Source organism: Pagrus major, chromosome 17 (genome assembly GCF_040436345.1).
Source record: "Pagrus major chromosome 17, Pma_NU_1.0".
Taxonomy (NCBI): Eukaryota; Metazoa; Chordata; class Actinopteri; order Spariformes; family Sparidae; genus Pagrus; species Pagrus major.
The window spans coordinates 26,179,880-26,433,826 of record NC_133231.1 but is presented as its reverse complement, the minus strand read 5'-3'; the positions used below and the strand labels follow the sequence as shown (position 1 = coordinate 26,433,826).

The 253,947-nt window shown below is 40.8% G+C and overlaps 7 protein-coding genes across 13 annotated transcripts; 5 read left to right on the top strand and 2 right to left on the bottom strand.

Moving 5' to 3' along the window:
- Positions 1-8,296: 8,296 nt before the first annotated feature.
- smg5 (SMG5 nonsense mediated mRNA decay factor) lies at positions 8,297-26,543 on the top strand. The gene is made up of 22 exons (XM_073484998.1): positions 8,297-8,737; positions 9,137-9,235; positions 10,823-10,946; positions 11,861-12,017; positions 13,157-13,246; positions 13,593-13,682; positions 14,711-14,789; positions 14,883-15,008; positions 15,724-15,792; positions 16,848-17,074; positions 18,129-18,266; positions 18,626-19,537; positions 19,686-19,855; positions 19,940-20,015; positions 20,532-20,707; positions 22,102-22,260; positions 22,488-22,547; positions 22,780-22,939; positions 23,200-23,290; positions 23,394-23,468; positions 23,573-23,711; positions 25,137-26,543. Exons 1-22 carry the CDS (start codon positions 8,673-8,675, stop codon positions 25,218-25,220), a joined length of 3,366 nt encoding a protein of 1,121 aa, XP_073341099.1. The 5' UTR covers positions 8,297-8,672; the 3' UTR covers positions 25,221-26,543.
- A 6,759-nt stretch (positions 26,544-33,302) lies between these two features.
- On the top strand, positions 33,303-56,374 carry paqr6 (progestin and adipoQ receptor family member VI). Its single transcript, XM_073485850.1, has 8 exons — positions 33,303-33,404; positions 41,995-42,266; positions 44,497-44,624; positions 45,673-45,878; positions 48,156-48,282; positions 50,380-50,476; positions 50,984-51,128; positions 52,884-56,374. The coding sequence occupies exons 1-8, from the start codon at positions 33,389-33,391 to the stop codon at positions 53,135-53,137; spliced, it is 1,245 nt and encodes a 414-aa protein (XP_073341951.1). The 5' UTR covers positions 33,303-33,388; the 3' UTR covers positions 53,138-56,374.
- Positions 56,375-58,739: 2,365 nt separating this feature from the next.
- Positions 58,740-122,304, bottom strand: ntrk1 (neurotrophic tyrosine kinase, receptor, type 1). 5 transcript variants are annotated; one of them, XM_073485845.1, is made up of 17 exons: positions 122,221-122,304; positions 117,734-117,855; positions 86,482-86,556; positions 85,738-85,809; positions 82,739-82,807; positions 80,959-81,110; positions 80,505-80,647; positions 78,993-79,131; positions 76,098-76,430; positions 74,916-74,974; positions 74,716-74,818; positions 73,182-73,337; positions 72,784-72,914; positions 71,450-71,622; positions 67,070-67,310; positions 66,446-66,604; positions 58,740-62,295 (listed from the first exon to the last, which is right to left on the bottom strand). In XM_073485845.1, the coding sequence occupies exons 2-17, from the start codon at positions 117,823-117,825 to the stop codon at positions 62,110-62,112; spliced, it is 2,283 nt and encodes a 760-aa protein (XP_073341946.1). In that variant the 5' UTR covers positions 117,826-117,855; positions 122,221-122,304; the 3' UTR covers positions 58,740-62,109. The 5 variants fall into 5 exon arrangements, with proteins under 5 accessions (XP_073341946.1, XP_073341948.1, XP_073341947.1 ...); XM_073485847.1 differs by lacking the exon at positions 122,221-122,304 and adding an exon at positions 121,812-121,836; XM_073485846.1 differs by lacking the exon at positions 122,221-122,304 and adding an exon at positions 121,102-121,172.
- A 7,998-nt stretch (positions 122,305-130,302) lies between these two features.
- afp4 (antifreeze protein type IV) lies at positions 130,303-131,656 on the bottom strand. The gene is made up of 3 exons (XM_073486186.1): positions 131,598-131,656; positions 131,237-131,387; positions 130,303-130,564 (listed from the first exon to the last, which is right to left on the bottom strand). The coding sequence occupies exons 1-3, from the start codon at positions 131,647-131,649 to the stop codon at positions 130,303-130,305; spliced, it is 465 nt and encodes a 154-aa protein (XP_073342287.1). The 5' UTR covers positions 131,650-131,656.
- Positions 131,657-137,227: 5,571 nt separating this feature from the next.
- Positions 137,228-141,412, top strand: rbm8a (RNA binding motif protein 8A). Of its 2 annotated transcripts, none has more exons than XM_073486176.1 (6): positions 137,228-137,333; positions 137,974-138,033; positions 138,143-138,220; positions 138,947-139,083; positions 140,502-140,638; positions 140,958-141,412. In XM_073486176.1, exons 1-6 carry the CDS (start codon positions 137,273-137,275, stop codon positions 141,004-141,006), a joined length of 522 nt encoding a protein of 173 aa, XP_073342277.1. In that variant the 5' UTR covers positions 137,228-137,272; the 3' UTR covers positions 141,007-141,412. The 2 variants fall into 2 exon arrangements, with proteins under 2 accessions (XP_073342277.1, XP_073342276.1); XM_073486175.1 differs by having other exon boundaries at positions 137,229-137,339.
- Positions 141,413-141,873: 461 nt separating this feature from the next.
- On the top strand, positions 141,874-182,704 carry otud7b (OTU deubiquitinase 7B). Of its 2 annotated transcripts, none has more exons than XM_073485247.1 (12): positions 141,874-142,023; positions 166,487-166,729; positions 167,330-167,500; positions 167,626-167,853; positions 169,229-169,330; positions 169,769-169,896; positions 171,483-171,589; positions 172,498-172,625; positions 173,253-173,402; positions 174,979-175,096; positions 176,288-176,366; positions 177,374-182,704. In XM_073485247.1, exons 2-12 carry the CDS (start codon positions 166,645-166,647, stop codon positions 178,862-178,864), a joined length of 2,787 nt encoding a protein of 928 aa, XP_073341348.1. In that variant the 5' UTR covers positions 141,874-142,023; positions 166,487-166,644; the 3' UTR covers positions 178,865-182,704. The 2 variants fall into 2 exon arrangements, with proteins under 2 accessions (XP_073341348.1, XP_073341346.1); XM_073485245.1 differs by having other exon boundaries at positions 167,623-167,853.
- Positions 182,705-185,571: 2,867 nt separating this feature from the next.
- On the top strand, positions 185,572-221,606 carry mtmr11 (myotubularin related protein 11). Its single transcript, XM_073484719.1, has 17 exons — positions 185,572-186,024; positions 196,146-196,215; positions 202,717-202,853; positions 202,970-203,039; positions 204,522-204,661; positions 205,222-205,306; positions 207,782-207,929; positions 208,284-208,371; positions 209,023-209,111; positions 210,429-210,556; positions 211,891-211,969; positions 212,158-212,228; positions 214,546-214,718; positions 214,822-214,992; positions 215,233-215,451; positions 216,446-216,766; positions 219,351-221,606. The coding sequence occupies exons 1-17, from the start codon at positions 185,968-185,970 to the stop codon at positions 219,801-219,803; spliced, it is 2,499 nt and encodes an 832-aa protein (XP_073340820.1). The 5' UTR covers positions 185,572-185,967; the 3' UTR covers positions 219,804-221,606.
- The last annotated feature ends 32,341 nt before the right edge of the window (positions 221,607-253,947 follow it).

The following is a 253,947-nucleotide window of genomic DNA, read 5'->3' as shown; positions in this document are numbered from 1 at the left end:
CTCGTGCAATTTTTCTCTTCTCAATCTCAGAACCGATATGTGATAAACTGGTGCTAAACAGAAACAAAATGGTGCCATTTTCCAAGTCAAATGTCTGTGTCCTGCCATAGCACTGCCTCTTTCATTGATTCATTCACTGTCTCTTCTCTCTCTCTCTCCTGTGATTTGTCTTTGACAGGACTTTTTTCCTCCCCCCACCCCCCCGATATGTTTTGTACATGTCTTTGTCTTTGTTCTTTGTGCATCCTGTTGTTGTTCCTATGTCTGACGGGGTTTTGTTGGGGTTTCCATATCTGTGTTTTTTAGAAGCACCCTCCTCCAATCTCTGGTTTTATTGACAGTAAATAAAAAAACGGCTCCCCGGCTCAAAAAATTGATGGATCATCTTTTGAACGGGTTATTGCAAATTTGTGGGGACCGAGCCCCAGAGTGCTATTTTCAGTTTACACGGAGCACTAAAAATTTTTTTAAAGATTGAATGAAGCTACTTTGAATGAAATGAATGAATGGAGTTTATTCCCAGTTTTAAGGTTTGTTTCTTTCAGTTAAAAAGTGTTGGTCCATTGTGTTCATGTACGGAAGATAAATGGTGCCAATATCGGTACTTTTTAATTAAAAAAAATCAGTTTTCTCTTACAATTTTTGGAGTGCTTACAAACACAGATTAGTAATAGTCCCCTTATGTTTTTGATTTGATGCACTTGAACCACACATTATTAAAGTAAACATCGCCAGCATGACAAGATAACAAGGATCATCTTCCCAAATATGTGTGAAAAAAAACATTTTAACCATTTAGGGTTGCCATTAAGTGCCTGGGATAAATATACTGAGCATCCTTTGGCCAGTAGACTAGCTAGTCATCGACCAGATGCACATTTTAAAGCCTTGCTTACGACACTAAGAATATATTACACCCCTGATGCTTTAAACAATTCAGTGAGAACATGCTTTTCGTGTTGTTTCCATACTTTCAGGTTTCATTTCAAAATGAAAAGAGTGGCATCTATCTCTAATTATAATCAAATGACTTTTTTTTAGAGCAAACTGTTTTAATTTACGGTCAATTTTAGAAATATTGTATGATGTATTTTTGAAATGAACTCTTCCGTTTGTCATGTGTCAAATGCTGAAAACACGAGTCTTTGAAATGTTTGTAACGTGTATCCATTTTCCTTCATTTTGTGTATGAACTGTCTGTTGTACGGTTCGTCTGGATGTGAATATGTTTCTTGTCTCTGTAGCCTCACACACACACGCTGGTGTCGCTCTGCAACAACTCAGCTTGTTTAAACGTGCAGGTTGAACCAAGACGAGTTGAAGAGCTCCACCTCAGCTTTGTGTCGGCCATTTTTTCTCTTCAGAGAGAACCAACCACTTACTTTACAGTGTCAGAGGTCGACATTGGCCAATGCTAGTACTCTCCAGAACAGTGCTAGCGGATTAGCTCACACTTCCAGTGAATGTTTTAACTTGTTGAACCACCAAATGTTAATAATGCTAGCAGACTTACGCAGGGAAAGATTGTCTTCTATTTAGACAGCTTGTAGGGCTACCTTTTCTTCTTGTGAAATTACTTGTGTATGAAGAATGTTGGATTTAAAGCGGTCTAGGTGTGAACATCAGTGTCTACTCAGAGATGATCCGTGATTGAGAAATTAACATTGCTGTGAAAATACCTCAGTGACTCAGGTAAACAAGCAGTTGCCTCAGAGCTGAACATATAAAGAAAAAAAAAAAAAAAAAACTATAGACAAGAGATGAGTCCAGCTTTGGAAAGACTGCCACCATGCAGCAGATACTCGGTCTCTAGCTATGCTTCAATAGCACCTGATCAAGCACCCTCCCTCGTTTCTTCTCTCTCTCTGTCTCCCTTTTTTCTCCCCCTAGCCACTCTCAAAGCTTCATCGAGGACAATGTGGAACCTAATTGGCTGATGCACCATCGGCAGTCCGCAGGGTGGCATAGCCAAATGTCCAGAGCCCTCTCTCGTGACGCGATTGGCTGACAAAGGGAGAACTTGGGGCATTGGTCCCATTCTCTTTGCTCAAAGGATGGTGCAGAGCCCCAGCGGACCATGTAAGGAAATGCTGGGATTTTTTTTTTTTTTTTTTTTTTAAACTTAACTTGGGCCCTCTCTCTCTCTGATTTGATGACAGGATAATTTTTTTTTTTTTTAAATGTGTTTGACGCCTCTTGCTTGGATCTACATTTTACTTTTTAAAAAGGTAGGCTGGACACGTATTGGGGCGTTTGTTAGCCTGCCGAGCATGCAAAGAACAGCTATGCAGTCTGATCAATCAGCAGAATGGAGGAACACAAAAGGCCAAGGAAGGCACGATGCTCAAAAAATGAGAGAGAGGGGAGGTGTATTGTGGGTAAGATGTATTTCAACGGTGCTTGACTTCTCTTGAAATTTCAGTCAAAGCTGATTTACTTTTCAAAGCATTTATTTCTCTCTCTCTCTCTCTTATAGTCTTTTCAAATTACCCTTTGATTCATCTACTCACTCTTTATCTATCTAGGAAAGCATTATTTAACCGCTTCATTTTTACTCCAGTTTAGACACACTTGATCTCTTTCTCATAGTTTTAGCTCTTCCGTTCCAGTCTACTTTACAGACTTTGATTTTAAAGGAAACTAAATATGCACAGCCTAATACAACAAGTGAAACTGCTTTCAGAACCACAACTCTTGCTTCAGTGAAGAACTTTGAAAAAACCGGACAGAATGTTATTATTTATATTTCTATGATACTTGCTTATTCTTACAATAGTATACGACAGAAAAAGAAAAAAAAAACTCTTCATCAGAAATCTTCCGGAGCAGATATTTATTTCTTGATATAGATAGATGCCTCTATCTAATGGAAGTTCATAAATAATCCATTTTATATGAACCAAGTTTTCTTACTGAGACAATCTTGTGAAGAGAATCATTGCCCTGAAGGACGTTGACGAAAGGGACAAAACTTGTGTTTTACCTACTCCCCTTACAGCAGTTTGCACGTTGCTGTGACCTGTGCCCTCCCTCCTCTTAGTTACACTCATTCGAAATCAAATTACAGAAAAAATAAAGTGGACGGATGTTTTCTTGCCCAACGATCGCCATGGAGCTCTCCATTTACGGACGATGTGAAAGTGTTTTCGGATGAGGACGTCCTTGCGGCTATTGTTTTGTACTCCACTTTCGACTATCTTGTCTGTAGAGTTTTAACCGAGCAGAGGATGAACTCTTGGTTTCAGTGTGGGCCACATTTCCTGCAGTCCAATTGCGGTAAAAAAAAAAAAACTCCCCATTTATTTCTACGGATGGACTCCGCTGACACCAGGCCGAGTTGAAATCCCTGCCAATTTCCACTTCTGACTGAAAAACAGAGAGAGATATGTTAGAGGTTCCTGCTAAAAACGAGTGAATGTGTTTGTATATAAGTGTGTGTACTGGCTAAATCTTTGTGTATATACTGGATAAATGTGTATATATGGTATGTCTATGTGTATATACAGTTTGTTTGTATATGCAGAGTGTACAGTTATTTTTTCCTCTAATGTTTCTCTCTCTTTCTATGAATAGGTCTTCTCAAGTTACCAATACTGAGGCATGGAAAGGTTTTTAAATGTACTGAGCTATCGGAGGCACTTTGTGCGCAGACTTAGAAGTATCAGCAAGGTCTGTCACTTATAGCTGCATTCTTGAAGCTCTCATACAAGAAGTAAACTCACATAATCTTAAGCTTGCACTCATTTTCTGACCAACTAAAAAGCTTTTCTAAGTAGATTTGGGTGACCAAGCAATGTTTGTACATATATAGACTAAGACAATTTTTTTTTTTTTTTCCAGAAACCTCCATCTGCATTTCTTTGAAAAATTCTCGACCTGTTTTTGAGTTCTTGCGTATCTGACTTTCACTTTAGGTTCCTATGGTATATGTTTGCAACGGTTGTCATTCAGAGTTATATATTTATTCCGACAACCCTTATATATTTCTTGAAATTTTGTTCCCCAAATTCTGCCTCTCATGGAGCCGTCTGACCTTTTGTTAAGATTCGGTTGGACTGGCAAATCCTTCCATGAAAGTATACTGTCATTACTGGACATTGCTTGTTTTTGTATAGGTCCTTACTAAATAAGTGTGCCTCCCCCCCCCTTATACTCTTACTAACCTTAGATCCATTAACTCCGCTGGTCACTCATCTTCATACCCCTTGACAAGCCATAGCCCCCTCCTCCTCCTCCTCCTCCCCAAAACTCCTCTATTGTTGTTTTGACAGGACAGACATTTGGGGATTTTGTGTATATTAATGGAAGAGTGGTGTTGAAGAGTGTATTGCAGTTGTATATGGATTTGTTATGAATGTGGATATTCTGATCATTGAATTATTATTGTAATAATGATAATAATTATTGCCACTTTTGTTGATTAATTCCTTTGATGCGGTTGATGAAGATGCCATTGTTCCTTTTTTTTTTTCTTTTGGAATACACCGGAATTTATATTTTTCGGGTGGGTGAATCTGGAGATAGAAATACGTAAATAAATTAATAAATAAACAAATAATTAAATTCTTAAAAAGGTGTGGAAACGTGTGTTTCTGTTTCTCGATGCGCCAGCTTGGAATTGAAATATCCATCCACGTCAAGAATAAAGGGTAAGTATCCTTTATGATCCACTGAAGCTGCTCCACTCACCACGGCGGCTACGTGCACCATCACTTTTTTTTTTGTGTGGCTGGTCTATTTTATTTCTCCAACAGGTAAGAACTACATAGAACGATTTAAAAAATGTATACAATCATTTTTCAAAAGATTAAAGTAAAAACCTGATTGTAAAAGAGGCAATGTGACGCAGCAGAGCAACCTTGTGTGTGTTTTTACATAACACCTTAAAGGATACATACTATGCTCATTTTCAGGTTCATCATTTTATTTTGCATTACTGCTAGAATATGTTTACGTGCTTTAATGCTCAAAAAACACATCAGTTTTCTCATACTGTCCAGCGCTGCAGCTCTCTATTCCCCCTCTGTCTAAGCTCCTGTCTCTTTAATGTTTATCAATGTGCAGCCCATACTTGAAATTACATAGTTAATTAATTCAGTACCAGTTAATATAACAACCCTGCATAACCAACTGCATAATTAATTGGCAAAACTCAACATGCACATGTTGAAGCCAAACACTACACAAAGAAAAACCCTGTTCTGCCTGACAATACCAGCTGAAATGCATGGGGCATGCATTTCAGCTGGTATTGTCAACAGATTTCAAGACTTCTGTTGCTTTCCAAAAACTATTAAACACATCACTGATGCTTACTCTCGCAGTGGGTGATATGTTCCTTTATTACCATGAACACTCCTCAATTCACCTCAGCACTCAGCCATAAGAAATATTTTACATTTTACAACTCATCCAACCTGGATAAGTCAGAAACTGACTGACAGACATGAAGATTAACTATAATAATGATGATGAAATGGCCAATCATTTTGCTGATGGTCTTGTTTGCTGATGTTGGTCATATTGAGGCATCAATGTCAAGTTCAAATCTCCTTGTAGTATGCATAAATCGCAGGTTTTAACTGATTAGTAGTCTCAAACCCCCAAAATATTTAATTTATAATAATATAAAACAGAGACAGCGAGAAAATCCTTACATTTCAGAAGCTGGTACCAGCAAATATGTGGTATTTTTGCTTGATAAATGACTAAAATGACCAGTCGATTAAAAAATAATGTTCCCAATTAACCTTCAATAATCAACAAAGCGAGTAACTATAAATTTATAGGCTGTTGACAAAGTTATGAATTTTAAAGAAACATCCTGTGTCAAGCCAAGGTTAAGTTATTGATGTGCTTTGACGGCTGTGCCTTTCTTCAAATGTTTGTAAAATAAAGATTAATTTGTAGATTTAGATTATTCTCTCTTGTTGCACGGGTATAGTCTTGATAAAAGAATATAAAACACAAGTCTCCTTCAAAAACCATTATTTCGTGTCTGGATCTGTGGTTAGATCACAGGTAAGTTTTTGCATCACGGTGTTTGCTCAACTGGGTCATGTACGTTTTTTTCCCCTTCTTCTCTTGGTGAGCAGAGCAGATCATTTTCTTTACGCTCTCCACCAGCTGAGCTGCTGAGAGTGTGGATGGCGGGCAGGATCTGGGAAACCGGGGACTCGCCTGAATAAAGCAAGCTTGTAATTATTCTCATCCTCCTACACTTAATCGCCTGCAGTTCCTCAGTGGGTTGGCAACTTCTGAGTTTGGACAGAGCATTGTGCAAAAAATTTGCACAATGGAGGAGCCATAGACGGTTCACGCTGTGTAAACAGAACAAAGAGAGCTGAGAGATCCGCCTGAACCTGCTGCAGACCCAAGAATCAAATACATTCATATCATTATTCTGCCAGGTTACACTCAGAAAAATATTCATACGACAATAAAATGAACAATTCTCATTTTCCATTTTTCCATTTTATATCAAATTGCATTATTCTTAAAATGTACTTACTTAACTTAAAATAAACCCAATTACATAGGTTACTGGATAAAACTACCCTTTTCTCCCTGACTGATACCCCATTGGCTTAAATCTTGTCATCCTGTTTCCACATTTCAGGAAATACATAAAAAGACATTAAATTTAGGAAGCAAGCATCTTTCAAAATGCCATTTCTCTGCGACTTCTACATTACATTTAGAGGGACACAGAATAATCTGTGATCTTTATGGACCTCTGTTGGCAACCAGGAGGAATTACAACAACAGAGTTAAAAGTAGCTATGGTCACTGTAGAAAAGGCCTATAACCATACATTATTTATTATTTGCTTATATTTCAGAACCACTTCAAACTTCATATTCAACTTGTCATGCATCCTGTATCTCTATAAACCTTCCTGGCATGTACAGTCAGACACCTCTGGTTAAGTTCCTACCAGACACCCAACAGCGGCCCAGTTCCCAGTAAACAAGTTCTTAGTAGTTTTTTCAGTCAAGGAATAAATATTCTTAAAAGTAAACATAATTCTGCCATTTAGCAACAGTTTTGTCATCAACCTGATGTGTTTTGTGAGGAAAAAAGACACGGAAAGCATGCAAAATGTGGCTTACTGTGGTGGGATGAGGTCACCAACATATCCTAATAAGTATGATAAAAGGTGGACGTAGTCCAGTCGTATAGCATTTAGGTCGATAACAAAACTCTGCAGGAGGGTGAGGGAAATATCTGATAAGAGATCTAATGAGACAAAATAAGTTTAAACACCTGAGTGGGTTGATTTTTAAAGTCATAATGCGATCCGAACGTTTGCCTGATTAGTTTATTTCCAGGTTGGTTACTGAGAGGGAATCTAAACAACATGTTGCAGATGCAGAGTGAGTGGTGGGAGATTATAATAATGAGGGGGGACATAATAAACATAGCATACTTTAAGTACATCATAGAGATGATTTCTCCCTCTAACAAACAGTATTCACCAGTTTTACCACCTGTCTGTTGTAAAAAAGTACCCAAGTCATACTTGAGTAAAAGTAAAGATATCATGTAAAATATTACTTTGGTAAAAATCTAAGTCACTCATACAAATAATGTTGATAATATAAGTCTTGAAATATCTGATATTAGATGTACCTAAGTATCAAAAGTAATTTTCTTGCAATAAATGTACAATAAGTACAAAAAGTGCAACTAAAAATAAATGTTACATATATTAACGTGTGCATACTGTGTTTCGACTGATTATCCGTTCCGATATTCAGCAATTTTCTAATTATTGTGATCAGTGTTTATTTATTTATTTCAACCTGATTGCCTATAAATTAGATTAAATTGAATTAAATTACATCAGACTAAAATGGCTGCGGTGGCTCAGCATGCAATCTGCAAGTAAGCAACTAATTATTAAAATTATAAAATAAATGTAGTGGAGTAAAGAGTACAATACCTGCCTCCAAAATGTAGTGGAGTGAAAGTATAATGTAGCAGAAAAAGGAAATACTCGAGTAAAGTACCTCAAAATTGAAAAGTACCGCAGGTCTGCTGGAGTAAATGTACTTAGTTACATTCCATTACTTCCTGTCTCACAAACAAAATGATTGAAAACAATAAGGTACCATTATTATTATTATCCAGTGTGTTTTATTTGTCTAAAAAGTCTATTTTCTTTGAATTTCTTCATCTGCAGGTCCAGGAATACTGAATGTGTTCATAAAGATGTTCGCAGATGAGGGATCTGTACGCGACCTGGCAACCCCTGGTTCCGTCTGTGGGCACTGTCCGTAGTCTCGCGATATCCAGGCGGTCACTGCCTGATAGGAATAATGGCCGCCTTCGTAGCAATGGCTGGAACGGGGAACAACACAAGAAGCATATCGGAGCGTTTTAGCTGACCAGGAAGAGCATAAATTACAGGGCGCCCCCTCCTACCCGGTTTTCAGAACGGATGGGTAGAGGGGGTCTTGCCAAAGGACACGAGAAACGAAAGAGACTCGGAGGGAAAGGGAGGAAAGCTAACACTATCTTGATAGCTAAGCGCTAGCTGGCTATCAACACGGTTGTCACTGCCGGGGAACAAACCCGAGTAGCCCTGACAACTGGTGTGTCGTGGAGGGAGGAAGGAAGCGGCGACTAAACGCTGGAGCGTGTGAACAAACGACTGGCCTCTCGCTAACATGAGTGGACCGGGCCAGGACAGCGAGCCAGAGGCGAAAGTCCTTCTCATCAAGCGGCTTTACAGGTAACTTGGCGAGGCCGTTTTTTTTTGCGTAGCTAACCGAGGTGCTAATTGGACGTTGTTTCTGTCGGCTAACGTAGCGCTAGCTAATCAATGTTTGCTAACACGAGAAAAGGGTCCATCTATTCTTCCACTCAGCAACCTGTCACGACACCAAGAAGCCCGACCTCGCTGCGTACTTGTCAGTGTAACATCAGCTACATCTCGGCTTTCAGTCAGTGTAGCTCGTGTTAGCGTGTGAAGTCATGATTTAGCAGCGTTTGTCATTAGCGCCCTTGTTACAGAGAAATGCAACAGGAAGGATTTTGGTCGCTAGCGCATCATTTGTTCCTGACAGCCCCCCCCCTCAATCATCAAGACCAGTCATCGTGCTAATGCTTTGTGTTATCCAACGCTTCGCAGGGCTGTGGTGGAGTCTGTGCACAAGCTGGATGTCATCATCGGCAGCAAAGCGTCCTACAGGGAGGTCTTCAAGCCGGAGAACATCAGCCTTCGCAACAAGTATGTCCAGCTGTCTCAGTAGTGTGTGTGAGTGGAGGCAGGCGTGTAATTCAAACCTCATAGGCTACATGTAACCTGAGTATTATCTGACCAGCTGTTCTGAACACAATATGAATCCTCCTGTGCATGAATTTTAATCAGTCATCTCCAGTTCATTCAGCTGACTATCTCTATTATCCTACATGTGTTCATCCCATAGCATCTCTGTGAGCTTATAGACTATATCTCTGACCTGACCTGTGTCCAAATTCTGTCCAAATCAAGTTCAACACATAGCATTTAAAACACCTCTAATGTATCTAAGCTGACCATTTACATACATTTCAATAAAGTCACTCGATTATGTCTCTGAGAAACTGTGCAGTCTGTGTGAACAGGACTGAAGCTGTTACGGTCGTACTGGTTACAGATTAACCAAAAGCACAAAAGAGAAAGAGGAAGTTTGAGGTTAATGTTAGAAAGAGACTAGACCTTGTGTCTGAACAGACACAGCACTAGAGACAGTGGAGATATCTCATCCAGCTCAGAGACTGCCATTGGAGCTCTGTCAACCAACATCCATTTTAAATGATTAGCTAATTAATTGATAAATACTTATGATAATTGTTTATATGTGTCAGTCATTGTTCAATTAAAGATGAGCTTCAAGCTGTAAATATTTCCTGCGTTCCCGTGTGACATACGATAGGACGCCGATTATCTCTGAGTTTTGGACTGTTGGTCTGACAAACATTGACATTTACAAACATCACCTTTGACGTTTCGAGGAAATTTAAATGGGGATTTTTTTTGGTGTGTTTTTCTGACATTTTGTTGACTGAATCTGTTAATCAAGACAGTAATTGTCAGATTAATCAATAATGAGAACGATCTTTTGTGCAGTACAAGGGCATATGCATCCCTGACCCCTCTGGAAGTGGCAAAGTCATTATATTCCATTGTCGACATTATAGGACGACTTTACACCTGCGTTTAGAGGTATCCACTCGTGTAAGAGCTGTAGTTGTATATTGTACTCATCTTGCAAAAGGGATAATTTTGCACCTCAGTGCAAGGTGAGGCTGATGTTATTGTTGAGTGTGATATTATCCTCTTTGGCATTGAAAAATAGATGAACCAAGCAGAGAAGCCGCTCTTCAAAGAAGAGATAATGAGAAGTACTGCATGTACTTGCATAACTGCATTAACATAATCTTGTCATTGGCCGCGCACAAAGTGTGGACTGAGACTTCACAATATTCTGATGAACAACTCTTGACTCTGAGTCATTTTACACAGGCAATGTGAGTCACAGAAGAGAAAGGCACGCTTATTAGTGATGCCACAATATTTCTTTTTGTCGGATTGTACCAGAATCATCAGTTGCCAACAAATTGTTATTTTCACTTTGATTAATCTGCTGATTATTTGCTCAATCGTGAAAAAATGCCCACTGTTTGTATCCTGGTATGTGTTTCTGTTCTGCGTAGCCAAACTTGTTCACGTGAAACTAGGTTGAGTCATTAGTCCACTTGTCAAACCGGTGACCCAACTACCTCCTTAACTTCTGCGTGTGTGTATCTGTTCTTCTTTATGTGTGTTTTTTAGGCTGAGGGAGCTCTGTGTGAAGCTGATGTTTCTCCACCCTGTCGACTATGGCCGCAAGGCTGAGGAGCTGCTCTGGAGGAAGGTTTACTACGAGGTCATCCAGGTTATCAAGACCAACAAGAAGGTAACTCACCCTGCAGCTGTGGAAAGAAATCCTCTGTGCATGTGTCAGCCAAACAGTTTTGCTCTTCTTAGCTGACTTGACATCCTGGCTGCCACTTAAAGGTCAACTCTATTGTGACATCTGCTCTTTTGTGGTCACTGGCACATAACGTATCTCATAGAGTACCAAGAGTGTGTCCATGTCATGCATGGATAGTCCCAGTGGACGAGTGGACTAAAAAAACAAATACATTTTGGCACTTTACTCTTGTATTGGACTAACAACCTCATTGTCCATTTTGATTGTAGCCGGATCTTTTCTGAGCTGATTTCTTTTAGAAAAATGTTTACAGTTTGAGCCAGACTCATACAATAATACAGTACAAGTATGAACATCACTTGAGTTTTAGTCATTAGTTGCATATTTGTTTGTTTAAAACTTCCCTTCCCTTCTTAATTTTGTACATCAAACTCTGTTACCAGGTCTTGGTGATGACTACTATATGTGAAAAACTATACAAAGAGAGAGCCGCATGAAATCTCATGTCAGTATTGGTTTACTCTGAAAACTGCAAGTTTGAAAATGAGTTCACCAGAGCTGTGTAGCTCACTCCTTATCTCTGCTTGAATCTTTAAATAAACAGTAATCACTTCTGGGTAATGTAGGCGTCATGTTTCAACAAGGAAAAAGAATGCAAGGTATATAAAAAATACGATACTTCTGCTTCTAAGCTTACATTTTTACTAGTGTTTTTTTTCCTTAACCTCTTTCTCATTCACTAAATATCTCGCCATTGCTTGTCATTTGTATACATGTATATTTTAGTGTTTCAGTCCAAATGTGAACTGCAGTTTGTATCCTACATAGACTCTGTATATTGTTGTTGTTCTGGTCATATCTCTAATGTCCTGGCTCCTCTTTCTCTTCCACTGCAGCACATCCACAGTCGCAGCGCTCTCGAGTGTGCCTACCGCACACACCTGATCGCCGGCGTGGGTTTCTACCAGCACCTGCTGCTCTACATCCAGTCACATTACCAGCTGGAGCTGCAGGACTGCATCGACTGGACTCACGTCACAGACCCACTAATCGGTAAGAGCTGCAAATTCATACACAGATGGAGAACATTCATACATACAAGCAGCATCTAATGTCTGACTGAATGTTTGTCAGAAGGGTGTGTAACAGTCAGGCTTATAAAACAGGCTGTTTGCTTGTCCCTACTTTAAACAAGTCATTCATTACACTTTAAAATCTTGGTCACTTGGAGACCTTTTTATTTAAATGTTTTGATATGTCACACTGGAAAAAGCACAGGTTTGAATGATGAAATTAATGATGGTGTCTGCCAGCGTCAGGATTCTTGTGTTGTGCTTGATGTTCGCTTTACACTTAAATAGCTTTTTCTGTCCTCTTCTTACTATAACAACTAGAAAATGTTTGCTTTGATAAAGGCCTTTAACACAGTTTGTTTATATTTTTCTTTCTTTCTTTTCTTTTACCATCTTTGCACGATTCAGATTTGCTTTTCTTACGAAATGGCGGTAAATCCCATTCACAGTGGTATTACCAGTGGTTTGAAACCAGTGGATTTAATATTTAAACAGCTCAAACTCTCTGAAAGCGTCCACTGAAAAGTTCGACCTCATTTACAGTTGAAATATAAATTAAAATGTACGTTCACTCTCCAGATAATGAACAGTGTGATCACAACGCTACCTTCACACCAGGTGTTTGTGTCCATTGTCTGAGTTTAGTCTGTATCAGATGTTACTTTGAACTATGCAAAGCAGACAAATAGGTGGAAAAGTGCCAAGATATTCTATTATGAGCACAGAGAAACAGGCAGGTGCAGGGTCGCCCAAGGTTGTGGTATTGTGCTGCGTGCCGTCATACTCTCTGTGGTGTGATACATGCACCTTTTTGCAAATGCATAGCGCAGATTTCATGCACATAGATATGGGGATCCTTATCTTATCATGAGATCTAATCAATACATAGTGTCTACTTGGCCAACAAAAACAAAAACTACACATTAACACCTTAGGAACGGAGAAACAGTGCTGCGAGTAATATCTGGGTGCTGTCTCTAACATTTATTGCTTTCCTGGAATTCAAGCTTGTTCATTTGTTACATAACTCCAAGTCATTTTGCTAAGTGCATCAGCTAAATGCTTGAAATGAAAAGGAGAAGAAGGAGAAAAAAAGCATTGTGTAATTCTTCCCCGCAGGCCGAAAGAAACCAGTGTCAGCCACCCCCAAGGAGATGGAGTGGGCACAGATGGCCTGCCATCGCTGTCTGGTCTACCTTGGAGATCTAGGTAATAACATGATAATAGAACATTTAGAGAACACAATTACTTCATCTCTCTACCCAGCTTGTAGAGGTGTGAGACAGCATGTGTGTGTCATTCAGCGTGGGAAATTTTGGCAAAGCTATAGACTATAACTGGCAGGAGGCCGTTTGGTTGAGTCTTATGTGATACTGAGATGTTAGTATATTGATTGATCCTTGACTATTAACTGAATATTACACCAGCAAATGAAATTCTGTTTTTTCAGCCTAAGTTAATGACTTTTGTTGAAGTACTTGTGCTCCAAAATATGTGGTTATATTTATTTGATAAGCTTGTTATTAGCATTAATTATTACTTTGTTCCTCTGCAGCCCGTTATCAGAATGAGCTTGCTGGAGTGGAGGCTGAGCAGCTGGCAGAAAGGTTTTACCATCAGGCCTTGTCTGTCATGCCACACGTGGGTAAGTGACAGTAACTTTTTTTTAACACAGTGCTTTGCTGTTCCCACAGTCAGTGAGAACCTGGTAAAGTTTGTGTTTACTAGGCTGGAAGAGTCGCAGGAATACTCTGTTCCTTAAAAGTGCAGAGATGTTATTGTCGTAAGTGATGCACTTAGCCACAACACAAACAAATATATGAAATGCCATTATTCAATAGATAGAGAAAGCAACTGAAGAAGGGCGCTGACAAGTGTAAACTCTGTTTGTTACCGTGGGAGAAAGTGATGTTTAGATCGCAAATACAAACACTATTTGGGGAAATGGTTCAACATTTTAGGACACACACTTATTGGCTGTTGCGCTGAGAGTTGGATCAATACCACTCACATCTGTATGGTGATTTATATAGGTAGAGCCAGCCACTGGTTAGCTTAGCATAAAGACTGAAGAAAAAATGGTTCACATCTGTTCACAGATTACAAATCCACCTACCAGCACATGTGACGCTCACTAAATAACATCCAACTTCTTATTTGTTTATTCTGTTAAAAAAAAACTAGTTAAAAAACAACAACTTTTTATAGGAGAGCTAGTTATTTATATAATATTACTGTTTTTATTGTTTTTCCTCAAGTTTTGTAAATATTAAACAAACAAGATATTATACGTTTTATACATTTTAAAGGTGCTGAGAAGTTTGTACAGTGATCAGAACTTTACTTGCGTGTTTACTGATTTATTTATTAGTTTTTCTTTAAATATTTTTCACTCCTTGTTACTGTTATCCTCACAGGACTTCATCAAAATATCAGATATCGTTTCAGGTTTTTCGCATGTGAAGTTATTAAATGTTAGAATTATATTTTGTTTAAAAGATGAAGGAGCATCACCGCCGTTCTGCTGAAATAATTTTGTTTCAAGCATTGCAACGATTTGGAATACACCATCTTTATTTTTTCAGATTGATCAGTGAACATTCGGTAATGATTCTCAACATCAGGCAATTGGAAAATGAATGTAAACTAAGTACTTGTCTGTCCTGTTCACAGGAATGCCTTTTAACCAACTGGGCACACTGGCAGGGAGCAAGTTCTACAATGTTGAAGCAACCTACTACTACCTACGCTGGTGAGGAGTCTTTATGTACAGTAATGTATAATATAACTATTGACCCACAACCCAGTAAGTTGAGAGTATTAACAAATATCTCACCTGTGCTAGCATCCAATCAGACGCCCCCTTTGAGGGCGCCTATGGCAACCTGAAGCGCCTGTTTGACAAAGCTGCCAAGATGTACCACCAGGTGAAGAAGCAGGAGATGAAGAAGCTGTCTCCGTCTCGACAAAGGTGAGGAGGATTCACAGGCTTTGAGAGAGAGAGAAAACGTTGCACACATGAAAGTAAATGACTTCCACAGTGGAAAAATCTAAAGAAATCGTCCGAGAAGTAAAATGAGGAAGCATTTCTGGTAGTTTTGCACAGTTTATTTATCATTAGGATTATTCAGATTAGTATTGTGCATTAAGCAAATAAGATTAACAGATTATTTTGCCACTTGCCCGGAGAACAATGCAGCTTTGTTTCATTTACATAATAACACATAACTCAGCTGTGGTGTGTTCAGTGTGAAAACTTTTTGCAGCAGTTTGCATTGCATTATCATACATTTATAAATCTGTTGTCCACATTTTGGGAAATATGCTTTTTGGTTTATCTGCCAAGAGTTAAGTAAGATTGATACCACGCATGTTAATTCAAGAAGTGCTGGTATGCTGACTTGTTTTATTAATTGCCTCCTGCTTTCGGTGTTTATGTGAAGCCAACCAGCTGCTGGACAAAAGTTGATGTTTAGCGTACAGACGTCAGAGTGGTTTCAGTCTCTTTTAAATATAAATGAAATTACTCTGGAATGAAAATGGCAGAGCAATAGTGAAAGCATTCACTACACCACTGTGTCTCTAAAATGAAGATATTACATTGAATTCTCTTCTGTGGTCAAGAAAATTTGATTGACAAAATCTTAATAAAAATGATATAATTTGCTATGACTTTTTTTCTGCAGATCAAAAGACATTAAGCGCCTCCTCGTGAGTTTCATGTACCTTCAGAGCCTGCTGCAGCCCAAGAACAGGTGAGTGCTTCTGCTGCCCTGCTTTTTTCCCATTGTTTTTAGCCCTATTTGCAGGGTACTAGTATTACCAGGGGATCTCATGTGATTTAGAAAAAAACACCATCATTTGTGTTTCTTGTGGCGCATTTGCTTGTGATAAGCAAATTCTGTATTTTACTCTCATTTACCTACATTATCTCCTGAATGTGATGTCAAGGTTTGTGTAACATCTCTGCACCCACAATATTAATATAGTTGAGAGTTGATAAGCCTACTTTCTGCATGTTTTACGAGCATAAATACACATTTGCAGCTCATTTAGATCAAGTTTAAGATGCTTTGTGGCTGAATATGACACCTTCTGTTACTCCTAACCTTCTCTGTTATCACTTTCCAACTTCAATAGAGCCTATCTCACTGCACAGCTGTCGACTCTTGCTCAGTATTTATGACACGCAACCAAATTTCTTACTTGTTCAGTTAAAATCAAGAAGTACAACCCCAAAAATCACAGACATGCTGATCTGCACGGACAAATATTCTCTCATGACCTCTGTGTTTGGCAAAATATGATATTTAAAATGCGGTGAAATTCTTACTTTACTACTTACTAACATGACCGATTCGAACAGGATTAAGATCACAGACGTCCTCTGCAATATTACAAATTACTAGAGTCCCCCAGGAACTAGTTCAATGAGAATAGGGTTTTACAACAACAGCAATAAACCTCTGACTTCACTGTATTTTTAAAACATCACCATTTTTATGTTGAGACTAGATGAAAACGGTCTGTGTGTCTGAGTGTCAAATTTATCTATAGTATGTGACCTCTTACCTGCACCAGTGATATCAAAGTCAAACATTGTCTGAACAGATGTTAACATTTCACCAGGCAGAGCCTTCGTGCCTGTAAAAATGTTCAAACAAACTGATTTAACTACCAATAAAATGTACTTTGTTCACCTGAACCCCTAACAACAGTGTTGTTCTTGAAGAATTGATTATTTCACCTTGTATTTTTATTGTGTCCTTCATTTTTATAATCTTGCCTTCCCTCCTCTGTCTGCCTGCAGTCTGATGGAGACAGAGCTGACTTCACTCTGCCAGTCGGTGCTGGAGGATTTCAACCTGGTGCTGTTTTACCTGCCACCGCCGACACATGGCGGCGCTCACCACTCCCCCAGCGAGGAAGAGGAGGAGCAGCAGCACGCAGATAGCTCCTGCCCTGTGCTGCCTGACACGCTCGTCTTCAAGATGGTTGTCACTTGTCTGATGGTGGTGCACAGCCTGAAGAGGGGAGGTGAGTGAACCAACAATAACTTTTTTTTTTTTATCCTTCTTAAAAACTGTAATGAGGCCCATACTCAGAGGGCCTGATCAAATGAGGATTAGAATAATTAGGAGAAGAGGAAGGAGATACCAGCCAGACTTGATTTTATTTTTGTGGCGCTGAGCAGTTAACTAGCCAAACGGCCGCACAACTCTCTCCAAAACACCCACTAACGTTGTTCATGTTTGTTGCCATCACAAGAGGATCTGTGATGGATCGACTCCCAAACAGAAATTTGGACACAAACTTGAAATTTAAAAATATAAATCTGAAGAAATACATCTTTAGGTTTTTGATGATTTACAGAAATGTGTCATTTTTATTACAGCCCCACTGATACAGGATTTCTGAGGCCAATATTAATATTTATATTTAAGAACTTAAAACATCTGCTAATGACATATTGGTAGATATTTTCACACAACCAATAACAAACACTTAAATGTATTATTTTTAACAACTTAATTAAATGAAATGTTGTTCGCCAGACATTTAAAAATTGAAGAAATACACTTATCACTACTCTCTGGTGAACAAACTATAGAATAGTGACCCTGTTTCAAAACATATTTCTCTTCATTTATCAACAATTTTACAATACATGTCAGCATATTAATGAACAATACTATAAATATGCCAGAAATAGCCAAGAGGCCAACTTTCGTCTGTAGTTTCTAGCCAGGTTCAAAGTTGGCAACCTAAAATCATAAACAAAGGCATATTGATTACAGTAAAAGACATGGGCAGCAATAAAAGCAGATCAAATTACAGAGCAACGAAGTGAAGACAAACAATGCAACAACAAGCACACACAAGCAAGTACAGACATGACGCGTAAGTTTCATAACAGCTTTGCAAAAACAAACACAAGCAGAGACTGATTTAAGAAACCTGTACATTTATTGATATGTACTGAAAATGCTGTCTTGTGGCAATGATTATTGCCAGGATATTTGTGGGTATAAGTACACATTTCGATGTAAATAATTATTTTGGACTAACAAATGTTGTTTTGTGTCTTCAGGATCAAAGCAGTACAGTGCATCCATAGCTTTTACTCTGGCGCTGTTCTCCCATCTGGTGAACCACGTCAACATCCGGCTGCAGGCTGAACTGGAGGAAGCGGAGAGCCAGGTGCCTCCACTTCACACTGACGCCACAGGTGAGAGAGGAAACCTGTCTCCGTATAAGGAGAGGGGAAAAAAATCCTCACAAGTCAGTGCAGTTTGGGAGGTTTTCCAGCCAGTATCAGGCACATAGATCAGTTCTATCCCAGCGTATCCTATCAGCAATATCCTAGAGGATTAAAGTTCAGGATGCTTTTTGTGGTTCAAAATGTTTTCTGAACTACAGAAGTATTTGAAGGTTTTACAAGTCAAGAGTAATTTAAAGTTAAACACATTTATTCACTCTTTTCGATCTGCTCATTTTCGAATATCCCAGTGGAGAACTTTTGTTTTGTAAAGTAAAATCTAATCTATCTAAGACAAAAAAGCAGTGAGTGTTTCTTCTCTTATCTAGATGACCTGGAGACGAGGGATTTGTCAGCTCCACCGACAGATCGCTCTGATGAGAAGCCTCTACAGAATGGCTCCCTAGAGCAAGAAGACGAGGAGGAGAAAGATGAAGATGGCTGTGAGAGGGTTGGCACCAAAAAGCAAAGCGTGGAAGAACAGCGCAAAATGGAGGAAGAGAAACAGAGACAGAAGAAGAAGTACACCCGCTTGTCTAGACTCCGCCGACGCCGCTGTGCCCGCAAGGACGCTCGAGGTGAGGATGAGAGCGACCTGAGCGAAGGCTTCGAGAGCGAAGAGGATGAAGATGACGATGACGAGAGGAGGGGGCACACTGATTCAACAGGTGGCACCACAACAGGAACCCCGCCCAATCCTCCACCTATCAGGAAGGAGACCAAGAGAGACCACCTGGGCGAGGAGGGCAGCTGGGGGAGTGGCTCAGAGGAAGAGGAGGAGGAAGGAGGAACGGCATTCGATGTGGAGACAGACTCGGACATGAACAGCCAGGAGTCTCGCTCAGACCTGGAAGACATCGAGGACACGGAAAACTCAGACAACTTGGAGGGTCAGGCGCGGGAGCACCAGGACGAAGAGGAAGATGAAGACCAACCGAAGGAAGAAGGAGGCGACAGGGATGGTGACACGCCTCCGACCACTAACGGGCCTCTCCTGCCTGGCGACTCCAGCATCAGCAGTAACCTCCAGGCCATGTCCTCGCAACTGTTCCAGGCAAAACGCTGCTTCCGCCTGGCGCCAACCTTCAGCAACATGTTGTTGAGGCCTCAAGCCTCATCTTCTTCGGGCATTCCCACCCCAACTGACGCCTCTGCTCCCCCCTCCCAAGAGACGCCGCCACCTCCTGGGGATTCACCCTCCGATATGAACCCTGGTACTGCCAACGGAACCAATGAAAATGGTAATGTGCTTTGAGCATCAATGTCATGAATAATAATGTAAAGTCTTTTTTGTGTCATCTATTTAATTTTTAATGGATTCGCAAAGAACTCCTAATGTTACATAGTTGAAATTAAACTTGTCCTCTTGCTTTGTGTCACCTCTTTTAGATTTGGACTCTGATTCGGAGGGCAGCCAACACAGTTCTCAATCCGTACACAGTGAGAAAACCCTCCTAGAGAAGCTGGAGATCCTGACCAATCAGGGGTTGATCCAGGTTGTGAAGGTGTTTATTGATTGGCTAAGGACAAACACCGACATTATCCTCATGTGTGCTCAGGTGAGTGGGGAGGTTGTCCTGCATTTTCTGTGAAACATTGACATTTTAGGACTATATGTAAGAAAACCGGCTATCTCTCTGCAGAGTTCGCAAAGCCTGTGGAACCGACTGTCTGTGCTGCTCAACCTGCTACCAGATGGCAGCAAGATGCTCGAGGCTGGTGAGTTAGTGATAGGCTGCACCGCATAGATATTTATACTCCTGTGTAGCTCAGGAGGCACAGGATGGCAGTGTCTTGGTTTTTGTTCCCACTGGGAATACTAAAATGTCCTTTGACACACTTGATTAGATTTCTCTCATCTGACTCTCTGCTAGAAATCTTTTTCTCCTTTCAATGAGTGGTCAAAGAACGGTCCCATTCCCCTTATTAGAGTAATTGTATTTTTATCATTATCAATATTATTATTTGGTCTAATATGCATTATTTTCCGTCCATACTGTTTAATGTTATAATGTGAATTTATATGGATATTTTTTTATCGATAAAGTTAATTTAATTTGGTCCATACGTCCAAGCTCTGATCTCATCTCTGTACTGTGTGCACACACTTAACGAACAGTGCTAACACTCAGCTCTCACACTGAATATTTCTCTCCCCCTGTGACTTTTAGTCACTAATGACTGTGCTCTGAGTCTACTGCTCGCTTATTTATTTATCCATGTGTGTTACTGCAGAGCTCGGTCTGAACGCAGAGGTGACAGAACTGTTAAATGAGTGCGAGCAGCCCGGGTTGGTCCAGAGTCTGCTGCTGCCTGAGGATTTGGCTCTGCGGCACCTGCCTGCTCTCAGCGTAGCACACCGCCGCCTTGATTTCACTCGCCGCAACCCCTCCCTCAGCTCCCTACAGGAGGTACACACACACACACACACACACACACACACACACACACACACACACACACACACACACACACACACACACACAGGATTCAGCTTTTACACATTCAATATTGGTTAAACACTAGAAACACCAAAGCCATCAGCTCCACCGTGTGAAGCCTATTATTGTAGAATCATGACACAGGATTTTGCAAGTTGTGTTGCCTCTTTTTTTGCCAGTAAGTCTGCCAATATCAACACAATATGATCATTGTCAGCAAAACTATTTTCAGTGTACAATGTCTTTGTAATTACTGAAATTTCAGTAAAACTTGTACAAACAATCCAAAACTATTTTACTTTTAAAGTATTTTAGTTTTTGGACTTCACAAGCAATTATATGCATAAAATGTAGTAAGCTCATATGAAAAGATGGCCTCACACATGATGGGGGCGCTCATTTATCCTGTGATGTTCTCCCCCTGCCACATATCGTTGGTATTGTAAGTGTTGATGTCCATCACTCCTGGGTTTGATAAACTGTGCTGGCTCTCTCTCCATTAATGAAGAAAACAACCTGCAGTTAACTGACAATGAAAATAATCCTTCCAGGATTTTAGATCCAATTTAACCATCATTATACAACCAGAATTGTACAACAAAATCATAGTTGTAATACCTTAATGCCTCTCACTGAAGACAAAATAGTATAAATGGATAAATAAATAATGAAAAGAAACTATATAAGGTACACTGTGGAAAAGGAATTAACAACTTCATTGATAAATTAAAAACAATCTGCAGATAAACTGATAATGAAAATGTAGAAATGTAGAAGCCCAAAATCAAATCAAGTCTTTGTTGCCAAGAAAAAATATCTGTTTATGCCTTTGCTGACAAATCATAGCGTGCTTCACCATCTGCAGTGTTAAAATGTGTACCGATCGGCATGTCACTATGTCTGAGTGCATGGAGAAGGGAAGGGTTACATTTTTTGGCATCTTGGGGAACAGCACAACCTTCAAACACCACATTGACATATTATCATTTTACAAAGTTAGTGTGATCAACCGTTGCTTATTTACATCACATTTACATCACATTTATTTATTTAGAGTCACCTTCACAAAAATGTGTTCTCCACCAACTCCTGAGGGAAATATCTGCCTCTGTAGCAGCTAAATGCTCCTCTCCACAGGCCTGTTTGTCTGCCTGCTGTTTGGTGGTGGGCAGATAGTAAAGTGCTAGTGCACTGATGAGAGCTGTGGGACTGAACCAAAACTGCTGCGAAATGTAAAACCAAAACGAGCAGTTGAAAGATGGTAAAAGCTTTTGTAGGGCTGAGCGAGGAGGGCGTAACTTTATAATCAAACATGCATAATATAAAAACTTTAAAAACTTTCCATCCTTTTCTCTTTCTCGTAGTGTGTGGTGCGAGTGTGTTGCATTCGCAGTTTTGGCCACTTCCTAACAAAACTCCAGGGCAACGTGCTGCACTTCAACCCAGAGGCGGGCATCTTCACCAGCATCAGCCAGACCGAAGAGGACAATCTGGTGCAGCAGGCCAAGGCCCAGTTCCGAATGGTGAGTGACATGTGAACAGTGACCAGAAGAACCACTGGGTGCCGCCATTCAGTCAAATCTCATTGTTCTGTGCTTTGTTTACACAGTGAAACTGGTTTAGTTTCATAACTGTTGACCTGAATAAATGGGAAGAATATTTAATTAATTAATGAATCAAAATGGTGTTTACTTGTGAGCAAAGCAGCTGTCCCTTTTGATGTCGACTCTCTCGTTATCTTTATTTCCAGGCTGAAGAGGAGGCTCGTCGAAATCGCTTAATGAGGGATATGGCCCAGCTTCGACTTCAGGTTTTTAATATTGCTCTGTCCACTGACTGTTTACCCTGTCTGTTTACCTGATGTGATACAGTATAAACACAGTTGATGCAGTTGGCGTTAACAAGAACACTCACTGAACTCATCTGACGGACTCAGGAACCTGAAGCTAGTCATAGTTCTTTAATCATATAATGCACATACCCATCGTACATTAATTGCTCGTCATCAGTTGTTGGGTCTCACCGTCTGTCTTTCCTTGCAGTTGGAGGTGTCGCAGCTAGAGGGCAGCCTTCAACAGCCCAAGGCCCAGTCGTCCATGTCTCCCTACCTGGTGCCAGACACAGCTGCTCTCTGCCAGCATCTGAACCTCATCCGGCAGCTGGCCGGCAGCGGCTGCTTCATCATCATCATCCCACGGACAGGTCAGTGCATTGCGTCATCCTCTGACTGATTCACAAAATGTATCAAGCTGCTGACTAGGGCAGTGAAACTGAACAGCAGCACAGAGAAAGTAAGTCATATGACGATAAATCTACCAAGCGTTAACATAAAATCATGATATTTAAACCAGAAAAGTTAAACTTGAATTTCTGTCTTTTCACTAAGTCGGTGTCTGAGTGAGTCTTTTTGATTAAGGGACTGTTTGCTCAGGTACTTAACTTGTACTCCTTCTGTGTTTTAGTGATTGATGGACTTGACAGGTTGAAGAAGGAAATTGCTGGTGCGAGGGACAGCATCCGCTTCCTGGAGTCTGAATTTCGCAAAGGCAACAGGTGGGTGTAATACATATATGATGACTTCCCTCTGCACTTCTTTCCAAGAATATGTTGAACACAAACCTTTTACTTAAATATTCTGTATCTTATCCTTCTGTAGGTACATACGCTGCCAGAAGGAGTCGGGTCGAAGTTTTGAAAGAGATAAACTCAAACGTCAGGACATCGAAGCCTGGTAAACCTGGCTCACTTTCTACAGTTACCTCTATTTGGGTTCTAGCATACTCATTGGATGAGCCTGACTTCTATTTTGATTGTTCCTCTTTTTTTTATGTCTAGGCATTTATACAAGATGGTGGACAGCTGTCGTCAGCTAACAGTCTCCCAGAGCAACGGAGATGAAGACACAGCCGGGATGGTGACCATACTTACCGGCCATCAAGTGGAAGATCTGTGCACTCAGTCAGCAGCAATGAAGGTCGGTCACTCGCTGTATTTTGTTACATTATAAATACTCAGGAATTTTACATTTTCTACCAAGACTAGTAAAGGTTAATGGATTTCAGTTTTTGCTCTATTGTTGAACCAGTGCAGTCTTCACTGGACTGTGTCTATCACTGCTCTGTCCTTGAGATAATGCACATTTTCTCAAGGTTATAGCATTATAACATATCTTTGTTTTTTTTCCTTCGTGCCAACGATAGCTGTCTGTTCGTGTTGTCACTTGTCACTTGCTTGTGGGGCTTACAGTAATCGTATGTCAAAATATTTACACCAAAAAGAACTAGACCACATGCCAGCGTTGCTCATGTGACGTTCGCAAATCTCTCATGCTTCAGGTCACTGCATGATCTGACCGCTCTCTATGGCATTAAATATGACACAAAATATATATACAGACTTTGATTGTGACAAGTGAGGTGCTGGATCCAATCAAATAGGTAGCATTCCCAATCTAGGAGGTCCCGGATTCTTTGCTGACAGGATCCAGCAAAACTTGAGCCCCGCTGTCATAACAGAGAGGGTGAGAAGTGCTTAATCTTTTAAAAAGGGATAACAGCGCAAACCTTCAGAGAAACTCTCCTCGATGGCAGTCATATTGTTTGACACAGTTGTACACACAAAAAGTGATGGAAGTGAGATGTTCAGTTTCAGAAAGTGTCAGAATTTGTCAGATGCATCCTCCCCAGGTCTGATGTCTGAACGTTGCGAGGGAAGGGTTTTAAAGTTCTCAGGAAATGGCTAGCAGAGTACTAACCACAGTTATAAGCAGTTAATGGTTACTTGTGACTGTCCATCAGGAAACTCTATAAATCACAGAGAGTTCAGGCAGAGACGTGGAAGGACATCAGAGGGAAAAACTGAAAATATTTCTCCCAAAAATATGATCCAGTTTCACTAGACTGAGGTCCGTTACCAAAAAAAGCTACACACCAATGACATCATGAGAATTCGAAAAAGTGTTTCATTGGACAGCATCTATTCTGAGTGCTGGATGAGTCATCCTCATTTTAAAAGTGTTTTCCAGGAAACGACAAACCCCAAATTACTTTTTAAGAGTAGTTACATAACAGCTTTTTTGTCATTGTTGGGCCTGCCAGTTGTGTAGAGGTGATGGTTTGATCAAAGAAAAACTTCTATTTTGATTTCACGGGGACATAAGATGCTAACAACAAGCACTCCAGTTAAGCACACAGACACATTTATGGTCTGTAGATTTTAGGCATGAGATTTTACAGACATTTTGAATTGTCTTTCTTATCAGTAGACGTGCGTTAGATAAAGATTTGCATTGGCTGTGATGACTAAAACACAATTGTAAAAGCACTGTGTGTGTGACAGGTTTCATATCTGATATGTTTTGTATTTATTTGCATATCTGTGTCTGTTTCTCCTCTGCCAGGCGGCGATCCAGGCGGCGGGCTCGGCGGGCATGGAGCTGAAGAACATCGTGGAGTTCTACCGGCAGTGGAAGGAGATTGGCTGAGAGGTCAAACGGGGGCAGCTGTCGGCGCTGCGAACAGCTGATCGATCACAACACTCGCTCCCTCTCTCTCTCTCCCACTCTTTTGCTCTGTGTGTATCTGCGTCTCCAAAGGCAAAAAACAACTCAAAAGAAAGCTAAAGTGTAGGAAGGAGTTAAAGCTCAGAGGGGTGGAAAAGTTAAAACAGTGGAGTAAAAAAATAAAAAGAGAAATGCGAGCGAAACGGCGCTCTAAGAAACAGCAGATATCCCACCTCCCACTCCCATTCCTTAAACATAAAGAGTGACCCCTAGTGGTCGGGGTGCGGAGACGGTGGGGGAACGCTACACAACATTTAAGTGCCCCTGGTTCACACCCTAACCAGGAATACACTGTATATGTTAGCAAACGAGTACATACGTGTCGAGAGAGAAACCGCGCACACACACACACATAAACACACTCATGCTCAGATGAATCCATATAGATATTTAGAGCAGTGGTTTGGATTTTCTGTTCCCTCCTCCCCTTTCCCTTCAGTCTGTATTCGAGAAACAGGGTTAAGAATGTGCGAGTCTGGTAGGCCGTTTTGGAAAGTCGAGGGTGTATGACGACAACTTTAAGATGGAGAAAACTCCGTCCACCTGACACCCGAGGCTCAAAACAAACCAGGCGTCTCATAGCTCATAGGCCTCTAGGAAAGGTTGAGGAAGACAAATGTACACATCTCCAGAATCGGTTTCTTTCCTCTGTGGCTTTTTTAAAATTTTTATTTGGTTTTGTTTTTTCTTTATTTGCAGTGTACTTTTGTGACCAGTGACTTATGTATTGTGCTATCTCTGTATGAGAAAAGAAGAGGAAAAAAAAACACGACAGGTGTTGCCCTGTTTGAAAGTTTTAATTTGGATTTTATTTTTGTACCCAAATGATGTTTATTTTGCTTTTTTGTAAGCTAAATCTGAATGATATGCAAGAATGTTAAGGGAAAGGGAAGGGGTTGTTGTCGTGTGTTGATCCACTGAACAAGTCCTGCAGTTCTGAATATTAAAAAAAAAACGTATAATCCAGAATTTATTTAACAAGGTGTCGTGTCAGAGAGAGGATGGAGGTAGAAGCTGACGAGCCTCGTGTTGTAGCTCGTCACAGAGGAGGCTCAGAAGAGAGGGGGGCCAGCTGACTTTCCCAGGGGAATGTGGGTTGTGTTTGGACCCCTGTAAACTCCTACAATATGTCCCGTCTACATCACCATTACCATAGTGACTGTCCCATCATGCACAGTGCAAAAGAAAACAAGTATATGTGTGTGGCCATGCATTGAACAATAAAAAGAAACTCGTATGACATGATGACTTCTGTCTTCTTGCTGTCTCTCCAGTGCAGGGCTCCCACGGTCCTTGAAAGCCTTTCAAAGTTGTGAATTGAAAGTGCTTGAATGTATATGTTTTCTGCAAGTTATCTTATATTTTTTTATTTAAGGCTACTACAAGGAATTTTCAAGCCACGACTCCTTAATTTATCTTCTAAATGATTGTCGTTTTCTTATGTAGGTCATAAAGAGGCGGTAGCATCAAAATGAGACTGTTTCATAACCAGTTTAACTTTAATAGGCTACATTCTGCTGTCTGCACGTGTCCATCGCTGCAACTCTTTTCAGTCTTAAAAAATAACTGTGATGATGTCACCTGGAGACTAAATGTTTTCGTCAGAAAGTCTGTTTTACCAAGAGGAGGCGTGGAGTTTGAACGATACACATGGGCATTTACTAGCCATGTAGCGTCTGACGAAAGATGCCATTGCATTATAGGAAATGTAGGATCAACCGTTTTGGGGGATTGATTCACGAAAGGTACAAAAAGTCAGAGCATATTTTCCACTACTCTAATGTTTACATGTGCTGCCTTTCTGTATTTGCTTTGATTTCCAGTTGAATATCTTTGTGTTTGGGACTGTTGGTTTGGAGATGTCGGCTTGAGCTCAGAGGGCACGTTTCACTATTTTCTGACAGACAAAACGACGAACTATAAAAAGAATTGATTAATCACTCGTGCAATTAGCAGCGACCTCTTTTATACTTAGCCTTATCCTTAAAACTTTATAGTAAACCTAAGTGGCCTGAACCCTCTCAACTCCTCCTGTGAAGTCTCTGCAGAGACCCAGCCTCTGCCTCCTCTTTCAAACTAGGTCTCCCTGTGCCATTCTTTCTGTTTTTTCTTCTCTTCCACCCCTTGTGTTCCCCTCTCTGTCCCGGGCCCCGTGCCCACCACTGACCGAGCACACAGAATAACCAATCCCCTGGCAGCGGGGCCAGTGCCACCCCAACAGGAGACGACTGGCACTGGTGCTGCTGGCCCATTTTTTTTGCTGGGTAAGGGGGTTGGGGGAAACCTCACTGACCCAAGGCAATCCTCTTTGTGTGAGCCCATGAAGCTGTGGGGCTGCAGGGACTTCAGTGTGGACGGACTGGGCTGCTGGGACAGGATGAGAAGTTTAAACATACAAAAAACCCATTAGGCAGATTTATAACTTTGTGAGAGGCGCCTGTGATCTGTCTGAGAAATGTCCATGCAGGGGTCAGTGCTGGCTGTGGGGAAATGCCTCGCCTGCCTGGAGTTCATGCGTAAGTAACAGTATTTGTCTTTTGGGCATGTTTGGACTTCACATGTGCATCTTATTAATCTTTTTGTTGCGTGAAAAAAACTCTTAGAAATGCCTCATGCATTTGGTTCAGAATGAATGGCATCCATGTTTGCTGTTATGTAAATGATGCTGGAGCTCTTGTCCTCTCCTGATCTTGAAAAACGAGGCTTTTTTCTTCACCACATCCAATGGAAAAAAGTGTCTGCCCTGAGGGTGGGATTTCATTAGTGGATCCAGTCGTGTTTTTACTGCGCGGATGGGGAGACGGAGACTGTTTGGTGCAGCAGGAATGGACCCGACTGGGGAATAATTATGGATTTATAAGTTTTCTATCCCAGGAAAATTCCGCTTTCACTTGCTTTTTCCCTCCCCGGAGCCCCATCTTCACCCGAGCCCACAATGATCCCATCGGACAGATCAGGCTGAAAGGTCAGGTGAGGTTTCTGTGTGTCCTGGTTTTTTGGCAGCAGTTTGCCATCATCACTGCGCAGTTACAGCGCCCGTGACTGAGCGTTTCTGTCTGTGAAAAACTGTCCAGTGTTTCAGGAAACTCACTCCCCTTCTTCTCGGGAAGAGACCCTGGAGGTCTTTACGCGTAAGTCACTCCCATTCACAGGAACTGAACGTCTCCTTGCCAAACAGTACTTCCGAAACACTGGGGGGGGATATGATGTTTTCTTACTTCAAAACAATAAACACGCATCACGGGGTAGTGGACCTTTAATGTGCGATGGCGCAGTTTCCCGGATGCTTTGTTTACGCGTATCCAATCCTGCGTGCGTAATGATAATGATACTTTATTCTTATTCCCGTTTCATTTGTCATGCTATTTTCCCTGGTATGTTGTCTTTACATCTTTTTTTTGTAATATTCCTCTCACTTCACGTTTTTGGATTGCCAGTCATGCAAAGTAACAGATTACATAATTGTTCACTGTTTCAGCGCACTTCATTCCTTCTGCTCCACCACAGTTCACAGAGAACTGACACTTTTTTTAACAAGAGTATCTGAAGTATCTGATTACTTTATGATTTTTGTTGAGTGATTTCTAATTATTAACATAATTATTAGCTTTTTTTATGGTTTAATATACATACATGGAAGCGTTACAGTATGTTTTAGTGTTAGTTTTTGTTGACTTTTTAACTATTTATTTTTTAAAGGTGCATTATGTAGTTTTGTGAAAGAAATTGTAATCAGAAGAGAAAGATCTTCATGGACTGATTTATTTTAAACATTTTAAAACATTATGAGGTTGTCCTTTAAGGTCAGTTTACTCAGTCATGAACACAAAGAGAGTTTGTTATTATTGCTGTAAAATAATCATGACATGAAGCGAAACCTGTTGAATTCAGTTGATTTCTTTCACTGCAGCTTATAAAGAATTACTGAGTTTTATGCCTAAACAACAACTATCTTCTTTTTTATGACTGAACAAACTTAATAAACAAACTGACCTTAAAGGGCAACACAATTTCATACTGTTTTACTTTGTTTATATGTGGCGGACCCTGCCACTTTTCTAGCTTCAAACAGTGTTCTGGGGACCTTATTTTCCTCTGAGAACAGCTTGTTGATTCAATTATGGAAAAAATAAATATCCCTGTTTCTATTACCTCATTAATATTGTTAATATTACAATTCTGAGTTTGAATTGCTTTATCCAAAACTACATAGTGCCTCTTTAAGTTCTCGATTTTCCTGTATTTATTTCTTTCCTTGTGCTGTAACACCCAGATTCCCCTCCCCAGCGAGAAGACAATCATGTGCAATACACAGAAAACTTAAAGCTAAAGGCTCCTTCTGTGTACTGAAACATGGACTCTAAACAAGGTTATAGCTTTTTTGCTGATGACACACAAAAGGAGGCGGCACCAGTCGTGAACTTTTCCCACTGGGACAATAAAGGTTGTTTTTATTGGATGCAGCTTTCTATTTTAAGAATTCAGAGGAATATGTGATGCACATGGATATGATCTGGAAGTCATCAGGGTGTGTCATTTTTTGGACACGCAGCATTTACAGAATGAGAAACAGGCTTTTCATTTGCTTTTCCTGCCAAACTCAGTCCAGTTTTGAACCTGCGAAGTAAAATTTAGAGCTAATGACGATCAAGCAAGCAATTTTAGTGATATGTGAGGAAGCGGGAGGAGGGTGGGGGAATCTGAACAAGCAAATAGTTCGAATACTTTGGTGAAGTGGTGCTGCTGTCAGGGCTTATTAACTTCATGTACCTTACGTGTTTTGCGTCACACTGCTCTGGGCTCGGATGAACTCGAAGAACTTTTCAGAAATATGACTGGATAGAAAGTTGTGTTGACACAAACTGGATGTTCGCCCTGTGCAGAATGAAACAGGATGTCCTCCCTGGTCAGAGTTTGGACAAAGGAGTATCCCCACAGGTTCACATGAGGGCTGTCATCCATCAAACTCACATGACGTAGTAGAAGTAAGTCAAAAGGCAACTGGAGTTCCCGTAACCTAGAGGACATTTAGTCAACCGAAAGGGTTTGGTCAGATTTGCTGAGTGATGTTGAGTAGCTTCCTGTATTCAACCATCACGAGTGACTGACATCACCGGCTGGCTCACTTGAAGTCATCGCTATTTTGAGTTATGTCGGTATGTTTTTAGCAATGTTTGGGCGTGAGTGATATCGATGTTGGTCTGTTGCTCATAAAACATTTCATCACAGATTCATGTCCCTGTCTGGCTAAATTTGAATAATGTTGGTAGACACTATGTAGTTTTGGAGAAGAAACTCAACCTCAAAATTTTAATGTTTACAATATAAATGAGGTAATAATACAAACTTCAAAATATTTATTTTTTCCATAACCGAATAAACAAGCTGTTCTCAGTTGAAAATAAGGTCCCTAGAATGCTGTTTGAAGCTATAGAAAGGTGGCAGGGTCCGCCACATATAAACAAAGTAAAACAGTATGAGGTTGTCCTTTAAGGTCAGTTTGTTTATTCAGTCATGAAAACAAAGATAATAATCGCTCACAAAATAATATCAGTTACTGCAAATTGATGAAGCTGGACTCAAATTCCGACAGAAGAAGAAGATAAGTAACAAATATGGCCAATTTTGACTGAAATGTATTAAAGTTATTTCTTTGCTAAAAAGACTAAAAAACTTACTGACAAACACTTTATAATAACCATCATTAATACAATGGTGAATTGATAGTTTATGAGATTTAGTTGAGTAATTTCACTGTTAAGAGGTGGTAATGAAATGGTTCATAAATCAATTGAAAAGGTTAAAAACATCAGTTGCACCTCTCTAAAGGTCCTTTAAATAATGTTTATAAATGAACTACACAGCATTTATTAACCATCAATTACAACGTTCCAATAAAAAAATGCTAATAGTTTATAGAGCTTTTTATTGCTCATTAACAGTGTAATAACTACTAAATAAAGTTTACTACACTACTACAGAGCATTTATTAACTATCAATTGCAACGTTCCAATAAAAAACACTAATAGTTTATAAAGCATTTCATTGCTTGTTAACAGTGTAATAACTACTAAATAAAGTTTACTACACTACTACACAGCATTTATTAACTATCAATTGCAACGTTCCAATAAAAAATGCTAATAAATAGTTTATAAAGCATTTTATTGCTCGTTAACAGTGTAATAACTACTAAATAAAGTTTACTACACTACTACACAGCATTTATTAACTATCAATTGCAACGTTCCAATAAAAAAACACTAATAAATAGTTTATAAAGCATTTCATTGCTCGTTAACAGTGTAATAACTACTAAATAAAGTTTACTACACTACTACACAGCATTTATTAACTATCAATTGCAACGTTCCAATAAAAAAACACTAATAAATAGTTTATAAAGCATTTTATTGCTCGTTAACAGTGTAATAACTACTAAATAAAGTTTACTACACTACTACACAGCATTTATTAACTATCAATTGCAACGTTCCAATAAAAAACACTAATAAATAGTTTATAAAGCATTTTATTGCTCGTTAACAGTGTAATAACTACTAAATAAAGTTTACTACACTACTACACAGCATTTATTAACTATCAATTGCAACGTTCCAATAAAAAACAAATAGTTTATAAAGCATTTCATTGCTCGTTAACAGTGTAATAACTATTAAATAAAGTTTACTACACTACTACACAGCATTTATTAACCATCAATTACAACGTTCCAATAAAAAATGCTAATAAATAGTTTATAAAGCATTTTATTGCTCGTTAACAGTGTAATAACTACTAAATAAAGTTTACTACACTACTACACAGCATTTATTAACCATCAATTACAACGTTCCAATAAAAACACTAATAAATAGTTTATAAAGCATTTTATTGCTCGTTAACATTGTAATAACTACTAAATAAAGTTTACTACACTACTACACAGCATTTATTAGCTATCAATTGCAACGTTCCAATAAAAAAACACTAATAAATAGTTTATAAAGCATTTCATTGCTCGTTAACAGTGTAATAACTATTAAATAAAGTTTACTACACTACTACACAGCATTTATTAACCATCAATTACAACGTTCCAATAAAAAATGCTAATAAATAGTTTATAAAGCATTTTATTGCTCGTTAACAGTGTAATAACTACTAAATAAAGTTTACTACACTACTACACAGCATTTATTAACCATCAATTACACCGTTCCAATAAAAAATGCTAATAGTTTATAAAGCATTTCATTGCTCGTTAACAGTGTAATAACTACTAAATAAAGTTTACTACACTACTACACAGCATTAACTATCAATTACACCGTTCCAATAAAAAATGCTAACAAATAGTTTATAAAGCATTTCATTGCTCGTTAACAGTGTAATAACTATTAAATAAAGTTTACTACACAGCATTTATTAACTATCAATTGCAACGTTCCAATAAAAATGCTAATAAATAGTTTATAAAGCATTTTATCGCTCGTTAACAGTGTAATAACTACTAAATAAAGTTTACTACACTATACATTTGCCATTTTTTATGACATATAATTATTAATCCTAACGATTTGACAGATATTGTAAAGTCTTACCGAGTATACGTAGAAAGATATCAAAAACATCCTTAGCTTTATCACCTCATGCTCGGTCACTATAGTAACAATAATGTACAAAATGGCGGTGTTTAACGGCTGCGTTCTCCTCGGTTCCGTGGTTTCACCGCGCGCCTCTTCTTCTTCTTCACTCCACGTTCCATACCATCCCCGTCATGTCACCAGTGGCGCGCGCACGCACGCACGCACGGCGGTTGTACACACACATGGCTCGTGTTGTTGTTGCTCCAGTGATCCACGTGAGCACCGAGCGGCGCTTCCTACTGGCTCGCGCGGGACACGAGAAGAAGAAGAAGAAGAAGAGGAGGCTGAAGACTCCCTCGACACGATCACTTCGCCGAGAGAGACGAGGGAGAGAGGAGGGAAAGAAAAAGAAAAGGCTCCCGGCCCGAGCTGTCACACGATAACACGCCCGTTAGCGTGTTTTTAACGGAGGAAGACGAGGAGGACACTTTCACCTCCGCATGCCGGAGGGTCGCGGTAAGTTTTCTGCGTGACAAAAACGCAAAAGATGTTGTTTTTGTTTTTTTTTTCCTCGCTGTACATCGCCCCATTGTTGAGGCGAAGTTTTGACTCCTCGCTGTAAGATGTTGTTGTAGTTGTGTGTGTTTTTTTTTTAAGCTAGCTGTGAAGGAATGCCTGGGAAGTCGTGTGTAATGAGGAGGAAACAGGGATGAAATATGAAACACACATGAAGTTTGAGGCAGTACGTGTCGTCCTGACAGTTAACTGGCTTCATGTGACTGGCGTGTTTTCCTAAATGGTTCCTCTGGAGATGTCCAGGGTTGAACTTAGCTGCTTTTTCCAGTCCTGAAGATGTTCTGGGTTTTTTTCTTCTTCTTCCATATTGTAAGCAAGTTGCCACATGGACTTCAGATCTGTCTTCCCAGCAGACATCTCATGTAGTGCAGGGATCAGGAATGTGTTTTTATTTCACCTTGTTGTTGTTTACCACCAAGGGCTTTTTAGAAAAATATATACATTTAAAAAAAACAAAAAAACATCAGGAAACGATTTTAATTAGGGTGACAACTAACGATTATTTCCATATCGATTAATCCGACGATTATTTTCACGATTTATCGTTAATCAGATAAGGGGTCGACCGATATGGCTGTTTTAGGGCGGATGCCGATTATTAGAAATCAAGGAGACTGAAAACCGATATTTGGACCAATATTCGTTTGCAGTAAAAATGCAAATATTTGTGTTAATGCACAATTTATTTAAGTACTGCTCTAAAGTAAAATGTTTTGGGTACTTTACTTGAGTGTTTTCATTTTCTGCTACTTCATACTTCCTCTCCACTACATCCATTTTTATAAATGTAGTTACTTTGCAGATTCTGATAAATCAGTGTTTACAGACTATTAATTATTACCAATCAGATATCGATGTGGGCGGGACATTGTGTGGGAGGATGCTGCATCAGATCCCACGTAATACATTTTTAAATTAGTTGATTTTAATCGTCAATCTGACTGTAAAGTCAGCGTTAGGATAATTTGAAAAATGCTGAATATTGTCCAGAGCTAATAATCCGTCTACCCCTACTGCACAATATATATCAGACAGATAAATGAACGTCCCGGAAATGGAAAATTTACATGATCAGTTAATGGCAGATAATTAATTTATATCCAATAAATAGAGCCATAATTATATACCCAAATTCCTTTTGTTGACTTAACAAGTGGAGCATCTACACATAGTAATTGGTGCTATGTACCTTTTTAAAGTAGTTTTATGAGCTGCCAGTAATCGAGAGAAGACCAATAAACAAGCTGTTGTCACGCTCATAACGTGGAACTGCTGCACCTGTGTAGAGCCACGCAATGTAGACAAGATCCACACATGTAACCACTGGTGTGAACTAAAAACTCTTCATTTACCATCTTAGATGTCAAAGAAAAGCTGCAAATTCATACATTCAATAAGCTAGAACCAGCAAATGTTTGACATTTTTGCGAGAAAAAACAACATAAATGAATGAAAAATTGACTATGTTTTGTTTTCAATTGACAAATGATGCAGCTCTGATTTAATAATGAATTAATTGTGAATATAAATGTGTCAGTCGGACAAAACAAGACATTTGAAGACGTCATCTTGGACCTGAAACTAGGATAGACATATTTCTGACATCCTTTAATTGATAATTATTGTAAAATAATCATTACGTTTGAATCAAACGCTGTTGAATTTCGCTGTCTTCTCTCACTGCAGCTTATGAGGAAGTATTGAGTGTACTGTGGAAGAGGGAAAACAGGAAATTGTCTGAACGTGGATAAACTGTTTTGACAGTTAGGTGTAGGTTCTGTAGTCGAGGAATGAGGGGGAGGGTTTTCCGTGAACATGCCTCCACAACACAACACAACACACCCAGTCAGTTGAGGTTTTTACTGCATGCTTAGATTTATCACCACATGCTTGATTAGTAATGAGTTGAGGCTAGTTTCTATTTGACATTGCGTTCCCTTTATTTGTCAAACAGTAGTCACATGCTGACTGTTTGCCAGCACTGAGAAGCAGGTTTTGTTTTAGATGCAGCACTTGATTGAATAGTACAATAAAATATTAAAGTACTTTCATAGAAATGGACCGTTTTGGTGTGGCAGAGGAAGTGTTACCTCTTTGTTCCTGCAAATATCCATTGTGATGTGTAAGAACACATGGGAGCAGTGTTACATAACCTTGAGTAGCCCTTTTTAATGTGAAATGTAGACACTTACCAGGAAGGGGGGTGACTAAAGGAGGAACACCTCTTGAACAACATTCCAGCATGACTTCAGACTTAAAACAAGAAGAGGGAAGTTATAAAACGTGTCTCATGACAAGGGTTAGGGTGTGAAGGGTTACCCCACAACGTGTCGAATACTAAAGTAACCACAAACTCTTGGTCAGAGGGAAGTAGTTCATTTGTGCTGTAGGAAGAGATAATGCAAGGAATATCTCTTTTATGAGGGGTTAATCATTTAGTCTATAAAATGCTCAAGATGACCTCTTTTAATTAGCTTTTTGTTTTTTCCAAAACCTAAAGATTTTAAATTTTCAGTCAAGCAACAGAGGATTTATTTGTCGATTAACAAAAAAGTAAATTGCAACAATTTTAATGATCTATTAATTGATAATAACTTAACTGGTTTCAGCAACTCAAATAAGAATATTTAAAAAAAAATTTTTACAACCCTGGTTCTTCTCAGTTTGTGTTTTGCAGGCAAGAAATTCATGAACATATATTTACAATAAATAACACATTAATACCAAGTTTTTAGAATCTGGGTTGTAAGAGTCCGGTAGATTCCCCTACATTTTTCACACTGCACCTTTAAACAATGAATGGACTATCAGAGTTGTTGGCGATTAACGTTATGTTGATTGACTAAGCTTTGATGCAGTTAAAGGCAAAATCCAACCTAAACATTTGTGCTCTGTTAAAAATTGAGGTTTCCATTTGTGGTCTTTTCAGTTGTTGTTACGTGTTGTTAGACTTTGTTTGTTGTGTAATGTCACACTGAGATATTTAAATAAACTGGCAGCAGACGTCAAGGACATCAGATGTCTCACTCGACCATACTGCAGTACAGCCAGTGACGTCAAAGGCACTATGTGATACTTCCCTTACTTGAAAAACTGGCTCCCCTGATTGCATATCTCAATGTGGAACACAAACAGGTGGATGTTGCAAGTTTGTGCATGGTTTCTGGATGCTTGCTGAAAGGGATTCTGGGAAATGGAAATCGGTATATGATGAACCTTAATCAAAACATGCCACACAGTTACTCTTCAATTCACAAAAATGTATTTAAAAGGAGAAATTAAAAGATTTGTCCTTTTTAAGAAATGGTGCATCAACCGTCAGTGAATCCACAGGTCAGTTACTTGTCTGTGTGAGTGTTTTTGTGGGCTGGATTGAACGTGTTCCTGCAGGACAGAGGAATGTTATTAGCATGAGCTGAAGAATGAGCAGAGGCTGTCGTACACGCTGTACGAGGAACATGTGCCCGTCTGTGTGGGCATCATACTCTCTGCATAGTCTTCTTATTGTCAGCCTCTGGCCAATAAAGAAGTCCATTGAGAAAGGTCATGTGACGACATTACGCGCATGTGGGAAAGAATTTCAGATGTCAAGAGAAGAACAAAAAAAAAGGAAGGAAGTGTTGTTTTGGTCAGTTTAGAATTGCCTCAGGACTTAAAGGTAACAACGACCGTCTGGAGGTGAAGAGCTGGTACCCACGTTTTCATGGTCATCCAGTGAGCAGTCAGAGAAATGATCTTGCATGTCAGCAGACTGCCGTGTTTGCTGAGTAAACACCCTTTGTCAGATCAACACCACTCTGCACACAGAAAACAAAATAGGTCGCTTGTTACTAAATGTCAGAAAGTGTTACAGGACTTCAGAGGGAGCTGTAAATTGACTTGGATGATGCTGAAGACCAGAAGGCAAAAAGCAAGTAACGAGCGCAAAAATGAAGATTGCCACAGCACAGTTTGTAAAGAGTCACCAAGGACAGAACCTTAAGTAAGTGTTTCTAATAAGGTGTTTGCCCACCACAAGCTTCCTAGAAAGCTATATTTAAGTCCCTTAACTATACTGGAGGGATGAACACCATTCTTTCGAAAGATATTTCCCACAGTATCATAGGATCCACATCAAATATACTCATCAAACTATTCAGTGACCCCACCTGCCTGTATGGAGGTATTTACATTTAATAAATAAATGTTTCTCATTTATTCAGGCCTTTCTCTAGATTTGTCAGCCATTTCTAGAATCAAGCACATCAGACAGACATTGACTACAAAAGACTTAAAAAGGATTCATGCCAACTTGCCTAAAATTAATCTGTCTTCTAAAACTGTGACTCCAAAACCTGTTCCTACCCAAACATTTAAACACCCTGTAATTAAAGCTTAGTGTGAGCACCCACAGCTTGTAGTCACTGTTTGCTCTTAAATCCAATAAATTGAAAACAAAACTAAAAACGTGTCACTGTTTGAGCACTTTCTGACTGCGCCATGTTCACTTTCACAGCGACAAAATTAAGTTACCGTGTGATAAAGTAAGTGTGAAGGAGATGGGCACTTTCACTGTCGATTTCTTTGTCTCTCTTTGAAGCTGTTTGGTTAAGCCACGGATCATATAAAGGTTAGCACAATTTCAAGGGTAAACAATGTCTGTCTGGTGACAAAACAGGGCTTGAATTATGTTTAATGCCAACACACTGTGGTCAGACTTTGTTTTTAAAAGGAGCGCTTTGCGAAGGGAGCCCTGAGCTCAACGTCTAGGGAGAACAGTTGTTTAATCATCTCCACAAACAATACTACCTCAAACAAGGCACTGCCTGTTTCACGACTGTCTCACAAGTGCAAGACAGGAGGAGCCAAATATTTTTTTCCTAAACTCCAGGAAACCACAGTCAACCTTCAATACTGGATGTTATCATTTGAGGGAGGATGTATGTGAGATTTAATAAACCACCTACACAAAAAAGCCTTTGTCCAAGCCAAGTTTTGGAGAGGCTCTACAGAGGAAGAACAGAATTTCAACAGTAGGTTTTATAGATCTGTATCAGGCAGCATAAATGTGTGTCAATACCATGTGAATATGAGCGGGGGGCTTGCTGGCTGACTCAGTTATTTTAACAAGCATGCAGGATGGACTGCTGAACCTCAGGAGAGCCACACAGCAAAGATGAGAAAGTCAAACATGTCGTCACCGGTGTGGACGGTTTTAATAGTTCCAGAAGAGGACGACAATTTGCAAAACATGTTCTGCAAGGGTTCAGAGAGGAGGGGAAAAAAAATCTGAGTTAGAAATCAAGCTATGGAATATTAAACCATACATCTTTGTTCACTAAATATGAGTCTTTTTTGCTCTTAGGTGTATATAAACAACACATTATGAACACTATCTTAAAATACAAAAATATTGTGTATCCCTAAATATTGTGTTTTTTTTCTCTCATTTTGCTTTGGTTAAAAAAAACAGTTCTCAATTATCAATCAAAGAATCAACATGTTCTGCGGTTCCGGTCGTGAGCTTGAAAAAAATGTATTGAATGCTGTTTCTGTCTTGTATCATGTGCCTGAATTTGAGTGCTATACATACACTTCTGTACAAGTATGTCTGTGCATGTATTTGAAGGGGGGTTGAGGTTGTGTTCAGATGTAGAGCATGTACAATTTTGTCACATGGATTTTGCTGTTGTTGTTGGACAACATGGTCAGGACAGGTCACACTGACATACTTTCTGGGTCATCAAGCACTGATGAGATACCGTGCACAAGAAGTGTCTCCTGATCTCACTGCAGCGGAGAGTCCATGTCCTCAAGAGTTGTTTTCTGGTTCATGTCTATGAAAGTTGAGTCAACTGTGTACCGTTTACTGTAACACATACATTCTTGAGTTGTTCAGCTCCTTAAAAGCTGCATTCAGCTTTGAAAAGTTCCCCTCTTTCATCTCTTATAGCTACAGAAGCCAAGAACATCTGTGCATGCAATTTTCAAAGTTGTTATCTGGATATAAGTTAATTTTGTTATCTTGAGAAAACACCACTTGTCTTGTGAAGCAGTTGTTTGCGTCCATACATAGCCAGTTTTAATCTAATCTATGTAGATTTTGTATGCACATACGGTACCATTCAAATCAGCCACACAGCCTGCATAAAAACACATCCCAAACTTAAATTAGCTATTCAAATCATTGGCGCCACATGATGCTAATGATCTGAATTTAAATGAGCTTTTTTTTTTTTTTCACACTGCAGTGAACCCAGTGGCTTTTCGTAGCTATTGTCATCGACACAAGCTGTGGTTTTGTGTGTGTATTGTTGTTTGTGTGCTCTGATGTGTTCCAGCTGTGATGAATGCAGGGTTTGTACCAGTGTGCACGCATGTTGGCGCTCAGAGTATTTGTGCATGTTCTCCATCGCAGAAAACTGTGTGTGCTTATGTGTGAGAAGCCTCATTTCCATCCAGTGCAGCGTGTAACAGTCATCCTTTGGCCCCTGTACTCTCAAGGCTTTAGCCTCCACAAAGCTCACTTTGTCACAGTTAACAGGCCGGGGCCTGCAGCTGGGCTGCAGTGAGCGCCGGTCCCCTCTTGTTGCTTCCACACTGCTAGAGAGGAGCCTCTAGAGGTGTGAGCTGTGACAGAGATGCCAAGAAATGTTTATCCTGCCAGGTCCAGAGAAAAATGTGTACCAAACTCTGATGAGACTCTTTAGGTTGTTAACATCGCAGGGGATCTAGTCTGATTACAGCTCTGCCTTTCAGTTAGAAAAATTTCATAGTTGATTTTATGAAGGTGAAAGTGACCTTAAAAATAATGTCTTCTCCAGTATGGGTTCTTACTTAATTAGTTACTGTTTTGGAATACATCTTTAAAGTAACTGTCCCAACCCTGCCTGCAGTACAGTATGCATTAGTGCCTGACCTTAAAAGATATTTTCATACAGAAACACACATGGGTTTGATGTCTATGAAATAGGGCTGCACGATATTGGAAACAACTGAAATTACGATATTTTTCTTTTCAATATAGATATTTAAGAGTAAAACCATTTGAAAACAATATATTGGTTAATATTGTAATAACGTGATATAAAAAGATCCAACTTTACAAATAAAACTACATCAGGTTCTTGGTAAATGTCAGCCAAACTGCATGCTGATACTGAAATCTGTGATTTGAGTTAAAATCAGACGACAATATGAACCCTCCTCTGCATGAGCTCAGTCTCAGTGAAATTTTAGTTTAGAAGTGAAATTGCAACAAAAAAAAAAATTGTTTTACTTAAATTTTTAGTTTATCAGAAAATGTAGTAAAAGTATTTTTTCCGGACAGATATTGTGTAGGTGCAAGCCGTAAACATGTTGTGGCGTAAGAAACGGTAAACTGATGAGGTAACCCATCTGTGAGAGGCAATGTTACACAGACAGGACATTCCCTCTCTGTCAACAGACATGTTTTTAGTAAATGCATACTTTCAGTCACAGGCCACTGCAATGTGACAATGCCAGGCATTCTTCAAACTGACGTCTGGGTACGTCTCAAGAGCAGCACAATAAGAGATTGTTCTTTGTGTCGACTGCAGTCGACAAAGGCATCGCACTTGATGACTCTGACATATAAACTTTAATGCTCATATTAACATTTGCCCTGTGAACATCATTTCAGAGATTAACCTAAAACACAATATTAAAAAAATCCAATATGTTACAACACAGTCTGTGTCAGTGTAGATGTATGTAGCAGTATTTTGCTCTATACATCTATACATGTATATACGTTTAAAGGATTTTGTAGGATTTTGAATGCGGGACTTTTACTTGTAATGATAAATATTTTTACATTGTGGAAACTACTTTTACTTTAAGGCAGAATTAATACAATTTGTCATTTGAGTGACATGTTGTAAACACAGATTCAAAGTTGGCCCCCCTGCTCACCTGCTTCTCCATTTTACATAGCTTACTCCTGGATACGTGCTGATGATCTGGCACCTGTCCCGCCATGACAACCTGCGTGCTGTCATTGGCTTAAGGGTCTACACACCTACCGCCCCAAGGTTGACACACGCAAAAATAAATAGGATAATTATGAAAACACAGGCAGAAGGTAGGGTCTCTGCAGATACAGACACAGCCTCAAACTTCTAGTGAGTAAGTGATGATTGAGAGGGATTATTTTTGTATTAGTCAATTCATTTTTTAAGAAAATCTATATCATTCTGCCTTTTTAGTAAAGGACAAAACTTTTACACCACTGACACAGTCCCAAAGAAAGAAGGTTGCAAATTTTAAGAGCCTAACCCCTTTAAAGCACAGTCCCCTCCTTTTAGTTTGAAGCGTGGAGCAGAAAACAACCAGCACACTTTGATCAAAAGTCCTTAGAGACCAGCTGGTGGCATAGGGCTGCTGTAGATCTCTACTGTGGGCAGGTGCCTGATCATTCAAAGCTCAAAAAGTGTTAACAAGAATCCTGAATTCAATTGGAGTGTGGAAGTAAACAAGATTTTGCTGCTGCTGGCATCTCATTGTGTGTGTTTGTTGTGTGTCCCTGCAGTGTTTCCAGTGTGGCGGGGGATCAGGGCCAGTAGTGGCGTCGGAGGCGGGTGGAGCCAGGGCTGGGCACGCTGCTTGCGATGGGAGCCAGACAGTCCAGGACAAAGGCCCCGGATCCCGGTGTTTGACTACCCGGTCTGGTTAGTCCTCTGTCGTGGGGGACGAGCCAGGCTCATTGAGGTTTGTCAGAGAGGGAGGGGGGCCATCAGACTGCCCGCAGACATGCTCAGCATCAAGCTTCCCGAGCTCTTTGACATCCACCAGGTCCCCAAGGTAAGGAAGGAGGCAAACCTCCTTTATAAGGTACTTGGTAGATCTGTCTTGCTGTTTGTTTTATCTAAATAAAAGATGTCCTGTGAGGATTCTAGGTTTAGGATGTGACCTGCCTGTCATGAATAAGGTCATCTATAAACTTGCACAGCCAGTCCTATTTCCACAGCTCTGGAAACGCCTGGCTGCACAAATTATCCTTCTGGTAAAGGGGAAAATAGTTTTAGCTTGTTTGTATTCCTTTAAACTAATTACAATCGTCTTGGGCAGCGCTAAACCCAAGATGCAGTGACAGTGCCCCTGCAAAATAGTGTTGAAAGGGAACCTTTTTTGCACGTAGGGAGGTGAGCCCTTGCAATAAAATGGCTAAATCTAATAAGATTGCGGGATCTAATAGGGTAAAATAATGAAGTCATTATATTTGATATCCAAAAGGCCAGAGGTTAAATGTACTGTGACATCATAATATTCTGCAAATATTGTTCTGGCCATTATTCAATGTCACAGCTCAGGAACAGCAACTTAACTGGTGCATGGAGGCATACAACCGCGATGCAATAATTCAAATTATGTGTGTACAAAAGACGACCAGATTTGTATTAGAGCGGAGATAGTGAACACAAGGAGGGAGCAAAACCAACACAATCAACTGAAAGATGCTAAGACGCTCAGACAAAGTGAAGTAAGGAGAGTCTGCGGCTACACTGAATGAGTGTAGGCAGTTTGTGCAATGCGGTACAAAACCAGTAACTCTCAGGTATTTTATTTATTTCCTGTCATCATTTATGTAATGCAAAATACCCAATTTTTGAATTCCTTGCAGGACCCTCTTATGCAACAACAGGAATATGGAATCATACAATAACAATACAACTGTGAGTTGTACACAAACACTAGTTCTTTTCAGTGATTTTCAGACTGCTGTCTTTAACTTTTTACAACCAACCTGCTTTAGTTTATGATGTTTTCAATGCTGCAATAGTTGTAGAATGAATGGCTCGTCTCCACTACGTTAAGGAAGACAAGTATCTAAAATCTTTCCTGTGTTCTTAGTTCTACCTCTGCATCTTAATCACACCTTCCTAAAATTTAACATTTATGCCTCAGTAAGAAACCTGTGTGGTATCTTTTTGGGAAAGAGAGACTGTCCTTCAACGAGAGGCAGAGCCCTGCAGTTCAAGCATCTGTGTTGGCAGGCGTCCACCCCGCTGTAACAGCTTATCTTGTGTGATAAGCAGTCATTGTTGTATTAGCTAAACATCACAATCTCCAGTCAGCACTTTCAGAGTCAAATACTAAAATATGTGACCTTGGATCTGAGTTGGTAGAGTTTAAATATTAGAGTTTCTATAGATAAATTAGTCTTTGTCTCCTCGATCCTGTCTGTAATCTAGGTATTTGTCTGTTTATTCCAAACCAACTGTTCCCTGCTCGCATGTGCTAAAGGCATTTTTCCCTAAAGAGACAGCCGCACCATCAGGCAACACCAACAGCAAGGTGTTAAAGCTTTTCTAACATCAGTTTAGGTTGAATGACATGTTTGATGTATCAAACAGTGATAAAGGAGGAACGTAGAGATTCATTTTAAAAAGATACTTAAATGGACATTCCTGTTGAAATGTGACTTATCCCTATTTTTAACATATGGTCTATGCTGAAGTAGATCTCATCTTAATTCACTTCTACATTCATGTTTATAACAATAAAGTTAATAAAACTTTTAGTAGATTTAGAAGTTGCAAGGCAAAGCTGAAGCTACTACAGCCTCTTTGGATTGGCAAATCTCCTGCTTGGGAAAATATTTACATTTTTGTCGTCTGTGTTTATCTCTGCCTGAGATGTTTTCACTGTTTCCTTAAAAATACATGTCAGTGTTTGACTGAAAACCACCAAAAGGAGTTGATCATAATCTAGGGGTTGAGATCAGGTTAAGATATTATTGATAGGACAAGACTTTCTTTAAACTTTCATTTTATTTTCTTGTGAACATTTGATGCTTTTTGATTTCTGCCCCCTTTCACTTATTCAAACAGAACAATAAAAAGCTGAATTTTTTAAATGTTAAAGGTTCACAAGCGAAAAGGACTCAATAGACAATAGGAACAATCTCTGTTAAAAAAAGTCATAAATTCCAAAAGTATGGTTATAGCACACTCCAGCGATGCTGCCCTCTGACCTATTTTTAGTTTAGTTTAGTCTAATTACTCACCTCGTGTGTCTGGTTGGTCCTCAGGTATTCAGGGAGGACAGCATCATCTCTGGATACCGTCACCCGCGGAGCTCAGCACTGGACTGCGTCCTGAGCAGCTTCCAGATGAACAACGAGACGATCAACATCTGGACACACTTCTTGCCAACATGGTGTGTGCAACAACATGGACATTTTTCATTTTATGTGTTTTATTATGTTTGGTGCAATGTTTGTTTTTTGCAATGTGTTACTATTACATTGTTGCATCAAAACGCTAATATGAGACAAAGACCAGATGATCAACACTCACTGCTGATGCAAGTCAGTTCCAAATTATTAGTTTTATTTGAAGTAGCATTTATTTTTTTTAAATCTACAATTATATACAAACTTAACACATTCACATACAATTTCCAAAACAAAAGACGTGGAAGGAGTTTTTTTCATCAAAGACAAGGTTGTGACTGAGACCAGAGTAGAGTTGCAACAATTAATCGATTAGTTGTCAAATACTAAATTATTTGACAACAATTTTGGTGATTGAATAATCTGTTTGTTAAAATGATCTGGTTCCAGCATCTTAAATGTGAATATTTTCTGGTTTCTTTCATCCTCTTTGACAGTAAACTGAATATCTTTGGGTTGTGGACAAAACAAGACATTTGAGGACGTCATCTTGGGCTTTGGGAAACACAGATCAACAACCATTTTCTGACATTTTATAGACCAAACAACTAATCGATCAATCAAGAAAATAATCAGGAGATTAATTGACGCTGTAAATAATAACTGTTAGTTACAGCTCTAGTCCAGAACAAATCTACTTGAAGTCAAGACTGAGACAAAAACTTAAAGTCAGGAAAGTGAAGACACTTTAACTTTCCAGCTGTAAAAACATGTCAGAGTTTATGAGGATCAGTAGAAGAATGAGGATCTTTGTAGTATTTGAAATGTAATCCCTTAAATTCTTAGTAGTGCTGCAGAAAAAATAAACAGATGGCTTTAAACGTACAACAAAGATTTTTAGATAGGTGGGAGAAAGCTGCTGCAAAAAATTCGGAAAGCCTGAATGAAAATAAACACAAGACTGAAACAGGACGTCGGTAAGATCCAAGGACAACAATCTTGAAAAATGTGGGAAAGTAGAAGTGAGAAACAGTTCTGAGCTGGGTTGATTATAATGAATATGCTGGATTAAAACAAAATGTCGGTTTGCAGGTACTTCCTGTGGCGTTTCTGCGTGCTCTGCTCCACGCTAAACTTCCTGACCGACAGCTATACCTGGCCCTTGCTGGTGTACATGCTGCTCATCTGCATTTACCCCTTCACCTCCAGCTGCGCGCACACCTTCAGCACCATGTCCCCGGAGTCTCGACACATCTGCTACTTCTTCGACTACGGAGCACTCAGCCTCTACAGTCTTGGTAAGACTTCAGACACGCTGGTGGAATCCTGAAAACTCAAGGTTGGGTGCAGATGTTTTGGTTTTCTGCAGAGCTTCTTGAGCTCTCTTGACAGCTGTTGTTTAGTTGCACTTGAGCAAGGTATTTAGTACAACAAGTGCTTCATGCTACTTGGTGCATATATGAAGTTATTTAGTATTAAGAGCCCAACCGATGTGCAATTTCTGGGGCTGATTAATATTAGGGAATAAAAAATATTTCGATATCAATATATTGGCTGATGGAGGCAGGATAGTTAACAGTTCAACAATATACTTTATCGTCTAAAACAACATCAGTCAACTGAAACAGTAGACTATAAATCACCCCAAGCATCATTTTCTTTACTGTGTTCTTTAAAAACAAAACTTTTTCATATCAACTGATTTAAACAACTAATACGTTGATACAGAGATATCTGTGATAGGCTGATATTGGCAGATAATGTTGGCCAACTGATATATCGGTCAGGCTGCATCAGTATTTATTTAGAATATTACAGGAAAAAAATGTATTAAAATAAGTTAATGGTGCAAACACTCTGAAGTTCAATCTGTTCTTTAACTTATTTGAAAGTAGTTTGATGCATAATAAGAAGCAAATCTGCAGTTTCACCCCATTATCCTCTTTGCTTCCCTTTACTTGCTAACCCGACATGCCCCATTGGTTTGAAAAGGGCAGGAACTTAAAAACCAGGAACCCTAAACCAATGCTCGTAGCTGCCAGTAGTTCCTCAAAGGACGCCGTTTGGCTCAGAATGTTCGGCCACCAGTGCATAAGTTGAAGCCCGGCAAGATCACATGATCTGAAGTGATCTCGTGAATCCAGCTGGCTCACACACTGACATTAATTACCTAATTTTTCTATCATAATATGTTGTTTTCCTGACAAGTGACACAGCAGAACAGTACAAGCATTTTTGCATTTGCCTTTTATGTGTTTAGGCCGTGTCTGATTTTCATACTGTATCAAACCAGAAGTAATTTGTTTCATGGCTTATCTGCGTCTCAGACCGGCTGTGTTTAACCTCATGAACATTTCTTCTATGAATAATGTTTCCCTGTCACTGTGTATCAGCATTTACAGAGGAGATTCACCAAAGAGTGAACAAATAACACATTTATCTTATAAGAGTACAGAGCTTGTTGCACAAGTTGTTATTTTAATATGTTCAACTGCAGCATCTGGTGTCACTTTCTGTACATACATACATATATACACAGCTGTAATTTAAGGTGAGCCCACTGTATGTGTATATGTTGTGTGCATTTTAGCTTTAGCTTTTAGCATAATTTCCCACCTGCAGACCAGCAGTCAAACATTTACAAGCATTAACCGAGGGCCTCTTTAGTTCTCTTCACTAGTGGAGTGGTCCTGGCAGGCTGATCCTTAATCTACCACAAAGCTTCTTAATGCCAAGATTTGCCCAGTTTAAAAGTCTGTCTCAGGGATAAGTGCTGCAGGAGGGTTTTTCCTCACTGCAGGACCAAAAATGATAGGACAAACTCAACAGTTAGAGGTTGAGCTTTGATGAGGAGGGGGGTTCTGTTGTAACACACAGAAGATAATGTCTGCATTGTTCTTCTTTCGATTTCAGATTGTTCCAGTACACTGAAAAGCTAGATCTGTGCTTTGAATGAAAAACAAGTATATTTGTCATGTAAGAAAAGGAAAATCCACAATGTATAGAATTTGAAATGTTCCTCTATGGTGACCCCCGGTGGATGTAACAGACAGGACACTGTAACAGACAGGCTCCACCATTTGTATGTGAATTGTGAACCAATGAAAATGTACATTAAGGTGTGTTTTTCCCCATAATCCCCCCATATAAAAGCTTTAATTTAAATATGGTACAATGCTTTTTCCCCTCCCCTCCTCACTCTTCTTTCATCATTGTATGTTTGTTTTGTGTTGGTTTGTGAGACACAATTTTGCTGCTGTTCTTGGAAGAACTCCTGAAAACAGATTTAGATATTTATTGTCAATAATAATTATCATCAACTTTATTTATATAGAACCTTTTAAAAACACATTTATAAATTGCTTTACAGAACAGAATAAAACACAGATGGAATTTAAAAAAAAGCTAAAAGCAGTAAAAACTAAACAGAAAACACAAGCAGAATGTCATAAAGCAAATAAAACCACAAAAAAAAAATCAATAGTAAAAAGTTGGATTTCAAAAGTCATCTAGGCCTAGTTCACATGTACTGTATACAGCGACTAACATGATTTCACTGTCCTCTTTGTGTTCAGGTTGTGCCATAAGTTATGGATACTATGTCATACCAGACAGCTGGGTGAACAGCTGGCTCCATCAACATTTTGTCCCCATTGCCATTGGAAACACACTGCTCTGCACCAGTCTGTCCTGCTACTCCAGGTAAGAGGCTTCTGTGCACATTCCCCCCTGCTTCTTATTTGTTTTGTTTTTAAATCTTTCTCTCAGGAGTTTAGATCAAATGAAGCTCATGTCCTGAAAGAGATTAATCATTAGGCCTACAGGATCAAAGGATTCAAAACAGATGTCAGGACATTTATTTTGTCTTGAATGCAGTTAAGTTCTCTGCATCAGCATTTGATTTGTATTATTGTGACGTCTTGATGCCTGAAAATACAACGTTTTAATGCTTCCCTCAGACTTGTGTTCTTGCCAGGATGGAAACGCCGCTGAATAAGTATTTGCACCGTCATGTGACCTTTAAACTCTCTGCTGAAACCCAGAAAAATAAAATTGTTTTAGGCTCAGCAGCTCCTAAAGATATTGTGAACCGCTGCGACTATTCCTTGAGTGTGTTACTGACTATAAATGAAGACATTATTGACTGATCTGCAGCAAACTGATGCATCAGTCTATCCTCAGTCGGTAACACCTTTTATAGTAAACTTATCTGTGAAAAAAGTTCCTTGAATCAATATTTACTTCAAAGTAGAAACACTTAAGTATAAAACAAATGTGAAATCGATTAATGCTGTCGTCTACAGCAGCTTGAACTGAGACAGGAAAACTTACTTGCGTGGTGTAAGAAGTCTAGTCCAGCTGATAGAGAACTTTTGAGGCAATGTAAATACTTTTTTTAAGGTGAAAAATGAACTTGTCTCGCTGGTGTTACTCATAGGCCGACATTTACACCTTTACAGATATATCTCCAACAAGCTAATATTATTCATGAGCTAGTTGAAGCTCTTGTAAGAGGAAAATGTGTAGTGATAACTAATGAAGGCTTTATTCTGGAAGCCTCCAGTCAATTACTGAAACCCACTGGACATCTATTAACACCTTTCTTATTTTATTCCTTTATTAACTTGGATCTATCGGTTGCAAGTTGCCAAGGCTAAGCCAACCCAATCGCCAGAATAAATGTCAGCTAAGTACATATCTGCTAAACTGCTCGAATTTTCTATCCCTCTCTTGTCACAACTCTGTGAGAGGTGGGAAATGGCACACCGGTGGCTCTCACCTTCATACTGAATCTGCCCCTGACCCAGTCTGAATCGCTCCCTGACTTACCGAGAACCTCATTTCCCCCTTAGATTGTCAGCCAGACACTCTGGTCTATTTAGGCCCCATTTTGTTTTCTTGGCTTCCCACATCTTTCTTGAGGGAACTTTGTTTATTTGGGGAAACCCCTTAAAACCCCTTTACACCTTCAGTTAACCATTGTATTTCCCTGGGGCTTGTAGGAGCACATTTATTTATTATAGCGGGAAGAGGCATTTGTTCATTATATCCAAAAGAGGCATTTGTTTATTGTTTATTGTCCAAGTAGCGGACATTTGGCATTCCCCTAGTTTTGCATGTTTTTTGTTTATATTTTTATGTAGGTTGGGCTGGCCTGTAAGGAATTTACAGCCAGTGCCGCACAGATTGTGAAATTGTGAAATTCTAGCCCCATACCGATGTTTAATGTAACAATTTGGCCATTGCTGATTCCGATGTTTTTGTGTTTGTTTTTTTGTTGTTATTTTTCCTCCGCTTTATGTGCCAGGGAAACAAAGAAATCTTGATTATAGAAAAAAAAATTAACGCACAAATTTAAGAGTCAAACCATTAATATAACCTTCTCTCACAATACTTTTTTTTTTTTTTTTTAAGTAGCTCTTCAACTACCTACTAATTTTTTTCTGTACTTGCATAACCTTACAAACTGATGGCAGGGATGTCACGAGCCACTACCTCATGAATGTGCCAACACAAAATTAATGCGACACTATGGGTAAACATCAGCCACTGCTATCGTTGAATTTCATCCTTTTTGCTTTGTCATTGTTATTATGCTTCACTGAGCTTCTAATATTATATTAATGGTGTTTTATAGCTGTGGTTTTGGTCTGTAAATGGGTTGTGGGAGGGTCACCATGGGGTAATTATTTGTTTTGTATGTTTTTCTTTCTGTTTCTGTTGTGTGCTGCGTATGTTTTCCTTTTTGCTGTGTAACTGAAGTTGTTGGTGATTACCCTCCTCTGTTTGTCCTCACAGGTTCCTGGAGCTGCAGTTCCCACAAAGGAGTAAAGTTCTGAGGACAGGAGCGTTCGTCCTTCCATTTATATTCGACACTGTTCCTCTGTTTTACAGGGTGAGTGTCAGTATTCAGCATTTCCGATTGTGCTCCTGCTTGTGTTTACATGTTAAAACAGTGTTCTGAAGCCTCAACCTCCACTGTTAACTGCTGTAATTTGCCAAAGCCACAGAATGTGTGTTTTAGGGTGTTTGTGTCTATTATGTAAGTGCTCAGAGCTGATTAGTGCCAGGCTTTAATACTCTGAGCAGGACTTTGGCTCACTAACCCAGAGACTGATTTCCTTGCTTAATCTTAATCTAATACAAATGATTGCTGCCATCAATTAATTCCCCTAATCACTGTGATGATTATGTAAGTAATTAGTTGGAGGGGTTTTTTTTTTTTGTCCCTAACTAGGTAAAAAATGTTGCAACTTCATCTGGTTGTGTGTATGTGTGTGTGTGTGTGTGTGTGTGTGTGGACATCTCTGAAGGACTGAAGGTCTCTGAGATATATCTGTTGGTTTCTAGTGTTTTCTGTATACATTTGATTTAAAAGTCTGTCTGTTATTTCTGTGTGTAGATCCTTCTCTGCTGCGGGGGAAGCTGCAGCTCGAGCGACGGTTTGTCCAGTCACTGTTACCACCTCCTCTTCGCCTTCCTCACCTGTTTCCTGTTTACCGCCCACCTCCCGGAGAGGCTGGCCCCAGGGCGCTTCGACTACTTTGGTACGTTCTTCTCGTTTGTTATATGATACAGGTTGTAACATTCTTTTGGAAGCATTCACTGATTAGTACTTCAAATCCTGGTGACATGAAGGAACGTAAAGGCAAACTGTCACACTTTCCTCTGACTGAAGAAACAAATTAATATATGTAAGAATGATATATGTAAGAAGATGCTCCAGTGTAGTTAGAGGTGGAGTTTGGGCAGCTCCCAGGTGTGATTGAGTGTAACTTTATGTATAACAGGTTGACATGCAAAGGAAAATGCTAGCAGTGTCCGCTTTATGCACTGAACACCACGTACTATTGAGAATTTGCCTTCGGCAGTGAAGCAGGACTGTAGCTTTTATATTTATTGTCTTTTTTTCTTGGCCTGTTCTTCAGTGTTTCCCCTGCTGACTTCTAGACAATTGACACCAAACAATAGCTCTGTATCAAACAGATTTTTAATATGATACTGTGTGAATTTATCTGGCTGTTTCTTTGCTCAATGGACGGTTGTTTACCCTGGTAAGGTTTCAAACAGGTTGTGTTTTGGGAAACGGGACACACTGTGCAAAGGAAGAGCTGCTGTGTTCGTTACTGATCATGCAAAAGATGAGAAAGAGAAACAGAAGCCCTGAGGGGCAAGTGAGGAAACCTTTTTTTTCCTGGTGATCCATTTTCTAAGTCTGATCTAAATTGTTTTCTCTCCTGTGATTATGACTTGAGGACTGCAGGGGAAATAAAGATTTGCTAGGATAATCTTTCAGAGTCCCTAAAAAATGCTTTTCCATCTTTGAAAAAAAATGTAGGAAAAAAATTTTTTTCAGGAGATAAAAATATTTTTCATGAGTGATTTTTTTTTTTTTTCTTTCAGGAGAATGTGTTTGTTTTTGTAATACTCCTTTTGACCACAAGAGGCTGATATTATAACACATTCCTCACCAAAAGAAAGACATGACAGTAATGTTACATATCCTGCTAACACACAATAGATGTATCTTGTGTTTAGGGTGCACAGAGAAATTACAACTTCCTTGGAAGAAAACATGAATGATTTTTGTCCATGTGGCAGTGGTGCACTTCAGCCTCTTGTGGTCAAAACCAGCCTTCCAAAAAAAAAAAAGTTTTTTTTTTTTCTGCTATAACTTTTTTCCACTTGGTTTCACACATGAAAAAAAATCAATTTTTCACAGATGGAAAGAAACTTAAGATTATCTTGGCTTCACTCTGTCTTTGGAAGCCCTGAGGGGCAAGTGAGGAATTTTATCTGTCTGATCTAAATTGTGGTGGTGGGAAGAAAAAAAAAAGTTTTTCCTAATTTTTTTTCCATCTGTGAAAACATTTTAAAAAAGAAATATTCTAGAGAATTTTTTTTCCATATTTGAAACTGAGTGCAATCTTTTTTTCTTTTTTCTCTAGGTGAAAAAATAATTTGCTCGGTTTCACACATGAAAAATGAACTCCAGATTTCTTGCGTTTTAGCATTTAAACTAGGGCTGCAACTAATTCGTATTTTCATGATTAATCATTGAGTCTAAAGTGTAAAAATATTTGAAAAATGCTCATCACAATTTCTGAGCCTTTTGTCCAACCAGCAGCTCAAAACCTAATGACTCTTCATTTAATATCTAAAATGACAAGGAAAAGCAGCAAATATTTGACATTTTTACTTAAAAAAATGATTCCAATCGTTGCAGCTGCAGTTTGAACATCAGCCATGTACAGTTTCCAAGTATTTAAACGTTGTTTCACACTCTGAATCTTGTCACTCAGGCCACAGCCACCAGCTCTTCCACGTCAGCGCCGTGGTTGGGACCCACTTCCAGATGGAGGGCGTGATAGCTGACATGATGGCACGGCGGGCGTTGCTCCAGAACCACATAGCGCTGCCCTCCTTCCTGGGGACCATCGGGGTGCTGGTCGTCAGTCTCATCCTCAACCTGGGCGTCATCGGCATTTTCAGCGCGCCGCTGCTGTGGAAACCCTGCCGCAGCTCCAACCAGGCGAGCGAGCGCAAGGAGCAGTGAGGGCGTCTTCTCCACCACCAGCCACAAAATGGCTGATTCACTTTCCAAAGGAAAGGTTTGGGCTGTTTGTCTTTTGACTATTAACAGCTCACAGTAGTGCTTGTTTAACACCGATAGTTTTTATCATTCAGAGATAAAGATTCTGATACATCATTTTTTTTAACAACCTGACGTATTTGTTCACGTGTTCGCACAGAAGCTGAGGACCCAGTCGCATTTGTTGAAGCCTTTTTCAGTCTGTTTAATTTATTTTGAAGTTTCCTCAATGCGCATGTAAAAAAGGCTCTGGGTTGAAGGAAGCATGCTGATGTAACACGACACATTTAAGTGCCTTAATGTAGACCTACACTTCATTTACCATGTTTACAGTAGATCACTATAAGGACAGGTTTAAATCTCAAACTGGAAACTTTTATTGGTGCAGTTTGCAGGGATTATATTTTGGATTAATGATGCTTCTTTTTTGCATGTGCTCGGCCAGAATCTCCTTTACTTTCTAAAGGAGTTATTGAAAATATTCTCTGTAACTGGACTTCTTGGATACTGTGGATGTTGGATGTAAAAGTCAGCCTTTAGTGGACAACCCGCCATCAGCTCTACATAATATAATGCAGATGGCGTTGCCGGCTCTTATATATCCACCTATTGATTCCACTCTGCACAGACTGGAATTGATTTGCAGGCCAGTGTGGTTCTTTTTCTGATTGCCTCCCTCATTATGAACCCCACAATCTGCCCTCAATAGGAGAAAAGGAAAAAAAAAATGTTACAGCACAGCGGTGGTGATTAAAAGACAGGTACCATTTTTATAACAGTAAGTTTCCATGGCAACACTATAGTGGCCTCATGCCCCCTGAAGGTCTTCAACAATTTTTGTGTTCTGAGCAAATGGCACCATTTTTCCTCTTGTTCTTCCGTCACGATAGTAAGATCTTTTTTGAACGTTTCTCATGTACAATAGAAGAAAAAAAACTTTTTAAATATTTGCATATTTCCAGTTCAGTCAAATTTCAAACAAGGAACTAAGAGAGAAGGAGAGAAAAAAGTATATTTAGGGATAGTTTGGGCTCATATTACCATTGGGACTGTATAAACCAGTAACACTCCTTTTATATAATGTCGTTATCTCGTGTCCCATGAGACTGTCGTAACCATTTGTTTACCACTTAAATAATAAGTATATATATTTAAAGAATTTTATTATATTTGTTGCTTGTCTGGTGCTTAAACAAGAACGAAAATGCGTGTTTTTCTTCTTTGTGGGGGATCTAGACGTCCTATAGATGAGGTAATTAGAGTGCTTAATAAATTAACAATTAAAATGAACCCTCATATCCAGTAATTTGTGACTGCTGTTGAGGTTTGTTTTCTTTAAACAAGTGAAAAAAAAATAGAATGAGATCGTTAAAAGTTTCAAAACCAGTCGGTAGTTGTTTGAATTTTCATTAAATCTGAGCAGAATTGATTAATTTGATAATCAGTTAGTCGATTGATGGAACAATTGGTAACACTTTAATAGCCATCATAAATAAACAGTACATTTATAGTTAATTAAACGTGTTAATAATTAGTTCACTGTTTGAAATTGAAAGCTTTTTTTTTTTTTTATAGACAAAACAATTGATTCATTGAGGAAAAAATGGCAGATAAATATCCCAGATTCCCGAAAACAGTTTAACATTATCTCTGTTTTTCTTTCTTTATCTATTTTTTCACTTGTTTTAAGAAAACAAAGTTGTTTTTTTTACTATCAGGACTTAATATATCAGGACTTGTTAACAAATTATATAGTTCATTAATAATCATGTCAAAGCAGCCATAGCAGTTCTGTAATAATGCATTTATCTCTGTATGTACAGCCTGTTGTTCAGAGACTGGCAAAGAAGTATTGATTATTACTTAACATCTCTGTCGTCAGCACTAACATACTGTAGGTACAGATCTCTAAAACGCTCATTTTACTTGACAAACACGTGGAAGGCTCGTCTGTATAAAACACGTTTGTGGCACAAATGTACACTTAATCACACCGGTAACACCAGAACTTCGTAAACACAACCCACGGGAAACACGCGGCTAACAAACGCACTCACACACGCTCACAAACGTCTTTTTAGCTGTGCTGGTAGGGAGTTTAATAAGAGGGGAAATGTATGTGATACTATGGGAACGAGGTGTGTTACAGGTCCGTGTCGGATGCTGAAGTAGGAATATTGGAAGCAGAGTGAATGTGTAGAACCACAAAGAGCACACACACGCGCGCGCGCACACACACACACACACACACACACTTTTGTATTGGAGTAGAGGAGTTGTTTAAGGCGTTTTCAAGGTCGCTGTGCAGAGTATAGAAGTCACATCAGCCTCGCAGACAAAACAGAGCAGTATTTTCCCTCATTGTTGTTTCCACCGACTCTGTTTCTGTTTTATCTCCACCCCTGCCGAGCATCGATCGATTATTTTATTTTCTCTACAGTCTTCATCTTACAGCGATCCTCGCTTTGACCCCGCTGATTCTTGGAATTGCATCATTACAGGGTTCTGATGTGGTTCTTTCACTATCGACCCAAACTAGTTTGGAACTCATTTATTTCTGAGCTGCTGCTGTTGTTGTTTTTTTGTTTTTTTGTCATCTCACTCGCTCTCAGCCTGTCGGTGCCTGGACTGTTTTTCAGCAGTTTCACAGTTCAGAGATGCGGATGGATCGATACTGATATCGCCTTTCTGAATTGCATTTTTTGTTTTTTTTTCTACATTTATTTTGACCAATTTGTAAATTCCAAGTCCAGAAATTCTCCAGACCAGATCACTGTTACCTTTGAAAGCTTGTTGGTTTACTCCTCAGTGGACAAGCTGATGCAGGTTGTAATTATCAGGAAAACAGGGCACTTTTCTTGTTTCTTTTTCTTTTTTTCTTTTCTAAATACAGTGTATTGAAGGATGTTTCAGTAACGTGAGAGAGAGCGAGCAAAGACGAGTGTGGGATAAACCGTTTTGATAAAACAAGGTTTTTTCTGTGTCAAAAAAAAAAGAAGAGAGAAAAAGAGTTACTGGTGCCTTTTTTTTTAAAAAGAAAAATCTTTTATATAACTTTTCTTTTGATATAATTCATTTGTTCCAACAACAAGCTACTCTTACAATGTATAAATACTTATTTGTTCTTTGCTGTGTATAATTTGTAATTTGCTACTTTGTTCTACTAGACTTGTGTAATAAATTAAGCCTTTTATAAATGGAGTCATTGTCACTGGAATTATTTCAGGTGCCTTAAAACAGACTTTAAAACTGATTATTTTCATTGTTGGACGTCCTCAAATGTCTCGTTTTGTCCACAACCCAAAGATGTTCAGTTTACTGTCATAGAGGAGTAAGGGAAGCAGAAAATATCCACATCCAAGAAACTGGAATCAGAGAATTTTTACTTTTGTGAAAAAATTACTTGCAGCTTCACCTAATTTTATCTCTTACATACAGTCTGAATCATTTGGTATATTAAAAGTATGAACAGTGTGCACATATATTGTACTGTTACATTACCGTTGCAGCTAATTATTAATTTCATTGTTGATGATTAATCTGTCAATTATTTTCTCGATTACTTGATTTGTTGTTTGGTCTATAAAATGGTGAAAAATGTCTATCTGTGTTTCCCAAATCCCACGATGACGTCCTCAAATGTCTTGTTCAGTCCACAAGCCAAAGATGATAAGATATTTTTACTGTTAAAGAGGAGTAAAGAAACCAGAAAATATTCACATTTAAGAAGCCGAAAACAGAGAATTTGTGCTTAATTTGTTAAAAAATGTACTCAAACCGATTAATCCATTATCAAAATAGTTGCAGATTAATTTAACGGTTGACAACTAATCAATTCATTGTTGCAGCTCTATTCTTAGGATTGTGGTCGGCCTAATTTTATCTGATATGTACTGTAATGTCTGGATCATTGGTATTTTAAGAGTGTGAACAGTGTAATGTATCTGAGATTTAGAAGAATTATTTTATTATCAAATAATTGATTTTTCTCTATAAAAAGCCAGAAAAGGTGAGAAATTTCCATTTCATTTCCCACAGCCACAGGTGATGTCTTCACATGTCTCGTTTCCTCAATTTATTATCGTTTATAACAAAGGGATCCTGACTAAAACAGTTATTCTTATAATTATTTGACATTATTATCAAAATAGTTGGACACATTTTGTTGATCATACGTGCATATAACTGTACGATATGCAGCTTATCACGTCTATAGTCACAACCACATGCAAAAATAAAAAATCTTTTTTTCACTACACCATTGTGGCCAAGCAAATTCACGAAAACGATATTCTCGTGATATCGATGGAAATCTGAAAAAAAAATAAAATAAAATGTTTTACTTTGTTTACAGTGTTTTGTTTTTTTACTACAGTGTTTTGTCTCTTTTTTGGCAAATAAATTACCCTCATAATACGAGTGTAGGCAGGACGAGAGAGAGAGAGAGGGTCTGTAACCATAACTGTAAAAACAAGAGTATAGAAAGAACAATTACTATTTAATCATCAATTACTGGTGAAGAGGCAACCAGATTAATTTATGATAAAAGATGCACAAGACTGAACATCTTTGCTGAAGTGTTATTAAGAAAATATTAATATTTAAATATTTATTTTTTAATATCACAGTTATTGTGAACATCACAATATCGGGATGACCCTACTTTGAATAATGACATTTTAAATTTGCCCAAAACATACATTATTTTTCAGATCCTTTATTTTAACGCCAGTCTGAGTGTTAGCAGTGTGTGTCAGTGACCAGCAGAGGGCGGGACAGCACAACAAGAGTGTGTCCCGGTGGAGCAGCTTGTCACTCACGTCTCCTGATCAGGTTTCATTTTCTAAAAAACCAGGCTGCAGTGTTGTAACAGCGTGTGAATCCCTAAAGATTTATCTGTCACAAACCCAAGGTGACATCAGGTGACACATCACACTGCAAAAAAAGTGTTTTTAACAGTAATTTCGTCTGATATCCAGTTTTCAAACCTGATTTTTCTTTTATTGACAACCACCAGTGTGAGATTCTTCGACGTAGAGGCTCAATATCCTGAGTTAAAACATTAAATAAAAGGCATATCACTGCAGAAACACTTTAATTTAATTACTGATCTCATTTTTGAAGCCTTTTAAACACTTTCAGCAGGAGATTAAAGATGGAAAAACAGCCTGTATGTGTTTTATTAATTTGCAATTTCTTAGATAAACTAAACATTCGTCAAAATGAGCTGTTGCTGATCATCTCTTACTCCTCACTTAGAATTTTAGGATACAAGAAGCTCTTGTAGATTAAATAACTTTTAAAAAAGTATTTGCATTTTTCCCATGCAGTTCATCAGAATGAGCTTTGTGATGAGTGAATTATTACAGAAATTTAGATTTAAAAAGCTCCAGGCTGCGCACACAGAAATACTTAACTAGTGCACAGAGTTCAGATTCAATAACAGTGACCTCCAAATTAAGTCTTTTTCATTTTCTGCCCTCTTTTCTCTACCAAGTTGTAAAAAATGTGGTTTGACTCAGTTTCAACATTTTGTGTTCTCTTGCATTTAAAGCCTTACAGGATGGAGAGTGAAGCACACAGAGTGGTTTTATTATTAGCAGCGGACACAGACCAAAATGAATCGCCACTTCCATTAACACAGAAGAAATAATTACCATAAGAAATCAATATCCCGCACACACATGCATTATACGATGAGGTGGAAGATTAAAAAGGGGGAAAGTTCCCCCGCTGCAGACCTCCTAATAGGACTTCCATTTTAAAAATGGCCTCATTTCCAGCTCCTATTATAGTCAAATTCCATATCTAACCAGGCTGGAGACTCGAGTGCTTATTAAAAAGGTTCATTCTGAAAAACCACAAATGGAGCCCTTCAGGATAGCAGGGACAAACACTACAGCCTGCACTAATCCTATCTGGGCCAGAATCTGCTTGTAGACACTAGAAGAAACAATAAGCCAGACACGAGTCCTCCAAGTGTTTTCATCTCCCCTCGGTACACCAGAGGAGGTAGAGAGAGAGAAAGAGAGACAGAGAAAGGGATGATAGCATTACTCACAATCCATTACCACTCCCTGGAGACGCTCTGCATACAGAGTGATGGAGGAAGGGTGGAGGTGGAGGTGGTGGCGGTGGCCAAGAAGAAGAAGAAGAAGAAGAGGGAGGGTGGGTAGTGAGAGAGGGGCTTGGTTTTGGAGGGGTGTTTGTTTGCTGGAGGGCCGGCGGTAAGGCAATATGAAACTTGATTATTCCTTTTCAATAACCGTCTCCTGAGCATCCCGTGGAGACGTCGCAGGTTGCTGATTAGTTCGTCAAAATAATAGAAGGCTCTTGAATAGCCTTGTTAAGATGTCTAACTTTAAGTACAGACGGCAGCCCAAATCATTGTTCGCTCTGAAGCATACGATAATGACGGATTGACTGATGCAGAGGGATGTTCCCGCTCAGGCTGCTGCACATTTTTTTTTTTTTAAATCAAGTTTGTTTATTTTTAAGGGCAGACAATATACAAAGTGCTGGAGTAACAATACATGAAGATATACATATATATATATATATTTTGGACATTAATGTACATTTAATATTTACACTTACAGGCATCACACTGGTTTGTCTTTCACCCACTAAATGTCCCATTTGGTTGAATTTAAAGTGAAAGTTCACCCCGAAAAATCCAAAATACTTATTTTTTCAGTGCTTTATTTGGAGGCTAACCCGGACGTTAGCATCGCCCTGGCTCCCTCAACAAAAAGCCTACGTGATCTTTCAGTTGGATAAAAAATAAGCTCCGTGGCAAACACAAGTTTATGATTTTTGAAGCGGAAACAAAAAATATTAAATAAATGGATCAATCTATAAGTTGGAAAGTTGCGACTAAAGTCGGCCTGTAACGACGGACTGATGAGTAGATGAGTCTCTGTTCGCCGTGATGACGTTTAATGTCCCCGACAGACTCTGTAGTCTCATTGAGCCACTTGTTAGCAACTTTTTAAAGACAAGTAAAAGCTTTAAGAATCACGTAGGTTATTTACTGGGATGGGATTACATAATCAGGATACAAAAAAAGGTAACTGTATTCTGGTAAAATTACAGAAAAAAGATGTGATGAGATTACAGATACATTTAGTAAAAAAGGGGGTTACTCGTTATTGAGATTAAATAGAAATCGTCTCATTTATTTATTGTCTCTCGTCTTTATTTGTTATGTTTGGTACTGAAGTAATCCAAAAGTAACAGAAAGAAAATCAAGTTACATTACTTTAATATTTTGATACTTGAATTTCATTACTGAAAAAAAAAAAAACGTGAAAATGTCGTATTTTGTGTCGTCCACAGACCTGATGTCAGACATTTAACCAAAGCCCCATTGACTTTAAAGATGAGGGAACCAGGAGGGCATGAATGCAAACTTATTACAGGGTTTTTGGACTCACTTCTGCAGAACTCTATTCATCCAACTAGATTGTTTCAGTACGAATATTAATTTCTCTTTTCCAAAACTCAAAAATGACCCATATACGCAAGACAATCCACAGACCTTGTTGTGAGCACTATTTTCTAACCCGGCACAAAAAGAAGCGAGCATCTACTCACGGACGAGAGGCTCATGCTCGTGACAGCACAGGATGTAAACATTAATGGCGTCCTGTAACGTTAGGTAGCTTAGCCTGCTAGCCTCTTGTGCACGAGTGTGCATTTTCTCATCTGTGCTCCCTTGCGCACGGTGCTATGTAAAGAAAACCTGTGGATTTTCTTAGAAAGAGACACTGATGTTGAGTTTTTTAAATGTATTTTTGAGTGCCACCGAGCTCCGTTATATTCAACATCTCTTGCAGCCGATATCTCCAAAACTCGGCACCTCACGCTAAAACAATCTAGATGGATAAACAGCACTACGGGTAAGAAGAAAAATATGTGTTTTTGATTTTGGGGTGAACTGTCCCTTTAAACCCTTTGTTTTTGTCCATGGCGGTGGCCTCACCTCCAGTCTCTGTTTCAGTGCCATCTGTCCGCCTCCTCCTGGAGTTTCACTCACTTTAATCCATCTGTTGCCTCTAAAACCATCTCGGCGTGGCACCGCCCCACCATCTTGCCCCCTTACTTGAATTTCACCGCAGCGCTTTGATTTTTGCAGGTCGCTACAGTCGCATGTTGAACATCGCTAATTTGTACAAAAAGCTACTCCTGAGTCTCGCAGGCAGGGCCACAGGTCAAACTGTTGTTCTTTTTTTTTTTTTGTCCGTATTTAACAGCAAAACAGACGGCATTAAATGTAAACACACACTTTCACTGCTAATATATGACATTTCGTTTCTCGTTTTGGAAAAATACTCATATGATACACTGGATTTGACACATGAGAAACACACGAGCTTTCCAAGGTTTTGATTGATATCTTATATACATTTACTGAAAGCCTTTTAACAACCTCCCATATCAAAACTTATCCAAAATCAGCGACTATACTATACAAATGACTGTCTGCTGTGCCCAAATCTGAAAAAAATTGGTTTCCACTTTTGACTCATGACGTGAAGTGCCTCTCCTGTAATCATGTTTCATTTTCTAATTGCCTTTCGACACAAGTGTCGGCTGTAGAGTCGTATAAAATGTTCCGCAGCTCAGGTCACAAACCCCGACAGGCCCTCGTCTGGTATATACAGTTACTTCAACACTTATCCATGCATGTCCCTGCGTCAGGCTGATCCCACTTCAGATAAACACTTAACACTTTGGTAAACATTTGACAGGTTTCCAGAGAATGACGGGGCAGTTAATGGGGTCAGGCAGGTCGAGCATTGAAGCTGGAAAAGCAGCAACTGGGAGATTTTGACATACTTTTAAACCCCTGATTAGACGATTGGAATTAAAGGAACAAGGCCTCAAATCAACACCTCCATCTCTCCGGCCTCTGAGCTCTGAGGCTGGCTCTCTCAGCCCAGGATGTCCAGGTACACCGGCGGGTTCTTGACGAGGGCCAGCAGGCGGCTGTGGATGTCCTTGATGACCATCCTCTGTTGGGGCTCTCTCTGCCAGCAGCCCTGCATCAGCAGGTACACCTCCTTGGGGCAGGTGCGTGGCCTTTCCAGTTCCCGTCCCTGCGTGATGCATTCAATGGCCTGTTGAAAAAAAAAAAAAAAATGTGTTAGAATCATATATAGTGTATCTGTACTCAACTCATCTGGGGGAAAAGGAGATGCAAGTTAAACTTAAGACCTCAGATCTTTTGAGGTTGACTTATTATTTAAAAGGGTCAGTTCACCCAAATTTCAAAAATTCATATTGTCTCACGCTGGATCATAGATTTATAAGAAGAGCAAGATACCAGAGGTGGGATGAAACTAAGTACAACTACCTTTTTACTGTTCCTCAGTAGCTTTTTCAGGTATTTGTACTTGAGTGTTTCTTTTTTCTGACAACCTTTTTACTTTTACTCCCTACATTTCAACACAAATATATGTTTTTCTCCTCCTGACATTTTTTTTTCAACAGGCTTGTTACTTTAGTTTTAATGCATTTGAGGGGAATAATCAATTATATTTATTTTTGCATCATTGCACGCCGCCTTCCCAACATCACAAGACTGATTTCAACCTGTCAGACGTAGAGAGAAAAAGCGACTTAAGAAGACGGAAACAGACAGAGAGGGAGACTGAACCGGGGAGAAAAGGCGTGTTAGTGTCTCGTATCTGACGTCCTGGGAATGAGACAATCAACTATCTCTCTGGTGCATTTACGAACATCTCGGACAAATCCTCCTGATTCTACCTTTAAGTTTAACAGTCTTTGAATTATCTTAATATGACGTGAGGTTCACTTAACTTAACTTTTTACTTTGATACTTTGAGTACTTTCTTACTTTTACCTGAATAAAGAAGTTGAATCAGTACTTTTTTTAGCATCTGTACTTCTACTTGAGTAAACTAACGTGATTACTTTTGCCACCTCTGACTCGTGCCCTGTACAGTTGGCCCACTTCAGCTGGTGGTTTATTGTTTAATTGTGTTGATAAATGTACTAAAATCAACATCGCAGCAATCTGTAATACAAATATATGTACACATGCTGTATTTCAAAATGTCAGCTAATGCACAGTCTCAACTCTCCGACAGAAACGGGCCCTGGGGTCCGAGTACCTCTGGTTGGGAATCACTGATGTATCTGAGGAACACTTGCTGGAAAGAGACGCTGCTGAATTTTTAATGTAGTTTTTCAGCACTGTGAGCACCACAAATTATATTACCTTCACCACCATTATATTGAGGTAAATATTTAAAAGACAGATTAAAATCTTGGCAGCGTTTCTGAATAAACAGAAACATTTTGGCAGAACGGTACCGTCCGTTGTATCTACAGGTTTATAGCTCGGTGTCCATTAGCAGGGACCTCGGGGACAAATGAGAGCAGCCAAAATATGAATAACCTCCAGCTCAGGCACTAATGGCTACAACGACAGATTGAGTTCACACGCTCTCTCTGCTCAGTGAATAAATCACTGTCGAGGATGAGAGAGAGGATTTCACCGCACTCTCCATTTGAAGGGTTACCGACTCAATCTCATTCTCATTGTTAACCTCGGCCTCGCACAGCGAACAGAGGAAGCCTGTCAGCGCTGAGCGACTTCACGCCGAAATTGGCCCGTCAGTCGGCCGCACAGCTCGACAAAAAAGACTCATAAAGGCTGCCCAAAATGGCCGCTGTCGCCACGGCATGCCAAGTCAGTATTTTTGGATGATTTATCTCCGCCACTGCGTGTTTGGGCAACATGATAATTCGACTTGTCCCTCATTGGCCGAGACAGATTGGGCTAACAAGGTTAAAGCTCATTGGCCCTGGGCTAAAATGTGATTAGAATTGAGTGCCTGAGAAAAGTGATCTACCCTTCTCTTGAAAGGAGAGAGGGTTTCGGCCTGTAATAGCACCGCTGTGGTCACAATGGAGTCCCACTTCTTGGTGCTGGAGCTGAAAAGGCTAGACTGGACTGCCCTTAATTACTATGAATGTATCGATTAGTTCAAGAGTGCAGAGCAGCTGAAAAAACTTCAGCAACATATGCTGTGAAGTGTCTTCGACTGCAGTGAAAATGTTTCGTTCTTATGAGAAAGTAAAGAAACCTTTCAGACTGCTTTTTACAAAAGTGTTTGCACTAGTACGGGTTGAAATAATCGTGTTAACTTTACATATTTAAATGGATTTAAAGGGGCTACTTACTTACATACCAACAATTTGATACACATGACAACTTACAAAACAATGTGAAAGGAGTCACTTGAGGTGATGAACCTACAGAGAATTATCAGCTGAATCTGGACATCCTCTCAACTTTATAGTGAGTTTTAGCTCAACGCATCATTTTGCTAGTTGATGAACATACCGGAGCATTTAGAGGCTAAAGAGTCACATATTTCCTTCAGGATTTACAGCTAAAACAGAGTGAATATTGGAATTAAAGGAACATTTCAGCCAAAAATGATTATCTACTCATTCCCATGTTGATTTGGAAATTTGAAATTTCATATGTTTCAGTGTCCAAAACAAAACATTTCTGGAGCTCTGAACAAATAGATGTAAAATGTAAAATAAAATAAAATAACCGAAAAAACATAAAATGGCTCCATAGAGCTCGTCTGGTGTAACCAAAGTCTCCAGAAGCCCAGAGATTTCAAAATTGATTTTAAAGACGTAATTTATGACCTTTAATACGCCAAAATCTTGTGGCTGCTAAGCTAAAAGTGTTAGCATGCACCCCGTCTGAAGTGGGTGCACGAGCTCGACTGTGTGTCTGGTGTCAATGTGGTGTCTCAGGGCTTCCAAAGACTTTTTTTTGGTTGATTTTTTAACGATCTTAAACATCTACGTCAGTCGTTTAGGATAAGGCTGTAACACTGTTTTTCTGTGAAGCTCCTGAAATGTTTCGCGGACTGTAAAACTTCGCCCGACTCTCCTTCAGCTTGGGGTTGAGTAGACGATGACAGAATTTTCATTCTGGGGTGAACTTTCCCTTTAAGTTCTCCGGGTTGGCAGAATCATGACTCCAAATAAATGATTGCTTGCTGGATGTGTAAGTAGGAAACTGTTTCTTTACAAGCTCACCATGTCAGCTGAAGAAGGTAGTATCTACACTCGTATAAAACTCATATCCATCTGACTAAAATTCAATGGTAAACATCATCTCTCCAACAAACAATGCAAGTAAATCAGTAATAACCTGACTCTTAATAATTCTCTGTAGTCCACTTTAAAGGGACAGTTCACCTGAATCACAAACAAACCCCACTGTTTAGCCACCAGCCACTCAGATTCCTTCGTTGGTTGAGGTTTGGAGATCAAATTCAATTACCGGATGACAAAATAAGTTCTGATGTCTGAAAGGAAATCTGAGCACACAGCGTAAAACCCGAGAGTGAAATACTAAACGGCAGAGAGAAAGCACTCTGTCAAGAGAAAACTTTCCCTGGTTGGAGCCACAGTCGTTCCCACCGGCCACACAAATAAGAAGATGCCGTTTACTGTTTGTCAGCCGGCTTTTAAAGTGTCATCTGAGGCCACCGGCTGCAATTTCCTTTAATGTGTGTGGAGAGACACGACAGGTGAACTAATAGATATCACCATGAAACTTCCACAGTTGATCACTTACAGTAAGACAGTTGCAACTGCTTCTCATCCAAATTAGAGAAAAATACATTTACCCCTGTTTAAATGGTAAATGGATTGTATTCATGTAGCGCTTCTCTAGTTGTAGTGACACAACACAGGTCAGCATTCACCCACTCACACACATTCATGCACTGGTGGCTGAGGCGACCATTCAAGGTGCCACCTGCTCATCGGGATCAATAACTATTCATACACCGGTGGATTTGGAGTTCAGTGTCTTGCCCAAGGGTACTTCAACAAGGAGACAGAAGAGGCCGAGAATCGAACCACTGACCCCTGTACAAAGCCACGGTGGTGTGTAGCCATGAACGTAGTGTCGGCTTAATTTGCTCAGTTTCAACCAAATAATAGCAATCCCAGTGAGAGCTCACATTTTGAGTGCTTTAAATGCACAGATTAAATTCCACTCGCCTTCATTTTATGTCTTTTTGTAATTTGGGTGACGTGACCCTTTAAATGGAGCGACGGAGACAGAGACATGTTTGTGCGGCTGTCTCATTTGGTGACTAAAATCTTTCCCGGCCACCAGAATGAATCACTTCCCAACAGCAGATACCATCTTTGTCATCACTGACAGTCAAAGTTGTCATTTAGCTCTCCGTCCTGACCCACCTCGCTGTTGGACAGCTGGTACCAGGGCTGTTTGCCGTAGGTGAAGATCTCCCAGAGGACCACGCCAAAGCTCCAGATGTCGCTCTCTGTGGTGAACTTCCTGTACATGATGCTCTCCGGGGGCATCCAGCGGATCGGGAGCATCGTGCGTCCGCCGACCTGAGGACGGAGACAGGGAAGACATTTCACATGCGAGGTAAAGGAACAGAGTTCAACCATTTCGCTTTTTCGATGGAACAAAGCAGAAACACAATCTTTTCATTATGTGTTCAGTTCATCTGTTCATCCTTGCACTACCTCTGAATACCTGGAGGAGGAACTTGAGATCAATGCGAGGCAGACGATCTGAATAATAAGAGCTTTAACGTCCAAAATAGCTTCAATTGAGTATTTTAGTTCAATGTGAAAAAGAAAATGGACTCACAGCCACAAAAATCACCTTGAGCTATCTACGTGGTCTGTAATGTAATGTCTGTATAGTTTGTGAGTTTTCAGAGGAGGTTGTCCGTGGACGTGGCCTTAATGACTGGAGTTTGTGAGGCTTCACACAGACGCCTCTCAAACTGAAACACATTCAGCAAACGCAGTACTATCTATCAGAATATAAAAAAAACATACACTCACCCGATAGTAATCTGTGCTGTAGATGTCTCTGGACATGCCGAAGTCTCCGATCTTGACCACCAGGCCCTCCCCCACCAGACAGTTGCGGGTTGCCAGGTCGCGGTGGACGAAGTGCAGCGACGCCAGGTAGACCATGCCCGAGGCGATCTGGGCGGCGATGTGCAGCATCTGAGGCAGCGTCAGCTGACCCAGCGGGGGCATCTTCGTCTCCTCCAGGATACGAGCGTCAGGACCGTGAGCTCTGCAGGCGACACAGGAGGAACACGTGATTGTACATCTGGTTTTTATTCCTGATTATTCAATTGAACTTCTGCTTTATTAGACAGATCATGAGGGAATATGTGAGATGAGAGAGATGAAAGAGTTTTAACTTCCTAATATAATCTGGCAGTTTAGTTCAAAGGTTCCCAACCTCGAGGTCGGGCCCCTCGTAAAGGGTCACAAGATAAATCTGAGGGGTCACAAGATGGTTAATGGGAGAAAAAAGAAGACAAATGGTTGAAAAAAAAAAAGTTCTGCTGCAGAAATTGTGTTTTTGTGTTTCTCTTATCTTTATTTGCTGTGAAATAACAGAGAATCTGACCTTGTTAATTCTTAAAAAAGTTATTTCTATGAAAGCGTCTGAGAAGTTTAATGGAAATGTCTCTTTGTTGAAAAGAGTTGAAACTGTGAACAACTGCAAGACTTTTGAAACATGACAAGAAACTCAAATGAGACAGTTTTATGTTGTAAGGGGTCACAAGCCAAAACGTTAAAAAAACACTTGTTTAATCTGTAACAATCCTCTTTTACAAAGTCTATTTCACAAGCCTATCATGTGTTTTTAATGTAAAATCTAATCTTATCAAATAAATAAATGGAGCATAGAGTAAACATGTTTCTCTGGTAATAAAACGGAAAGTACCTCAAAATGACATAATGTTGCTTAAAGGTGCAATATGTGAGAATTGGCCACCTGTCAAATTCATACTCACAACAAGAGGGGGCAGTATTTCACCAGAGCAACTGCTAACTGTAGCTGCCGTTAACTAGTTAGCTCAGTTAGCCATCCAGCTAGCGGTACGGACTGGGAGTGTTGCTGTTTGCACTGCACTGGGACGGGCCTGGTTAGTATGCTGGTAATTGTGTCGTTGAGCTAGTTGGACTAAACTTCACGCTCGGCACTTTTTTAAAACAAACTGAGCGAGCCTTTTTTGATGATGACTCAACTTATATATAACGCACTTTATCATTTTGTCATTTTTAAGGTTTCATTGCTTGTTTTTAAAAACTACTTTGGAGGTCAGCTGTCTTGTTCTAGGTCTTTTATGCTAGTTCTGCTCATCACTGCTGATAGAAGACAGAATATTTTTCGTAGTTCGTAGAAGGACATTTTTGTTTCTATGGATAGAATTGTTTTTTTGATCCTTTAGTGGACTGTATGAGCACAGTTATTTCCATTTGTAAAGAGCAGAGCATGCCGGCCTCTGCTATTCTTCTCTGCTTTCGCTGGCTGCTCAGCTGATCGAACGCTGGTATCGCGGCTCCCGGTACGTCGGTAACTATGGCATCAACCTTGGGTGACCTGAAGGACAATGACCTCAGCGTGCAATCTGCAGATTGAACAGTTCTGACATGTAGGAGCTCTTGAGATGGTGGCCGTGACCACGCCATAATAAAGCCATTTAACAGCGATGCTTAATAGAAAACATGAGGCTTGTAATACGCCTACAATTGATTTGCAATAATGCAATTCGGAGATGCAGAGCACATTGACTCTCAGTTGTGGATCATAAACACCCACTCGCACGTCCCGAGTCCAGCCTAAATGAGCAAATCACAGATGATGTGTCTCCATCCATCCTAATATCTCTCCTCTCCACTTGGTCCCCTCCTTACAAAGGAAGTTGTCTATACAATCACTATTAGTTTAAAAGGCAGGTGGCAGGGTGGGAAAGCAGCTGCATTGTGGGGGCCCTCAGACGTTTCACCCATTCTGTCTGCTGGAAATGCGATTTTCCATCCGTCGGTGAAACATATATCTCAGTCTGTGTGCACGCATGTGTGTGTTTTTGTCTGTGTGTTTTCACTCCCAATCTGTCTCCTGTGGAGGACACCTGGCACACAGCATCCACGGCGTCTGCTCTAATAGTTCTGTCAGATGGTTTCCCAGGTGCCAAGTGAGCTCTAATGGGTTCAGACCGTGTCGCTCCCTCCAGCTCCCTCCAGAGGCTTTTACAAAACTTGGATTACAATTTGAGAAACATATTTTAAATCTTTTCCACAACTATCTTACACAATTCAAGCGTAACCGCAAACTAATTGGTTGCGTAACCTCTTCTCGAGGATATTGCATTAGTTCAGCTCAGTTCAAGGAACCTTGTATGTTTCTGTTTTGTGGCCGTGAGAATTCAAATAAAATCACTCCATTCGCCGTTATTGTGTGAGGACAACTTGTAAATAATACATACGCCTCGTGCCTTGACATGCTGCGAATTTACTGAATATGAGCCATCACCGGGACATTTTTGTTTTTCAGTTCTAGTCAGACAAAACAAAATGTTCATCTATACAATCCACTGCCTTCATCTGTGCCCCGTGACATTAGGGTGATGTGAATAGCGAGTGGAGGAGAAATTACGGGGTAAAAAAATAATCATAGCTGATATTAAGTTTGAGTCACTTTAGCAAAAAAAAAAGACAATTTGGGGCAATTTATCCTCAAATTTGGACTTGGAAAACAACGACATGTCAAATTTACAGGGAGACTCAAATCACTGCCTATCTCCAGGACCCTGGATAAATAAGCACCATGCAAATAGGACCTGAGAGACCTTATAGTGCAGAGATGGAGGAAAAGCAGCAACATCAGAAAATATCAAAAATAATTGTACAGGTCGTGCAGACACTTCCACAGCCGGTCCTCACGCCCGTCTCCCTCATGCCTTTTGTGCTTAAACACACAGGAACCACACAGTCCACCGAGGTCAGCGCAGCGGGTTCAGCCTTAAAACGCACGGCAGGTTTGACTGATGCTGTGGTAACATCGCAGCTCACAGTGGACCGTGCAGCTTTTTAAGGATCGTACTGAGCTGCTCTGAGATTCTTGTTTTTAATGGTGGTCGAAGCATCAGCGGTTATCTAAGAGCTGCTGGTGAAGGAAGGGAGGAAGGTGTGAAGCGGCTGAACGGAGACGGAGACATTTTAACACGGCAGCAACAGGCTGCCGCTAACAATTAGTTTTTATTATTTATTAAAGGAACAGTTCACTCAAAAGTGAAAACCAGTCATTATCTGGGGTGAAGTTTCGTGGTCCACAAAACATTTCTGGAGCTTCACAGCAAAACAGTGTTGCAGCATTCTCCTAAATAACTGAAGATGGGGACTCGTTTTAAAACATTAAACCCTAAAATGGCTCCACACAGCTTGTCCAGCATTAATCCAAGTCTCTGGAAGCCTTGAGACCCAAATTGATTTGAAAAGACGTTACTTACACCCTTACTTTAAATCCAAAATCTTCACTGTAAGCTAAAAGCGTTAGTGTTGAAGTGGTTGCATAAATGAATTTAATTTTTTCTTCTTCTTTTCCCCCCTACATTTGTCATCTCTGGGCTTCTGGAGACTTGAATTATGGTGGTAAAGAGCCATTTTCTGATTTTTAATTTTTTTTTGGAGAATGCTGTTTTGCTGTGAAGCTACAGAAATATTTTGCAGACAACAAAACTTCACCTGACTTTCCATCGGCATGAGGGTGAGTAGATCATTTTTTAAATTATGGATGAACTGCTCCTTTAATCTAACTCCAGTTCAATTTGCACTGCACTGTATTTTTTTCCACCTTTTCTGGCTTTTTATATTGTCTTCTTTATCTTTTCTATTTTGACATAATGTCTTTATGCCTTTACATGATGCACTTTGAATTGCCCTGTTTTTGAAAAGTGCTGTACACATTAACTTGCCTCGCCACATCAAAAATGTCTCCCATAATATCCTGTAGCCCGAGTTAAGACATTTAAATAGCTTGTTTTGTCTGACAGTCAGACAGAACAAGCTATTTTTCTTAGCCGAAGAAGAAAACTATGAAATATTCACATTTGTGAAGCTGGAAAAAGTAAATAATGGATTCATTATTTCAGTTCCAGTGTAAATAATAAAATTAACGATGACTCCATCTCACGGCTCACTGGGAACAGAACAGAACCATTGGTCATGTTAATATAACACCTGTGCTTTTCCTACGATGACAAGTCAAAATGTCTGCTGTGAGAAAGGTCTTTAACTGTGTAACTGTGTTATTGAGATGTGGGTGTGTATAAGGAGCGCTGTTTTGTTCGGCAGGGACGGACACATGTGGGGTGGGACCTGAACTCGTGACCCATCGTGAAAAGCTCTCCTACGCACCGAAGAAATCGGTTGAGGTCTCCGTGCCTCATGTACTCGAACACCATGGCGAGCGGCTCTCCGTCGGTACAGACGCCGTAGAATCGCACGATGTGCTGGTGTTGGAGCACCGTCAGCAGCTCCGCCTCCCTCTGGAAGTCCTGCCGCGTCGACTCGTTGGCGTCCTTCAGAGTCTGTGACCGTTACATGGAGATAATGATTATTGGGCTTTGGGGTAAAAGGGAACATCTTAAATCAACATTGAGGAGTGTAATAAAAGGTAAATGTGTGATAGAAAACAAAAATAAAGTTGTGTGGAGTCTTTTTTTCCATCGGGGCTTGAATCGTCCAGCTGCACTCCTGCTTTTAAGTGATGATGTGTTGCAATAAAAGCACCTGACTGATTAATGGGATGATAAATCTGAGCAGACTCTGTGGTTTGCATTAACTTGTTGTAACATGAGCTGCGTATTAAACCACCTGACTGTCCTCAACAAAAACATCTCACCCTGAAACCGCAGGACGTTATTTCAGTGTACGGAACATTTAAGTGCTCACTGTTTCTCTTGTTGGTCTCGTATCAAGTATCTACTTTTTAGAAGTTTTCTTAAGTATTTATTTTTTGGGATTATATATAGTTGACAGTAGAGAGCTGCCAGGAAACGAGGGGAAAGAGAAGGGGGATGGCGTGCGACAGAGGTCCCAAACTGGACTGGATGATGCACGCCAAACCCCACAATTCCACTTGTTTTAAGTACTGAGAGTGTTGCCACTAAGTAAACCACAAAGTGCACATTAATACCAAGCCAAGCTACATCTTGCTGTTGGTTTATTATTATGAATTACATCACTAGGGACCGCTGATAACTTTAGCTTTAGCTGAACAAAATTACAATTACCGAGCAACCAAATCTGTTTCTTACCTCGGTGTTATGAACAGTAGTGTTACTAAAACATGTTTTCTTAGTTATTAATCTTTCAAAGCCACAAACAGATAGATCACCTCGTTGCTATGCATCCTGCAAACATCCGTGTCTACACTATAATATTAAGTATACGCTGCGTCCTTGTTTCACTTGCTTCCAAAAGCAAGCCGGATGAACATCGTTACGACAGGAGGCAGTGGTGCTCTTGCTGCTCTTGTCCACAGGGGCCGCCAGAATCAACAAAAAAAGAAAGCTCCTCGTAGCAGCTTTAAAAATATTTGTTTGTTTTAATCTTTATTTAAAAAATGAAGGTTCTGCTTTTCTCTTTTGTTTTATTGCACTGACAGCTGACACGGTTTCACTGTTGTTGCAGATGTTTACAGGGAATGAAACCATATTAATAAGAGTTGATGGTGCAAATCTGCTCACCTTGATAGCGACCAGCATCTTGTCGCTGTCGGGGCTGAGGTTGGCACATTCTGCCAGGTAGACTTTCCCAAATGCTCCTTCACCCAGCTCCCACTTCAGCACAATGTCCTGCCGCTTAATGTGCTGGACGCCTGATCATAAAATACACAAAAAAGGTTTTGAAAACGTTTGAAGCATTGTCTCGTTTGCACCAACAGTTAATTACAGTTTACTTTGTTGTGCGTATTGTAACTGGCAGGCAAAGGCAGCGTCGAAGACACTTAAATATTACAGACATGAATAAAGATCCTAAAAAGAGAGACAATAGATAATAGCACCAACAATCGAGTAAATCTGGGGGAGTAAGCATGAGTGTGGAATCAGTGACAAGTGGAAACGAGCTGAGGAATAACACTCACACATGTCTTTCTCCTTGATGATGCCGCAGAAGTACTGTGGATTCTCTACAAAGCTCGATAAACCCGAGTCCTCGTCTGAGGAGGGCGGGCTGGTCCCAAAGTTCATGAAACGAAGCGACACGGCCAGTTCATCCTCCGTACCCAAAACTGATGAACCTAATGAAACAGGGAGGGATGCAGACGAGCAGAAGTGAGCGATAAGTAACACCTAATCAGCCCCCAACTATTTGTGATTGTAGTGGCCATCGACAGAAGCAATTCAGAACCCATTTTTATCCCTTTTACGAGGAAAGCGGACGTTCTCCACCACAAACTTGGTTGCACATTTTGCTGGTACCATGGTGACAAGCTCTAATAATCACCATCATCAACAAGCATGCAGCAATCAGAACTGGAGAAACGACCATATAGAAAAGCCTGAATGGTTAGGAGGCTACAGTGCGTATTAAAAGCCAAACAAGTGGGGCCCAAATTGTAAAACCCCACTCAGCAAGGCAAACCACAGAACCCCCAGAGTCCAACACCGTTAGAAAATGGAACAACAAAGAGAGAGCACGGAGGCGATGGAGGGAAGGAAGGAGAGAGCAGGGTCCACTTAGGCAATCAGGCCCACTTAGGCACTTTGAGAGTGAGAAGGGGCAGATGTGTGTGTGTGTGTGTGTGTGTGTGTGTGTGTATGCGTGTGTGTCGGGGGGTGGGGTCCGAGCAAGTATATCACGTCTAGCTGTTCCTCCATCCATCTATCCATCCATCCATCCATCCATCCATCCAACCATCCATCTTCTTTAATGGCCCTCACCACGTGGCGGTGGCCAAGGGAGGTTTCTGCCGCCATTCTCGTGCAGTAATTAAGGCACTTTAGCCCGGCCGACACAGCGGCTGCCTGTGTGCAAAGTTACAGCTCAGTAGAAATCCTATATTAGTCAGTCTCTGCCGTGCATTACCTTCTGAGAGCCTGACAGAATCCATCACAGATTTTGAAACAATAATTTGGCAGAACGTTCGACTATGGCTCGTTCCAGTTCACGTATGCGGCTTCAGATTGTGGCTCTCGGCTGAGACGGTGTCATCGATTTCCTTCATGGAAGGCGATATAAAGGAGAGATATGGAAGTGGGATTTTGACGTTCATTCTCTGCAACAAACGTCTTTCCCAAAAAGTTATTTCAACTCCGAAACCGGTTGTTTCCAGGAAATCTTGATGCCGCGGGTGGAACTTTGACGAGTTCGCAGAAGGAGTCTGCGTTGCTGAAGATTTTTTTCAGTACTCTCTTGTGTGAACGCTAAACATGAAGCTAGATGCAGTAACTGGTTAGCTTAGCTTAGCATTAAAAACATCAAGATGTGAATTACATGCTCAAATGATTATTTTGAGACCAGTGACTTTCTGAACTGGGTATATATTTAGTGTTAACACACAAGAGTGGTATCAATCTTCTCATTTAACTCTCAGCATGTGAGAGGATAAGTGTATTTTCCAACATGACTTTTCCTTTAATCAAACCAGCCAAGTTATGCATGAAATAAAAACTTACGGTGAATACCGAATTTGGAGTGCTGGCCACACCGGTTGATAATCAAAATCATGACGAGAAGGAAAGTGCAGGCGAACACAGCGAGGCCCACAGCCACAGACACCTGTTCAAACGAAGACAAGCAGATTCACACACAGTTACGCTCACTCACATCAGTGATTGGTACATTTGTATTTGGGAACGATGACGCGCAGACGTACCATAAACACTCGACTCTCCGGGTTCTCTGTGACGTTCATGTCTGAATCGTTCGTAGGAGCTGAGGAGGAGAAACGATACGTTGAAGGAAAATGACTCGAGACGGACCTCATGTCAAGTCCATGCAGTGTTGAGGAGACATGCAAAGATTTTTAAAGGAGTTAAACATTTTCAAAGACTTACTTGGATTAATGACAACTGTAGCATGTAGGAGGAGAGAATACAAACACATCTGTGGTCACAAATGATGGAGAGCAAAAGCATCCCTATTTCAGACCCTCACGCCTGCTGCTCCGTGGAAAAGCGGATTAAGTAAGTGGATCATGATCCCACGGTCAGGGGGTACAAATCCTCATCTCCTCACTTTAATATTTCCAACATGCTGACTCTTGGTGAGGCAGTGTGAGGCAACTTCTGCAGTTTCAGCAATGTGAATTCACACTGTATTTTCAGCAGGAAATGCATTGTCGGTATCGTTTGAGACCGAAAAAATATTTTTAAAACATTATTTTGCACGATATTAAAAATGTTTTGTTAATATAAATACAGAGTACACTTAGAAAAGGACATTTGTGAAAAAAACACCCACCAGTTATTCAGTTTTTAAGGACGAGTAGGACATTTAAACTTGAATTATGTCTTTGTGCTCTAAATTGGATGATTCAAGTCTTTTCTGCCATCTCTGGTTTGTCGTTAAGAGACTCAGCAAGAAGTTGTTGCTTTTTTAGGATGAAGCACCACTTTACATGAATGGTAACAAATAGAAACCAAACTGAATGAGTGGTTTTCAGTTTTGTGCCGTTAAAAGTTAACCAGGACGACTTTATTGTTGATTTACAGATCTTTTACAACAATCATTACATGTTTTATGTACTTATAATTATCTATAATATATATAATGCTTTATATAGTTCTAGATGCCATTATCAGGATAAGTATTCATCAATTTATCAGCTTGTTCTTCTCTCATTGCTTTGTAATTTTAGTATTCTGTGCACCTTATTTCAAAGTAAACAGATAAATCAAGCAAATGTTTCAACGCTGGAACAACCAGTGTTAAAATCATAAGTTATTCAGGTAGATTTCTCCTTTGGCTGCCCTCTAATGGCCTCCTCTGCTCGTTATGGAAATGCTGCTCGGAAAAAAAAACATTCTGCAGCTACAAAATAGTTTCAGGAACTCACCGGGAATTATCCCCTCAGGATCGTACGTCCCGAAGGGGTTCTCCATAAACGACCCATTGGCCGTGGCCTCATCCCTTCCCAGTTTGTTCTCGACGATCAGAGTGTACAGGCCGTTGTTGATGTGGGTGGGCTTGTTGAGGAAGAGACAACCGTGTTTCACCGATCCGTCATCTGAGTCAGGGATGAGCTGGGTGTACGTGAAGCGTGATGTTTTGAGTTCATTGCCGTTGTACAGCCAGGTGATGTTTGGCTCAGGGTTACCATCCACAGCGAAGGGGAAGCACCAGTGGTGCTGCTGCACTGCGTCCTTCAGGAAGAGGATTTTGACTGGAACTGTTGGGCAGAGAGCGATGTTTGAGTTCAGGGTGGGTTAAAGAAGAGATGCAGTAGAAAAAGTAACTGAATAACATCCCTCCCCAACAAATGTTGAGCTGCGAGCTGGTTCGCTGCTCCTGACCTGTTTTTCTAACTGAATGTCAACTTAGAAAGTGAAAACAGGCTCGCTTGGTTTCTCGCCCACAGTTATGGAGGTGACGTTTAATACAACTCTGCATGATAAATGATAAATATGAAGCCAAAAATATTTTTAGCTCTTTGAGCGTCACAAGCTGAGAACCATCTCCTCTCATTATATTCAAGAGAAGTAGGACATTTCTAGAGCCGACAAGTCCCTAAACTCGGCAACTCACGCCAAAACAATCCAGATGGCTAAATAACACTACAGGTAAGAGGAAAAATATGTATTTTTGTATGAGTCCCTGCAGCCCTCTGCTTGGATTTCCTTTTTTCTCAGTTTGTTGCTGCTCGGGACGCTTTACCAACCAAAAATGTTGGTACTTGACATCCTGGAAATGAGTTTCAATCAGCTATCTCTCTGGTGTGTGAACGAACAGCTCGGTCAAATCCTCCTGATTCTACCTTTAAGTTTAAAAGTCTTTGAATTATTTTAATATGACGTGAGGTTCAGTTAACTTTGCACAGAAATGTCCAGTAGAGATGTCCTTCAGAGGGAAACTTTTTACTTCTATACTTTCTTACTGTTACTTGAGTAAAGAAGTTAAATCCGTACTTCTTCTTTTACCAGAGTCTGTTTTTACACAAGTATCTGTACTTCTCCTCGAGTAACAGATGTGTGTACTTTTTCCACCTCTGACTTTACACCACTTTGCACAGGTCAAATAATGATCAGAGAAATGCTCATGCACAAGCCTACACGCTACAATTATACGCCTAATGTGCACTTTGATCATGCATCATGTGTAACATAAAGTCAACGGTTGTTAAAGTGCCCTGCAGGTTCTCTCTGAGTTTCCATGAATCAATGTTCTCCATCTGTACTGCAAACCTGTGCTGACCCGCTATGAATAATGAATCCTGGTCGTCGTCGTGCCCCCCTGACCACAACAGCTACCTGGAAGCGCCCGCTGGATGTGAAGCTACAGGAAATGGCCTCATTTAGATCGAACGCGACTCTCAAGTGCAGAGACCCCCCTCACACTGCACAGGCTACTCTGCTGCTCTTAACCCGTGACCCAGGCTCAGGAAGTGCTGCGCTAAGGAGATACTGAGGCATTTTTTGTCTTTAGCGGAGGGCCCGCTGAGGTCCGTTACACTGATTGAGAATTAGCGCTGTTTATCACATTTAACTAATCATCCATTAGAGACCTCTACACACCGTACACAAGCTATTTAGGGGTTAAAAGGAAGGCTAGGATTATGTTTAATGAGCAGATTTGGACAATGGACAACAATGAGGCAAATACAGAAAATGAAAATCAGTCCGGGTAGATTCATAGACTGGAACCTTTGCAGACAAAATATTCACTTTTCCTGATGATGGGTATAGATAAAGCTCTGATTTATGTTTTTTTATTTTCAGGTTAGAAAAATGACATTGCAAAAAAAAAAAAAAAAGCAGTAGAGAAAAGCGATGAGATATGAGAGGTAAGCCACGCGAGTACCGTGAATCAATGGCACAGAGAGCCACTCAGCAGTAAACACCCACTGTTCTGGGAGGTAATTAAGAGTAATTAAAGGGCTAGCGGTTAACGAGTGTCCGTCCACCAGGGGGGCCGATGTTGATAGATTAGCTGCACTAACGCATTTACAGGCTGCCAATCACTGCAGACGAAGCGGTTTTCCGGAGTAGGAGGGAAAAGTCCATTAGCACAGGCTCAAATCAGATCTTAGCGCGGGTTATCAGCCCCATTTTCCTGACGTTCATTATCTGTCCCTCGATGCTTGTGCATTTGGCTTCAGCTGATCGGCGCCCCCGCTCTTTTTGGCTTTATTTTCTCATGAGTGTCACTGAGTCGGTGATATACGATATTGTTTGGGCAGTATTTTTTCAGTAATGTATCACTAATGCATCTGAATCTGTTTTGTGTGGGACCGCTGGGTGCTGTCATTCCTCGTGTGTTCCTCAACTTCCAGATGCACTAATGCATCTGAGAGGAGAAAACAAAAGGCGAAACCTCTCGGGTCAAGCTGCAGCTGTAATTTAGAAGTATGGTCTATGTGGGGCGAAGGTGTTCTTTAAGAGCAAGGCGAGGTAAGTTCCCTCTCTTTCGTCCTCTCATTGTATCCCCAAATTAAATGGCAAGCCATACCTGCAGCACTTCACTCGTATTATTTTAACACTTCTCACCAGTCGCAGGAGTGAGTGGCAGATGACAAAGAGCTCCATTAGAAGCATGGTGGGTACATACTCGTATTTGTAGAGGGGGCATTTAGAAGAAATCAGTGCGGTCCATTTTTCCTTTCTCTGGCTGTCCACCCTGCCTGCACTAGAAAAATAGCCCCAGTGTGCTCTCGGCCTAACCTCCATTAAGCCCGACGACTTGTATTGAGCCTTGTGCGCTTTCAGGAGTGCGGTTTTATTTTGCAGGCACTTACACTCTATGTCCAATTGCACCACATCTTCCCCGGGCCCGGCTTGGTTCTCCGCTTCGCAAGTTAGGTTGTGCAGGTTGTCTTTGGAGGAAACGTTGGTGAGGTAAAGGACCAGCTCGAGTGTGGAGCCCATAATAAACTCCTGCAGCAGCCGACAGAGAACACAAAGAGCAGAGGTGGTTAGTGCAGAAACGACGTACAGTGTGGATCACTTAGAGGCGCACAGGTTAGAGCAGGGCTGCCCGAAGTGCCTAAAGTTGGTATGTCATAAGGTTTAATCAGGCCCGCCAGATCTTTCTAGAAAAAAAATACCTATAAATATAATATAAAACACTGTTTGTGAGGTCAAACTGCTGTTTAAACATGTAGGATCCATATTTCTTAATCAAGAGTGACGTTCTGGACAGGAAGGGAATAAATGTTGGCAGTCAATTTTCCTGCAAAGTACTGCTACGTTCACATTTGTGCATAGCGTGTCTATGACCCGAATGTCATATCGGGAGATGGAGGTGATGGTGGTGGAGTTACAGGTCAGAAAGCTGCCAAGCCAGTGACTGCAGCTCAAGACTGCGTTTCAAAATTTTAAACTGTCAAACCACTGGATATGTTTAGACGAGGGACCACGGCATTTCAATATTTGTAAGCATGACACAAATGGATATGTTTATGGAGACTGAGGGACAATTTCCAGCAGTGATTGTGGTGACAAGAAAGGGACATTTTTGATGAGATGTCAGGACATCTCCAGACATGTTTGTGTCAATCAAAACAGGTATTTTAAGCCAAACATGACCTTTTCCTGGTGGTTTATGCACCCCTGGTTTAAAATGGACTGCAGAATCCAAACAAACGTTAGTTTGTTAGTACAAATAGTAAGTTTTACAAAAATCAACACAAAGTCAGCCAGGTCTTACAACATGCGGCTTCAGACAAATAACAGACACAAGCAACAGCAGTCAGACACAGTTAAAAGCCAGAGAGGAAAAAGTGCTTTGCTTGAAAGCATCAATAAAGTGAGCGCAAATAGAAGAGGGGAAGAAAAATACATATGTTTTGGGAGGCCACAGAGCAAATACCACCTCCAAAAACATGAAGTCCTGGCTCCAGAGACAGACAACAGATCTAAGCTCCCTGACAGTGTGGTTGAGGCACTGTGTCGCTGTCAAGTCAAAACCACTTTTTTTCCCCAAAATGTTAACTTTTCATGAGCTAAGAAGAACAGCCATGTTTTCAGCTGTGTGGCAATTCATTTTTCAGATTATTCAAGGACTTTGTAAATAGTTTGTTTGGCTTCAGAAATAGGAGAATGTCTCAACTCAGGGAGGAGCACTTCCTCCCTCAGTTTTATCAAAACACCAAATTTGGAAATATGTGGCTTTGACTGGACAGCTACATTTTAGGGAATTTAACTTTAGTAATGTGCAGCAAACAAGAAAAGGACCACAAAGAAACCAAAGTGTGTGCAGAATAAAAAATGTTATTTAATCAATATCTGAATGACAAAGTCTTCACTACCTGGGTTAAGAAGCGAGAGCGCAGCGTCTCCGTCCGCCATCTGACATTGGGAGTGGGACTTCCTGTCACACGACATTCAAACGTCAGGTTGCCTCCTTCTTGAATCTTCTCCTTGGAGGGGTCGATCGTCACCAGAGGCAGACCTGAGAGCGGCAGAGGAGACTGCCTGAGCACGTAGCAATGAACACGGGTCTCTAATGTGTGTCCTGGCAACAAGATGCTCCCACTGTGTGTGTGATTAAAGCAACAACTCTGAGCCAACTTCTTCACTGCACCTGCTTGTCGAGGCCATTAATGTGCAGAATAGGAACAACAAATGGTTATTTTTCTTCTTGAAGCCAACTGGATTAAACTGAGCTTTGCAGTAAAATATTCAAAGATCCCCTCCAGAATAATATATACCATCACAATGCAAATGCAGTTCAGATATGATAAATAAAAAAGCCAAACTCACTGCAGTTATCTATCACCAAAGTGTTGAGGGGCACTTCCTGATCATCGGAGAAACAAGACATCTGGCTGTCCAGGTCACCACGTTCATTATGCTGCCACTGCTGGAGCCAGTGGAGGTCACACGAGCAAACCAGAGGATTGTCCCTCAAAACCCTGGAGAGAAAAACAAAGGAATATGAGCGTTACTGGCTACAATTTTTGATTTTAATTCTTTCTTTTTCAATTTTTCTGACAGGATAATGCACAAAAAATTCAGCTTCAACTATCAACTTCATAAATACAATTTCCACCAACAAACGAATAATATTCCCTTTACAAACCACCGTCCCCACTTCAAATGATTTGTATATGAATCCTTGCAATTGTTTAACAAAAATAACCTTTTTTCAATGGTAATTATATTTTTCTCTTCTTCTTTTCTCCTCTCCGAATACAGAGATTAACCTTTTAAATTCTGTGTGCTTCTCTCAGTATCTTTTGTATTTTTTACCTGCCATCCTTCTACTTTAAAGTCGCTGCATATGCACGTCACCTCATGTCAAGTGAAAGCACAAAAGCGTGATTCTCTCTGCAAAGAGTTCCTCAGTTTGTCTTTGTCTGAACAATACTGTTGCCCTTTGTGAATAAAAATACAGTCCCATCTGTATTTGTTCATTATCATTGTGTTTTCAAACTTAAAAATGTTATCTAAGTTTGATATTAAGCCTGATCTGTGGTTCAAACTGATGTTTTCACCACTCTGCCACATCCTCCCTGCATTACCTTAACAGTCTATGGACTACCGTTTTGAAGACCGTCGTCATCCTAATTTTTTTGTAGCCAAAGGTAGTGTTCAGCTTTCCGGATATCAAAACATATCAACTTTAAATATTTATTTATCCTCTCCCACAGCAAGTTAACACACCGTAGCAGTGTCCACATAGGCCAGCCATAGGTAAATTAAATTAGATGCTGTTGTGCTTAACTCACAAGCCTTTTTATATCTATCTTTCCATTAAAATTTAAAATTTAATGTCCTAGATGTGTAATTTTTCCTCCCCTGGTATGAAATATGGCAGCAAATATTGATATTTTTCAAGGTGCTGAAGTCAGAAATTCCAGTATCGTGACAACACTATCCAGAAGTGACCACATTTTGGGGGGTGGAGCTGCTCGAGAACGAGGGCCAGCAACTTTTCAATCACGAGGTAGCCACACTCTAATGTGTATTCAATGCTTTATCATCTACTTTCATCTAAATGGGACCATACTTTACAAAAATGATCATCATGCCGCACTCAAGAAGACTCGAGATCGTAAACTCATTAAGAAACTGTTTAGTGAGGTAATTAAAAAGTGAAAAGTTGGGTAATTTCTTTCCTAAACCAGTGGAGTCAACCCCTGCTGGCTATTAGAAAGAATAAAGGTGCATATCGTCCATTTTTTATTCAGTCAACGGTATTAACACTGAACAAACTCCTTCAGTCGTTAATAACTGAAACACAAAGACTTCAAACATTTAATACCTCACCAGAACATTTTTATAATGTGAGCCTGCAGCAAACATCATGAGTAAAATTACCAATTTCCAAATGTATGGAAGACAAATGATTCAGATCACAAAACATACTGTAGGTAACCATCAAGACCTCGGCTGCCAAACGAGCACTGAAGGAGTGAACCGTTCACAGGCGGTGGCAGAGTGAGGCGGTTGGACTCCTTTGATTTTTTTTTTTTTTTTTGGCTCCTGCTGTTGGTCTGCAGCCCAATCAGTAAGAGTGACCTTATTATAAGAAACTCACAGGTTGAGCAGGGGTAGAAAATGAAACACCCTCCAGGAGATATGCTCCAGATAGTTGGATGCCAGGTTCCTGTGAAACAAAGCGAGAATACAAATGAGATTATGAACATGTGTTTTTGCTTTCTATAGGTGATCATTATGTACAATGCTTCCGCAACCTATGTAGTCAGGAAAACTTCTATAAATCGTACTATTGCTTTTTTTTCTAGCGGCACCAGTAGCTGTTTTTCTAGGGAAATTTTTAGGGAAATTTATTATTTTAGACAAAAGAAAAGTAAAAATAAAGTAAAGATGTTCTTTTCATTGTTGTTACTAGTCCTGTTCTGCAGTTGAGTCACGCTGTGATTTGATTGCTCACTTTCAGAGCAATGCTTACCTGCTTTGAATTACTCTCAGAGGAAAATGTTAATGCATCCAAATGGGTTCTGATCAATTACCTTGGCAAGTATTTCACACCAGCCAGGAGCTTCACTCACAAACACCTCCAGCACACCTCTCAGTGTTTCCTTAGTGTTCGGTACATTAGGTGATTAGTCCAGAGTCACAAACACTTCTAGGAAGAAGGACGCTGCTCAGCTACACAGACTGGAATACTTAGAAGAATTGCATATGGGGGAATTAAGTTTATTATAGAAAGTTAACTATGAATGGCCATGAAATTTTACATCGACATTCACAGTCCTCAGAGGATGAATCCGACTTCTCCACTCGCCTATAACAAAACAATTATAAGATTGATGTGTACAGATATCCATGTTGTCCAGAATTCTTATTTTAAATTCCACTTTCAAGTCCAGTCCTCTGGTTTATGACCAAATACCTGCAAAAATCCCATTCCCATTAACCTCAGCTGTACTTTGTGTTTTGTGCTAAGTAGTAAATATCAGCCCGCTACACGCAAAATTGAGGAAATGGTAAATATTGGTTTGCATTTGCATTCTTGCGAACCCACCCTCTGTCTCCGATTGGCTTGCATACATTGTTTTTCCACAATGAAAACGTGGCCACTGTACGACGAAAGCTTCGTGGCCTTGGTACTCCGTGCATCATCAAGTGTTTCAACACAAACAGGCGCGAAAAGCAGCTGAGTTCAACTGATAGGCGACTTCTTCCCATCATAAACACTGGAATTTAAACTTCTCAGCACAAGGCGCAGACTCGTGATCCCTTTTCCATTGATAACACGTGATGGTCCGTCGCTGTAGCCCTGCTCTGCAGGCGCATCACGCTGTTTTGCCGAAGACAACCCTTTCCAAAGTATTTTTTAAGTGGCGACGAGTCTGTGTGTGATCGGGGGCGAAGAGTACATCAGCCTCTTAATAACACTTTAAGTTATCGCAGGCCCATCTCTGGTTAACACTAAGCTCTATGTGCAGCCTTAAACAGCCTCTTTGTGACTCTGTCTTGTAAAATCTTCAAAAAAATTGACATCCAAACGTGATTAAAGTAATCTTATATCTAAAATTGTGTATGTCAGGCTATCATAATAAACTCAGAAGAGATGAAGGCTGCATATCGTTTTGTCAATGCTCTCAGGCCACTAAGATATCATCACAGTGGCTCTCACATGATCCGGGCTGTAAATAAACCTCCTTCAGAAGATGACAAAAAGCCACACTGGGGAGCGTGCACATGGAAGCCAATACATATTCAGTCTGGCAGGGCCAAGGGTTCAATTATTTGTTTTCCTTGCTCCCAAAAGTTCATGTCAGATGGGTTAGCCATTGGGGCTTATCCATTACCAGCTCGATTCCTGTCCAGGGCCCACAGGGGGGAGAGCAGAGCCGGGAATAGCAGCTCACTTTCTTTTTCGCCATTCTTGAGACCCCGAATGCAGTTTTTACGAAATTGACGATTGAGTTCCCGGATGATCGTGGATGAGGATGAGAGCAGGAGGAGAGAAAAAGGAAAGTGGTCCAAACCTCCATGTCCTCTGCTTAGTTTGGTTGTAATCTGTTCCATCGTAATCTCAGAAATACATCTGTCCCCTACACACCACCCAACCCCCGGCCCACCCTCTCCCTCCACGGTGAAATATTGATTAAGTGATAATGGACCCTTAGTGGAGTGTATTTATTATGCATCAGTTGTCGATAATCCGCCAAAGTGAGCGAGTAAAAGGTGACTGGTGGATGTCTTCTCCAATTTCTCGAGCTCACCCAGCCTACCTCACCACCACCACCCCCCCATATCTGGTCCTCCAAACCCGCCTGTCCTTTAGATAAACAACATCAGACATGTAGCACAGGCTCAGTGGGACGCTGAGGACAAAGATGGTGGTGATAAGGGTCAGCTGCTGATGAACAGACAGATTTGATCGCTCCAGTCTTCATTGTGATATGAATAACTGTTCAGAGATTGTGTAACTTTCTAAAAATGGAAAAATATGTGAAAAGGTTGCAAATTTAACTACCAGGCTGCGTGCTAACTTGTTTTCTCAATGATTGTTGAAGAAGAAGGTGTTTCTTGTCAGTGAAAGCAGAATTAATTGGTTGTATGGCTGCAAATCATCATTATTTTCACTATCAATACAGATTAAGCTACATTAATCTGCTGTTTAGTCCATAAAATATCCAAAACATCTTCAAAAAGCTTTGAAAAACCCAAAGTAAATCCGCAAGTACTCACATTAGAGAAACTAGAATCAATACCAAAGTGCACTTATTTATCTGAACTTTTTATTTTATCATTGGATCCTACGTCACAGACGACTGGATGGAAGAACTTTAATTATCCATTGAAAAAGACTTCTGATGAATGAAATCTGTGGCTTCAGTGTCTGAAATGAGCTCGCATGTTTACCAGATTTGTGGATGAGTAATACGCCAACTCGAACGAGAGAATGAGTCACTGTGATTTTGAGCCCTCCCTTCATGTGACACGTGCAGTATTAAAGGGCTGTCTGAGCCCTGACGGACAGCGACAAATAGGCTGACCCGCACATGGGTCACAACATGACGAGGGGCAAGACAATCCTTCTGTATCGACAAGGACACTTACACATACTGGAGCTTGAGGTTGAGCTGGAAAGCGTTGGCGGCGATGAGCCTCAGCTTACAAGATGTGACCGTGCTGGAGACGGGGAGAAAGCACAATACACATTATAACAAATCACAGATTCACAACTTAAAACTCAGAAATACTGAAACTTGTGTGAGATAGATAAAAGCAAAAAGGTTTTTTTTTTTATTGGAATTATCGATTAATCTGACAATTTTTTTGGTCTCTTGTCAGAAAACAGTGAATAATGACCTTCCCAATCTTCCCACCTCGCTTGTTTTGAACAACCAGTCCAAAACTAAAAAATTCTTCAGTTTACTTTCCTGGAAAAATACTCACATTTAAGAAGCCAAAACCAGTGAATTTTTGGCATTTTGACCTTGAAAATTACTTAAATGATTAACACGCTATTAAAATATTTGTGAACCCAAGTAAACTGACTAAATGTCTAAGTTTGTTAGCTATAAATCTAATAGACTGACTGACTGATTGGTATTTCAACCAAGTAGTTCTCGTGCACAACGTTAACCTGACGCCAAAAGGTCCTATGTTGCAGGCAGACATATCTCTGATATTTAATCTCTCTCTCATCTCTCATACATTTGTATTGAGAACTGCAGTGACAGAACAAACAGTACTCAGTACAGTGCAGTACAACAGTATAACAATGTGTTAGTCTGCCATCTGTAAGCACGAACTTGTGAGCTGTTTGTCTTACAGGCCAAGAGAAAAAGCTTTACTTACAGGTTCCTCAGCTCCCGGTAGTTAACAAGATCAATTTCTGTTATGTTCTCCAGGCCTGCTTGGTTTTCTATGTAGCTGGTTAATGAAAACAAAAAGGAAAGAGAGACGTACAAATAATGAAACATCATTATTTGCGTTTATCATTCCAGCTGGTTAAATGAGGTGGAACAAAGAATACTTATTGAATATTTTTCTATAAGAGCAGCTTTGTCGCAGTAAATCCCTCAAAATGGTTGTCAATTCTTTATAATGACTATATATATCGACGATAAAAATCCAACACTGAAAGCAACAAAGGGCTGGAATGCATTGTGTTGCCTGTGTAACCTTTATGTCAATACTCTTAGCAGCTAATTACTTAAACCATTAACCCCATTTAAAGGCATCATTATTCAGAGTTGGTAAAAACAACATGGAAAAAGGAGGATGGGTAGAAAAACATGCAACCATGGGAGTGAGTGGGAGTTAAAACCATGGTTAAAGTGATTTTTTTTTTTGGCGATAATAGGCAGGCATTCAAACAGGTTAGTGGTAAAAAAAAAAAAAAAGAAATTGAAAAAAGGTGAGAACAGTGCATGTATAGAGAGGAAGAAGAGACCAGGTGCGATCAGGAATCATCTGAAAAGAAAATTCAACAGGTTAAATACAATATACATAACAAGTATGTTGGAAAATCATGTCAAAGTTTATTTAGTATGTGTTAGGATCAAAGTTGCATTTTAGGCGATGGTATGTTCAGGCACAGTAAGCAGAAAAATGGGCTTTCCCCCTAACTCTTTCAACCTGAAAATATCACAGGAGACAACACAGATATTTTTACATTTTACGGTTCCCTCTTCTGTGGGTTTTTTTTTTAATGAGCTTGACGCCAAACATCCAGTGTTTGAAACACAAAGCATTTACGTGTCTCCAAAAAAGTGGTTGCTAACAAGCGGCTAAATGAGACTACGGAGGTTGTCGGGGACATTAAACGCCATTAAGCCGAACAAGGAGACTCATCTCCTCACTAGTCCATCTTAACAGTTTTTTTCTTTAGTTGCAAACTAAAAAACTTGCAAAATTTAAATTGTCATTTCCATCACCTCTGAGGTCAGAGAGAGTATTTATCGATATGGCTAAACGGAGAATGAGTGACCCGGACAGGAGCAGTAAAAGACCGGGAGAGAGGCTGAAGAGGTCGGTGTGTTTACCCGCAAAACTACTGCTCATAAACCGTGGAAAACGGACATTACTAGAGCTACTGAGTGGATTAACAGTTTGAGTTGAGCAACGAGAATGCAACCAACAAAGCCAACCAATCATGGGCGGTACAGTGAGAACTGGATTGGGATCTGTAACAACGGCTCCAATACAGCTAGCCAACCATTTGCCATCGAACACAACAGATCTGGAGATGTCATTTGGACCTTCTCCACCGTGTTGTCTTAGAAAATCATACCTGGAAAGGTATGTAGTTGATCCAGGAAAAGCGAGATACTATCATCACATTATAAAGTAAACATTATCAGTCATAAATGCCTACAAACAAGTCCTTCATGCTCGAGTTCTTATGACTGAACCACAGCATTAGAATTAATTTTCAATTCAGTGCACTGAACACGAGCCCCTGACCTGACAAAAATGAACCCAAAGAAAGATTTCTCCTTGACCTCGTTGACATCCACCAAACAAACTAGCAGCAGATAACAAAACCAACCGAGATGTCCAGGGACCTGAAACCCACAAGCTCACATAAGAACTTAATCCACTGCTCATGTGGAAAAAATAATGCCTGAAGAGACGCTGGGCAGACAAGGTTGATGGGAAATTCTTTTCCAGACACGGCCCACCTCAGAATTACTCGTGAGCTGTAGATCAATTCAGCACTCAACACAAAGGCAGCCAGCTCTTTTCATGAGATGTTTGAATAGATGGCTTGATAGGACCTACCAAGGATCTTGCTGGAGCAAACTGTCCATCAGGAGGACACTTCTTTGACTCGATTCAACCTATAATGGTTTTAGCAAGGTGAATGTCTTCAGTCCTCCTCTTGAACACGTCATAATGTCCTTGGAAAAGATTTCCTCTCCTACTTAAATGAACCAATAACTCACCATACAAAGCAATCCTAGAAATTGCATTATCATCATCAGGAGACGGCCTCGAGGCTGCCACAATGAAGACATTTGCAAAAATTAAATAAAAGGCCCGTATGTGCACCAACTTTTGAAGTACTTTTGTACTGCACAAAATAAGTAAACAAACCCCAATTTGTTTTACTTTAATAGCAAACTCAAAACACAACTTGAATTTGTGTTTCAAAAAGGACCTAAGCGCAAAACCCGAGGTAGGTAGGTAGAAAAACAGTAAAAAATACAAAAACGAAACAAAGTACAAACAAATTAAGCTCTGGGAACACAGAGAGGACTGCGAAACAGACAGAAAATAGAGGAGATACAGACGAACCGAGAGAGAGAGTGAAGAAAAACACAGGTTTAAATCTTAAAAACGTAGGAACTGATTAACTATCGAAACACAGGTGTACACAGAAAAAGGGCGGGAAAAAGACAAAGACAGGAAACAGACAAAACCTGGAGCGGGCTACAGAGGTCTGGTAAGCTTTTTCTTTTTTCTTTTTTTCAAACTTGTAGACTTTAGCCCCAACCAGTGCTGCCTCAGGTGATGTCACTTGAGTCAATGTATCCGATTAACACAGCTCCCTCTGACGCCACAAAAGACTCTTTCACATATGTCAAATAAAGTTAAACAGAATCTTAAGATCCCCTCCAGACATTCACATTCACATTTCACATTATCGCAGATAAAAAGACCCTCCCACATTATTGTTTGTGTGTTGAGATACGATGGCGCCAAACTTACTGAACTTTGACTGGAGCACTGCTGACCTTTATGGGCACAGCCAATTGCTGTTGACCACTGCTTGAACTGAAAAATGGATGACAACTAACGTTAATTACTTGTGTTAGTGAGTTTAAAGAACAAATTGGACTCGAATCAAGACTTTAAACACAAGCTGCTGTGAATAACTTTTTTTTTTTTTTTAAATGTGGTGGAAAATGCCTTTAAAATACGTGTAGTTGAGACACCACAGCATCAGATTCTGGTTTTCCAGTTAGTCATGTGACACGTTATGGCTGCAGTATTTTTTAATGGTCTCTGCGGCAACAACTGTTGCTCCTGATATGATGCTATTTCTGGTTAGTTTGAATTTTACTGTAATAATTATCACTTAACCAGAATAAAGATTAGACTAGACTGGAAAGTAGTGAAGTAGAAGAATAAAGATGGATGGATAGAAAGTATATACCAGTAAATATAGATTTATTTTTCTGGTATTACAGGCTGTTGTGCATGTGCCAAAAAAATACCTGCAGTAATTTCTAGTTGATGACGGCCACTTTCAGCACATTGCATTGTTTCAACCTCTCAGCTCTCTGTTTGTCAGCTGGAACACACAAACCTCTTTATTCATGTCTGATTGACCCACACAGCAATAATGTGATTACAGGGCAGGTGGGCCCAGGATCACCCATCGGCCTTACTTATCGGATTGAGCCAAGTGGGTTGTATATCATCTATTGTTCCCCGGGTGGGGGCATTGACTGGCAATTCACAAAATTGAATTTATAACTCAGCCTATGATGAATTTCGGCCCCTGTTCCACAGTTAATGGCCCCTTGTTTGTTCCGCGTATCAACTGTATTCTCTTGCACTGCCAATACGGCAAAGTGTTGTTGTTTGCTGGCATGTAGAGCGCCGCGGTAAACAGAAGCAGAGAAAGGCCCGCTTACTTATTGATTGAACGGTTGAGAGAGAATGTCAAGCCTCACCCTGAGCTCTGTGAAACATGTCGAGCTGCAGGTACAAGGAAATACCTCTGAGGTAAGAGAGAGAGGGGGGCAAAGAGAAAAAAGAGAGAGGGGGGTTGGTAGGAGGTGAGTGGCGTATAGGTGAATAGAGGTAAAAAGCGGCGGTAAATTGACTTGCTCCACTGAAATAGCGTCTTAGAAATGTAGTTCCTTCTTAACAAGTGCTAATTGCTCAGATCTGGGGACAGGAACAAAGAGAGAACAGCGTGGTGGTGCAGAGAGTGACATTTACTTTTCCATGTTGGAGCTGATGGTGGGTTGCATAATAATACAGCAGCCCTCTTTAAATCACAGGTGGTCAGTTTCTACTTCTTTTTCCATCCAAAGTTTCAAAAAGCCAGCGTTAAATAACAGTCATCTGCTGCAGACATGCTGTAGCCAACTGAGAAGTCTCAGTTCGCCTGAGCGACGACATTGATGGTTTTTATTCGCACACGTTCCCTCGGGGATGACATGCATGACTGTAAAGGACTGCCTACATCAAACTAAGCCTCCAAACCGCAGCATCAACATCATCGGCCATCTTTTTTATTTCATCTATTGGGCACCACTTGGAGAAAGCAGAGAGGAACAAATGATGTCAGATCGACCTCGGTGGTGCACGCAGGTCAGCTCTCTCATCAGAAATGGAATTTACATTGGAGCCTCAAAAATTTTAAAATACTTACTGACTTGTGTCTCAGATTTCCACCCTGATTACAGCATGGTACATGTACATGAACCTTCAGAACACAGTAAACATGTATCTTGACTTTGTTTGTTGCAGTGGGAGCAGATAATAAGTCAGCCTGCCTCAAAATTGTCATCTCTGCCACGACTGCTTCAGCACCAGAGTTTGAGGAACTGTGCGTTGATGATAACTTGAAGGAAACTACACAGTCCTGATGAAGCTGAGCCAAAACCTAAACGTAGATGAGTTTTTACTACACTTCAAACCAAGTTTCAAGGGCTTTAAACAAAAACTATTGTAAATTAAGTTTTTAAAAGTCGAATGTGGTGATAAATGCTTTCAGAGAACATATTGAGACAAAAGTAGCACTTCAGCAGAAAGAAGATTCAAGTCACAAAGTTTATGAAGTGTTTGTACAAAAAAAACCAACACGTTTTTCATCACAATGGGAGCCAAAACAAAGACTTTTAATAAGAGTCAGATCTTGAACTCAGCATCACGTGACCAGATAAACGTGCAGCTTATGTAAGTAAAGAAAAAAACACACCCAATAACTGTTTTTCATGAGTTTTTCCACAAAACAAGCGTCGATAGACGAGATTCTTTGACAAGACTAAGGCCAAATTTTTGAGGCACGCTGGATGATAATACATCAGTTCCCGTCACTCTGTGCCAGATACGTCAGCAGCAATCCATAATTGATTTCTCATTGACTAAAATGTCTAAATTACTGCCGTGCTAATGCATCTCAAATAGCAGCAGAATTACTTTACATCAAGCAGCAGCTGAATCTGAAACAAGCTCTCCGCACACTGTGAAAACAGAGTGGAATCTGATCAAATCAAACCTGAGAAGATTTGATCAAAAAAATGAGACAATGTGCCTTTTCCCCACCGTGATCATCAGGGACTCACGGCAAACAAAGTACAGAATAAAAGACTTTGGTGAGACATCATCATCTCTTACCAAACGCAAAATAGACAAAGACACTATGCTAGCATTGGAAGTCCGCTGAGACTCTCTTCATGGTAAGAACAGAGAAAATCGCAAATAGTGTCACAAATTAAAGTGACAAATAATGAGAAACAATCAAAGATACTGTATATCCACACCAGAACTCGTTCTTTGCCAAAGCAATGAAAAACACCTGCACAATGACTGACAGAGTCAAAGCAGGGTGACCAGGTGCACCACATGCTGAGATGATGTCCCACATTTTGAGTGGCTATAGTTTTTTAAAGGACAGATACTTATGACAGGCTCTCAGTGAAGAGAAAACAGGAAGGCTGTCATCACGGGGTTGTGTTTTGTTTAAAGTCAAACAAACTGCACAAACGTGGGTAAAAGTACAGGTGAACCTGTCACCATCTCAGCTGCTTACGCCAACACCAGACGCCATTTGGTGGAAACTGAAACTGGTAACAGCAGCCGGAATAACTAACATTGACATTTTTCCAAACACTGAAAAAAGGTCATGTGGTCGTACGAAAGCAGCGTGCTACTGAAGTGACCCAAAGGCAAAACATATGTTACGAGCTAAGTGGCAGAATAGTTTATCTTTCAAGTTAACTGGACGTTATATCACAAGTAGGGGTCGACTGATGTGTTTTTTCCAGGCTGATAACGATACAGACAGTTAGACATCAAGGAGACCGAAAACCGATATTTGGGACCGATATTCATGTGAAGTAAAAAAAATAAAATAAATAAATCTGTCGAAATTTGGAACAACCAGAACCATCTCCTCTCCACTACACTTATCTGATACACTTATTTACAAGATACTTTGCAGACTTACATTATTTTAGCGTTTACAGGCTATTAACTGTGACGGTTTACCGATCAGACATTGTTGTGGGTGGGACACTGTGTGAGATGATGTTGCATCGGAGCCAAAGCTCGTTTATTTTACCGGCAGTCTGACAGAAACAAATCTGATACAGATCATCGGAAAATACTGATTATCAGCTGAATATCAGCATTTTCTACAACCTAATCAAAAGTTTAGACGACATCTCAGCATCGGTAACGTGTCCCACATTGTCTTTGTCCTAGTAACAGGTTTGTCATCCTCTTCTCAGATACATCTGGAACTTCTGTGTCCCTCGATCAGAAAACTTTTCCAATGATTGAAGAGTGATTTCTATGATTACAACATTTTAACACGTGGACTAACCAGCAGGCTCTCCCGGACAGCTGGACAAAACCCGAAATCATCTGCAAGTAGTCGACTTTCTGGAGTTAAACTTTGCCACCGACACACTGAACTCCTTCAGCTCCAACCCGCAGTGATAACCAGAACACAAACAGAGAAAATGAAGCTTTTTTCAAACCACCATTATCAAGTCAGCGCATCTGATACACTCATGCTAATTAAGAGGCACATGCGGAGCAGGTGACACATCATACTCACATCTCCGTCACGTTCTCGCTCTCTTGCAGTGCCAGTGCCGGGATGCTGGTGATACCATCGGGCTCCATGCACAGCAGCATGGCGAAAGAGCACCTGCAAGCGGACAGGCAGCCTCCCAAGACGGGTGCGGGGGCCAGGCTGAGCAGGGCGAGCACCAGGGGCAGGGGAAGCGCCAGGGCCCGGGGTGCCACGGCCATGCTCAGAAAAGAAGAATCTTCTCAGCACCAGCGGAGAGGTTTGGCAGCTGTAGTTGGAGTTAGTGTCTGTGTGTTTCACCCTTAATGAAGAGTCAGTGAGAGAGGCGAGGAGCTTTCACACACTGTGAGTGACTCCTCTCGTGGCTCTCTGGCAGGGTTGAGATCCCAGCTGGTCAGGGTCTGGTACTGAGCCACAGCTGTACTGAGCAGCAGGAGGGGCAGGCAGGCAGGCAGGCAGGCAGGCAAGGGGCCTCTGGGGACATGTTGGTAGTGGGCTGCAGCCTCTCTCTTTCTCCCTCTCTCTTCCTCTCCTCCACAAAAGGGAGGGGCGAGATAACAGGGGCCAGAGTCACCAGACACCTCGGGGAAGCTAGAGGGGAGAAAGAGGGAGGGGTTGGGGTGAAGGGTGTGTGATGATGATGATGGGAGGAGGAGATGGGATACGGTGATTGAGATCTCATCTGCCCCCTCGGGTGAGAGTTCTGCTGTCCCGCCAGCAGCTCGAGGCGCAAACAGAGCCAAGAAGTCAGGGCTCTCGGGTGCCTGGATGCAGACAGAAGCGCTCTTACACTTGCACTACCGTAGCAACATCCTGCTGTATGAATGGACGGATGTGGCTCTCCATCCTGAGAGAATTGATTGTTGGAAGGTTTGTGATTGTTTGTGGGAGGGGTGGTGAGACGAGCCATCTGCAATAAACTGTTTTCCAACAGTGTGAACTCCCAGCAGGGTTTAATAATAGGAAAATGAGAGCACTATAGGTCTATGAGTTTGTTGTTTTTCCCTCCGCTGGAACATATACACCGCTGTACGCTTTGTGAGGCTCGCACATAATTTGCATTTCGCCCATTGTGATCTTGAAAAGCTCAATAGGCAATCCACTTTCACTTGTTTCAAGTGGTTTGTACAACAGTTGACTGACAGGCACTCGACAGTACATCGCTGTAGACCCAGTGTGCCTGGATTATGAAAAGGAAAAATCTGCTATAGACGTGAAATCAGGCCTGAATGTTACACTGAAAGACTCCTGAGTGAGATGTGTGATGTTACCAGAGCTCTGTCAGCTCCTCGTCTCGTAAGGGATAGAGATGTCGCTGGAGCTTCAAGGGAAGGTTCAATTGACGGACGAAGAAAACAAAAGACTGATGCCTTTTATAACGCTTGTTTTCACGAGTCAATAATCAATCTGCAACGTTTCTTTATTCTACAAAGCAGTACCGTATTTCTGTGATTGTATTAAGGTAGTGGATCAATCACTGTAGTCAATTAAGACTAATAGTGATTCAACCTCCCTTCAAAGTTCACACCAACGTCATTTCTTGTTTGTCAGATTTTTTGAAACATGTTCTGGAAAACATACAGTCAGGGCTCCAGACTAACTTTTCTCACCACTGTCAGAAACCATCCTGAAAAACAACATTTACTGTCTAAAAGTGACTGTAAACCGTCCCAACAACAAAATGTTGTTTCTTTACTTTGTTATTAGCATTCAAAGTGCTTCAACCTCCAAACTGGAGTTTTCAGTACATTGTTGCTGTAAACTAAATGATTTTGCTCCTCTGACCACAAACTCTCAGCCCTGCTGTGTGTTTAGCTTTAGCTCCTTTAGCTGTTAGCTCCGTTAGCCAAACACACCGCGGGACTCTGCTGCCCAACAGCTGCTAACAGCTAACAAGCTCTTCTCCTGCCGGTTTCAACATTAATTTGTTTATTATGTAGAATTACCAGTGGAAGAAAAAGTGTGCGTCCACGGTCGATAGCGGGTTTAGTGCGTCTTTTTGGATTTTAACGTGTCAAACTTTTTGAAGGTCTCGGGCTGTGTAGCCGGCCGGGAAAATTACCTTGGTGATAAAGAAACACATTTTCTATCGTCCGCAGGACGACAGGATGCCGGTAGTCTTGATCAACTTATCAGTTTTATCGAGAGAAAGGTCCAAACTCAAAGACATTCGATTGACAAAGATACAAAACAGAGAAAAGCATCAGATCTTTGCGTTTGAGAAGCTGAAAACAGTAAGTTTGGCCTTTTTTTGTGTGATAAATTACTTGGTATAATAATTGTTTCTGCAATAATTTTAACAGTACTTTCTAACCACCTTCCACATTATATGACTATGTTAGCTTGTAAGTGGACCCATGCTAGCAGGTGAGCTCTACAGTGGCTCTAACCCTTGTAACTGCTAACATTAGCTTGCTGCAGAGACCCGGGGCTGTCCATCACATATATGTTCTTTACACGAGCAGAGACATTTTTTTTTGCCCATGGGACAAATACTGCGCCCCACCCCCATTCCTCTTAGTCACTCTGCGCATGAGTAAGGTCATAGTGTCCCGACCACAATTACTGGCCATAAGCTGAATAGCCGTTTTTTGCTGCTGTCGTCAGGATTATCTGGTGGCTTAATTACTCTTCCTTTTACGCCCCCTTTTTTTCTTGGTCTTAGCTCAGCAGATAGTGTGGAGGGACAAGGCGCTTACACTCAGGAAGTGTTTGAGAGCTCGAGCAGACCGGTTACAAGATTGAACACTCAGTGGGAAGCGACTGCTGGGAGGCGTAATTAACGACATGAAGTATAACCCAGTAAAACAAACGAATGCGAGTAAGATCATGTAAGCAGGCTGTAATGCACATTATCTCAGCATACTGTATTTACGTTCTTACGACCACTTTATTTAATTGTCCAGCTTTAATTGGCAGTTGGTTGTACACACTGTAAATGCTCAAATGTGAAGTGGTTTCATTTCATATTTACAAGACTGGTGAAGAGTGTTTCACACTCCTGGTATTTATATTGTGGAGAGCAAACAGCAGATATCTCACACACCCTCAGTATATCCTGTGAAATGTAAATCTAGCTAAAATCTTGACATAATGCTTTATTTATATTTCAATAACTGATGGTTGGATTGCTTTGGCACAGATATTCATGGTTCCTAGTTAATGACTTTGATAAACTCATGACTTTCCTCTAGGCTAACCCAGACGTTAGCTTCGCCCGGGTTCCCTCGACAAAAAGCTTATAAGATTAATCAATTGAATTTTGGATTAACGCAACAGTTAAAGTCTGTGACAAACACAAGGTCATGATAATGATACGTTTTGTTCAGTAAGATCTTCACAAATGAACACAACTTTTTGAAGTGTAAATGCAATCGGCAGAAGTAAAAAGCTAACGTTTTAAACAAGCTACAGCGCAGTCCAAGACTTAAACATCACCACCGCACGTCTTACTACTGTACACTTTATAATACACACTTTACTATAAACAGATCGATGAATTGGAAAGTCAGAACAGTCTGCAACTAAAATCCACCTCTAAAAATGGACTACGTACTACACATACTACGTCCTGCAGACGCTGACCAGTAGAAGTTGCTTGCCCCTAGTATTTCATCTCAGGCCATCATGAGGTCAAAATATATATATTCTCATTCTAAAGACCAAAAAATAACAATGTTCCCGTAGACCTCAGCTGAACTTTGTGTTTTTTTGCTAATTTTCTAAACATTCATATTAGCTTTGTCACTGCAAACATGTTAGCACGCTGATTCTAGCACGTAGCTCAAAACCAAGCGGCGCTCCTTTACAGCCGCACGTTTGTAGTCTTGTTAGTGTTGAACGTCATACTATTAGTTTGCTCTATTCTTGTTTACATCTTATTTTCCTCCAGTTTTCCCCACAGCGACGTCGTCTGCCTTATCCAAATGAGGGAAAAAGTACATGAAGAAAGAATTTACGTACCTCTTGTTCGTATTTTACTCAGCTAGATTGATTTACTTTCACTTCCTGGAATACTGCAGTTAATCATTTGCTATAAGGAGTCTCTTTCACAAATCAGCAGTTAGGTGGAATACACAATAAGTCCTGATAAAACAATAACCAATCAAGTAATTTACATGCATCGCCCACACACACACACCATCAGCTTCCCCCAGAGGTCCGTGGTAACTTTATAAAGTTGACAACTAGAATTAAACATCCATTGAAATGTGCTTGTGTTCAACAATAGCTGAATATGAGACAGGATATGAAGAGTTTTATTCAAAGAGAGCTGAATGACGTGTCATCTCGTTATCATGACACTAAACTGAAACTGCTTTTCATAACATTGCTGATATTTTTTTGTGCATTTTTGATTTTTTTTTATATATATATATACACAATATTTTGCGGGGAAGATATCCTTCATGTATTTGTGCCAAGGCCGTGTGTGTCTGTCATTTGTCTCCTGATTTCCGAGTTATGCAGCGTATTCAAATGTGCCAGTTTCCCAAATCGTGCTCGTTTCTGTCTGTCCTCCTTTTTTCAGTCCACACAACCTAATTTCCTACGAGCCATGTGACAATTTTCAACCTCACATCATTTGGTAGTAGTGGCCATTTGACAGATAATAACGACCTCATTTCTCTCCGGGTATTTAATTAGATTACTGTTTCTATACATTATGTTGATTGATGGTCATAGAAGGGGTTAATTGCGACACTTGGCTTTTGAATCAATCTCCCCCCCCTGTCACGTCAAAGATGAATACACTGGTTAGGACTCACGGGGAGCAGACACGGTCACTGCTGCATCCTGTGTTATAGACTTGACCATGTTACCAGCCGTATCTCCAACATGTGTCCCTCGGCTTCCTCTCCATATCTCCTCCGGCTCGCACACAAACATGCGAGTGTGCGCGGCGCTTATCCCCATGCGATCAATCCATACGCTGAGATGAAAAGGATAAGGCAGCAAATCACATGAAAAGACTATAAAAAACATCAGTGAGCATTCGTCGACCGGGTGACATGTTCCATTATTTACATGAATAAAAATAAGTAAATAAAAATCCCACGTACACAACGCTGCTGCTGTAAATCCTCACTAGACAGCACATGTGTGTTAATCCGCAGCTGACAGTCCAGAACAAATGTGCAATTTTCTGCTGCTTGAGCGAGGTTCAATTCCCACCACTTTGTTATGAAATGTTGATATTCATGGTCCACAGAGGATGAATCCCACTGACTTTCATGATCCTCTGACTTTTCCTCTAGCGACACCAGCAGGTCAAAGTTTTCACTCATCCTTGAATAATTTCTCAGCACCTGCTTGATGGATTAGCTCAACAGTTTGTACAGATGTTCACGGTCCCCAGATGATTTATCCTAATGACTTTGATGAGCCCCTCATCTCCCCTCGTGGTGCCACCTTTTTTAGTGAAATGTCTCAACAACTATTGGACAGACTGACAATTAAAATCTGGTTCAGACAATCGTGTTCCCCTCGTGTACTGACTTTGCCTCCTGTGTCATCAGTGGTCTTCGAAACCTAGCTAATATTAGCATGCTAACATTCTAACTAAAATGGTAATTATTAAGTGTTAAAACATGAGCGTGTTGTCGTTTTGAACATGTTAGCAAGCTGATGTTAGCATTTAGCTCACCAAGCCCCCAGGAAGAGCGCCATGCTTTAAAGCCAACTTCTGTATTAGCCTGACGGTGTAATAACAGCGTCACGTGATGAGCTAGGACCCAAATAGACTTTTTCCCCCGAGTTTACATTGTGAAGGAAGCTGCTATAAAACAGTGGATACATTTTTTGTGAGCGTCACAACCCCCGAAAATGACTGAATTTGATCTATTTCATCGAATAAAATTGGGAAAGTCTAGAAGAGCTGCAAGATTAAACCATTTAATCTCTTTTTCAAGTTAGCTGGGGGCTAAACTGGAAGTCAGCTGGCTCAGTCGGTGGGAAGAGAAGTCGAGCTTTATTTGGCATCGTGCACCACTGAGCAGCTTTAAGAGGAATGAACGGGGCTCTGCCTCCAAAGCTGTGTCCAGGTTTTAATGCAACATCCATCCTCACCAGAGAAACATCCATACAGGTCGTCTGTGCAGGCCAAGGACGTTACATTAAATCTGGGCACAGACATTGTATTAAACACATTTTTCAGACTGTGTTATGCTTTTCAACTCACATACTATAATCTAAAATTGAACCTTTGCTTTCTTCTATTATTCTTTGTCTAAAGGAATATAAAGCTGAAACCTGTTTGAAAGAAAGTAACAACGAGACAACCGCGAAAGACAGACAGGCTTTTGAAGAATGTATTTAAAGTAACATTCCACTTTTTTGAAAGTATGTTATACAGGTTTTAATAAGCATGAAAGCAAATATTGATCAAATCTTCGTTGTTGGAATATCTCCAGACAGTCTGAAAGTTGTTAAGACATTTAATTTCATCCTGTCATAAAAAAAAAAAAACCTTGAAGGCACCGGGCGCTGTGCAAATCTGTGACCTCGTCTGGACTATTAGGTACAGCACGACCGAGCAGCGAGAGCACGTGTGGGGGGTTTAACACGAGCGGAGAGAAAGAGTCCAAGACAGGCTGCACTTCTGTCAGACCCCTTAAACAATAATCAATCAATTTCATATTTAAGTCCAGCATCAGAGGAAGAGAGTAAGAGAGGGAGAAAGTGGGGGACACAAAGAGGAAAGGGAGAGAGAGGGAGCGTAACAACAGAATGAGCGGGTGAGTAAAAGCTCTTTTGGACCGAGTACAAGGAAAGGCTCTTACACTTTAAGTGGTAAATGCACGTAGCTGCCATGTTTGTATGTAGGCTGTGTTGCTTCTGGCTGCCGTTCGCTTGCTGCATATTGACTCGTGTACTGAGCACTGATATGATGGCTCATGTTACATATGTTGATTTGTTCAACTGTTTAAAAATGTCATAGTTTGGTTGCCAAAAGATTTAGAAATAAAATAGATGATCACAGACCGTGTTAACAGTGTATACTTTAACGTATATTTTCATGTTGCTGACGCTGTCTTTGGGATACGTTCGGGGAGGGAAAGTTGAAAATGTGTCTATTTATCTATGTATCTGCTTTAAATAAGACATTTCCTAATGGATTCTCACATTTCTAACCAGGCTTCTCCTTTTTTGTTATTCTGTGTCTTGTTATCATATAAAGTAAAAGGCTGGTTTTATTCTCTTTTTCTTATTGTCTACAAATCCCATGAAGAGTCTGTCTCATAGTACTTTCCGACTTCCTTTCACAGGCTGTGGCACACAGTCTGAAGCCCGTCGGTTCCTACTGGAGACATAAATCTTTAAAAACAGGTCACAAATACATATCCATAACACACACACTGTCACAAAATGGACCTAAATGCAAGACACACACGGGGCAGGCAGGTAAACGAACAAAAAGTGAGCTTTAATGCTGGTAAGTCCAAAATCCAAAAAGCCAGCAACAAAAAGGCAACAAGAGAAGAACAGAGAAGCCATGTGGATCAAATCAGGAACACGAGGAACATACGAGGTAGTGGACACAGATGCAGGAGGCGCAGGACCTGGACTGACTAAACAACAGGGCTGTGCTGAGCTGTAAGTTAACTTGGGTGCACAGTCACGACGCAAGCTCATCTCTAAAGAGTGGTGCTTCATAGTCAGCCTTAACACTAAAAATACTGTCTGTCCTCATCAGAATAATGACCATGTATACAGGAGAAGCAGCTTAATATGACCCATATGTACGCTACTTGTCAGGCAGCGACCTCTAGTGGTCGCAGTCATTATTACGACAGCGAAGGAGGAAGTCAGGTGATTGAGTATAAATGTCCGCATAAGGAGAAAACAAATACAGGACTCTGACTCAAGAGACCACAGAGACACCAAACCACAAGCATACAAAGAAGGTACCGTATGCCTGTCGCTGCTACATTGCAACGGTCACATAGTCTTGAGAACGGTGATGCATTGTTTTGGGAGTCTTAGGCAGTCGACCTGTTCAATCGTTAAGATATGAGGATGTGTTAAAAAAAACAAATGAGGCAGCAGGTTTATGTTGTCAACAGCGAAACGGTAAATGCCTCGTATGAGCAGTTCTGTCAACTTTTTGCACCTGAACAGTATCTGAAGAGTCGATAAGAAAGGGGGATGACATGCAGCGATGGACCACTGCTCAGATTTGAACCATGGGCTGCTGTTTTTCCACATTTTACTCATCACACATTGTGCTCAGCCTGTGAAAACAGCTGTATAATATCCTCTCTGGCCTTGGAGGAGCTTTTCCAAAATGCAGAACAATGACCCTGATAATGTCAATGCTCCAGCGTTTTTGGATTTGAACCCAAGCTTGGGACTTACGGTCAGGATGTTTCAACATCTGTTGCTTCAATTTTGTTGATTACTTTTATTTATTTATTTATCTGAGTTCCTCAACTTTATAAAAAGTGCTAAACTAAACCACTGGAGTACCTCCTTCCACATTAAGCCTGAAATCTCCGATCTCTTCAGGGAAGTGGAAGCCTTGGTCGGATCAACAGGAGATTGCATTTTATATTCTATCCATCTAAAAAAAAAAAAAAAACCCATGAGCACATTATTTGAAAGTAATGACCCTGTCTTAGTTGGTCTTGAAGGTTTTTTTTTTTTTTTACTGGAGCTCCATTGAAAAGCCCAGCGGTCCTGCTAAATACTGTGCACTTCTTCCTTGAATATGATCATTTGTCCTCAGTGTTGTTTTGCAGAAATCTATTATCACAAGAATACTCAGCAAGTTTTATTTGGCATTCCAGTGCCATGCTGTCGGTCTGTGACCTCCTCAGCTCGGTAATTGCATCGAGGATGAGGTACGTCTCAGCGAGATACAAAAATCCTCTCTTCATCCTTTTTATCTTATCAAAATGGAGATACAATTCAAATCTGTATATTTCCAGTTCCAGTCTTTTGTTCGGCATTTAATGAAAATGTTTTCCCTTTTTAAAGAGAGAGACAAGAATTTCTTAAATATCTACGACACCTCGGCTAAGGCCTTGCACTTCTTACTTGTTAATTATTATGTATGAAATGAAGGAAATGATCTTTTTTAGCACTTACAGCAATTTGATACTATTCAAAATAAGACCAAATTTATGATATTTTAGTTGTTTGTGCCAGATATCCTAACTAAATAAATGTAAAATGTACTTGAGACGAAGAATCCCTCATCTTTGTGAGGTTTCTCTTCTATTTTTTTCCCGTTTTCTTGTGAAAGAAAAAGTGATGTATGTTGGAGACCTACAGACTGTAATACTGCATCATTTTCTCGATTGCACATGATAGGGTCGATACAAGCATCCTTGTCTCCAACACATGACTTTTATATGCTACAAAACGTTATTGCTACGTGGACTTTGATCAGTGGAAACGTGAAACGCATGTGACATTATTGCACAAACATTGCAGGTCGGTGGTCGGGGTTGAAGGACGGGCTCAAGTGGAGAACGGGGATTTGCATCAAGAGTATCGCACGTGGTTAGCTTCAGGCATCAGAAGCACTTTGGATAAAGGTATCGGAAAAGATTGTTGTTTCAATTAAATGTAATAGTTTTCCACAGTCCGCCATCTTGCAGGCCGTCCCAGAACTCTTATTTCTGCTCTGACAAGTGAGGAGGGATCTCTGAGCTGTCCTCCAGGAAGACTTTCAGCTCAATGCTATCTTTACATTTGGCACATGTGGAAGAGATGGCAGACGCGGCGATACATGATGCTTCAGAGGAAAGGACGTCTTAATACTCTTAAAACACATTTAGTTGTTCCCTCTCTCTTCACATGGTTTCCTTGTGTCACTACATACATCCTCGGTTGGAGGGACTAAGATGCAAGAAAAAGATGGAAGTGAGGGAAAGTTGATGCAATTTAGAGAATTGGGATGTATCCATTTGTGAATGCGTGCATAACTTTGATTACAAGACAAATATTTTAACCAACGAGTTTCCTAAATAGAAACACAGAAACACAAGCCGGGGCGGCTGTAGCTCAGGAGGCAGAGCAGGTCGTCTAGCAATCGGAAGGTCACTGGTTCAAATCCCCAGCTGCACATCAAAGTGTCCTTGAGCAAGATACTGAACCCCAAATTGCTCCTGATGAGCAGTTGGCACCCATGTGTGTAAATGGGTGAATGTGAAAAGCACTGCAAGTCCATCTACCAAACATTAATCATGCTTTACTTGTGGATATTGTAGGAAAACAAATCAGATGTCGTTGGTGAATGTTTAGCACTTAGTATGGAAAGTACATCCTTTATTTAAGATTAGATTTTAAGGCTTTTTTTGTTTTTGAGCTAATGGGTCACCCCAAAGACACGTCCATTAAAAACATTTCCTAATTATGTTGATAAAAACATTATTCTGACAAATATGTTACTGATAAATTAGTCATACATAAACATAGCTTCCTGGGAGACAGGGGTGGATGCTGGTTTTACTGTCAGCAACAGCCACACAGAGGACGCACATTTCCTGTTTATCGCAGCATCCACCGGCTCAGTCTGGGACTTTGTTTTGTTGTAACTGTTCCACAGATGCGGGGAAGTGTCGGGGTGAGTAATGGTACACAAGCATCTTCACGCAATAAACAAGCCACTTGTCTTCTGAAGAGCTTAGCAACCGGGAGAAGTGGACACTCGACAAGTTTGTGTACGAGAGGAGTCGGAAATACTTTTTTCAAAACTTCATCAAGCGTTTCTTAACATTTCGCGTTGATTTTACTTCAAAAGCCTCTGCAGACGAAGTTGATGGCAGATATCCAGAACTGTCCAGTTCTTCACAAGATGTGTGAGAGAAAAGCATCTTGCATGAGGAACATCTTCAGTGGCAAAGATACTCGCCAACCCTCCTGATTTTCCAGGGAGACTCACGTTTTTCATTGCCTTCTCTTGGTTTCCTCTCTGGGTCACAGTTCTCCTGTATTTCTCCCAATTTGAGACAAATTTTCACACTTTTTCCCTTTTAGTTATCATAACCTGTTTCTGGTGCTGTACAGCGTGTAGTCTGCTGTACTGTTTCACCTCGTCCTCCTCAGTGAGAAGATATTTAAACAAGTTTCAGACGTCCTCGAGAGAAGATTTCACATTTCTTATGCAACGTTTTAAAGGAAAGGGGACGTAAAGTCTGGCTTGCACAGACTCTCTAAAAAGATGAATGAATGAATAACTTTATGTAACAGATTTATGCAAGTTTACGCAAGAGGGCGAATTATTCTGCATTGTTTTCTGAGAATTAAAAAAAAGAAATTAAATGATTTGACTCAAAAATGCTGTTGACTTTTACTTATTTTGTTCTTTTCATTCTTTAAATGTCAGCAGAGTGCAGCAAGCACGGTCCTTTAATCTCAAATTTTGGCATGGTTGGCAAGTATGGTGGTAAATCTGAAACCTAATTAGTGCTACTCTACTGCTGCATTTATTAAGTTTGAGTATTTAGTTGCTCATCCAAATATCAGTCACAACAGAGTGAACCATCAGCCAGAAAACTCACAGGTGGGTGGCCTGAGGAAACCGAAATCAGAGACCTGGCCCTGGTCATGTTAACGCCATGCGCTATCGAAAGGAGCCCTACTGGAGCACATGTCCTCTGTCTCCTATCAGATGAGGTGCTGTTGACTACAAGCTGATGGAACAAGATACAGAGCGAGGACTCTGTGTAAGCCATCAGATGCTACAGTGTCTTTATCTGCAGATCTGGACATCACAGCCCCCCAACCCCTCATCAGACAAAATCCTCTCCTCTCTGATCGATACACCACCAAGCAAAACAACGGTGTTGGGTGCAGCCGTCTCAAATTCTTCATCACTTCTGCTCTCTGGTTTTTTTTACATTACCTAACCCCATCTTATTTTCTCTGTGTGTGTGTGTGTGTGTGTGGTCTCTAGGATTTGTTTTTGATGAGTACACACACACAATCAGACCCATCTGTGTGTGCACGTATACCCTCTAACGTGCTTTATGTTATCAACTACTGTATACATCTTATTTTCTGCCCTTATTGTGTGTCAGTCTGCTTGTAAATGTGAGTGTGTGCGCGCTGATCACAGGGGTAAACCCACAATCAATGGGCTGGAGTAGGCTAGAGTAGAAGTTTTTTCTCTGTGTGTGTGTGTGTAACAAGATCGGCTCATTAGTAGCCGGGCTGTGGACACCAGAGGCCTCCGAGAGGCTCATGCAGATGAGCAGAAACCCGAGGAGCTGTGGTGGGAGCTGAGGGGCGAGACAGCAGCAGTTAGCTCAGGAGCTAATGAACGACAACAACGTCTCTCCTCTCTGTTTCTCTGTGTCCTCGTGCCATCTTATCAGTCTGTTGCTGCTCTCCCTCTTTCCTTTGTCTTCCTCTTCCTTTCTCCTCTCAACAAAATGCCTCATGCAGCCCCCTTTTTTTTCTGCCTTTTTTTAACTTCACCCCAAAACAACAATTGACCATTCACTAGAAACCTCGCCTCGCTTAATTGTTGTGCTCCAGTCGAGCTCTCTGTTCTTGCTCAACCATAATTGGTATGTTTTCATCAACCTGTTCTTTGTGCATTTTTCAATTCGCACATAAAAGAAAAAAGAAAGAAAAACAAAACAGAAACAGATTCAGAGAATAAACCACGAGGCATGCAATTTAAAGGTCCGCTGAAGCTTTGGCTCCACCGAAGGGACGAAAAATGTCAACGGGCGAAAACACCAGATCCGTGTGGAGCCGTGAACACATGAAACAAAAATAAATGCCATATTTTAATTATCACATTTAATTGCACTTTCATTACATCTCCTCATTGTGCCCTCTTCTTCTGGAGGCCATTTTACCCTGACATCACGCTCAGGGTGGGAAGCTTGAATGCCGGGATGACGTTATGCTGCTATTTCCTAGGTTGCGAGTCGTGTAAATGTATGAGAATCTGACAAATTGTTTCGTTTCACCACTTTCCAATTGATCAGCAACCGATAAGATGATGGATGGAGGGTCATCACGCTGTTTTTCAAGGTAAAACAACATGTTTGATAACTATACGCTTCCGTTAACAGCTAATTTTAGCATTCAGCCACTTCCTAGCTAACTTTACTGTTTGATAGTGTTACACTATAGAAAGTCTACAGAAAGTCGTGAACTACAATCATGTAAACAATGTAAAAGAAAAGTCTAAAATAAGCACTTGATGGCTTCGTACATCATATCAAAGACTAAGATTGAACTGCATAATACAGTATTATGGTGGTTTTAGTTGTTGTTGTCTGTTACAACCTCTTTGTTCACCTTTCTCACACCTGTACCTTCCATGTCTCTGTTAAACAGGCAGCGTCCTTCAGAAAAATGTAATTAGCTTCTAAAACAAACAAAAGGAGGAACAGTAGTGAAAGAAGAAGGTGAACTGGCACCACCCTTGCTGAAAACCATCTCCGTTTCCTTCTGTGGAGGGTTAGTTAATGAACATTTCAAAGCTGTGCACACGTATGATCCAGCAGGACTGATTAGTGTTTGGTTTTGGTGGATAGTTCTCCAAAGAAAAATAACAGCATCAGTCATTTGAACAACTGCACAAAATCACAGAGAATGACCTCGATTGTGGCCTGAGGAATTATTGCTGTTTTTTTTCGTCGGAAGTCCACAGAGGAGCGGTTGTACAGGTCAACAAAATGCCGGACGTTGACATGGGTGACCGCTGTTTGCTCCCCCCTTTTTATTTATTTATTTATTTTTTACCGGCAGCCAAAGTCGGTTTCTCAATAAAACAGATTTATTTCTCAGCAGTGATTTCTGACCATTTTGGAGGGAAACAAGGAGGTCCTGTTGATCAGAAAACCTTTGTGTGTCGTTCGGGAGGGTGGTTATAAATCACATACTGAGTTGCTTAATTTTGGACTTGTTGAAGGCTTACTTCGGATGTAGCTCTACATTTTCATGTCTCTCCTAGTCAGACTATCTTCTCTTTGTCTTTCAACCAGCTCGCCTGTCTCCGTCAGTGCTGCCAAAGCACTTAAACACATTCAACGTTTGCTGCATGCCAATGTTGAGTGACAGCAGTTCGTACGGTACAGCCTCCTTGGAGGAAACTGGGCAGAAAGAAAAGGCTCTGCATGGCTCTATATCTTTCCTCTGCAGCAGCACCATGTGTTCTTCCTCCACTCTCACTCTATACAGTACGGTCTACATTCAACGCCGTCACTGTCAATTATTCCTCCTCACCACAGTGTCAGGAATGAATGATCGCTATCACAGGTCAAGTTCAGCAGGCTTGGCAGGCAGTGACAAGATATACACCGACAGTTTTTGCCCTATGAGACTGAAATGTGGCACATGGGTCTAGCCTCAATCCCATTTCCAATTTTTACCCATACCCCTCTTTTGCGAGCGCCCCCTGCCATGCTAAGTTTAAATCCATGGAGATCTTTAAAGGGGCACTGTGTGTATGTTGGCGGACTCCATTTCTTCGCTAACGTTAGCTGCTGTTGCTGTCTGTTAGCGGAGTGGAAAGAGGCACCGAGACGAGGCACTCGGGAACATGAATAAAGTCACATCCTTTGGACTGTCGCAGAAAATCCGACCTGAGTTCTTCACAAAGAAATCCACAGTCCAGCAGCATGAAACAAATCGTCCACAGGGTTGTATACGCAGGGGAGGGTCTCATTTTTCACGTCACGTTACGACCCGCTCAAGTATTATACACTGAAATTAGTTCTGTTGAAAGTTTTCATAATATTCTTCTGTATTTCTTTTATAATTTCTTGTAGGAAAATGTTCATCATTAGTGGCCTGATCGAGAAGCCAAATAGCAAATGTTCAAAATAGGAGGGGCCGGGTATTTGTCTCTGTTGCTCCTCATTTAATTCTGATTCATTCATCGTTAAAGATCGTATATAAGATGAAAATGCCTGGTGCAAGTTAAATACATGAATAAAAAGTAAGTCGTTATCAGGAGAAGATAACAGATTGTAGAAGTTCTTCCTTTTTCTTCTCTCTTTGTTTGACTGTCGCTCTCTCGCTCCGTCTCCGCCTCCCTCCCTCCCGGCGGCCACATCTCCAGCTCATATCCATGTTTATAAAGAGCTACTCTCCATTATCCTAATTGAAAAATGAGAGTAAAGTGCCACTTTATTCACAATACATGGCCATAACCCTTCTATTCATCTCATCCACTGCAGTTCAACCTGCAGAGCAAAGACCACGCTTCACTGTTACTGCTAAGAAATGACAAGGTGCACTATAGAGGACTCTGCTTCCTATATTTCTGCCTTTCTTACTTAGGTGTACATGCAGAACAGCAAAAAACAAACACGCGAAAAGTGCGGTCCAGATGAATCATCGGGTTATAATCATTTTTATAACCTCCCTCTCACCAACTTCCCCGACAGCCAGAATGGTTTGTACTTTTAACACCGAGACATTTTGTGACTCATTCATGTTCAGCATCTCGGTCCACTCATGATAAAAGAGGTTTATGGAATACACTCGCTGCCGCTCCGGGAAAAGTCAATAATCCAGTGAAACGCACGGTGGGAACATTATGATCGTGTACCGCTCACATTCTGTGATGCCACGAGTTATTAGTGGAAAGTAAAGTACAAATACAGCGTAACATAAAGTACAGTGGATCCAACTGATGGAGAAAAACAACAGCTTAGAGTTATTAAACATCCACATTATATATGTGATGGTACTGTTTTTCACTTACTGTACATTACATCAGGTAGACTTGAACAGGAACAGCCCAACAATAAGTGATTTGTTTGATGTGTGCTTTAAAACTAATGTGTTTTTCCAAGAAACTTTTTAGCAACATTTTCCTAAAAGACTGATTTCGCCATTAGTTTGACTCACTGCTTTTACGATTTACACAACAATGATTCAGCCGAGCCAGAAAAAGCTTTTGCTGTTCTAATAACTGACTCTGGTTAGTATTTCCTGGTGAATCACTTCCTGAGTACTGGAAAACAACAAATATTAACCGCGGGGGTCTATGAGAAGCCAACGCGCAAGTACCAAAAACTGCAGTTCCTCGAATGGTGACTTGGGGCTGGATCCAAAACCAAGTCAATCCCCATAAGAGCCCATCTTAAAACGCACAACTTCACAGCAGAAATAAACATGTTTACAGACAGCCTGAGACAAAAAAAACTGTTTGTGTCTGGTGGGGGGGATACTTTTAGCATCAGTGGCTAGGCCAATAGCATGTAATTCCACAGATGCATGCAAGACACTGCATTACAGCAGTAATTCGTTAATATGTCCATTTGTTTTTCACATTATTGCATAGTTTTTATATGGAAACAAAAACAACACTTTTTTGTAGTATGTTTACATGTCGTTTTAGTCTTGTTTTTGCCGTGAAAAAAAGTTATCAATGAATATCTTTTGGCATAGTTTTCACTGATTTATGAATTAACACTGCTGTGCAAAGTTAGTATGAAGTTCATTCTTGACACTATATTGACAATATCACGATATTGAAGGACAAAGATATGTATCGGGGGTAAAAAGTAAAACATGTGTGCAATTCATCATTTTTACAAGAGTAACCAGTCAGTATAAACTGTGTCAGTAAACAACTTGCTCATTTGTGCTGCATTAAAACAACAAATATGTCCGAGCAGATTCCCTGTATTTCATTCTGTCACTTGTTGTTTGAGCTGTCACGTGTACAAGAAGCTGCTGGGAAACTGTTAAGTGTGGACTTGGCAAGACCGGCTGCTGCTCTGTGATCAGAATATCGGATCAGCTGTTAGCGGCACCAGGAGGAGTCAGTGCTGCTCTTTCCAAGTCACGCAGAACCCTGCGGAGCGAAGCGCCAGGGACCAGCAAACTGTGTGTGTAACTGGTGACCATGTACAGTATATGTGATTGTATATGTTTGTATGATGGAGGAGAACAGGAAGCAAAAGAGGAAGTTGGTGATAATGGTGGAAAGAATGAGGCAGTTACTGTAAAAACTGAGTTATATTCAGTGAATAAAATCTGACCTGCAATTTAACAGCACTTGTGTAGCTAATTATGACCCCTGCACAACAAGTGGGCCATGTGAAAGGCAACAGAAACTCAATTTCCATATTTGCTTTGAATGTGAAAAGACTGTGTAGTAAAGTCTCAGACTTTAAGAGAGACGTGATTGCAGGAGAGCAGGGCCGAGCATAGGCGAGACCGGAGGGTTGCTTTTCTGAGGCAGCAATCTCAATCAGAACATCATCAAAACATTTGACATGTGGGAGGTAAGAAACTGTTTGCAGATCATCTGACATCAGTAATACAAGGGAAGTAATGTCACAATATGACTACAGTATGGCAAATACTGCAATACTGCATCATGAAGGGGAGAAATTCTGTTAATGTCAAATGGCTGGATGTAGTTGGACTGGAGGACAGCCACAGTACAATTGTTGGACGAGTTAATGTTGACTTCGGTGTCAGAACCAGCACTGCCGGATGTATGATAATTAAAGTATAACGGCAAAAGTGTAATGCCAAATTTGCCATAATGTGTCCTGACACGATTAAGATAGCAAAATATGGATCCTACATCTCGCCTGACCACCTTCCAGCCAATCATGCTTCATGTATGAAGGTATGCTCTGTTCAAGTCGCGTTGTTTATAATGCAAATACAATTTATATTTCATTCAATAAATGTTTTGTATAATTACACATTATGACTTGCGACACTTACGATCGTCAACGCTAGTCAGAACTGGACCAACTTGGACAGCAACAGTTCCCGTCTGGTCATTCGCTTTAGAGTCGAAGTCCATCATTTTCATTTAGATTATTTTAAACATGTTTGATCTTATCACAGGCATCTTAAATTAGTTTGTTTTATTACCATTTTTACCAGCTGCAACAGCACTAGATGGCAAAGTTTTCATCTTGTGAGTCTGTGTTTGTGTGATTCATCGTGGCTAAAGTGGTCACAGAGACACCTATAATGGGATCTACCATAGAAGTGGTTTTGAGGACACTGCCGGGTTTTTGTGTTATATGCAGCTGTGACCTGCTGATGTCCCGTTAATTATTATTATCATCCGTTATCTCTGGATTGGATCGAGGATTATCTGAGTTATTATTACAATTATAAGAGTTTGGGGGGACATGAGTGTCCCCCCAAACTCAGATGTCATGACAACCGACCCAACAATTGTTGAGATATCTCATTCAGAATCACAAATGGCAGTCTGTGGAGTCACCAAGGGGAAAATCAGCAAATTCATTAGGATTCATCCTCCAGTCCAGACATGAAATTAGACTTTCATGATCCCCAAAGTGGTGGACTGTCTGAGCAACAGACTGATGGCACCATCCAGAGAGCTGGCTGGCTGCTAACATGGGCTAAAATGACAGAAATCAGCAAGAGAACAGAAAAAATGTTATAATTATTTTGCCATTACAAATTTATTTACAGTTCACATTGATTGGCAGACAGCTGAAAACAGCTTTTAAGCATTGTTATCTGCACAATAATTAGCAATATCCTGACTAGGGTAGGTGGAGATTGACTGCTGGATAATGATTTAATTAGTGAGTGTGCCGACCAATAACACAACCAACGACCCTCAGGCAACATCTTAATTCATCAACCAGATGTATCCCTTTGTTTGCCCCCTGTTCAGGCAGAGACTTGCCCCATCCCATTGGCCGACCGAGGACGGTCCTGGAGGAAGGAGGCTATAAAGCTGCCATTTTGGCAGGATGGATGGTGATCGGTCACCAGGCTGGGAGAGGTGGCCCACCGGAGGCCTGGCAGTAATTACAGTAAATTGAGGGTGGATGGTTTCTGTGTCAAAGTTCCACATCGGCCTAGAAAGGTGGGGTAAGGGATCAGGAAGACGCATGGAAACACACAAATACTACTTGGCATGCTCACAAACAGTAAGGTGAAATGAAAGGCTCAGCAGATGTCACGTGATAAGAGATGCTGCGAGTGTCAGACCAAACCAGTTGATCAGCTGAGTGGTGCATTTGGTTGTATGTTGTGTCATGAATATACAGTTTGAACATGCCTGAAACACCCTGGAAAGTAATTGGATTGGCTCATTTGATCACTAGTCAGAAACGGTTTTGTAAATTACTGCATGCACAAGATTTGTAAAGGCCAAACGATCCTGAACCAAGGTCCAGTTATGATCATTAAAGGGGGACTTAAGCAATATCACTCATTAAAGTGTGTTTACAAGTCTTGAGGAGTGTAACTGCATATGTGAAAAAGCAGGATAAAGTCTGTTGTGGCTCCAGAGGAAGCTGCATACAATCTGATAAATTGCTTCCAGTGATGTCACTCCGTTGCATTGTGGGTAATGTAGGCGTCAGGTTTTGAAAAGCAGTCCACTGGTCTAGCATTGCTCTCCTATAACACTGTTAGACTCTTTTTTATTCCAGCACTCTTCTTCCTTTTGGGGTTACGTTACATCTGCGTTACCCACAATGCAACTTAGCCACTGAGTGACATCACTGGAGGACAGCATCATGTTTTGGCTTAAAATACCTCCTGCCTGTGACTCGGAAATCGATGTCATCATGCCATATTGAAGGATGTCTCAAATCCAAAAATGCTCCCCGAGGGGCGAGGAGAGATTAGGCTTTTTGCCCTTTGCGGAAGTTTCTTCGGCGCCCGTGACCAAAAGAGTCGTGACAAACAGCTGGAATAAACTCGCCATGGTGGAGGCAGGACTCTACAAAACTCTACAAACTGCTTCTTTGTATTCAGAAGTTGTACAACTCATTTTAGATGATCAAATGCGCAATTAAACATTCTGCCCTTCACGGCACTGTTCAAACTGCATTCCACCACATTTCACCTTGATCTTATTTGTCACATGAATGCCTTTGAAAGTAAATATGTAAGTTGTCATGAACACCGTTCTGACAGAAATCATACGATATACAGCAGAAGGCTTTAACAATGGACAGATGAAGCAGCTGTGACACACGTCATATGTAATTGACGTTGCTTTTAAATACGGCTCTTAAGCAGAGATGTCTCGTTTTGTTCAAAGCCTGTTGCCTCGACTCCTCACTTGTCATGCCTCTTCCTCGCCTCCTCTGCTCGGATCTCGTGTGGGAGATGAGAGGAGAGGAAGTCAGCAAAGGAGCTGAGGATGTACAAACTGAGAAATGAGAAGAGGTGCTGGTTTTGTCACCGAAAACGCAGCTGAAAGATCTCCCAACAGTCGCTAAAATTACCCGTACTTGTGGGTTGAACAGGTCAAAAAGTGGTGTCTCACTTAGCCATCTCTAGCTATCACACCACTACCATCCCCTCCCCCACCTGATTCGAGAGTCTGCTCATCTCAACAAAATATCACACGTATCGTAAAAATATTGATATGATACGTATGAAAAAGACAAATTTGATAAAACATACAATGCCAGCATTTCATTCTGGAGACTGGGCTGAGAAAAGCGCTGCAGGTCTGAAAGAGGATTCAGTTACTCGAGTGGATAAAAAAGAAATTCTGCATGAGAATGAAGTTATTACCTAGGACAGGTGCTCACTACTGTAATCACATCAGCTTATTGATCAAGAAGACAAAATCACTCCATTAATCACAGGATAAAAAGCAGGATCCTGGCGGGCTGCATGCAGAAAGGTATTTAAATGGGTAGAAATGATTTTGAATTTTGAATAAAATCTTATCTTGCGCTTCACTCAGTGTTCATTCAAGTGACAGAACAAATATTGGCCTTTGAGAAAAGCCTCCAACTCTGCTTCCAGATCTATTGATTTGCAGAAAAAATCCTCAGGCGGGCGACATGCCTTATCTCCTCTGGTGTCACGTTTTCATGTTTACCCGGTACATATTAACCTCTGACGGTAACAGTCCAAACTGTGGCGGTGACCTGTGTGACCGGGTCGGGCCTCTGCGGGTCAGAACAGAACAGACAGAATCCCAGAGCGTCAGCCAGACGGATCAATGACCGGCCCAGGCCATCATTGATCAGGGGAAGGAGATAGCATCATCACTCAACATGCAGCAGCTATAGATGAGGCTGGAAATTAGACGGCATCCACGTCCAACACCTATATGTCTTCATAGTGCTTAAATGTGCTGTAAGTAAGACTTTTAATGCCCTAATTGATGACGAGATGTGTGCAGGAGGTTTGTAAGGTTGTCGATCAATACCAGTGACTCAGTGGTTGAGAAAACCTCCTTTCTCTCGTCTGAACAAAACCTCCTCACCCTCACCTACATGCAGCTACTATTACAGCCCGGTCTGCTGAATCTTTCTCAAAAGAGCATGCTGTCTTTAAAAGCAAATCCATTTCTCTGCCACAAAAGAGAAGTGTGGGGTAAACAGCACAGCACAAACAGCTGACAGTAAAATATTGTGGTGTGAAGGTTGAGCTGATGGATGATGAACTGAAGCTGCTCTCTAGTCATAGTCATACTGTATATTTAGAAGTTTTCTTAATTTCTCATTACAGGTTTCTTCTTTGAAAATGACTCAAATCTGCTAGAATGAAAATGAGAAACAGTCATTTTGGGATGACGAGCTACAATCCTTTGTCCTTCTGTCTACAGACTGAAAGGTTTTATTGTTAGATGCTTTAATTTGATCTCTTCATGAGGATTTTTGTTTTTTCTTGCATCATCACATTTTGTCATGTGAGCTGCTCATCTTTGATTTGATCTATTCCAGGGCGGCCCAAAGTGTGGTCCTGGTCCAAAGCTGGCCAGCCATAAGGTTTGATTGGGCCGCCAGATGTTTCTGTGAGGTAAAAATGCTCTTTAAATGTGCTACGAAAGACTTTTTGCAATCTGAACGCGGTGGGCTGAGTGACACTTTGTGCCGGGAGTCAGCTAATTAAGGAAAATTGGGGTCCTGGTACCTTTTTGCATCTTTACAATGTAATACAACAGGTGTTGGCTTTTGGCCCATGGCGCACCATTACACAGTTTCAGTTTTGGCTTTCCCAGTGAAAAAGTTTGGGCATCCCTGAGGATTGAAGGAAAAGTTACTCAAAAAAGAACAATGTGTCCACAAACACCTGAAAGTAAAGCAACCCTGGATTCAGCAACATCTTTCTACCTGCATATCCTCCCTTCCAAAACCCCACAGAGGAGTTTTTATTCAGCATGGCAATGGAAGGTCAGCAACCAAGACCCCACCTCCATGTTCATATCCTCCAGGCCGTGGAGGAGGCCTGTTAAGATATACAAGGGCCCGCTGGCCTGGCTAATATTGCCTGTGATGTAGAGGAGAATCTCTGGCGTGACCCCGACCTGAGACGGGGTGCTAGGGCAGACAAAATATGATTTCTTTCCTTTTCTATTGGTTTATAAATGCGGTGTGTATTTGATGGTTTTTGTGAGATATAGAGAAGGCAAAGTTTGGTTTTCGATGTAAGATAACATAGTTTTGAGTGGACAGTTTGGTTTTGACATGCAAGTTTGAAGCTTAAAGTTTTAGAAAATGGAGCATCATTTCTCAAATTGTGTCTTAGCGATCAAGAAAAACTAACTTACAGGGTGGAGGAAAATGTGATTATTGTTATTTAATATATGTGACATTCACCTATTTTGTAAATGCATCCGTTGATGCTGTTCTTCACCCACTTTATATGAATTTATGTGAACAGTTTGGTGTCCATTTATGCTCGTCACTGTGTGTAGTATTTTGCCTCTCTAGCTATGATATGAGATGTTTACTGTCATATAGGAAATTTGTGTTTCTTATTTATGTCTCCATATTGCAAACTTGGAGCCACTCCCTATTTAAGATGGCTTCTCACTGTGATAAAATTATTTTCCTGATAAAATTCTGGCACCAAAACGTCACAAATAAATGTATATTTGTAGGTTAGACTACACGGGAGGTTGATTGCCGCCTTAACCTATCCAAACTGAGCACGACTGGAGAACAGCTTTTATTTTTGCATTGGCGATATAAGATATTCTTGACATCAGTATAAAGAAAGAAAGAAGGATCTCTGTCTCACAAACATTAAAAATGCAGAAAGCAAGCGATGACTGTAAGTGCATGGAATACAGATGCAGGCAACACATTTTGAGCTCTTCCTCAGCCGGCATTGCACCTACAGTGTATTCATGCCCGCATGAGATGTTGATAGGTGTTTTTTCTGACACAAAAATATTCTTAAAAATGACATGATGTTTGGGATTTTTTGATAAATGCGGTCTTTCATTTTATTGTAGTGTGAGCCGTGGAGCATTAGGGGAGCTGTGAAGAACCGAGAGTAGGAGTGAGAATATAAAGACAGAGCTGTGGGAGAGCAGAAAGCATGAGGGGATTGTGATGAAGAGCATTAGGAACAAAAGGAAGGTGCTAGAAAAGAGGGAGAGCTGAAGAGGGAACAGAGGAATGGAGTGTGGACGGTGTGTGCGAGTGAAAGGGAAAAATAGACGAGGAAGAAGAAGGAAGAGGAGGAAAGACAGAAGGGAAAAATCAGAGTCCAAGAGGAGAGCGCAGCAGAGGGAGGGAGAGCGAAGGAGATGATGATTTGTGGCTCTCTCCAGTGTGCTAGCGTTACAGGAATGGCCCTCCAGGGCAGCATGAAAAGCCTCTTGATTGTTAGGAGTGGTAACCGGAGCCCCCAGCTCCTTGCCCTGATAGATTTATTTACATTTCAGCGCCTGGACCCCACTCAGAAAAAAATGATACGAGCCAGCCGGGGCATCAATATTTTGTAGTAGTGGTGGTCCTGCCCCCCCTCCCCCCACAGCTCTTTTGTCTCATGACGATGACTTAATGCTGCCGGTGATGCTGCATGTTGTACTGGTCAGTCATTGGCTGGCGTGGACACAAGTGGTTTACTGGCCATTACATCCGTAGTCTACATTCGATTACCTAATGTAGAACAATGCCTCTGGAGATGATCTTTCTGGGAGTCTTTTTTGTCTATAATTAACTTTAACTAACACTTAATGAATGGCTGTTTCATGAAAACGATTGCGTTATCACATCTGATCGAGCACAATGCAGCAAATCCTCAGCTGTTGCACCACGATGATTACTCTCAAGTCAACTCCGAATGGCCAGGCCGTCACTTCGCTCTGAAAGGCTAAAAGACATTTGTGCAGGACCGCCAGTTGTGCCAAATATTAGAGCAAATGTGCAATCTAAAATTATATGTGTCATTAATGTGTAATTACTACAAATCAGCCAGTGAATGCCACATTTTCTCCCAGCCTTCATTATGCATCGCTAAAGTATCAACTTACCGCTTATATTTTATTCATCCCGAGACTGAACAACAAAACACATTTTTGGTATCTTCTAGATCATTTTTCCACACAACACTCTCCGCTGCTGCCTTGCTTAGGAGCGCCGAAAGTAACTCTTAAGTGGGAAAAGATCAATTCTCACTCACATTTTCCAGACAGTCAGGGGAAACGTGCCACACATGGTCTGACCTCTCAAAACCTCTGGGCTCCTGCCTGGACTGAGGTTAGCAGCAGACATCGACTGAGCTCACGGTGAGAGAAAAAAAGCCTGTAATGACAGAGAAATACACGTTAGTGTTTCTCTGTAGTTTCTGGAAAAGAGTTTACAGCTATACTAGTGGCTCTGTGAACTAAACTGAGGCACTTGAGCTATATAGCATGCTGAAAATAACAATGCTAACACGCTGATGTTTCGTAGAGTAAATGTCGAGTCTAACTACTTACAAAATAAGACGAGACGCTCTTTTAGTGAATGTGAAAAGGCATAAGTAGGTTACACAACTCGGCTGCTAACAAGAAGAGCTAACAAGTGTCTCGAACATTGCTTTTCCCTTTTTGCTCCAAGGACATTAGCGTATCTGCAGTTAAGTCCTTGAATACAACACAAGTCCTCCAAAAGAAATATTACGATGAAATGTTTAGTCTTCTTACAACTGAATAATTTACACAGTACCTGTTTACATGGATGAATAACTTGATGATGAACATCAGGTTCATCAAGCAAAATTACAACAAGTTTAGTATGATAGCATTCCTTCCTTTGTTCAACCAACAATCCAAAAACATTACTGTCACAAATTATGAACAAAAGCAGCGAAGCTTTACATTTAAGAAGCTGGAAACAGCAGATGATTGACACTTTTGCTTGAACATCTGAAAGTATTAATTGATTTTCAAATGAGATGGTCATTGATTATCCTTCTATCTGCAAACAATTATTCGAATAGTTGTTTTAGCTCTTCTCCCAAATGCCGACCTCATGATGCTGAAGGAAATGTCAGTGGATCACCAAGATTTAGGAGGATAAACTGGATGGGAACTATGAAAGTTGTAGAGATCTTTTAGTTCAGACAAAAGTGTTGGACAAACATTTCTAACTTTAAGGCTCATGTGGCTGAAAATGAGGAAATGCATGTTGAGCATGTTGAATGCAGTTTGACATGTTAGTGATAATCCAGCTTCCACATAAATGATTAAACTGTTGGAGTAAGGTATATGAAACTGGAGCACAACAGGAAGTAAGAGGCACAGTAAGTCCAGACAGACATCCTGCTGACTTCTGATACCAAACAACAACATGTTTATTTACTGTTTGTCAATAAGAGCAGCTACTAAAGCCGACATAATGACTTTGATTATTATGAGTTTATTGTTGCTACATGGTATTTGCAATCAATCACAGAGTGGTTTTAAAGTAGAAGTCCAAGTAGGTTTCTTACCCTGACAGACTAGGGGAGTAGGGTTTTATTAATACTGTACTTAAAAGGTACAGTCTGTAGGATTTAGGCAGGTCTATTGGCAGAAATTGAATATGACATTAATTATTATATTTTCATTAGTAATTTTTCTACAGAGGGAACTGGTCGTCACTGTTGTTTTACCTTGAAATATGCTCCGATGTCCCGGATTTAACCATCCGTTGTCTTTACAGTTGCTGATCAATCAAGAAGCACTGAAATGATAACAGTGTGTCAGATTGCCTACGTTTATATGACTGGAACACAGCCGTGCGACATTTGAACGTCCCGCCCTGAGAGTGCTTGGAAGAGGAAAATGGCTGCAGTGTAAATTCGATTCATGATTGGTTGAAAAGAAGTCACATGAAAGCTAAGATCCATATCTTGATCATGTCAGAAAAGTGAAATAATACCAGAGAGCATAGACTAAACCCAACTACTAATGATAGCGTCACAAGATAGTCAAATTACTGATTGTACAGAAGTACAGTAATTATAGAACATCTGGTAACGCTGATTATGAATGCAGGACTTTTTTATTGTAATGTCATATATTGTTTTTACATTTAGATGTTTATACAAGGATCTGAATACTTCTCCTACCACTGCTCGAACTTTCAGATTTCCTCTGTAAGATAATTCATGCTCAAGCTTCGCTCTGCTGCACCATCAGCTTGTGTCTTGTGTTGGGAGTAATTGTCCAAAAGTAGAACAAACAGAAAGAGGCAGCAGCAGCAGCAGCAGCAGCTCTGGACAGCCAGCAGATCTCCACACGCAGACAGCTCTCAGTCTTAAGTGGAAGAGCAGCAGCCTGTCTCCCATTTAGGATAGTGGGCTATTTAGCCTGACAGCCATTAAATATGAATTAAAAACCACACAGGCCTCTTTGCCTTCGAAAATGTCATTACATATCTTTATGGCGGCCGATTGTTGAATAAGCAGTTTGCAGGGCTCCCCTGGGGGCAAGGCTGGGGATGGGAGTGGAGTGGAGTGGAGTGGAGTGGAGTCGATGGAGGGAGGGAGGGGAAGGGAGGGGAGGAAGAAACCGGGGTGGTCAGATGAGTGCTGGAGTAGAGAGATGGCAGGATGGGATAGGGGGACAGATGGGTGGAGGAGCGAGGAGGAATGAGAGGATGAGTGGAGGGACGGCAGAATGAAAACACAAGGGGGTAGAGGGGGAGGTATGGCCACGTGTGGAGGTGAGGCACGGAGGATGGAGAGAGCAGTGGAGGAATAACGAACAGGCAGGTCTGCTGTAACGGATGAGGCCTAATAGCAGCTGAAATGGAATCTACATTACAGGTCCTAACTGAGTGCAGTACTTCAGGGGCCGGGCCCCGAAAGGAGCAAATAATAGCGGTGGCTTGAAGTGGTGCTTCAGTTTCTCTCCAGCAGACGAGGGAGATGTGTAGGGGGGAGGAAATGAGATTGAAGGGGAAGGGGAGTACTTCAGAGAGATACTGGCCTTCTTAGTATTTTCAGGGTTGTTAGAAATTTTTCTCAAAAGGTCAGCACTCATTTTATTACGCAGTGTTTACGGCACGGGCAGGAAGTCCAAACGGGCCGGGGTTGTAATTATCCAAGCTGCACCTCCAAATTGTGATGGCTGTTGTCGAAGAAATAAGACATTATCATTTGCCTTGTTGTGTTCTTGAATACACCCTTTGTTGGCGTAATGCAGCTAATTTCACTGAAATATATTTGATTTACCCCCAGACAATAGGCTTTTAAAGAGGTTATTTTCACTGATCCACTCAAGTTTATCCTACAGGACAGTGCATCAGGTTGTCAACAGGACCATCGAATAAGAGAGGAAACTGTAACATAATATATTCTTTATATGTTACGTGATTATTTCCAGTCAGGCAACACCGCTGCCTGATTTGGCTGCTACAAAAGAACAGAAGCACGGTGGCAATTATCAACCCCAGGGGACTAATGTTGTTCGAGACCGTTCTGTAAATTGGCTTCATTTTGCTGCTGAACTTCTGACTTGTTTTTCATATAAATGCTCAAAAAAGGAAATCAAACATATCTGATCTTTAAATCACACGTACTGATTGATGGCGCCACCTATTTTTTGTTGAAATACCGTCAGCTCTCCGTTTAGATCAGGGGTGAACAAGCCTTTTCTCTTGGAGGGCCAAAAGTGAACCTGAATGGTAAAACCACGAGACAAAAGCAAACACCTATTATGTTTTTTTATGTATTGTCAAGATGGAAAATTGTACAATACAGAAGCCCAGAGAGGCAAGTGAGAAAAAAAAAATGTAGTGAGGCATTTTCTCACTATGATCTACACTGTTTTCTCTCCTGTGTTTATGATTTAGGAACAGAAGAAAGAGGTGATTAAAATGTTTTTTCAGGATAAACCATTGATGTACCTTAATTTATTTTTCACTTGCATCTCAGGGCTCCTGTAGTAAGATGCAGAGTTCCCTTAATTGACTGATTTCCGAGACAATTTGTCACATAACAAAAACAAATTATTATTAATAATAATAATAATAATAATAATAATTAGGGATCCTACATATTTGAAGAATAAAAATAAAACAGCATAAACAGCGATTACTATTATAATTTTATTTTCAGAATTATTGTTATTTATCTATTTTTACCAGAAACATCTGTCGGGCCACATCAAACCTTTTACCTGGCTGACTTGTTTTCATACAGCCAATCAAACGGCTTTATTTTTTTTTTTAACCAATATTTGGTTAAAGCAGTGATGTCACCCTTTTATCAGACAGAGGTTACCACTGACCGTATATAAAGATGGATGATGTGTCTCCACTTCCAAAGTCTGCAGTGACCAGGATTTGGGACGAGGTATCGAGGTCCCGCCCCTTACACCTGCCTGACTCAATCACAAGCACGGCTAAGCTGTCAATCATGACGCCGCACCACCTTTTTATACCATCAAATAACTAATTAAACCCAAACTTATACTGCCGCCAGCCACCAGGGGTTGATCAAGATGTTTTCACTTTACTTTTGTGGAGATGTCCTCTATCTTTGTATACAGTCAAAAAGCAGCCTGTTAAACAGCACAAGAGCCATGTTAGCTTTCCTGTTTGTAGCACGACTGGCTGCCACTGTGAGTTCCCCCAGCACAGATCACAGGCATATCACTCACAATGTGCTTTTACTGACTGCTGCTCACACACACTTACTAAAATAAACACCAAAACTCTTTTGCCACATGCCTCTCGCATATGTGGTCCTAGTCATAGAGTCTCAACATAACAACAAAAATCCAACAGGCCGATTGTCCTCGGTGTGCAGCAGTCACCTGAGGTCCAGCATGCCACTGCATTAAAAGGGAGAGGGTAATTAGCCAACTAGCACCAGCTGTGCCAATCAGCTCACCTGGCACTGCTCTCCCCTACAGCTGAAAGCCAACCATGCTCGCCCTCACACTGCTGCTCCTCACACTGCACACAGAGATCTCTGGAAACAATGACACAGACACTGTGTCAGTATATGAAGCAAATGTGAACTCGGAGTATGTGTGATGATATTTGTGACAGAATGGCTTTTGCATTGTCTATATTTAAAGGGACACAAACGGGCATTGAAAACATGACGGTGAAAAAGAGAGACAAAAACGTCTGTTCTAATAAATATAGAGTTATCCAGGAGGATTCTGTGAAGAGCGGTCACGTTTCACTGCCTCTTCATTTGTGTCCTATTTTCAGGCAAGATTACCTGTTGCCTTGGTACCAGCCCTGTTACCAGAGGCAGATATAATGGAAGCTAAAAGTCAGTCAGAAAAGAGAAAAGCAAAAGTAGAGATCTTTAATTGTAATTTCTACAATTAGGTAACAAACCGCGGAGTATACAGTCTGCTTCCTGTTTACACTGGCACGCGCATGTCCAGCATATGCGATGTGCATTTTCAGGTGTGTTGGCATGGATGCTCGTCTGGATGTGAAGAGCTTTGATTTTTAATGTCTTGTCCTGCTCCTTCTTCTTGGTGAACAAACAGTAAACAGTGCGTGACTAATGTCAGTCACAGGTTACGTAGTTAATAGAGTGCAGAAGTCACGCCCCTTCCTGTGGACCCCGTGGGACATTACTTCAGAAATACTTGTACGATAGTGAACGGAGAGAGACAAATAACTTTGTGATCCTGCTTGAGTTGTACCATGAACTACACATATGACACTGTCACTTTAAAAGATCATTTTTTCCAAGTCGAGAAAGTCGCAGTTTGTCGTAATTAAAGTAAAATATCATCTGGTTTTGTGTGAAACAGCTCAGTGAACTACATCTTCTCACCAACACCAACATGGCAGCCAACTCGGCACAGAAAAGGTACTAAAAAAGGTGAAAATCACAATAAATCTGGTCATATTGACAAGTGCAGTTATGTGAAAGGGTAGTTTGTAAGTTCTGTCCGTTTAGCAGAAGTAGTAGTTAAGTTGTAGTTAGAATTACAGATTTTTCTTGGTTTGAACATTGTTGGAAATATTTGGTATAATTTAAGTACACAGCTCAACAAAATGTATAACAAAAGTCTGGTTGTTGTGACGTATTAACGCAGAAATGTCACATATTATATATTTAACTATTTATCATACTTCATACTTCAGTGTGTTCATCACTTCTATTCTAATATTTACTCCACAGCATGTTGATTATCTGGTATTTTAACTTTCAGCCCTTTGTTTTGTTTGCACTTGTTTTATATCTCAACACTATGGTACACGAGGACACCTTTTCAATGGTCTTTGGATGTAAAGAGATATTTTGATAATATGATATTATATTTATTAGCCAGTTAATTGGTTAATTGGATGGACTGGCAGGAATCTTGATGTTGTGTGTGGGCAGACACAGCAGCAGATAGATGGTTAAATGTAAGGATGGAGGCATGGACGAAGAAATGAACAGACAGATGGAGAGGCAGACAGGCTGCCAGACGTGAGCAGCCGCTGATTGTTGTTCTATTGACCATGTGATTGGTCAATACATTGCTCCGTCTGAAACATTATCTCCCACTATCAGGTTGTCCCGAGCCGTCTGCAAAAACAAAACAGAAAAGGCCCCACAACTTATTTATCCAATACAGGCGTGTAACAACTGCACATACAGTCAGTACATGCATGTAGCTTTCCACAGATCCAGAACTAGCCTGCTTATTTTGTTGCTATTTTTCTTGTGTGTCCTGCCGGAAGGGGAAAAAAAGAAAAAGCAACCTAATTCAGTCCTATTCAGTCCAATCCCTCCTCGTGTTCCAAACAGCAACTGCAATATTTCGGTCGAGCGTCTACACACAGAGGTGCACAGCTTCACTTACACTCTCCTTTTCCTTGCATCGCTCTATTTTGTGCGAGTGTGTGTGTGTATATGTGTGTGTGCTTTCACTCCTGTCAGTCCACTTAGGGGCCTTTGGTTTCAGAGGAGGCCATTGTATTTCCTCCATTGCCTAGCAACCATCACCAAGGCCAGCACTCCATTGTTGCGGAGGCTGAGCACCTGAATTGCCTGCTGCCTGTTTCTACTTTTCAAAATTGTACTGTAATTTCACAAAGTGGTGTTTCAGCATTAGAGAGAGAGAGAGAGAGAGAGAGAGAGAGAGAGAGGCGGCCGCGCTCCAAATTGGAGGGCTATGAAAATTGGGGGAAGCTTCATTTGGTGGTTTCGCATCAGGAGCCACACGCATTTGCAAAAAAAAAAGGGAAAAAAAGCCACACAAACAGCCGAGAAGTGGCGACATTCAGAGCGTATTTAGCGTTCGGCGAATGAAAACAAACAGAACGATTTATATAGAGCAGCGTATTCAACCTATACCGTGTGTGTGTGTGTGTGTGTGTGTGGCAGATATGAAGACAGGAAGTGAAAGAGAGATAAAGAACTGGAAGGATGCCTGTCAGGGTGTTCTTGAGTTTACAGCAGATGTGTGTTTATGGCTTCATAGTTTCTTGAAATTTACATTATAGACTGAGAAAATGATAGAGAGAGATCCACAAAGACAGGTGGACAAAGAGTGGAGAGAGAGAGAGAGAGAGAGAGAGAGAGAGAGAGAGAGAGAGAGAGAGGGAGAGAGAGGGAGAAAATGTGAAAAAATAATGAAAAGAGCAACATGTAGTGGGCGGGACTTGAGTGTTGAAAAGGTTCAGGGGGCTTGATTTTTCTCAGTGACGTCACTTTTACACAGTTTCCTTGAATAGCACCTGTGTGCATGGGGGCTGTCTGTCTGTCAGTTCTGAGTAAAAACATAACCCATGCCAGCAAAAACATATTTATCAGTGTTCTCCACCGGCCAATGGAGACACACTGTGTCCTTTTTTTTCCCTCAGAGGCCAACGCCGACTCTGTTTGTCTTTAACGCAAGGTGTTAGACCCCCGAATCAATTTTAGCATCATTTCTGTGAGCACGTTTTTCTTTTTTTAAACGTCCTTTTTGTGAATTCAAGTGAGTTTATTATGTTTTTTTGTTTTTTTTTACAAAGACTCCGCTTTCTCTTTGTGCGGTGAAAATTGCTCTTTTTTTGTGTGCCCGCAATCAACGCCCTTGTGGATGACCCCAGGTGCCAAATTCAGAAATGGTAAGTGCCAACAATTTTACCATCAGATAAATCAGCATGTCTCTCATTATATTCTATATCTCTGTATCGTTTTGACTTGACCGGGAACATCTGTATCGCCTTTTGAGTATTTAGTGTTTTTGCCTCATTCATTGCAACGATTTTGCTCTCCAAATCCAAAGAATTAAAAAAAAAAAAAAATCTATTTCATGACTGTCTTGCCATTGTCTGTCAGTGTCACCCGCTTTCTCTTATTGATTTTCAGTTGTGCAACTGGTCCATTCTGTCTCTGCATCCCTGCCTTTAACATTAAGCTGCAGATGGATGTGTCCTCTTGAGAAATCTGGTTGTTCTTAACATGAAAATCATGTAAAAAACACATTTTGACACACAAACAGATGGTTATCTACTGGCACACACACACACACACCACGCTGACATACTGTAAATGCACACACAAATACAAGCAAAATCACACACACACGCTGATCAGATTTCATTGTGTCTGTGCAGTCCTGACACTGACACACACACGCACACAAATGCACAGGGTTTGCTGTGCAGAGGGTCCGGTGAGATGGCAGCACTGTTGGCCGACACGCTATCAAGTTTCAGTAAATACTCACATCATCCTCTGCATCCACGGGACAGGATTTACATTCAGTAGGAATCAGTTTCACACTCTGAAATGTTACATTAATTGTAAGTGCAGAGCTGTGAATGCACCAATAATCTTTATCTAAACAGCAGCAAAATAAATATTGAGGAGTTGATCCTATTTTTCAAATTCTGTTATTTGCCAGAACTGAAGAATATGCTCATTATATGCAAGTAGCACTCATGTATAAAGAGAATCCTACTACTTTCCTACTCTTGATATGTTGTGTATGTTTTTACAGGTTGACGTGTTGGTTTAACACCTAAAATGAAAGAGCTTTTATTGATGTAAATCAAGCATCTAATGTGTCAGTGCAATTTGTGTCCATCACTGTAATAATGTGTCCAGCTGAAGCATTAACAAAAATGGCAAAGTGCCAGTGAGAAACTGTCTGACATCCCTCAAAAGCTGACTTCAGACGTCTGAAACACGTTAAATTATTGATCATTACTGATGACACAAAGACGTTTACCTGGAGCCTGTAGACTTTATAGACGATGTGGGATCGATTACATTCGTGAGGAAGAAATGTTCAGTTAATGCAATAGTTGCATGCAGTTTTAGGGGTCTGGAGAGAGAAATACAAAATGTTTTACATTCACGTGTGAAATAATCAGTTTTTGCAGCCTCTTACAGCTTCTTCTGACAAGAAATCAATTGAATCAGGTGGGAAATGAGACAGAAAAATGTGTGTATCGTTTAAATATGTTCATTCAGCACCATTTATTCCTTGTAGTCTCTTACACTGTTATTTCTTTCAACTAAGGCAGCAACCAACGTCTATTTTCAGTCAATCTGCTGGCTACAAAAAAATAACAGAAAATAGTGAGAAATGCCCAGCACAAGGTGACATCTTCAAATGTCCCAAAATATTCAGTTTACTATCATGTAAGACCAAGAAATGCAGAACATTCTCCACCACATGTTTGGCTTTTTTGCTTGAAAAATGACTGAAACACTGAATAGATTATCAAAATAGTTCCTTCGCTCAACTAATCACTGCAGCTCTGCTTTTTACTGCAACATTTCATATTATTCTGTTGGTAAAAACGATCAAACTCCTTGTGAGACTCCTGCCTTCAATGAAAATGAAGTTCATCATAGAGAAAAACAATCTGCTGCTCATAACTGAATGAATATATTAATACAGTTCCAGCATTCAGGGACTTTACAGCAGCAGCAGCAGCAGCGTCGCTGACTGACAGCTGAATCAAACCGATTAACACTGACGTCAGGACATCACAACACACCACGGTGACTGAGCGACAGCATGTCAGCAGGTGTTTTCTCTCTGTTCCAGCCTGGATCTCACAGTTTGTTCTGGCTGATGACCCTGACACAACCCTCCCCTCCGTCCCTCCCTGGCCCTGCTTCACCAACCCTTCAGCCTCGTCCCTCTTCCAGAACATCAGGATCTTAAACACTGAGGTTCACGTTTCAAGGTAGAGAAACTGCATGTTGTGTGGACGAGTCTCTGGTGCTACTGTACATGGAAAGAAGTGGAAAGTATCAACACAATGTAGTGTAAATACATATACAAGATGATGATTCCTGTTTTAAAATATGAAAAATGGTCGATGAAAGATAGTGAAGTAGTCGCACAGAGGTAATTGCAGTAATTGAAATCACAGCCAGCCGGCGCAGGGGAACTTATTCATCTATAAGTGTGTTTTCTTTCTTTCGAGCACGACTTCGAGCACTTTTTACAGATGGTTTTCTTGACAGGCTGCCAAACGATTCATCTAATCTCTGCAAGCACTAGGAGAAGGCCACTCGCTCAGGACTGCCAGTTCTTCCGCCACAAACAGGCTGCGGCCTTCAACCGAGAGGTTTAAGTGCAGAAGAAAGTTTTGGTTTGGAGGGAGGTTTTGTTGAAAAAAGCTCCTTCAGCCCTCCCTTGATTTGGATCGTACATCAGCTCAAGGAGGCCACCTTGAGTATGGCTCGTAGCTTGGCAACAGAACTGGAAGTCACAGGCAGATTATCTGTTGTTTAATTACTGTGTTTAATTGAGAGAGATGATATTTATTCGGGTGTTTCTAGGCTTTATTAACTCACAGCAATTAATGAGTCAGTTCATGTTTGGCTGGCATGAAAGACGCTTGACAAGATTTTTAATTTGCAGAGAGAGAAATGAAAAAGTAAAATGCTGCTCAGTTATTCGACAAGGATCTCATTGCCTTCACAGTCCACAGCAGCGTGGAAGACTAGTGATTTTGTTGTTTTGTGGTTGAACTGACAACAAGTCATTGTCTCCCTCACTGCTCTGAGACACAAGCTTGAACTGGAGCCAAGTCTGGAAAAAAAATGTCTCTCTCAAAGATGTGACACTGAGCTCGAGATCCTGTTTGGTACTTGCATGATAAAAAAAAAGGGGGGGGAGTCCTTTAAAAAAAAAATCAAGTGCTCCAGTCACCTTTCAAGAAAGATGAGCAGTAATGACACCCTGATGTCGCACTATTGTGCACAACAGACTGAACTGGGTCAAAGCCAGATTTGTCTCCATGGAGAAGTCTCAGAGAAGGGTTTATATATATATATATATATATATATATATATATATATATATATATGGATATATATATATATATATATATATATATATATATATCCATATATATATATATATATATATATATATATATATATATATATATATATATATATATCTGTATATATGTTGTCCGATATGCGTCGATATGATTGTTTGTTTGCTTTTGTTTGTTTTTGTTTTTGTTGTTTTTACATATTTTAATGCAGAAAAGATACTTGTGGTGGCTTATAATTGTATAATTCCCAGTAAAAATTAACCAATTTTGGACAACAAAGTTTATTGTTAAACTGTAAAACATCCTGCCTCCATTATGATCGTATGTTTCTCACTAATGTTTAATACATTCAAGCGATCGTTGGGAAACGTGTGTTTATGTAAATATTCTGTCCATACAAGAATATCAGCCGATATATCGATATAGAAAATTAATTACTTCCCAGTATCGGTATCAGCATCGCTACAGAAAAATCCTGTATCGTCTGGGCTCTAAAATTACATTATTAACTATAAATTTACCATTTATTAATGATGGTTATAATAAAATATTACTCAACCTTGGGCTCAGTTAAGATCAATAGAATATAATCTCTTAACAGCATACAAATACTCTTAACAATCCATATTATTGCTTATTATTGTTTGAGTTATTGATCGATAAGGAACTAGTTATTTTTAACTGTGTGTGTAAAAATCATTACAGATCTTTTTCATCTGGAGGGATTCATTATTTCACTTGTCAGTTGGTCTTCTCACTTTGAATTAAACTGGCTCATGTCTGCAGGGTTTCGTGTCGTGCCGGACGGGACGGCAGCTCACAGAACGAGGTGGAATCTGACAGGTAAGAAAGAGTTGTTGTCAAATTAATCTCAAAATTACCTTATTTTAATGTTCTCACTCATTGTTTGCTTCAAATAGAAATAATAGTGATCTAACCTTTTATTATTCCCAACAGTTTATAATCAAATGCATGTGTCGTTAATCTGCTTTTTCACACTCTTCTGGAAGTGATTTTTCTTTATTTTTCCCCCTCAAGCTCAAAGGTTGTCGTGATGAGAATAAATGAAGCAGAACCTCTTCAGCTTTGAGAAGCTCCCATTAGTTCTGGTTATCGTTCTGATCGTGTATGAGGTTAATTTTTGGCCTAAAGTCGATACATCCATGAATTCGGGTTGATCTCATCGGCCTGATGTCGTCCAGCTGGACTCCAACCTATCTGACTTCAGAATATTGAACCATAAATGATGGAAAACACAGATGACCCAGAGGTCAGAGGTAATGTTGATATCGACGTTCACCTCAATCAAATTCTGCTACAGTATATTTCATTTGGACGTTATGACTTGCCCTTTGGCTTTTTCATAAATCATCATAAATAGCTTTGAGCCAGTATGAAGAATGAGTCAGCTCAAAATGATGACTTGAAACCCCTTTAATGATGATATTCAAGCAAACACCAGTGAAGTATTCATACATATATGTCACTGCAGCTGGAACCAACCAACAGCGAGCTTTACTGGGGGGGGAGCAGGGCCTTGGTCTGGTCCATCATCTGCTGGAAGAGCTTCTCAATCATGTCGGTCAGGGGCTTGACCTGGCCTTGGAAGTTGTCGGTCAGAGGCTTGACCTGAGCGTTGAAGTTGTCGGTCATGGGCTTGATCTGATCCTCGATGTTGGCGATGAAGGGCTTGACCTGCTCCTGCAGCTTGACGGCCTCGGCCTGGACCTTCTCGACCAGGGGCAGGATCTTGGCCCTGCTGTCCTCCACGTAAGTCCTGCGGAAGATAGAGGATCATCTGTTAATCACTGCTGCTGACTCTGACTTTTATTAAAATAAAGATCAATGAAGTTAAACTGCCTGACATTTTATTAGTGCGACAGCTACTACACCAGGTTAGCCAGGGTGTGTGTGGTGTGTATTTTTGGATGTATTCACTCGAGGTTATAGGTCACAATGATGTGAGTTTTATCTCAGAAAACAATCTAAATAGGTAGTTAGCCTTCAGCCTTGTGTTTTATATGTAATTTGCCATCATAATTAGGACTTTTTCATCTCTAAAATCATGTTACTCATGTTATTTTTCAAGTGATAAACTTGTACTGCATGTTATGGTGTACAGCTAATAAAAATAAGTCAGAAATTAAAAAATAAAGTCACGTTTTCTGAGGGAAAATTAACGCTTCTGAAACTTCTATGTGCCACTTTGTTCTTCGTTCTAAGAACAATTTAGCTGCCATACATTCATGTTCATTTAGACTGTATCCTTGAAGCACTTCCTTAAATGGCCTGTCCAACCTGCTGCTCAGTTATAATTTCTAGATCCCCAGAATTACAAGCAAAACAAAGTGTGCCAACAAAAGCTAGAATTTTCTACAAAACAACCATAAAAGTCTGAACACTGTAGGTCGGAGTTAAAGCTGTGGATCTCCTTCTGGTTGTTACTTACTGGGCGGTGTTGGTCACCTCCAGAGCCTTCACCTTCTCCACCAGGTCCTGGGTCGCGACGGTGATGCTGGCGGACATGTCGTTGATAACCTTGGTGATCCTGTCTACCTCAGACTTGACATCACGCTTCACCAGAGACACGGCCTCAGAGCCTGCAAACACACATTTACTGTTATTTCCCTAAATCCATGACATTTGGTTAAAACTTAAGGTAGGTATGCACACACAAAACAACTATTTGATAGGGAGTAGTTCTCAGCTGTATGTTTAGTGAGGTTTAACCATTTAAAACTTATAACACTTACTCTAAACTGCACAGTGGTCAAGTTAAAATCAGGTTTTCAGTTGTTGAATTTTCTTACCATGGGCAACAGCCAGCACAACGACAAGAGCGGCGACGAGGGAGAATTTCATAGCTGCAGATGAGCAAGACCAACCTGGAGGAAGTGAAAGAATCAGTCAGAAAACTCAATAACAGAGATCACAATAACAAAGCGGTGGAGAAGTTTCTAATAATGTAAGAAATATAAGTAACAGTCAGTGTAAAGCAGAGTGCAACTTACCTTAACTCCTGGGGTTCTTTGACCTAATGGTGTCTTCTGTCAGGGAGCCGGAGGCTTTTATAGCTCCAGAGGATGAGTCAATCACAGCTAATCACAGCTTAATCACCTCCAACGTAAAGAAGTGACCCGACGATCTCTGTGTCGGCTGAACCTTGATGCTTGATAGCCGTCACAGGAGAGACACAAAGTCCACTCTGTGAGTTGGAGAAAAAGATTCAAGCTGAGCCGCTGACGTCATGAATCTTCACACATTTACTCAAGAGCTGGTCCTAAATATATTGTTGACCTACTTTACATTTACTGTAGTTATCTGCTGAAGTTTAAGTTGTATTACTCTTGGGAAAGAAAAAACAAACAAAAAGCTTAATAAAGGTTTAACAATGACATACATAATAATATTAAACTCAATAAATGTGTTTGTGATGCTATTATAAAGAATTATAAGACACTCAGAAGGCTTTTGTTAACACGTTGCCAACCTGTGAACAAGTTTCTTAGAAGTGCTTATAAATGTCTTATAATCTCAAGATAAACATGTTTATTATGCTTTTATTATATAAGCATCGTTTCAGGACGTATAAGGGCCCTATTACCTATGAACCAATGCTTATTACAAGGACCTTAACACAGAGCATTACCGAAGATTTTTTTTTTTTGCCATTTAAAAAAAATATCTATCACTACTGCACAGTAAGGCTGCACAATTCATCAAAATATGATCAAAATAGTGCCCCGATAGCTCAACTGGTATAGGCGACCCATGCAGAGGAGGCCAAATCCTCAGCAGTGGCCCAGGTTTGAATCCAGCCAGTGGCCTCTTGCTGCAGTGCTGCATGTCACCCCCCACTCGCTCTCCCCTGTTTCCTGTGACTCTCTAAGCTAAGCTAACATATAGCCAAGTGCAATATCCAAATCGCAAGAAGCTGCAAAAGTAAAAATGTGTGAAAAACAGCATTAAAATGAAGTACTGTCGTGCTGCTGAGGTACCCTGGCCTACAAATCTTGTAGAAAACCATGAAAGTGAAGGTATCACAAACTCAACAAACAGCTTCATAAAGATTTCATTTTCTACTGAACTGCTCTGATCATTCTGGGTGAAGTCATGTGTGAGTTATTTCCTTTATTTAATTCACATTAAACAGTTTATAATTTATCTGAGTCCTGAGCTCAGTTTCATGTACCCAGTTTCTGATGACGGTGCGGGTTAACACATACATTGTCCTGTTAACAGAGGGTCAGTTGATGAGGCAGAGTGGTGCTGACCTTTGACACTGATTAATCCTATCAGCAGCTGCCCTACACTGTTTGTGTTATCTACAGCAGGATGAGACCAGCCCCTGATAACCTCATGATACTGTAGTTCTCCTGTGTGTCATCATGCTGGGGCCTTTCGTCTGTTACTACATATTTTTAAATCTGTCTCTACCAATTATTAAATGGTTACAGTTGTTGTGTGCACATGTGCATCTTATGTGTCGTCCTTTAAATATATTCTTTGTGTTTAAACAAATTGATTTCCTCTCTTTTGTTCAGCCGTTGGCAAGGTTGGACATTGTGTGTCTGCAACGTCACTATGACAACCTGCGTATCCATCTGTTTATATGCACCTCTTGATATTGTACTGCACTGCTTGTTTGGGAACAACGAGCACAATCAAGTGTTTCTACTAAAGACGTTCACGTGTCTTTTGTCTGAAGCTTTGTCGGAAGCAACTGTATGCTTCTACTCCACCACATCTCAGAGGTTAATCATGTATTATTCACTCCATTACATTTGTCAGACAACACTAGTTACTAGCTACTTTTCAGATTACAAATTTCCATTCCCATTGAATTCCATGTATCTCCAAATGTTGTGATTTATTTGTGATTTATTTGTCGTTATACAAAAAAGGGTTGTTTAACAAAATGGAAGTTTGTAAACATAACATACAAACATATAGACAGTTTATTTATAGACATATATAGATAAACAAGTGCATTTTTAAAATTTCTGTCAGGGGTGAATGTAAACAGCAGTAACAAGATGGTGATTACAATGCGGCCGGCATCTTCACATTAAAAGTTCAACATCTGGGAAACACTGTCCATCAACTTCGACTGTGTGTGAGCACCTAGCATCAATGACGTAAACACATAGTCCTCCAATGTCGGCTTGAAAAAACAGTTATCGAGTGCAATAACTTGATTTGAGATGTTTTTTGGTGGAGACAGGTCTCTGTAAAGATGTGGCTGAATCAGGCTTTGATTTCCTGTTGTTTGTTCCAGCCTGAGTTTTTTTAATGTTTGTCACTAAATGAAGGAAGAAATGTTCTTTTGTGTGTTGAGAAAATTCATCTACATCTTAAGTTAATAAACTATTTTAAAAAAACCCCTCTTTGATTAACTGGATCGTGCAAAGCTGAAAACAGGCTGACACCATGAAAAGTTGACTTTTTTTGAGATGTGTGGTTTTCACAGGAAATATTAAACTACCCAACAGAATATAAAGTGATAAAATGAGCTCAGCCTGAAACATCTGCAGAACATAATGCAATATATCCATGAATGCAGCAGTCGTATCAAAAACATGAGATATAATAACAGAACACTGACAAGGAACGTTTCATTTCACAATAAGTACTTTTACTTTTGAGACTTTAAGTACATTTTGCTGTTAACACTTACAGACTTTTACTACAGACAAAATCAAATCGTGAAAGTGAATTTATAGACATTACACTTTGCAATCAACAGTTATTTCACAACAATCAAAAGTATTTTCACAGCTGCTTTAAAAGCTTATCTGAACAGTAAAAATGTCTGTGCAGCCGCTTGAAACAGCTCCAGCCGGTTTGCTTTATTTGAAAGGAGCACTGAGGTCAAAACAAATGAATGATAGATGATTTTTAAGAGCATCAGAGCAGAATGAACGCTGATTATGAAAGACATGAAGAAAAATATTCTCAAACAACTGTAGAATCCAGCTTCCACATGATTGGTGGATTCATGTCAGATTACAGATGTTACTACACGGCTCCGTATTGACACAGAGGTGATGTGGACATTTTCACGCTTACATGCTAGTTCAAGATCCACGAGGCTAAAGTTCAGTTGATTTCCTGAACGTGCATTAGATATTTAATAGAATAGTGTTGTGCTGAATGATTATGATACACACACGTAGACGTCTAAATAAATCACTTGTCATGCGTTCACATGTATCAAATTGCAGAATTATAGGAAAGACATTTTTTAAATGGTTATCCTTGTTGTCGACTATCTTCAACTTATCTTGTTATCTAGAGTTCACGTCAGTTGAACTTAAGTAAACCCACCACAAGACATGTCCTACACTGCTGCACCACCTCCACCTCCTCTACACAACCGTCTACTGTAAGTGCAACACAGTAATAACTGCTCATGAACATAAACCCCACCACTGTCTCCGTCTGACCACAGATACACTTTTCTTTTATTCCTCTATTAATCCACATCATTGCTCATATTGTGGTTTTGGATTGCAATGGCAACAGGCAGGAGCAAGCAGAGCAAGTCACTGGTCCTTTTACTCTCTGAGCACCAGGGATTTCCTCTGATGAGCTCTGACCTGCGGCTCTGCTGACGTTGGCCACTAGGCGGCAACACTGTCAGATATTGTAAGAGTGTCCGTAGTGGAAATTTAACCCTTCCAGCTTGTTTTTAAAGCAAATGTTTCCCATTTAAATCTGTAACTTCAAGCAGCAGTTCATTGCCTTAAACTTGTGATAACAGATCAGGGTTGAAAAGAAATCATCACTAAAGTAACCTGCTGTGTTACTGCACATTATCTGTAGTCACATTTCATTTTACCTTCACTCAGTACCAAGACAACAAGAAACTGATCCTCTCCACTCAGGCCTGCTGTTGATTCAGTACCTACGAGCACCTGAGAGGCCTCGCTAATGCCACCAAACATACTCCCCAAATCCTCAGCTGTTCCTTCATATCCAAAATGAGACATGAGGTATCCTTTTTACATCCCAACTCCATCCTGAAGAAGTATACTTAATGCCAACACAGCAAAGAAAGCCCTCGCAGGTTTCCCCAAATAAAGGTATGGAGAAAAGTAAAGTGTAGACAAGAATAAGTGTGATCCGAGCTGAACCCACCCTGCTAATGTTTCTAAAATCTGTGTCAGATTGCCACATATATTTCTACACTAATAAAGAGGGACAATATTTAGCTCTGCGTCCAGTATAAAGGTCAGTCTTACAATATTATCCCTGTTTTCTTTAGCCTCTTTTTTGGCTGCAGCTCTCAGCATCCCCGTCAGTAACAGAGGATTTGAACAGCCTGTTCTGATTCCACATTCGGAGATAAAATTGGAAAGTATGTCAGTTTTTCAAAAGGCTTTTTTTCCTCTTTCTATTTAGCAGGCCTGTCTGTTAGTCTTCTGTCATTTGATCCAACTCACCACCAGATGGTGATCAAGTGACTTCAGGCCTCATTACACTGATCAAGAGCCTGTCTGGACGTGTGAAAGCCCTCTGCTGGTTGTGCTGATTAATTTAACAAAATGCCTTTGAGATTCAAGATTCAAATCTTTATTGTCATCGTGCAAAACAACGCAACAGCGAAGCATCTCCCAGAGCTGCATGGTGCATTATTAAGATAAAAGTATTAATAACAGAATAGAATAAAATGCTGGTCCACAAGCAGTAAGTCTATGCAAAGGTTTCATTGACAAATGTAACCACCTTCTCCCTCTAAGGCTGAATAAACATCCTCAAATAATTCCAAAATAAAATGCAAAGCTATGGTTTTGCATTCAGAATAATCAAAAGTCTCTCCTGCCAGTGATTGTATGTAACTAACATCATTTACTTAAGTATTGTTCTTCAGTATAACTTTGACATACTCGTATTAACTTGAGTATTTCCATTTTCTGCTATTTTCTGCTTCAGCTCCACTTTATTTTGGAGGCCCCTTTTTACTCTCTAGTTATTTGACGACTTTAGTTACTAGTTACTTTGCAGATTGCATGCTGTATCTGACCTACAGCTGTGAATTTTAAAACTAATTTGGAAATTAGACAAAAACAAAACAAAACAGTGAGTCCAGTAATCAGAAAAATGCCGAATATCAGGTTCAGCATTGGGAAAACAGTCAGCCTGTAGCATACAGTGCATGTAAATATATGTATAATTAACTTTTACCTGTACATTTAATACTTAAGCACATTTGTTGCCAGAAAATTACTTTTAATACACATAAAAGTTACGGGTGGTTTGAGAAACAAAATTCTTTATAAATACTTCTAAATGTACTCATCTTGACTGTTGATTGTGTTGTTTGGGAGAAACTGAAGGATAAATGAGATTTACTGTAGTTTGCTGTCCAGTAACATTTTGCTGTAGTTACTTACTTTTACGCAACCTGGCAACATCCGCTACCCCGTCGTCTCTTGCTGCGTGCGCACTTCGCGTCGGTCAGCGGCGAACACACACAGGCATCATGGCGGACGTGTTGGATCTTCATGAGGCGGGAGGAGAGGACTTTCCTATGGATGAGGATGGTGATGGTAAATTTATTACTCGCAACAATAATTAGCAGATGCTCCATAACTCTGGCTTTCCAATGATGTGAAATATTGAGGTCTAACTTTACACCAAAAAGGGCGAAAAATGCTTCAAACGCGTACTGCGTGGTAGCAGGCCTGAGGAATGCTAACAAGCTAATATTAGGCTAACAACGCACCGGTGGCTCATTCAAATGCTGCTTGTAAGCTAATGCTAACTTGTTCGTGGTTAATTTCTTAAGTTAGTTCAACTCGCAGGGTGCCAAATGTTTATTTGCAAGAGTTACCTAGCTTAGCATCGTGCCTTTAGTTTACTTTACCTGAAGGTACATGTTAGCTTGCATTACACTTAGCGTGTTATTAGCCACCACTAGCATGCCTTTGAGTTGTCTTTATAGCTATCAGCTAGCAAATAGGAAGATTGGCCAAACTTCAAAGAACTTACAACCCATAAATATGATTTCGTGCATATTTTATAACATCATTAACTAGATAAAGTCTTACCAGAGTTCAAATATAAAAAAAAAAACGCAGCAGCGTTAGTTAGCTGACTAGTGGCTGAACTGCAAACCGAGGGTGCGCAGAAAGATGTCGCAGCATGCACAGATTCTGACTTGTTCAACTTTTCCGTCTTCAGAGAGCATCCACAAGTTGAAGGAGAAGGCCAAGAAAAGGAAAGGACGAGGTTTTGGCTCAGGTGAGTAACCTTTGTTGGGACGCTAGTTCATGTAATCCTCCTATTAAAGTTTTTTTTAATACAGTTTGATAGCAGCAGCCAGTAGTTGTAAGTATTTTTCTGTCTCCAGAGGAAGGAGCCCGGTCCAGAATCAAAGAGGACTATGATACTGTGGAACAGGACGGGGACGAGCCAGGCCCTCAGAGATGTAAGTGTTGCAGTTCAGTGTTAATGTAAACTAACAGACTAAAGCCTAAACTTTGTCACCGTGTAGCGCCTCAGCGATATATATATACATATAAAGTTCCTATCTTCTCTGTCCTTTAACTTGTGTCACCAGTCATTGGCTTTTTCTCACTTCCAGTTACATCCCATTTTAAAACAGCCTTTTAAAACTTGTGTGCACACAAAACAATTCTATCCACTGCACAATAAAAACATAAATACCTGTCCACCAAGTTGTGAAGCTGGAAATGTTGCTCCATTTGTACGTGAACCAAAATAAGTTTGATTATCAGTTACCAGTTATTTGTCTGTATTGATGTTTCTTTCTTTTACTTTTCCCTTTTTGTGTTGGACAAATCAAGCATGGACATACATTATGCATAGAGAAAGAGAGCAGCTTGATAAACAAAAGTTTTTAAAAAAGTTTTTATCCAGATAATTAGGATGACTTTTTTATTTTTAGGAAATAGCATTTGAAAAAATGCAAGTGTAACTCTGTGACTCAAATACACAGTTGATACATAAGAAAGTTAAATGAGGATCTCAGAATGCTTCATATTGGTTAGACTGGTGTCTATTTGTACACCTAGCAAGGAATGAGAGCTTAAGTAATCATAACTCTATCATACTTACTAATTTACATTGTTGAAAGTGCTTCTTGTGTTACTGTTTGACCCCTGACACCTTTTCTTGTCGTGTTGTGTTGCAGCTGTGGAGGGCTGGATCCTGTTTGTGACCGGTGTACATGAGGAGGCCACAGAGGAAGACATCCACGACAAGTTTTCAGAGTTTGGAGAAATCAAGAACCTGCATCTCAACCTTGATCGCAGAACAGGCTACCTCAAGGTGAGACAGATAACCACGCAGCGTCGGCACTTTGTTTGTTTCAGTGTGGCTTTCATACATGGAAGGGATGTTCACATTAAGTCGATGCAAACCTGTGACTGTTTATTTTGTTGTTTTAGTTGACACAGCTTCTGGAGCGCTTCCTTGCTCTAATACATGTGATAATCTAATGTGATATTTATTTTATATTATTTACTTATTTTTTACTTGTGTGTGGGATATCTTATATGGATTGTAGTGTATCAATTCATTTAAAAGTAGCGGAGAAGAAAGAAACATTCATGTTTCGTTCCCCAAAAAATAAATGCCCTACACCACCATTTATGGTGACACCACAAAGCCATGTACGTCAACTTCAAGACCAAATGTCTGTTTTTATGCTTTAGCTGCAACTTCTCTGAAAGAAGCTCCAAAAGTCATGTTGACTCAACTGGAAAATTAAATATCTGCCCTAGTTTCTCTGAATCACTCTAAATTGTTGCTGAAGTGATATTGTTTCCAGAGGGTGAAACTGTATATATTAAGTGTAACTTTTAAAGAATATCACATTACAATGACAAATGCTTTTTATCCTTTTTCTTTAAAATCCATTTGTTGTGTGTATGAAACCAGACCTCTTCTGAGTTCTACGTACAGCAGATAGTTGCTTTATCTATAAAAGTAAACCTTTTTGTCACAACTATTTCCTCATGTATTCATATTCATGTTTTTTTTTACAATCCATGAATACTTTCTGTCATCCTGGTCGTCCATACTGTGGTTTTACGTTAAGACTCTTCTGTACATGACGTCTGTTGCATGTCTGTCAGGCCTGGGAGAGGGGTATCTCCTCTGTTGCTCTACCTGAGGTTTCTGTCATTTTTAAAAATGTGAATTCAGGGTCTAAGGATAGAGGGTGTCCTATGTGTATATATACAAATATCTAGTGTTCCCCCTTAGACATGCTGACCCTTTTTTGCCGTCCAGATGTAAGGGGTTGCGTTTACTTTCCTCTAAGCCACAAGGTGGCAGCATTGTTTTGAGTATGAATTCAGGACGAAGCATCTTTGTCCTGATACTCGTCCTCCACTGTCATTTCACTCCAGCACAGAGAATGTTCATGTTAATTACAGGCTGTTTGAAGATCAGCATGATGTAGTAACGATTTTTCACATTTTATTGGTCATCTTTTCAATGCCTCAGAAGACAAAATGCATAATATTGGCTAAGCTTTTGTGCTAGGTTCAAAATGTGTTTTCCCAGTGATCCCACACTGGTTTGAGCAGACATCCTGAATGACATTATTGGATTATTCAGTAATAACAGGCCTTGTTCGCATGGCTGTTGTTAATTTAAATAGTAAAAAGCCACCAAATTCTGAAGCAGTGATGCTGTAAATGTGCAATTACTCACACGATGTCCTGATGTCCTGTCCCTAGGGATATGCACTGGTGGAGTATGAGACATACAAAGAGGCCCAGGCAGCCATGGAAGGGCTCAACGGTCAGGACCTGATGGGCCAGCCTATCAGCGTTGACTGGGGATTTGTCAGAGGGCCCCCCAAGAACAAGAGGAGGTGAGGGTGGTGTCTGCTTATCAGTGTGTGTTTGGATGTGACGGCAGTTCAACTCACAAAACTACCGTGTTACATGTTTGTGCTATATTTTGGTGGTCACGTTCATATTGTTATAATAAAAAAAGAAATATCACAATATCACTTATCCCGTGATGTTGACAAAATAGTTATGGTAAACTATCCAGATAAAACTGATAAATACGCTGAAATATTTTATGTAATGTGTTTTCTTGCAATGGAACGACCCCCGAAATGTATTTTTTATTTTAATAATTGAACTGCTTTTCCTGTTTTTAATGCGACTTGTGATTTTCCACAGGACCGGCGGACGGAGGCGCAGCAGAAGTCCAGACAGGAGGCGGCGTTGAGTTTGGCGGTTGTCATTGGCTGGAGGAGTTGTCCGTCACTTTGACCGGCGGTTTATAATCCTCTCATCCTCTCATAAGAAGCTCATTTCAGAGTTTTTTTTTGTACAATATTTTGTAACAGTTGTTAGGACATGTAGCTGTGCAGTTTCAAACATTGAGACGGGAAACTTTTCTCCTTAATAGATGAATCACAACAGAATAAATTGGCCCAACATTTTTTGTCACCTGCAAAGCATGTCCAAACTCAGCTGTCGGCGGAACTGGGTTTTTACTTTAACACCTACTTCGTGTCGTACGTGTTTGTGTGGTTGTCATTCCCTCAAAATGTTGTTTCAGTTTTCTCAATGTAATTTGAATTTTATTGTGTTGGAGTGTTTTTGTTTTATATAAGTTGGTGGGGGGGGGGGGGGGGGGGGGAGAGAGAACAAAATTAAACTTTTTAAAAGGTGAATGAATGTGTGCCCTGTGTGTTTTTTTTATTTAGCACTGCTCATGACGTAGGGTTTACATCATCCTAGATGACCTCACCAGGGCTGTGATGCCGCCCCGGCTATTTTGTCAACTCCAAAGCACCTGTCACTCTGGACACAGTGGCGCACTCATAGGCTCCTCGGACTAAACCCCCCCTGGCCCTTATTTTTCTGCAGCCAATTGGCAAGCGAGTGTTTTATACTCTGTCCTCCTCATTTGGTGTTTACTCTACTGGGGAGCGTCCGTCAACGACCCCGAGAGCGGCCATTGGTGCTCGTAAACGTCAATAAAGCGGACTCCGCTCTCTGATTGGTCGGCTCCTCGTGGGGGCGGGTTTAATTCTTCGGTTGACGTTGTTGTTGTAAGTGGTGGAGAAATTACTTTGTCGCTGGTGGTCCGGTTTGGGATTTTACGCTTAGTTCCACCTACGAAGATGCTAAAAAGTTAGGAATTGTTGGTCTCGGAAACGTATACGATGTCCAGAAGCTGTTACTTGCAGGGAAACTACATGGGACGATGAGAAAAACATCTGCGAGGCCGCTGAAGGTAAGCAGTAAAGGGATACTCTATGCTGCTAGCATCAGCGTTAGCCAGCGTTAGCTGCTGATTAGCCAGGCTTGAAGTAGCCACTTGCTAGCCAAACGTTACGGTTCGGTGTACTTATTAAAAAATGAAAAACACTTTGTTTGTAACGAGCAGCCGTGCACGAGTATTGCGTTTTCCCCCAATGGGATGATTAAATAGTGTATTACGTAAAAAAAATAAAGTTATTGGGCTGAGTGCAAACGGTGATGAACCCCCATGCTTTTGAACGCCTCAAATGCGTTTATGTAAGCATGTGTATTGTTCGTTGATATTTTGTTACAAAGAAGAGTCGTAGCCATAGTAGCTGGCTCGGAGTCAAACATTTATATCAAGCCATCATCAGAAGCATTGATTTTCATTTATTCATCGTGGCAGGCAGGCAGGTTGTGTCAGTGCAATTGGATGCTTATCATTACATTAGCTTTATGAGCTGTCAATTGTAGCTGTGCAGTTTAAACATTGCATTTTAAAGTTGTGCTCAATGGGAGATTATTTCTATATGACCCTTTTATATCAGGTGTGTTTTGCCTTTGGATTTAACTTATAGTCTATGAGCTAGCTTTCAAAGAGCTGGCAGTCACGATCCAGATAATCTGAGCCCGGTTTTTTATTTAAGGTGCATGTGTGATGTAACATTTACTTAAAGCAGCAGCTCAGAGGAAACTGTTAAGAGTTTAACTTTCCTCACTCACTCACTCACGTGTATTTCCTCAACATCTCACTAAAAACGACTTGTTTTCTTTTGAGTCCCAGCAGTGAGAGGCATGTCATCCCAAACCTGCCTGCCAGATATGTGTGACAAAAAAGCCTGAGCTAAGTGGTCGTTGGGTTCACTTCTCCCTCCTCGTTGGGTTATTTGCCGTCATTTCCAACATCACCACGATGAGAGAGGGTTGCATTACACTTTGCCTTGAATTATTCAGGTTCTTGTGTTTGTGGGCTCTTTTGTTTTGCCAGGGACAACCGGGACAGACTGTGAAAAGTATGTTAGAGGCACAAGGTCTTTGCTTCACTTGACCTACGGGGACTGTTTATGTTGTTAGAAAGCCATATCCTGTTGGAAACACACCCAGCAGAAAGTAGGAACCTCATCTTACAAGGTTGATGGAATTTCAAGAAGCTACATGGGCTAGGAAATACATCCAACAGTCCCACCTGTGCTCAAAGCGTCTTGTAGCTCTGCAGGGCGATGTTTATAATGCATGACACACAAAACTGCCCGACAGCTGGAAAGAAGATTGTCGATCGCTATCAGCGAGGAGAGTTAGAATGAACTACCAGCTTAATGCAGTCAGCTATGTGTTTATTTGGACTGGGATGAAATATCGATACAGCAAGATATCGTATTGCTTCCTCTTCTGATAGGATTATTGATACACTCGTGCCATTGTAGATATTTTTATTAAAACATGCAGGTGCTCTAAAAAGATTTCCCTGACAATTTGACTTACCAGAGTCACTACTTTATAACTCCCTTGTGGTGTAAACTTAGCGAGCCATAGTTTCATCCTTCCTTTAAACATTTAAAGTCCAGAACTGTTCTGCTTTCTGCCACTTAATGGCTATTTTACGTTGGAATGATGGCAAGCTGCAGACTGTGTTTGTGATAAAGGGGCACCAAGTTAAGACTCTGTGCACTTCATGTCATATTTTATAAAACTGACAGCACAATGCAGGGAAAAAATACATAATTCCTGCACTTTGCCCTCTAAGGGGTATTTTGCATTCCTCAGTCAAACATCATGATGTATCATTAGGTGATTGTCTTATAATATACTGATTAACACAGAATCGCTGTATTGTCGTGATACTATCGTTATCATGGGCAACATATCCTGAAACGTATCACGAGTTACTCTGTTATTCCCACCGAGGGTTGCAACCATATGATATTTCCACAGAACAATAACCATCTCAGAAATTATCACGGTTTCACGGTGTACGCTATTACATGAATATTATTACTATCATCAGTCTGAAAGACCCTTTAGGAATGAAAACATACGTTTTATTTGGGTTGAAAAAAATGATTTATTATAATTTCACACAATATCATGTCTTATCAAACATGAAACTTGATATACATTTGAAATACATGTATTCTGATAACACAAATAAGAACCAATATCATGGATAAGAAAATGTAAATGGTTTTGTTTTTAACCACATTATATCTTGAAACAGTATATTGCTGCAACCCCTTTCCCACTCCTAGTTTTGCATTATTGTATCTCTGTGGATGATGAATCTATTAAAGTTGTGGTTGTGGGATCCACCATGCACTGTGACTTGAAGATGAAAAAGATTTTCAAACCCTGATGCACTCTGCGAGGGTGTGTGAGGTTGCACCGTCAGGCTTCATTGTGCACGTCCTCAACACTTCAAGGAACATATTGAAGCGTACAGCAGCACATAGAGCACCTCGGGCAAGCAGTTTAGGTTGGGTGTAGCATCCTTCCCTGTGCAATTCAGATGCCAAACTGGCAGAGTGTAACAGGAAAAATATCACGAGATAAGTTCTCTAACCACTCAACACGACAGAGACACAGTTTAGCTTCTTGGTAAGTAATTACACAATAAGAGCCAGTTTGTCAATGCTTGAATGACTCTACCGGTCAATGCACAAAACAGCCAGTAGATACATCCACTCACAGCCTGCCTCCAGTGGTACAGAACAAGGCAGAATATGGTTTAAATTCTTTGTTCACCGAGTCATTGCAATTTGATTTTTCTTTCGAACCGCTTGAGTTTTGTTGATCCAAATGAAAATGTGTGGCTTGCAGTTTGCAAGCTTATCATACATGCAGAGATCTCCCACAGTATTCAAATGAGCTGCGGTAAGCATTTCACTGTAGCCTCATTTGAAAACGATACAGAGGAGATGACACGGATGGCGAGAGTGGAAATGTTTTCGCTGTTACGTTAAATGATCAGTAATGTGTAGACACTTGAAATGTCTGTGGGAAAGAGCTTTCATTTTAAAGCTGCAAGACCGGGTGGCGATGCTGTATTCCAGTTTTGCTGTGACACATAGCAAAGTCATAGGATTACACAATTGAGGGTAGAGCAGTAAAGAACACGTGCGAGTCTCAGTTTGTAGTGTTACAGTGCTCGTAGTTAGTTTAACTTGTTTGTCTTTCTGGTGGGAAACTTACTCTGGAGTAGTACTTCTCTCAGAGGTTTCGTGTTACTATCTTTACCATCTTTCATATCCTTAATGTCTTTCACATGGACCTTACTTACTGTTTTTGCACTGGACGGCTGTGGCTGTTATGACTGCCTTGGCGAATATAGAGTTACACAGGGTAACCATGCCGCTTGAGTAACCCAGAGGGTATGAAAATTTAAATTCGTCTCTCGCTGGGCTCCCCCAAACAGCTGCTCACTAAGTGTGTGTATGCGTGTGTGTGTGTGCATCAGGGCTCCAGTGTCAGTTTCAGAGCCGGGCCCATTTGGCCGTGGAGGTATTCCCATAGGATCTCTCAAACACGGTCAGATTAATAAGTAAGTAGATGAGTGCTTCTTCGGGTTAGTAGGACAAACACACGACTTTTGTGTCAAGTGTACATCTTCCGCTCAATTTTGCAGCTGAGAGGGCAATAAAGCAAGAGATTAGCCCAGCACCTGCTTCTTTTAGTACAGTGTGCAGGTTTAATTGTAAAGTCAAGATGTAGAAATGACATATCATAAATCTCACATCCATACAGCATCTGTGATCTTATCTCTACGTTGCTCTGTTAAAAAAGACAGGAACAGATGTGACACGAAATAGAAAACTACCTTCAACCCCACGCTGCCACAGTGAGACGGGGATCAATAGGTGGCTTGTCTCCGAGAGGCCGCTGCGTCCAGACAGCAACTCATAAAACTCTTTGGAGCCCCACCCTCCCCAGCATGGCTGGTTGCCTGCCAGTCTTGTGACACAGCAGCCAGCCAGTGCCCAGGGCTGTTTGTGTCAGGGTGGAGAGACCTAGAACTGAGGCATCTACCTGGGTGCCAGCAGCTGCTTGACTGTGAACAGCATGTTGTGGACAGTGTGCCTTCACTGAATGCTCTGGGATTATATTTAGATAACTCACAGAGTTGTTATACAAGAGAAGTGACTGTAAAGTAGGGTAGAATGGTTATATGAGTGAAGATATAGCCTTATTTACCAGCCGAGCAGCCATAATCCCATACAGCGTGAGATGCCACTCCCACAAGAGAAGCCATGGTAATGAGAGCCTGCTGTATCAGTTACTTTATGCTCTGCACCTTTTCCTCCTCTATGTGCTGCACAGGGTGGGGGAATTAATGATTATACTTGCCGCCAGCATAGTTTTATCTGCCCTGACAGAAATGTTGGCAAATCTTGTCCTACAGCTGTTAATGTAACATTACTGCGTCATCAAACAGTCTCAAAGTCGTTAAATTATTGTGGTTAAATGGATGTGTTTGTCGTCTGTTGTGTCTGTCACATCTTCTTTACCATTATGTTAAATAATTTTGCCAGTTTTGATCAATGCACCTGCAGGAGGAGTAGTAGGGGATTCGCCTTAAAGGTGACATATTATGCTCATTTCTGCTTGTTGACATGGTTCCTTGATGTCTAAATGGAATGATAGTAACATGCTTTGGTCGAAAAAACCGAAGGATTGAGCACAGCAGGGGTGTTTACACACCAGTTTCACAGCCCTGTTATAAGCGGCTGGTTTGAGTGCCTTTCCCTTTTATGCTAATGAGCTACTGCGTGCGCCGCCCACCTCTTCCTGCCGGGCGGAAGACGTGAGGACGGCATCGCGTGACCATGGCAACGAGCTATACACATTTGCGAAGCAACTTTTCTGTGTCCATGCCTGCATATAACTGATAGTAGCACAGCAGACATGTAGCAGCTAACCCCTGTCTCTGGCTCCAAAACAAAGTAGTGATTGCTTTACTGCAGGTAACGTGCAGGTCACTGTCCTTTAGCACAACATGCTAATGAATTGTAGCTCACCGTCCGCGAACAACCGAGACATTTCACCCCGTCTCCTCTGCTTGTTCACGGCCGAGCAGTGGTTCACCGGCCGGTTAGAAGCGATAAAATCTCTATCCTAATTCATTTTCTCAATTCACTGTCATGTTTTAAAAGTGCTAATATGACAAATTAACGTTTGGTAACATTAACATTATCGTGAATACTACGGCCAGTAAGCCCAACGTCGATAACTTCGCGTTAGTTCAGCCTCATATTTACATCGACGGTTAGCGTTAGCGTTAGCATTAGCGTTAGCGTTAGATCATGTGCTAAACGGCCAAAGTAACACAAACTACACTGTTTTTTAAATACTTACAGTTCCATCATTGACAGTGGGTATGGATCCATCTTTTAAGGGACAATCTTGTTGCCAGTCCAGCGTCCAGTCCTGACCCTGGTTGCTGAAGCAGTCCGGCGTGAAGTGACTGGCACAGACGTAACACTTTTACTCACTGAAGCTGGGACGTTTCCCTGATAAATAAAATGTAGCCGCTTCGCTCTGATATCCTCTTTGGTAGGGAGGCCATGTAGCGAAACAGGAGGATCCATGCATCCGACGACAGAGCAGCAGTGCTCGGCTTTCGGGTTGTACATGGTAGCGGTCAGGCTGTCGCGTACAAGTTAAGCAAGAACGAGAAAAATGGCGGATCCTCGTCCAGGTAGCTGGCCAAGTGTGGGAGGAGATAGCCAGCGCCAGGACTGGAGTATGCAAAAGACCGGATTGTGACGTCACAATCCGGTCGAAATCCAAACGGCTCGTTTAGAGACCCAATCCCTGACTCCAGTAGTTTACGAAATATTGACTTAGTTGTCGAAAAATCATGCTTAAGGGGTGGGGAGGCACTCCGGATACGCAAATATACATACTAAAGCAAGGAAAAAGTGAGTTTTGCATAATATGTCCCCTTTAAATAATATCACAATATTGCAGGGTAGCTTTTGGATAAAAATATTTTAGTGATAAGATCAAGTGCAGCTCTCTGGTGGCTCTCTGTTGGATCTGTGTTTACATCTAAAGCCCTTCCACACTTTATAAGTTGCTATCTTATAAGGTAGCAATGTCGTTTGCTTTGCAATGCTTGTTGCTACTGCGTGTAATCATACAGTAAGTGAAATGGCACGCTGTTATCACATGAATGATAAGACATGACACACGTCTAACCTGCAGAGGATTTGTCCTCTTTGGACGTGTGTTAGTTTGTAACACACTGCTTTGAAGATCAATTCGTCAATCTGCTGTTTGCAGAACCTCTCTTATAGCTGACAAATTAATTGAATCCAACCTAATATGGCCCAATTTTGTAGTAAAGTTTCTTCAAAGTCCAAGTATTTTTTTTTATAAGAAAGGAAACTACAGGAAACAACTGGCAGCTAGTGGATTTGTAAGTCAACAGAGGCTCTAGAGGAGGGTTAGATTGGATTGTATTGGAGCCTGTCAAAGTGGCTATAGCTGGCGAATTTATCAACGGTACCAACCGAAATCTGCAAACATTTGTTTAGGGGGTTAGTTCAAAGCCTTATAGCAGATTAATAATGAGCTGTAGATGCAATTTCAGCTTGTGGACCAAAGTGTAGTTTCCTGTGTGGACTAGAAGACATCAGTCCCTTCCCTCCCGCCCTGCCCTGTTGATCCAGGACAGCAGGAGTAATCCCACACACAGCCCTGATGAGGAGCCTGTCACCCAGGATGACATCACACAGGGAGTGACGTGAAGTCGCCCTGCTGTGTACAGGGCCTGGCCTGCAGCACGTGGGGATTCACATGAGCATTAGTGCTGCCCGCCTGCAGAGGCGGGTGCTTGTTCAGCCACTGGCTTTAGATCTAGCAGGGCTTGGTTGGCTTCACATTCAGGCTGATTTAGCATGGGTAAATCTTGAACATTTGAATTAGTCCCATTTTGCAGCACGGTTCTTGCAGTTGTAGCTCCATTTTGTTTCTAATATTCAAGCCTTTTTCTATCTGGCTGCAGTCTTATTTTTTATTTTTTTTTGCAGGAGAGGAGCAGATGAAGTAAATTCAAAAACAGAACAGCGTGAGGTTCAAATTAGCGTCTAAGAAATGTCTCATATTCCTCAAGGGTTAATATGCAAATGAAAGCAGTAGTCATCTCGCTTGCCTTCTAAATGTGAATTATGTAATAACCAGCACATTGTTTGTACACCAAGCAAAAAGGATATTTTGGCATCAGTGCCAACCCAGAGACATTTCTTGTTGCCAGTGGAAGAGAACAATGTGAGAGGTTAGGTTTTTTTTTTTGCTTGTGTCCTTTTTCAGTCTGGCTTACACAACTTTGACACAAAACTACTTAAATTAATTTGTTTGTGTGTGTTTATGATATTCATTTTGTTACAACATAGACATAAGTAGGGCTGCATGATATCGTAAAAAATCATGTTGTGATTATTTTGACGTATTACGATTGACTGCTTCACGATGAGAGGTATTGATCATTTTTGTACCATGATTTTCATTTTCACTGAAAAACTACTAAAATCCTGATGGTTTGACATTTGTTGGGGTTTGCCAACACTTTTCTTACATCACACATTGTCGCACATTTGACCTTTATCAAAAAATTGTAGCTTCAGCGATATAGATATTGCACTTGGGCATATTGTTATTTTGATAATATTTCCATTAATTTAGCAGCCCGACTGCATGACAAAGCTTTCCAGAACTGAACTGAAGTCTTGTGGTTTTACATCTGAGAAAAAAACACTTCATAGATGGTTTTTAAGCATCTGGCTTTAATGTCACACTAAACTGTTTGACATGTGTGGCCCTAGTGGGAATCCTGTAGTATTTTTAGAACATGTTTTAATTATTTTAATCATCTTAGTTAGTACTGTAGAGTCATAGCATATTTTGTGATTCACTGTTGAGCTTCCCTAGTCTTTGCTAATAAAAAGGTGGGCAGTGTTCAGATGGATGCAGAGGCTTGTGTTTCTTCACAAAGGCTAAAAATCGATAAAGAGTCCGCCTGGGTTGAATGAGGACTTCTCACCCACAGAGTCTGGAGTTTAGGTTGGCAGCTTTCTGGAATACTGAAACCAATGCATAATGTCCACCAAGTAAAACAGTGCATCCATCTACATCCCTGCTGCTGCTGTCATCCAGAGGCAGAACTTGGTTTTTCAGTACGTGCTCTGCAGCAGTCGCTCTGAATGTTTTGAGTTTTCTTTTTGTGCACACCGTCTCAAAAACAGCAATGCACTGATGGCAGATTAGCTTCCACTTCCCTCGCTCGCTGTGAGGATCAAATATCCTCATTACATTTTCTGCTGTTTCAGGTGTTCACCACACTGACACTGTGCACAATGTAATGCGGTCTCTGTGTGGAATGTGGGAATGCCACTTACGGTCCCCTATAGCCATCTCCACAGTAGCCTGCTTCATGTGGCTGTTAATTAGCACTCCTTGACTGGTGATTACTGGGCCTGACTGCAGTGACATGCCCCGGGCACAGACTATGAACCTCAGAGGCTGACTTTAATGGGCTGCCTAATAAACCATTGCGACAGATAGACGGAAAGGAAGAAAATATAGCTAAGATTTACAGCAAGTGGTGGACGATGTGGGGTCTTACTGTGAGCTGTCTTGAGCTGAATCATAGGGACTATAGAGACGAGAAATCCCAAAACTTCTCTTCTCAAATGAGACACATCCTGTTTAAGAGGAAAACATGTAGATAGGCCTCTTTATTTATTCAACAAAAAGTTATTGCCTTCTTGAGAAGTAGACATCTGTTTATGGGATAAAGTTTTGTCCTGTAGTTGAATTCTCAAAAAGCTTTTTGTCCTTTTTAAAATGTGAACTTGTCGTGCCAGGCAGCGACATGCTGTACAGTATTTAAAGGAACTGAGTGAATTCGGAGGTCTCTGCTACATGCGCTGCTACACGATGACATCAGCTCTCAGACACTTGATAAACACTTGCTGCTCAGAATACTGCCCATTTCAGTTGGCTGGACTTGGCTGTTATTACTTTGCTCCGGTGAATATCAGCAAGAGTCCACATTAGGCTGAAGGAAACCACTATGAATCATCTATTATGTCGTCCATGGACTTGGAGACCTTTTGTCTGAAGCCATGTCCCATTTTCCTGAACCAAATTTACACCTTGTCACCTGAATAGTCGCCACACTGGAGCCTGTGTGCCCGTCAGCTCGATCCTCACTTGAACCCATCCTGAGTGTAAAAGGGTGCCCGCCCAGCTCTGCTTGTGTTCAGAACAGTGTGGCCTCCAGGATGTCGTTGTCTTTTTGCTCATTAAATTAGGTTTAAATTGGGCGGGTACTTGGATGTCAAGCTTTAAGAGAGCAGTTGATGTCACCAACATATGATCATCTTAAATTAAGACATTAAGCACTTACCGGGGCGTTTTGTTCCTGACGGTGTTTAAATGTTTGTTGTCGGCTGTTTTTTGAACTCGGCACAGTGCAGAGCTTCTTTGTTCAAACTGTGATTATGAACATTATTTTTAGACTATGTGAAACAGGATGTTGCTCTAATTCGAGCAACTCAGAGATTAGGTGGCAATTCTCTGTTTGCATTCGTATTGTAGTTGTGCTTACACAGTTGCTATTGCTCTAATTTAGATACAGATAAGGATAAGGATAGATGTAAGGGGAGGCAGTCTAGTGTCTTTAGGAAATTAAGAGGCTGATTATTAGCCGATAGTGGGAACCAACATGCATTTGCAGTAAAAAATGAAAATCTTGTCAGAAATTAGAATAAACAGTGACAGAATCTAACTAAATAAAGTTTACTCAGGTACAATTTGAGGTACTTCTACTTTACTTGAGTATTTCCTAGTTTTTTCTGCTACTTTATACTTCTACTCCACTACATTATGGAGGTAAATATTATACTTTTACTCCACTACATTAATTTGATATCTTTGATTACTAGTTACCAGACAGACGACTCAAATCATTCAGTCCAATTCACAAGCAAGTCCCAAGTCATCTAGTCCAATCTGTCTGTTATTAATATTTTGGTCAGTTTATCTAACCTGTTCAGATACTATGACAGAGAATTGATTGTGTATTATAATCGATGTTTATTTATACATGTAATCAAACAAAAACTTTATTTAAGCTTATTTATTTCTTAATTTCTTCTCAATCAAAACAGTATTTCCTCCCCATCACTTTTAAACAGTGAAATACTGATAGATAAGACGAGTCATGCCAAGTCACAAGTCTTTTTAACTTCCAATTCTAGGCCCATAATCAGTCGGTCTCTATCCTGAACAGTATTTAAAATAGATCTAAACCACTGTGAATGTCGTTCTTTCTTATTCCTCATGTTGCATGGGTTCTGTGAACTATTTTTAGATCAGATGAACTTTATTCAGTTGCAGTGGCTCAGTTATAAAGTTCAAAGCCACTGCAATCTGAGGTTAACACATCTTGTGGCTCGATACACTCCAAACAATAAAACCATGCTCAAGTTCATGATGTGTAAGTAGATCTTGTTGTCCCCACCTTATTTTGCCTTGAGCTCTCATGGAAAGAAAAAAGGCTGGTTGCTGAGTTCACATGGATCGGGTTTGGATGTGTCTGAGCCAGCATGCGCGATAGGGAGGCCGGGAGAGGGAAGTCAGACCTGGCAAATTTTTGTGTGATGACTGGACAGCTTTTGGACTGGACCAGCTCGAGTGGCATGGCCTCCGAGAGGGCAGGCGCGGTGTGGAATCTCTGACATCAGCTGTGTGTGCATTCGGGCTGGTGTTGTCTTACGCATTACACACACAGACGCCCACAGCTGGTGGTCAAGGCTTCATCAGGGTTGGAATGTGCATGCTACATGTTTTACACTGCAAAAATGTTATCCGTTAGCATAATAATCATATACTTCAGGAATTTTCTGAAACGTGTTTTGATTTCCTTGTAGGGAGGCAAGGAAATCTTTTCCTATGTTCTTGGGTTTCTGAATCCCCACTTGTTTGTGAGTTCTTGATAAGCTTGACATTTCTTACAGTGTAGGCCGAGACAAGTGGTGAAATATAATTAATATCCTTATTTGGGAAGATGATGACCAGGTCCTTTTCTGCAGTCACATCAGCTCCACTAAAGACAAATGCTTTTGTTGATTCACATTTAGAGCATTTTTTCAGCTAATGGACTTGAATTGGTCCACTGGTTCTTATAATTCACATGTCAACAATAGCTCTGCGGATGTTCTGCTTTGCTGCAGCTCAGTGGGTTTTATTGGTTTTTCTCCGATGACCGTATTACTGGTTTATTTCCTTTTGTCCAGGGAAATGGTCACACTCCAATTTACTGTATTGATTTCTGAGATGTTAACCAATAGGAAGTGGAAACATCAGTCCCCTCCCTCAGTCCCATCTGCTCGGCTGAGCGGGTGAATTAGTGAGGCAGCAGTTTACAAGCAGAACATGAGGTAATGGCTAGCAATGACAAGCTAGCAGAATCTGTGTTTGTGTTGTTTGCGTTTTCCTTTTATTACTTAAGGGTGAATCTTTGGTCCAAGGATGGGAAATATATTTGTATTGTATCGTTTTTGTGATATGTGACTTTATATTATTTTAGATTTTGGATTTCATTATATTGTGATATGTCATAAATGTTGTCTTTTTCTGGTTTTAAAGGCTGCATTAAAGTAAAGTGATTATTATTTTATGAACTTACCAGACTGTTCTAGTTGTTCTAATACTTTCTTTTACCCATTTAGTCATTATATTCACATTATTACTGATGATTATTTGCCATTTTATATATATTATGTATCATGATATACCCTAAAAATATCGTACTTTTATTTAAGGACATATCACCTAGCCCTACTTTGGTCTTTCTCCTCTATAAATAACGTATTAGTTAAAAGAGCTTCTATAAACGAATTTATTCTAACTTCAAGAAAGGTGGAAGAGCATCACTTTGCATTGAAACCCTCTCTCTTCAGGGGTCTCGTATACACCCATGGTATTTACAGTTCACTAGTTATCATGTGCTTTAGCATAATGCAGGCCCTTGGAAATGAATGTGCTTACATTGAAATGTTAATATGATGCATCCAGTTGCCCTTGAAGACAACTGATGTTGCAGAAAATGACTATATAGGCTGAGATACCCTCTGCTTTGTCTTCACAGGCAGAGCAATTCTTCTATGCTGTAACGGGTGGGTTTTTTTTATCTATGTTGTTTTGTCAACACAACTGCAAGCATTGCCCAGCCCTATAGAATAATATTATGCTTTTCCAAGCAAGGATTTTGCCCTGTTGTGCATTTCCTTTTCCAAGGCTATAGGGTCTCCAGATAAGCCCTTTCTTTCTGTAAACCCTGTGCTTTCTATGCATCCTTTAGCAGAGATTCACTCTGCATAGTACATGTGCAGCGGAGCCATTGTACTGCTCCGTTCAGCTGAGAGAAACTTTGGAAGAACTGGGTAAAGGGCTTGGTGTTCCTCCATTCCTCAGCCAGGCAGCGATCAGCCTCCTTCCCAGCTGTAGCTCTCATGTTATATAATGAGTCAGTGTAGGCTGACTGGGCTCAGTCGGTAACCAGATTACAGCACTCCACTGATAAAGACAGCTGAAGGACAGCCATCTCACCACACCTTTGTTTTTCTTCCTCTTCTGGTTTTCCTCAGTCTTGAAGTGTTTGCTGTGATTGATTGTTCACAGCTAACCCAGCCCTATTTCTAGCACATTTAAACTCACACCTCACTGAGGAAGCTCTGTGGTTTTAAGGACAATAAGCTACGCCTATCATAGACATGTAGAGCACTTTCTTAGACAAGAAACTGTCTGACAACTCTGACAGCATAAGCGTGCATCAATCATGTCCAGGTCTGAGTACTAAAACCCGGTATTAAACAGGCCTTGCAGCTCCAACCTTACTGGTAATGTTTGGTATTGAAGAAATTAAGAAAAGAAATTTCCTATTTATTTAGACTATGTAAACATTATCTCGCACCTTTCGTCTCACTAACTTTACAGTAAGATTAAGACATTCATCTGTGGTGCATTTTTGCTATTCCCAATCCTGAAGAGGGATCGCTCTCTTTCTGAGCTTGTCGTCTATTCAAGGGGCAGCGGCCAGCTTTCACACAGTGAACCTCCTCTAGTGACAAACATAGAGAGAACTAAACACTCAAAAGTCTGGTTTCACTTCACTAGAGATGATGCTGACACTCCTTGTTGCCACAACTGCAACAAGTCTTTTGCATGTAAGGGTGGAAATGAGCAATCTTTCCAAATAAAATGCGAAGAAATACAGAATTTTCCACTGCCTTGCTTGTACAGTAGCTCATCTCTTGTTGCCCCATTCACCTCATGTATATTGTGATTGCTAGCAGGCAAGAGCCCATACAGAATTAGCTTAATTATACAAACATTATAGACATTGCAGTTTATTCTGCTTTAAATATGGTTTAATTTGTATCACATTATGGTTTACAGTAGTGATTTGTTCAAAGCATTGCTGATTCTGTTCTTGATTTGTTTTTTCTCCTAAAAAAGGTCACAAAGAACTGATGAGATTACCATTAAAATACCAAATCCATTCGCAGTATAAGTAAGAAACAGGGATCGACCTATATGGTCTTTTTGGGGCCAATATGGACACCAATCATTAGTAATCAAGGGGACGAGAGCCAATATTTGAAACCGATATACGTTTGCAATAAATTTAAAATCTTGGTGTCAAAATTTAGAAAAACAGTGATAGAATGTTACTACAATTTACTAATTATTATACTTCCAGTCCTACATTTATCTGAAACTTTAGTTACAAGTTACTTTGCAGATTCAGATTATTTAGTGTTGATTGGCTATAATCAAAATTCAGTGCATCCATTGTAATAGTAGCAGTGCTGAACAAATCTTAAAGGCCAGAGAATACTGGACTCTTGAGGTTGATGCTGATTTTTGAGATTTTAATAAGTCTGATAACATGCAACAGATAGTACTTATTTTAGCGAAAGGACGTTAATAAAACAACCAGTCTTGATAGTTATTCCTTATTTGTTTTTAAAGCAGTGTGACCAAGATACATATGAAGCAGGGTGTTTAATTTTAACATCCTTTGAGACACTGTTTCTGAATTATTCTTTATCTGTCCTACAATATGTTGTTACTTATTGGCACACGTATCCACTGATACAATATATCTGCAGTTAATATGGTTGAGAAATTGGCCTTGATCTAGCTGTCAGTGCTCATTGTTCTGTCCGAAGGTTGGAAAGCTTTGCTTTCTATCCCACCATCACTCTAGACCAGAGATGGAGCACTGGCCACACTTATCATTCCTGCTAGAACTCCCACCAGCCCTGTTACCTCCCTTGTTTGCTGACTTAGTGTCCTTTATCTCATTATCTATTACTCATATTGTTTTGCAAGGCTGAGAGGGTGTGTTTCATTCGCTGAGATCACAGGAAATGTTCTGTGATTGAGCTAAAATAGAACTTAGACATTCATAGACGTGGTTATTCATTATGTCGTGACCATTAAAGGGAAACAGAACAACTCAGTCATCCTCATTTGGTGACGTCTTGCCACGAACTGGGCTGATGATAAAATAACTCTCAGGCTCGGGTTGTTGTTAAGCCTCCATTCTGATGTAATGTACTCCTCTTGTTCTTTGACCTCAGCTCTTTTACCTCTTAATTGTAACGCAAAGCTCATATTTCACACGAAGAGTTAACCTTAGTGAGCCAAGGGTGGTGAATCTTCCATTCCAGACATAACAGTCCATGACCCCGTTTCCCTTGTTCACAGAGACCTACTGTAGGTATACATAGCTTAGTTTAATAGGCATGTGGTGAAGCGGGTTGAGTGAAAGGAACAACCCGTGATCCACATGTAAATAAAAGTCTAACTTCTTTACCATAATTCAAAACACAGAATTGGAAAACGCAAATTCAAAACACAGAATATCACGGTTGCCTGTTTACATCTGCGATCTCCGTAAGTACAAGACTGTTATTCTCAGTTATTGACAGACAAAATGCTCAGGTTACTTCGATATCTCAAACTTTTTCAGGTCACAGTGAACTGTGAGTCACAGAACTTAGAGCGTCTTCAACTTCTGTAATGTGATTCATTTCCGAGTGAAACAGAATATGTGGTCGGAGTTTGGTTACAAGTGGGATTTAAATCAAATCCAGACTTTATTGAATCACTGGACTTTATTGAATCACTGGAAAATGATTGCATTGCATAGTGAGCACAGCGCGATACAGGGTGGTAGAGACGTACAGAGCTACGGAGCTGAAGGACCATCGACCTTCATCCACACCTCTCCAGAATTAATAAATCAGACCTAAACCAAATGCTGTGTAAATGTAAACAACATTTTTTTTAAGCTGAAACCAAAACACACCTCAGGCTAAGATACTGCTCTTCCAACACTAGCCAGCGAGTTTCAGCTCATTGTGCAGCTGTTATCTGTGTGTTAACTGTTTTGATTCACTCACACTGCTCTGATAGTGTTGTTTTTGGCAGCAGCAGGCAGGTGTTTTCATCGAAAAAGCTCCACTGCACACTACCTGCCCAGCCCCGAATAGCAGACAGACACACTTAGCAACTAGCTGGTGAACACGAGGGATAATTTTGCAGCCAAACAATCAGATGATTTCCCACAGGAGTTCATGTAAATCAAAACAGAGCAGGGAGAGAGTGAATATTAGACTTGCTTTAATCATGTGTACACAAACACGACTCCAAATGGATGATAATGTTGCTCTGTAACTGCTGGATGTGCAAAAAAGAAACAGTTTACTAGCAAGTTCACCATATTACTGTATGGTGATGATGACAATGTTGTGTTCACATATACCAAGTTGGCAAAAGTACACACAGTCTTTGCTCAAGTAGAAGTACAAATACTTGTGTGTAAAAAAAAAAAAAAAAAAAAAAGTAAAAGTACAGATTCAACGTCTTTACTCAAGTAAAAGTAATAGATTACTGGCTCTGAAATGTATTCAAAGTGTAAAGGATTTGTAGGATTTGTCTGAGCTGTTCCTAAACGCACCAGAGAGATATTTGATTGTTGAGTCTCATTTCCAGGACATCAAATAGCCACATTTTGGGTTGGTAAAGCATCCAGAGTACAGCAACAAACTGAGACAATAAGAAAATCCAGGCAGAGGACTGCAGGGATTCTGCAGATACGACACACACACACCTTTTCTCCCCATTCCAGTCTCTCACAATCTCTGCCGTGCGTGATGTGCACTGATAGGTTGAAATCAGTCTTGTGATGTTAGGAAGGCGGCGTGCAATGATGCAAAATGAAAATAATCGATTATTCCCCTCAAATGCATTAAAACTGAAGTAATATGCCTGTTTTGAAAATGTAAGGACAAGAAAGTACAGATACTTGTGTTAAAATGTAGGCAGTAAAAGTAAAAAGTACACTAACAGAGTATTTGTACTTTGTTACTTCTCACCTCTGTACAGTATATACCCCTTTAACAGTGCCCCCCCTCGTCAAATGACTCTGCACAGGTATTTAAAGAAGCGAGATGTCTCACTCCTTAGCAACTTCTATTATCACCTCTAGAAAACAATGGGTGTAATTCAAGATGTTATTAGGACTTTTTAATACACTATCTAACATCTTCTGCATGTCGTCTGATGACACTACTACTCCCTGTTTTCCAGTGCGTGCATGATGACGAAAGTGTAACACGAGAGACAGAGTGAGAGAGAAAACAAACACAAAAAAAAAAAAAAAGGCAAACTTGTCTTCCTGCAATGTGAAGAAGTGAAACGCCTATTTTTAGCGGGTTTACGAGATAAAAAAAAAACGGCATATAAGCACTAACTTTGTTTCTTCTGCCCACAACTGGCCAAAAACAGATCAGTTGTTACAGGCTGAATAATGCATGAAGATATTTCATTCCAACTTTTATGGCCAAAAAGATGGTAGATATTATATTAAATTAGGATATTCAAAGGATTCAGTTTATTGTATCGTGTATGTAAATGGTAGGTTACCACAGCTCCTCTTGAAAAGGATATAGTTCTTGGTGTTCTCGCAATTTAGGTCATGCCAAATTGAGTGGACCTTGCTTGAGTAACCTACATAGTGAAGCATGACAAAGCATTTAGAGCAGCAGCAGCAGCATCTTTTGCACGCAGTAGGCTAAAGGCTTTGTCTTTCCGTCTTGCCCTTTTGTGTGTCATACGTTTTATTGTTCGTTTCTCTCCTTACGTTCCTTATCTTGGTTTGCTGTAAACAGTAGGTAAGGGCCTCACCCCTGGCTGATAACGACACAGTGTACCAACACTGCTAAATGCTTTCTAGCTAACAACAAAGACAACAGTTTTAATTTATCACCCTTCTTATGAGTATTGTGCTTATTTCTTTTGGCTTAATGTTGGTTGATGTCACTGAACTGCCATTTAGTTTTTGATAAAGAAAAATCAGACATGTGGACAGTGATTCAGATGTCTGGAAACAGGCTTTATTTTGCAGATCATGTCTAAAATTGTCTTGTTGGTGTTTCTGCTGCTTGGTTACATAGCTGTTTCACCATTTGGCTGGTGGCTTTTTACACATCTCTTTTTATCACAAGTGTCTCCTTCTTCTTTCCTACATCATTAGGAAGTGATTGCCATTTTTAGCTAAGTCTACACACTGCAGTTTGCACTTGTCTTTTCTGTCGAGCTAGAGAGTCGGGGTTGTTGAAGAGAATGATGCCAGTTCAGCTGCTCATTGTTAAACAGTAGAAGATGGTGTCTGTATTCAGCTGTTTCTCCTGGTGTGAATGAAGGTAGCGTCTCAAATGTGAGGGGATGCCTTCCATAGGAAGTGTAGAAAAATGTCCCCTTCATAAATGATCTGAAGGCAAGCAAAACAAACCTGTGTCCCTAGTCCCAGCAGTAAATTGACCCTCTCAGCCCACCGAGGGCTGACGCAGTGGGCTGTGGTGACCTCTCGGTCTCTCTCAGTGATCCAGGCCATTCTCCCAGCCCTCAGCTCAGCACCCACGTGTTGTCAGCAGCTCCTGTTACGTAAGCCCTCCTGCCAGACAAAAGCTCAGCCATCCCAGACACAAATCACTGACTGCCCCATGTTGGCAGCAGCGCTGTTAATGTTAGCCAGTAATCCACACAAGGGTCTTTCTTGAATTTTTTTTTTTTTTGCTGATTGCTAAATGGAAAATTTTGGTATCTCAATGTGTCCTTTCCATTAGATAGCTTTAGCATTAGCATTGAACATCTGCTTTAGTGTTAATTTATGAACTCTAGCCCCTGTCAATGTTGTGATAATGACATTTCAAGAGGTAATATCTGACTTTTTGGTCAGGTTTCTCATTTGATGAAGTCGATCAACATGTAGCCTCCCATACCTTTAATGTTTTTAGTGTCATTTAACTGTTTCATTGCTCTGTCTTATTGACTGTCGGTTCTGACATGTCCACCAGTGCTTAAGCCTGTCTCGTGTCTTTTGTTTTGATTTGCAATTTAAAAACAATACTGTCTGTTCACCTTTAGTTAGCTATCTGTCTGTCTGTCTGTCTGTCTGTTAGGGTTGTACAATTAATCTACAATATATAATACATAATTATAATGAAGTACTTTAGTGCTGCAGAAATGTCATGGCCGACGAATCTTGTTCTCCAGATGTAAGAAAACATGTTTGTTTGTTACAGGCTCGAGCCCGGCTGATGTATCTGACCTATCACAGATCTAACCGGCATTTATGTTGTAAATGTCGGCTTCAGTGAAAACTTCTGAGTTTAGAAAAGTTTTCAATGCAGATAAAGATGCTTGGGATGATTTCTAATTATTACATTTTGAGTGATGATAACTGTTTCACTGCACTGCTGTCATTTTAGACAATTAAAGCTTTTGTTAATCTGTTAAATATCCTGCCCCCGTGGCAAAATGTTTGATAACCAACTTCGAGGGATCACTGCAAAATATGGGTGTATATTGACTGATATATCAATACCGGAATGTTTTACTTCCAAATATCAGTATTGCAACTGGCACTAAAAATGGCGTATTGGTCGGGCTGTAGTGCAGACCCCAACGAATGTCAAATCATCATTATTTTAATATTTTTTTCAATGAAAATGGAAATTATAATGCAAAAATTGATCATTCCTACTATCATTCCTGTCAATTATACCACAATAAAATAATAGCAGTATGTTTTTTTTTACCATATTATGCAAAAGGTTGCATCATTTTTAATTAAAAATTGGTTGAATGCATCGTCGAGCAGAACACTATGCAACTCAAAACAAACACACCCACAGTGTTGTGTGACCAACAGGTGCACACTGCGTACCGCTAGCATGCTAAATGCTAAAAGGCTCATGGTAGATCTGACCTAGGAGTTTACTTTCACCTTCAGTGAGATGTGTGAAGCCTTTCTGCTGTTTTTGATAATAATCCCTGTCACAGTTGTGACTGCAGAGTGCTCACTGTGTTTTAATGTTTACACGGCTGCACACATGCAAAACTTTAGGTGGTTTGTCTCCTCTCTTATGAGTTTAAAAACTTAGAGGAGCAGGAGCAGAGAGGCTGAGTGGACTGGTTATATTACACGATGAGAATGATCAAGCAAAGATGTTGAACTTGAAGCAGATTGTGGAGGACTCCTCAGTGCTCAAGGCTCAAATACAATTATTTTCTTATACTCCCTATGTCCCCTCCAATTTCCCTTGTAATGCAGCAACATTAGTCAGAGAACATTTTAACTGACCTGATTTTTACTTTTATCTATTTATACAAAAGTAGTTTTACTTAAACTTGAATTAAATTTCTTTAAAGTAAAATATTCTAGCAATCTTTGAATCCCTGACCAAGACATAGCAACAACCTTCCTTAATAATGCCTGACTCAATCAGACTTGATAATATGCTCTCAAATCTGATCCAGTAAATAAATGTAAAGTAATAGCTCTTCACTGTCCATATGAGATTGATTTAAAACTATTTTAAAAAAAGATTCACGCTTTGATGATGTAATAGTATATGTCTTGTGAGACGCAATCTGCAAGTATACTTGCCATTTCTCAGAAATAAATGTTTTATAAGTGTTTCTGAAGGAGATCCATGTGACATTACATCTAATGCATCAGTGTGGGTTCACAGGAATGGCTGATGTTACAGGCCCAGAGTGACAACAGCCAGCCTTTTGTTAGTCTGTGTTGGTACTTTCTGTCCTCAGCCCTTCACTTTTATCGCCCCTTTCACCGTTTTTTTTTCTTTCTGGCTGTCAGTGTGATGCACTGCGTCACACAAGCCTCCTGCATTGAACTCATTCATACAAGACTGGTGTCACAAGTTAATGTCTCATTGTAAATGTTCAGAGCAGTCTGCACCTGTTTCATTCTTCACGCCATTGTGAAATCAAACTACAGAATTCCATCACATGATTACTGAAAAGGTTAGTTACAGTTTTACTTCTGCACTAACGCTCTCTGCTCGGTCATACTCTGTGTTCTGTCAGTTTAGGAAGGAGAGTTTAATGTTTAACTCTCATCTCCTCATATTATTAATCCCTAATGTTGGGGCATTCCTTCAGACCAAACTCACTACCTGCAGGTATGATGTAGGCAGACGTGCTGTTTACTTCAAGGAGACTTGTTATGCTTCTTTATTTTTTCCTTTCCTTCAGTGTTTATGTATGTTCTTTTGCATGTAAACGAACTTGAAAGTGAAAAAGGTTAAAGTCCGCACCAACAGAAACTCCTCTCTCCCAAAGAAAACGTTGCTCCTGAAACGCCTCGTCAGTAGTCCCGCCTTTAATTCCATGACTTTGTGACATCACACTAACACCAATGTCGCACATTTGCTTAATGTATGCCTGGCATCGTTATTGGCATGTAAGAATTGATTTAGCACAGCTGCTTTGTTGTTGTTAGCTGTGCTGGCTCAGGCATGTTTGAGCTGACCAATCAGAGCAGAGTGGGTATTCAGGAGGAGGGGCCTTAAAGAGACTTAAACAGCGTTTCAGACAGAGAGTGCAGCACCGGTCAGTATGAGAAAACTGATGTGTTTTTTGTAAACCTATTCTAATAAAATTATGAGTCCCAATAGCTTGCTATAACTACAAACCTAAAAAAAAAAAAAAAGAGCTGATAAACTGACAAATAAGTACAGCCAAAACCTCCTCTAATATTGGAGGAAGGGGGAAATGTGAAAATAAAAAAATGCAACTAGACACAGGCAAGACTCCATGTTGGATCTCCATATTAAAAATATAATAAACCCATTACACAAACTGAACATCTGAATTGATGACGGGGTGATTTCTGCAATGCTGTGTAAAGAGGAACTTTGCTCCTACATACATCTAATACCTTACACGTGTCCACCAAAATCATCCAACCTGCGTCCGACCCGGACAAGGGTCACAAAGGTCAAATGACTCAGGTTGACTGTTTAGATCACTCTCCCATGTGACTGCTGCGCTGCTGTTATTTGGTAGGCTCTGGCAAAAAAGAAAATGCAGGTCAGTCTGATACAAAAGTTGATCCTGGCTCAGCTTTTACTGCAGTGCAGCACAGTCAACGCTAGTGCAGTGTGTAAACAAACATGTAAAAGTCCTCATATTACGGGTAAGAAAATGATTGCTGCCTTGAAAACTTTCTACTAAATTGGGAAATTTTGCCTTTTAAAGGAGTAAAGTTTTTTTTTTTTTAGTCTGATAACAAACTGGACTTCCTGGACTGGTTTTTATTACATCTTCTTACTGGTACCTATAGCAACACGCTCACGCCAGCTCAGTCCCTGGTGTTTTTTGATGCAGTACTATTATCGACAGAACACGGTCTCCCCCACACCTCTGTGTTAGTCTGAATGGGGTGTGCGCCTGCGGTTTTTAAATGTTTAACAGGCCTTCGTCTCACATCTCTGAAGTTGTTGTGTTTGTGTTCAGTAGGCCTGAATATGGCAGAATGTTAGGAGACCCTGCAGAGGAGGCTGCTGAATGCCTGGCTTTGCAGGGAATGCGCTAGAAATACTCTGCTGGCTGAGAAAGGCCTTTTGTACTGAAGTCTGTTCCTCCCCTGCGCGCCTCTGTGGCTTTTACTGTAATAATGATGAGAAACCGAGGGAGGTAGGGAGAGAGCGTGAAGCGAGTGAAGGATGGAGAGGTGTAAGAAGAGTAAACTCGTGACTCATCAGGCGCAGTGGAAAAGGGTTCACTGAGTCAGAGATGAGGCAGGAACATTGGGTGGTGGATGAGCCATGGGACGGGCGGGAATAGATGACTGTAGGTAGATTTTTAAAAAAAAAAGTCAGTCAGAACTGGATCAGGCAGTTTATGAACTTCAAAGACAGCATAATGACTGGATAATTTTACTATTGTACACAGCAATTTTGTCATTACGTTACTCGTAGAAAATTGTCATTATTCATGTGCTAACTGCTTGTTTGTTTCTGTTTTTAAGTCACTAAGTAAATGATAATAATGCTCCATGTTGCTGAGATTCGCTTTTAGTATAGCAGCTAGGGTTGTAACGATACCGATGCTAGTAGTATATTATATACATAACTTTGCTGGGACATAAAAACTGCATTTATAGAATGATCAGTCAAATTGGATATAAACTGCGTAAAAAGTTCAGTGACAAGTTTGCACGACAACACAATAGGCTGATATGCTTCCTGGTTTGGCTGTGATACAGCAGATGATTGGCTTTTCGGGGGAAGGGGTGGAATATGTCAAATAATCACCATCTCTGGACTTACGGACTTATCCATTCAAAATGTTTTAAGTGTTTTGTCTCCTCTCCTAGAAGGTCTCTGGTATTAGTGAGTGTGCAAGTCTTCACTGATCAAATACCATGTAAACGGGGCCCTGCTACTTCCCACCTGTATACACTTTCACAGATGTTTTACTGCAAGAATAGCCAATATTCAATTATTCATAAATGGCAAGTGACATGTGAGAAAACTGTGACTTCAGTTGTGACTTTCAATCTAGATAATGAAAGAAAGTTCTATGGCATTCTTTCTCTGTATGAATTTGGTCATGTTTTACAGAGGATTTAACCTGAGCCAGGCCTTAAAACAATGCTAGCATTCAGGTAACATCCATACAGGGTTAGTAGTAAACATCTGTTAAAAAATAAAATTGGTACTTGTATTAGCCGGTACGCAAGTTCATGTTTCTGAATCTGTATTGGGAAGGAAAACCGGTATCTGAACGTCTCTAATTACAGCCCTAAGATGAAAGATTTAACTTGATTTTTGACCTGCACTGATCAGCAGGGTTTATTTTTTACCAGATGTTTGAAACACTTACACTTCATACTTACCCAGCAAAGTGCTGGGTAAGTATGTGGACGGGAAGGACAAATGCCACAGACTGTCTGAATGTGGTTCAAAGCCCTGCTGATGAAGTGAATGTACGCTCAGAGAATCTTTCCCGGTGAAATAGAGGCTTTTAGCTTCAGCTTGGCCCCCTCAGTACATCTTTTTAGTCAGTGCGACTTTGATTCCTGCCTTTTGTCTGGCAGTGCATTGATTGCCCTCTACATCCCTTGTGTCAACGGCTCATTGATGCTGACTCTTTTTTTTTTTTTTTGCTCTCGGTCTTGATAATGTTTCTGTATTGATTTCAGTGCCCAACTGATGCAGGTCCTTGAGGCTTGCCATGAAATTGAAGAGTAAAATTGTCTTAATTGATTTCAAAGGGGCCTCTTCGAAGGAGCACTGTTTCCTCCTTTCACACTGCTCACAAGATGTGACCTTAAAATGTATGAGGCATTAAGGACATTAAGGTCCACTTATCTACCTATAAAATACATATTTTTCTATACTGTTATCTGTATCTAAAACAAAAATCAAGATTTCTCCAGCACAAAAACAGGCAAATATTGACATTTGATACCAGTTCTTGATATTTTATCTATCTCCAAATGATTCAGAGCGAAAGCAAACTCTATCTTGGCTCCATGTTTAACACTTCACACAAATGACTTCCCTTCTCTTCCACATGGTTTAAGTGTTATAAGGTTTCTGCTCAGACCCTCCATGATCTGTTTCTCTGGCAGAAAAATAGTCTGTTTACATATTCAACAGGTCACATCTGAAGGCGGTGTTGAAGCACATTGGTCCCAAGTCAAGATTTTGAAATAGACGCGTTTTAAGTAATGCATCCTGATGACTTTTCTGATTACATAACAGCTAATTACAAAGTGCTCACAGAAACAGGATGAAGTTGCCCACATGATAAACATCTTAAGTTGAACATCAGTTTGTCAAACCTGTTTGCAGCCACAGCTGTTGTCTTGGGTGGGACAGGTGACGCCAAAGGTGTCAAGTTAAAGCAACCAAGTCACAACAGGAGTTCATTATATCCGTATGCTTTTCATTCACTGTTTCAAGCTCTAACTCTTCTTTCATCTCTTGTAAGCTATTGTTACTTCCCCTTATTTAGTGTATTCCTGCAAATTTAATCTCATTTTATCTCTCTTCTCTTTTCAGGTGTGGCTGGTAGAGTAACACAAGGTAGAGGACTGGACCCCCTCCCCCCCATCCCCTGGCTGTCCTGTCACGGAGAGCAGAGTCCGTGTTTGTTTTTCTTTTTTCTTTTTTTTTTTTCTGTCCAGAAACAACCCGCAAACTTGTGAATTCATGATCACATGACCGTGGATATGGACGCAGTCCTGTCCGACTTTGTCCGTTCCACTGGAGCTGAACCAGGATTGGCCAGAGATCTGCTAGAGGGTGAGTCTCAGAGTATTTATGTGTTTATAGTTGTCTTAGTCACCGCTGTCCTTGTGGGATGATATGTTTGATGTAATTGACACATTGTAAACTCCAATCATTCTTTATCAGATGAAGTTAAACTTTATGAGCTTCCACCTTTTATATGATTAAGAAAGAAAGGGTTAGGCTGGAGAGTTAACTTGACAGTTGGTGATGTTATGACCACTGTTCTAGTCAGTGCTTCTGGCTTGTTAATGGTAATTAGACTATCATACACTAACAGAAGGAAGGTATAGCTGGAGTCAACAGGGCTCCTGTTGCCTAGCAGCAGCACAAGTTGCAGATAAGAATATGGGTTAAAAATGTAATGCAATGCAGTGAACAGCAGCAAGCCAGCGAGCCGAGACGTGCTCCAAATTCTGATATTTACTCGAGTGCAGGAATGTGCCAGTGGCCTTTACATAAGATAAGACAGCCTTTGGTTGCACCGACTCGTGGTAAATATTTAAACTCATTAGAGGAGGTGTCATCTGCTCGACATAGAAACAGGATTCAGATTGTCAACGCTGGACTTCGTGGCTCAAACGGATGTTCCTGTCCTTTCTCTCTTGTCTGTAGGCAAGAACTGGGATTTCACCGCTGCCCTCAGTGACTTTGAGCAGCTACGACAGGTGCATGCTGGGAACCTGACGTATTCGTTCGCTGAAGACAGGACGTATCTGCCTCCAGAAAAGGAGATGGCGAGGGTAGGGCGGCCTGTACTCCACCGCCAAGATGAGGTGGTGCAAGGTGAGGCCAACAGCAAACTTGTGTTTTTCTGTTGCATAACACAATTTAACTGGTAGATATGCCTTAAAGGGCTGACTTGACTGTTAACTGTTTTCTTCACTTCCTCTGTCATTGTCTTTCAGCAGCTACAGAAAAGCGTCTGTCGAGGGGCATTTCCCACGCCAGTTCAACCATCGTGTCCTTGGCCCGCTCTCATGTCTCAAGCACTGGAGGAACCAGTAGTGAGCCACTTCTGGACACGCCCCTGTGCACTTTCCAACTACCAGACCTCACCGTGTACCGGGACGACTTCCGGGGCTTCATCGAGAGGGACCTTATCGAGCAGTCGATGATGGTGGCCTTGGAACATGCCGGTGAGAATAACCACCAACCAGGGCCCGTTAATTTAGTCAAGCCTAATCCAATATATAACTTGATAGCCCTGTATCAGTCTTAATTGTAAACTACCTTTGACTGCCTACACATAGTTGTACTCACGAATTGTACTCACTTATACATATCAGTTACCTAAATACACCTGACTTTCTTTTCATCAAGATCCATGCATTACTCTTTGAGAAATTAACAAAAATGTTGAAAAACACCCTGTCTCTAAAGATAGTGATACAAAATTACTGGATCCGTCCCTTTATCTGAATCCACCCTGTAAGTTAATGGAGTCTCCTCCACCCAAGTTTTTGTTCAGTAGCTCCTGTGTAATCCTGCTGACACACAAACAAATAAATGGTCACGGGTGAAAACATAACTTCCTTAGTGGATTACAATTTCCCAGATCCCAAAGTGATGTCTTCAGGTTTCTTCTTTTGTCCAACCAACAGTCCGAAACTCAAAGACTCTTCATTCACTGTCATAATTAACAAAGAAAAGCAGCAAATCCTCACATTTAAGAAGCAAATGTTTGATATTTTTGCTTGAAAAATGACTCAAACAATTAATGGATTATCAGACTAGTTGGGATTAACTTTCTTTTGCTGGAGTGATTAATCTAGTAACCGACTGTAGAAAACTGTTGCAACACGAACCCACATGTGAGACTGTTAGATTTGCATGCAGGGATCCTGTTTAAATCACAGCCGTAACAGTTTATAACCACAATGCAGAAACGGCAGACATCATAATCAGACAAGTTTACATAACAGTTAAGCCTAATTGTACACATAAAATTGAGAATTTCACAATCAGCCATATTTTTTGATGCATTCAAATGAAGATGTGTACAGCCAAGTGTAAATTAATTTAAGGAATTTAGATTTTAATTTCCCATAGGCCTTTTTCAGGGAAGACATTTTGACACATCACAGAAGGAAAGTAGTAGCACGGGGATGCATAATAAATTTAATGATAGCTCAATTTCATTTCGCTGTTTTGGGTGTCAGGGTTTTGGTATTGTGCATGCTGGCTCACTGTCACACTGTCACGGCCGACTGTGAATAGAACTGAGCTATTGTTATTATTGATCACACATGTGCTTTTGCTACTAAGACAAGTAAAAATATCTGCTGTAATAAAGGCCTGTAGGGGAAAACATGACTGCTGATATAAAAGCAGAACTTTATAAAATTACATCCATGTAACAGCCTGTTTCCACCATGGAAATCTAGTTTTCACACAGTATGTTTATCTTTGGTTTTTTCCTCTTGGAAAGTACTACACCAGTTGTTTTGGATTTATACCACGGCCTTTCTGAAACGCAAACAGGTGAGTTACGTTTTTCCTGTTTGCCTGCAGGTCGCCTGAACTGGTGGACGAAAGTGGTTTCAAACTGTCAGAGCCTGCTGCCTCTGGCAACAAGCGGAGACGGAAATTGCCTGTTACACGCAGCCTCGCTCGGTGAGTATCACAGAGCTTTCAAACCAGACCCCAATACCGGGCAGGTTCACACTCCATTAGCGTTCATTAAGAGAGCTTCATTGTTGGTTCAAGCACTAATTGCATTTTACAGTGTTGCAGTGCATATTCACTTAGCCTTTATGGCCCACTCAGGGGCCCTAGCCCAGAAAATTAATAATGTCCTAACTAATGTGTAGGCATTATTCAAGCCCTTGTAGAACATTTCCTGGTCAGTAGGTGTGAAAGTAATATTCATGTGCTTAACCTGTGCTTTTTAAAAGATAGTCACAATCCAGCTTTTCATTCATTTGTTTACAGTAAATCTATTTATTTTGGTCTTTTAAGGAGATAATTGGTGCCTTTTAAACATGTCAGAGTGCAGTTATACACAAGACTCTGTTGATGTGTTAAATGTTCTTGTTTTGTTTTCTAATGCAGGTATGTGGGGTTTTCATGACCGGGACCTGATGCTACGCAAGTCTCTGTACGCGCTGATGGATCACGGGTTGGAGAGAGAGGCACTGAAGCGCAGGTGGAGGTGGCAGCAGACCCAGCAGAACAAAGAGGTTTGTTATAGAGGCTGCACTTTTCTCTGGCTCGTCTTTGTAACTCTGCGATGACTGTATGAGAGAGGCTTGTGAACTTGTGATCAGAATGTTGTCGTTGAAGTAGGACAAATATTCAGGGACATGGGAGAAGTAAATGCCTTTCAGTGCTACCTACAGTATGCCAGATAGCGCCTGCCCTCCTGCAGTTGTTCACATGGCTGCAATAAAACATTTGAAAATGCCAAATGCACACAGCTCCCTATTGTTGATTAGTTTCTGTGTTCCATGTAATTTCAGCCCTTTCAAAACACATGGCAACAGAAAACAACCCAGGACAACAATGAGTTGCTGGAAACTCAGCTCAGTTTTGAGAGATTTCCATTATTGTATTTGATAATCAAAGCCAGACTTTTCAAATATATGTAATTTGGTGTACTGATTCCATACAAGTCAGTTACATCATGCCTTTCATAAATGGCTTTCTTTCCTTGCTTGCAGCCTTTATTTAACCAGGTTGCTTCAATTGAGATCAAGGATTGCTTTAACATGGGAGACCTGCCTGCCAAGAATGGTAGCAACACAGAGTTACAACAGTATATTACAGAAAAATACACTAAAATAAAAAGATGTGTGTGTACATTGCTGTAACAACAATACATCTAAAGGTTTTTTCCCAGCTGGTTTGGCAGGATTTAAATATCAAAACCTCTTCCGTATAAAGTGGTTTACATTGATTTCCTTTTCTTGGTAAACAGTTTCCTCTTTTGGAGAGGTCACATTAGTTCACTGTCACTTTTTTCTTACATTTCGTTGACTATTTGATCGCCTTAAACAGTTGATCAGCACTTTTGGTTTCTTTTTCAGCTTTGACAACATGCTAATGATTGCATCAAAAGCAAACAGTGGTTTTAAGATCGTTTATCACCAATCACTGTTGAACTATATTATCTGTATCTGCTGGTATCTCTACCTACTATTGATACTCTTTATCAAAACCCCATTAAGAGATTACTTGAGTTGTGTATGCGCTGCACTTCACTTCCATCATCCTACAAAGGCAAAAAGAGGATCTTTAGAGCCTTTTTTTCCGGAGCACAATGACCTTTCTCCCCATGAAAGCAAGCGTAACGGCAAACTAAGAATGTTTTCCTAAGTGGTTGCAGACAGCGTGCAGACACCCACAGAGGAGATGCCACACGAATGACTGCCTCATTTTCTCCCATACTTCACCAGCTACCACTGAGGTGTCCTTAGACAAATCAATCCAGTGGAGCTGCACTAGGCAGCTTACTCATGCGAACGTACTGTAGGTGAACGGGGACATTGATTCTGAGAAAGAAGCGTATTAATAAGCAGTTTCCTTTTGTCCATATATGGAGATTAAACACATGATATTGATGAGGCTTCTGTAGCTACTGTGTGAACGACACAGAGATTTGTAAAGGCTCTGATTAAATTTCTTTCCTCAGTTGTCAGTGTGTAACCTTGTGTTAAGACGCCATAACGTCAGTGCATGCTTTTGTGACATTTGACACTCCCTCTCTAAATGGCAAATGTGTGTGTGTTTTTTGTGTGCGTGTTGTGTGTCCTTCCTTTCTCCTCAGTCTGGCCTGGTGTACACGGAGGAGGAGTGGCAGAAAGAGTGGAATGAACTGTTGAAGCTTGCCTCCAGTGAGCCGAGAATACACTACAGCACCAACGGCACCAACGGGTAAGGTCTGGCTCGGACAATGCGGGGACTGTTAACCCGACGCATGCTTTAGTCACACTCATGTTTTTATTCATGAACAAACAATCAGAACTGAGTGGCTGGCCCTCATTTTAGTCAATCTGCTGTTTGTGGTGAGAGTTTGGTGGGTTAAATACACTGACAAAGCTCTATAATACAGACGCTTAAAGGATAAGTTCACCCAAAAATGAGAATTCAGTCTGTATCTGCTCACACTCATGCTGATGGAATGTCGGGTGAAGTTTTGTAGTCGACAAAACATTTCTGGAGCTTTACAGCAAGCATCTGGAAGCACAGAGATCCCAAACTGATTTGAAAAGACAACATTTACAACATCGACGCACAGTTGAGCCTCTGTACTAACTTCTGATGGGTTGCATTCCAACACTTTTAGCTCATCTTAGCAAGATTTTTTGCTTTTAAAAGGGTGTAAATATTGTCTTTTCAAATAATTTTTTGGATCTAAGGACTACCGAAAACTTGGATTACTTCAGATTAGCTGAATGGAGCCATTTTATTTTGTTTTTTTAGCTGTTTATTTACATTTCTAAATAAGTCCCCATCTACTTCAGTTCTTTAGGAGAATGCTGTTCTGCTGTGAAGCTCCAGAAATACTTACAAAACTTCACTCCACTTTCCATCGGCCTGATGAGGGAGTAGATAATGACTGAATTTTTACATTTGAGTTTAAATTCAGGCGTCTCTCAATATTCTTACTGTCATATGACCGACTAAAAACTCTACAATTCATGGTATATTAAGTCCGAGGAATCCGTTGATAAACCAGATAAAAATGTACAATCTACTTGGATTTTTGATTATCTCTGGTTTTGTATCTGTACAAACAATTGTGTTTCTGTTAACCAAAGCTGTGTTGTTGCTGTCTTCAGGGTGGAGTCCTCAGATGAACCGGTTTATGAGAGTTTAGAGGAGTTTCACGTCTTCGTGTTGGCTCACGTCCTCAGAAGGCCCATAGTGGTGGTGGCCGACACCATGCTGAGGGACTCCGGAGGAGAGGGTAAATATACCAGAAGCCTCACGTTGCTAATTCACCACGCACCGTCTTTCATTGTATTTTTCATCACTTCATCATATGATTAATCCGTCCTGAATCTCACATTGATCACATTCATCATAAACAGAATATTAGCAGAAAATCCAGACAATCATGAGGAAGTCTTTGAAAGAAAACACTAAGTTCTCAGTGACTGAGGCTTGCCTGAGTTGTCCTAATGAAGTAAACACCACCCATCTGGTATCTCAAGCTGGTTAAAACAAACAATATGAACTACTGCCAAATACTTGTGACCCATTTCTGTCACATAAAACAAATGTGTAGACACTCATACATTTTTCAGATGGCAACGTACGGCACTCCTGCTGAAGCGGCAGCCTAAATAGTTTGATAATTGTAGCAGCTATTAATTTGTTTTACACTGTTGAGACACTTCAGTGGAATAACAGTCTGGAATCAATGCAGCACGCACAATTGGCAGAAAATTGTAAGCGAGTCAGTAAAATATTGGTTTGATTTATTAATAGAGGGGAAAGCTCATTTCTTTGGCGCAAATCCTCCCAGTGTTCTCGGAAACAGTGCTGAGGTGGTGTTATTCAGATGTTTAATGTCCTTGTAACTCTTCCCTAGCCTTTGCTCCCATCCCGTTCGGAGGCATCTACCTGCCACTGGAAGTGCCAGCTGCCAAGTGCCATCGCTCGCCCCTGGTCCTGGCGTACGACCAGGCGCACTTTTCTGCCCTGGTCTCCATGGAGCAGAAAGACAGCTCCAAAGAGCAAGGTAATACCCTGCGTCATTCATCTTTATGATCATCTGAATATTGATTTTTCTTTCATGAGCAGTTCTTCTAGTAAGCAGTTAACATTTTAAAGCCATGAATCACAGCAAATCAATTATGAATGTAACACTGAAAATGATTTGCTGAAAAATGAAAAAGTCCACAAATAATTGTCATATTTTTCTGTGTGTGAGGTTAAGAGGAGGAGTTTTCTGACAGTAAATAGCACAAGTACCCGCATTCTCAGCCTTGTTCTCAGCCTTGTAGTTTTGCTTGACGTTTCAGTCTTTATTTAATATTGACCTTCATGATTTATTAAAGAATGATGACTCAGGCCCATTGGGCGTCTGAATATCTTCAGTGATCTCTACAACTCGACACTAGTGGTCTGGAAATTTAATTTTGGTTGAACATTTGGCTAACGTTACTTGTCGGGAGATACGTCGGATAGAGGCAGCGAGTGATGAAAAATGCAACCAGTAATTGAAAGCAGACATCTGGTGATATTTCTGATTTTATTAACTTAGTGGGAAGCATGAACTGGACAAGACACATGCTGTGTTTAAAATCTGCCTCAAAAATTTAAATACTTTGGTCAGACAACAAATTTAAGGAACCACCCTTAGCTAAGGTCTGGAACCATAATGAATACAGCCTAGTTAACCACCAAGGATTGAGGCAGCGCAGTCAACTTCGCCACCCAAATCTGAGAGACGTCTGTGCAGCAGAGTCACGTATGCGATGTTTGAAGTGCCCTGTCTTAGAGCTGCTAAGTGAAAAAGCTTATTTTTGAGGATTACAGCACACTAATGCACTGCAAAGTGATTTACTGTATGTTTGTTTTTAATGTTTATGTACTGAGATGCGTCAAACAGACACTATTTTGTAGACTTAGACTTCTAAGCTCTCTCTCTAGAGATCTACAAGAACTTTCCTGATACATAGGGAGCTCGGATTTATCTGTCTGCTTGTATTAAACAATGAAAAAGTAGCCATGTGCAGTGATAAAGAAAATTGAGGATGTAATACATTGAGATGCAACAAAAGAATTTGTGCGTTTTCAGTGGCAGGTAAACCGTAATCAAACTGAGTAGAGGTGTGAATCTTCACTGGCTTCACAACACCAAGCAGCTAATGACCTTCTAGTATTAAAGTTGAATGATATTTTGATAAAAGCTCAACTAATGAAGTTATAATCTGGAGGTTTGACATTTTATAAAGAGCTGTATTGAGTGGTTACATTACTAGGTCAGTCTAAATGCTGTTTCTTATGTTTTTCACTTTATAAGAGTGGAATTTTGGAGAAGCACTGAATAATTGTGCTTACACTGAGGTTCGTGCAAACATTACAAGCGTAACCTTGAAATTTAAGACGTTGCCCAGACTTTCAATTGTTCACCGGTCTAAAAATATCAGATCGGACCAGCCAAAAACAATATTGGTCAGACCCGTCTGGCTAAATGTTAAAATAGAAAGTGAAAAAAATTGATTGCACTCAGAAGTATTTCTGTCTACAGAAAATCCAGAGTGCTGCATTTTATCTTTTTTCTAAAAATACTTTCTCCCCATCTCGTCCAGCAGTCGTGATTCCTCTCACTGATTCAGAGCACAAAATGCTGCCTCTGCACTTTGCTGTGGACCCTGGGAAAGATTGGGAGTGGGGCAAGGATGACACAGACAACGTGATGCTGGCGAGGTATGTTCTCCTTCTAAAAACAACTCTTACGCATTTACATCCAGTCATGTCTGTCAGGTCGAATGTATTCATAAGGTGCCTTTGACAAACTGATACGTCAGAAGGGGCCATAACTGATGCAGATAAAATCGAGAGTGGTGGATGTTCTCTTGGATGTGTCCGCCCTTATAGACAGCTGTCCCTTCAGGGCGTAGAGTCAGCGTGTAGGGATTGATCCCTGACTCCAGATTAGCGACAGTGCCAGTGACAATAAGATTAGCTCTAAATACCTTCTATGAATGGACCAGGGGAAGGAGCGCCAAAATAGCAGCTGGATAAAAATAACCTTCCACCTCATTTACGTCAGTTGATGACACTGTGGATGTCTTATTCAGATGAAATGGAGGACAGAGATAATATTACATGAGTGGCTTTTAATATTGTTTGGAAAAGGTCATTTAGTTAAAAGGCTAGCGCAGAGTAAGAATGCACAGCAGCAAGATGCTTTTAGTGCATTTTGAAACCATCCAGACTACCTGCTGTGAAGCAGCAGCAGTTAAATCTTCATTTAGTTTTATCATCGGTCTCCATTAAAGAAGAGGACCAGCATTATATAGTGTGTTAGGTTAGCTTCACCATTATGTTTCTTCTGTTCCGGACTACCTCTGCATGTTCCTCTATTTTCTTTGGTTCCTATTTACTCTGTCTACTTACATTGTTTATAATCCAGCTCATGACCGTTTTCAAATAAAATTCCCTCGTGTTGCATCTCTAATGAATAAGACATCTCATTTAAAGGTCCTATTTGTAAGAAAGTGGATTTTCGAGTCTCATTCCCAACTCGTCAAAAAATGACGCTTTGAGATGGCGGCTGGCCCGACCTACAATCCCAATGTGTCAGCGTCTGACGAGTCGAGAATGAGACTCAAAAATCTACTTTTCTTACAAATAGCACCTTTAATCCGATGAATCACTTTATTCAAAATGAGGATTTTTTAATTATTTCTTGGGTGCCATTATAAAAAAAATTGACAGACATTCAAAGCTTCATTCAAAAACCTCAATAGAAGCTTCAAATGTGAAAAAAAAAAAACTTTTTAAAAATTATAATGACATTTCCACAAGTTCACTGGAGCTCTGGAACAAAGTGTTGCTCTCCTCTCCTCTCGCTGAGCTTTGATTTGTTTGTCTGTCTGTCTTTCTTCCTCCCAGTGTGGCTCTCTCTTTGGAGGCCAAGCTCCAGATGTTGCACAGCTACATGACGGTCACCTGGCTGCCCCTGCCCTGTGAGGTAAAGATGAAAGTCCACACATCCATCCTGAGTCATGTTTGCTCTTCTACAGCGGGGAGGTTTAGAAAGCCCTGTTTCAGACAATAGGATCCATTAGGACTTCCTGGTTTTGCCCAAACTTGCTTTTGCATTTACAGGCAAGATAAATCATTAATAAAAAGAAAGAATTGTGGTTTATTTTTGAAGTAACCCTGAAGGCTGATTGAGTTTACCAACAAAAATGTTTTGTAATAAAAAAAAAAAAAACCCAACTCGTAATGTGATTATCAGACAGATGCCAAAGGGACTTGTGGTTAGTTTTTATTTCCCACACTTATTACAAACAACCACAATATTATTATTTTTTTCCTGTTCAGACAGACCAGCTGTCCCCTGACCACTGTACAAAGCGTATGTGAAAACAAACCACACTGGGCCATTCAGGTCATAAAGTCATGCCATCCAACACTGTGACAAAGGTCCTCTTGTGTGCCACATGTTAACATCAGGCAGCTCGGAAGGACAAGTTCAGAGCAGTTTCATGGTTAAACTGCAGGGACTGGTGGCAGTACAGGAACTGAATTATTGATTAAAGGGGTTTTTGCTGTTTCTGCTGTTTGTTGGTCAGTATGCTGAAAGACAGGGCATTCTGTTACTGCGTCTTTTTTAAAATCAGAATATTGCGTCATCATGTAGGTCATGCCATTTCCAAATGCGGCAGTCTTTATTTTACAGCTACCCTAAAATGTTTGTAGATGTGAAAAGGCATTTGCAAACTGAGTCATTGGTTGTGTTTTTTCTGCAGTTGTCTGCAAAAAAAAGCTTTATGACTCACTCTTTTCACATCCTCTGTATCTGGTGCTAAATCTTTCCCCGATACCTGGGGGTCATGTGCCGGTATTGTTAGAACTTAGACAGAATGTGATGTTCCTTTTTTGTATTTGTCATGAGTGTTTTTTTTTTTGCCTGATGTACATTTTCTGGAGTATTTTTCCACTAGCTTGTGTTTTTGCTTTGTCTCCCTGCAGCAAGCCCCTCTGGCCCAGCCGGAGTCTCCCACAGCATCAGCAGGAGAGGATGCCCGCACGCCTCCTGACTCAGGAGAGTCAGACAAGGAGTCAGTCAGCAGCAGCTCCAATGGCAATGGAGACACAACCACAGGATCAGTGGTTAATGGAGGTGGGTCCCTGGCCAAGAACAGCTCCTCTTCCTCATCCAGTTCCTCCAGCAGTGGATCAGCAGGGGCCGGAACAGGAACAGCAGGGAAGGACAAAACCAAGAAGGAGAAGGACAAGGATAAAGACAAGAAGAGGGCAGACTCTGTGGCAAATAAACTCGGCAGTTTTGGGAAGAGCCTGGGCAGCAAGCTGAAGAAAAACGTGGGCGGACTGATGACAGGAAAGAACGCTGGAGCTGGAGGTGTCAAGCAGGAGGGTGTGGAGAAGAAGAAGGGCTCGTTTAGGGGGAGGAAGGGCAGCAAGGACGGCTCGCCTTCAGCCCACACCTCAGAGGATTCTGGGAAAGGCTCCCCCTCCTCAGGTAGTGAGCGTCTCAACGGAACGGGGAGCAGTATGAGCAGCAGCGGTGGGAGCAGTACTGAGTGCGAGACCTACAAGTACAGTGCTGATGTCAAGGTCAGCCTGGGCATCCTGCGAGCCGCCATGCAAGGTGAGAGGAAACTCATCTTCGCCAGCCTCCTCACGACCAGCAACCGGCAGCCCTTCCAGGAGGAGATGATCCAGCGCTACCTCACCGATGCAGAGGAGCGCTTCCGGGCGGAGCAAGAACAGCAACGTCGTGATGTGGAGAGGAAGGGCATCACCAACGGCATCCAGATACCTAAGAAGGAGACAGTTGTTGGTCCTGAGCTGACCTACCGGCCTTATGAGGCTAAAGAGGAGCTGTCGGAGAACTCGTCACCTTCTTTCAACCAGCTCAAGCCCACTCCTTTGAGCCCCTCTATGTACTCTGCTGTTGTGCCCATCCCCCGGCCCTCCTTCATAGACCAGCCTCCTGCTGCAGCACCCCTCACCCAGCACCTTCATATGCACGGCTACGTGGATACTCGGCGCCAGCTAGCTGGTGGCTCCCCGGCGACCTCTTACCCCGGCCTCCCCTCTTACGCAACCCTTCCCCGGCACTGCCCCACGGCGCAGGGTCCCCCGCATCCCCAGTACAATAACTCACAAGGCCCCGCCTCCCTGAGTCCCTCTCGCCTTGCGCCCTCATACCCCCCTGAGTTCGACCCACCAGACTACCCCGGGTCTGAACCACCTATTGGGAGTTACACCAACGGCTTCCGGGACATGCGCTCCAACCTAGACTCTCGGAGCGGGCAACCCCCAGTCAGACACTACTCACTGGGCAGCGCCGGTGGTCTGGCCAGCCTGCAGTCCAGCCGCTGTCGGACACCCAGCTGCACCTACTACGGACACCCTGAAACGGGCAACTACTGCTCCTACTGCTACCGGGAAGAGCTGAAAAAGAGGGAGCCAGAAGCAGCCATCCACAGGTTCTGAACGGACCTTGCTGTGGCTTGAATTTGATGAGTGGCCTTTTTCAGTTAGTAAAAAATAACGTCTGGGGCAGATCAGCCTCTGAATGGACAAGAGAAAGGCCAAAGCAGCTCCCTCCCTTTTCAGCGGTGTCACTTCCTGTTAGAATAGACCTCAGAAAGTGGCAGAGAGTCGACACGACTGCAGAATAAACAGGGTGGTTTCTGACTGCTGGGGTCACACGTTAGACCATAGAGTAAACTAACTGCACTTCTGTTACATTTTGCTGTGGCTCTTATGCAGGCGTTATGTATGAGTGTGTTTGTGTGTGTGAGCTGTAGGCTCTCCTCTTTTATCAGAGTTTAACGCCTTGCTCCTGTCTCCACCTAGTGGAGAGAATGTATATGGCAGGCACCATACATAACACTCAACGATGCATAACACAGTACATGCACACATATACAGGAAGTCAGACTAACACTACTTCATACACAGCGATGCAAGCACAAACAGAAAAGGCACGAGTGTCTCCGCTCCATTTGTGGTCTGTGATAATGTTTGGATTGGTTAATTAAGGGATGTTTGAGCATTTTGAAGTCACATCCTGTTCGGGTGATTTCGGTGTTATACAGATTTTACACTACTGTTACTAGATGCTTGCGTCATATGTACCTCGGGAAACAGCAGAATTAATCCTTGTCGAATTGCTTTTTCGTCGGTCACCATTTGCGCAATGCAAATTGAACCAACCGTGCAATGCTAATGATGAAGCGTTCTGTGGGCTGCTGTGGTGCTAATGTTACAGAATGCAAACACATAAATGTCCATGCATTGAAGACAAACTGCTCTGCACTGTTACAAGTATCTCTTTGGCAAAACAAATATCACCTAAAAATCTCTTTTTTTATTTGTCCAAAAAAATTGGATCATGAAGATGTCAGCCTTTTGAAGATGGTCGCATTATTGACCAGGCGTTACAGAACAAAGTTGACACGGCAGCACAAGCACTACGCAAGATACTGTTCCAAAACCTGATCCAGAGTATTTCATATGTCTGTTGGAATGTTTCTCTTCCTCAGTTGGGTCTTCCTCTTTCTGTAACAATGGTTGGCGTCGAGGCATTTGATTATTGTGGCCGACGCAGGCTTACAACACTACACACTACAGAGTCAGAACTTCACATCCAGCACATCAGATTTTGGAGACACCCACCACATGCGTGTCATGCTGTTAAGTTAAATTATTGAAATGTTGGATTTCAGACGAATAAAGCAAATGAACAGATTTGTTCTCAAGCATCTGGCACAAATTTGCTCTCAAGCAACAGGTGACAGTTGTCTCCAATTTCTGCTTGCATGATGCAAAGAGACGCATGCACTTTTGTTGGACGTGGATACCTAATAGGATTCACATTGTCTTGACAAATTCTGGTTGCAAGTTATGATTCTGAAAATTGCTGCTTTGAACTGACAAACCCTCTGCGCTCTGTTGATTCAACAAATGTGAACCATGTTTCATACAATCTCATGATCACGCAAAAGGCTAACTTCAAAGTCAAACGTTGCTAATATGACACCCTGATGCTCATTAGTTCGGTCGCTCGCTGCAAATTCTGAGGTTCTATTGAAGGCGGTACCTTAATTTCTCGCATTCGTCCCGCCACATCCAGTCGCGCTCTCTCTCTTTTTGCACAAATTCAAGCACTTTCCTGATGTCCGTAGTTCCAAAACTTTTTACAGTTTTTGAAGTGGCCTGACTGTTGTCCTTCATCCATCTCTGCAGACACTGCCACTTCTGTTCGTGGGAAATCAGGGCCACAGGTCAGAAGGGTTTCTCTAAAAGGATCCAGTTACTGTAGAGCTACAGCATTTGGTGCCAGCGTCACCATCTAACTCAGTTTCCTAGTTGCCTTTTTCAGCATTTGTCCTCGTGGCATCACAATCCTGTATGTACGTTGTGCAAGACAAGAAAACATCAAGTACCCGCTGCTTGCTTCATCGCCTGCAGTTTCTACTACTACTGCCCCAAAATGTAACAAATTATTATTATTTTGAAAATCGTGTTGAAGCTATTAAGATGATGCCTTTATTCTTTCAGTTAGGCATATCAACTAGTCGATACAGACTGATGTTCTGTTTGAGTCTTCCTTCTTATAATTTCAAATTTATGGCTTTTGTTAGTTGTGCTAATGTCAAAATGACTACTTAAATTCGTTATGTTTTCCCCTATGAGAAGCCATGGTGAGGATTTTTTTCTTTTGAGGTAGTGTGACTCAAGTTGCTCTATTCTTGTTGATTGAATCTGTTCTTCGACAGTAAATCTAGAAAAGCACAATTTAGTATGCAATTCACTGCCTTGCCCAGTTGGGGGCACTCTTGTTTTGTTTTTCTTTTAAACTCAGTGTTTGGAGCTCTCCTCGTGACCTACACTTAAACTACAAACAAAAAATAACAGAAGTATCGGGGAGTCATTTTCAGTAGTGCTAATTTAACACTATGTAACACTATATTACAAAATTTTCTACGTTGCAAAAGCTAGTCCAGGAAGAAGGGAGTATTTTTGCTGTGCATTTAAAGTAACACTAGAGTTTTTAATGACAATAAAACACTGTTTCCCGATGCTTCTCCCCCACCCCCCTCAAAAAACATTTGCATTTGCTGTGTTTCTGTGTGTTGACATGTGTCCATGCACTAGCATTTTAATTCAGAAGAGACCCGTGAAGTGTTCCCTTACTGTGGGAAGGTGATGCCTGTTTTTAAAAGATGTGTATGTGTGCATATTCTCTCTCTCCCGCCCTCCAAAGTAATAATTAGCTTACAAAACTGTTTTTATTTTATTTTATTTTTTGCAATGAAACAGTTGCCTCAGAAACGTGTAAAACATCAGACTTTACAGGCTACGAATACTATTTTGTATTTAAATTAAAAAAAACTGAGATGGTTGTATAAATATGTTCAAGTTATTTTTGTAAGCCCAAAGTTTTACAGTGTTTTTAAAAGGGTAAGAATGTATATTGTTGGATAGTGAAACAGGTATGGATGATAAGCTTGTAAGAGCCTGGATTTGGGGTAGAATCTGTGTTTTCCAGAAAGTGACATATTGGCCCGTCGAAGGCGACTCCCAGACGAGCCTCCTGATACTCGAGGCGCGCTCATTGCAAACTAATTTCCTCAATGTTGACCTAACAAGACACCATTTGAGAATATATATTTATAGTGAGATTTTTTAATAGGTTTCCTTGTGGAATGTTTAGTTGCAACATTTTAGGATGTTCTTTCTCACATGGCTAATTGTCTAGCGGTCCGGCTTTTATTTGTTTGTTGCTTTATTTTGATTTGTACATTTTGTTTACTTTTTTTCTACAACCACCGATCCGTGCTCTGCTAAAACATGACAGTGACATGTTCTCGTTGACCCAGCTCGTTTCCTCCAAACCCGAAGAGAAATGGCTCAGAATTAGTTTTGCGACACAGCTGACCCGATATATTTTTATATATTGTACAACACTGTAATTTCTGTGTGGACAGAAGATTCATCATCAGTTACATTAACATGGAATCCTTCGAGTTGCATGGGACTGGAACTGTTGCATGTAAATGGCGATCCATTTTACCAAATTTGTGCATTATTTTAACTTGATTTCATTTGTCCTGGTATTTTGATCTGTTTTTATTTTTTATTGTTTTAATGTTTTTGCTTTTGTTTTTGTTTTTGTTTGTTTCTTTGAGAGGAGAGCCCTAAGGCTGTGTGACAGTGCAATCTGGATAGAAAGAACATCAGATTTTATGTTAGGTTATTATTATTATTATAATTATTAATTTTTTTTGCACCGTTTGAATAAATTCTCATTGTATTTCAAGAATCTTATGCTTCCCCTTTTTTCTGTGTTGAATATGAAAAAACTTTTGTTATCTACAGGTTTCTGGATTATTAACACTACATACGCCGATATATTTGCGTTTAAAGTCAGTTTGTTAAGGTTTAAAGGGTAACTCCACCAATTTTACATATTAAAGTGTGTTTACAGCTCTTTGGGAGTATTAGAGCATATGTGAAGAAAGAAGTATGAAGGTTTTTGTGGCTCCAGAGGAAGCTGCATGTAATCTGATAATTTGCCTTCAGTGACGTCACTCGGTGGTTAAATTGCATTGTGGGTAATATAGGCAGAAAAGGAAGAAGAATGTGTGGAACAAAAAAAGTGATATCTGTGGTTCTGCTGTGCTGATTTTGATCATTTTCTTTGAAACTGTCCATAATGGGTCGAAACCTGGTGCCTACATTACCCACAGTTCAACTTAGCCACCGAGTGACATCACTCTAGTCAATTTGACAGATTACATGCAGCTTCCTCCTGAGCAACAAAAGGCTTTATGCTACTTTTTTTTCACATATGCAGTTGTACTCCCCAAGACCTGTAAACACACTTTAATGTGTAAAATTGGTGGAGTTGCCCTTTAAGGACAAAGAACGCATTAACAGAAATCATCTGTAGTGCTAAAGTTTCCAGGTAGAGAAAACAGGATTTTCTCCACTATGGAATAAGTATTCTGTTATCACCATTATAATCAAAGTGGAGCTGCAGAGACATAAAAAAAACAACTAAATGGAATAGAAGCTAACAGAATAGAAAACACAGAGCTCAGATGTGTGTGTTATTGTGGGGATTTGTTGTCTGTGTCATTCTGTATTACCTTAACCTTGTTGCATTATACATTGTTGAATAACTCCAGCTCAGATGATGCAAGGTCCTGTGTCTGCGACTGTTTTATGTATTAGAGGAAATTGGAGACCCTTATGTAATATTGAACAGTTTCCCATGTGGTAAAAAATCCAGACCTCTCTCTATTATAGTTCACAAGGACGCCGTCTCCACACCTGTTCAGCAGGACACACTGTCGCTCAGGATTATTCAAACTTTCCCTGCTCTCGCTGGAAAGGAATTTTGTTTGAATTTCTCCTCCTGAAAGAAAGTTATTGGTGATTTTTTTTCCCCTCACGAGTTTGGATGAGAGGAGAGGAGCCAGCCCTGCGCAGAGCTGCTACGGGAACAGAATAAAGGTACTGCTGACCACAGAGAGGCTGTAGATGGTAAATTAATGAGATTATTTTGTTTTTGAGGAGAGGTTTTGCAGGCTTGAAACACTAGAAGGTCAAGAGTTGAATAGTTTTATGGATGTTGGCTCACCGGCTCAGCTACTGCCTCAACACCAAGTAGGCTTAATACAAAACCCAGAGCAAAGCTGACTCTTTCATTTTACTAACTGTAAGTATGATCAAAGTTATTTCCTTGGATGTCGTTTAGGGAGAACAGGCCGTGCAAGCAACTACCACTGCAGACAAAATCAAATTTATGTGAAAACCATCTCTAACTAACAGATCCGTCATGTGTGTAAACAAAAGACAGATGTACTAAAAGCTTAACACGGACAAGATATAAAAACAAGCTCGGACATCATGGTGCACTGAGAGAGACTGAGACTACTTTCCATTAAATTCTGATGTGTACTTCGACTTCACCACGTTGCAGAGACAATAACTGAACTATTTTCTTCACTTTATTTATTTCACAGCTATAGTTACCACTTATTGGCATATTAAGATGTTGTATACAGGCCATATGATGCATATAGCAGATTAAATTGCCTACGCTGCACCACAGTACATGCACATGATATTAAACTGCACTATGATGATGATGTTAATAATAATAATAATAATAATAATAATAATAATAATAATAATAATAATAATAATAAGAATGAATGAATGAATGAATGAATGAATGAATGAATGAATGAAGCAAATACCTTTTGAAGAGTTTAGATACATTGGTCATTAATATCGCTTTCTCTTTATGAGGACCGGATACTGCAGGGAGGGCTGCATGTCTTGACATAACTAAAGGTTCAAAGGTTCATTTATTTGTCATTTTACGACACAGTGTTGTGCAATGAAATGCAAGTTGTAGTCCCTTCATGCTACACAAGAAACACACACACACAAAAAAAAATCTTTATGTTTGTAGTTGAGGATGAGTTCAGGAGCCTCACAGCTTGAGGAAAGAAGCGGCTCCGTAGTCTGGTGGTACGACAGCAGATACTCCTGTATCTTTTGCCAGACCCCAGCAGCCGTGGTTGCCGTCTTTAGTATCCTCACTTCACTTGATGTCAGTGATGCTATGTAGTTGGGTACCAGTGATGTTCTGATTTAGCCACCTGCTTCAGACCCTTCCTGTCCTGGGGCGGTGCACGACCCATACCGGTTTGTGATGTTTCCAGTCAGGATGCTTTCTATTGCTCTTCTGTAAAAGTTGAGGAGAACTTGGCACTTGAATACAACCTTCTTAACTTTCCTAAGAAGTAAAAAAAAACAAAAAAAACTTGACTTGATCTTGGGACCTGCACATGCTTGAGGTTTTTGTAACATTGTGGTGTAAAAAGTCAGGGTTGAGTGATGGTGAGTTCAGGGGGCTTAATGAAAGCGGGGAAAACCCAACTCTCTCCGTACCTTCTGTCATTGTGCCTCAGTTTCTAGACAAAATAAAAATACTTTCACTGTCAGTTCTTCACAGTCCAGATGCACTGCCCCTTTAAGAAGCTCCACTGCTGCACTTTGCTTTTTTTCTTTTCTCTTTTTCTTTTTTTTTTCCTTCGCCACTTCACCAGTGTGTGTTTCACTATGGCGAAGGAATAAACAAACAGAGCGCGATGGGTAGGAAAGCAGCAGTAACGGTGAACACGTCTCTCCGTTAGTGACTAAAACACCAGCAAGTTAATAATAGTCCGGTGACCTGTGGTCGGTTTCAGCAGGGGGTGTGCTTTTTTGTTAAATTGTGCGGTCGGGACTCGGATGCTTGTCAGCGCGAATAGCGATGAAAAGAAGCGAAAATAGTTTGCGTGATCACATTGAACACCTCAGTTGTAGCAGCCGGTGACACGGGCTAACCGCTACGGGACTCCGGAGCTTTCTCTCCTTTTCTCGCCGGTTTTCTTTAAAAAATGGAAAGAGGAGACGACTGTTAACCGGGAGACCGCTAGCTTCTGATAACAAACACCTTTTTCATTCATTCGGCTTTGGTTTTGTCGTGTTTTTCCTGTTTAAGTCGAGTTAACCCGGGTCGTCAAAAGATGTTGACAGGATCTAAAACCACGTTCAAAGTGAGACAAATGCTCCCAGATATCAAGGTAAGTTAGCTTACTGACGCTAACTAGCATTGTTGAGTGAAACTAGCGTTAACTTGTTTTTTTATCCTGTTTCATATTGTTGAATGACTGTGGACAGAGCTATAATTATGGTATTAAAACCCCAGTCTAAGGAAAATGATTATTGACTTGTAACTAAATGGTAAAGGTATTTTTTTTCTCCTACACTGAATGTTATATATCAATACATACAGCTTTAAGCTAATGGTTCTTCTTGGTTAAAGTCATTTGACCCCTAATGTTATCATCTTCTCTGTAGTGGGGGACTCACAAGAGCAATATGAAGAGTCAAGGTTAAAGCCTTTTAATTATCAGTTGCATTTTTGATTTGCAAGTCAGTCAGATGAAGCTCCCTCAGTGCTGTAACTCATCAACACTCCTCGTGTGATCAAACATCAGAGAGGCCAGGAAGCAGGTCGATGTCATGATGCAGGAAACACCGGCCATCATTCACCCTGCAGAGCCATACATGTAAAGCCAGGTAGTTTGCAGCCTGAAACCTGCAGTCCCTCCTCAGAGATCCCTCACAGAGCCCATTCAGTGTGTTATTTTCTTTTTACACACCTCAGGATGGCAGCTTTACAGACAGGGGGGACTGAGCTGCATAGGGCTGTTGTTTCCTTCAGTCTGGACAACAGGGAGATGCATAATTACTGCATAATGTCACTGTCATTAGATGCATGCCTTATTAAAGGCCGGTGAAGTGGTGGTGAATCTTAATCACTCCTCAGGACGGGGGGTTCGCCTCATATGCGATTAAGTTGTTGACAAATGGTGCAGACGATCTTTATATCCGGAGAAATGTGTGCTGAACAGATGTAGTTAGTTATTTGCCAAAGATTTGGGGGGGGGTCACATGCTTCACTGCAATTTTATGATCAGGACTGTCCCTGATTAGGAGCCCTTGAGAGGATAGAGGACATATGAGTTTGATGGACAGCACAAAGCACACATAGTATGAATGTGCTCAGAGTCGCTCACTCCTCTGGGAACAGTCTCCTGGCACCGTCTTTGTGTTGCCTGGCTTTTTGTCTCTCCCTGGTTATTTTCAGCAGCCGCAGGGGGAAACGGTAACAGATGCCTCTTTACTCTGCCCCAAGGCGAGGCTTGCATGTGGAGTGGGGGGTGATGTGCACTGCACAACATCTGGCTGTCGCCATGGAGACAGCGGTGGGGAGGTGGAGGAGTTTTGAATTTGATTACCTCTGAAGGAGAGGCACAGAAATCATCACACACACCCCTCAACCGATGTTATCCCATGTGTCCAAGTATGAGAATGTGTCTGAGCCGAAGATATGGTAATGTAGAGTAGTAGGCTGTGTAGATTATATGCACAGGCCACCCACACACCCTTGTGGGTTTTTCTCTTCCATGAGCATGTGTTGAGACTGCTTTAGAAAACTGAATCTAATCCTGGACTGAATTTTCACCAGATGGTTTTTGCAGTTTGCCCGGACTCATGAATCTTCTTTTCTTTAATCAAGAGAGAGAGAGTTGTCTCCCTCGATAGCCTATATCACTGTAAACATATCATTTTAAATGATATAATAATACGCATTGAAAACACGTGGTAATTAAAGACACAAAATCATGTGTTTTTTTGTTTTTAAAGATTGGGTGCCCCCTTTGTAGTGTGTGCCTCAGTGGTTTGGGACACAATTAGCGTACATTTTAATTGAACCTTGATAGGATGGTGCCGCTCTGGCTTGCTTCCAATTTTGCCCTGTGGCCACTTGGGGTATTGCAGTGAAAAATCCCCCTGCAGCCCAAAAAGCATTTTCCTCACAGACCAGCATTATAAAACTGACACCTCTAAAACTGTTGACAGGACACCTCAAACTTCAAACAAGGTCAATTATGACTTTCTATTATGAATTTTTGATACATGGAGGTTTAATATTTGTAAAACTTTCCTGGTGCTGAGAAAAAAGCGATTCAAAAACCTGTGACATCATGAGCCGAGTGGGAACCTGCGGGCATAAAATGAAATGAAATTAATTCAATAAACTTTTGTAGCATACTGTATGTGGTAGGCGAGCGTCTCACTGTAGTGAATGTGCGCTATCTTTGCGTCTAGTATTTAGTTCTTCTATATAAATCTAAGGCAGCACCTTTTGATGTCCCCTTCAGGAATTTCTCTGGAGAATCTTTTCTGTTAATTAAAACAGAGAAATGAAATGTCTGCCCTTGATGAAAGAGCTGCGACCAATGATCATTTTTATTATCATTTTTCAGATTACTTTCTTGATAAATAGATTAAAGCTGCAGTTAGCAATCCCCTTCCTCCTCTTTATGTCCCCACACTGGCATGACTCCCTTTTCTTCATTTTGAGGCAGTTCTCTTTGCCTCTTTCTCCTCTTCAAGCATTTTTCTTCGCTTTGCTTGCTATGATAACCTGTTACCAGAGCAATTGATAGCTTTTCCTGTTGCGCCATTGCCGGTAAACAGGAGGATTTTGCTTTCTGTACGTTCACGAGCAGACCACCTCTTTATGGAGGTCTCAGTCCTGATTGGATAAAGTGGGCAGGGATACCAGGAAATTGCTTTTCTATTTTACTGTATGAGCAGGGGAAGGAGGGACATGAGTTACTGCCCAAACACTGTATAACAGTGATTACTGTTGGAATACAGAGCTATTTTAACACTCATTTTGATAAGAAAATATTGCTTACAGCAGCTTTAATTATTTGTCTTACAAAAAGTCAGAAAATCACATTTCCTAAAGCCGAAGGTGACATCCTCAGATTGCTTGCTTTGCATGACCAACAGTCAAAATCCAAAAAGATCTAGTTCACCCTCTCATAAGGTAAAGAAAATCAGCAAATCTTCAAAATTAAGAGGCTTAAACTAGAAAATGTTTGGTATTTTTGCTTGAAAAATGACAAACCAAAGTGTGATAAATAAAAACAGCAGTACACACATGCTACATGAGGATGCTCAGGCCTGCGTCCTTACAGAATAGCAGGCTAATTCAGGCTTATTTTGGCTGTGCCGCCTATCCCCTTGAGTTCACTTTATCTGCATCTCCCAGCCAGCTTTGAAGCAGTCAGCATGAAAGGCGCACAGTACAAAGCTCCACAGAAGCAAAAATGCCAGAGGAGGGATCATCTGAGCTCTATTCAGTGAGGCTGAAGATCCAAGCCTGATAGGAGTGGGCCAGAGCAGTATAGTCACCCACACCCGCTCCCACAGGACCCAGACGTCACGTTAACTACCAGCCCCAGAGCTGCAGAGGCTTCCACTGCTTAAACAGACTGCAACAATGGGCTCGTCTTAACGCTAGAGCAGATTTATAGTCCTCTTAGAGGGTGTATCGATCTGACTTTGGGTGATAATTAACTCGCGGCTCTATTCACTTGGAAAAGGGCTGAGAGGCGAGGTCGTTTGTCTGTTGTCAGTGTATGGAAACGCTCTGATAGTCTCACTCGTGGGGCCTGAGCTGTCAGAGGAGAGAGGACTGTCAACATAACGTTTCGTGCAAGAGACGATTATGAGCCAGTGTGAATGTCCAATGCTCAGCATTGGATTTTCACTCAAGCTATTTAGCTGACACTCTCGTCTGCAGTGATGTAGTGTTAGTGAGAATTTAAGGGGATTAGAGACACAAGTGTGCTCCAGAGACCGAGAGGAGGAAAGTCTGCTGTTGATGGACACACTGCCTGCTGTGGGTGTTAGACATGTGATGATTTAGTCACAGAATTGTGTGTCTAGCCTCCAGGCAACCTTCCTGCCCTTTTAAAAGAAGAATCCCAGGAAGTGATATGTCAGATAGTGGCAGGATAGGGATGGATGAAAACTCGCTGTCAAATCAAATAGTGTGTGATTTGTGAATGCAGGCGAATAGAAACAGATCAGTAAGCTGCACTGAAACTTTTCTTACTTGATGGTTTTTGATACTGATGATATTGATTTAACTGAAAATTGATCAAGATGAGCTTTCGATTTTGATCATTGAAATCAACAGCAGGATAGGCGATTCTCTCAGTATTTTTTTCCTCTCTATTTACGCCTACTTGTGCACGCACAAGGAAAAAAAAGCTCTTTAAAAACGACACAGCTTACCAACAGCTTACACTTATCCTGTGTGCACAAAGACAGTCAACTGACTGGTTTTGTTGAGTCCCCTAAGGGTGGTATGTTTTTTTGTTGAACTCTTGAATCTTTATTTTTGGCGAATATTATCTGAACTTGTCTAATCCTAACCTGCAAAAGGCCGTCAGGATAAAGTCAAGGTGTATTTGTTAAATTCAAAACACCCTATCAGACTCTAAGAAGTGACAGTTGTCAGGGCATAAAACCAATGAGCTGTTGATCTTTACGAATCCAGATGCGATAGTCTAACAATGGCAAGGCCATCAGTTCTGAAAAAAAAAGTTTAAATCAATAGTTGAAGCCAACTGTGGATTTGGAGAATCATGATGTGGACCTCTGAATAAGCCCCATGTATCTACGGAGGTAGCAGGTCTTCTTCAACTCTTTCGCTGTGTTGCACCGCCAAGTTTCTACAGTAGCCCAGAAGGGAAAACCAAACACTCTCAAGACAGCCATTCGTGTTTTCTGTGTTTTTTACTGGCCACTGTAGGTTCTCCTAACCACTTGGAAGGGATAGTGAGATGAGGGGTATTCAGTTGGTTTTCACTTTTTTTTTTTAATTTCATTTTCGTTATCGGAAGCTCGGGGAATTTTGCTAATAAGGGAGTCGGAACAGAGTCAATCACCGGTGTACAAGTCTAATTTGTACTCTCACATATGCAGCAGACTGCTCACACTGTAGAGCCCGGCTGTAATTAAGGAGAACAGCGGTGTAACACTAGAAGCTGGAGAAAACACAGTAGAGTAGAGGGATCAGATTTAGATTCACTTTATTTTAGACAATACCGATCCCTTAAAGATATAATATGTAACATTACTCATTAGCTAATGTTACCATGCTAACATTGTAAACGTGATGATGAACATGGTAAATAACATGCCTCTATTTTAGCAATGTCATTGTGAGCATGTTAGCATTTAGCCATGCCTAGGTGAGCTGCTTGCAAGACTTTAGACTCTTGTTAAACCTGTATCCTCCTACTCTTACTGTTTTATTTGGCTTCGGATGACCTTTGAACCTTACCGTACAATGCATCGGCAACTCCACAAACGTCGGTTTAACACTGTGTCAGCAGTGAACACTATAGAGGAAGGGAAAATGTAGATACAAATATGTTATGAGACAGTGCATCGCAAATCATTCAGCAGGGCTATGATAAAAAGAGCTAGTAATTATGTTTTTGTTGCGCGTCCAAAAGTCTAGACCGACGGGGCTATAATGATAAAGAGTGCAGGCAGTGCTGTAAATATTCCCTCGTTGCCAGACATTCATAAAACGTAACAGCAGTGAGAGCTGCGCTAATTTCTTCAAGCTTTTGCAGAGAAATGGGTTAAAAGCTGGATATTCACTGTAGTGTGATGCAGAAATTCTCTCATTAAATATTAACCATCTGAATTCCCAATTCATGAAATATTGATTTATTACTTTACCCTATATGTCAGAATCTCTTTCTGTCTTTTCTGCGGACCTCATTTCACTGTGAACTGCTGTTTATATTCAAGGTGCTTCTTCGTCTTTTGAGGTCAGGTCTTCTGTTTCTGTAACAGCAAATACAGTATATTATTACTGGTCTCATTCTAGAGGAAAGACAAGGAAATAAAGGAAATATGTGTTCTCAGCTCTCTGGCTATTTTTTATCTGTAGACAAAAACAAATCTCATGTTATTCTAAATGGAATAAGAGGAAACGCTTCAAAGTGAGCCCCATTTAGCAAAACTACCTCACATCCGTATTTTTCCTCCAAGCCGGATCACAATGCCACATGACTGTCCCCATTCATGCGAGGAAATGAAAAGCACAATACAAATGAACGGGCTGTGACCCTTTAAAGTACACTGGCAGCGGCTAAAAGCTAATGTGTATTTTACAAGCCCCAAGCAGAGCGTAGCTTTCAACATGGACTCATAGTTCATCTTAACAATGGACTCTAAAGGTCCACACTGTGTTTTTGAACTGCAAAAATGATCCCTAATTCAATTATTGAGTCTTGTTTGGACTTTAAAATCATATTCTTCAGAGTGTTATGTTATTTCAGATGCAGCTCAGCTTGTTGGTACTGGGGATAAACCAATTATTGGCTGGTTGTTATTCAGCATTTTTCCGATTATCGTTATTATCAGTTTTTTTTTGTGTGTCTTTGCCCCTCTGTTGTCTCACTGTCCCGCCCACAGCATTGTCTGATTGGTTACAAATCACAAGTCTGGTCAAGCCTATCAAAGCTCAGTTTCAATCCCTAGTTAGTCAAAAGAGGTGGCCCAGTCAGTCTAGAGCCCTCCCCCAAAAATAGTTTGAAAAGAAAACTTTAGGGAAACAACTCTTGAAACTTCATTGCATTGTTATTAGTTTTCCACGTAAAGTTAGATTTTAAGAATGGCAGGATCAATGTTTGAAACCATAGCGCTTAGGATGCAATGGAAGTGCGCTCTTTCTCCAATGTCCCTTCGAATTTCCCATTCGTTCTCTTCCCCCGTGAGTTCGGCCTGTTGTTTGAGGAAAGAGAAGTTATGTTCCAGACCCAGGAACAAGCACGCTTACTGCAGAAGTCTGGCCGCAGTAGCAAGGGGAAGCCATGAGCAATGGAAACTGCAGTGAGGCTTGGCCGCTGTCCCTGAGGATGAAGGGAGGGAGCAGAGGAGGGCAAAAGTGGGGCAGAGAGGCAGAACAGGGGAGAAAGAGGCAATGAAAGTGATCGAGTGGGGACGCTGAAGCCACATAATGGAAGCAAATGTCAGCTTAAACACGGCCCTGGAAATGTGGTTTTTGGATGATACGTGACTCAGAGATGAGGAAAGCCATACTTTAGCCACAGCATCTTTAAGTTCATGAATAGACATTTTCTCATTCCCATTTTCCTGATTTCTGTTGTCTGTGTAACCTCTATAGTGCAAAATAGGGCTGCAACTACAGATTCTTGTCATTCGATTTATCTGTTGATTGTCTTCTCAAGTAATCAATTAGTTGTTTGGTGCACAAATGTCAGAAAATTATGAAAATGGTTGATTTCCAAAGCCTGTGATCACATCCTCAAATGTCTTGTTTTGTCCACAACCCAAAGACGTTCAGTTTACTGTCATAGAGGAGTAAAGACACACCGGGAAATGTCCACATTTAAGGAACTGAAAATAAAAACATTTTGGACATTTGTTCTTAAAAATATGTCTCAAGATGCGGTAGATAGACGGGAAGATTGTCAAAATAGTTGGCAATTTAATAGTTGACAGCTAGTTGCTTCAGCTCTGGTGCAGAATTTGCAAGTGAAGGACAAATACCTGTATTTCTTGCTGTAGATCGCTCTGTCACTTTTATTGTGTGCACAAATCAAATTTCTGCTGGTCTAACCGAGGGAGTTCCATTCATATCTCTCTTATCACATTATGTACACAGCCCAGTCTGCAGTATAGTGCCAGTGGCACTTCACCTTGTGCATTTGCAATGTTATTTAGTGGGTTTACTCGCCACACAGGACCCTGAGGCCCTAGTTTGTCACTCTCAACAACCTTCAGAGGACAGATCCAAGACACTGGACTTATGAAAGGAATAACAAAACAAAATCTGAGCCCCTGATGCTCTTTAAAGAGGATAAGGAATTCGGCTGTGGCTTCACTGTGGGTGTTGATGGTGAGACTGAGGGAAAGCACAAGACATTTTAAAGCCAGATGGAAAAAAAATGAACAATGCTCTGGCAAGCAGAAACTGAGTCTCGTAAAAATTTTAGTGTCCTGCCTTATCATCAAAAAGAGGCTTGTTTTTCTCCAGTGGTTGTTGTCAACACAGAGCTTTCAGCCTTTTTATTTGGTCAGTAAACTTGTCTGAACTATAAGCATCTTTTAAATTAACTTATAGAAAATATAAATAGGTCAGAGAGAACTCTCAGTGCACTATCAGCTAATTCCTGTAGTTTGAGTACAGATGTTGGAGTTGGCGGTATATAACCATTTTATAGCAAGATATTGCATCAGGGCAAAATTGCCCATATGACATTGATTAGCGCTCATATAATTTGGATTGATTAAAACCATTCTTTGTTTTTATTATGGTCTTTACAGCTCACTAAGCATGAGTTGAATTAAATGGCAAATTAGTAAGGTGTTCTTTTTTTTCTTTTCTAATGGTTAACAAAGACTGATACTGTTCATTTGGTTAGTTTACAGTTTACAATATACAGTATGTAAAACAATAGTTGCTTAATATAACAGTATATGTTTTTTATATTAAAAAACTATGAAGTTAGCATATCTTAAAAGGTCTTTTCTGATATCATGTTGATTAGGGCAGGCTCTGACATAATTCCTACAAATCTAATATAGCAATATATGCTTTATATACTTCAAATTGCATTCAACACATCACAATGTTTTTGACCAAATACCTTTATCAATACATATAGCAGCAGCATTGCAGGGATGACTTTTGGTACTTTCATAAAATATTTACACAATGAGATTATTAATTAATAATATAAAAAATCAGTAATGTGGACATGATGACTAAGTGGATAAAGGCAAGTATTAGAACAGTCTGGTGATTTCAGAAAATGACATCACTTTACTGTAATGCAGCCTTTAAAACCAAGAGAAGACTACACCTATGTCATCATGATATAAATATATCCAACATCTAAGACCGTAGTAGTCTAGTAGTAGATGTAGTCTTACATCATGAAAGCAATATAATATTGATATATTGGCCAGCCCTAATGTCAGTACTCCATCAAGATACCACCAGTAGCAAACAGCAGACTGAGTAGGTTTCTGTTACAGAAACAGCCAGCTGCTCTCACATGCAAAGAAAACAAGCAGCTATGAATAAGTGTGATTTTACTAGTTTTACAAGGAGCAAAGGTCCTCTTTGTTAAAAGCTCCCTGTTTTTTTATGGAGGGCCGCAAGCTTAGAGTCTCAGGTTTTCATGAGCAGGCTGCTAACACAGAATTCACCACACTGCAAAATTGTTAGCATAACACTGACGACTGAGTAGATTCATTGTTATTGTTCACACATCCTTGCTGACTCGAAGAAATGCCGCGGCTCAGCGATAGAGCGGGTGCCTTCAGTGAAACAGTGATTAATAGTTTCGTTGTGGGCCGAACTCAGCCAGAACTGCTGAGAGAGACGTTTGAGGCTCTACAATGTATAGTTTTCTTGGGCCTAAACTCTATTTCTGTACTACTTGAAAGCTCTTTTGCCACCTGTATAATCATATCGCCCTCTCACATTGCAGGCCCCGACATATTATGGGATTTCAAGCCGATAAATGTAAATGGCCTTCACAAAGGGGGGGTTAGTAGCAAAGTTAAGTGGAAGCATATGTGCTAGTAAGCTCTGAGTCTGATTATAGAAACCTCTGTGGCTCTGTGGGGTTGGATTGTGCTTGTAGTACAGACTCAAGTACTTGAGACTTTATTACTATTATAGAGAAAGCAGGCACAAACAGCAACATGGAAACTAAGGATCACGGAGCATTGTGTGGTTTGGCTTTGTTTCTTTGTCTTTGAAAATGAGTCCGCTGAGACCAACCAGATGAGAGAAGCAGGCAGAGCCGTAATTTTAATATAATCAACAAGAAGAAATGTGACATAAGGCTCTGTCCGTGTGCTCTGTTTAGTCTGCCTCTTGACTAAACACTTTAAGGAGTCTGTGGGCACAAGTTAGAAATAGAAAATTATTCCTTTGAACTGAACTCTGCTATCATAATCTTTCAGGGGATTTGGGAGGTGAAGTGAACTAAATTTAGCATTCTGTTAACATAAAATGATTCAGTCGTACTGTGTGTCAGTTGGATGAAAAGATCAATACAACTCTGTGTCTGTCCGTTATGTTTAAGGCCAGCTTAGCTTAGCATAAACACTGATTCATGGCAAGAATGTGAATAAGCGAGTTCCCAAAATTACCTGCTATTCCTTTCAGCAAAGGACATCTCCTGTTTGTAAGAGTGACTTTTAAAATAAAGACAGTTAATTTGGAAACAAGAAGGATTAACTGATGTTAATTTCTGCCGTGTTTCTCTTGCAGGAGAGGATGCTGAGTCAGAGTGGGGTGAACGCAAGGAGTCGAGATGTGTTTGGGCTACGCTGCCTGCCAGGTAAGATTTTGCTTTTGTTAGCTACTGTTGAGATGAGGGTTTTTAAAACTGTAAAGAGATACCTGTGACTCAGTCCTGGAGTCCTTGGTAAAGGGTAATCCCAGCAATTCTACACATTAAAGTGTGTTTACAGGTCTTGGGGAGTACTACTGCATATGTATAAAGAAAAGTAGTTTAAAACCTTTTGTGGCTCCAGAGGAAGCTGAATGTAATCTGATGAATCGTCCTCAGTGGTGTCTCTCAGTGGCTAAGTTACATTGTGGGTAATGTAGGCGCCAGGTTTTGGTTTTCTCCTATAACACTGTTGGAGTCATTATGGACAGTTTAAAAACAAATGATCAAAATCAATACAGCGGTACCAGAGATATCCCCTCTTCAATTCCACACGTTCTAATTCCTTTGCAAAATCTAGCCTACATTACCCACAATGCAACTTAGCCACTGAGTTACATCACTGGAGGCAATTTATCAGTTTATATGAAGCTTCCACTGGAGCCAAAAAAAGCTTTTTTACTGCTTTTTTTCACATGAGCAGTAGTCACCTCCAAGACCTGTAAACACCCTTCAATGTGTGAAATTGGTGGAGTTACTCTTTAAGTCAAGTCAAGTCTCATGAAGATCCTGCAGTCTTACTTGCTGTATCCAGTCTTTATAAAGAGAAAATACAAGGTATTAACTTTCAAACTAATCAAACAAAAACCACATATCTTTCTCAATATCTCCTCAATCAAAAAAATATTCCCTCCCCATCGATTTTAGCAATGAAATACTGATAGCCAGACTATAAAAACGTATCACGTCTCAAGTCAAGGCATTCAAGTTCAGATTATATTATGTCAAGTCATCAAAAAAAAAGTCAACTTGGGCTCACATATCTGCAATGAACAATACTTAAAATCGGTTTAAGTAAGTCAGACACAATAAATGTGCAGAGGCACTTAGTAAACCTCAAAACACCTCACAGCTTGCCGTTCAATTGAAAACTGCCACGCAGCTCCAGGATCAGACGGACTATCAACACTCAGTCATAAAGCTCCTGCTGAATTCATTGTTCTCTGTGGTTTGAAATTTCCATATTGCACTTGTAGCCACACCTGGACAAGGAATGTCACAGCAGGTGTTTTGCCTTCGAGACGGGAAAACATCTGCTGCTGAAAAGCAAACCTGAGCACACAGAAAGGGACTGGGCGCCTCAGTGAACAGTTGTGTAGATGAGATCTAAAAGTGTATTGCATAATTAAACAAGCTCAGATGTTCACAAAATGAAACTAAGATCTGCAGCAAATGTCTTTTGTTGCACATGATGAAAGCGGGGTTGTTGTAGAGGTGTTGTAGAGCTTATTATAGCAGGCACTGACAGTGTGGAAACTTATAGTTGGTGCAGAATTTAACTGTTTGCTTGTAGCAGCAGCATGAAACTACATGAATGTGAGTTGTGTAGTCATTTTTTCACCATATTGTGCAAGCCTACTTACAGTAAATTCTTGTACATCATCCTCCATCTCGAGGGTGAACTATAAACTATTAATTGTGAAAGATTCCTTCTTGTTTAGAGAATCAGCTGCCTTAATAAGATGTGGCCCCCAGATCCTCGTCACCCTGGAATCACTTTCCTTTACTCCCAACTATAAAACCCCTGCTGTAGAGAGAGTTTAGCTAGCTAGCTTTACCAGAGGTCAACCCTCTTAACCCAGTGATAATCTGCTCGATGGTGCAGGGCAACACAAAATCTCTGCTGCCTCTGCTGCTGCAATCAGTTATTTCCCTGGCCTGACCCTGCTCATATTCTTGTGTCAGCAACAATCTGTAGGAGCTTTTTAGAAGAATGACACCAGATCAGAGATTTGAGACTCAAAGCACCCACCCCAGAGCAGATTAAGTGTAAATGAGCGTTCGAGGGAAGTTCATGAGTTTGAGAGGTGCTCGTTTGTGACTGTTTCCTAATAGAGCAGGATTTTTTTTAATGCCACAGTTGTTTTTTGTTTTGACATCTCATGGGCTTAAATTGACCTTTCACCATCATACTCGTGCTTGTGCACGTTCTCCTTAAAAACACACACACACTTCCTTCCTTATTTTTATTCACTTAGTTGGCCCTAATTTGTTTTCCAGCAGTGTGTTTTCAACAAATACTTTCCAGTCTCCGGACTGCCTGCCCTTGACAACATGCACAGAGATCCTATTCTTAGCTGTTAACATTAAACTGTGAAATGTCGAGTGACTTTACTCCTCGCATTTTTCCCCTGTCTGCTGTCAGAATCATCTCCATCTCCAAAATTGTCTTAAGCTTCCCTTTCTTCCCTCTGTCTTCTCTTTTTCTCTGTCTCCACCTCCATTCCAGGCAGATTAGAAACACAGCTGTCCATGAGAACCTTTCTTATATTAGATGTGTATTGGCAGCGCTGTTGTGTTTTCAGAAACATCATCCTCTTTTTCCACTGAGACCTATATTAGCTCCTCTGTGAGCTAAAATTACCTACTATTAGCGTTTCATTTTATTTTTGACATTTTTTAAAGCCGATTCAGATTTCGGGCAGGGAAATCTATCCTTTGGCTCCGTGCACGCTCTGCAGAGTAAGTGTTGAGACAATTTGTGAGAACAAGTTCACTTTCAGACACAAAGGAGTCGTGAGTCGGTGTGAAAGGGCTCACGTTGCACCTGTGGCCTCTCTCTTTCTCCCTTTCTCTCTCTCAAACGTGCACGTACTCTGCAAAAGGATGGGTCATTTGTCAACACTGCATCATTATCAACACAGTGAGGCTGCTGTTGCATGTTAGGCTAATTTAAGTTGTGTCATGTCTCAAACTCGACCCACTGACAGGTTGAGAACAACCATATGAATCACAAAATATGTCTGCAGAAGTCGTCCCGTTCTCTCAGTAGTTAACGGGCAGTGCCCAGTGTCCACGGTGTTCTCATGTGACAACGGGACACAGGACCGCAGAAACCGAGCCGGCCTGCGGGAGGGCAAACGGGTCAGGACAGCTCCGACAGCCATAGGTAGATCATGTACCTTTTCAATGCTGCGAGTGGGGGAGGGGGTATACTGTCCATTCACACACAATGCCAAGAGGCCAGGACCCCCTTCAGAGCAACTTCACAATCCCTTTTCTCCAGAGTCTTATGTTACTGTGGGATTAAAAGGCTGTCAATCAGCTTTATACCTCGTTGATTGATGGACAAGAGACCAGAGCATTGATCTTTGTGAACTTGGGTTTCGATCTTGATGTTGAAAACAGTATTAAATTCTCGTTGTGACTTTAAATGGATGTTATGCAGTTTATTGTCCATGAAAAGTGTTATTACAAATAAAAAACTTCCAGAGTATAAATCCAGCCATTGTGGACTACCATTTTCAAACCTCAAGTTTGGCATTATAGCTTTCACTTCCCTTTTTGGAGCTAGAAGTAACCATATTAGAGCTGGGGAGGATATCCTGATTCGATCTGACTGATAACCCGAGGATGCACCCTTGTAGCGACTTGTGAATCACAAGGTAGTCACAGCCCACAGCATACTGTGCTCTATCACTCATCGATTTATTAGAAGAACTAGCAAATGCAAAGATGGCGCCTATTCAGTCCAATGAGAATTGCTCACCTGACGCATCGAAAAAAAAAGTTTCCTGATCCAATTTGGTTGTCAGTCTTAACCTGCGGTCAACATTTGTGGCTGTTGAGTCACATGAAGGTTACTGGTTGTGGGTTTTGGATTTGTTAACACAGCAGTCCTCCGGACATTTTGTGCTGATCCAAATTACAGGGAAGACTACAGGCATCGGTGATGTTTCTCTTTTTCTCATTTGTACAGAAAACATCTTTAGCAGCTGCTAGTTTGTCAACAACTATATCCCTGGATTTAATGCAGTGTAATGCAGTGGTCTTTACTCATCCTCCCAGCGGGTTGAGGAGGGCAGAAACCTTTTGCTCTGCATGTATCCTAGCTGAAAATGAGGAACAAATGTGGCTGAGAAAAACAAGTGAAACAGAGGCTGAGAGCATGTGGTTCAGATCTCTCTCAGCTGTATTTTCTCAGGCTGATCCTTTAGGTCGCTCTCTTTTTGTATCCAAGTCAGTGACCACAACATCAACAGGAGCAGCTGAGATGTTAAAGGGGAAACTCAAATTTCAACTTAATGTGGAGGGAAAAATCCAGTGTTCGTGCCCAAAATCATATAAGACATGCAAAGACTTATAGGACTACATAGGAAAACACAACTTCCTGAATTATTATTATTGCATTATTTGAACAGTTGGACAGCCAGTTCCAGAAATGCTGTTGCATGTGAGACCTTACTATTCAAATAGATGATAAATGCCAGTAGCTGCTGTATTTCAGCTTTTTTGCCTTGAGGCCCTTGTGCTCTTTAGTTGGTCAAAGCTCCAACCCAACGTTTTCCTTTGGCGAGCTGTCCACACCATAATGCTGTCAGAGGCTGATGTAACTGGCATCTGTGAGGCCGCCACTGGCAATGAACGATCTACAGCGAACACAGAGAACCTGAAATTAAACAACCGTGGTTTTCAATGACATGTTCGACTGTTTTTCTGCGTCTTTGTTGCTGTTGTTTTATTGTTCTTAATAGCTGTAATCCAGCTAACTGTGGGCTACACCCAAGGCGAACGGCATGTACAAAGCAAATACTGTTTATCCCAAACATCATATACACACAGGGCCACAGACAGAAGACTCATAAAGTATATTAACCTAACTTATTGCTTTAATGTAAAATATTGGCTATTCTGGCTTGGCTAACAATTGTTAGAGAAGCACTAGAAAGTGCACTAAATCAGTGTGAGTACAGCTACATTGTTGGAGTCTCTCAGGAGCCCTCCAGGAAGAACATAAAATATTTTATTTGATTAAAGGACAACAGTCTCGTAAACACCTTCTGTTGTCCAGCTGACTCATGCTGCACTGAAGCACCTGCTAGCAAAAAAAACCTTAAATCTCACAAAAGAGTGCAAATAGACCCAGAAAGCCTCTGGTTCCCTGTATTCCTCTTCCTTTTCACATCTTTAGGCTGCAGGAATGTTTTCGGCTCTGTTGCACCCCGGGGAGAAATTAAAACGAGACATGCAAAGCCACAGATTGTCCTTTGAAAGAGCAGCTCTGAACAAAGGTTCACTTGTGTTCACTGTGCTAAGCATCTGAAATCTCTGTAGCTAGGTCATGAGTGGTCAAGTCCAGCCTAGAGTTTTTAAGCGTGGCTTCAGAGGTCGAGGGTCTAAGCGTTACCTTAAAGCACACCCAAAGATTTAAACTCCTCTTGTGCAATCGGCAAAAATTATGGTGTTGAAACACAGGCCCCTCTTCAGTTTTCTCTTGCAGCATAAACAAGTGTTAAATGTGTGAAATAGCTGTTTCCTGTTTGTGCTTTGGTAGCCCCGAAAATATCCATCAATCTAAGAGCAAGAAGAAGCATTGTGCAGAGACCGGGACCTGCCCCAACAGCACTTCTGTTAGTTTGAGGGCCGTGCTGGTTTCTTCCACATGTGCACTGAAGGAATTTTGTGTTTCCTCAGAATGTTTTTTCAGTTTCGAGGAACCAGCAGTCTTTCCCCGTCTTTTTCTTTGGCTTTTGAGTGGGTATGAAAACATTCGCTTTGCCATGTGCCTGGCCCGATTCTCTTCTTGTCATGGACAAAAAGGCCATTTTCTCCACGTCTACCCTATCCTGGACTCTGTTGCCATGGAAACCCACAGTCTAGCTGGCAAAGGCTTTGTATTCCTGCGGGAGACTGTTATAAATGTGCTGTCTCACCACTGTGTGTGTGTGTGTGTTTTGGTGAAACCTTTTTTTTCCTCTTTGTTTATGCACATCTGTGTTTGTGTGTGAGAGATTTTTTCTGGGTGAAAAGGTTTGTTTTTGGAAGCTTTGTCCTGGAATTTCATTTCAGATGCCTCTCCTACAACCATCCTCTATACTTAGCCAATGATGAGAATTCATCACTCAGTCTCAGCAGGATCAGCTGATACAACTAATAATGTCCTGCACACATAAAGTACACATTTCAACACATCAAAAATGCCAGTCTTTCTTAATTTTATATCCACAACAAATGACTGTATTTTAAAGAATATTGTGAGTTATAATATCGAGCTGCACAGACATAAATACAGTCTGAACTTTCACTCATGCATATTTAACACTAACCTTAATTGGTGTAATGCAATCCAGAACAGAAAGAGTTACTTCCTTCTGTGAGCTGATGTTTTTGTTGTTCTTCCTGCTCCTCCTCTGTGGCCCCAGGACTTGCAACAACAACCAACAACATGAGGATGGCCCTTTTTGTTTAAAGGTGTTTGTTACACCCACTCCCAGTAGCCCACTCTCAGTGAACTTCCTTGCTACTGTTCCTCTGTCTGTATACTTCCTGTTATGTTATGTGACCCCCCCCCATACACACTCAGAGACAAGTACAAAACAACCCCATGACTGCAGTACCCATAAATTCCATCCTGTAACCTCTGCTACATCTGTCTTTTGTCCCCACTAGGCGAGTGTGTACTTCAGAGAGCTGTTATGGTGAGAAAGAAGCTGACTGCAAGGGAAGGAAGAGGTTGGCTGTCTGGGACCCTCTTCTGTACCCACTTCAGAGTGGCCTTTGTTCCCCAGGACGGCCCCAAACCTGATGTGAGTCCATCTGAACAGTTGTATTGATGAAAAATAAATGAAACAACGATCAAGAACATGCAAATGCAAGTACTGTGATGATGTGAGTGTTGTTTTCTTCAACATTCATAATGCAGGACAATGCAGACCCAGTCCTTTTAGGTGACCATGATGTGGCTTTGGCATCCATAGAGAAGGTTGTGGTTGGTAAGTAACTCATGAGTCATGACCAATGAAAAGTATTTTAATTAAACTATGACCAGAGATTTATTGACTTGCATTACTCAAATGTGACACTCCCTGTTCCAGTCCAATCACAGGCTATTACGCCTTTTGCCTTGGTACTGATCATTGCACAACTCCATCATGTTTTTTTAATCAGTACTTAGAATATTTTACTTATCACGAGGATACTAGATGCATAGTTTTCCAAAAAATGATTTGGTATAACTGTTGACTGATTGTGTATATTATTATCATCAAATTGGTTTGGATTAAAGTTGTAACAGCCATGGTTACCTTGGTAACAGCTAGTGAGGTTTAACACCACAGTAAACAGTCATTGAGCAGCGTCTTGGTCAGTAATACAAAAGAAGAGCAGAGCGTTTCTGTTTAGAGGCGACCAAACAAACTCTCGTTGTCACAATAAAGAGGTCAGTCAGAAATAATTTAATGCTGTTAATAGCATGAGTAGTTTTCCACACAACAGCAGTGCACAGTAATATTTGTTGGAGCTCACTGTGGTTTTCTTGTTCTGTTACTCCCCTGTAAAAGTTAGAAACGATCCACTGAGGAAAAAAATTAAAAATTAGAGTTGTCTTGTTTTTAGATGCAGTTTTGACTAATGATCACTGTTAAAGCTAACCGCAGTGAGAAATACATTTAGTTTCCTTTAAATGCTTCACAATAAATCCACCCTGTGATTCACCAGTTGAAATCTTTTAATGTGGAATAAGAGCAATAAGAAATGCTCGGGTGGCAGTAGCAATAACTTAACACAAAACTGATCAACAGTGACCCGACAGTAAGGCTGTTAGATGAGAAAAAAAATGTGCTTGATTACATCTTGCATCATGTCCTGTCATAAGCTTGTGTTTCGGTAAGCAATAGATGGTGATGAGTCACCAAATTGACGATTTGATTTGACTTTCAGTTTTAAAGAAGACATATGCTCATTTTCTTGTTCATAATTTTAGTTTTGGTTCCTGCTTGAATAGGTTTACATGCTTTAGTGCTCAAAAAACACGTCGGTTTGCAGCACTGTATTCCCCCTCTGCCTGAGACACTCTGTTTGGCAGAGTATATACAGAGTTGTTTACTGAATGTAAATATTGGTTATTGCTGGAAAAAAATGTTGATGGTAAAGGCATCAAAATGTAGTTTGTTTTTCTGAAAATCTAAAGAATTTTACCTTTAAAACTGCCATAATATTCCAAATAAGGTGTTAATGTAATAAAAGCTCTTCTCTGATCATTACTAGAATTAAATTATGCGAAATAAGATGTTTAAATAGCTCATACTGTATGTTAGAATGTGCAGGGCTGTGTTGTGAAGTTAATTTCAGTGGCGCTCACATACTGTAGGTCTAACCTACATACTGTTTGTAACATATACTCTAGGGTTCTTTGGCTCTTGACCCATTTGTCTGTGTCAAGTTTAATTAGACTCCTGTTCCTCTCTGTGTTGCAGTGGGCCCAAACAGAACCAAGCTGGTGTCCCCAAACTCATCGCTCAAGTTCACTCCTGAGGAGCTGGTGCTTTACTGTAGGGACCTGCGAGTCATCTGCTTCTTGTTTGACCGCCTCACTCCTGACGCACAAGTCTTAGAGGTGTGTGTATATCTCCTGATTTTCGGGATTTGATGATCTCATTATAAGCATGACTAGGTCTGGCACCGGCTTAATAACCAAACTTAAAGTGCGTCACAGCCCAAAAAACAGGAATTTGCCGACTTTGACCACGGATGACTGTTTTTTTTTCCAACCTTTAAAATCACTTTTTATAGATTTGCTTTATGTTATTTATTTTATTTCCTTCTTTCTATTATGTTTTTTTTCCACTCCATCTAATTTGTGTTATTTCAGTGTACAAAGTTTTATACCAAATTCTTCTCCTAGAGATTTGTGCACCAGGGTTGGTAAATATTTGCATGCAGCTGCATATTTCAGTTTGTGTGTGTGTGCGTGTGTGTGTGTGTTTGTGTGTATTGGCTCAGATTCAAGGCTCTGGTTACTGCCATACTGTTTATCAGTCATCTCAGAGCCTAAAGACTTCTGCATAGAGAAGATGATCTGTACCATAGACCAGTGATCTGACTCTGCAAGGCATTGATGCTGAAAGCTGATGACCTTTGTCATGTTGATGGGCTCACTGTGGTTTCCCTCCTCAGATAACGTACACCATCGCCAAGACCTACCAGCCTCCTAAACCAGGGTCAGTTTTATCTTTCCAGAACGCTGCCCTTGGGAGTGTAGGTGAGTCGATTAATGTATGCACTCTCATGTATACAACCACCTGTTCCCTCCCTGGCACTGAAACAAAACTTTCTGTCAGTCTGTCTCCAGCTGTATTGGGTTGCTAGGAGCACATATTATTTTGGTTTTCATAATTATACTTTGGTATGTGGTAGGCTCATATTCTGTTCAGTCAGAAAGGTGTTCCCTGTATTTATGGCCCTATTCACATCAACTTGATAAGCCGACGATGTCCTGTAAAGTTTATTTTTTATCTTTCCGACCTAAACCAAATAAGAAAGGAATCATACGCTTTTCAACTCTTTTTCTGTTCTTATTTATAAAAAGAGCCTAAAAATATGAGGAACCAATAATATAATGTTACTTATTCAATATATTAGGGATATATGATTCTAGTATACTAGGTAATGCTGGTTAGTTTGCTTGCTCTTCTGACTGTTTGACAGTAGAATATTGTTTCTGTGTGGTTGTGTGGACTCAATGGATAGATGATAGTTTTTCAAGGGCTGGCTTGTCATTCCCAAGTATAAAGCCTGGTCAGCTAAAGATTACGAATGGGAAACGAAAGCTAGATGCAAACATGGTGTGAAGTTGTTTGACATCTCCAACATAGAGGAAGGCAGCAGTTTTAAGCCATATGTAAGACCAAAAATCACTCATCTTGTCACAGCCACATCTGCAGCCAGAGATGATTGAGAGTTGATGATCTGAAGTATTTATTCTTCATCTGCCATTCAGTTTCTTCTATGCATGTTTCATTGTGATGAATATTCATAGAAATAACAGCTCAGTGAACGAGAGAAAAAAGGCCACATGAATCAGAAATGCAGCGTGAATATCTCAGTCATGTGCTGTACGTGCTTTCTGAAGTTCCCTCCTGGTGTGCCTTCATCAAATCTGTTCTCACTTTGGTTTTCACCCACTCTAGCTCCAGGGACAGAATGTACCCAAAACTGTTTGTCATTTACCCATGACTGAGAATTGTTTCATCTATTTTTGTTTCTTTCTTCTTCTTCTTCTGTACGGGCAGAACATGATGTTACAACTCTTAAGACTGGAGGGAATATTAAACAGGAAACATACTGGTTTCCGTGCAGACCATAATGACATATAAATCTCACATCCTCTCTTGTTGGCAACATTTGAAACTCTACAATGACACGATGAAAATACCGTCTTTGAAGCCAGATGTGAGGAAATCTCTTGAGCTGTTTCAAGGCGAGGCTCACTACATTTTTGAAGGGCTGATTTTGTCAGTGATTGAGAAGCTCAATTTGTGAAAGGTGAAGCTACAGTAATTAAAAGTAACATAATTTTCTCAGAGAGAAGGAATCCTACACACTTTCAGCAAATAGGATACTCTTTACATCGCGCTTACAAAACAAAAACTCCACTCACTGTTCACCTCCACCATATACAGTAATACGAGCCTGTCTGTACAATACATTATGCTATGTTAAAGCTTCGCTAAGCTGACCCGGCTGTGGATGACTTGTCAGCTGGTGGATAAATAATGCAAGCCCCCCCACTGAAACAAGTCACCAGATGACCTACAGTTCACCTCTGCTCCTGGGGTCAAGTGTGTCCAGTATGTGGTCAGTGGACGACTTTCTGAAAGATTTGATGAGACAAGCAAGAACCTCAGATGTGACTGTCAGTCATTCATGAACATACAGTATTTTTACTCCAGTATAAAGACAGATTTTTCTGTTCTGCAATCTGATTTTACCCCTTCGATCTCCCCTAAACTTTGTTTAGTGGAAAAGGAAGTAAGAGCTCAGACTGGATTTGTGAAGAGGCATCTCACAGTGAGCTGTGCCTGCTGCAAATTCCAGTGGACAGCCATTATCAATTGTCTTTTATTCTCTTTCAGTACATCTTCCCCATGGTTAGAGCTGCAGATTTACAACCCTCGTTCCAAAAAGCTGGAATGCTGTGTAAAATGTAGATGAAAAACAGAATCCTGAGCCCATGTAGCAATGTCCTCAATACAGTCATGTGTTTCACAAAGTGGTAAACCTCGCCCCATCCGACTGAGCCTTTCGAGGATGCTGGTGTCAAATTCAGAATAAACATTCAGGTCTCTAACAATGATACAAGACAGACAGAAATAGCAAATAACCACATAAGAGAAGCCGTAAAAGCAAAATCAACAATAGTTAATCTGCTCTACTTATCAACTTATCAAGACTAATTAGTTACTCACTGATCAGTCCTCTACTGCAGCTTTACACCACACCTGGACTCACTGTTGTATTCTGTTGAATTTCCACCCCCTGATCTCTCCCTTTAGAAAAGAGTTGAAAGCCTGTCTACCCAAAATGGGCACGTTGTATTTATATAAAATATGATTAACAAGTCAAGATATCATCATATACTGTATCTGGGCTTGTCTCCAAAAGCATCAAAACAATATTTGCACTGTGACACAAGATGTTTAAGATATGAAGCATTTGAATCACTTTCTTCCTCCAGAAATGAAGCAGTTTCTAAGCAACCGTCGCCGAGACACCCACATGAACTGGTTCGAGTCTGCCTCAGACTGGGAGCAGGAGCTGGAGAGGTGTGGGGCCACGAGCTGGAGAGTCAGCTCAGTCAACGACCGCTTTGAGATGTCCTGCAGGTAAATTCACAGCACAGGTGAAGAGTAACCAACACACCTTTGTGTCTGTTGGGTTTTTAAATGTGGTATACTGTGATACATGAGTTTTCCTGAATATTCTCTCATCTCTTCAATGTTATCTCCTAACTAATATTGTAGAAAAACATGAAATTCTGTGCCAGATTATATTCAATCAGTTACAGTTTTTTTTCAATAATGTGAGAATATATCTGTTCACAATTCCTTGACAAGAGAGCATGTGAAAGGTGCTGTCTTTCAAAATAGGCTAGACTCCTATAATCGATCGATAATGCAAGCACTCCATTTATCTCTGTTCTGTCAGTAAAACTGAGCACTCTCTCTGTTTCCTGTAAGCCTGCCTCGGTTTATCGTGGTTCCACAGAAGGTTTTAGACACTGAGCTGAAGAAAAGCTTCGCCCACTTCAATGAAGGACGCATCCCTGTGAGTGCACTCAGTACTGAGAAACATTTTGATTTCATTGGTTCATAAATGTGTTAACAAACAAAGTGAGGCTCAATCCTTATTCTCATTATTTTGTGATTTTCTTTCAAGGCATTTTACATAAAAGTTTACTTCATTTATACACATTCTCTACAGGTTTTATTTGCCGTATTATGCTAATGGACCTAGAATTTAGACATAATTTGTAAATCCTGTATTTGTAACTGCAAAAACAAAGAACTAACAACTAACTTGTAATGTGTTATGAGGGATTGATGCTGCCATAGAATAAAAACATGTTACTGTAAAATAGCTTAAACAAACTTGCGGTAGGTCCAAAAGATTCTCTCTTAACTGGAGCCTTATTTGCAAGTAACACTACAAGTCTGACTTTGTATTTTTACGCTTCAGTAAGGTGCTGACCTTTGAAAATAGCACTGGAACTTCAGAAAAGTAGAAAAGTTTGTCCTTCCCTTGTGTATATTTTGACTACATCAACTCCAGTCGTTTTTTAGACACGTTTTCCCTTCTTATTATCATTCCTGTGACACAAATTACAAGATGTCCACAGATGCAATGAGTGCCTTGAGGGATTTCTGACAATGTGGAACGTGTTATTAGAGAGGATGAAAATTGTGTTTTGTGCTGCAGCGCTGGTGTTGGCGACACCCCCGAGGCAGTGATCTACTGCGAATGTCCAGCTTCCAGAACAACATCTACCACGAGAAAGACGACATCAGGTGTGTGTGTGTGTGTGTGTGTGTGTGTGTGTGTGTGTGTGTGTGTGTGTGTGTGTGTGTGTGCGTGTGCGTGTGTGTTGACGTTTTCCAAATAGATTGTAGTGGATGGCTGCTATGTGTTTTAAGATGATTTAGCTTTACAGTTAGCTGTAACTATCACAAGGCAAAACATGGGTTACAGTAAACTTAATTATAGGTTGGATGTTCTGCCTTAATTCTGCTGTGGGAAACTTTTTCTTGCCATTAGCTGTGTCTTATTCAAAACGAAGGGCTGAAAAGACATCCCTCCTAACTACATATTTCTACAACAGCAATAAGTGGAAAGTCGGAATCACCAATGTTCGATTAGAGAGTGCCGCAGGAATGAGTCCTAAAACCCAGATATGTGCTCGAGTTGTTGCTCTGACTCAAGGGGGCATTCATGTGAATATTCCCAGTTGGAAATACGTTTTTTGAATTATTCCAACAGCAAATAAATGCACTATAACACAGTTCTAAGAAATTTTGGTCCGTGACATAAAATACATAAGTCAATACTGTACTTTTTAAATTTAAAGTGTTAATGTGTCTTGAAAAGGCTAGCAAGTGAAACTACGGAGGTTGTCGATGACATTACATTTTTACTGCAATAATCCAAAGTCCAACTGAAAAATCCCAAAGACTTTATCCTACAAAATTATGTAACCCCTGCTGCTGTCTATTGTGTCTTTGGTATGCTTCAGCAGAAAGTGTACACAGGCTAGCGGACATGTCTACATACAGTTTGTTAGATCAGTTTACATTTCTGGATATAGACATCAGTTTATTAACATCAGCCTATCTTTATCATTCTAGAGAAGATGCAGAGTGTTTGATAGATATCTGAACAAAGGAAACCAAACTTTTGAAATAGCCTTCACTAAAACAGCAGCTGCTCACAGTCTAAGTACTGAAAGTTGTTAAAGAAGCTTGTGGCTGCAGATTAAAAGCAGCCTACTGAGCATGAAGTCACAATGTCATTAATGAGTATTTTTATATTGAATGAGATACCTAGATAATCAGACTTTTTAAAAAAATACGAGATATTTACAGCTATATTTCCCTCCCAATTGATGTAACACTTAAACATATTACTTCTGGTGAAACTTTACAGAGGGCTGTGTTACTCCAATAAGTTTTTAATAGCATTTCACTTCAAACTTTAAATTCTTTTGAGATGAAATCCACTGTTCACAGAGATATGACTAAAAAGACGTACAAGACATCTTGATTACAAAGTAATCCAAGCTTGTTGCAGGTGTAGCGGTGTGATAACAGCAGCTCTGTGCTCTTCCGTAGAAACTTGGAGATGATCCTGTTTGGCTGCCAGTCCTCTCTGTGTGTGGTGGTGGAGTTGGGCGAGGAGCTGCCCTCACCTGCCGACATCCAGCTGGCACACAGCCGCCTGCGTGCCCTCTGTCTGGGAGGTGATGATAAGACGTGAACGCACACAACAACGGCTGAGCAAATACATATTCACACACAAGCACAAAAAGCTAAAGCTTACAGAGAATGTGAACAGTGAAGCACCCACATCTTTCGCTGGTTATATAAGCCTCGATCACTCTAGCTCTATTTATTTATTTACCTAAGTCACGTCAAGTTAATGTGTCATTCAAACTGCTGAGGCTTTCTGAATTTTCTGCGAAATTCCTGCTTTCTTTATCGCATTTAGAAAGCAGCTGAAAACAGGCTTTGTGAGATGCTCTTTGTTGTTGTTTCTGTCATGGAGGCACACACAGCACATTCCATGGTTTGGGTAAACAGCGATGACAGAGCTCATGGTCTACGACAACCACTGGCCCTGGAACTGAAACGCTGACCTATCTCACGCACACTCTCACTCCCTCTCTGTTGCACATAAACAATGTGTAAAGGTCACCGATTATCACGGTTCACACATTTGTCAGCTCTCTGTTTTGTCTTTTTTGGGTGAGTGCTTCACAGCTCTGAGGATTGTCCTGTAAAAACAGCCACTCAGATGTATTGGGTCAGCTTACTGGCAGAGTGCTCTGAGTCTTCACAACAACTACATAGATAATGAAAATAGACTTTGTGGATTGTATTAAAGGGTAATCCTGCTGAGACGAAGTGGATTTTGCACTAAGGGTCCCATTTAAGATGTGGATGATTTATTTCCAGGAGGTGGTGTGAAATGGTTTTAAATCTAAAGTTTTAGAAACACTTCTTTAACAGGTTGCCTCAAAAAGCTCAAAAATATTCTTAAATTTGAATATCTGAACTCTAAATTGCCACCAACATTTTATCTAATTTCATTTATCCATCTTTAATTTCTCTTTGTCAAAATGAGTCAAGCTCTTCTGCGTGAAAGTCAAATCTTTAAACGTTACACTGAACCTAATACTGTCTTTTTACTATTTACTTGCATTTACCTGTTGACAAGACATCAGTTTGACTTAAGTCACGCTAATAAAAGCAGTGAAGTGTCTGATATGTGTAGACCTCCTGTTTGGAAGACACAGCTATGATGAAAGCTTTCAGTAATATGCTGTAAATAAAGGACAGACAGGAAGAGAAGCTTTCATCACACTAGTCTTTAAACTAGTCCTCATACTGAAAACCTGATGTTTAACAAGGTCAGTTCATATCTCATCTCACTGTTGTGTCTGCTGTGAACCAGTTCTAACCTTCAACTTAGCTGATATGCAGAGATACACTGAACCCTTTTAAGGCTTTTATGCGTTTGCAGTGATACTAAAGGTCTAAATATGATCTGTCTTTTCTCTGTTTTGACTTCTAGATATCTCCACATCTGTGTCAGTGCCTGATGACAAATGGTTATCTACCTTGGAAAGTACCCGCTGGCTAGACTACACAAGGTAACGCCTCTGCAGAACTGATGCTAATTAAAGAACAATTGAACAATTTGAGTATGTGCAGTTTTGTTTATTATGTTTCTTGGAATTAACATAACTTTTTAGACATATTTGTAATATGATCACTGTGTTTGTACCTGTAATGACGCCAATCCGATTTGATATTATCAACCTGCCTCTCTTTTCTCCAGGTCCTGTCTGAAGAAAGCCTCAGAGGTAGCCTGCCTGCTTCGCGGCGGTCACCTGACTGTGGCCCTGCAAGGTGAGTCACGTGACCTAAACCCCGGCTCATATTATTCAATCCATTCATTATTCAAGGCGCCTCCCTCTCATTAAACCCACATTAGGGCTTGCCCTGAGGTAGCTATATACCAGCAACAAGCACACTCCACTGAGCCTACATGCACACTGTCAATAGGCCTCCATACACCATGCTTTTATACACACGGTTACACCAGGCTGCAACTGTTGTGTTTGCAGCTGAGATGTCAGACAGACTCCGTGTAAGAAAAAGGACTTCTACCTCATTCAAGTGATTGATGACATGACATTTAAAGATACTGAACATGCAAATTGATTTTAGGACCTTTATGCATATGGTGCGTTTCAAATGTAAAGTTTTAATGCAAAGCAAACAGCACTTTTGTTGCATTCTGAGCTAGTTATAAAAGCACACTTACCCCAACAAAACTGTAATTTAGGAAGGTACACATAAACCCACACATGTGCAACAAACATTTACATTACTAAAGCATCTGTTAAAGTGTTTCAAGATCATTAATTTTACAACTCTGACTGCCTCCTTGGTAGGGTTTTAATGCAGCTGTGGATGTTTTACACTGTCTGATAGTTTAAAACTGCATTGGTTTGTGAGGATTTGCTGCCTGTCTTTGTCATTTATGATGGTAAATGAAGAGTCTTTGGGTTTTGGACTGTTTGTTGAACAAAAAGAAGCAATTTGAAGGCATGTTTTTGTGCTCTAGGAAATGATAATGAGCATGTTTCACAATGTTTTGATATTTTATAGACTATACAACTAATAGACTAATTGTGAAAATAATCAGCAGATTAATCGATAATGAAAAACATTGTTAGTTGCAGCCCTACTTTCTTTTCCTACACTGCAGAAGAGTAGAGTAGTACCAACAGTAGGTATAGCTTGACTCATCTCCTCACATAGCAGTGGCTCTTGGTCCAAACCTCTGGATAAGGGCAGGATTTTCCTTTTCTTGAGCTTCTTGGGATGAGAGGCGCTCGGTGGGTGTGGAGATACTTACAAGCAACACAAGAGTGTTGTTGGGGTTTCCTTCTTTAAACAAGAAGGTCACCTCTATTTGACTGTGTGTGACAAGACGGACGACTCTGACTGTTGTTTTTGTTGTGGAGTAGAGGTGTCAGCTGATCACCAGCTGACAGTGAGTTGGATCAGGTGACGGGGAATGCTACTGAAGCGACGAGGTAAACCCAAACATGCAGTGAGGGGTGACCTCAGAGTGTCTGGCTGTGTCCACATGGTCTTCAGCTTTCACCTCCTCAAGTTAATGCCAGCTGATTAGTGGTGTTATTGTTTTGACTCCTGACATTCACATGCTTAGGCTACCGAGAAACAGCAGCTCTGAATTTTTGTCTCCCATCCAAGTTGCACAGACTGTGAAGGGACGAAAAATGCTGATTTAAAAAGATAACATTTTGCAGAACTCCTTAGATTTTCTGACTCATTTTTACAAACAGTAGACTGTGGTTGATTTCTAATCATCTGGTCTGTCTGCTGTGGTGCAGCGACAGACCCAACATTATATCCCGCAAACAAAGGCTGTTTTCAGCTCAGGATGTTTACTACTTGCTGCTGGTGTTTGACTTTTTTGACCAATCTGTAGCTGTAAGTGACCAACATGAGGCAGGACTTTTCGACACATATTTAGCTGACAGGTTTGTATATCAGTCGAGACTAAAGCCCCTGTGTTGCGGCAGTTGTGACATTGGCTGGATCAGCAGTAAATGTCCCACTGCAGAAATGACTCACTACACCAGCCCCAGAAAACTCTTAGTGAGCCTCTCCTTCATCTCCTGATGTGTCTGGCACTGGATGTCTGTCTTTGTCAGCATAATTTCTATCTGCGGGTCAGTCGTATCGATATTATCTTTGTCTCTTCTCTCTTGCGTCAAACAGTTAAAAAGCCTTAAGAGAAATAAGAGCAGAATTAAATGGTGGTTGTAAATTAAAGGGTTGTGGGTCCCGAGTGGTGCTCTGAAATTGAAAACCATTTGAGCTCATAGCACAATTAAAGTACAGTAAAGTCTCTTAAGTAACTCACCGCATCTTCCAAGGCACAGTGATGCCAGTGTTTTAGCAGTGCAGGAGGAATGCAGAACCCCTACAAATGCAAACATGATCAATAAACACATTTAGAAATGCATTTATAACACTCAGTATCAGCTAAATGTTGTCCGTATATATGCACTCTGGCCATGTTCTGTCAGTCATGTATGTATTACAGGTAAAGGCAGGTAAAAGCAAAGAAGTTTTCTGGCCTTTCAGTAAGATCTAGTATTTAGCTCCCCCTGCTTTATTATTACAGAGGCAGACGACCGGGACATGAGCTGTGTGGTATCCAGCCTGGTGCAGGTGATGTGTGACCCCCACTGTCGGACCCAGCACGGCTTCCAGGGCCTGGTGCAGAAGGAGTGGGTGATGTCCGGCCACCGCTTCTACAGCCGCATCAACTATCACCGCGACAATGACAAGGAAGAGGTGAGAGTACAGCGATGATGGCTAAGTATTTCTGTATATTATTACCTGTGAAGCAACTTGTAACTAAAAAAAACACTTACTTTCCTTCCCTCTGTCCCTGCAGGCTCCAGTCTTCCTGCTCTTCCTGGACTGTGTTTGGCAGCTGCTGTCCCAGTATCCCTCTCGTTTCCAGCTGACAGACGACTTCCTGTTGGCCTTGCACGACAGCATCCACCTGCCACTCTTCTCCAGCTTCCTGGCCAACTGCCAGCGAGAGAGATGCAAGCGCTCCCAGGTACAGGACACCTGAGAGGGGCTTTGGCATCTTCTGCCTGATTACAGGGCTGAAAAATGATCTAAAAGACTTCCCTGTGAAATATATTGATTAGAGTAATGATCACGTAACTGTAGTCTGTGATCTTTTTAGTTGAGCCTTGGACTGTGAAATTAAAAACTAATTTGGATCTGGATCTTTTTATATATTGTTGAAGTAAAAATGAAGACAGAAATAATATAAAACTCCTGTTCCACCCAGAATCTCGGGCAGTCCTACACACCAGTCAACGGCTGGAGAGACCTGCTTCATCCGGATTCTTCCTTAGACCCATCTGACCCTCCTCTGCCCCCGGTGTGGGACTGGGCCCTGCAGTACAGCAAGCACAGACGAGACCGCTTCACCCAGCCCATCCCCCCGATCCCTCCGCTCCAACCGCTGCTCAATGGCAACCTCAACACCAACCCAGACTCACACAGGGTAGGGCTGCCAACTCCTTTATGGTGCAACACACCCTCTAGTGGCTATAGTGGGTGGGAGCTTCAGGTTTAATAGTGGCTGACACAACAGAGCATCAGCTGGGATGTTGATGTCTGTGCAGCTTTTGACCTAAAAAGGATCATTTGTGCTTAGACAGATGTCAGTTTGGAAGGCATTGTGGGTTAGCAACACATTGTTTCCTACAGACAATCAAACGTCACTCATTACATTGTAAGGAGTTATCAGCAGGCCCACACAGAATCTCCACCCACAAAATTCCAAAAACACCTCCACAGATTTCAGAACGTCTCCACCCTCTTGTGTATGTGATGAGTCTAGTTTGATGTTTTTCAGTTGGCATTAAGATCAAAGTTAGTGGTGCAGTGTGACAAACCCCTGCGAGGGATCTGGGACAGAGCAGTGTTGTTCTGTAAAGTGTGTCAGCGCTCGGTGGAGTATCAGAAGAGGCAGACAGTGCTGGGGCATCTGAAGTCCCTCATGATGGTGATGAAATAAAATGTCAAATTCAAAGGTTCTACTAGAATCTACTAAATATTTCTTTCAGCCTGCTTGAGGCGATTTAAGGATTTAGGATATTGACTGTCGCGTGACAATTAAAAAAACATTCCAGTAATTTTCGCAGACTTTCATTCTGGATCAAAACTGTCAAATCTACACATTCGATTCAAGGCTTGTTATTAGTATCAGACAAGATGAGGGACTGTTGCAGATTTTGTTACTGAGAAATTGACTCATCTCCTGACTGAGCTGATAACTATCAGTTTCCTGAGTGTTTGTATCAGGCCACTGCTCCCTCTTGTGGTGAATGTATCCAATTCAAATCAATTCCTTGAGAACAGGTTGACAATAATGCCGTTCAACCTGACCATTAATTCACTGATTTTATTGCTATTCTCTGGTTAGAGGAATGCAAAAAACTTTAAAAATTCAGTTGTTAGAACTTTTGACGGACAGTATCTTTTCCTTCCCCCAGCTGGCTGACACCATCCCCGGCTCAGTCTTCCTCCTCTCTCGGGGAACCTTCTCCTGTCCTGCTAACCTGCTTCCCTGGCGCAGCAGCAGCAGTTCAGGCGTTTACAAGAAGAGCCACCGGAGGGCGGCGTCCTCCGAGAATGTGCCAGGCCTAGAGAGGCTGCTGAAAGCTTGGGCCCTCACTGAGTTCCCCCACGGCCTCACTTCCATGTCTGGACCTCAAGGACCACTTGACCCCTACGAGCCTTTACTGCCCATCCTCATGGGGCCCTGCATGGGCGTGTGGAGGGAGTGTTACCTCCGTGGGGCGCTCCATGCACAGGTACGTTGGAGGTGTCCCTTACACAGTTTGGAAAACTTGTATAAGAATGATAATGATATTTTCTGACTAGGCTCTATTTTTTCCACCTCATTGGACCTTTAAAAATCCTTTGAATGAAACAATCAAAGACACAAATAAAACTAAACTTAAACTCTCCACACTAAGACTGTGATCTGGGGAAACAATTAGACATTGGTTTGATTCAAGAGGTCAGAAGACAGAAAGGTTTGAAACCACTGGCTTATTTTTCCAACATGGACCCTATTTTCCCCAAGTCTTTGTGTCTCAGTGACTAATGAGGACAACAATTTTTCAAATTGATCAGTTGAATCAGATTTTTGTTCTTACGCCATTTTTACACCAAAGGCAGTTCAATCAAGAAAAGTGGACGAAGTAAAGAAAATGTTTATTAAAGCAAATGTTGTGATGAATGAGTCCAGACACTGGTGGTGGCAGTGGTGGCAGATGACTCTTCTGTGACTGGAAGGCTGATGAGATGATGAAGCTGATGAATCTGCAAAGACTGGGCAGTGATAGGGAGGTGAACGGTTGGATCATATTTGGAAAGACAGCAGCAACATGATAGGCTAACAGTGAAGGTGTGTCGCTGTGCTATTGGATAGATCTGCCCGGCTGATGTGAACAGCTGAAATCAATTGATGGCCTCAGATAATGATAGGAGATTAGTGAGCATGCGATAGAGGGGTGAATGACATGATGATATGAGTTTTAAACTAAAGGCCAAAGCATACAATAGAGCAGTCCTCCTGACTGAACTTCCGCTAGAGCTTCATTAGGTTACTTAAAAGTAAGTGTCTGACAAGATTGTGGAGAGGAACCCTAAAGAGATAAAGAATAAGATCTTTTTTGTTTAGCCAGAAACAGACACTCACCAAAGCCACCAGACTCCATTTGCAGAAGCAGTGATTTTATAAAACTCAATGAAAGCTTATCTTATTGCTGTTCAAACAATCACCAACCCTAATTTACTCAAAATAAACCTTTAAGTTCCTGCGTTAGATTTGAAAATATCCGGAGAGGAGCGACAAAAAGGTCAGACGTCTTAGAAGCAGCGGGGAAACACAGCATGTAGACCCAGAATAAATGTGTTATTGCGAGTTAGACGGTGTGTGAGAGTTTGTTAGCGACTTTTATTCCACCCAAGCTTCTCCTACGCACTTGTCTCATGAAATAGATGTGTGAAGTGTTCTTCTGCTCCCTCTACAGTAAATGATGCCATCAGCATTCACCCTGATATTCATGAATACAGTATTGAAAGTTTCCACTGAGTGAAAGGTGAAATTATTTTACATCTCAAGTAATAAAGTAGCCCTATTTATTCAATATAAATGATGCATTAGTATACAGAACCATCAGATAGGCGGCACTCATCACTGGCTGTTCAATTTAGATATCACAGGGTGGAGTGTCTCAGTGCGGATGTGTCATTGGGTCAACCAAGTGGGCGACATCCTCCACGAATGTTTTATTGAATCAGGTTCAGGAACTTCCGAAAGGCTCTACATATCCGCCGTGTTCTGCCTCATCATGTCTTCTCTGCTGACGTCGTGTCTTTGATGTGCAGATTAGTCGAGCTGTTCATCGACAGCTCCCAGTATGGACGTGTTGCAGCCTCTGTGATGTCTGTGCAACAGCCTCGTCTATCAGTGTCCCCATGGTGATGTTAAGAATAGTCGAGGGCTGTGTGGGTGGGAGCAGTCATCCTTTTTATTTTAGGGAGCTGCAGAGGAACAAGTAAACTGTGAAAACACCAACTCTGGCTAACAGTGCAGAGAGATTAGGATTATGTTCTGTGTAAGTGTTTTACCCACAATTTCACACAACATTAAAGTCAACAGGACACAAGATATGTGTTCATTCAGAAATCACGACTTTGTCTTTAATGATGATTTGAGTGTAGAGCTGTCTCTAATGATCGTTTTCATTATCGATGAGTCTGACAGTATCTGTCACGATTTTTTAAATCAAAAGATAGGAAGATAAAGTTTAGTTTATTTGATGGTGAAATCTAAATTAGATCTGTGATCGCAAAAGAGGTTCCCTATGCAGTCTTTCTGACAGCAGTAGTTGGAATGCAGTACTGACAGAAAGGCATCAGTAGAGACCGGACCTAAAAAATATGAACTCAACTGTGAAAGAGAGCAGATACTCTGCGTCAGAGGGAATCTTTAAAAAGTTGTTTCTACTGTTGCTTCAGATTAAATTCATAAAATCAACTCCCAACGTCAGAAACTAGAAAATGTAAGTAAATGTGAGCTCATAATAAAGTCAGATGCAAGGTTATTTTCAGGATTGATTGCTTAGTCTATCAAATCTAAACATATTGTGAAAAATGCTAATCATCGTTTCCCAAAGTGACGTCTTCAAGTTGCTCGTCCAAAACCCGAAGAATCTTCATTTACTGTCATAAATTATAAAGAAAAGCATCAAATCTTTCAAATTAAGAGGCTGGAAAGTTAATTAATTTTCGTTCAATCAGCTAATCCATTAACTGACTAATTCTTGCAGCTCTGTCTGAGTGATAACTCTTAAGACTCCTGACCGTGTTGCTTTCTATCCTCAGGCGTTCTCCCACCCCATCTCTGCGAACCACCCCCACCCTGTGGAGCGGCTTGCCCAGGAGGTGCAGCAGCTCAAAGACAAGCTGGCGCAGGTGTCCTCAGGCACGGATCCAGACCCGCCCACCAAGATCGCGGAGCCGCGGCGCACCGACACCAACCTGAACCAGAACACCAACAACGGCACCTTCCTCTTCCCAGCGCCGAGGCCTCAGAGCGCGGTCACGCCCAGAGTGACACCCCTTCCTACCTCCTCCAACCACCAGACCTCCAGGGGCCCGCCGCCCGCGTCAGCTCCACCATTCAGGCCCGGCCACAAAGACAATGGCGGCGGCAACAAGCACACCTTCCTGTTTGGGCACTCTTCGGTTACAGAGGCCCGTCCTGACCAGCGCTATTACCCTGCACCTAATAACGCCAAGCTGCCTAAGAGCAACGGGTCGTCCATAGCCTCCTGAGGTCTGGTCCGCGCCGTAACTTCTTCTATTATGGCACAGACCGCGCCGTGTACCATAACCAAATAAGGCTGGCATCATGTACTGAGGAGACCCTGACGTGCGTTTCCTGTCTCACCGTGATTAAAAAGTGAACATTGAGCTGCAGTAATATGAAATAACCAGTGCAACAGCTCCTGACTCTGCTACTTATCGTCAGTACTGTATTAAAAAATGTGACAACTGTTTTGTATATTTGTAAAGAAACTCGAAGTATTCAATATTCCACTGATGAATATATCAAAGACGAGAAGAATAAGGGCTGAAGATGTTTCGTAATGTAAACCAACAGAGCTTCAGAAGCACATCTTTGCAGTATCGTACAATGCAGTAGACACATTTCATGTCACCCTTCAAGGAGGAAAGGACGCTTGTAGTTTCCATTTTTAGCTTCTTATCCAGATCGGGTCACGATGTCTGGGCAGGACGTACATAGAGGTGTGATAAGGTGGTTCTTGAGGACACTTTGACAGGAAACATGGCAGTGAACGGATCAGCTCTTCACTGGATCCGACCTGTGACCATCAGGCTACGTGTCTGCAGAAGACTCTTTTTTTACAACTAGCCCTTTAAGTCTTTATTATGTAACTCTAGTGTGCACAAACACACATTCATTTAGTAGTTTTGTATCTCAGCTTCAAATAGAGAAGTAGAGCATTGTATGAAAAATTATCGTTTTTTTGAGAAGCGTCATTTTTGAACTGCCGGCGCTGTGACCAGTGACTTAAATGTGGAATTTAGGGCATGAGAGCTATTTTGGTACTGCCCTCATATCTCTCCACTTGCATGCATGCTCGGGAGCGAGAGGCCTATATTCAGTTCAGAGTGTTAGCCTGTATGTGTGTGGATGTGGCTACAGTCCTGCATGACTGACATCATTTCAGGGCTTCAGTGATATAATCATATCTTTCTTTTCTAAGTATTTCTGACCATTATGGGTCGATTTTTGATGTCAGACATGTAGATAAGTGTGATGTCTGACCAAATTTAGTATTACTTTAAGAATATCTCCATCATTTTTGTGGTGGAATTGAAAAACAAAAACATAATTCTGCCTTTTGATTGCCGTACCTTGAGAAGGTACCAGTGTTGGAAACAAAGGGAAGCTTATTTCTTCCTGTGTTTACTTTTTATTTTCTGTCTTTTCTTCCTGCCTGGAGGTGTGTTAGTATGCAGCCAGCATTTAGGTCAAGGACTTGGAAGTGTCTGACTGTATTTTTAAAGCACAAAGGGAATTATCTGGTCCTGCGCCTTTAAATCCAAACAGGTTGTCGTTCGCATGATGTGGGTGTCAAGTAGATGCACTGGCGTCACTCCCACGGACGAGTGAAACAGCACCGTTATGTATTTGACAAAGCATGTTTTTCTTAATATTTCCAGGCAGGATAACAGATCGTCAGATGTATGAGCGATGCCGACCTTCTCTCATGTCAAATGGTACCTCACTTGATAGCACTATGAATTATTAACCTTCTTGTAAATATTCATCACATCACTTCATATCAAGGCACATTGATATCAGCTACAATTGCAGAGCTTTCCAGGTGTGATGCCAATGCATTTACTTCTCTTCCTGGGAGAAAATCACGACATCATCTTTGTCCTGTTGCATGGGAAATCTAATTAGATCTGCTGCGTCACCTGTTGGTCTGTATCAGTGTAATTTAATGTTTTTTGGTACGAACATCGCTTTAATTTGCCAGATGTACATATTTTTTGTATCAGCATGTTTTGATCCTGATGAATAAAAAGTGTCATCAACTCTCACTTGTTTTCATTGGCTTTCAGTAGAGTGCATACCTCTGCCAAGGCCTTACAGTCCCCTTCAAAGGAACAAAGGAATACAAATTGAGTAATTATCTCCTCACCTTCATGCCATTTAATTTCTGAAGCTTCACAGTGAAAGTGTCCAGCATTCTCCTAAACAACTGAAGTAGACGGGGACCTGTTTTAAAGCTGAAATCTTCACTGTACCTGCTAAGCTAAAAACGTTAGCATTCACCCTTTCTGAAGTGGGTGCACATGCTCGACACCATATTGAGGATGAAAATAATGTATTTTCAAATCAATTTGGGATCTCGGATGAGCCGGACGAACAGTATGGTGGCATTTTATTTATTTTTTACCGGTGGTTTTTACATTTTAAAACAAGTCCCCATCCACTGAAGTTGTTTAGGAGAATGCTGCAACACTGTTTTGCTGTGAAGCTCCAGAAATGTTTTGTGGACTATGAAACTTCACTTGACTTTCCATCAGCATGGGGGTGAGAAGACAATGACAAAATTTAAATTTTTGGGTCAATTTACCCTTTAATTCAATCCAGTCTAATCCAATATCAAACAAAACATATTTACATCCGCTAGATCCGGATTTCTTTTTGGATCCACATCAAATTGTACTCGCTCATAGATACCAGCTACCTTAATACGCTAGTTTTTTTAAATTAAAAAAAAAAAATTTAAATCAAGATCCATTTATTGTTCCCTGAGAAATTAAAGGTGCACTATGTAGTTTTGGGGATTCAATTTTAACCAGAAGAGAAAGATTTTCATTGACTGATTTTTCTTATTTATTTATTTTTTTTATGCCTAAACAAACTCTCTTAGTTTTCATGACTGAATAAACTGATTTAACAAACCTCAAAGGACAACACAGTTTCATACCGTTTTACTGTGTTTATATGTGGCGGACCCTGCCACCTTTCTAGCTTCAAACAGTGTTCTGGGGACCTTATTTTCCTCAGAGAACAGCTTGTTTATTATGGAGTTATGGAAAAAAAAAATCTGAGTTTGTATTATTACATCATTAATATTGTAAATATTAAAATTCTGAGTTTGAATTTCTGTTCAAAAACGACACAATGCCCCTTTAACGAAAATATCGGAAAAAGCACTATCCCATAATGTTAAAGAAAGTGAGAAAAAATTCCTCTATGTACCAAAATTTAATGGGCTCTATTCTGGGCTGAGACCCGTCCTCCAGCCAAGTTTTGTGTGAATCCATTCAGTAGTTTTTGTGAAATCCTGCTGACAAACCAACAGACAAACACAACCTCCTTGGCGGAGGTAATAAAAAGTGAACTCCATTCTCATACACAGCTCACAAACTTTATTTTTTAACAAAATAAATATTTACATATGATCTGGAACACTTAAAAAGTAGCATGGCACTGTACAATAGAATTAAAATGCAAAATCCAACCGATCCGCATGATATGTACAGTCAGAATAAAACACTTGGAGAATCATGTGCAAAATGCTCAAATACTTTCACAGAAAATGTACGAAGTAAGAAGTCGGCCTGACGGGAAATGTTAACTTTACAAAATATCTACTGCACAGTTAACTCATGTAAAGCTCTGGTTTGGTCTCCGACGTCATGTTCAGTAGAATGAAACAGTGTTTTAACTCATCAGTGTTTCTTATACAGAAGCTGGTAGAAAACCTGCATGCGGTTAAAAATATGATCGTCATGTTGTTTCACCACAGTTTGGGGGAAAAATGGACCGAAACATAACAAGACCTCTCTTCTACGTTTCTTATGACGACGTGCAAGTTTTTCAACCATCTATGAGATGCATGTTGGCACTTTAAACCGATGGATGTTAGTGTCATGCTTTCTCACGTTTCACCTGATAACCACAGACGACAGAGCAAAAGAGAGACAGAGAGTAAAGTAGGGCGGCCATTAGTCGTAGTCCATGTCACCACATAGCTGTCGTGGCAGAGGCAGTGCATTAAAAACCAAGCAGGTCACAGTTGAAGGAAAGAGTCCATCTTCAGATATTTAACCCCACCGACTCCCGTGCTCCTTCCCCGTGCACTGCTGCTGCTGCAGGATGCCGTCGGGCCCGTAGAAGTACCCGGAGGAGGAAGGGCCGAGGCCCCCGAGCTGCCGGATGGACTTGCACATGGGGCAGGGGTAGTCGGACAGGCCCTCGATGTCCTCGAAGGCCAGGTTGACGATCTGGTCGCAGCAGGGGTCGCAGTAGAGGTGTCCGCAGGAGAGGCGCTTCAGGCGGGCCTCGTAGGTGATGCAGCACTGGCAGTGAGGCAGGTCGGGGCCCAGGGACAGGGAGCCGGTCAGGGAGCTGCTCTCCAGGCTGCCGGCCTGGCTGGAGCTCTGCTTGGTGGGAGACCTGAGAAGGAAGGAAGGAAGGAAGGAAACGATTTGTTGATTGATAAAAGAAATCTACTTTTCATTATCGATTAGGGATATGGCTTTAAATAATATCACAAGTATTTAAAACTAGTGAAGTTTTTGAAATAAAAGACTGTTTTATTATTGACCTTTATTTCTTGAAAAACACTCAAACAGAATAATCGAGTACACGATGTCGATGATTAGAGACACTGGGACAAGGAAAAGGATACGAATGTTTGAAATAAAAGATTCTTTGTTCAGTTGTTATTTAATTTGATTGCTGTGAACATTGTGCAACAACTAATTCAATCAATTAATGTTACCAAGTATTCTTAAGGTCTCTGAGACGTTCACCACTAATTTCAACCCAATCCACTGAGGAATAAGCAGCTGGGGAGGCTCAGAAGACACACAGAGAATCACAAAGATCATGAAATTTAACTACGAGCCAAAACTAAAAAATCCAAACTATGAAATTATTAGAGCAAGAGGATTTTGCAAAGTCTCATGAATCTAATAGAACTCTTTACATGAATTCTGTGACATGAACTGGGACAGATCTGAACAGATCTTCATCAAGCGTTGCTTATGAAACCAGGTGTAACATCTGGACTGGTGGGCCGACACATCTGCAGATGATAGTTTATCAGATCTATCGGTATCAGTGTAAATGTTGGCTGAGGAGTGTTCTGAATCAGTGTCTCCATTAGATAGTTTCAATTGTTAAACGTGCCGCTCAGGGCATCTGGGTCACAACTCTCTGAGGACTTGTTTGACATTTTAGGAAACAGGCTTATTCGCTTTCTTACCAAGACTTTGACCAGAAGCACGACGGTACGTATCTGTTTGGTGAATACAAAGCTCGAGCGAGGAGTTCAGCTGAGCACACAGACGGAAACAGTCTGACTGGTGAGGTGAGGGTTAAGAAAATTCATTCCTGAACTTCAAAAGGTGTACCAGGATGTCTTCTTCTTCCTGTTTCCAGCTGACAAACCAGGAACACCTCTGAATTACCTTTTAAACCCTCTTTCTGGTCCCGTCTGTCTGTTTTACGGCAGGAATGAATCCAACAGTTCGATTATTTCATTGTCTCAATGTCACAAAATATCGAAGAAGCTGTCATAATGTCCGAAACAGTCCAAAACCCAGAGATATTCACTTTTACAGTGAAGTAAAAAACATTTAATTTAAAATTAATGAAATATAGTATCATTTTATTCCAAGGCTGCAACTGATGGCTATTTTCATTGTCCGAGCTGATGTCTGCAGAGGACTTGTTCTGTCCAACTGAGGATCCAAACCCAAACATATTAAACCTTTACTCAGGGCTGCTGCTGATTATCTTCACTGTAGGTGAATCTGTCCATCACTTAATTGATTAGTGGATTATTTGTTTGGTCAACAAAATGTCCTAAAATGTCTCGTTTTGTCCACCAACCAAATATATCCAGTTTACTGTCATAGAGGAGGAAAGAAACCAGGAAATATTCACATTTAAGAAGCTGGAAACAGAGAATTTTGCCGACAACTTATCGATTAACCGATTAATTGTAGCAGCTTTTCTGTCAGTTGTACAGAAAAGCAGCAGGAAATGTTTAACAACTGAACCTTAAAAACATGACACAGCAGCGGGGACACAGCAGCGGGGACACAGCAGCGGGGACACGCCGCTTTCAGGCTCTTCAGGCGAAACACCAACAATAGATTTGATGTTTTCTTTGCAGATTTGTTTCCGGGGAATCGACAACTGGTAAAACAAGACCTGAACGATCTGGGTCAGGGTGGAGCTGAGTGATTGCTCAATCTTTTTCAAACGTTGGAGGAGTGTCTGCTGATATTTATCCGTCCTGAAACGTTGTGTCAGACTCAGGTACAGTCTGCGACTCTGCCTTTCCTTCATTAAAAGACGCAGCGGATACCTGAAAAAACCCTGGTGACCGAGCCAAATGATAAAAATCAGTGACGTGAATTCATGGAGTCGCTCTGGTGTGCAAGAAAATCACTCATGTAATTAGTAAACAACTCCTCCTGGACTTTATGTGATTTTTTTTTTAGATTGTCCAGGTTGTGTAACACGAATCCAGACAGAGCTGCTGCAGGAAATCAGTGCTGGTTCTGACTCAGAGAGACCTGTTGTCATAACAACTGTGAAGAGGAAGGACGACATTTCATTTCATTTCATTTCACACTGAATTCATTTCATGTGACCATCAGACATGTTTCCTCTGCACTGAGGATTACACAGTCTAATCCACAGGAGGTGAATTCTCAGCACAGATCAGGACAACAGGGAGGATTCATTTGGGGAACACTGGTGTGAAATCACAGCCTGATCGATAACCACTCACCTTGTCGACGATGAGTCTTTGAAGCAGTCGAAGCTGAGAGCTGCGAGGATCCTCCACAGCAGGTCCATGCCGGTTCCTCTCATGGTAACATCCAGATTTCAGCGACCTGCTTTCTGGCGAGCGTCATAATTTCAGCGAGTGTGTTGTGTTTAAAATTCAGGGCAACACAACACAACAAAAAAAAATCCTGCACCACCCTCCTCCTCCTCTTCCTCCTCCTCTTCCTCCTCCTCCCACACCGCGCTTTTAAATATGCGAATGAAGAGGATGTAGCATCATCATCATCATCATCACCATCATCATCAGGCATGTGAAGGAGGTAAACAAAGCTCCACTTTCATTTCGTGCCTCCGTCGGTATGTTTGAGTCGCTGTCGATGGTTCCTCCCGTCGTGTCTCTCCTCCTCCTCTTCCTCTTCCTCCTCCTCTTCCTCCTCCTCCAGCAGCAGCAGCAGCAGCGCGGTGCGGACGCAGAGAGGCGCAGCTGAGGAGATTCATTTGCATCAATCAGAGAAAATCGACCAATGAGCTGGAAGTGGAGCAGAAACACCGACGAGGACTGAAAACGGTCAAATCGACCTCAGAAGCTCCTGATGTGGATCCTGAACAGCTGATGTGGATCCTGAACAGCTGATGTGGATCCTGAACAGCTGATGTGGATCCTGAACAGCTGATGTGGATCCTGAACAGCTGATGTGGATCCTGAACAGGCGTCATTTAATCTGACGTTTATTTAAGATTACAGTTTGTTTATTAGTGTGAGAATATAGCATTTAAATAAAAGTAATAGAAAATATTATGTTCTATTAAGTGTCTGTTATTTGGCTAGTTATGTCATATATTTTAATTTAAATATGTTAAAATAGATTTATGTGTACTTGTGTATGGGTTTGTTGATCTAGTTTTGTAATGTATTTTATTAAAATAAATATACTTTTCAAAATACACATTTATGTTTATGATTAACTGTTGTTTGGCTAGTTATGTCATATATTTTAATCAAATTAATATGTTTAAAAAATACACCAGCGTTATTTGGATAGTTGTGCCATGTGTGTTTATTAAAATTAATATATTTTTTAAAAAAGTACACATTCATGCACATGTTTTTCTTTTATTTGGCTGGTTTTGTGAAGTATTTTAAATAAAATAAATATATTTAAACAAATATACACACTAGCTGTTATTTGGCTAGTTGTGCCATGTATTTTAATTAAATTAAATATATTAAAAACAATTACAAATTCACACATTCAGTTTATTTGGCTAGTTTTCTTATGTGTTTTATCAATAACATATATTTTTCATATTTATGTATATGATTAACTGTTATTTGGCTAATCTTATCATGTATGTTTGTTAAAATAAATATATATATTTTTAAAATACACATCCATACACACGTTTGTTTTTTATTTGGCTGGTTTTGTCATGTGTTCTTATTAAAAATAATTCATTAAAAAGATACACATCTATGCACAGGTTTTTGTCTGTTACATGGCTGGTTATGGCATGTATTTTCATTTAATGCATTTAAACATTTAATGTTTTATTCAAATATCAACAAATTAAATCTATTTAGAGTTTTTTGAAGCAATATGTATATAGTGACATATAGGTTATACGTACAAAATAGATAAATAAAATAAATATATTAAATAAATATTTCTGATGTAGTTTGTGTTTCATGTATGTCCTGAAAATGTCTATAATATTATTTATATTGTATATTATATAATTTTCAGTCACACACTATTAACTCAGCTTATAGGAACCAATTTAATTCAATTTTCATCTAGTTTCTCTTTTTATTAATCCTCATACGCTCCAGTTCTCTTGTTTTCCTCCGGGCACTTCTGTGCAGCCGAGACCTTTATGTGTAGCTGATGACATTTTCAGCCTCAGTCACGTTATTACATCATTTACATTCTTACATTAAAGGCAAACTTCACTGAAGAGAAAATGTTGCTCTGCTGAAAGACACCAGAGCCTTAAAGTGGAGGGAACAAGCAGATCCAGTTGTAAGGTGAGAGTCAGGGTGAAGTGCAGCAGCTTCCTTCCATGACATTTTTTTATTGTAAGCATTAACTAAAGTTACCACCAGATGGCGACAAGCATTTGCCCTAAAGCCAGACATAAAACTCAAGAGACAAAAACATTTGATTGTTCATCATTTTAGATGCAAATAAAGCAGCTCTGAAGAAATATAGTCAACAGTTGTGTCTCATACTCAGGTTGTCGAATACAGATGTTGTTGAAGCGTCTGTGTTTGACACGCTGGGAGTCTCAACAATCACCCATCTTACATATTGTACTTATTGAGACAAGAACTCATTTCAACAGTTTAAGGGAATAAAAATCATTCAAACTATCACAAAGACAGCACAATACATCCCACAGTAAGCTCTCATAGGAATAAGAATATTACTGTCGGATCAGAGCCGGTGGAGTCGCATCATAAACCGACTCTGACTGTGTTATTGTGTCAGGAAACATGATCCTGTCTGGAAATCAAATTGTGGTTCAGCCAGGCGGGACCTTGCTTTTTATTAGGGCAGGTAAAGAAGAGGCATTTAAAAACAATTAGAGTCAACAGCTGCACACACACACACACACACACACACACACACACACACACACACGCACACACACACACACACACACACACACACACATACACACACACACACACACACTGACACACTGTAGAGCTGCAGTGTGTTTCTGGAGGTATGTTTGGGTTTGTTGAGATGATGATCTGGTGTGTCAGGGCTTCAGCTGCCGGCTGCTGCGGGGAAACGTGTGCAGCTGTGTTCATCAGCTCGGTCCAATCACCAGCCGGTTCCTCCAAACCAAACCAACATGATGCTCATATTGGAAAATTACACACCACATGATTTATACCCAGTGCAAACTTTCAGCACTATAGCAGCACGTATATGTTCTTTATGTAGTGATGTGGAAGGTAATGAAAAGTGGAGGTCAGGGTGGTGGATGGGTGCAGTCTTTTGGTTGCTGAATGTGAACCAAACCATAACTATAGTTTATTTGCTACAGCTGTTATCTACAGTAACAGTAAGCATACGGCCATGAGCGTTAGTGTCCTGATTTTGAGCCTCATCATGTTTCTGATTACGACTCGTGTTACGGCCCCTGACTGAACACAAAGTTGGCTCTACCTTGTGACCGGCAACATATAAAAAAGAAGCCATACCCAAGTAAAAGTTCATAAAAAGATGTGAGTTTTATTTACAAATGATACCAAAATTAATCGAAACTAGGAGAGAAAACCACCAGTTGCAGTAAATCACAGAAACGCTGCTCCTTCTCCTCCAACTACCCTTGAATATGGGGCAGGACCTAATCACCTGATTAGGAGCACCTGAGGAAGGAGAGAGTCGAGAGGAGGAAGAGAGAATAACGCAAAAGTGGAGAGCACGTAACAACTTGCAAATCCTGGTTATTCATACCCCTGTAACAGAAATATAACAGTGTCCAGGTTCCTGATCGTCCACCTGCAGGTGAGTCTGGATCTCTTCAGTCACTACGAGCTCGCTCAGACACTTGGACACTTGTGCTAAATGGATGAAATCATGGACACTCCAGCGGCAGGCTCGAGGAGCTTTCCTTTCTTTTTCTCTTTCTGATTTGCTCAGCTGCACACCTAATCAGAGTGATTTTTCTCATCAACTCACTCCGCCGCTCATTCGACATGCTCAATCAGCTTAGAAGTCGCTGTCGAGAGCCGACTAGTGCTAATAGATTGCAACAATTAGGGCCACAGGAGCTCATCGACGGCACAAACATTTGCCGGTTGTCTGGGGCTTCAGGGCCGTAACTTACGAGATGCAGGGCTCTTTCTGCTCCTCTGTGTATCTACATAAAGGATAAAAGTGATTTCCTCTTCCTTTACAGTAAAACTATAATCTGTGGCATCACCGCCTGGAAGGTTAACCAGCCTGGGAGCAAATCTGTTGACCTCTGACCGTCAGATCTGACCTGCTCATGACCGTGTGTGACAGGAGTCAGGTACTGAACTGTGGCAGAACCCCTCCCTTGTGTTTGGGCTCAGGTCAGAGGAGGGGAGGACGGTCGAACAGAGACACGGCGGTATGGAAAAAAAAAAAATCAATGAGGTCAGATCGCAGGTTGGCTCTTCCTGTGGCGAGCTTTCTTCAGACTCCAGCTTCGATTACACTGCAGGCGGCACGGCAGGAGATGCTGATGGAACATGAACCTACATGACCTGGCCAAAAAGCTATTTTACAGATGGATGTAGCAGGTGTAGTTTGGGGCGCTGGTTTCTTCTTTGTGGATGATACTGTGTTGTTTGTCTGTGTCTGTTTTATGTTTTGTATCTGAGGACACCCTTGGAAACGAGGGGGTTCGTCCTGTAATTAAGTGAATAAATAAATAAATCACTGTTTTTCTAGTATGAGCTGCAGACACCTGGTGCCTCATACATCAATAGGTCGGTTACACTTCCTTCAAAGAGTCTGTATTTAAGTGAAATAAAAAGGATAAAACATTAGTCATGCACCGATGTCTTTTTAGAGAATATAATCTTTCGACTGAAGGTTCCTCCGTGTCGTCACTCTTCACAATCAGCCCCGAGCCGGACGGACGATGGAGGCCCGGCGCCTGCAGATAGCAGCCAGCTGATCAATAGATGACCCACACAGACAAAAGCAGCTGAAAGCCTGAGGCGAGATGAAAGGCCTCGTCTGATCTGGTGACAATTAGACGACAGCTGGACCATCACCGGAAACCTGAGTTACACACGTGTGTGTGACCATGAATGAAGGTCATGTGGTTTTTAGACCAATCAGAGATGACGGGGATGGGTCTCAGCCCAGAATAGACATTTGGTGCAGATCCAGATAAACGGATACAGGATTTATTTCTTCTCACTTTCTTTAACAGTGTGAGATTTCTTCTTTTTTTTTTCTTTTCCCCAAACATTTTTTTGGGGAAACAACGCATGGGACTTCAAAAAACAGCCTTATTAAGGCGGCTGGTATCTCAAATAAGATCTGAATACAAATCTGAATGTTGTGAATTTAAATGTTTAATTTAATATTGGATCAGGCTGGACTGAATTAAAGGAGGCTGTTGGGTCTCGGTGGTTTTTAATGTATTTCTATGCTCCTGTAAAGCACTTCAGGTTGCCTTCTGTCTGAATGATGCTATGTAAATAAACTTACCTGGCCTTCTACACACACCTTGCAAGTTGTCGTTTTTCAGTGACTTCACATAATGTAATTAGAGATATCTTAAGTCAAACTGAGTGTTTAAACTCCTGTAGTGATTCTCAGTGTTGACCTTTCACTTATTTTGACCTCCTGGTCTCAGTGTGTCACTCTGACACTGACTGCAGTCATATTTGCATCACGTCCTTCACAGGCTCAGGCTTCACTTGTTTTCCACCAGGGGCATCCTTGTGATTTTTTTTCTTTTTTCTTTATAACATGGCCAATTATAGGCACGAGCCCAAGCACGTGCAGGGAGAGGCTCGTCTTGCACAGTTCATTGCACCAACCATTTGGTGCATATGGAGCAAATGTCAATCTACCAGAGATCCACTGAGCATGAGCGAGCACAGCCGGCCTCCACCTGCCTGTGTGCATCCCAATTAAAGTCTGACTTTAAAATATTTAAGCTCACCTGTGATTTAATCGCTCAGGATGGTAAATAAATCACCTTCACTGATTCAGGCTTCGTGCAAAGCAGCGAACCCCCCTCTCCTCTCTGAGAGAGATGGTGTCTGCTGCTGGGAGAGGGATGGGAGTGGAGGAGGAGGAGGAGGAGGTGGAGGAGGGGGCGGCGTCTCCATCCAAGAGGGATGTTGTGTAGTAAGTGAAGGGGGCGGAGGAGGGAGGAGGGTGCAGCTCTCGGCTACTACGTCAGTGCACATCACAGGGGCACACAGGACCTTTTTGCTTCAGGTTGTCGGGGTGACTCCCTGCACGGAAAAAAAAAACCCTAAACACGCGCTGACCTTCTCCAGAAAAGGTAAGAAACGGATCATCCTCTTTAGATGCGCAATTCCATCTTAATCTTCCCTTTAATGCATTAATCAGCTATTTTTCCTCTGCTGCTGGCGTTATCGCTTCTTGGTGCGCGATAACAGGAGGATTCAAATGCATTTAAGATACAACTCGACATTTATTTCTCATTAAAAATGAGTTTACAGGCCTGAGCTGCGCAGCGCCATGACCCCTACACCCGTGCCTGAAGGGACACCAAGGAATAAGTCGGCCTGTGAATAAGGACAAAGGTGTTTTTCGTTTGTAATGTTGCTTTGAGATAAGATTTGAGATTTCTAGTAGCGGATTTGTGCAAAAAAAAAAAAGCGCTCTTCGCTCTTGATCTTGCGCGGAGGTCTTGTGCGTTAAGAGCGATCACCATCATCCCCTCCGAGCGCAGAGGATCCGCTGTGAGGAGGGGGAGGCAGGAGAAGAAGGGACGGAGTGTTTAAATGGCGTTAAACAGCACATATGGTCAGCTTCCAGTGTATCGATCCGGTTAATGTGCAGCCTGATTGGAGATGTGTGGGTTTTTTTTTTGGCACGGATGCCCTTGCGCCCCCCTCCGTCGCCCGTGCCACCTTCTCTCCTCCCTACACGCTCATAAATTCCCACCTTTCACCGCACTCTTTGTTTGTAAAAGTTGTCTTGCTCTTGTGTTGTTGTATTTCATGTGTGTGATTGTCAGGGAGAGCTCAGAAGCGCCGGTGTAGCAGGGTGTCCCGTCCTGCGTCGTGCGCCAAAATGACCTTGTAGAAACCCAGCGGGGGGGAATGTGATGGAGAAAGAGTGATGAGCAGTTTTTTCTTCTCCCCTCTTTCTTTCCTCTGTGGTGTTGCTTTGCGGTGTTTTATGTCAATGGTCGCCCAGAGAGGGACACCGTGTCCTTTAACTCTTGCGTGAGGAGGAAGAGGATGCTGGAAAACGATCCTGGATTTATGGTCTCTGTTCAGTGCTTTTACAACTTGCCTGCATGTCTGATGTCTCTGCCCCTGTGGCAGCCATGATTGCAGCTCTGGCAGTTTCTGAGCTATTAATGGTATCCAGGGTGGCGGTGGCAGTGAGAGGGGAGCAGCTTCTGTTGCCGACCTGCAGGACTACTCACATCCTCTCTGATGTGATTTATGGTTTGTGATTCAAAGCCTGACACACTCTCAGCCTCTTAATTAGCCTCGATCAGGCTGCAACAAGAGCAGCGGTAACATCTTTACCTTGACATAACAGCTCCTCTTTGGAGTAGTTAGCAGCAGTCAACCAGATCCTGCTGGCAGGTCTGTTTCTCCTTACGCTTCTGCTTGTGAATAGACTTCTGATGCATTCATAGCAGCCGTTCTTGTTTTTGTGTTGTGTCAGTGTCAGTCCACCAATCAGTCAATCCATTTTTCGACACCTGTGCAGTGTTGTGCCTGGCTGGAGCCGTGTGCAGGTTCAGGAAGGAGAAACATGTGCACAAAGAAAGGCCCCATGCCAGGCTGGAGAGTCAAACCCCAGACCTTCTTCACAGTGAAAATCATCGTGTGGAAGTTTTGAATATGAATTCTTGTCAAGCTGTCGCTCAACATTAAACACACAGGGCTGTAATTATCGGTTGTATTTCTGGCGAAGACAAAGATTGCTGCAAAGTCAAATCAGAGAGCTTTCAAACGTCCCAGTTAGAGCTGCAACAACAAGTCGATTAATTGATTGACAGAAGTATTTCGATAATTATCTGCCTTTATTTCTCGTACATGATAGTAAAGTGAATAACGTTGTGTTTTGGGCCATTGGATGAAGAAAACAAGGTACCTTAACACGTCACCTTGGGCTTTGGGGAATCTGTTCCACTGTTTTCTGACATTTGATAGACAGAATAAATACAAATCGTTCAGAGGTTTTCAATATGAATCCTAGTTGGGCTGTCGCTCAACACACAACACACAAAGCTGTTATTACTGGTAGTATTTCTCCAACCTTTGCAGTGGCAAACACAAAGATTGGTGCAAAGTCAAATGAGATCTTCAAAACATCTATTTTATAGCTGCAACAATAAGACTATTAATTGGTTGACAGAAGTATTTATTGTATCATTTTCAAACAAAAATGTCAAATATTTGCTGGTTCAAGCTTCTCAAATGTTTAGATTTGACTCCTTTTTTTCCTCATATATGATATTAAACTGCATATTGTTGGGTTTTAGATTGTTGGAGAGATTAAACAAGCTAACTAAATGTTAGGGGTGGGAATCATAGATTAACTCACGATACAATCTGCAATACGTGGCCCACAATAACGATGTCACCGTGATTCTGCGATTATCAATATATTGCAAAACAGTCATCCAACGATACATCATGATATCTGTGTGACCGAAGGATACAAAATATCCTTTAAATGGTAAAGTGCAGGAATTATGAATTTATTTGCTTGATTGTGGTGTCAGTTTCACAGAATTTGACATTTCACACACACTGACTGGCCCTGACTGCGCCGCATGTTTTTAATAGAAATATTGATATTTGCCGCCATAGTATTGATAATTGTATCTCAAGAGGAAGTATCACAATATATTGACTTATCGATATTTTGTCCCTCACATAAAGGATAACGAATAAACTGAGAAAATAATCGGAAACAATTATGAAAAAAACTATTGGGAGCAGTCAGACGTGTTATGTCACTGACAATGTGTCTGTGTTGTTCTTCAATCTGTGATTTAAGATTGAAAAGAATCAAGACCATGTTGATTTATAGATTATAGCTGGGATTAATCAATTCATTGTTTAGTCTTTAAAATATAAAGAAAATGTGAAAAATGCTCATCAAAGTTTCCCAGAGCCCGAAGTAACATCTTCAAATTGTTTCTTTTGTCCAACCAAAAGTCCAAAACCTGAAGACACTTCATAAACTGTCATAAATGACAAAGACAAGCAACACATCCTCACATTTAAGCAGCTGGAACCAGCAAATGTTTAATATTTGGGTTTGAAACATCACAGAAAACAATGAATCGATTATCAGAACAGCAGGAGACTAATTTTCTTTCGACTGACTAATCGATTAAGTGAGTGTAGTCCTCACCCAACATCACTCAGCAAAACATAAGCAGAGTGACTCGACAGCCGTGTTGCAGGTGAGGCTGAAGCTCTGTTCTCGCGGCTTAACACACCGGAGCGCCACTTGAAACCAGGAGGAGCTAAGGGAGCTGCTCTGTTTGGTGTTCTCATTTTCTGCCTGCTACCCCTGCTGATTGGGCCGTGCTCCGGTCCGTCCGCGGAGATTAGCCTTGTCACAAGTTACAACTCGCCTCTCCCTGCAGCTGGGAGCAATGGTGCCGGAGACATTAGCATAACATCTACAGAAGAGGGAAAAACCAGGGCAGGGCAGCAGAGCACAGATATCCTCCCTGACTACCCCATCCGGGTGTTGTCAAGATCAGCAATTAGCGCAGCTGTTTCAACATTTAGACGAGTGCTTCAAGGAAACGCTGGTTCATTTGTGCTGCATGGTTTTTTCTACACTGATCTGTTTTTGGCTCGTGATGCCGCTGCTGCTGCTGAAATGTTCCTCTCTGCTAAAGATTTACTGTGAGACTGAGGGATAATCGATGGTCGTCTCCAGATAGGTGGGTCGAAGCGGCGATTAGTGTCAAGCACATAACTCTTCATTAACCGCTGACAGTTTGTTATATGCCAGAGGAGAGGAGGTGTCTGACTGCTGTCTTCTGCTTTTATAAGCACATGCATATGATTAATATTAATTAGCCCTGCGATTAGCTTCTTTTTATAGTAGTGATATCTGGTTCTTAATTGACTGCTAGTAATGCGATAAATCATCAGTGATAATAAAATGTCCCTTAAGTAAATAACTTAAAATATGTGTAAGTTAGTTTCCTGACTGATATGTTGGTTGGCTGTTAGTATCGGCCGATATCACAGATATATTGGTGTCAGCGTACTTATTGTCCAGTACTTGCTGATATGAATTTCTTTTTCAGATGTGTAAAAAGTATAAAATTGTCAGTGCACTGATGCTTTGGGCAATAAACTTTGTGTGTTTGATACGATACGTATAAAAGGATATCGGCTGATATATAGATATCAGATTTTTTTTACCCCCTAATGTTGGTATTGACATCAGCCCCCAAAATCCAGTATTGATCAGACTCTTTAGTTTCTGGAAAGGACTATGTCATTTGGCACTAATGATAGGGAAAATGGAGACAGTGGTCAACTGGTACACCCCTGATGAATTCCTATTAATTGCTAGAATAACAGTCAGTGCAGCCTAACATGCAAAAATAAAAAAAAAAATAAAAAGAATAAGCAAATTTGGAGAATAAGGCTTATAGGAAATCTATAATATATACTTGAGATAAGTGGATTTCTGCCAAGGACATTGTATCTTTGCTAGTTTTCTGAAAAACTCAAATAAATGATACTTAAGGAAAAAAGTAATTTGGAAAATATTCATATTTGCTTTCTTGTTGGGAGTTGGAGTAAGTTAGAGAAGACTGATAACACTCTTATAACTGGGCTTAAACCAGGAGACAGTTAGTTTAGCTTAGCATAAAAATTGGGAGCAACACATAACGCCCACTAAAACCACAACGTCTCATATTTTGTGTACAAAAAAACAACAACATATTGACTGGTGAGCGTCCAAAGTGCTGGGAGGCTTATTTTTGGATTTTAGAGGGAGACAGATTAGCTGCTGCCAAATTTATGCGAGGCTATGCTAATCAAATCCTGGCTCCAGATCCATTTTGAAACGAAGAAAGCAAATAAGCATATTTCACAAAATAACAAACTAGTCCTTTAATATGTGTACTGTCCTAGATTACTGCCTCTATTTTCCCTGTAATTAGAACCAAATTACAGTAATTTCAGGAAAACCCTGTAGGAGATTATTAAGAAATCACAGAACCTGTGAAACAAAGCAGCTCCTCTTTTCTACTTACTTTAGTGTTTGGTAGATTGATCTCGAAGGCAGCAGTGAGATGACGCGCTGCAGCTCCGGCAGACACACAAATAGCTTCGGTGCACAGAGAAGCAAGAGCAAAGCCTGTAGTGACAACAATTTAATTCACACAACCATAAAAAACATCCATTGTTCAGTGAGAGAGAAGAGCTGCAGCAGAGCATCTGCACAGTGTAACAGTGATTATATCTGAATGGAGAGTGTGGCCTACTTTTTCTTTGGTGTCGAGGAAGAATGCACTTTCTCCTTGGAGGTAGCGGTGTTGCCTTGAAGTACATCTTTCAGTGCCACACATGGTAACCTGATTTTATCACCTCAAGGCACCTTTAGTGTTGTGGTGCAGTCAGTATTTCCAGAGTGAAATATCCCAAAATGTACTTGATATAAAGGCGTAAAATTCTCTTGACTTTCATTGTCTCGAGAGGATGAACCCTGATCACCTGGATTTTCATGTAGCAGTTTATGATTTCAATCTCTAGTGTCACGTCTTCTTCAACACAGCATGATGTTCATTTTGTAAATTATGGTCCCATTTAGAGTAAAATAGATGATAAAGCAGGTTAGTGTGTCTACCTCGTCATGCCACCATAGCCTGTTCTCTAGTCCTTGGTCAGATCCAATCAGGATTGAGGTTAGCAACGCATATCCTCCGCAGCTTCACCCTCGCTTTCAAATATTGTCAACTTCGGCTCCCAGAGGCAATCTATGGGTTCACACATGCTCAAAACAGATACACTGAGTTAATTATCTGAGGTTACTGTATTCGTAATGATTGATTTGTCACATTTTCATGATTTTATTGTCATTTATCGGTCGTTTTGCTAACAAAAACTCCTTCAGTTTAAGCAAGACATTTTGAAATGAATACACATCACAACACAAGCAGTGAATGCTGATGTACCTAATATTAGAAAAATGTCAGCTGCTGGTACACGCTGTGGAAACCTCCTTTTGTGCACACAGCTGTGTTGTGCACACGACTGCAGGTTTTGAACTGCACCTCTCAGCTGCCCCCAGTCGACTCCTCTTCAGTCCATTTTGCAGTGAGCACAGCCAAAATGGATGCAGAGAGCTGACGTCACTGTGTTTGACATGGTGTTGCTAGCCGCCTTGGTGCCACCAGGGTGACGGTGCACACTGAGAGCCCAGGCAGGGGAACAATGACGTGACTCATGTTAGGCTGCAGATTCTCCCAAAGGGGACTTTGCATCCAGGGAGGAGCTATGACCCAGTAAGCCTAACAACCAATCATCACACCCTCCTTTCAGGCTGCTGCTATGTTGTTAGCCTTGATTGGCCTGAAGCCACGCAGGAACACGGTGCAGCTGAATAAAACTGTCACTTCCTGTGTGACCATGTGCAGATGTCACACTGTTGTTGGTGCAGATGAGCAGGAGCTGGACCGAGGCTGCTTTGAGAAGAGGTTTTTTTTTTTTTCGTATCGCAACAATACATCACTGCTGAGGGCCAAGTCGACTCTGGCACCTCTGTCCTTGTGGCCAGAGAACAAGACATGAATTATTGATGCAATTCCTCACACAGCCTCAGCAGACCTCCCCTCGAAGCTCAGCCCAGGGCAGCTGATACAAAAATGATGGATGAGGATGGATGAAAAAATGCTGGTGGATGTGTGATATCCAGAGATGCCACTAGAGGGTTTTTGTTTTTGTCTGTCTGGGCAGAGATGACTAACAACCGCAGAGTGTTTCTGCAGTCGGTAGAAAAGTAAAACAAAATTTTCCACCTCACCCTGCAAAAGTCTGGAGGGCATGTCAATGACTTCCCAGGTGATGGTGTGTGTGTTTCTAAACCAACTCACACAGAGAGTTTATATTATCTTGATTAATGTCAGAGGGATGATATTGATTTGACCCTTGACCCTTCAAGGTACTTGCTAAAAAGGAGCCAATACAAATCATTTAAGAAAGAAAATGACTTCTTCAGGAACTAAATCTCTTAGTGCTCAGTGTTTGAATGTTCGAACCCAGAGATATCCATCATTTTGTTCAAGGTAACGCTGCGTTTGATTTGATCATTATAACTTATAGGTGAGCGTCAGACGATGTGGAGGGATGTCTGAACAAGACTGATCGTAACGTGAACATTTCTGTCTGAGCTAGTTGGATAGATTTCCATCAGCAATGGTGGTCGTTTAACTACACATACAACATCTCCCATGATCCTACACTACTGATTTAGAGACCCCTAGTGGCAGAAACTGCATACTGTGCATTTAATATATCAATATTCTGATAAATTAATATTTTACTTTTAATCCAACAATAAGATCTTGCATCACTGTGATTTAAAAAGTCCTCGACCAGGGAGCGCAACACATGCAGAGTTGGTGTTGTTTGTGAGACTAATGTCCAGTTTATATTTTCTTATTTAACCTGCTCAGTTCAACTCAACATGCTTGGTTACATTGTTGGCGGCGGTGTTAATGTGTTTCTCTTAACCGTGCTGTTGTTATTTGTGTTTTCTTAGCTGAGATTCCTCAGTTCAGCTAGCTGGCTAACTTTGTTTTAAGCCTCTGAGGTCAAACACAGCTAAGTTACGGACATGTGGTGCGAGGATGATGACCCTTTTAAACCCGGCACGGGGATGTATGATGGTGGCAACTGCAGATCTTTTGCTCTTCTGGGTGAGATCAGTGGGTCAGAGTGATGGTGGGAAATGGCGACTACAGCGGTGAGCTAATGAGCAATTCCTGCCCTCCGGTAACATCAACACACTGTCTCAAATTCAGAAACACATAGTGCCACCCCAAATGTGCCAAATGTCAGGGCCGTGCCATTTTTGAGAGATTTCAGCCAAATCTCATGGTGGGATCATTAAAGTCTTCAGGTTTCATCAATATCTGTACAATTTCGGCGCCAATCCATGATGTAGACGTCAAGATATTCACTGAATAATTCAGACTTTTGACAATGTTTGAACAAAACTTCCAGACGGAGACATTTTCAACCCTGGAGCTGTGCCGCTAGCATTGCTGAAAATCTAAATCCACACCAGGTATTTATAACTGAGAATGTAAAAGCTCCCCTGAACCGCATATGAGTTTAATGACTATAGTTTAACCGCTCTGTCAGCAGTTTAAACATCTTGTTTCCTATTACTCAGCAGCCTGTACATCCTCCTCCACTCAATGATATATAGACAGCTGCCTTGTCTCTCTTTTCCACTTTGGCGAGCTGATTTGAAATGAGCATACGGCTGAATGTAATCTCCTCCTGTGGTCTGAGCCCATCATGGCAGCCGACAGTGTGCTTTATTACGAGCGTAGGTGTTTGTTGACTGAGTCTTGTGGGGGAAATCTTCAAACAGAGCAAGCGCGTGGGCCGTGCTGACCCGACCCAGAATGCAACGCTCCCGATGCACTCATGAGAGCAGAAAAGACTCTCCAACCGAGATAACAGCGGCCATCCGGTGGGCTGAGCATGAATACAAAGTTTATTGTTGTGTGCTTCTGGACTGTTTTATATTCATCTCAGTGGGCTGCAGAATAATGATGATGATGATAATGATGATGATGAATTAGACAGATTATTTTTCCATATTTTTTCTCCAGCGGAAATTGCATATATTAAGAAAAATCTCCACGCAACTTATTATGTGATAGATGCGTTGGAGCAAGGTGCACTCGAACTAACGCACAATGTCTCGATTACAGCTGATATATTTATTTACACTGAATGGTGCGAGGACGTGTGTTTGGCAAAATGGCGCACTGATGTCTCCTAAAATGCAGCCCCCATGATTACGTTCGCCTATATGTGTGAAGTTCGGTACACGTGTGTCGTGTCATGACCTAAACCCAACGCGAAGTTGGCCATTCTGAATTTAGTGCTCACTTTTGGTTTGATTTGCACGTGTTTTATATTAACAAACTCGTCCTACAGATTTAATTCTACGTTTTTCTACTGCTCGACTGCTGGAGAGCCTTGAGGTTGCTTAAGATTTATCTGTATCATGAGTGGCTTTATATCTTTATAATCTCTGTAATGCGATTGTCTGACTGATGACGCATGCACTTATAGTTGATCATTAATCAAACGAATCTCTTTAGTCCTCTTGATTGGATGTAAGCAGCTCATATATGGAAGTACTGTAATGCTGCACATCTACCTGATTAGGTCAGACAGAACAAATGCTGTGTGAATAAATATGTGTTCTTTTCATTGTCATCAAGAAAAAACAGCCCCAGAGAAGCTGCACAAACAAAAAAAAAGAAATTTAAAGTGTACCGAAAGCCAGTTTTGAGACAGCACGGCTGTTAAGTTGTTATGAGTCACGCTGATGTTGTGGATTATGTGATGAAGTGCTGGAGTTTTACTTTGATTAACGCTGGCCACCATCCCTCACCACGATGATTGCAGCGACTGGTGTTGCTAAGAAACTAGGTGAGGAGTTTTGTATTAAATTGACATATCAACAATGAGTCTGGATAAAAAGTCAGACGCCCACTCAGCCCATAAAAACATCGACTGAGAGCATAATTTGAAGACTAACCCGTTCTGTATCTTTAACTTTTCAAAATAGATACGTACAGTTTTATTTGTGGAATGTAGTCGTCATAATTCATTCAGCGTTCATGCTTTCTCTACTTTTATCATGTCGTCTTGATCGGGACCGTGCTGAGCCTCAGGGACAATCTATCAGAGGAGAAAATTCACCGCTATGCGTCACGGCGAGAAATCAGAGATGTCAAGAGAAATTAAATCAGCGCTGCATGACATTACCAGCCATCTGCAGCTTTTAACATTCAACGCTGACCTGCTCGTTTCCCACCTACCGCTCTCCGTCTCTAACACACATGCATGCTGCATTTATTAATCACTATTGCACACATGCAATCTTTTTCACTCTTTGGCTCTCTGGCACACACGTCTATGTTAACACACACACACCAAACACTCACAGACAAAGACTATCATCACTCGTGCTCGGCGCTGTCACACTTGTTATTTGCAGCATCTGTGCTGTCAAATGAGCAGCGAGATTTAATTCAGTGTGTGAATGTGTGAATGAGAGACGAGGAAAGACGAGCAAAAACATGAAAACCCACAGTATGGACGGTATATGTGCTGTCATACTGTGTCAGAGCTAATGCTGTAAATCATAGTGAAACTGCCTCACAAACGTATGAATGACTGTTCTTGTTTCTTTGTAATTATTAAAGTGTTATCGTAGTGTTTGTCTTTGATATAATCGATAAAAGTAGAACACATTTCATTATTTTGAGCACTCATTTGATACATGATGACATATATTTGCCATGTCATGATATACTGTATATACAAGGAGACATGTTTAACATTTTCAGGCTCATAATTTTATTTTGGGACACTATTAGTATAGGTTTACATGCTTTAATGCTCAAAAAACACATCAGTTCTCCCATACTCTCTGTCTGAAACGCTCTGTTTTAGATCCCGTCTCTTTAAGACCCAGTCTCCTCTGATTGGTCAGCTCACGCACGCCTGAGCCAGCACCGCTAACAACAACAGAGCAGCTGTGCTAAACTAGCTAGGCAAGGCATAAATTATGCAAATGTGTGCCTTGTTGACGCAGTGTGATGTCACAAAGTCACGGAATTAAAGGCGGGGGTTCTGACGAGGCGTTTAGGAGCAGTGTTTTCTGTGGGAGAGAGGAGCTTCTGTTGGTGCGGACTTTGATCTTTTTAAATTTCAAGACTTTCTACATGCACAGGACACTGAAGGAAAGGAAAAAAATGAAAAAGCAAAACAGTTCTCCTTTCAATTAGAGCAGCAACGATTAAACGCCAACAAAATGATCTGATTCCAGCTTCTTAAATATGATTTTTTTTCTGGTTTCTTTACTCCTCTGTGACAGTAAACTGAATATCTTTGGATTTTAGACTCATTAGTCGGACGCAACAAGGTGTTTGACGGTGCTTCCTTGCAGTGGAAGATTGAGAACGATTCGGTGAGAAAATAACCAGCAGACGAACCAATAACGAAATTAATTGTGGAGTGCAACGGAGCGTGATACTTTGTGATAGTTGAATTTGCTTGTATGTGTGAAGGTGTTTATCTGCGTGGTGATGAAAGCTGAGGTTATATCTGGAGACAGGAATGACTCATCCCGGCAGCAAACGAAGGGCTGTTAATTGGATGCAACTTTAAAAGAAGGCGAGAAATTCAAATGGAAAGTAATTTACCTGAAGCACAGAGAGCTACAGAGACCTTTCAGACGCTGTGTCACATTTCAGAGGCATGAAAGTGAATAAACCAATGAAAATGAGCTCAATGTCAAGGTGCCTCTTAATCACTTCTTTATAACATGCAGTGGGATGTTTACACTAATGGAAATACTCAAATTCAAGACTTAATGTTTTTATGTGCCATCAAATGGAAAAATCCCAGATGTCTTGTGCCTCACTTGATGCCGAAACTCATTCTGACATATTTGGTATCTTTAAAACCTTTTGGGTTTAAGATAAAGAGACAGAATTTGAAAACACATTTTCAACTTCCTCAAACCACATTTCCTAAAATCCTGTGAGAGGCGGTTGCTGTTGGTTTGTGATCTCTTTTGCTCTGTTCTCAAGGCTTTTCCAACATCACTGTTTATGTCGTTACAGTATATTTTTGCCAGAATCTCATTCTAAGCCTTTCATTTTTGTCTCCAGAGCAGGCAAAGCAACCCAGGAGATGAATATAAATACAGTTCGGACTCTAAAATACAGTAGAATATTCTCTTTGTTGGTCTTGTTTGCTGAGAGTAGGTCTGGTTTGTTATGATGTCATCCTGTATATTTCCTTATAGCTTTTTTTTTTTTTTAACCCTTTTAGGTCACATCCTCAGTTGTATTGTTCACCCGTTTAATAATATATGCAAAAAAATCAATTTCTTTGTATTTTTATATCAAAATTAAATCTTTTTTTTCCTGTAAAACAAAAATGATGTGCCTACGAAGGCTTGAACCAACTGCAATGAACCAACATTATCATTACATACACCTGTCACACAACTTTTGGCACAGAGCTAAGATTCATTGGGCAGCTAGCTAGCAACAGCATGGTACGCTCACAACGCGCTTACTTTTCAATGTTTATTTTCCTGTTTTCCTCAGAAATGCAAAAGCTAGATACTCTCGAAATGCCATTTTATCTGGACGTTGGCACACACAATGACATATGACCCTTATAAGTGGAAGTGGTGAATTTATCAGTTGCTTATTTAGCCTACACATCTAGCAGACAGAAAGCTCCAATAACATCTACTTTGAGTTGTGTTTCTGGCTACCCCAAGGAATGCAAGTCTAATATTCTCTCTTTTTTTAGCTCCATTTTTGGTCTCCACCACCACTTGACCAAATATCTGGCCCTTAATCTGCTATCAGCTCTATTATATTCACCAGCTAGCCGCTAACTGTGTCTGTCTGCTGTTTGGTGCTGGTACAGGTAGAGTCATGTGGGTTCATCTGATGTTTCTTTGGAAAAAAGCAGCGAGACTGATCCAAAACAATAAAGTTGTAAGCCAGAAAACATGAGCTAAAAAGATGCTAAAATGCTATGTAGAACTGAGGGGAAGCACATGGTAAGGTTATAAGTACTAATAACACTAAATATTTTCCAACTGTAGCGTCTTGGTTTATTGTCCAGCTCAATGAAAATATGTTTCCTGGGTCTTTCAGGTGAAACATGCTCTAACAACACCTGGGCCTCTGTTTGTTTGACACCAAGCTTATTGCTACACACTGCACACATACCTCCACCAGTCACAATGAGGTCAAAGTGTGCAGCAGGTGAACCAGCTCAAAGATGCTGTCGTACTTTTTTAATCACGTAGGTAGACGTGAGTGATGTGTTCGCTCTGATGATATGACAGAAACATAATATGGACACCATTTTCATGTGTTTATGTAAACATGAGCAGCCTGAGTCATGTTTAATCTCGTGCCCTTCTTCATGGTCTTATTTGGGCATCATTGAAGAGGAAGAAGAAAAGATACCTCCTGCTGTCAGGGAAATAAATCAAGCTGTGAGTGTGATGAGTGTTAATGAAAGCTAGTTCATTCAGATAATGTTTTCAGTGTGTCGGAGGTTTGATGCCAGCGGTGTTGGTTCTGTATACGAACCGTTCACTGGTTCCTTCCTCCTCATCCATCTCCTCAGAGCCCGGTAACTGCCTGTCTTCTCCCCTGCCAAAAACTCTCTGCTGCTTAATAGGTCTTGTATTTCCACTAAATAAAACATCCCGCTGCTATCATCGAGTGCCAAGGCCTGATGTGAAAGGTGGGCAATCTATTGAAGCAGCTCAGTTTAGCGCGGACGCTTTTAACACTGCTGTAAAGAGTAATTGTTAAGTACTCAGGGGGAGTTATGAATGGAGGTTATACGCCGGTGTTGAAAGGACTGCCTTGTCGGAGTCGGACTAATGTGGTTATAACTCCTTCGGTGGCAACTGGAAATCTCTAGTGCTCCTCTGGAAGGTAAATTGTTGAGATGTGGGCAGACTGAATGAAATATAATATTCACAATAAGCTTCTCCACTGAAGAGTGCAACCATATTTTGCATCAGTGAATATAGTGGCATAGAGGAGCAGGAGCCAGTTTTCACAGCCTGAAGTGAGATTGCTCGACACCTGGATGTAGTTGTACAGACTGAAATCCACTGGAAAAGCAATTAGACAGAGCCGCAGCTTGGACAAATATTTGTGGGGTACTGGAAGACACAAAAGTGAGTATTCTGTTGTTCAAAACATTACCATGAAGGCGTTAGCTGCTGCCAGACTGAGCGAACCTGGCTAAATCAAGCTAGCCTTGACAAGGACATTACAAGAGGCGTGCACTTACCGTTAGCCTAAGTTAGCAACTCGTCTGTAAGTTACAGTTGCTGGGGTATGCGTGTGGGATGTTTGACAGACCTGGCAACCTGAATGTGATGTTCAACGTGATTAAAATTAGTACTCGACAGATATTTTATGTCATGGACAAATATCAGGTGTTGTCATGTGTTTATTAACCAGTGGGAAAATGTCCACGTCACACAACACTAATGCTAACATCATAAGGTTTCTTTGGTAAACGTGCTAGCAAGCAGTTGCCTACTCATACATTCAGTGTTGTGTTGTCTTCTTTAGGTTTTGGTCTCCACCAACTCAGAGGGAAATGTCTGGCTCTTTAGCTGCTAAATGCTAAATGCACTATATTCAACACCTAGTCGCCAAATTGTGTTTATCAGATCTTCTTTTTAAAAGCCGTCTTGTCGTAGCGAGGCTAAAGTTAAGCTAACATCAAGTATTAATATTCTTCAATATCTGCTAAAACAAATATTTTATAGTGTTTTTTTTTCAACGTTTCCATCCCGAGACGATCTGTAACACTGTGATTATTTGGGGCAGCGTGGACTGACAGTAGCCCCGAGACATCGTGATTCATTTAGCGCCCTTGTTGTTGCCAGCCATCTTTTGTTAGCATGCTTTTAGCCTGCCACATTGTATGTTGCAGATGTGTTAGAGCGTGCGGCTGTGTGAGTGTATGAGGCTGCACTTCCCGTCCCTCTGGTGTCATTTCTGCTCGCTGGAGGAAAATGGGATTACATAATTAAGTCTTTCATCAGCAGCAAGCGACAGCTAGGGCTTTTGCTCGGTTCCCCCCCTCGACTATTAATTTATTATCAATTTACACTTCATTAGAGATGCCAGAACAGTTTGGAAAACTACTTTGTTTCACAATAACTATTTATAATAAAAGCTTATCTGTTTTCTCTTTTATTCCAAAAACCATTTAGTTTTCACTGAAGCCCAGTTGGATACAAGAAAAGCAGCCGCAGCTGCACAGTAGCTCTACGTGTGCACAATAAGAAAGTGTTTGTGATTCATAGGCAGAGAGTCAACCGACACCTACTCTCATATCTGCATCTCCAGCTTGTGAAAGGCTAATCAGATGGTGATGGGCTGCCTCTTTGCATTCAGATGGGTCTCGAGAGTCTCCCGGTACAAAGGTCGTGACCATGGTGATGAAGGAGGATCGACCAATCGGCTGGTTCCTCAGAGAGAAATAGAAAATGAATTGAGACACTACGCAGAGATGGATGTAGAAGATTACAGCTGTACAGAGTCTGAAGTTAGAGACGGGTTAACTGAGGAGGATCTTATGTTTGGTACAATACACAATCATTTTAACAATGTTGTACTGAAGAATAGCTTTTGCTTTAATGCACAGCTAAAAGTCTCTCAATCAAAACAATGAAAACAAAGGATGAAGTGTGATGGCGTTGTGAAGTAGCGCGAGGTCACAGGATTTGTCAGCGCAGATACAAAATCTAGCTGATGTGATTGATGCTCACAGACGAGGGAATGTGTTAAAGTTTATTTGCTGACGTGTCTCCTCACTCTCTGACGTATCATCTGATGTTTCCTTTGGGTTTGAACATTGTTGTAAACATTTGGGATAATGTGAGCACAACTCACAACTGTGTACCACTTGTCTCTACTTTCCCAGTAATCAGTAACTAAATTACAATGATCTTTCGGAGAAACTTCCGTGGACATTATGAGGAAATCTTCGGGAAATTACGGACCGATGAAATAAAGCGTTACCAAAAATTGTTGCTTTCAAACAAACAGTGGATTTTTATAGCTGGTTGTTTCACCTAGCCCACGACTGTAGCTGGCAGTAGTTCCTCGAAGGACGCTGATTTGGTTCGATGCCTGACAAGATGGATTTGCAAGATCACAGAATCACGTGATCTTGTGAATCTAGCTTCCTCACAAGGCCAAATTATTTTATTTCTAAAGGTTTTGGCACACAGTGTAATTAATAGTATTTCCCTGATAACATGAAATCAAGACGTTTTGCTCAAACAGTGCACATGTATCTTACAGGGGGAGTGACGATATCATTTAAAATAACACACACAGATGGTTACCTTGCCCTTCACCTGTTCCCCATGTGCAACATATTTACATGGCTGTTAAAACGCTCCCCTGTGACCTTAACATTATTTGTTTTTCATGGGAGAAGTGTGTGCTGCCGGCTTGTTTCCGCAGCCTGCTGTCATTCACATTTAATTAAGTCTTACTCTGAATAGCATCTTAAGTTTGTAGCCAACTTACTATGACGCCTGCATAACGATGAGCATTTAAACATCCAAACACACCACCCGCCATCGTTTTCGATGTATTTATGAAAACTGCAAACAAGGTCACTTCATTATCCCACCGCAGATCTTACGTTTGATGCATCCTGTCTGCACGGTAGGTTTACTGAGCCATAGTCTGTAGGCAACACAACATGGACGCAGTGTTTGCCGGTGATGTCAGCCATATATTTCTGAAGGGACGGTGGATTTAAAGCCTGGAGTTTATCACTTGCTGCTCCCTTGACAGTTGTTTTTGAGCCATGAAATCCAATTTTCTGCAGCAGGGTAGAGCTGAGAAGAGAGAGCGGGCGCTACCATTGTGGCTCGCTACGGCCTTTAATGTATTCTTAATGGAGCAATCACTTTTCAAATTGCTTCCAAGGCGCGGATTAGAGGAAAGGAAGTTAGGTATTTTAGCTCTGATGGAGAAAAAAAAAAGTATCTTGTGAGTTGGGAGTTTAAACGTTCACTCCCACAGAATCTGGGTCTTTTTGGAGCCAGCTGTTCGTCATTAGATGCATCTGGTTCAGTTGTGGCGATTGTCGCTTGTATGGATTCACGGCATGTGATGTATGAGAGCAGTTTTGTGCTACGTTCTCGTAAACTAGACGGGTAATCTATGTAATGTAATGGTACCTCTCTGATGGTGGTTTGTTAGATCTATGACGAGCTTTCATGAACTTCCATATTGTTCTCTTAAACCAAACAAGTCAATTCGTGCCTAAACCAAACCAAACTGCAATTATACAAAGAGGGTTGCTATGTACACTCCAACGGTCGTATTGTCATGGGAACGGTGATGTATGCCTTTGGGGAGTTGCTGCCAATTGAGCTATTCACTTGTTTGGATGTGCTGACCAAAACCATTAACTGAAAGATGCTAAAATGCTATGTGCAGCTGTGGGAACTGCAGAGTAGGATGATATCTCTCTGTGTATTCACCACTAAGTGTGTTAATGTGGCTGTACAAACAAACAACTCTGCAGCGTAATGGAATAATCATTTTAGTCATTTTTTTAGGAAAAATGACAAACATCCGCTTTTTCTAACCTTTCGAATGTGAGAATTGGATGCTTGTCTTTTTCATGCATGATGTATGTTAACCAACGTGTCTGGATGCAGGCTATTGGTCAGACTAAACAAGGCATTTGAAGATTTTAAACATTTTATAGATAAAACAATTAATAACTTGTTGTAGCCTTGAGTTAATCTTTAAAGAGTGAATGTACAAATCCATTGTGAGGGTCTAAATATGAGACGGACCGACCAAACAACAGATTGACTCAACGACAGCTGAACATGTGAGTCAAAGCTGAGCATCTAATAAAACAAAGTGACTGTGTAGCCTTCGACTCCAAGTTGTTTTATTGTGCTCCATGCTGTGTTGTCCACAGCTCAGACAATCTTGGCTCATAATTGCTCAGCCTCAGTTTTCACAAACAAGTGAAAACTAAAATGAGCAATTCATTGGATGAGATCCAGGCTGATGACGAATCACCAAATGTCTTTCACAACATTTGCTCATGATGTGATGTTGCACCTCAGAGTGAGAAACTGTTGAGAAAAGGAGCCGCAGTGATCACAAGATGAAGGGAAGGCAGATATACTGACCTCAGAGCCACACGTCCGTCCAAATTCATCCAAAGCCGGCGGCCTGAGGGATGTTTGTGTGGATGAAAATCCAAATTCAGCAAAAAATATATATTTTTCTAGCATTTGTTTTGAACAGAGCTTATTATTAGTCAAGAAAGTGAGCGAGACTTGACCTGAAGGTGGTTCAACTGAGGCTCCTGTCACTGACGTACACAAAAAAAAAATCGATTTACTCCTGGCAGCTTGTTCCTGCAGTGCAGCCTGAGGTGTGTTTTTGTTTGTACCACAAAAGTTGTTCACTGATGCAGTTCAGCAACCTGTAAAACCTCCTGCCTGTCTGAAGAAATACATCAACAGAGGAGACAAGTCAGCACAGGGATGTAGGGGTGATGTATTGTCTGCTGACCAGTTTGTTTCAGACGAGGAACCCCAGAAAGGAATAGATTTCTTTATTGGAGCTCAATTTTGAAATATTTGGGATTATAAAAAAACATTCCCGGCGTGGCTCGAGTGAAGGCAATGTCGGTCTATAGGTCGTTCCTTCGCGTTGGTCAAGACTGAAATATATCAACAGATATTGGATGAATATCCATGAAAGTTTGTACAGAAATGAAGCTCACTCACTGTGGTGATCTCCTGACATTTCCTCTTGCACCTCCACGAGGTTGACCTTTGTGGTTTTAAGTGAAATATTTGATTGATTGCCTTGAAATGTCACTCATTTTCCTCTCAGGGAAACTTTCATCAAGCGCCATGATCAAGTCAACACTTTAATTTACTACTACTACTGCTACTAATAGTAATAATAATCAGTTTATTTATAAAGCAAGCACAGGGGTGATGTGATCGTACCTCTTTGTTCCAGTAATAAGTTAGGATGTAGTGCTTCGTACCAACTGGGCGTTGGAGGGAGCATTGGGTGATACCTAGAACAGTGCATTACAATAATCAAACCGAGAATAGATAAAAGCAACTTGTACAACTTGCAGCCAGTGATGAACATTTTGAGATTATCTTGAACTGGAAGAAACAAGATTGAACAGTATTTTTGATATGGCCATCAAAGCAGAGGTTGGCATCAAATATTACTCCTCATTTTTTCTCCATCAGCCTCAAATGTTAGCACACTAATCTAAGAGGCATATAGTTTTTGTGAGCATGTTAGCATGTAGCTCCGAGCGCTGCTCTGCTCAAGTGTAGATTTAAGTTTCTAAGATCCTTGAATCTCAGCCAGGAGAATGAGAGGGCCTTATGAAAGCCAAAAATCTAATTATGTCATTCGTGATTCTGATTATTCATGTTTTTTTTAAATATTCTGAAATCTTATTAATCAGAAAAGTCAGGAATCTAATTAAATTAGATTCAATACTCTCTCACATGAATTCTTGCGTTCAAATGTCTCACTTTCTGACATCTGTATTTATTGTATTACTCTGTACAAATGAAGGGAGATCCCCCCTTCTTCTTGGGTTTCAGTTTAAGCTGGCTTTCACCGAGTGTGTTCTTAGAAACCCGGTTGTCCCAGCAGACCTTCGGGTCGAGTGATGTTAGCTTGGCAGTAGTCGCTGTCTGTGCAACACCCCCGAGGCTGCACAGGAAGCTATCAAAGATTCCCTCCTTCTTGTATCCTCCCTCCTGCTTTCTGTTTACATCTGCTATTGTTTTACTCACTATAATAAACTTAATGTGCACCTGTTACACAAACATTGTTTTACAAATAGGATACAAAGCTTGTAATGAACGGGAACGATGATAATAATAGTGTCACCGAGGTTAGTTTGCTGTTTACTGGCACTTATCCAGTGTAATTTTCACACTGCCCCTCCATCCTGCCCGATATTAATTACACGGCTCATTGATTTATTGATTACAGTGTCAGTGCAATCGGATCACTTCCTCGACATCGAGACAACAATGAAGTCAGAGCACTGGGGGCTACCATGAGGAAACCTTGATGTTGTTTAAATGCCAAGATTTGACAAACCATGCTGAACTTTAATAAGTTAACTACATTAGGATTACAGGTGACATTAGAAAAGACACATTCAGGAGTAGAACGGCTAACGTTAGCAGCTCAGTTCAGCTCTTTATTTGATTTGGGGAAGTTTATGCTCAAGCAAGATGCATCACATCACATTTGTCCTCATCCTCAAAGACTTCTCTCTTGTAAAAATGAAGAGTTTTCTTTGAAACGAGGCCATTTTTCTTATCATTACTGTAAAATGATGCTGGAGCAATAGAAGAACGCTGTTCTACATGTTTGATTAACTGGTGAGGATAATGACTTTTTGCCTGGGAGCTGTTAGCTTTAGCCTCAGTCTTTAAGCAACAATAGTGCTGTAATGTAGTCAGCAGTAGCCATCAAATGCAGGGTTAGGATCCATTTACAGGGTTTTCATTTGAAAACAAGTCACTTAGAGATGGATCTCATCCCACATAGAGTTAGTTGTTGTTAATTAGCTGACAGTAGTTAGGTACAGCTAGTAACATTGGCTGGTGACAGCTGGTTAAACTGGGGAGAGACTATCTCGACCCAGTATGCCTTGCAGGAAATTGAACGTGTAGCATTTAGCAGACACCTGAAACACCTGGAAGGATCTAGTGAATCGGAGGCAGAGTGGTGGGCAGGTCTTCCTGCAAGGCATACTGAGCAGGCACCAGGCCCCCAGGACGAGTGCCAGGCATAGAGGTCATTTTGACGTAGAGGCCACACCGTGTAATTACAACGTTACATGACCCACTGGGACCCCAAAAGACTTTTCCCTATTAGATTACATTGTGAAAGAAGCAGCTGTAAAATGGAGGATACATTTTTTTGAGCGTCACAAACTCTGTGAATTGACTCGTTTTACGAACAGAATTTGATCCATTTGGTCCGATAACATTTGGAAAGTCTAGAAGAGCTTCATGATTAAATAATTTTATCTTTGTTCGAGTCAGTGGAGAGCTAAACCAGACGTTAGCCTCTCGTGCGCAGACTCTGTGGGCCCCACAATGCCAAAGATCCAGGAAGTCAAGCTTTTTTGGTTTCACGCACAACTGAGCAGCTTCCCTTGGAAGGAACATGGCTTCCAGGAGAAAGAAAGAATTGAAATATTGAATTTGTCATTGTCGTCAGAGTACACTGCTTATGTGCGATGCTAAAATACAGACATTTGAGCATGTATAGATAGATATGAGACATATGTTTTACAGTAAAAAAGCAAACTGGTAAGCAAATATCTTATTTTCAGTGTTTCCAGCTGAAAAAGGATGTTGAGCTGGGCGGTAAAGAGAGGGGGGAGGGGTGGTTGTTCTACAGTTGCAGGGTCGGACCACAGAAAACATATAGGATGACTCAGAAGAGCAGGATGTTAGCCTGCAATGCTCCTGCAACACCTTATTAACCTGTGTTATTACTGCAGGCAGCGGACCGAGGGAGAGTAGGAATATTTTAGCGTGCCCTGCAGCTCATTTTGCTTTAAAATGTGTGAAATTAAACGTTTTATGTGATGCCTCTCACCTGTCTGCAGGTTGAAATTGTAGTACGTGTTGCGAGAGGTTCTGGGTTTCTCAGATAAACTGTTAATACAGGGAGAAAAAAACAAGCAATTTTTCATTTTGTGTTCCCAGTGTTTTTCTCAGGTATGTGACGGGACATGAAAAATGAGGCACCGAGTAAATAAGCCTTTATTGTTTGTTGTATTTTAAATTAATAACAAAATGCAGGACTTCAGCAGATGGACATCGCCGTTCCCTTTGACATGACACCATTCTGCAGTACGTCGACTCAGTGTTTGTAGTCGTGTTGTTGCGTGCTGCCAGCTCCCTCAGGCTGGACATTTTTTTTCTCTCTCCCCCATGCTGAGCTGCTGCTGCTCTCTTTACAGAGACTGTGAGAAGCTACCAGAATGACTTCACTGTTGGCTACAGCTGCAGTCGATCCCCA

What these genes read in the sequence shown, in the direction of transcription:
- smg5 (XM_073484998.1), top strand. Translation starts at nt 8,673, where the DNA reads ATGAGTGGACCGGGCCAGGACAGCGAGCCAGAGGCGAAAGTCCTTCTC. An exon ending in ACCTACTACTACCTACGCTG is followed by an intron (nt 14,790 to 14,882) that starts GTGAGGAGTCTT and finishes CACCTGTGCTAG; the next exon opens with CATCCAATCAGACGCCCCCT. An exon ending in ACTTCACACTGACGCCACAG is followed by an intron (nt 18,267 to 18,625) that starts GTGAGAGAGGAA and finishes TCTCTTATCTAG; the next exon opens with ATGACCTGGAGACGAGGGAT.
- paqr6 (XM_073485850.1), top strand. An exon ending in AGTCTGTCCTGCTACTCCAG is followed by an intron (nt 48,283 to 50,379) that starts GTAAGAGGCTTC and finishes TTGTCCTCACAG; the next exon opens with GTTCCTGGAGCTGCAGTTCC. An exon ending in AGGGCGCTTCGACTACTTTG is followed by an intron (nt 51,129 to 52,883) that starts GTACGTTCTTCT and finishes CTTGTCACTCAG; the next exon opens with GCCACAGCCACCAGCTCTTC.
- ntrk1 (XM_073485843.1), bottom strand. Translation starts at nt 93,630, where the DNA reads ATGGCCGTGGCACCCCGGGCCCTGGCGCTTCCCCTGCCCCTGGTGCTC. An exon ending in TTTCTACCCCTGCTCAACCT is followed by an intron (nt 81,111 to 82,738) that starts GTGAGTTTCTTA and finishes TTTTCTCTCCAG; the next exon opens with GGTTTTGAGGGACAATCCTC. An exon ending in CTCCAAATTCGGTATTCACC is followed by an intron (nt 73,338 to 74,715) that starts GTAAGTTTTTAT and finishes CTGTTTCATTAG; the next exon opens with GTTCATCAGTTTTGGGTACG.
- afp4 (XM_073486186.1), bottom strand. Translation starts at nt 131,649, where the DNA reads ATGAAATTCTCCCTCGTCGCCGCTCTTGTCGTTGTGCTGGCTGTTGCC. An exon ending in TGTGCTGGCTGTTGCCCATG is followed by an intron (nt 131,388 to 131,597) that starts GTAAGAAAATTC and finishes GTGTGTTTGCAG; the next exon opens with GCTCTGAGGCCGTGTCTCTG. An exon ending in GAGGTGACCAACACCGCCCA is followed by an intron (nt 130,565 to 131,236) that starts GTAAGTAACAAC and finishes TATCTTCCGCAG; the next exon opens with GACTTACGTGGAGGACAGCA.
- rbm8a (XM_073486175.1), top strand. Translation starts at nt 137,273, where the DNA reads ATGGCGGACGTGTTGGATCTTCATGAGGCGGGAGGAGAGGACTTTCCT. An exon ending in TATGGATGAGGATGGTGATG is followed by an intron (nt 137,340 to 137,973) that starts GTAAATTTATTA and finishes TTCCGTCTTCAG; the next exon opens with AGAGCATCCACAAGTTGAAG. An exon ending in GCAGAACAGGCTACCTCAAG is followed by an intron (nt 139,084 to 140,501) that starts GTGAGACAGATA and finishes TCCTGTCCCTAG; the next exon opens with GGATATGCACTGGTGGAGTA.
- otud7b (XM_073485245.1), top strand. Translation starts at nt 166,645, where the DNA reads ATGACCGTGGATATGGACGCAGTCCTGTCCGACTTTGTCCGTTCCACT. An exon ending in GAGGGACTCCGGAGGAGAGG is followed by an intron (nt 172,626 to 173,252) that starts GTAAATATACCA and finishes ACTCTTCCCTAG; the next exon opens with CCTTTGCTCCCATCCCGTTC. An exon ending in GGCTGCCCCTGCCCTGTGAG is followed by an intron (nt 176,367 to 177,373) that starts GTAAAGATGAAA and finishes GTCTCCCTGCAG; the next exon opens with CAAGCCCCTCTGGCCCAGCC.
- mtmr11 (XM_073484719.1), top strand. Translation starts at nt 185,968, where the DNA reads ATGTTGACAGGATCTAAAACCACGTTCAAAGTGAGACAAATGCTCCCA. An exon ending in CGCTGGCTAGACTACACAAG is followed by an intron (nt 211,970 to 212,157) that starts GTAACGCCTCTG and finishes TCTTTTCTCCAG; the next exon opens with GTCCTGTCTGAAGAAAGCCT. An exon ending in AGAGATGCAAGCGCTCCCAG is followed by an intron (nt 214,993 to 215,232) that starts GTACAGGACACC and finishes TGTTCCACCCAG; the next exon opens with AATCTCGGGCAGTCCTACAC.